Here is a 274645-nt window from a genome sequence, read left to right as displayed (position 1 = left end):
ACCTCACTCTATACATTTGGGGGAGCTGACAACACTGATTTGTTAGACACACACATGAGGTGGGTAGGGGAGCTCCGAACTCAGAAGACAGACAATGAAACACAATATAATATAAAACAAAATCTCATGCTTTTTGGACCGGTCTTGTGATTTTCTTGGAGTCTTGCACATGATTTCTGAGATTTTGGTGTTAGCAATACTGTTAACACTACAGGCCTGTGTGATGATGCGGTTCTGGCGGGACCCAACTGAGAGTGCCAATTCAGGACCAATTGCTCAAACAGGGCAGTCACAGCCCAAGGCTGGGGTTTTTCCACCTCTAAGGCCAACCAAACCAGCCAGACAAAAAGGACTTCGGTTTCACCCCACTGACTAACCACAGGTCACACAAGCAATTTCCTTAGACACTCCAGTCTCCCAATTCACCACCAGTGCCACCCGTCCTGGGGATGAATGGTTATGAAAACCAACACCCCAGTAAAAGAAAAAGGTTCTCTCGATCCCAAAGGACCAAGCCCCAGACCCAGGTCAATATATACATCAGATCTTACCCACAAATCACATTGTTGCCAATCCTTTAGAATCTAAAATCTAAAGGTTTATTCATAAAAGGAAAAAGATAGCGATGAGAGCTAGAGTTGGTTAAATGGAATCAATTACATACAGTAATAGCAAAGTTCTTAGTTCAGGCTTGTAGCAGTGATGGAGTAAACTGCAGGTTCAAATCAAGTCTCTGGAGAACATCCCCAGCTGGGATGGTTCATCATTCTTTGTGTAGAGCTTCAGTTTGTAGCAAAGTCCCTCCAGAGGTAAGAAGCAGGATTGAAGACAAGATGGAGATGAGGCATCAGCCTTATATAGGCACTTCCAGGTGTAAGAACACTTCTTTGTTCTTACTGTGGAAAATTACAGCAAAATGGAGTTTGCAGTCACATGGGCCAGTTTCTGCACATCCTGCTGAGTCACAAGGCGTATCTGCCTCCTCTCAATGGGTCAGTTGTGTAGCTGATGGTCCTTAATGGGCCATCAAGCAGGCTAAGCAGAGCTAACACCCACTTGTCTGGGATCTTTCCCAGTAACACGGCACAAGTTTGAAATATAGACAGTATAGAGCCAATACTTATAACTTCAACTACAAAATGATACAGACATACAGACAGCATAATCATAACCAGTAACTCATAACTTGGTCTTAGACACCTTATATGACCCCCTTTACATAGGATTTGGTGCCACTACAGGACCTTGGTTGCAACCCATGTTCTATATGGTCCCAGTTTATATCAAAAACGTCACAGCCTGATTTTCTACATGGGCTAGTTAAGTGTTCGCTTGGGGGCATCAGTGTGCAAACACTTAGCACTAGGCTTCCTGTTTGCACAGGCTTATTTTACACACACAGGTTTGTGCACTTAAGTGTTTTTAAGGAATTTAGACCCTAAGTCCACTGTTGACATTTTGGAGTGAAAGTTACACCCATAAGGCCAGATTTTACTTTCATTTACACCAGCATACATCTGGAGTCATTTCATTGGTGTCAATGGAGTTACTCCAGATGGACACTGGTGTAAATTGAGAGAAGAATCTGATCTTAAGTGTTCAAAACCCACAACCTCACTTAAATAGCTTGCACCACCCCCACCCCTCATCCCCCCACTTATCTTTACCCTCTGTTGGATGTGCAGGAGATTTTGCCCACCTACATGTAACTGACTGAGAATGGAATTGGCCTCACATAGTCACAGCAACATATTTTGCATACCCAGTTTGGACAAAGGAATTTAGTCCTTGCCACAGTCATGTGACATTTACAAAATATTTGTCTCAAACCCCACAAAATTGTCCTGATGTTTTTGTCTATTCACTTCCTACGATAGCTGGTTACCAAGACACCTGTGGACAAAACCACCTTGAGGAGCTTTCTCCTTAATAAACATCCTCCTTCTCCCTATGCGATTCACTCACAGATGTCACCAGGAGAACTATGCAACATTCCCTGCTTTTGCTTTGTGAATACTCCCCAGTGCAAACAGACATGTTAACCAAACTCAAAATTTCAAAATATTGTTCTGACACCATGTCTTCCTCCCCGGCAAGCAAAGAACAACAGGAAAGAGTCTGGGCTTGTTATTCTTTATTTCTGTTGCCTTAGTGTTGGGGTGCCAACTGAAACTGGGGCCTCATTGCGCTAGGCACCCTACACATAGACTGAGTCAGACTCTCCCACAAAGAGCTTACAGTCTAAATAAACAAGGTAAAGTGGAAGGAAAGGATACAGCATAGAAGCAGAAGATTGGGAATAAAGGCACACAGAGATTAAGTGACTTGCTCAGGGTCACTGGGGGAGGCTGTAGCACAGCCAGGAATTGACTCCACATCTCCTAAGCCCCCAGACCAGTGCCTTATCTACAAGACCATAGTTCTACTCTCTTTAGGCCATATGGGGGGGGGGGGGAAGGATGGGGAGAAAGAAAATCATGAGGTTGGGACACTGCGCCACAAACTAAACAATGTTGTATCAAGACCATTCTGTGGCTCTACTGCAACATAACATTGAATGGTTGCATCATAGTCCCATCATAATATATAGAGGAGAGTGTTTTTCCCCATTCACACTGAATTAGATATTTATTTGTGTTGGAAAACTGAGGGTTGCCTATAAGCTTCAACAGGACTGAGAGACATGAATGAGAGCAAGGGATTGGAGTGCAAGGATGTCTACAAAGCATCTACTTGTGTCAGACTAGCTTTGTTTGGGGGTGCTGGTCTAACCTCATAGCAAACATTCAGCTCCATAGAATCATTGAGAAGTAGGGCTGGGAGGGACCTTGAGAAGTCATTTGAGGCTGGACCAAGAATGAACCATTCCTGCCAGGTGTTTGTCCAACCTGTTCCGATAAACCTCCAAAGATGTGGGAACGCGTGAACCTTCATCTGGGAATATGTACATGGACCTGGTGGTCACTACTCTGCAAAGGGTTAAGACTTGAATGCTGAATTTTGCACGGCTCTGACTGCGAAATTTCTGAATGAGTCAAGCAGGAGGGGGAAGGAGGTGGTTATTGAGGCGAATACTCCTGCTGATACACAAATGTCATCTAGTGTACTTCTGCCTATTTTGTAGTTTCACCAGACACATGAACTTTTTCTGAGCTCCCCATGGATGTGGTCTCAGTGTTGCAAACCTTGATGAGAGACTGCATCAAAGAATGAATCAGGGAAGAGGCATGGGCTAAATTCTCAGGTTTTTTTCCCATGCGGATGCTCTCTACTGGATTGAAAGTTCATTGGTGCCTACAGAATTTGCTCTTTCCCCTTCCAAATTCAGGGAGTCTGTCGTCAGATGTCAAGTGAATTGGTTCAGCAGAGATCAAGAGAGAGAAGCACAGGCATTGAGATCAATGGGAGTGTCTGGGTGCTCAGCACTTTGGAAAATCAGATCATGTATTTTAGAGCTTAACTTTAGAGTTCCATTTTTAAAATGTCTTTGACTACATGTCTGCCTCAATCAATTTCAGTACCCATTTATGACCAATTGAAAATTCATGTATATCTTTGATTATGTCTGAACATGCATCTCGAGTGATGCTATCATGCCCCAGTTACCATTTCTGGTTTGGTTTGGTGGACCGGGTAACAGGTATGTTCACAGGTTCATAGATTTTAAGGCCAAAAAGGAATGTTATGATCATCCAGCCTGGCCTCTTGCATAACCGAGGCCATAGATACTCACACAGTAATTCATGCAGCAAGCCCAGTAATTTGTGGTTGAACTATGTTGTCATATCCTTTAAAGACATCTATTCATGATTTAAAGACATCCCTTGGCAATGGTTGATTGCTCTCACTTTTCAAAACGTGCATTTTATTTCTTGTTGGAATTTTTCTAGCGTCAGCATGCAGTCACTGCATCTCATTATGTCTTTGCCTGCTAGAATAAAGAGACATCTGCTCTCATATATTTTCTCGCTGTGTGCATAAGTATAGACCATGGTCAAGTCTCCTCTTAACCTTCTCTGGGATAACCTAAAAAGAGTGATTCTCTCATTGTAGGCCATATTTTCCAGACTTTCAATTATTCTTGTAGCTCTTCTGAATCCTCTCCATTTTAAAAAAAATCCTCCTTAATGTGTCTATAACAGTACTGGACTGGGAAGAATTAGGTGAATTCAGTTAAAAAACCACAAACCAACCCAAGAATTTTCTCAAGTTTAAAAATAAATTGACTGCAGTTCCTGTTCATTTGTGATTACAAATGGATGAGCAAATACTTGCTGATTATAAGCTTGCATCCTTGATTATTCGCAGATAGTGAAGTCATGGATGAGTTCTTCCACTGGAGATAAATATATTTATTTGGTGTGGGGACACTGTTTGATACAGCAGGATGACAGGATTACTGAAGCCTCTAGCCTGAGTCCTGATGGAAAGGCAACTAAATGATCTGTGTCAAGACAAAGGGCCTGTTCCAATACCCACTGAAATCAAAGAAAAGATTCCCACTAATTTCACTGGGCTTTGGGTTAGGCTCAAAAGCTAGATAGCGCCCTTTGCAGCTAGAACCATGAACATAGGGGTAATTGCTTTGTGCCTATGGCTGTGATAAAGACAGAAAATCATAGGCTAATAAATGATAATGCACTTGGCATGCTTCATATGGGATGATCACTGCTTTATGTGGGACAGTCATGAAAGGAGGACAGGAATCATGAAGTCCTGACAAGAGTGCAGTGATCTGGTTACTGTGACATTCCATATGAAAATATGCTTATGATATGACATAACTGAGATGTACTCTATGCAAGATGGCTCATGTGAGATATGGTTGGAAAGGTTATCATAGAATATCAGGGTTAGAAGTGACCTCAGGAGGTCATCTAGTCCAACTGCCTGCTCAAAGCCAGACTAATCCCCAGATAGATTTTTTCCCCCAGTTCCCTAAATGGCCCTCTCAAGGATTGAGCTCATAACCCTGTGTTTAGCCTCAGATTGGGCTGCCTTCAGGAAGTTTACATGTAGGGGCCACCTCCCCCCACCCAAAAGAAGCGCAAACATAGTGGAGCTGCTTTCCAAAACAAGACTGCAGGAAGACTTCTTGAGGTTCCATGGTGAAAGCTCTGAGGCCATGGCTACGCTTACAGCTGTACAGCTCTGGGAGTTACAGCTGTCTTCATACAGCTGTGTAGGGAGAGCGCTGCAGTGTGGCCACACTGACTGCTACCAGGGCTGCAGTGTGGCCACATTTGCAGCATTTGCAGTGCTGTTGGGAGTGGTGCATTGTGGGCAACTATCCCACAGAGCACCTCGTCCCATTTTGGCACCGTGGGTTGTGGGAAGGGGACGGAAGGGTGCGGGTCATTCTGCTTCCTGTCGCAACGCCCTGTGGTGCATCGCTTCACATCCCAGCAGTCACAGTTTTTCCGTCCACGTTTGGTGACATTGTGAGTCTCCCAACGGTTTCTGTGCAGCGCAATTTCTGTGGGAAATGGAGCCCGAGCTGCTGAGGACTTTTCTGATGACTGTTGCCAGCACATCACGTTTGGCAGTTGAGCTATTCCTTCAGCTCCAAAGTGACAGTGAGGAGTCCGACGATGATATCGAGTTGTCTGACGCGTGTGACACTAAATTGCTTGTAGCATTCACGGAAATGCTCAGCACCATGGAACGCCACTTTTGGGCTCAGGAAACAAGCAGTGAGTGGTGGGATCACATCGTCATGGAAGTCAGGGATGACAAGCAGTGGCTGCAGAACTTTCGGATGAGAAAAGCCGCTTTCATGGGACTGTGTGAGGAGCTTGCCCCACCCTGTGGCACCAGGACACGAGATTGAGAGCTGCCATGCTGGTGGAGAAGTGGGTGGCTATTGCAGTCTGGAAGCTGGCAACTCCAGACAGCTACTGATCAGTTGCAAACCAGTTTGGAGTGGGAAAGTCGACCGTTGGAATCATGTTGATGCAAGTTTGCAGGGCCATTAATCACATCCCGCTAAGAAGAACCGTGACTCTGGGGAACATGCAGGACATTCTGGATGGCTTTGCACAAATGAGTTTCCCTAACTGTGGAGGCACGATAGATGGGACGCATATGCCTATTCTGGCACCACCCCACCTGGCATCCGAGTATATTAATCGGAAGGGGTATTTCTCTATGGGTCTCCAGGCGCTTGTGGATCACCGTGAGCGTTTCATTGACATTAACACAGGATGGCCTGGAAAGGTGCATGATGCACGCATCTTTCAGAACAGTGGCCTGTTCGGGAAGATGCAGGCTGGGACTTTTTTCCCAGATGGAAGATCACAGTAGAGGACGTCGAAATGCCCATTGTGATCCTTGGAGACCCTGCTTACCCATTAATGCCTTGGCTCATGAAACCGTATACAGGGATGCTTGACAGGAGCAAGGAGCGGTTCAACTACAGGCTGAGCTGGTGCTGAATGACTGTGGAGTGTGCTTTTGGCCGTTTAAAAGGGCACTGGAGATCTCTGTATGGGAAGCTAGATTTAGGGGAAAGCAGCATCCCTGCGGTTATATCCGCGTGCTGTACCCTCCATAATATTTGTGAAGGGAAGGGTGAAACATTTGGTCAGGAATGGACCTCCGAGGTTCAACGCCTGGAGGCTGAATTTGCACAGCCAGAGAGCAGGGCTACTAGAGAGGCCCAGCACAGAGCTACAAGGATTAGGGATGCCTTGAGCGAGGAATTTGAAGCTGAAAACCAACAGTAATGTTTGGTGCCTTGCACGGGAGTGAAGTGCAGTGGTTACAATAGTAGGAATCTGTTTTTCCTAAAATGATTTGCAGTGCATGTCTCTTTCCTGGGCTATGGTATCTTTCACTTTCTGTAATAATAAAGACTGTTTTCAAAGACAAGAATTCATTTGTTGAAAAGAAAATACCTTCCTTGACAGATACATAACATTTTGGGAACCTAAAAGGGCAGGGGGGTGGGGTGGTGAACTGTACAGTCACAGGTTTGAATATGTCCTGTCTGGAGTGCTGTGCAATGACTGCTGCACTTCAGAATGAAAAAACTGCATGGTGATGGGGGTTGAGTGCAGAAGGTAAGGGTCATAGTTCTCAGGGCTGGTTGGTGAACATACAGGTGTTGGGGGCAGCTGGTGGTGGTAAGAACCTGGATGCTGGGGAAAGGGGTTTGGAGGCACAAGGGAAAGAGCTTTGGGACGGGGGGCGGGGCTGGCACGGTAGTGCTCTGCCTGCATGGCTACGAGTGACTGGATGCAGTCCGTTTGGCGTGCCAGGATGCTTATCAGCTGCTTTGTGCTTTTCTTCTTAGCTGCTGCGTTTCTCTGGCGGAGCTTGCTTTCCCTTTGTCTCCAGTCCTGCAGTTTTTTACTCTCTCTGGCAGAGTGATCCATAACTGCTTTAAGCATGTCTTCTTTGCTTTTTCACAGCTTCTTCCTGAGGTTTTGTAGCCTCTGCCCAGTGGATGATACAGGCAGTCCAGTAGTCAAGGACACTGTTCGAAAGACAAAAATGGCAACAGTTAAAACAGGACACAGGCTGCATTGTTTATAATCTCACTCAGACAGTTATTGCCACAAATTGAAGGAGTTTACAGTCTTCACTTTAGTATACTTTTCCCATACCAAACAGAGTGCACCTAACCCACAGGAGGCAGGAAATGGTGAGTAAGGGCGAATGATTGCTTCAGGGATGTGCAGGGTTTTCTGTGCGTTGGGGAAAGCAAAATGCTGCATGGGGCACCTACACTGAACACTCTCCCAACATTTTCCACAGGAGTTAATCCTGGAAGCTATCTCGCTGCTGCGGGTCGCCTGGGAAGAGCATGAGGGCCTTCTACAGCAATGCGGATTCCACCCTGGCCCCTATGCAGCTTGCCTGTGTGCAGCAATGGTCCCCTCACCCCTTGCGGCACAGTGGCGCGGACGTGTTAGCCTGACTGGGACAAGGACCACAGTGGCTCTCCCTATAAACTTAGGCAAGCGCATTGCCCACGTTCTGGAAGAAACTTTTGAAGAGATTACCAAGGCTGATTACCGCAATGTGATAGACCACATCAGTGGGCTATTCCACATCTAGGCATGCATGCATGCAGCCCTAACCCCCACTCCTGTCCTGAAACATTTGCATCCTGAAACTAAAAGCTGCTTACCGGGAACCCGCTCCTCTGCTTCTTCTTCACCAACAGGTTCCAGCTGCTGCGACTGGCTACCTTCCTTCTGGCTTGAGAAGAGCTCGTGGCTGCATGCCTCCTGGGACTCCAGGGTGTCTCCCCCCACCCCAGTACGCTCACTCTCGGTTTCCTTCCCCTCCCTCCTCCCCTTCTCCCTCCTCTAACCCACCCTCCCCCCCGGCTCTGAAGTGTCCATCGTGGTCGTCGGATTGGCAGTGGGGTCACCCCCAAGTATCGCGTCCAGCTCCTTGTACAAACAGCAGGTCGTGGGGGCAGCACCTGAGCGGCGGTTTCCCTCACGGGCTTTGCAATAGGCACTCTGCAGCTCCTTTACTTTAACCCTGCACTGCACCGCGTCACGGTCATGGCCCCTTTCCAGCATGACCCTTGAGATCTGCCCATAGGTATCATAATTCCTACGGCTGAAACGCAGCTGTGACTGCAAAGCTTCCTCACCTCAAACACTGATGAGGTCCATCAACTCACCATTGCTCCATGCTAGGGCTCGTTTGGCACGTGGAGGCATGGTCACCTGGAAAGATTCACTGATTGATTGCACTCCACACCTGGCTGAGCAAACAGGAAGGGGATTTTTAAAATTCCCGGGGCATTTAAAGGGTGGGTCACCTGAGGCCAGGGCTGTAGAGTGCGAACTGATGAGCAGAGTGGCTGAACAGGCATTATGGGGTACCTCCGAATACCTCGGAGGCCAATTACCGCACTTTTGGTGGCCACACTTGCGGAGCAGCGCTGCATCACCCGCGCTGCAATCCTTATACCCCAAGCAGAGCAGGAGTACAACCAGCGCTGCAGCCAGGGAGATGCAGCGCTGTACGTGCCTTGCAAGTGTGGACGGTGAGGAAGTTGCAGCTCTGCTGGTGGGTTTACAGCGCTGCAACTCTCCAGTGTAGCCAAGGCCTCAATCATCACATCATGCTGCTGTCTACAAGCCTGATCCTGCTCTGATTGAAGTGAGTGGCAAAAGTCCCATTGACTTAAGTAGTGCAGGATCAAGCTTTTGACACAGACAGAATTTTTTTCCTAGTGGGAGAGTTGACCCTGGGATCCTCTCCTTTGTAGCAAAATCTAACAGGAGGCCAGAAGAGTCATGGAACAGCCACTTGGGATTGAACAGGGTCTGGTGGTGATAAAAGGGCAGGGGCTGGGTTTCCTGGAAGAAAGCCTTGCAACATGCTCAGTGGAGGAACAGAGCATGAGGAACAGAGATATGAAAGGTCAAGCCTGAGGAGGGCAGACATTGGTTTAAGTTTATACTTTTGGTATGAGATTTATAGGGGGAGTTCAGGGAAGAGACATTTGAGTCCTGGCCCTGAAAGAAGGGCCAAGTCACAAGAAGAAGGGATTGTTACAGGGCTGGAGTGGTTGTTGTCATGGACTCACAGATCGTGCCCACTCGTGGCCCCATGTGGTCCATGGGGGCTGCCCCTTTCAGTAAGACTGCCCTTCTTGGGGGTCCACCTTCTCTCGGGGTCAGGCCCCTCCACCTCCTGGAGCTGCACCTCTTTGAGCCTTAGCACATCTGTCTCTCGCCATGGGTCCCCTCAGGGAGTCCACACGATCTGGATCCCCCAGGCCTCCTCACCCCCGAGGGGGTTGATGCAACCCTGTTCTCTAAACCGGAGTGACTCTCAGCCAGCCTAAAACAGGAGGGTTTATTGAGAGTTGAACACAGCACAGGAAACTCTCAGGGCCTCAGGCCTGGCCTCCCTCAGCACAGCATACCCCAGTCCCCCTGCAGCCAGGTGGGCTCTGCCTGCTCTCCCTCTCCAGCCTAGAGCCCCCTCTGCTTCTCAGCTGGGCCTCTGATATCCCAGGACCCAAGCCCTTCCTCTGTTCATTGTCTTCTCTCCAGGTAAACAGGGTCGTAAACAGGGTGGCCTGGGGTCTCCTCTCCTCTCAGCCCTCCTCTGGCCCCTCTGGCTGGAACTGGCTGGTCAGGTCACCTGGGTCCTCTCTTCACAGCCCATTGTCCTCCCACTGGCCAGAACCGGCTGTGTCTCCTGAGCCGGGTCTCCGGGTCACCAGTGTCTCCACCCTCCAGGCCATTGGCTGGGGTCCTGAGTTCCCTCTCTGGTCCTCTGTAACAACAAACTCCCTCTCCCCTCACCTCGTTAAACCAGTAACACCCGGGGACACTGAGTCCCACCCCCTGTGCATGCAAACCACTGGAAAACACAGAAAACCCCAAGAAAATCCCTCACTTCGTCACAGCTGTCAACAGGGGCTGTCATAGTTTCTTCTGTATTAGAAACATAAGACTATTTTGTGGCTCAAAGTTCATTCACAGATGAAGGAACCCTCCTGATCTTCAAGGTTTATACCCTCTAATACAAAGGCATGCTGAGATGTCTATTTTCAATGGCTCAGATAATCACCTCACCAACTCATCCCCACAAAGCGAGAGGCTGGGGCTATCATAGAACACAGAGGGTTCCCCAGAGACATTCACAAAAGTCATGTCTGCTAAATATGGCTAGTTAGAACGTGGTAATTTGTAATAAGCAGACAGCCACAACTGGAACTTTAAATCCTAATCCCTCTGAGGCCCAGGCAGGCTGGACCTCAGCTGTTCTTATGGCTTGGGGGTCTGGTTTGGGGATTCAAAACAGGAAAAAGCTGCTTCATCTCTGATTTGGAATTGGAAGCAGTCAAAAAGAACAGCACTAACAAAACGGTTCCTGAACCATGTACCAGATTCAGCCTTAAATCACACAAGTTTACACAAGTCATACTGAAAGAGCATTATGTCAAAGTGCACGGGGAAACTTTAATGTGCACCAGCAGGGTATATACAGATCAATTAACATGCAACACAGTGCTTTAGAAATCACACCCCATAGTGCGCATTACCCCCTGGGTGAACAAGCCTTAAATCCCACCTCAAACCCAGCTAGTACTGGATTTAAACACACATCCTTGACACAACTCGAGACATAAGGAATGGTGTGCTGCCCTGGTGTTCAGGTAATACAACAATGGGTTTCCTAAAAATGCCCTAATTAGGTTAGATGGCTCTTCCTTGTTGCATGCCTTCAGTGTTTTTGTACATCTGCAGCTGCCCGAGAAGCATATACATCAACAGGTTTCACTATGGACAGCAATGACTTTGAATAAACCATGTTAAACGGTTTTATAGTCAACAGTTATGAATTTATTGAGAAGTAGATACACTAGAAAAAATAGTTCCTTTGATTTACTGAAATATTTATCAGAGAATGATACAATCAGGAGCTTTTCTATGATGATTTTTGAATTGATGCTTTTTTTTTTTAACTACCTCTAGACACATACTATATTTTAGGGCTCTGTTAGGGTGGCTTTTAGAAAAGTAGCTGTTGGAAGAGGCCATGGCTGATGTATAGCAGCTTGTTACAGAAAGGAGGCATTTTGACACAGACCTCTATTGATCTGTGTGGACAGTGTTATCCATGGTACATGAATCTTCAGCAGTAGGTCCCCTGACCCTTTTTTACCCCTCACTACAACTGACTAATTACTGTCAGGATTTACTTGAAGGGCCAGATCCCTAGCTGGTGGAAACTGGCACAGATCTATTGACAGCAATGGAGTGGCACAGATTTATGCCTGCTGAGTATCTACCCCACAGCTTTTAGGAGATTTCCTAGCTGGCTCACCCAGCATGTCTCCCAGAGTGCTAGGGAAGTGCACACTTCAGAGAGAACTGAAATACCCCTTTAAAGGGTGCAGTGTGTGTTTTCTTCCCCCTCCCCCACACTGGCCCTGTTCTGCTATCTAGGTGGGAGTAGGATGGGTCCAAAACCCAACTCTTTGGGTTGTCTAGTATTGCTACTTGCATTAGGTGCACCCAGTCTTTACTCAGGGAGATCAAGGATTGGGAGTGAGCCTTCGCCTTCCTTGTGAAAGGGAGCGCTCCTTGAGCTGGTGTCCTCCCTTCTCATGCACTCACGCAGGGCTAGCCACAATCCAGCCTTGAAGTCATTATCTGGTCAGGTAACAATTACATGAGAGAGAATGTGGGACAGTATCTGGGTTTCCTTTCTCTCCTCGTCCTCTTTCCCCTGCTGATTTCTTTTCTGCCTCATGCTCACATCCCTGACTCTGTTCCCCTCACACAACCCCCATCTCCCTGTTACCTCCCCCTTCCCACCTGTACTCCCCATCTCCCTACCCAGGGCTCCTGCCCCACTTTCAGCAGGTAACTCCTTCTCCCTCCAACTGCCAATCCCAACTGCCAAGAAATCTTCCACCCTGCTCCTTGCTAACTGGAGGGAAGCAAAGATTGTTCCTCCAGGTCTACCCATTCAATTGTCCTGTCTGAAATAAGCTGCTTACCTCCAACCCACAGCCTCTAGAAATGGCCTGCATGCTGCCAAAGGCCAAGTCACCCATAGCATGGCTCAGGCTTGTTTCCTGAAAGCCCCAACAGGCTCCCTGCGTGTCCTAGAATTTGTTGTGTGCTTGTATCTCATTCAAAAGCAATAATCAAAAGAGAGAAAACATTATAGATTTTCCCCTTCTCGCTCTGGGAGAGGAACTTGTTGATTGCTGTTCTCTGGGGATTTAGGCAAACTAGGTTTTAAGTTTCCATGTTTGCACCCCTGAATTTCACTTTGAGTGTCAAGTTCAAACCTACAAACACAAAGTCAAATTCAGCTAAAATTGTTGAGTTTAGGCTGGTTTGGGACCAAAGCCATGAAAGGCCACTTCAGTGGTTCTTGGCTTTCATTCCAAAGCCTTCAATAAAGCCAGGATCTCTCTCTGCTGCCCCAGGTTGCAAACTGCTCTGCACCTTTCAGGCTAGTTGACTAGAATTTTAAATTTCATCATGAAAGTTTTTCACTTCTCTGAATACAGTGAGCATGCTTCAGCCCTTTACACCAGGGCTCAGCCTGACTCACTGCAATATATGCATGGAGACCTTGTCACTCTATCGAGTTGTTGCATCTGGACACACCTTTGTCTAAATCAAAGACTGTCTGGAGTTGGAGGATGGGAGAGAAAAGAGCCTCAGTTCCAGCGAAAGAGGGACGTTTTGAGAACACTGCTCATTTGGGAAGGTGATTAAGTGGGGCTGGCCCCAGAGGCAAAATTGACAGATATAGCTGACATTGTTCCCAACACGTACAGTTTTCATAAGAGAATTTGGTTTGCATGGTAGTGTGATACTAATAGACCCCAGTGGTCAGCACTGAACTTGGGACCTCTGGAATGAAATGCATGAACCTCTATTGCATGAGCTAAAAACCACATGCCTCTTAGCCAATGCTGTAGCAGACTCATTAATCTCTAGGTGGTCTAGCTGCCACTAGAGGGAGACAGAGCACCACACTCAGCAGGCATAGGTTATATTAGTACATAAAGTAAGATAAACACACCTGCAAGTTATGGTGGAGTTAGTGACTTGATCCTCTGTACAGAGAGGACTTTCCTCTTCCAGTAGACATAACAATACGACACTCAAATCTCTCCCAACTATAAAATGGCATCATTTTTATCTTGCAGGTCTTAGGGACTCAGTTTTCCATGAACGAGAATGTTTCTGTAGTTTGATCTAAAGCACCCAGCTCGCCTGGGTGAGAAGGAAGAGCCAATATCAGGCACTTGCCTGTCCCTACTTTTTCCCTTTATGATTTTGTTTGTTGTTGCTCAGTACCACTGAAACAACTGTTCTGTTTAAGGACTGGCCCTTCCTTCTGCATGGTGCCCAGCCCCATTGCTCTTCTAGAATGTTCTGAGGTTCTACAGCTGTCAGCAGTGATAGCTGCCATCTCCTAGGCATTGGCAATGCAGAGTGCCCTACTGGAATTGCATTATTATTTTTATAAAAAAGAGTCCCTCCAGCAAGCTGATCGATGACAACTACAAAAGCATGTGATTAGAATAAGGCTACTGGTTTGGGATGGGTCTGTTGGGTCACCACTCTCCTGAGATTCCTCTGGACGTTTACCATGCAAATGGACAACATTCCAACAAGACAGACAGCTAAGAGCAAAGGGCCAGAGCCCAGAAGAAGCAGTAGCCAAACTCAGAGTTTGTTTTGGAAACAAGAACTGGAGGAGCAAAGAACCTGAATCTTCTCAAAAAGCGAGCTGCCTGTTTGGAAGACTGCAAAGCAGGTGTCGCAGTATGTTTGTGCTCATCTCTCCTGGAGCAGAGAAAGGGAGATACATTCATTGAATCAAAAAGAGACTGAGATTAAGGCAGTTTCAATGGTGTTTTCCACAATCCCATGCTAACTCATTACTAATTTGTTCGAAAAGATTACAAAATACAGAAGGATACTATTAATTATGCAGTTGGAGATTGGAACCCCAGGGACTGCAATATAAAAGTTGTTCAAGGTCTGGTTGAAACTGAAACACCACCAGGACAACAAAGCTTCATTTTAACCACCTGTGGTGATATTTAAGTATTTCAATCAACAGGGTGTATAAAAATCACCCAAATATTTAGAGTCCCCTACAACTTCAGGCATCAGTGGATTGGTTAAATTACAATGTCCGCTATGAATTTCATGGCTTTAGTGCAGTAAAATCTGATCTTCAGGGAGATAGTTTCTAAAGTGGGTTAAACTTTCTCAAGTGTCAAGCCCCTGTCCTGAAGCTGCCTCCAGGCAGGCAGAGCCCTGTTGATTTTAGTGGAGCATCATCTGGGTGATAGGATCTGCTTGCGAAGATTCAGTTGTGGGATTGGAACCTAATGATGTGCTTGTAAACTTGATGTTAGGTAACTACATGACAAAATACCTATTTTGCACAAGGAAATGTGGATTTCAACAAGCAATGAGGGATGGGCAGAAGTTTAGAGGCCTTTTTCAGAAACCTTGGTCCTTAATGTTACTGGAATGTCACATCTGTCTTGCTTTCAACTGTATTAAATTAAAGTCTCGGGGCCTAATGTAAAGCCAACTGTGGTCTATGGAAGACTTTCTATTGCTACCAGTTGGCTTTGGATGGGGCCCTGCGTCGTACTACCCTCCATTAGAGCCATTAATGGTTCTTGAGTAACTGTGTATCAGACAGAAAATAGGTCTAGACAATTTAAGACATTTCTCAGTGCTATATGGAAAGTTTCACACCAAATGTAAAACTAGGGTAGCTTGGTTCTCTGCTGTATTTGTGTTAAGTAGCTGCAACCCTTCCTGCCCAAGGCAGTTTATGAACTACAGAGGAACACAATAAAGCATCTGCAATGGGCAGGTCAATTTGTTATGCGCATCAATATTATCATTAGTTAGCAGACATCTCAGCAGTGTTAATGGGCCACATGGAAAGAAAACCTGACTGACGGCTTGGCTACACTCACACTTTACAGCGCTGCAACTGGGGTGTGAAAATACACCCCCCTGAGCGCTGCAAGATACAGCGCTGTAAAGCGTCAGTGTAATCAGGGCAGCAGCGCTGGGAGCGCGGCTCCCAGCGCTGCACGCTACACCCGTAAGGGATGTGGTTTACATGCAGCGCTGGGAGAGCTCTCTCCCAGCGCTGCCGCTCTGACTACACTCACACTTCAAAGCACTGCCGCGGCAGCGCTTTGAAATTCCAAATGTAGCCATACCCTAAGTGATTGTGAAATCCCTCTCGCTGTTTCAGCCCATGGCTGAGTTGCAGACCCCTGAAAACAGAGGTGAGCAGTAAAAACACACATGGAGCCTGATCCAGCCCTGAGGCCCATGCAGTTGGATACTTTCGCCTGTGTAGAGTCCCAAGGAAGCTAATGCAGGAGTTCAGCTTAGGACTGGTGCCGTGGCCTTTACTAAAGCAGCATGTGCTCACAGAGAGACAAAGCCACAGCAGGGCTCTGAGTGAGGCAGACAGACTAATAATGCAGCACCTGCTGCTCACAGCTGTGCCTCCCAGTTCTCCAGGGAGGATGCAGCAGGCAGCGCAGCCAAGAGACTTCACCGTTCTGTGGGTGATCAAACAGGCTTTTGGGGTTTTTGTTTTTAACCACAATCTAATCCTGGGCTGTTGCTTCTCTGCACCAGCATCAGAAAGGGGGAAAGGGTGTAAGCTGATTGGGGTTTCTGGGATTGTAAATATTGGAACAGATGCAGAAGCTCTCTGATGCTGGCCTGATCATGTTTATGAATCAAGTGCCTGTGTGGGTGGGGGTTGAGGCTAAGGCTGGAGTGAATGGCTCAGGAAGAGGGAGGGGAGGGAAGAAATTGCTCTTCTGGTTATCCACCCCATTCTCTCAGCCTCCACCTCCAAAACAGAAAACCCCACTCAGCTTGGTCAATTTCCAGCCGGGTGGTATGAAATGGATCTTTTACCTCATTTTCTGAAGACTTCCAAACACATTTAAAATCCCTCTGGTTTAAAAAGGTGTCTTAAACTTCCCCCCACTCCACCCCCCCATAGCATTTCACAAGACAGGAAACTCCCCTCCAACTGTGCACACAGATATAGGCTGAAAATCTGACAATAAAAAACAAAAAAAACCAAAAACACACAGTCCTTCCCCTATCACTTGAACCTCCCTACTATGATTCAGTTTCATTTATGGAGGTAGGCATCCAACCAGAGAGCTCCAGATTTCTTTAGGGACCTGTGGAAAGAGAAGAGAGGCATTAGTGAAGCAGGATTCACAGGCCTACCTGAACAGAGATTCTGCAAGGAGCTGCCTGCTTCTGAATACAGCCATCATTCCTCAGGAGGTCAATAGTCCTTCCCAAACGTTGGGTCTATAAAGTGAGACGAGGTGCCTATCTCGCTCCATACACAACTTGACTTAAAACACAATGGGCACAATCCTCAGGTAGCGTCCATCAGATTAACTCCACAGACTTCATGGGCATTACACTGATTTACACCCATTGAGCAGCTGACCCAAAAGAAAACAAATTGTAACTCCACACATTGGAACTATCCCTGCCTAACCCTGCAGAACAAGCTGCATACACGCAAGAATTCCCTTCTTTCCTCTGCATCACCCCCATACAGAATTCCCTTCCACAGCAGCTCTCTGAAGACAATCAGACATGGATAAAGTAACAGATTTGAGCTATTATGGATCAAATATTCCTCTCAATGAGACGAGGTGGCTCGAGATGCCATGTATGGCCTGGAAGTGATGCTGTGTGAATGTGGGGGAATTCCACAGAGAGGACTGTTGGTTCTTACTCTCCCAAACAAGGGCCACACACACTTCCTCACTGTACACAGGAGGTTGCTGCTGCTGCATTTGGCTGGGCTGACACTATGGGCCAGATTGTGGTACTCTTACTGACACTGAATCGCAGTCCCTTACTCCACAGGTGGGTGCACTGACTTCAGCAGGGAGTGAAACTACCTGAATCTGTCTCTCTCTGAGCGTGCAGAGGTTTCCACAGAGTGTTATGTACCCTGCCCTCTGTAGTAGGGGGACTTCATACTGTGAAAGTAGAATGAATTATATTGTAAAAATAAGAATGGATTAAAAAATGTGTATGTACCTTTAAGCAGAAATAAGAAATGTTAAAATACAGGTGCCAGGAAAAGAAACATTAGGCATAAACAAGAGTGTTAATGGCAAAACATTAACAAAAGATCGGTAATAGTTAGTAAGGAAATAAGATATGCATGCCTAGCCCAGGTAAACTTATCAGATTCTGCTTCCTTTGTTATCTTGTTAAGTACTCGCCCTTTTATCTGTATAAAAAGGATAGTTTGTGTCTTGCATGGTGCTCACATTATCTGAGTGTTATTAGCAGAGCGCTGTGCTAATAAAACAGAGTGGTCTGACAAACTGTGAGTCCTGAGTCTAACTTTGACAATACAAAGTGTCAGAAAGTAGCTCAATATGTTCTACAGCAGGAACTCCTTCTAGTTACAATTCAGACAACACCCATGTTTCATGGTTTCAGAGAATTTGTATGTTATAGCCAGGTGGCCACTGACCTGAGAAACATCTGGCAGAATCCCCCTGTGCATCAGAGCAGTACTTGATGCATCTGAGGGCAAGGGGGGCGGGGAGGGGGGAAGAGCAAAGGTGGTTTACTGCCACTTTTCCATCCTTTTAAAGATTGCACTAACCTGTGACAGCTTAGATTGGTTCTTTAGAGGCTGTTACGGCAGCATGCTGTTTCCACATCCCCTCCCGCCCCCAACAGGCTCCCATTGGAGTAGGTGGTACAGAACCAGTGATGCTAACTCTTTGCCAGCTGAGGATTCTGAAGTGGTGGAGAAATCCTCAACTGCTTCTTTAGCACATAAATCGTGAGCATATGTGTGCTTTGAAGTGCCCTCTCTGCTGCTGGAGGGGCACAAACAGGACTCAGTGTGGCTCAAGATCTGGGCCTTTTGTCTTAATGTCCACCTATTTTCTCCATCCTGAGGATGTGCCACTTCTTTGGGAATATCAGCTGAGCAATAGGAAGGTGCTGTCTGCAATAGTCAGGTGAAAAATGGCTACTTTAGGCCTGTAGCTACTTGATTTAAAGGGCCAGCCACCTGAATAGCATGGTACGAAAGATGCTAAAAAGGGGTGAATATCTCTTGGGGGAATTCAGCGGTGACTTGTTAATCACCGAGCAAGACACTCCTGATTTCTCCTTGTTTGAGGGCCAGGGTAGAAGGAGTCCGTGGGTTAGAGAGCTGGAACCTGCTGTTTTTGAGATAGCTTTGTCCTTTTCTTCTCTCTGACATTACGTCAACTGGGGATCTGGCTCAGAAATGGCTGTTACTCCACTGAAGTCAATCATGTCATTTCCACAGTAAAAATCCAGATGCTTTTTAGTTTGGTGCAAAAACATTATCACTCCTACACCAAACAAACATTTTACAGCTCTGATGCCACTGCTCTAGGCACAGGTACCTATGAAACAGAGCTTTATATATTAAAATAGACAAGAGATTACTGGAAGGCTGGCATTAGCACTACAGGCTTCATACACCCATGAGTAGTAGTGAAGGCCTCTTACCCAACAATGTCTTTGAATGCCTTGCCGAGAGATTTCTCTTCATAGTGGACGCCATACTTGGTGCACAATGACTTCACCAGTGGGGCAATCTTCCAGTAATTGTGTCGTGGCATCAAGGGAAACAGGCTTGAATAAAGAAGTAGAGAGAGCCTGAGAAAAACCTAACAGACCCCTGGGAATAGACACTTCTTTCTGCTTCCTCTTAGGGCTATTTACTGCCTCCTTTTCTCCAAGCAAAACAGGCAGACAGAACAGTGCGAGAGGGAGAAATCCAAGCTTTGAAGTACTCCCTTTAAAGAAATGCTCTTGAAAATTGAATGTACTGATTCCCATTCCTGCTGTCATGCCCCAAAACAAAAAAGTACTTAGAAAGAATGAAAGATCAGGTTAGAAAACAGGGAGTGCTAGAAAAATAAGGAGTAAGGAAACCTCACTTGATCTACTGAGATTGCTGTCATAGAATATTAGGGTTGGACGCGATCTCAGGGGGTCATCTAGTCCAACCCCCTGCTCAAAGCAGGACCAATCCCCAACTAAATCATCCCAGCCAGGGCTTTGTCAAGCTGGACCTTAAAAACCTCTAAGTATGGAGATTCCACCATCTCCCTAAGGAACCCATTCCAGTGCTTCACCATCCTCCTAGTAAAATCGTGTTTCCTAACATTCAACATAGACCTCCCCTACTGCAACTTGAGTTGCATTCCCTTTGGAAAACAACTAATTGTCTATTGACAAGCTAAATTGTCTGGAAGTTCATAGACTAGACAAACAGATAAAGAATCTGTGGTCTCATTATCCTCTGCTGCTCTGTTGGGTTCTCTTTCATTCCCTAAGTCAACGTCCGGGTCCTTCAGTCTTACTCCATATGATCTCTCCTCTAATTTTTGTATTGTCATGGACAGCATTTTGCATAATTGATCTTATCTTTTGACATCTTTCCTGAACTAGGGTACCTAGAACTGCAAATAGTCCCATGCAGTTGCGCTAAAGCTACATAAATCAGATGCTGGGAAGAGGCAGAGGGAATTACTGAAGTAAGTAGAAACACTCCAAACCAAATGAACCCAAGAACCTGATTTAATGGCCATTTTAATGAATGAGTCCTGAATCAGACTCTAAATTAAGATTGTGAGGGTGAAAGGGGAATTTGCTGGTGGCAACAGGTGAAAGATATTTGTGTTTAGTGGTGAAATGAGAGGATGACTGCAGTTGTTTCTTTTAATTTCATGTATGATGTTCCTGAGGTCCCTTTTCCTTCACTGCTTACTGCTGCCCCATACTGCTTGCACCCCTTCCCCAAGCCCTGCCTTGGCTGGCCAGGGCGGTGACTTGGTTGTGTCCATAAGATTTCTTACCATCCCTTGGGCCCATACTCACTGGTGCTCGATTTGGAAGTTCAGGTGCCCGGTGAACCAGTCATTGAAAAAGGACTGCTCAATATTACAAGTAGCTGCCAGCTGCAAAGACAAGATGCCAAAGTGAATTTTAATGAAGCCTGGGCTTAGAACCAATTGGTGCAGGCTCTTCTTCTTGCATGCTGCAGAAGTCAGAGGAGGTACTTCAAACCAAACAGGCATGTGCATCTTACTGCACTACCAAGCTGGTGGATGAAATATTCTCTCATGCAGCTTCTCCTGCACGGGCTGTATTCCCTATACTCCTCTAGACCAATCCCATATGGCTGCTGCTGACCTACTGTATATTCCTCTGATGCACTCTAGGGCTTGAGACCAGGAAGACCACCTTGGTAACTGGCAAAGAGGTTAATGGTGCCAGACCAGTTAAACTACTAGGGTGTTCATAGTTTCAGCCTATCTTGGAAATGGCTCCTAGCTCCAAGGTGTGCAGCACATCACATTACAGGTTGTCCTGTGATCTTTCATGATAACAGGGCTGATATCAGGGTATTTCCACTCGTTTATATCCCTCTCTATTCTTCATAATAGTACCTCCCTATCTCCAATAGCAAGTTGCTCCTGAGACGTCCATCCCTTCTGAGTCAGAGGGAGATTGACAGAGAGGGCTGGGGGCACCAAAAGAAGAGTGACCAACTTCCCTACTCCTTAAGGAATAACCACATCCTCTTGCGTGGCTCCACTAGCCTAGGAAGGAGAGAAGACTGGAAGGCATCAAACCCAAGTCTCTGCCACAAGCGAGGCTTGATCAGGGATTCTCTCAAGTTTCAGAAAGATAACTGCATGTGTGAGGCAGCATAGGGGTTGCCATACTGCATCACCTTAATCTAGTTGGTATCCTGCCTTCAACACAGCCTATACCCAGTGCGTCAGATCCAGGCAAAACAAGAGGCCATTGTACACCCAGCCAGCTGTGTAATACTATGACTTTGTGTAAGGTGGGGGATGGAAGGGAGGGAACAGGAAGATTACCTTCCCAGTTGCACACTGGTCATCAGCTGAACCCTGAAGCATGAGATTTCAACAGGCTGGGACATTGCTTAGCTGGCATAGCTAGCATTGGGATTCGGGAGCATACAATTACATAGTCTTTCTTAAAATTCTCTTACATTCTTTTCCTTGCTAAGCTGGTGCAGTGAATTCTGCATGGTGACTGCATGAGCAACAGGTGTTTCCAAAGAACTCAGCTTAAAACCACATCAGTGTCAGATTTGCTCTTTCTCCAAATCCAACAAAACAGGTAAGCATGTGCTTCACTCCATACACATGAGTAGTGGACTACAGTGGGACTATTTACATGCTTAAAGTTAAGCAAATACTTAACTGTTTACTGGATCTGGACCCGAGAAAGATGGTGACTGCCAGACTTTGAAAGCTATCCCTTGAGGCCCTCAGTAGATAGTAGATACTATAACTTTATGTAGGAGAATCCACCTCCTACTCAACTCAGCTACACCCGCTTTCTACTGATGTTATTGGAACTATTTCTGATTTACACCAGTATAATGGAGAGGAAACGCAGGCCAAGTGAGAGCTGAATTAGTCTTAGAACACTGCAGGTAAGAGGCATGGTATCTCCTCCTCTGATTGTATATGTTTGGTGAGTCTGTGGAAGGCATTTTGAGACATTGCAGCTGCTACAACTGCTTTTCACATGATGTGTTCAGAATTCACTATTCCTGAACAGTACAAGTTAGACAGTGGGCCAGATTCTCAGCTGGTCTTGTATATCTCCACTGAAGTCAAAGAAATGAAACTGATTTACACCTGAGGATCTGGCCCATTAACTTCCATGGAGTTACTTCTGATTTACACACCTAGGTGCCAACACACTTATGAAGGAGGGTTATTGTGAAGCCCCTTGAACCTTGCACTTCTCCAGACCTGAATGAGGAACGCTTTAATTAGCCTCTCAAAATGTATCAATTTAGGGGTCAGATTCAGCACACAGATTTGGATTTCCACCTCCTCATAGTCAGCCTTACTCCCTATAGCTGAGTGTGTGTGTGTGTGTGTGTGTGTGTGAGCGTGGGTAGGTGGGAGGGAAGGGTCCTAGACAGATATACCAGGCTATTATGTTGTAAAACTGCTAAACTGGGCTCAAACTAAACATTGGGGCCAGGTAGTCAATGATAATCCAGCTGTTCTCTGAAGGGCAAGTGAATTTCTAACCTATTATGGGACATTAATATCCCAGGCATTACCTGAGCGCTGAGCCAATCTCTGTGCTTCTCACAGTCAATATCCATTGGAATATGGTTCATCTGTGTGACCCACACGAACCAGTGACTCTCCAGAAACCTTCAAAAGGAAGCATAACCATTCACAGTGCAGATCAGGATATAATCTGTGCAGTTTGCCATCCTGATACAGGGTAGTGCAGGTAAGGCCAACAGTGATAGCAAAGGGAGTGGGGAGAGGGGTGTACAGGCAGCAGCCATGTTGTACACAGAGGGGGCATAGGATACTAGGGGAGTATTTCCCAAGATGAGGGAGCAGGAAGCTTTCTGAATCTGGACGATGGAAGGAATCAGCTCTGCAGTAGGTTTTTCTTTCTCCATTGGGGGTCCATTTTAGGTCTAGGTGTTAACATGATTATTAGGATACCTTTCTGTATTAACCTTAGTGGCTATCTCTCTTGATCTCTCATTCTCACTGGGGGATTGCTCTTTCACACTACTTTGCCTTTACAAGCTTTGATTCATCCCTTACTTTGTGGAGTACTTGTAGCACCTTAGAGACTAACACATTTATTTGGACATAAGCTTTCATGGGCTAAAACCCACTTCATCAGAGGCATGCAGCGGAAAATATAGTAGGAAGATATATATATGCAGAGAACATGAAAAAATGGGTGTTGCCATACTAACCCTGAGGAGACTAATCAATTAAGGTGGGCTATTATCAGCAGGAAAAAACAAACTTTTGTAGTGATAATCAGGATGGCCCATTTCAAACAGTTGACAAGAAGGTGTGAGGAACAGTAGGGGAAAAATTAGCAAGGGGAAACAGTTTTTACTTTGTGTAATGACCCATCCACTCCCAGTCTTTATTCAAGCCTAATATAATGGTGTCCAATTTGCAAATTAATTCCAGTTCTGCATTAATTGGTTAGTCTCATTAGAGCTGGTATGGCAACACCCATTTTTTCATGTTCTCTGCGTATATATATTTTCCTACTGTATTTTCCACTGCATGCATCCGATGAAGTGGGGTTTAGCCCACGAAAGCTTATGCCCAAATAAATTTGTAGGTCTCTAAGTTGCCACAAGTACTCCTCATTCTTTTTGCTGATACAGACTAACACAGCTGCCACTCTGAAACCCTTAGTTTGTGATACACAGGGATGGACCACCAGTATGGATAAGATAAGAACTGACCAAGAAACACTCACTCAGAATGAACCTTTTTGATCTGTTCAGTTTCCTGGTGGACTCGTGTTCTCCTCACAACACCCTCCTCCCCAACCATTGTTAGGTTCTGGCTGACAGTTTTAGCAAAGGGATCAAGAATAGAATAGACCAGTGGTCACCAACCATAGAATCATAGAATCACAGAAGATTAGGGTTGGAAGAGACCTCAGGAGGTCATCTAGTCCAACTCCCTGCTCGAAGCAGGACCAACACCAACTAAATCATCCCAGCCAGGGCCTTAAAAACCTCTAAGGACAGAGATTCCACCACCTCCCTAGGTAACTCATTTCAGGGCTTCAGCACTCTCCTAGTGAAATCGTGTTTCCTAATATCCAACCTAGACCTCCCCCACTGCAACCTGAGACTATTGCTCCTTGTTCTGTTATCTGCCATCACTGAGAACAGCCGAGTTCCATCCTCCCTGGAACTCTCGTTCAGGGAGTTGAAGGCTGCTATCAAATCCCGCCTCACTCTTCTCTTCTGCAGACTAAACAAGTCCAGTTCTCTCAGCCTCTACTCGTAAGTCATGTGCCCCAGCCCCCTGATCATTTTCGTTGCTCTCCACTGGACTCTCTCCAATTTGTCCACATCCTTTCTGTAGTGGGGGGTCCAAAACTGGACATAATACTCCATATGTGGCCTCACCAGTGCCGAACAGAGAGGAATAATCACTTCCCTCGATCTGTTGGCAATGCTCCTACTAATGCTGCCCAATATGCCATTAGCCTTCTTGGCAACAAGGGCATGCTATTGACTTATATCCAGCTTCTCATCCACTGAAATCCCCAGGTCCTTTTCCACAGAACTGCTGCTTAGCCAGTCAGTCCCTAGCCTGTAGCGGTGTATGGGATTCTTCCATCTCAAGTTCTAAACCACTCGATTGCAATTGACTGGTTGATCCTGGAGCCTCTGCCAGTTGATCGTGATCTCCAGTTGCTAAAAGTCCAGCGGCACCGCGGGGCTAAGGCAGGCTCCCTGCCTGCCCTGGCCCTGCACCACTCCTAAAAGTGGCCAGCACACTCCTGGCCTGTGGCCCCTGGAGGTGTGGGTGAGCAAGGGTTTCCACAAGCTGCTCCTCCATGCAAGCACTGCCCCAGGAGCTCCCACTGGCCGGGAACAGGGAACTGATGCCAATGGGAGCTGCAAGGGTGGTGCGTGCAGGAAGGGGCAGTGTGTGGAGCCATGTGCCCCACCTGGGGCTGCCGGGGCATGCTGGCTGCTTCCGGGAGCCGTATGGGGCTGGGGCAGGCAAGGAGCCTGCCTTAGCCTGGCTGCACTGCTGCCCAGAGCCATCTGAGGTAAGTGCTGCCTGGTGGGAGCCCTCCCCTCGACTCCCTCCTGACCCAGCACCCCATAACCCCTCTTGCACCCTCAAACCTTCTCCTGCACCCCAACCCCCTGCTCCAGCCCTGAACCCCCTCCCAGAGCCAGCATCCCGTACCCTGTCCTGCACCCCAACACTCTGCCCCAGCTCAGTGCCCCCTCCTGCATCCAAAATCCCTCCCAGAGCACCCACCCCACACCCCCTCCTGCTCCCCAACCACCTGCCCCAACCGGGTGAAAGTGAATGAAGGTAGGGGAGAGCGAGCAACGGAGAGAGGTGGGATGGAGTGAGTGGGCTGGGGCTTCAGGAAAGGGGCAGGGTAGATCCTGGGTTGCACTTAAATTCAAAAAGTGATCTTGTGTGTAAAAAGGTTGCAGACCACTGGAATAGACCATGGAAACTGAACTCTCTTTTTATGCCTATTCTCTAGGCCAAGGTTGAGAGGGACTTTGGCAGGACTGTCCTTGTTCTGAACTTTGAACTTCTTCTTTGAAGAAACAGAGGACTTCAGTCTCCAGACTCGTCCAGCCTAGCCAGCACCTTTCACCAACAATAATTTTCACACAAAAATTAAAGAGAGTGGTGCACATGAAGAAGGATCTGAGAATTTTTCTAAGGTCTTGATGTTGGCCTAGAGGAATTTTTATACACCATATTTGTTTCAAATGGTGTTTTAATCCAGCAACTGAAGGATAATATGGGCCAAATAGCTTAATCAGAACAATCTGAACTTGCTGTCTTCCTGCTGACTAGAGGTGCCTGGGCTCACACCAAAAGTAAATGCTTTTATCTGAGCTTGCAACTGCAACTTAAGTAGAAGTGGTAACTCAGTATAAAAATTCTGGCTTCTCTGACCAATGAGAGAGCAGGTAGGGAGAGATTTCATAGCGGATTAGAATGCTGGTCTGCTCTATAAAACTCCTTGAGCTCCTTCCTGATTGTCTTAAATTTAAATAAGCAATTTTAAGGAAGCTTGGTGATGCTTCATTAACCACATTACTGGGAGAAAAGCTGGTACTGTTGCATTTGTGATCCAACTGAAACAAAGTAGTACTGGAAATCTAGCTACAGCGTCTGCCACTGTGAGATTTTCAACTGGATTTGACACAAAAGGGGCTGGCTAAACCCTTAAACATATGGATGCTTATCATGACTTAATGAAACCTTCTGAAGTTCACGCTTCTATAAAGGCCTGATCCAAAGCCCATTGATATCAATGGGAATTTTTCCTAACTAATGATCAGAGCCATTAAAATAACATGGGCGGTAAAATTCCGATTCTACAATTTAAAGATTTTTACACAGTTTTGCAAAAATTCTTTTAAAATGTTATTTTTCTGAGGACCCTAACAATGGAACTAAATTCAGGCCAGCCTTGGGGCATGAGCTAGCAGTCACAGTCACTGCTTCCAGGATGGAGATGTCAATACAATCCTGTAGTCTGGAACATCAGCCCAGTCAGTCATAGCACTGTCTCTGTACTAGGGTGTAAAACGAAGGCTCTGTGAGTGCCTGGGCCAGGGACCATCCAGAAAAGCATGCTACATGCAGGGGATCCAAGTGGGGGACAGCATTTGACTTCTCGCTCCCTGAGCGGGCAGGAGCAGGGCATAATGTGGAGGCAGCACATTCAGTCCCTAGAGAAGGGAGCTCCATGCCTCATTCCTGAGTTACTTTCTAGCTCACTTGGGAGTGGCTCTGGAAGGAACCACATCCAAAATTCCTCAGGTGACTTAGACCCAGTGTGGGAGCTCTACATGGGTGGGGATGAGTGAGGAAGGAAGGAGGGAATGCAGATTCCCATCTGCACCTGCTGTCACCACCACTAGGGATTTCCTGATGATGAGAGAGACTAAATACCAAAATCAAATCTTCTGGCAGAGATTGAGGCAAGAGAAGCTAGTCAAGGCAGTGTGATGTAGCACAGATTGGAGTAGATGAGGGGAGAGAATCTTGATTAATGCGGAGAACGGCATGGCATAGATGAGTTAGCTTGACATCGCTCTTCACGTGGGATGGGTGGGGCCCATGTCTGGAGGGAGGGAAGAACAGTGTCTCCTACCTGACAAAGGTGAGGAGAAACAGAGATCCCAGAACTCCATAGAAAGGGATGTACATAATGAAATAGCGCATGTAATAACTGAAGGCCCAGGCCAGGTCCTAGGGAAAGAAAGAAGAGATAATTCATTATAGACAACGTACCCTCCCCGCACCCCCACCAATACCCCTCCTTAAGCCAGCTCTCTTTACAGAGTGGACAGAAGCCTCTTCTCTCATTCCCCAGATAAGGTTCTCTCCACCATCCACGTGGGACACGGTTTGACACACAGAGCAGAGACAACTTTGCACTCACCGCCCAGAACCTGCGTCTGATCATGGTCATGATGATTTGTATTTGGAAGTACACGGGGATGAGGAAAGGTGGGAAAACTGAAAGGCAAACAAAAGACAGCAGATGAGGGAGACAGGTGTGTAACATGTGGTGAACAAACATGCTGGGGGCCTGAAAGAAGAGTTGAGGCAAGAGCTTGTGAAGAGGAAACCAGATCTCTGCTTCTATCTCTCAGCAAAGAGAGGAGGCATTTCCTCCATGTCCTGCTCACCTTGTGGTATGGAAGATTCTAGGCCAACAGTAAGCAAACCCAGGACTTCTGCTGACATGTTCATCTATTAGGGGCTGCCTCCTAGACTTAGTCACTTGTCTCACTTTATTTAGCCTCTATGGTGGTGGTAAGGATCCATGGATCTCAATGATGATGTCATGGAGGAACTGAGGTGCCTGTGTCTATTGCAATTAAGCTGTGAAAGGGATAGCGGGCCCTGGATAGGGAGGGATTAGTTAGGAAGTGAAGAATAGCTCTGCTGAGGAAAAAGGGAGCTGCAAGGTAAAGATGCATCCCCTCTATCTCTCCATATAAGGAAGTGAAGGGGGCAAGGGCATACTCACCTAGGAAGAAGTACTCATGCTGGTGGTGGTAAGGTAGGTATTTCAGCTTCTTCTTGCCATACTGGAGGGGGAGACAAATGACAGAAAACTGTCTTAGCTCATTACACCCACGGATATGAGAAAACTCTCCACGGGCGGACACTCTCAATGACACCTCTTTACATTTGGTTAACTCTCTTTAGTCAGAGCTGAAGATTTATGGCCTAATCCTACCCTACTGAAGGCAATGAGGGTTTTGCCATTGCTTTACATGGAGCAGGCGCAAGCCCTTAGAAAGCTGTCTCAGCATACAGTACTTCCTTCTCCAAGGCTATGTCTAGAGTAGGAAAATAGGTCATGTGTTGAGACGCGTTAACTGATTGTTGTCAGGGTTGATCTTGCCCTGCTAATACTTGTTTAATCATGACTTTCCTATCTACACTAACTGCAGGCTCCCATTTAAAATCATCAATCTTGAGTACCTTTTTGGCCACTATTACCAAAGTACCTGAGCACCTCTCAATCTTTCATGTACCATGAGGTAGGGAAATGCTGTTATCCTGCTGTTACAGAGGGGGAACTGAGGGCGAGAGACTGAGGCCCAGAGTTTTAAAGGTGTTGCTCCACTCGGGGCTTGTCTACACAATAGCCAGGATCGATGCTGTGGTGATCAATCCACCGGGGGTCAATTTAGCGGATCTAGTGAAGACCCGCTAAATTGACTGCTGATAGCTTGGATGTTGACTCCAGTACTCCACCAGATTGAGAAGAGGAAGGGGAGTCAACGGTAGAGTGTCTCCCATTGACACAGCCTAGTGTGGACCCCACGGTAAGCAGATCTAAGCTATGTCAATTTGAATTACGCTATTCACATAACTCAAATTGCATAGCTTAGATCGACTTTTCCCTTTAGGCCTCAATGTTTCAATGCCTAACTGACTTAGGAGCCTACATTTTGTTTTCAAAAGTGACATAGGCACTTAGGAGCCTGAGTCTCATTGAAAAGCAAGTTGTCTAAAAATGGATGGGTTCTGGCTTCAAGTTTTCATGAAAGAAATGGACAATTGTGGCCACATTGAAAAGGTACTGTGACATTTTTAGTCAAAAGCCACGTTTCATCAAATTAAATATTTTGAGGAAAAAATATCAACCAGCTCAAATAAACATGCATGAGTGTCATAACCGTCCTTCAGGCAACAGGAGGGCAGATCTAATGGGTAAGGCACTGGAGAGGGACTCAGAAGATCTGAGGCTAATTCTCAGCTCTACATAGCTTTCCTGGGTGATTTGATCCAGTCATTTAATTTCCTCATCTGATTCAGTTCCTCATCTGAAAAACAGAGATGATAATTCTTCCTTTCTCCTCCTCGTCCCCTTTGTCTGTCTTATCTATTTGGGTTGTATACACCTCAGGGTAGAGACAGGGCCTAGCACAGGGGTTCTCAAACTGGGGGTTGGGACCCCTCAGGGGGTCGTGAGGTTATTACATGAGGGCTCGCGAGCTGTCAGCCTCCACCCCAAACCATGCTTTGCCTCCAGCATTTATAATAGTGTTACATATATAAAAAAGTGTTTTTAATTTATAAGGGAGGGTCACACTCAGAGACTTGCTATGTGAAAGGGGTCACCAGTAAAAAAGTTTGAGAGCCACTGGCCTAGCACAACGGGGGGGCTGATTTCAGTCTCTGCCTCTAGGCCCTGGTATTATATCAATGAGAGGCCAGGGTGCAGTAATTGCAACTAAAGTACTTTATCGTACAACTATACAGCAAAAAAATCCAGCGGCAGAGAGGCCCAGAGCTCAGTTAACTGACTTGGAGTTGAGCAGTTTGTGCTTTGTGGCTAAATATAGCAGTGTAAATCTCTGGACTTCGGCTGAAGCCAAGACTCAGGTGTGATGGTGTGGCCCCTAAGGCATTATCGAAATATGCTTATGAATGTATATATGACATAACTGGAATACGTTTTATGCTACATATGCCATGTAACAAATCTCTGCAAAGGTTATGATCGACTGAATCTATTCCTCCTATTTGTGTGCATGTATCATTTTTCTATTCGAAGTTATGAATGTTGGCTGTATACTTGCTGGATTTTTAAGTAGCCATAGTAAAGATTCTGGTCAGCTTCTTGAGAAAGGAATGTGCAAATTAAGTTCCCAATCAAGAAACACTTAACGAACAATGGATCTTGGAATGCTCCAATCCACAGAAGAAGTCTACTTGACGACATTCAAGGTAGCACGTGAACCATGGCTGCTACATGTAAGTTCTGAATCATGCATGGACATGTGACTTGCCCATGTGACTCCAAAACTCCATCTTGTAGCCGGAATTCTACACAGAGTGAGGAGGGGGTCTCCACCCACAAGAGAAAGTCTATTTAAACCCCCTGAGAGACCCCGCCATTTGGACTTCAGCTGGCTCAAGGGATAGCCTCTCCACCCCCCAGGATACCTGAAAGAAACTGGAAGAAAGGACAGTAACTACAGGGGGTGTGAGTGATTGCTGGACCCAGACTAGAAGGAGACTAGTTTGTAAAAGGAAAGTTCTGGAACAGCTCTGAGGGTGAGGTTTTATCTGTATTCAGTTTTCTTACTGTATTAGGCATAGGCTTGCATGTTTTATTTTGTTTGGTAATTTATTTTGTTCTGTCTGCTATTACTTGGAACCATTTAAATCCTACTTTCTGTATTTAATAAAATCACTTTTTACTTATTAATTAACCCAGAGTATGTATTAATACCTGGAGGGGGGGGCAAACAGCTGTGCATCTCTCTCTATCAGTGTTACAGAGGGCGAACAATTTATAAGTTTACCCTGTATAAGTTTTAATAGCGTAAAATGGATTTATTTGGAGTTTGGACTCCATTGGGTGTTGGGAATCTGAGTGTTAAAGATAGGTACACTTCTTAAGCTGCTTTCAATTAAGCCTACAGCTGTTAGGGAACGTGGTTCAGACCTGGGTCTGTGTTTGTAGCAGGCTAGCGGGTCTGACTCAGACCAGGCAGGGCCCTGAAGTCTCAAGCTGCCAAGGTGGGAAAGCAGGGGCAGAAGCAGTCTTGGCAAATCAGTTGGCAGCCCCAAGGGGTTTTCTGTGATCCAACCTGTCACACCAGGTCTCAGAGCCTGGGCTCCAGCCTGAGTCCAAGGCTCTAGCTGAGCTTGAACATCTACCCTGCTATTCTTAGCCCTACAATGTGAGCCCTATGTGGCTGAGTAGTTAATGCAAGCTCTGAGACTCGCTGCTGCAAGAGTATTATTTTTTGTTGTTGCTGTATCAATGTTCTCTAAGATACAATTCAATCCATTAAAACTGCACCTCTGCAATGTTCAGTTTGAGATTTAAGTATACCGACAATCAGAAATTCATAATTAGTCTCCCCACAGCATCTGTAACTCAGCCAAACTGTGCAGAAGTAACAGCTTTCAATATTGTACGCAGTACTGGCTGATAAGGCTTTTAGTACAGATGTATAATGTATCACGCTACAGGTCTGCAGCAATCAGAGGATAAAGTTTCTTAGCAACATCAGTAGTTATGGTAGTCAAGATCAATTACAATAATAGTCATAAAAAGAGTGGGCATGCACAAATGAGTGAGGAATCAGATCAGTGGCTGTTTGGTAGTCTCCAGTATGTGAACTAAATCTAGGGTTTTTCTAGTTTCCAGAGGACAGGTGACCCTGTCACAAAATACTGTCACCAATTGTTAGTGATGGTAGGTGGCAGTGGCAGCAGAGAGGCCAAAGATTGACTAGGCTATATAGTCTGAAAAGCCCTCTCCCCTCTGAGCAATTCCTCCCATCTGGGTTAAGGCATAAGAATGGCCAAACTATTTCAGACCCATGGTCCATCTAGCCTAGTATCCTGTCTTCCGATAGTGGCCGATGACATACTCTTCAGAGGGAATGAACAGAACAGGGCAATCACTGATCCATCCCCTGTCATCCACTTCCAGCATCTGGCAGTCAGAGACTTAGGAATATCCACAGCATGGGATTGTGTTCCTGACCACTTTAGCTAATCGCCATTGATGGACTTATACTCTATGAACTTATCTAATTCTTCTTTGAACCCAGTTATAGTTCTGACCTTCACAACTTCCCCTGGCAATGAGTTCCACGGGTTGACTGTGCAAGGAAATACTTCCTCACACAAGGATGGGGCAGTGTTGGGAAACTTGGACTGCTGCTGACTTTTCTGTGGGTAGGGGAGAGTTTCCTGTGCTATCAATCCAACACTCATTGCCAGTTGTCTGGGGTTCTCAGCTCAGTGTCACCATCTGGGGTTCCCTTGCTTTAAACCTTTGATCTGCATGTTCATTCCTGTTTCCTTCTTTTGTTGTCAACTGATTACTTGGGACTTCTGGCCTCTCCTTCATCTGAGGGGGTGTTCCTTTAGTTCCTGGTGGTCTCCACTCACCACCCCAGACTTGGAAATAGTCCCTGTCACTGGTTGTCTAGGGTGGCCTGGACAGTGTTCCCACACTTGTGTTCTTCTCTTACTTGTTTATCTTACTATTTCTCCCCACTCCCTTGTTCATTTCCATCTTGATTGACCCCTCTTCTATTTTGTCTCCTTCCCTCTGATTGAAGGGCATCTTCCAGGGACCTGTTCCGTGTCTTCATCCGAGTTCAAACAGGCTAACACTTTTCACCGGTAATACATTCACGTGGCCTGTGGAGCACTGGTGATTTCAGGAATTACAGATTTATGAGAAGGGAATTAAGTGTGGTCCAAGATCTGCAAGGCTGCACTAGGGTAAGGTTTCAATATACAAGAGTGCAAGCACATCCAAGCACTGATATAGTGCTCGTACTTCATATATTCATCTTGGAAGACAGAACCAATTCCTTCATTGCTATAAGCACCCACATTCTGCTCAGCTATTTGTGCAGCGATGGGCCCATGATCCTCAAAACCTAACTATCAGGGGCCAGCTCTTCAAACAGTGTAAATCGGCAAACTCCACTGACATCAATGGAGTGGCACTGATTTACACCAACTGAAGATCTGACTCCTGATATCTAGCTACCATAGTGTAATGGTTGGTTAGTGGTTTGTTATGATCCACTCATTTCAGTGACATATGGTTAGACCTTTCTGCCTTCATAGAACACTCTCAGTACCTGTGCAGATAACTCATCTTTTAGGCAGCCTCTCTATCATGTATCTGGAATTAGCTTCTTTGTGGCCTAAAAGTGGGTTGTGGTGGCATGAGTGTGCACCAGTATTTTCTTTTATGTCTTCCTATATTCCATTTGTTACAAATGCCGTTGCCGTGGTGTTTCAGATCCATGCGTTGTCTTTCTAAGCTTTTTTTGCTGCATGTCTTTATGCTGATACATCATATACCACTATCTATCTTTATAATACCCTTTGTACAATACAGACAATAAATATTATGGCCCCAGAGAATTGGATTTAATTGCATTACCTTGATACAGTTACTGTGTGCAGTGTCACTGACTCATAGTTGCCTTGGGAACCATGGCTCTGAACCTGAACTGTTGTAAATCAATATAGCCCCATTGACTTCATCGATTTACATAGTCCAGTATCTGGCCCAAGGACACCACCCATGCTTGAATTGCCCCAGGAAGGAATTACATCTCAGGGAGCTGCAATTCCCTCCGTGTTCGCCACTTGCTTCAGGGGTATAATATACCAGCAGTAAATTACCATTCACCCTGCTATGCTGGCTCAGCTCTGCTGGGTGGTGGATTGGGAAATGCAGCCAAAGCTTCACTTATTCCCTGCCCCACCCCCACTTGCTCCAGTGGGGAAGTAAGTTAGCAAGCATGCAGCACCTTTTACCCCTTCATGACCAGATCCAAAGCCAGGACTGCCCATACAGGGGCACACATGGGGGATTCCTCTCCCCTATGCCCCTATAAGGGCATGAAGTACAACCAAGCCTTTGGTGTTTGACACATCAGCACTACAATTGCATTAATGTAGGTCTCTCCCCCCACCCCCGACCCATAGAGTTTCCTCGTGTTTTTCCCCAAGCAGAAGACACAAGAGGAAACCATTATTCTGATGTTACCATGCAATCTGCTCTAAACAGAATTTGCCAAGGCTCCAGTGAAGTGAGGACTCCCGTTTGTACACAAATATCGTAAGGCATTTATTTCAATATTAGATCAACTTTTTAAAGGAATTTGCTTTGACTACTCACAAGAGGTACCTGTCCTCACAGAAGAAATAAACCAATGACAAGTTGGAAATTACAGAAGGAAACCCTGTTTGGGTTAAGTCAGCAAAGGAATATTCTGCACCATTTTTTCCACACTTGGATATCTCAGAACAATGGGATGAAAAATTCCCTATTTCTGCATTCTCTTCATTCTCATTCTCTAGCTCTCAAGCCACCTAAAAATATGATCACCTTTGGGCTGAAAACAGACATGAGAAATTATATCAGCCACCGAACTTTCTGGCCGTCACATCTTCTCAAATTTTGACCCAAACTCCTATCAGAAAATATAGCTGCAGGGAACATTTCCTCAAAGATGAAGTCTTAACAGCCGAGGTCTGGTCCTCCAGACACTGATTAACCTCTGACCTCACAGAAAAAGTTCTCTAAAGCCCACCAGCAGACACTACTTCCTTGTCTTACCTCAACGGGCTGAGAATCTCCCAGGACAAAAATATGCAGCATGTTCACATCTGGGTCCTTCTGGAAGATGTTGGGCTTGGCATGATGTTGGAAGTGACGATGATTCCACCAGTTTGCTGAGGCACCCTGGGAAGAGGGAGGAAAGGCTTAGTAAATGGGGAGGCATGGTTCTGACTAATCCCCCCCACTGTGATATTCATTCACTTGTATAATCTAAATCGCCCATGACATATAGCTTATGTCAAAACTCTTAGCTACCTTTGAAATTGTTGTAAGAGTGAAGGGGCTAAATCCTCTGCTCTGATAGGCTGATTGGTACCAGCTGAGGATCTGGATCTGTCTGGATTAGTAAATCGTTTTTTAAAAATGCCACTCACTTTGAGAAAAAAGAAGTTAGCCTTGCTTACACGTAACTCTTAATATTTATATGCTGCAAAGTCAGGCAGACAGACATCCCACCAGCAGCGGAAACACAAGATAAACAGAATCCTTTACCCAGAGCTCTGTTGTCATCGGTGTCATCACCCATTTCACTGATGATGTCAAGAATGACACAAGCAGGCAAAGCCATGTTGGCTTATGCAACGGAAGAAAGAATGTGAAAAGAATCCCTCTTTGCCCAATGGAAAAAAGACAAAACTGGCTAGTAAATAAATATTATTTCAGTGTCTAAGAAGGTTTTAATGGAGAGTATTAAAAAAAAGAGGACTGAACAGTGTTCTGTAAGGGTCCTATATCCTCATTTTCCTCTGTCACTTGTGAAACACAGTGCCAAGCTATACCACTGCCAAGGATGCTCAGGCAGAAGGCCAGCAAAGCACTTGCCTTGTAACTGGTGATAAGCGTTGTGGGCAGCTGGCTGCTTCCAAGAATTCAGAGAGCCTCCATCTCACAAAGCGGCCTTTAGTTGAGTCATGTTAATGAGCATTCGGAGGTTACTTGCCCCTGCTTACACATGTTGGAAACCGGTTGCCCCAGGACTGGGCAATCTGAGAGCTCCGGTTGCTATGAATAACGGGGCATTGTTGGGAAGTTGGCAGTGAGGGACTAGCCAACCCCAACGTGGGAGCCCTCATTTTTAGATTGCTGCAATAAATTGCAATAAATTGCTTGCATAGACAAGGTTATAAATTGCTTTGTGGTTTCTGGTGTTCCCTGTTCAGGACCTGCAAGTGATCATCTATAAAGTGAAGAAGAAGGAACACAGAGAACTGTGAGATGGGCAAAGGTCCAAGAGTGCCCCTCCTCTCCTCCCCTTCAGAAGGAAAGGAGCTGTATCATGTAGGCTATGCTCATCTAATCCTAAAAGATTATCCCCTGTTCAGTGCTCTAGAGGAAGGGAAATCCTGCCTCTTCACCCCAGATCCCTTCTGATCTCTCTCTCTCTGAGATATCATCTCTCTGCTCTGATATTTTGCCTGCCTCCTGCCTTGTTTTTTTCTATACTGCCAAATATGCCCCGAAGAAGAAAATTCATCTAGATCCTAAACCTGGCAATTTGCTTAACCTTGTCTATGCAAACAAGACTCTCCATATTTAATCCCTTTGTATACACCAGGAAGAATGGGCTGCTTCTGCTAGGACTGCCTATTTCCTCTCCTTGCATTAAAGCCAGTTGGGTAGCAATTGAGCATTATTTGTGCTGCTTGCAAATTGGGAAATGTCTGGTCAGTACCACCAAAGCTGGGCCTCAAGAGGAGTAGAGGGACACCGTACACAAGGTGAGAACAGAACTGTGGCCAAGGAGGTTACTTGTTGCTGTGGTTTTCAATAGATGATGCCCCACCGTGGGTCTAGACACAGTGTTGTCTCACTGCTGCCTTTTAATACTTTTTATTGCTAGTGGGGTCATTCCATGCCTGTGGTTAAAATGACCAAGGCCAAACTAAATGTGCATCTAATAATGCCTACCATTCCATCCCTTCCTACAAGATTCCCCACTGTAGGTGGATCCTTTTGCCAGCTATATTGTATAGGAGTCTTGTGTTGGACCCTATCCGCGACTGAAGTTCTAAAATGTCCCGAATGGGTGAGAGATGGCAGGATGGTCATTTTAATCAATAAACACGTTACTCAGGCTTTATGTAGGGAAAGTGGGGGAAATGGGGAATAAAGGAGATTGTATAATGCTTCATTTTAACAATCTTATGGGCCAGATCCCCAGCTGGCAGAAATCAGCATAGTTCCATTGGTGTTACTGGAGCTATGATGATTTACACCAGCTGAGGATCTGGCTCCCCGATCTGAGCCTCCAAGAACTCCACCTGGAATCTGTCACTAATTCTTCCTCTCTGCTGCTGCTCCCTCTGAAAGGATGAGATCCGACTGGCAGGCTGAGGTTTATAGCTTTTACACCTAGAGTCTCTGAAATGGGATGGAGTGGATCTCCAGTCTCCTCCGCTGCAATCATTTCCTTTCTGCAGTGTGTGCTGGCATCCAGCAAATGACCTTTACCTTCAGGTGCCCGATGACAAACTTGTGGACGATATGGTTCCATTTAGACTTCTTAAAGACAGAGAGATGTCCAAAGTCATGCTGTAGCCACCCAGCCTGGGCCTGCAGAGGAAAAAGGACCAGGGGTGACAGGGCTGCTTGAAATCGAAGGTAAGTAAGAAAGGACACCTAGAGTGGAAGGCAAGTATTGTGTGTCTGTATGAAATTTGCACAGTCCTATGCAAGGAAAAAGCGTGGAAGGGGGAGAGTTTTGTATTAATTTCATTGGTATTGGATCTATGGAAGGGAGACCTGAGACAGGCAGTGGACTCAATGCATCTGGGTATGAGGCAGTGACTAGGCTCACTATGAGCAAGAACAAGGCAGTGAGGGGGCTGAGGGGTGCATGAGGTTCATGAATGTTCTTCCAAAGTGAGTGTTGTGATAGTCCTGGCATGAGGTGCTCTGAACGACTGGATGCACTTACACGTCATCTGTAATGGAAGCACCTGCCCCCCCCCGCCCCCCCGTTACTCTGTCTATTTCTCACCTGGGAGGTTGCAAGGATGCAGGAAATGATAAAGGTTGTGATCCAGCCGGTGCCATAGTATGAAACTAGTAACCAAGCCAAAGCTTCCATCATGATGATGTGAGCCAGGTAAAGGGAGAAAAATAAGGGATCTGCTTTGAACAAATTCATATCCTCTGCTGTCTTTCTCAGGGCCCGGAAATCATCCACCAGCTGGAGCTGCAAAATGGAAATGCAAGATTTAAGGTGCATCTTCTTTACGCGTGTGAATGTGTCCATTCAAGCTTGGGCTTCCACACCACTAACCCCTGCCTGTTTTGGAGCCATCAGCTTCCCCAGAATGGGAGAAGAATTAGTCTTTGTACTCATGCAGTCTTCAGAATTTCTACACTGCCCCCGACAGGCTCCTGATCCTAGTCCCTACCCTGATGGGTCTTACCCCACCTTCTGAATTACAATTAAAATCCAGATCCTCAGCTGGTGTAAGTCACCCGAGACCCACTGAAGTCAATATATCTATGGCAATTTACACCAGCTGGTTCAACACCTCTCCATTTATCCAGTCTCAGTGCTCCGTAATTCATTCCATTTACGTTGTAAAGGGACATCTCCCCTCTCTTTGGGGAAGAGAGAATTCAGTCTCTTCTCTTATGCATAACCCTGAAGCTCTGCTGATGAGAGAGTATAGTGCCAAGGTAGCTCCGTTCTCTTTGGGATGTGTTCAGTTAGCGTGCAGCCAAGCAAGTCAAGAGGTAATGCAGGTTAATGTATTCATGCACAATAGCAGTGACGCAGGCATGTCATCAACTCAGTAGGCTAAAGAACAATAAGGAAGAGAAAGGGTTTCACTTTAGGAGTCAGTTGTGCAGTGCACAGGATCTGAATAATGAATGAATGGAACATTTGGGACTTGCATAGGGCTGGACACATTGACGTGGGGTGTTACAGCTTCATAAGCACAGTGCTTAGAGCGAGCAGTTTGTTTCATCTCACCCACTGGTGTTATTGCCACTTACTCCACAAACATGGCCACTTTCACAGACTTCTCCATTGCTGAGAGCTAATCAGGATAATCCCATATGAAGTCCAGAGTAGTGGGCTACATGGTCAATGATATGGAGCAGAGGATGGAAGAGAGTTCAAATCTGCTTTAGATGACAAGCCATCTCGTTTTGATGGCCTCGTGGACTTTTGTCCATAGCACAAAACTGACATGCATTATGGAACGATGGACAGACCCAGGTCATGAAAATTTAAGCAACAGGGTTGTTGACTAGAGATGAACTCCAGCCACAAAGACTGGATCCAGATCTTGATCCATATTTATCCAAAGTTTGCAAGTGTTCAAATCGGCGAGTTTGAACTGGGCTCTTCTTTAGCTGTCACAGATCAGGCCTGAACGGCACAGGCAGAGCTGTCGAAAGCCTGCAGGAGGGGAATAGCAAGGGGTGCTGCAGGTCAGGAGAAGTTGACCTAAGTGTTGCCTGTCCCTGCACCAGTCAATACTGGGACATCCACATGGCCTCACAGAGCTGTCTGACTGTGAGTGTTTTTCCCTACAGTTTTCTGTACTTGCCAGAGTTTTCTATAGTGAAGAAGGCTTGTGAATTATATATAGTGGCTTTGCACAAAGGACTTGGAGGGCAGCTTTATAGATAAATTGCGGCATAATCAGACTGTAGACTCTTCTCCAGAAACAGAGCCTTCAGAGAGGAGTTTGCAGCTACTCACGTTTTTGCCTCGGTCCTGGCTAGGTTCCCCTGGGGCGAGCTCTCCAATCAGTAATGGCTTAAGAAACTTCTGCACAAAGCTTGGGTTGAGGTGAAAGGCCCAGAAAGCATCCTGGATTGGAAACACAGGCAGACAGATGGGATTCAATAAAAGCGATTGCTCACTGCATATTGGTCATTTCCTGTTTGTTCCCAGTAATGACTTCTCCTCAGAGTTTCCCCCACATTACCCCAGCAGTTTCCCCAATTCTGGTGTCAGTTCACTGTCAGTACCCACAGTACGCAACTCTTTCAGCGCAGTGTTCCTGGTTCTAGCAGATGCTGCTAGAAGTAGATGAATGAATATACAGTCTGTAGACAAAGGGCCAGAGTTTTAAAGGTATTTAGATGCCTAAAGATGCGGATAGGTACCTAGAGCAATTTTCATAAGCTCCTAGGTGCCTAATTCCCTTTGTTTTCAATGGAGTTAAGCACCTAGCCAAAAAGAGGTCCAATATATCTTTCACCCCAGTTAGAAGCTGTGAATTTGTCTGCCTTATGTATCAGAAAATCATCTTTCGATATGCAGATGATCAGTCTCATTCTTTCAGTATAATGTCTCTAGTAAGCCCTGAAGGATCTGAAAAGAAAGATATTAAATATAATCAGAGAATGTATGGATGATGTCCACTAAATTTAGAGGAATGATTAAAGATTTTTTGGATTTTCTTTCTAAGTTAGTATTATTATTTGCATTACCAACAAAACAAAAAATAATAAAGTAGGACCCTATTGCACAATATAAACACCAGAACAAAAGGACAATCCCTGCCCCAAGGAATTTTCAATCAAAGTGTGAGAAAGTGAAAACAGATGCATATAGACAAATGGAAGAGTACAAGTAAGCAAGGAGACAATATTGGTCACTGTGATAGGCAGTGCTCTCTGCACACCAACAGCCTTCTGTAATTCTAAAAGTGATATGAATTCCAGAGGAAAAAGAATATTGAAAGCCTGTGTATAGCTCTAAAATGTTCAGTGAAAATGCTTAAAAGGGGGGAATTGCAACTCCAGGCTTGAAAGCTTGAATGCCCAAGCTTGAGCTCCAGCCCAAGGTGCAACATCAAAGCACTGTCTACACAGCTATTTTTAATGCACTAGTTTGAGTCCCACTAACACAAGTGTGTTGAATCTGGCCTGGGAGACTCGCTCCTAGTGTAGACATACCCTAAAACATCCGTAGTACTGAAACAGCAGTATGTCAAAGTACAGTATGGAACTTTTAATGCACAGTATCAGGGGCCACCTAGCCAGTTAGTGCATGGCAAGCTAGTGTGCTACAGATTTACACTCTGGCTTCTAGACTAGACTAGACTAGATGTGATAAATCCACCCCTGCTGGATTGATCGCTGCCCGCCAATCCGGCGGGTAGTGTAGATATACCCTAAGTCTCTGTGTAGACAAGCCTTAAGCAGCCTGGTCTCAGAAATACTGTGCAAGGTAAAAGTTGACCTGAGAAAAACCTTGTGTTAACATTAATAATGCAAACGCTTCCTAGATGTAATAAAAAAGCGTTATCCATGTCAAATTCTGTTCAGATACTGGCTATAATATTTATCCAACTGGCAAATCTGATGGTCAGATTTCAGCTTTAAAATCTGACTGGAACCCCAGCAAATTCATAAAATTGACCCCCACTTATGCACCCAGAACATACCAGCTCCCACACAGTGGAGGGGAAAACGATAAATCCATTTGTCAGAGAGGTTTTCTTCAGCGTTTTCAAGGTGTTGGATAGTTCCCTCCTTACAATGTGCAAGGTTCTGGCTCTGCTACCTTGAGACGCTGGATGGGATGCAGAGGCCAAGTTGCTGAGTTAGCCAGAATTCTGCATGGGGCTCTCCCATCAGTGAACACTGCATGTGTGTAACAAATGTTCCTCTCTGTGCTTTTCCAGTTCCATTAGAGGCAAAACCTTGATTCTTCCTCCATCCAACCCTTTCCTGCTCAGTTTAGGTACCCAGCTCCCATAGGTGCTGGCAAGAAAAAGGGACTATACTCCTGATGGGATTCTGACCGGCACTTTAGTTTTACACACCCCTCCAACCACTGAATCTGGCCAAAATGTGGCCGAAAGTGGCAGTGGGGGGGGGGAGTTTCTCAAAAGCAAGAATCCCTCCCTCTAGCTGAGTCATTTCTGATACGGCAAAATTCTGGGATTCACTCCAGAATCTTCACAGAACTTCCACCCAGTGAATTTCAACAGGCCCACATGGTACTGAGATCTACTGTCACAAGAGACATCACCAGAAACCCGCTTATTTGTTTAAATTGCCAAATTCCTTGTCTATAGTATTTCCCTTTGCTTGACAGATCACAAGGGGACTCAGCCTTTGTTTTCTTTTGCCTGACATTGTCCACTACCTAGTGATCTAGCTCATTGCCAGCATGTGGATTTTCACTATTCACACAATGAGACTGGCTATGTGGTCACTGTGTCACCCAAGGAAATAAGGTTAAGATTTTCAAAGGAGACAAGGTATTGGCCAAGGTCTCTAAGCCTGGAATAGAATGCAGGAGTGTTAAGTCCATCTATTGAGAAGGGCCTAGCAAACAGAGTACAGAAAACTTGGGAGTCTGTAGGAGGGAGTTCAGGGGATTTTCATCCTTTCTTCTTTAAAGTAAGGGACTTGAAAGAAAAGACAATGATGGCTATGGAGGCGGCCCTAGAGGTGTCCTGAGGAGAAGTGGAGACAAAGACTGGATGCAGAACCTGCGAGTTGTATAATATCTTTGAATGGGTACCTGATGAAAGCTATTTACATATGACGTGCCACCTGATAGAGTTCATGGCAGAAAAGATCCAAGTGCTAGAGCTCCACCTTGAGATGATGGTGGAGTTCAAATGGGGATTTGAAGACATGAGAGAAAAGAAGGGAGGACTGTAAAGATACAAGAAGTGATAACACAGTTTGTTATGAAGGATTGCAAAAGAGGTTCTAGTGGGGTACTGTCAGGGGTTAGATACAGACCCCCAGGGTTGGATTTCGATATGAATAAAGAACATTTAAATATTATTAGAGAGTATCATTAAATACTACTGGAAATTGTGCCATTTTGGGAGACTTTAACTTCCCAGACATAGATTGGAGTAAAATGCTGCCAATAATGGTAAGGCCCAATTACTCCTGGATGTGGTAGCTGACAAGATTTCACCAAACGGTCACTGAGCCCACAAGAGTTGATGCTATTTTAGACTTGGTTTTGGTAAGTAGTGGGGACTTTATAGAAGAGCTGGTCATAGGAAAAAATCTTGGATCGAGTGATCACAAGTTGACTCGATTTAAATTCAATGGAAGGATAATCCAAACAGATTGGCTGTTATGTTTTTTTTACTTCAAAAGGGCAGTCTCTGAGAAATTAAGGGAACTAATTAGTGAAGTCAGATGGACCAAACAGCTCAGGGACTTGAATGTGGAGAGGGCTTGGAATTTCTTTAATTCAACAGTGCAAAAACTGTCTGGAATTTGCATCCCAAGCAAGGGGAAAAAACTTGTAGGGAAGTGCTCCAGATTTAGCTGGATGAACAATCACCTCATAAAGGAGATGAGTAAACAAAGAACCTACAAGGAATAGAAGAAGCGATTAATCAGCTAAAAAAGCTGCATCGTGGAGGTCAGAAAGTGTGAGGAGAAGGTAAGAATTGCCAAAAGTCAAGCTGAGTTGGACCTTGTCAAAGAAATTAAAACAAACACTAAAAGGTTCATTATAACTAAAAAGAGGATAAGAAAATAAGTGGGGCTGCTGTGCAGTGAGAATGGGATAGAAATTAAAGATTATCTAGCTATATCCCCAGTAAATTAATACTTTGCCTCAGTTCTCAATAAAAAAGACAAAATTGGGAGTCATTGTCAATGAAGAGAAGGATTGGAATATCATACGAGGGAAAATGGATGATCTTGAGGACTGGAGAAAGAGGAATGAGATGAAATTTAATAGCATAGAAGTGTAAGGTCATGCACTTAGGGACTGATAAGGAATTTCTGCTATAGACTGGGGCCTCATCAATTGGAAATGACAGAGGAGGGAGAAGACCTGGAAGTATCAGTTGATCACAAGATGGTTATAAGCCACCAATGTGATGTTGCTTTGAAAAAAGCAAATACCATCTTAAGATGTATCAGATAAAAAAATTTCTAGTAGAGACAGGAAAGCATTAATGCCATTGTACAAGGCACTGGTAAGAATGCTGTGTATAAATATGAACAGCTGTGTTCAAGAAATATGAATTCAAATTGGAACAAGTGCAGAGAAGAGCTAGAAATTAGGTTTCTTATCACCAGAGTGAGGTTTGGGACCAGACTTCCTAGAGGAGTAGTGGGGGCCAACAACCTAACTAGTTTTAATCTGGAGCTATTATGTTAATGAATGGAATTATATGATGGGGTTGCCTATGATAGTAGGGGACTGGGGTCTGTAATTTAGAGCTGGCCCCTTTCAGTTCTATGTTCCTATTGGTCTAAACACTAAGGGCCAGATTTTCAAGTGCTTCATTATCCACAACTGACCTGTATAGGAGTGTGATGGGTTAGATCACAGAAACCCCCTTGGGAACTGCCAGCTGATGTGCCAAGACTACTTCTGCCCCTGCTTTCCTGTCCTGACAGCTTGGGACTTCAGGGCCCTGCCTGCTTTAAACCAGATGCGCTAGCCTGCTGCAAACCCAGACTAAGGTCTCAACTACGACCCCTAACAGCTGTAGGCTTAACTGCAAGCAGCTTAAGAAGTGTTCCTGTCTTTAACATTCAGATGCGCAACTCCCCAATGGGATCCAAACCCCAAATAAATCTGTTTTACCCTGTATAAAACTTATACAGGGTAAACTCATAAATTGTTCACCCTCTATAACACTGAAAGAGAGAGATGCACAGCTGTTTGCCACCCCTCCCCCCCCAGGTATTAATACATACTCTGGGTTTATTAATAAGTAAAAAGAGATTTTATTAAATAAAGAAAGTAGGATTTAAGTGGTTCCAAGTAGTAACAGACAGAACAAAGTGAATTACCAAGTAAAATAAAATAAAACACACAAGTCTGAGCCTAACACAGTAAGAAAACTGAATACAGATAAAACCTCACCCTCAGAACTGTTCCAGTAGCCTTCCTTTAACAGACTAGTCTCCTTCTAGTATGGGTCCAGAGATCACTCACACCCCCTGTAGTGACTGTCCGTCGTTCCAGTTTCTCTCAGGTACCCTTGCGGGGTGGAGAGGCTCTCTCTTGAGCTAGCTGAAGACCAAATGGAAGGGTCTCCCAGGGGCTTAAACAGACTTTCTCTTGTGGGTGGACACCTCTCCCACCCCCTGTGTAGAATCCCAGCTCCAAGATGGAGTTTTGGAGTCACATGGGCAAGTCACATGTCCATGCATGACTCAGAATTTACAGGTAGTGGCCATGGTTCACATACCACCTTGAAGGTCTTCAAGTAGATTTCTTATGTGGATTGCAGCCTTCCAAGATCCATTGTCCGTTAAGTGCTTCTTGATTGGACACTTAACTTGCATATTCCTTTCTCAATAAGCTGACCTAATGTTTAACTAAGGCGATGGTTACACTGGTGCTTTACAGCTCTGCAACTTTCTCGCTCAGGGATGTGAAAAAAACACCCCGCTGAGCGCTGCAAGATACAGCGCTGTAAAGCTTCAGTGTAAACAGTGCAACAGCGCTGGGAGCGCGGCTCCCAGTGCTGCAAGCTAAACCCCATGAGGATGTGGAGTACATGCAGCACTGTGAGAGCTCTCTCCCAGCGCTGGCGCTGCGACTACACTCAAACTTCAAAGCGCTGCCGCGGCAGTGCTCCCGCGGCAGCACTTTGAAGTTTCGAGTATAGCCATATCCTAAGGCTACTTAGAAATCAAGCAAGTATACAGCCAATATTCCTAACTTCAAGTACAAAAATGATACATGTATACAAATAGGAGGAATGTATTCAGTAGGTGATAACCTTTACAAAAATATGTTGTTACATGACATATGTAGCATAAAACATATTCCAGTTATGTCATATATACATTCATAAGCATATTTCCATAAAACCTCATGGGGTGTAATGTCACAACGAGATGACCTCTTTTCAAAATCTGTCCTAAATTGTGGGTGCTGAACCCTTCTGAAAATACTGGGCTAAGAGCTTGATCCAAAGCTCGTTGAAGTCAGAGAGTCTTTCAGTTTACCCCAAAAGGCTTTGGATCAGGCCCTAAAACTGCTCTGTCCACCTCAATTTTGCTGGAGGAAGTGGAAAAGCAAGGAGGAAGAAGAGGGAATGTCAACCTGAGTCGTTTAAGTTGGGGCTAAAGAAACACAGAGAGGAGGCTATTAGCATCACTGTATGAGAAGCAAGGGCTGGAGCAGGGAGAAGGTGGGGAACCAGCAGGGGGAGGGAGATAAAGAAAAAGAAAGTCCATGGGAATAATGAAGTGATTAGGAAAGCTGTAAAATACCAGTCTCAGCAGGGGGGAAGAGGCAGAATATGTTGCCTAATAACACGAATAAAGTAAGTGAAAAAAAACCAAAAAACATCTGATTTACATAATGTCCATTTTTCAGCGAGTCAGGACTTTCCCATTAGTTCTGGGAGCAATTTGATCCCTTTCCACCTCAACCAGGGAGAGAGAAACCTTTCTCTTATTGGGTTAGTGTGTATCAAAGTGTCTAAACAATCCCTCTTTATAAGCAAGAGAGGATCAAAGTGAAAGCCTGTTACCATAAGGGATGATTTGCAGTCAGATTCAGTTTGTGCCTTTACAATGTTGAGAGATTGGCCCTGATTTCAGTCACTGGCTGCACCAGTACAAACCCCCAGTATGGGCAATGAAAGCCATGATTTGCACAGGCACATTTCAAGCAGGGGTGAGACCCATTGGTTCCCATCATCGTTGTTTGCCTTGTGGACACTAAGGGTTAGCGCCGATACAGCTACACCAATGGCTGAAACTGGGATAAATCCCCAGTGTCAACAAGGCCTTCAGCACAAGCTTCCATTGGGTACAGTTTGGAACTCTTTCTGTTTAGTCCTCTGACCTAGCCCAAGCAAACTTTGTCCTGAGTCATTAGTTCTATCTATGTACCCCATACAGACGCCCCATGGGTTACGCAAACATGACTTACACAAATCCACACTTATGGAAAAAGTTTCAAAGCTAGAAATGGGGGGGGAGGAGTTGGGGTTTTTTTGTGTAAGTGTTGGGTATACGTTTCTGAATTATCCAAAATTCGAGTTAAGCAAAGCATTCCGGAATGGAATGCTTGTGTAAGTCGGGGAGCATCTGTATACGTATATAGCCTCCATTGCTGTAGTATCTGAGCACCTCACAATCTCTTCTGTATTTATACTCACAACGTCCCTGTGAAGTAGGGAAATGCTATTATTTCTATTTTACATATGGGAGCTTGAGATACAGGGAGCCAAGTGACCTGCCCAAGGTCACACAGGAAGTCTGTGGCAGAACAGGGACTTAAAACCAGCTGTTCCAGCCCTGAGCTAGTGCCCTAACCACTGGTCCATCCTTCCCCTGATCTGACAACAAGCCTCCATGGGTATTCCCTCAAAATGTTAATGCAAGTCACTAGACTCTTTCCTCCTCACTCCTGTTGTGGGACTGACATCATCTCCAGAAGATGACCCAAAAGGGAAGTAAGGGAGGATGATGGTAACTAGAATTAATGTTTGGGGGTGAATATCCAAGGACTCTTGCTGCCAGGTCATGGAGAATCAGCCACTCAGAGCAAAGATTCTGAGAAAAAAGAAGGAGCACTTGAATCACAAAGGAAATTATAGAGAATATCTGATTAGCATTATTTAGTTCATGGAAAAAATGAATCTTCTAGGGCAGCGGTTCCCAAACTGGGGTTCGTGAACCCCTGGGGAGTTCACGAAATATTATAGGGGGTTCTTGGGAAAAAAATTCCCTAATTGTGGACAGAGCTGTCCATAGGGACTCCAGGCAGCACGGGGCCTTGGGGACTTCCAAGAGCTAAGCAGATCAAAGCAAGCATATCTATCACACTGAGGAGATTTAAAATTCAAGACTCCTTATACAAAATAGAAAGGGAGGTGGATATTTTTTGCTTTTTTAAAAAATTAAATAGGCTGCTAGTGTTGTTTTTAAATTATTATGAAGAAAAGTTCAAGCTCTGTTGTAACGTGCACTGTTTGCCTGGACTGTTCAAGACCTGAATGCTTGCGTAGGAGAAACTCTTTGAGTTGGCTTCTTAAATACCTTCATGCTCTTTCATATCTGATACTCCTTGATGAAACATAGGAGCCAGAGGCGCCAGTACTGGGGGTGATGAGGGTCAAGTGCTGCCCCCACATCGGCATGAACCACCCCGCGGATCCCTCCCCTTTTTTTCTGGCCGCGGCTGGCCCCCACCACTTTTCCGGTGTGCCCCCCAGACCCTAGGTGCAGCAGGCTTTGCCCCCACACTCATTTTTTCTACTGGCGCCTCTGATAGGAGCCATGTCTTATAACAGGCTTAATCAAAACTGATGCAAGCTACAAAAGTGAGATCTTGGAAGAATGTTTCCATTTTCATAATATAATAAACATACTGTAATGATAAATAATAATTAACAAATAGTGTGTAATAAACATGTCATAAAACACATTTTATATTTCCAATATCACTGCTTTTATAATTTATGCTGAGATAAGTGAGAAAATCCCTGGAAATATTCATTTTTAGGAGGGGGTTCATGAGACGACATTTTAGTGAAAGAGGTTGTTCAAGTTTGGGAACCACTGTTCTAGGGGCTGGCTCACTCTCATCATGATTACAGCCAGGGAGCTGTCTCTTTCTGATTCATGTGGTGTTACTGGACAGCGGCTCAAAGAAGTATCTTCTGCTTGCTACTCAGCTGTCCTCCCACCCCACTCCCAGGGTTACTCTACCAATATCCCCTCCACTTTCTCATAATGTATTCCCCAAATACACGACATGCATTTCACAATGCTTCCAGGGAGAGAGCCTGCCCTGGATCCTTCCTTCAATCCATTTATTTTGAGGGGCCTTAAAAGTCTCACTGTGATGGGTTGCATCACAGAAACCCTTGGCGGCTGCCACCTGATTTGCCAAGACTACTTCTGCCCCTGCCTTCTTGCCCTGGCAGCTTGGGACTTCAGTGCACTGCCTGTTTTGAGCCAGACTGGCTAGCCTGCTGCAAACCCAGACTCAGGTCTGAATCACGTCCCCTAACAGCCGCAGCTTAATTGAAAGCAGCTTAAGAAGTGTTCCTGTTTTAACACTCAGATGCTCAACTCCCAATGAGGTTCAAACCCCAAATAAATCTGTTTTATCCTGTATAAAGTTTATAAATTTATAAGTTTAATACTCATAAATTGTTCGCCCTCTATAACACAGATAGAGGGAGATGCACAGCTGTTTGCCCTCCCCGCCCCACAGGTATTAACATATACTCTGGGTTAATTAATAAGTAAAAAGTCATTTTATTAAATACAGAAAATAGAATTTAAGTGGTTCCAAGTAGTAACAGACAGAACAAAGTGAATTACCAAGTAAAATAAAATAAAACACACAAGTCTGAGCCTAATACAGTAAGAAAACTGAACACAGATAAAACCTCACCCTCAGAGCTGTTCCAGTAACCTTCCTTTTACAGGCTAGTCTCCTTCTAGTCTGGGTCCAGCAATCACTCATGCCCCCTGTAGTGACTGTCCTTTGTTCCAGTTTCTCTTAGGTGTCCTTGGGGGTGGAGAGGTTATCTGTTGAGCCATCTGAAGACCAAATGGAGGGGTCTCCCAGGGGCTTAAATAGACTTCCTTTTGTGGGTGGACACTCCTCCCACTGTCTGTGTAGAATTCCAGCTCCAAGATGGAGTTTTGGAGTCACATGGGCAAGTCACAAGTCCATGCATGACTCAGAACTTACATGTAGCAGCCATGGTTCACGTGCCACCTTGAAGGTCCTCAAGTAGACTTCTTATGCCGCGGCAGCGCTTTGAAGTTTCGAGTGTGGTCGCAGCGCCAGCGCTGGGAGAGAGCTCTCCCAGCGCTGCACGTACTCCACAACCTCTACGGGTGTAGCTTGCAGCGCTGGGAGCTGAAATCAAGCAAGTATACAGCCAATATTCCTAACTTCAAGTACAAAAATGATACATTCATACAAACAAGAGGAATGTATTCAGTAAATCATAACCTTTACAGATATATGTTACATGACATATGTAGCATAAAACATATTTCAGTTATGTCATGTATACATTTATAAGCATATTTCCATAAAGCCTTATGGGGTGCACCGTCACATTCACTTCTCTATGGGAAAAGACAGAAACCTGCACACACAGAAAATGCCAGGGTTGCCCTTGAGTTCCCTGTTGCTCTCACACCTTACTCCCATTCTCAAGGGAGATCCTGGGGGCAGTGCGGTCATAGATGGAATCCTCCATCTGAGCATGGCTGAGATTCATTAAGTCTGTCACAGACTTATGCAGAGAGGGGAATGTTTCAACATACTCCCACAGCAGCCTAGAGAACACTAGCTCCTGAATATTTAATACTGAGTTCATCTCTCATCACCAGAAAAAAGAGAGCAACAATGACAGACAAGTTCTTGTGTCATCAGATACATCTCTTGAATTGTATTTCCAATTTCTTCCAGGCCAGCAAGTCATGGGTTCAAGTCCCAAATAGGGATTTGGGATAACCCTCAGTGCTCTAGTGGGAGATGTGCTATGAAATTATTGGATATGTTACATTCAGATCTCTTCTGCCTGTCCCCCACTGGACATTGTCCAGATGAATTGAAGGTTCCTTGGTGTTGCTAACATGTCAGTGGGAGGGGTTGTCCTGGCTTCTCCCTGTAAAACAGTTTTTGACCTCCAGAGATGCGTGAGTTGTAGCTGAGCACCAAAATTGGTGCCCTATTTGCCATCCCAATCACAGCATTATAGTATCCAGGCTCTTGCTTTGTGAAGCCCTTGGGACAGTCAACAGTTTAAAAGGCACCATGGAAGACACTGCAAATCTAGTCCATCTTCTCAAGGTCTAAGGCAGTATGACAGCTGTCCATGAGATGAGGCATAAACAGAATGCCACAGGCACCAGCTGTGAGAACACAGTGGGGTGTGGCCTGTGTAGGACAAACTCTAAGCATGGGCAACCTGTGACAGATAACCAGGCTGGCACGGGCACTCTTGGTACAAAGATCTTTAGAGGAAGGCTCATGATGAATGAATGGATTGTCACGGGAACCATCAATATCAGCAGCTTTAGGGACAACCTGTGGTGAGTCAACACATGCGATCATATCCCATCGACGTGGGTGTTCAAAGGTGGCCAAGAAGAATGATATGCGCTGCCTCAGTGGGTGGTGTGTGTGACACGAACTGGAGCTGCTGGTGTCAATGCCCTTGAGAGTTGGTTCATGATAACTGAACAAACTGGTGTGGATCCATAGGTGTAACCCATGTTGGAGGTACAGGCACTATCAGTGTACGTTCCCAATGGGCAGCCTGGGATGGATGGTCAGGCGCTGATGGTGTGTTGCCATTGGGCAGTCTGGGATGGATATTCAGGCGCTGATGATGTGAGCATCCTTAAGGCTGGGGACCTTATAAGACTCAAGAATGTGAATTACATTGCAGAGTTGTGTTTTTGTCATTACCACCTTCCCCTGAGCACTCCCAGTTCCTAATTTCCTGAAGCCCTCAGTTAACTATGTCAGTTTAGTCTTGATATCCTTTTACAGCTGCATGAGAGGGGTCATTTTGTGGCTGATGATTGTAGATACACAGAAAAGTTGTGAGTCTGATGCAGATCGAGTCCCTTTCACTGACAGAGGTTGGCAGCGGGTGCTTGAATCTGAACCTACATTGAGATCATTCTGCCTCCTACTGGACAGGGCTGCACTGAAGACTGTGGAGTGGGATGTAGTTGGGGAAGCTACACAACACTGATAGAACCACAAACCTGTGGGACAATCCTTGCAAAGACAAGCTGAACCCGAGAGCAAGACCAAATACCCTTTGAGTGACAAACTGGAGACATCTGAGACAAAGGGTCTCTCATTTGTACTGCTGCTGCAACCCTTTTGGTTTCAATGGGTATGTGCTAATGCAGCTGAAAGGAGAATATGGTCCATTTGCAAAGCCCATTCATTCAGAGGCTTTGCTCCAAGGGCACAGAGGAAGCAAAGGAAATCATTGTACTTTAAGGAGAGTGACTGGAAATAACCTCACCGCCAGTGACCTGCAGCAAACGCACACCTGGGGAAAGCCAGCTGCAGTGCACGATGTCAGACCCACCTCTCCCGTCTGCTGAGGAGCCCCGTACACAAGTGGTTAGTTCATCCCGCTGCTTGTTCTCTCCGACCCCCTGACGTCTCTGGGGCACACACAGTGTGGAGAGCCACAAGGCAGCGAGCGGCGGGCTGATGGGAGCACAGACTCGGTGGCTGCGCTCCTGGGCCAGGTGGTTTGGGAACCGCCGCCAGCGAGCCATGGGCCAATCCTGCAGCTGCTCCCTCCGCTCTCTTGGGGCTGGAAGCCATGGAAACGGGAGGCAAAGCTCAGTGCAGCAGCAGCTGTGGCAAACGGATCCGGTTCTTTCCTTACACAGCGGCGGCAGAGCCCCCTGCCTCCTGGGGGAGAGAGCAAAGCGGCTCCCTGCTCTGCCCTCTCAACCCCCCCCCCCAGCCCCTTCGGAGCCTGCGCTGCCCCCCGCTTACCCCTGTCTTGGGGGCTGGCTAGCGGGGCTCCCCACGCGAGCGCCACCTGCCAGGTAAGGAGAGAACTGGGGATCGCTTGATCCCGGACTCAAAGGGCCGAGGCTGCACCAGACCAAAGGCAAACACTGGGGGGAGACGCCTCGCGATTCCCCACCAACCCGCTCCTCAGCCAGTGCGCCCGGCTGACTTCAGCAGCGCTACCCTGCAGCCAGCCCGGCGCTAGCGCCCCTTCCCCCCGAGCCGCGGGCAGGTGTCAGAGCCCCCGGGAGGCGGCTGTGCCTTACCGTAGCATCTTCGCCGGCGTAGTGGCTGATCACCCGGGAGCCGCCCGGGTGCCTGGCTGCCCACTTGGTGATGTTGTAAACCTTGCGCTCGATCACCAGCCACTTGTCGGTCCGCAGGTTGTGCCGCCGGATCTCCTCCCAGCTGTAGAGCCGGCTCTGCGCCTCGCGCTCCCCTACCTCCTCGCCTTTCTCCCCGCCTTTCCCCATGGGCGCCCCTGGCTCCGCGCTCCCCCTGCCCGAACCGCCCGCTGCCCCCCGGCCTGCCTGCGCCTCCTGGAGCGGCTGGAAGGAAAGAGCGTTTCCCCCGGGATGAATTCAGCTGATCCCCTGTTCTCCCCTCTTCCCGCCTCTCATGTTCGCTCTTGGCTTCTCTTTGTCTTCCCTTCCCTCTCCGCTGCCAGCCCCTTTACAGTCACCCCGCCCCGTTGCCTGCTTTGAAGTGCCCCCTAGGCTGCACTTCTCTGCACTGATAGGCTTCCTCCTCTCCGCTAATAACCCTGCTCTGTGGGAACCTCAGGTAACCCCCCCCCAGCAGCATCCCCCTCCATTCATCACTGGGGGGGGGGGGGGGGTTGGCAGGGCTCATCTTCCACAGTGATCAGCAGAGCTCCTGCACCAATCCCAGCTCGCCTCCCAGCAGAGCCGGAGCCTGCCATTGGCTGGGATTGATCTTGCAAAGAGGAAAGCGGGCTGAATTCCAGCATAAACCTGAAGAAGCCTTGCCATTGTATCCCACTGGGATGGGACCAGCTCCCTCAAGGGAGGCAGCAGGAAGGGGGTACCTCGCAAAGGGATGGGGGGGAGGTGTAATTTTTGTTTGCATTTGTATTTTGGCTTGGGTTTTAGAAAGCTGGTTCAGGGCTGTCATCTCATTGGTAATTAGTGCCGGTTTTGGGAAGGAGACATTTAGACTGTGACCGAAATTAGCATGATTTGGTCCCTTTGATCATACTGAATTATGGCCAAGATCGCTATCATGCACTGCGGTTTCTTCCACAGCCCAGGCGGTTCATCTCTTTTTAGGGCAGTTCTTTGCTTGGGGCAGTGCTTGGTGTCAATATCATTAGCGGGTAGGAGAATTCCCTGCTTCTTTAGCCCCCAGGGCACTTCATAATAAAACGATCCCCATTCTTAGTTGCCAAGGCTTTGCAGCTGAAAGGCAAAAAGAATGGCACAGCAGTGACACTACCTTCCTTCAGGTGTGGAGGGACATTTATTACAACTTTCCAGGGCAATCCAATCCTGACCCAGTGGCACCCCCTTCTTCTCCTGACCTGCATGGTTCTGCCAATACATCTCATGGTTCACCTGCTGCAGGCATATCATGGCACTCTGATAAATCCCCTCTTACCCCAGATTTGTCAATTCACCTTAAGCCTGATCTGCAACATTCAAGTTATTTTAAACCCAGGCCCTTCACACGGCTCCAAGTGCACCTGTTACATCTCAGATATTCCACTCCACTTCCCCATAGAGGTACCATACATCTCAACCCTGAACTGCAGCAGCATGACTCAAGGATCTCAAGGTACAAAGAGGAGGTCAAGGAGTGGCTTGTTTCCAGTCTACAAGAACCTACATGGGGAACAAATATTTTGTAATAGGCTCTTCATTTTAGCAGACATAGGTATAACAAAATTCAGTGACTCAAAGTTGAAGCTAGACATACTGAGATTGGAAATATGGTGTATATTTTCAACAGTGAGGGTAATTAACCATTGGAACAATTTACCAGGATTGTGGGGATTCTCTGTCATTGACAATTTTAAAATCAAGACTGTATTTTCTTAATGATATGCTGTAGTTCAAAAAAATTGCTTTGGGGAAAGTTCTATAGCATGTGTTACGTAGGCGGTTGGTCAGACTAGATGATCATAATTATCCCTTCTGTCCTTGGAATCTATGAATCCTCTCTTTTGTTTCTGCCCCCCAAACAACTATTTCAAAGTAACTCACTGACTGCCAATGCAGCCCCTTCATATACCATCCTTGGGTGTCTGCATTGCTCTGCCAGCATTGCTCAATCCTGTCCTGCAGCCCCTGTGATTATTCCAATCCTGGGTCCCATGCCTCCACAGCTCTGCCAATGAATATTAATCCTGTCCTGTAGCCCCTCTTGCTAGTCCACCTGTATGCCCTCTGCACAGCTCTGCCAATATGCCCAATCTTCCCCTTTCAGGATAAACTGGACACTCTGAGACAAGCTGATCAGTTTCCTGGCACAGGCAAAACTGGCAAGACCTGTACCTTGTGCTCTTTGGTTGTATTTCCCATGCTGCTTTGCCTAGTGTATGTTTGTGGTGGCATAACTGCCCTAAGTGCATGTGGAATAACTTGACTGATTGTGCCTCCCAGGGCCAGTGCTAGATTTTCTCACAGTTTAGGCAGCCCCTCTCACCCTGGAAAACTGTCCTGGATGGTGAAAGGCTGCAGCTGGGCCAGAGCCCCATTAGTCTGGACCCAGTTGCTGGTGGAGGGAGGGAAGTCCTTAAAAAAGCAGACCCTTCCCCCAAAAGTTGTTTAACTTGGTGGGTAGTGGCCAGGCCAAAGCCACATCAATGGGATGGCTTACAGTCCTGGACGGACTCCCAGCTGCCACCAAGGCTCTTCCCAAACTTGGCGGCTGGAAGAACAGTTAGGCCAAAGTTACATTGGCAAAACAGCTGCCTTCCACTTCTGCTGGGTTGGGTAGACACACTTAAATGATCACACCCATCCCTCTTTGAAAGCTGTCCTGGCAAGCGTGGTTACTATGCAGGAGCTGTGTGGCAGTGGTGGCTCCTAGCCCTGCTGCTGCTGTATTGCTGTGTAGGAGTGACAACACATGAAATTTGATGCCCTAGGTGATCTCAAACCCCTCACAGCCCTGATGCCATCCAAGAATGAGTATGGTTCCAATACTCTGCTATGCTCTTAGTGTGTAACAAGCCACTCAGACTTACTTGTGCCACTTTGGTCAGTTGCCTCTTTAATACTGGTCATTTTCAGTCTGCTTGTAGGTATATTTCAGAATTATATGTACCCGCATGCCATTCCCTACAACTGCTACCAGCCAATGCAATTCTTGCCTAAGCATCATGCTCTAGGATCTCTCTTCCTGGCACTAAAGAATGTGGATTTTGTATTTCTGCAAGTAGAGAATCAAGCTCTGTAATCTGATTGGTGATGCGAAGAATGGTTTCTCAATAATTGACTCAAGTGGTTTATAGTCTCATTCAAGTGTAGCATAACAATACTGATAAAAGTGCCTGCAGCCAAATACAGTTGGCTTTAGTTCCTTTTCACAGAATCATAGATTATTAGGGTTGGAAGGGACCTAAGGAGATCATCTAGTCCAACCCCCTGCTCAAAGCAGGATCAATCCCCAAATGGTGCCCTCAAGCATTGAATTCACAACCTTGGGTTTAAGCAGGCCAATGCTCAAACCACTGAGCTATCCCTCCCCCCTTTTCTATCTAGGCATAATAATCCTTGCTTTGCATGGATAATTTTGATGTGTCCAACAGCAGTCAACACTCCTGGAGGAAAACTGCAGCAGGTCCATTGTCAGATGCATCTTCTCTTTATGAACTGTTGGACTGAGATTCACTTACTAAGCAGATGGACCTAACAAATCTTTATTAAGGCAAAACACTCAGCAAGCAGTGATCAGTTACTTACAAGTGGGACATTCATCAGGACCATCTTACCACAATCACCTCCAGCACTGGACAATACAGCTTCAACTTCCCTTTGTCACACAAACTTATTTGTAACTTTTTGTTATCTTTTCTTATATGTATGTACATGTAGAATCATAGAATCATAGAATATCAGGGTTGGAAGGGACCTCAGGAGGTCATCTAGTCCACCCCCCTGCTCAAAGCAGGATCAATTCCCAACTAAATCATCCCAGCCAGGGTTTTGTCAAGCCTGACCTTAAAAACCTCTAAGGAAGGAGATTCCACCACCTCCCTAGGGAACCCATTCCAGTGCTTCACCACTCTCTGAGTGAAAAAGTTTTTCCTAATATCCAACCTAAACCTCCCCCACTGCAACTTGAGACCATTACTCCTTGTTCTGTCATCAGGTACCACTGAGAACAGTCTAGATCCATCCTCTTTGGAACCATCTTTCAGGTAGTTGAAAGCAGCTATCAAATCCCCCCTCATTCTTCTCTTCTGCAGACTAAACAATCCCAGTTCCCTCAGCCTCTCCTCATAAGTCATGTGCTCCAGCCCCCTAATCATTTTTGTTGCCCTCCACTGGACTCTTTCCAATTTTTCCACATCCTTCTTGTAGTGTGGGGCCCAAAACTGGACACAGTACTCCAGATGAGGCCTCACCAATGTCGAATAGAGGGGAATGATCACATCCTTCAATCTGCTGGTAATGCCCCTACTTATACAGCCCAAAATGCCTTTAGCCTTCTTGGCAACAAGGGCTCACTGTTGACTCATCCAGCTTCTCATCCACTGTAAGCCCTAGGTCCTTTTCTGCAGAACTGCTTCCTAGCCATTCGGTCCCTAGTCTGTAACAGTGAATGGGATTCTTCCGTCCTAAATGCAGGACTCTGCACTTGTCCTTGTTGAATCTCATCATGTTTCTTTTGGCCCAGTCCTCTAATTTGTCTAGGTCCCTCTGTATCCTATCCCTACCCTCCAGCATATCTACCTTTCCTCCAAGTTCAGTGTCATCTGCAAACTTGCTGAGAGTGCAGTCCACACCATCCTCCAGATCATTAATGAAGATATTGAGCAAAACTGGCTCCAGGACCAACCCTTGGGGCACTCCACTTGATACCGGCTGCCAACTAGACATGGAGCCATTGATCACTATCCGTTGAGCCCGACGATCTAGCCAGCTTTCTATCCACCTTATAGTCCAATCATCCAGCCCATACTTCTTTAACTTGCTGGCAAGAATACTGTGGGAGACTGTATCAAAAATTTTGCTGAAGTCAAGGAAATAACACACCTACTGCTTTCCCCTCATGCACATACTCAGTTATCTCCGCATAGAAGGCAATTAAGTTAGTCAGGCATGACTTGCCCTTGGTGAATCCATGCTGTCTGTTCATGATCACTTTCCTCTCCTCTAAGTGCTTCAGAATTGATTACTTGAGGACCTGCTCCATGATTTTTCCAGGGACTGAGGTGAGGCTGACTGGCCTGTAGTTCCCCGGATCCTCCTTCTTCCCTTTTTTAAAGATGGGCACTACAGTAGCCTTTTTCCTACTACAGTAGCCTTTTTCCACATTAACGCTCTCATTTCCACATTAACTCTCCTCCCGTCAGTGTAGGTTTAGTGTTGGTTCAAACTGATCTTTTCTTTTCTTTACAAACATGATTACTCTGCAGTTTCTTACACGTGTGGTTCTACTTATGCTTACACTGTTAAATGTGATCAGAACAGATGTTTAAAATTCACAGCAGGCTTCTATCAGGCCCAAATATGTCTTTGGCTCCCAACACGAGCCCACTCCTGCTCTCATTGGTGTTTATGGCAAAATTCCATGTAACTTCAATGGTAACAAGGTTGGGCACCACTTGGGTCAAAAAGACAAACAATGGACTCTGTTTTTTGTGGTAAGTAGTTTCTTGTTTAGGAAAGCAATGGCATGTGGCTTACCCTGAATTAATTCAATATCCCCCTGAAGCAGCCACTGCAATGCTGCATTGATTTTATACACATTGGGGTGATTTGTCTTGGTGTAACTCCACTGACTTTCTGGAGATGTTCCTGATTTACACCAGCCTGTTCTATTTAGCTCTGTGTCAAAGAAAATAGACTGCCCACAAGTATAATAGTATTCTTTGACAAAAACTAGATTAAGGTGGAGTTAAGTTTGAGCATATAGATCAGTAACATAAGGACAAAAAACACTACAGAGATGTTGTAATTATCCCCAAACCAAGCATTACAAATCCAGGGAATTCAGAGTTAAGGTTATACTTAAAAGGAAACCAAACACATTAAGGTAAGAAATACACTCTCTCTGGGGCACTTGGCATTGGCCACTGTCAGCAGACAGGATTCAGGGCTGGATGGACCTTGGTCTGATCTAGTATAACCCTTCTTATGCTCATTTACAACACCCAAACAACCTGTACTCTGCTCTATAGTGATGTCATTCAGCAAACATTAAGTCCTTCATTTATTTCATGTCAGTGTGTCTCCAGCTTTTGCATTCTGTGGGTGTGTGCATTCATGAGGGTGATGGGGAATCTCCAGGTGGAATAAAGGTAGCATAGTCAACTGCACACCACCCAATCCTGGACCAGCCAAGGAAGGGATGTGGATAGAGTGTATTTGTGCTGTGGTGATTCAGGAGTAGTGAAATCCTGCCTCCAGGATTGCACAATGCAGAAAGGTGATAGAAATTTATTTATGTTCCTCCCCACTGCTCCACTGCATCTGCGGATCTGACTTGCTGCTTCTAATGTAATTTACATGGTATCTGTGGGCTGATGTGAACTACACCTGTCTTATATTTTCCCAAGCAGTCTGTAATAACATCCTGAAAGGACCTACAGGCATGATGTCCATCATTTTGCTGAAGTATTATGGCCAGATCCTCAGCATCTGTAAACCAGTGTAGCTCCATTGGCACCATTCAGTGCACTGCCAGTTCATGCCAACTGTCCGCAGTGTTCGAGATGTGAGTGTACCATTGGTTTATATAAGGGCAATAATATATTTTCAGTCGTATTCTCTATTCCCCCCCCTTTTTTTTAACACTCGTGACAGCAGTTCCTTTTAATTTCCATCTAACAATCTGTACTTATGCCGATAGGTTGACTTTAGGTCTTTAACATTGACTAGTAACTGGGAAGATGGTAAATCGGACAGAACTCGTTTGACAAACCTCTTCATTTCCTTGTTATTTCCTGACTTCTTTATTCATTTCCTTTTCCTTATTTCCCAGCAGATGGACTAGACACCAAATTTGGGTGCTAGCAGGGGGACCTGACAGGCTCCTTATTTTCTGATTTCTTTTGGCAGCGTTGAACTTGCCAGGGCACAGTCAGATTCTGGATGCTTATGTAGATGTAACACTTAGTGCTCAGCTTTAGTTCAGTCTCTTAACTCTTTTGGGAAATAGATCTTTGGTCTGACATGTAGGATCCCTGCATTAGGAGATGGCTAATTAATGGGACCATAAACCTTGGATATCAAATGAAACCTGAAGTCCATAGAAGACCCTGAAAGGCCCTTGGGGAGCGAAGTGCAAGTTGAGGGAGATTAGGGAGGGATACCATTGTCGGAGAAAAACTCAGTTCTCACTTTTTGTTTGGGTGCAGCAAAATCAAATACTTTATTATTTCTCCAGCAATTGTAATAGAGGGAGGGAGTGCCTTAGGACACTGGGTCGCCCCAGTCTCGGACAGGTCTCTCAACAGGTAAACAATTACAGCAAGCATTTATACCTTTGTTACAGACAATAACAAGCAATAATACAGACAATAATGAGCAACAGCTGCATTTTGCTTATACATAGGCTATCCTGCTATCTTATTTTCCTCACTTCTGGGCGCCAGTCTACGCATTTAATTATCAGTGCAAGGTCGTGATAACTTCTCACACAGTTCTTCCCTACTCCCCTCACACTATCCTCTCTTCTACAAATCTCACGTCATTAGGGTTACAGCTGGCCTAACTCTTGCTAACAGACTGACATGCATTAAGATCCCCTACAAATCCTTGTCAATTCTTTCCCTTGTTCCACACTCCCCCCTTTTGTACTTCTAGTACAACAGATATTCTCAAATCTCTATTTGCATTAAGCCATGGATTTCTAATTCTACATCAGATGTTTCAACCTTAGGGATTTTCACTGGATGTAATGACAATACATGATTAGCATGGACATGAAATGTATTACTATTATTATGTCTTTTATAACAGCAATAACATAATCCTAAACTAACTAACAACAATGCAAGCAACAATATCCCCATAGCAATAATATGATGAGGTTGTTGTACAGTTTTGGTTACAAAGCATAATATATCATACTTAGTACACAAAGTAGACACTCCACAAGCTGTATGAAAGGCATTCTTTTCAGCTTGATATATATTCTGAAGCATGTGAATTTGCCCTTGCAATTCAGAGATTCTTTGAACCTCTGGTAACAATGAAAGCAAATTTTGAAATTGATCAGGTACTAAGCTGGTCCAATTAAAGGGTATCTGGAAACTAAGGGCTACTTGCAAAATTCTATCTGCAGGCCAATAAACAATATGTTTGTCTGCAGTGGTAATGAGATTAAAATGTATATCTTGCAATGTGGTAGTTTTAACATACACACAGCGATCATTAGCTTGAAAAAGTAGGTGTCCTGTCAGGATAGTTTCTTGTCCTCTACCTTCCCAGAAAACGTTATCATGAACAATGACAACTTCCGCTGGCTTCAGTTTATGGATGCACTGAAGCTGTAGGGGTTTTAACAGCCAAATGTCCATTGACTCCCTATTCCTACTCAAAATATCAGATGTTATTTTAGAGGCACTGACTGTAAATCAGTTAGGTATACCAGGTGGTCTAATTTCCCAGATGTCTTGGTGAATAATCCAGTCCCATATGCATCCTCCCCATGGACCCATCAGGGTTCGGTATGTGGGAACCCACACCCCCCAACCGGTCCAAATGCTTGGAAGGAGCAGTGTGAATGTCCACACTTTCACCCAGAAAGGTTCCAGTATGTCTCCATGACCACAGATCAGATGGTACTCCTTAGGTGTCTGAAAGGGCAGTGGGTGAAGTCTGGTGCTCAAGATCACTCTGAATGGCCATCAGCTGGTCATTCAGGAAATTCTGAATTTCTAAATATACTAGATCCCACTGCAATGCCTTCCCAGCCTCAGTGATATTCAATACCATCTCTGTTAGTAACTTCTGGGTCATAGAACTAAGGGTGGAAATAACATGTAACTCACCAACTCTAGACTGTACTTGGGTTAGCTGAGCTCCGGAAATAAGGCTAGTGGCTTTTTCTAGTTGGCCCGATTTCTTATCATGTTCTTGGCTTTTAATAATATTCCAAATGGCTGCTGCGCTATTGGCCCCATCCCATAGGGATCCGGTCAAGTCCCTCTTCTTCCAGAGGAAATAACCCAGGTCCTCTGTTATGCTAATCTAATGGCATCCCCTAGTGTTGTATTAATCACAGTCCATTGATATTCTAATACATATCTCTTTGGTGTAGAATCTGTTGGTTGTATACCTTTAACTAATCTCAGGTACTTTCAAGAGGCATTGACATTAATAGCATAGGAGGGGGTGTATTGCAATAAGGTACAGGTTACATTATTCGTCACTGGAATGGTTTCAATACAAGTAAAATTTCCAGTAGCAGAACAAACTCTTTGGGCATTCATTTGATTATTCACTAATTGGGTAACCAAATAACAATAAGGGCTTCTTTCATGTAACACAGTACAAATTCCAGGAATAGCCTTCGTATCTACTTCCCTATGGATCCCATCAATTTCAATTACAGATTCTGGGGTTTATTTGTAGTGATATCGTAGATTTCTATTTCCACTGATCCATTTATTCTTCACTCAGTTGTTCACTTATATGGGATATCCTGAAATTTAAACAGATTTTTTCTTTTTTTTTCCCAAACAATCTTTAAATAAATCACTAAAGTGTGAAGGCCTTGGCCATTGGTTTTATCAAATATATGACATTGTCTGTATTTGGATGTATTACAGGGGTAATAGTGTAATGGAGGAGATGGCAGAGGCAGTGGCAACAAAGTGCCTTTGGTACTTGTCATTTAAAATCCAATTAGAGAGAGCAATGCATGCTGAAGTATTTATCCAAAACACAGGGCACAGCTTGTTGAATAAACCCCAAAATCCAATCAGTACCACATTCCCAAGCAGGGTCCCACAAATGGCTTCCTGCCAGTGTATAATTCTTTGTTTCCTCACCAGGATCAGTTCTTAATGTCCCTTCTAGTCAGGAATTCCTGGACTTTGGCAATTTCAGTGGAATGAGTGTTCCTTCTTCTTTCCCGAAACAGTCGTGGTTCAGCATCCTACAGGGGAGAAGTTACCAGCACATCACCCTGTAATGGTTTTGATTCTTCTAAAAAAATCCAAAGGCACAGTAGGTCTGTCAGTGGACAAGGGAGAGGTTACTAGCACTTCACCTTGTCCTTTTTCCCTGCTGTCCAGAAGGCACAGAAGGAGAAATAGGCTAATCATCAGTAGGAGAATTCTCCCGAGGTGGAGAGGTCTTTTTGCAGTGAGAATCATGGGTCCAGGCAGTCAGTCTTTGGCACTTCTGTCATAGTATCTTTTCCCAATCTGAACCTTAGACTCCAAAAGTTGGGGTACCAGCATGAATTCCTCTAAGCTTAATTACCTGCTTAGATCTGATAAGCTGTCACCAATCAGGAATTCCAGTACCTAAACACTCTGGTCCCCCCAAAACCTTCCCTGGGGACCCCCAAGACCCAGACCCCCTGGATCTTAACACAAGGAAAGTAAACTCTTTCCCTCACCCGTGCCTCTCCTAGGATTTCCCTCCCTGGGTTACCCTGGAAGATCACTGTGTGATTCAAACTCCTTGAAACTTAAAACAGGGAGGAATGTCCCTTCCCCCACCTCCCCTTTCTCCCTCACCCAGAGGCAATACAGATTCAAGCTCCGTGAATCGAAAACAAAGGGATTCCCCCTTCTCCCCTCCCTTCCCCTTCCCTGTTAAGTACAGATTCAATTCACTTGAGCCTCAACAAGGAGAAAAAATCAAGCAAGTCTTAAACACAAAACTTTTAATAAAAAAAGAAAGAAAAAGGTAAAAGTTATCTCTGTAATTTAGATGGTAAAAGTTACAGGGTCTGTCAGCTTACAGAAACTGGAGAAAAAGCCTTCTCCAGCAGAAATACAATTTAAAATACTTCCAGCAAACTACACATTTGCAAATACAGAAAACAATCAAAAGACTATAACTGCCTTTCTTACTAAATACTCACTATTCTGAATATATAAAAGACTGTAGCAGGGAGATTGGCAAGAGACCTGGTTGCACGTCTAGTCCCTTCCAGGACCCAGAGAGAACAAAGCCAAATCCAAAAAACACAAACAAAGGCTTCCCTCCACTGAGATTTGAAAGTATTTTGTCTTCTGATTGGTCCCCTGGTCAGGTGTTTGGTTCCCTGTTTGTTAACCCTTTACAGGTAAAAGAGACATTAACCCTTAACTATCTGTTTATGACATGCCCCCTAAATCGCAGACAGTGGGGAACCTCACTGGCGGTGATTTCTTTCTAGAACTTTAGAATAAACAGATTAATACAACACATGCACCTTTACATATACTACTAAGTATGTAAACTACAAGACTTTCTACATTTGAAGGACCAATTTTAACCAGTGGATTCTGGGAAACTTTGACGAGAGAGTGCATCAGCTACTTTGTTAGAAGCTCCTGAAAATGTGTGTGGCATTGGATAGTTGTCTGGACGAGTTACCGAATTTAGCTTATGGTAGTCCACGCAAAAGCGTATTTCCCCATCTGGTTTGGGTACCAGAACCACTGGAGATGCCCATGCGCTGGTAGATGAGCATATTATACCCATCTGTAGCATGTTCTGGATCTCTCGTTCTATAGCAGCTTGGGCATGAGGAGACACTTGGTAGGGTGGGGTTCTAATTGTGTGAGCATTACCTGTGTCAATGGAGTGGTATGCCCGTTCAGTCCGTCCTGGGGTGGCTGAGAACAATGGGGCGAAGCTAGTGCACAGCTCCTTGATTTCTTGCTGCTGCAGACATTCCAGGGTGGTGGAGAGGTTCACCGCTTCCACTCCACTATCACTTTTTCCTTCGTAGTAGACACCTTCAGGTCACTCAGCATCATCTCCTTCCCGGGCTGTAAACTGACAAACCTGTAAGTCTCTGGAATAAAAGGGCTTGAGAGAATTAACATGGTACACTCTGGGCTTTAGGGAGGAATTGGGAAATGCTATGAGGTAGTTAACAGCTCCCAGGCGCTCTTGGACTGTGAATGGCCCTTCCCATGATGCTTCCATCTTATGGGCCTGTTGTGCCTTCAAGACCATAACCTGGTCTCCTACCTTGAAGGAACGGTCCCTGGTATGTTTATCATACCAGGCCTTTTGTTCTTTTTGAGCATCCTTTAGGTTTTCTTTAGCAAGGGCTAAAGAGTGTCGGAGGGTGTTTTGTAGGTTGCTTACAAAGTCCAGAATGTTAGTTCCTGGAAAGGCATAAACCCCTCCCATTGCTGCTTCACCAACTGTAATGGCCCCTTAACCTCATGGCCATACACAAGTTCAAATGGTGAAAACCCTAAACTGGGATGTGGTACAGCCCTGTAGGCAAAAAGCAACTGCTGCAACACTAGGTCCCAGTTATTGGAGTGTTCATTGACGAATTTACGTATCATGGCCCCCAAAGTTCCATTAAACTTTTCGACCAGGCCATTAGTTTGATGGTGGTAAGGGGTGGCAACAAAGTGATTCACCCCATGAGTTTCCCACAGTTCTTTCATGGTTCCTGCCAGGAAATTAGATCCTGAATCTGTAAGGATGTCGGAGAGCCAACCTACCCTGGCAAAAATGTCAGTTAGGGCCTGGCACACAGCTTTAGCCCTGGTGTTGCCTAGAGCTACTGCTTCCGGCCATCGGGTAGCAAAGTCCACGAAAGTCAGTATGTACTGCTTTCCTCTGGGTGTCTTTTTTGGGAAAGGACCCAGAATATCCACAGCTACTCGCTGAAATGGGACCTCAATTATGGGGATTGGCTGGAGAGGGGCCTTGACCTGGTCTTGGGTCTTCCTCACTCTTTGGCACACCTCACAAGACTGGACATACTTGGCAATGTCCTTGCCCATCCCCTCCCAGTGGAAGGACTTCCCCAACTGGTCTTTGGTTCTGTTCACCCCAGCATGGCCACTGGGATGATCATGGGCTAAGCTTAAGAGCTTTTCCCGGTACTTAGTTGGAACCACCAACTGTTTTTGCGGATGCCAGTCTTCCTGGTGTCCACCAGAAAGAGTCTCCTTGTATAAAAGTCCTTGTTTTACAACAAACTGGGATCGATTAGAAGAGCTGAGAGGCGGTGGGGTGCTCCGTGCCGCCGCCCAAGCTTTCTGAAGGCTGTCATCTGCTTCCTGTTCAGTCTGGAACTGTTCCCTTGAAGCTGGAGATACCAGTTCTTCCTTAGACTGTGGACTTGGGCTTGGTCCCTCTGGAAGCGATGTAGGTGATGGGGTTGTTTTCGTTGCTGGTGAACCGCTCTCCACTGGTCCACTAGGTGGTATTTCAGGCTCCGGCTGAGCCTCTTGGGTATGGTTGTCTGCTGCTTTTGCCAGTTCAGGCTCGCTGGCGCCCTCTGGCTTTGGGGTTGAAGATTGGTTTGCAATTGCTAGCGCTGGTGCTGGTTGCTTTTCCAGTTCCTGGTCTGGGACTGGAGTCACTGTGGCTGTTTCAGTCATTGGCAGGGGATCCGGGTCCACTACCTCTGTCTGGGTCTCTGGTAACACAGACGGGTCCTCGGTGGATGGCTCAGGAACAGGAATGGGTCTGCAAGCTTGCCTGGTTTGGCTGCGTGTAACCATTCCCACCCTCTTGGCATGCTTTACCTGGTTGGCCAAGTCTTTCCGCAGCAGCATGGGGATGAGATAATTGTCATAGACTGCAAAAGTCCACATTCCTGACCAGCCTTTGTACTGGACAGGTGGTTTAGCTGTAGGCAAGTCTACAGCTTGTGACATGAAGGGGTAAATTGTCACTTGGGCCTTTGGATTGATGAATTTGGGGTCGACGAAGGATTGGTGGGTAGCTGACACTTGTGCCCTCGTGTCTCTCCACGCGGTAACCTTCTTTCTGCCCACTCTCAAAATTTCCCTTCACTCCAAGGGTATTTGAGAGGCATCTAGGCCTGGGGATTGTTGGTGTGATGGTGGTGTAATGAACTGCATTCGGTTGGGGTTCTTGGGGCAGTTGGCCTTTATATGTCCCAGTTCATTACACTTAAAGCATCGTCCAGTTGACTGGTCACTGGGCTGAGGTGGGTTACTGGAGACTGGTGAGGTGGGAGAATAGGGTGTCTGTGGCTTTCCTTGGGTTGTAGGTGGGGTCTTGGGCTGCCCTCGGTTATAGGGTTTATTGTCGGTGTGCCCCCTGGGGTATTCGCTCCCCTTGACAGTAGCTTTTTTCTTGTCTGCCACTTCCATACATTTGGCTCCAATCTCCCCCGCCTCGGTTACCGTTTTGGGTTTCCCATCTAGGATGTACCTCTCTATTTCCTTAGGAACACCACCTAAGGACTGCTCCATTTGTATCAGGAGGTGCAGCTCATCCATATTGTTAACCTTTGTTCCTGATATCCAGGCCTCATAATTCTTTGCAATGTGGTAGGCGTGTCGGGGAAATGACACATCTGGTTTCCATTTTAGGGCTCTGAACCGCCGACGGGCATGCTCAGGTGTTATCCCCATTCTGTATCTGGCCTTGGTTTGAAAAAGTTTATAATCGTTCATGTTCTCCTTAGGCATTTCAGCTGCCACCTCTGCTAAAGGTCCACTGAGCAGTGGCCTCAGCTCTATCATGTACTGGTCTTCAGAGATGTTGTACCCAAGGCAGGCTCTTTCAAAATTTTCTAAGAAGGCCTCAGTGTCATCACCTGCCTTGTAGGTGGGAAATTTCTTGGGATGTGGAACAATAACTGGCGAAGGGTTGGTAGGATTGGTTGTGTCATTCTGTTTAGTTTTTGCTAATTCCATGCCCTGCTGGTGGGCCTCCCTTTGGAGCTCCATGTCTTTTTGTTTCTTCTCCATGTCTCTCCTGTGGGCAGCCACTTCCCTGGCCATTTCTGCCTGAATTAGTTCCATTCGTCTTTTATGTTCGTTGTGTTTGTTTATTGCTTTTAGTTTAGCTATTTTTAGTTTGCTTGTTGCTGCACTGGTGCTCATTGTTCCTGCTTTCTTGTGCTCGTGCTCCTCTTCTGTTTACTGCCTGAAATGCTGTGCCTCTGCTGCCTATTTGTTGCCTGCTTAGGGTTGCCTAGCAACAGTGCCTTTCTCGGTAAGTAAAAAGAAATAAAAACCCTTTCATTTGCAGATGTGCTTTGCTGGAGTCCCTGTTGACTCACAGTTGGAGTCCCTTTTGTTTAACAAAAGACCCTTGTTAAACTTAATGGCCTTGCCTTAGGCAATCTCTCTGCACAATCAGAAAGGAGAAAAGAAAAAAAATTTTTCTGGCTGTAGTTTTAAACCCTCTCCTCTGCCTACAAACAGCTAGCAGAGGGAAAGAAGAAAAATAATAATCCTACTGGCTTTTGTTTTTATCTCACTGGCTTTTGGATTCTTATCCCACCACTGCCTACCATGTCATAGTATCTTTTCCCAATCTGAACCTTAGACTTCAAAAGTTGGGGTACCAGCATGAATTCCTCTAAGCTTAATTACCTGCTTAGATCTGATAAGCTGCCACCAACCAGGAATTCCAGTGCCTGATACACTCTGGTCCCCCCAAAACCTTCCCTGCGGACCCCCAGGACCCAGACCCCCTGGATCTTAACACAAGGAAAGTAAACTCTTTCCCTCACCCGTGCCTCTCCTAGGATTTCCCTCCCTGGGTTACTCTGGAAGATTACCGTTATTCAAACGTCTTGAATCTTAGAACAGGGAGGAATGTCCCTTCCTCCACCTCCCCTTTCTCCCTCACCCAGAGGCAATACAGATTCAAGCTCCGTGAATCGAAAACAAAGGGATTCCCCCTTCTCCCCTCCCTTCCCCTTTCCTGTTAAGTACAGACTCAATTCCCTTGAGCCTCAACAAGGGGAAAAAATCAAACAGGTCTTAAACACAAAGCTTTTAATAAAAAAAGAAAGAAAAAGGTAAAAGTTATCTCTGTAATTTAGATGGTAAAAGTTACAGGGTCTGTCAGCTTATAGAAACTGGAGAAAAAGCCTTCTCCAGCAGAAATACAATTTAAAATACTTCCAGCAAACTACACATTTGCTAATTCGACTAAATTGTTCATAGCCAAATAATTGCAATCTAATAATTTCTTTGCCTGAATTTATTTACAAACATTTTAAAGACACCAAGAACTTTCCTCTTTAGCATTTTTACAAGGTTCAACTGCTGTTCCCTCCAGCAACTACAGAGTTAACTTCTCACTCTTCCTTAAATCACTTGCTTGTCTCCCAACAGCCACTTTTATCAACTCAAATCACCATACAGAAATACAGAAAACAATCAAAAGACTATAACCGCCTTTCTTACTAAATACTCATTATTCTGAATATATAAGAGACTGTAAGCAGGGAGATTGGCAAGAAACCTGGTTGCACGTCTAGTCCCTTCCAGGACCCAGAGAGAACAAAGCCAAACCCAAAAAACACAAACAAAGGCTTCCCTCCACCGAGATTTGAAAGTATTTTGTCTCCTGATTGGTCCCCTGATCAGGTGTTTGGTTCCCTGTTTGTTAACCCTTTACAGGTAAAAGAGACATTAACCCTTAACTATCTGTTTATGACAACTTCACAGCGGTGTTGGTAGTCAGCAGGACTTAATAAGGGCCTTTCCAGCATGGAGCCAAAGCAGTCTTTCATTGGTGGACCTTTACATAGATCCAGTCTCCTGGTTCCAAGGAGTGGCAGGGCTGCTAGGGTCTTTGGGTAGCGCTTCTTTACCTGTGAGAAAAGAAATCTAACACATTTCATTAATGCCTGGCAGTGTTTTGCAGATCTCATAGCTGCTTGGGCACATTCAAGTCCCCCCTTTTCTTGACTGTCAGCCAAATCTTAGCTGTGAACAGTGTCCTTGAATGGAGTCAGTGTCTTATCTTTAGCTTGAGCATACTAGCTATTTTTTTTCCAGTTAGCTCATTCTGTAATTTTTCCTTCTCCCCTTCTTGGCTTCTTTTAACCTACAAAGGAAACTTCCACTCTTCACTCATACGCCTTTTTCCCAACCATGAACACATGAACTTTGCCATCCATTATACTGTACATTAGTCTTATTATTCAATGTATGCCACATATACCCTTCCATTAAAATAACTTTTTACAGAGCTTTGGAGCAACAAGCCAGGACAAGCACACCCACTTCGAGGAGTTCACTCAGTACAACCTCTGGTGTCCAATAGCTTCCCACCATCCCCAGCCCTCTGGCTAGAAATCTGAGGTAACCAGAAGGATCCCATGTACAATATGGGGAGTGGGTTAACTTTTCATGTCCTTGCTTCCAAAGACTGTTTGTAGGCAAATTTTAACAACAATTTTTTTAATTAACAATCTGGCCAATTAAGTTTCTTTTTTTTACTTAAGCAAATGTGTTAGACTTTAGTATATCACATTGTCCTGATTTATCCAAACACTTCATATTCCAAAGTTGAATAAAACAAGTATTTGCATTTAACCCTTCTGTTTGATTTTAACTAGACTATCCTATGAAAATATAGAACACAACAATTTTGGCCATGAGACAAACACCACAAGACAGGACATAGAACACAAAACATAATTCCTATTGTGCCAGTAAATGCATGGTACGTTGAATGCTGTTCAGCTGGCATCAGTTTTCTCTGATTATCTGAAAGACAAAAAAAACAGAGATCTACCCCTTCTGGGCAGTCAATCATCACTTAAAATATACAAATACCCTTGTTGATTTCAGGCAAAACAGAGGAATTACCCCATATTTTCTTGTATTTGTTTCATAGGCAGCCCAGGTTTCAGTGGTTTCTACCTTATCAGTTAGATAATTTGCATTAATAGAGATGCTTTCTGGCTTGCTTCTGGATCCAAAGCTATTCACAGCTTAAATATTCTTACCTTAAAAGGGACATAATTAACTTTACCAGAATTATGATGGCTTTTTACTACTAACTCCTGCTTTCAAACACTGAAAGAAAAAGCGCTTCTTATAGTGCCCCTTAGAGCCTAGTAGGATTTCAATTACCTAGCACTGTATACATTCTCTAGCTAATTCGACTAAATTGTTCATAGCCAAATAATTGCAATCTAATAATTTCTTTGCCTGAATTTATTTACAAACATTTTAAAGACACCAAGAACTTTCCTCTTTAGCATTTTTACAAGGTTCAACTGCTGTTCCCTCCAGCAACTACAGAGTTAACTTCTCACTCTTCCTTAAATCACTTGCTTGTCTCCCAACAGCCACTTTTATCAACTCAAATCACCATTCCAAGTATTGTCCTGGGTATTTGAAATCCCCATGCTTATACTCACTTACTCCTTCCTTCCACTATGCCCTCAAAATTCTCCAACCTGTTTTCCAATCTCTCTGTCTGTTGCCTGACCACTTGGGCCCGATCCTGCTTTTCTCGCTGAACCACCCCTTCCATGGGCACCAACTTGTTCCACTACCAGTTTAGCTAGGAGGATGGGCTTCTCAACTAGCCCCCACCCTTCCTGGTCTCTTCTCTTAAACATTCTTGCTCACAAGACTAACCGAGTTCTCCCTCGTGAGGCTTGCCACTGGGCAAAAATGCATGGTCCATTGGCGTTTAACTATTCAATTTCCTCTTGTGGCAAGCACATTGCTGTTATGGCGTATGCTGAGCACAAATGGTTAAATTTTGACAAGTCCCTGAAGGACTGGTACTTGCTTAGCCAGGGCTTCCTTTTCTACCTGGAAGTCCTGTCTCAAGGCCTGCAACTTGCCCTGGGCATAGGTTTGAGTTGCTGCCTGGTTCATGATCTATGCTCTTAATTGCTCAATTCTAGTTATCAAGTACACATCTCTTCCCTTTTCTCCAACTTCTCTATTGCCCAGTCCTGCTACAACTGGGGTAGATCCACTTGCCACCTTTCCCAGTCAACCAGGATGGAGAGAGGAATGTTAAACCCCTCTCCAGTTCTCAGACTTACTGCGGCTGAGAGTGGGCATTCCTTTAATCATGCAATCCTCAACATATAACATCAACAATACCAAGCAAAGCAAACATAAACATAACAAGGGTAAAACAAATGGTGTAAATTCTGCAGGGCTCCCCCCTTCTCAATTGCTCACCAAACTGTGACAAATTTCTGTTACCAATCTATCCCTCATGTCAGGTGATCAGGCTGACACTGCAGGACATTGGGGAAGATAAAGAAAACACACCATATGACTAAATTTTAAAACTTCATTAATAAAATAATAAAACAGTGGAGAGTGTTGGGAACACTCCCACATCACTCAGGAAAAACATTAGTGCCCCAGGCCCTAAGCCATTGTCATACTCACACATGTCCAGACTGGCCACGTCTGTGTATAACGTTCAGAGAAGGGAGAGAGGTGGACGGGAGATTATCCTGTATATAGCTTGTCCAGAATTTCCAACATGCTCTTCGCTCTTGGGAGGACTGTTCTTTTACACCTTGGAATCTCCCGCGGCATCTCTTTCAGAGATTCCAGTCCAGGTCGACTGCCTGTGGCTTCTTCGGTGTCACCAAGCCACACCGGCTCCGGGGTCACAAAGGCACTCTGTTGGATCTCACTGGACGGTTAAGCTTTGCAAATGTAATTTCAGTTCTGTAACTTGTATTGCCTTTGGTTTGCTTCTGTCTATATTTTTTCACAGCCAGCTGGGGTCGAAAGCAGTTTTTCTTTGTACTTAGCATAGTCTGCGTTGATTCTTGACCTTGAACGCAGAGCAACTTTCTATTTATCTCTGGGCCAAGCTGAATTTCAAATTAACTCGTTCCTTTCCTCAATAGACAAATTGCTCACACTGTCAGAGGTTTTTTAGGTGATTAAAAGCTCTTCTTAGATGTATGATCTTATCTAGATTGAAGGTACCTTCTAGTGGGCATTGTTTAGATGGATTTTCACGCATGTAAAGATTCCAATTGTCTAAATACCTGCAGGTTGTTGGACCATAATGTACGTACATGAAATAAGATGGGGTACCCTTAGGGGGTGAGCTGGAATGCTTAGACTGTCCCCTACCCATTTTCCAATCACACACACACAGGGGGGATGCCCTGTCCGCGCTAGCGGCACATAAACTAAGGGTCTCTCCCTACAGGATACTCACACAGGAGAGGCTAATGAGGATGACCACGACCCTCCTACATCTCCCTTCAGCAAAGAGCGTCGGCTAGTTTCAGGGAGACAGCACCGCTTACTCTGATTGCATCCAGTGAAATGATCAGACTGTCAGTAGCCCACATGGATAGGAAAAGGGGAGGGAAGATGGGTACACACACTCCTAGACCCAGGTAGCTTCCTCACCGGATGATGCCAGGCCGAGTCAGCCCACTGTGGGTTGGATCTTCTAAAGATCCACTAGTTACCGGGCTTGCGTTAGAGTAGTCCTGGTCACGAGCTTTCGCTTCACAGGGTACTCTGGGCGTCTTCAGGTAACAGTCACTCACACTGGTGTACACACACACACACACACACACACACCAAGGCCTTTATTTCCAAATATCACGATGCATCTGTACCTTATGTCCGGACCCAATAGCATGCTGCGGTATAACAACCCCTCTTGAGGCAGTAAAAACCTCTCAGCACCAGTGCATACCTAATGCATTTCACTATGCATTACCTAATGCATTTATCTATGCATTACCTTGTTGGCTAACCCAGCAATTTCCCAGTACTGCTATAAACTAACCGTATTGGGGCCCTTCCCCAATACCACTTTGCATCTGATCTTGCTGCACAGTCAATAAGTTCAGATGACGTGAGCCCAACAGAGACAGAAGGCCCCACGGACAGTCCTCCAACGACACCCCAATAGAGATTTCAAAAGGTCTCATACCTCTCTTGTGGCGCCATGGGGTTCGAAGAGGAACGATCCGTAGCAGCTGCCTGTGTCTCAGTAGGCGTTGCCATCCCGGACGAGCCCCCAAATTGTCGGAGAAAAACTCAGTTCTCGCTTTTTGTTTGGGTACAGCAAAATCAAATACTTTATTATTTCTCCAGCAATTGCAATAGAGGAAGGGAGTGCCTTAGGACACTGGGTCGCCCCAGTCCCGGACAGGTCTCTCAACAGGTAAACAATTACAGCAAGCATTTATACCTTTGTTACAGACAATAACAAGCAATAATACAGACAATAATGAGCAACAGCTGCATTTTGTTTATACATAGGCTATCCTGCTATCTTATTTTCCTCACTTCTGGGCGCCAGTCTACGTATTTAATTATCAGTGCAAGGTCGTGATAACTTCTCACACAGTTCTTCCCTACTCGCCTCACACTATCCTCGCTTCTACAAATCTCACGTCATTAGGGTTACAGCTGGCCTAACAGACTGACATGCATTAAGATCCCCTACAAATCCTTGTCAATTCTTTCCCTTCTTCCACATCATATGTGTGCAGTTAGACAGGAAACAGCAAGGAACTAGACTGGTATTGAGTGAAACTGTAAGTATCTTCTGTATGCCTGGACTTTTAGAGGAAATGTAATTGAAAGGCAGTAGAATGTGGAATCCCAGATTTTTAAACAATCCTCCAATAACACACAAAAAAAGCTCATGTCTAGTTATTCATTCAAAATTAGAATAAAATTACTGCAAGATTTCATCATTAATGAAGTAAAAGCTTAAAGATTTCAGAACACAACTGCTATAAGGAGACACAAAGTCAACTTTGTCACAGAGAAATGCAGTTAAACTATTTCTCTTTTTTTAACCAGCATAGTCTCCCCAAACGGAAGGGCACTGTTCCTGGAGAAGGGTCCTGGAGAGAGTTTCTCTCATTGGCGCAGGCCATCTACCTCCCCGAAAGGCAGAAGCGAGGTCGCTGGAAGAATTCTTCCGTCCACGGCCCACACTGATGTAGCTGTGCTGACGTACGTTCCCTGTGCAGCCCAGGCCTGAGGGTTGGTGTGTGCTGAACAGTTAAGTCAAAACAGCACCATCTGTCAGGGGTGTGCAAAAGGGAAACCTGATCCTGGGCAATACGGCCATACTGAACTAACCCCCAGAGTAGCTAAGGGCATTCAAGGAGGTGGTGGGCCTACAGCGACGGAAAGACCTGGTTGTGCCAGCCTAGTCTCTGTAGCACAGACAGGGCTGTCCCCAAGAGAAAGAACAGACAGCAAAAGCCAAAGCGGCCCCAGGGTAGGGGGTGAGCCTGCATGCTGGACAAGGGGACCAGGTGGGACAGGCATTTTTGACAGGCCAGAGGAGGAAGAGCCCAAGGAGAAGGGACTGGGGCAAAAAGCTGCAAGCAGGGAAAGAGGCAGAGCAGCCAGGCAGCTTCCCTTTGGGCAAAAGAAGGCCCTGGGGCTGGGTCAAGCCCCCCAAAGGCAGACTAGAGAGCAGACCAGATACAAAAGCCCAGAGAAGGACAGGAAAGCCACGAAGCAGCCAGCAGACTGACAGCCAATTTACAGAGCAGAAGAAAGCAGAGAGTGTCATAAGCCAAAGTTTCTGAGCTTTGCTCTCCTCTGTTGGACCGATCACCAGAATCACGAACGCGCCAAGAGAACAGAGGCTAAGCCTTCCTAGAGCTCCCTGCAGAACAGGGCAGTCACAAAGACAGGAAAAATGGTCCAGTAAGAGCTAAGGACCCAGCTCCAGTGTGGGCAAAAGAATGGATATAAACTGACCATAAGGAAGTTTAGTCTTGAAATTAGATGAAGGTTTCTAACCATCAGAGGAGTGAAGTTCTGGAACAGCCTTCCAAAGGGAGTAGTGGGGGAAAAAGACATATCTGGCTTCAGGACTAAGCTTGATAAGTTTATGGAGGGGATGGTATGATGGGATAGCCTAATTTTGGCAATTAATTGGTCTTTAACTACTAGCAGTAAATATGCCCAATGGCCTGTGATGGGATGTTAGATGGGGTGGGATCTGAGTTACTACAGAGAATTCTTTCCTGGGTGTCTGGCTGGTGAGTCTTGCCCACATGCTCAGGGTTTAGCTGATCAACCATACTTGGGGTCGGGAAGGAATTTTCCTCCAGGGCAGATTGTCATAAGCCCTGGGAGGGGGTTGGCCTTCCTCTGCAGTGGGGCACGTGTCACTTGCTGGAAGATTCTCTGCACCTTGAGGTCTTTAAACCATGATTTGAGGACTTCAATAGCTCAGACATAGGTTACAGGTCTGTTACAGGAGTGGGTGGGTGAGATTCTGTGGCCTGTGTTGTGCAGGAGGTCAGACTAGATGATCATAATGGTCCCTTCTGACCTTAAAGTCTATGATTCTATGAAGATCTGGCCTTTTGTGGCAGCACTGAGAGGGCCTGGCTACAAAAGGATGCCAATAAATTCAATCAGGAACAAAGACTACATCAGTGGTGGGCGCATTTTAAGAATAGAGACATGCCGACTATGTACTGTACTGCTGTCAGAATGGATGGATCAAATCTGTTGTATCATCAGCATCAGTAGGGGGCATTAGAGTCTCAGTGCATATTCCTACATCATTGCAACTTTTGCAGACAGAGAGGCTTTTTTTGGATGACCTCCTTCTTTAGGGATAGTATAAGCCAGTCCAGCAGGATGCTGAGCATAACAGCATGAAGCTTCCTGTGTCTCTGACAGGGCCTAATCCTTGCTGTCAGTCTGCCAGTGATGTTGGGGGTCATATAACCACGAGATAGATGCACATAGCATGTCTGTGCCTAGTATATTGTTGGGGGCTGAAGTAGTAATGAATAAAATATTAGTTAATCAGTGTCTGTGGGCTGGTGCTAACTGCTACTGCTCCTACCATTCTGAGAAGCTGTTTGCTATAAGGCCCTGATCCAGGTTATAACGGGTGGTGTCCATTGGTTTTCTAAAGCAGCAGTATTTTGCAAGGCTAAAGAGAAAGGGCTGGCTATGCATGGCATAACCAGTGTGGATTTGTGTGACCTGTTGGTCAATAGTATGCATAGCTCTGTGAAAGTCAGATCCCTGTCCCTTTATAAAGTGAGTTCCATTTATTGCATTTTCCATTGTGACAACATTTTTGCTGGGCAAATTTCTATTCTTGTGTGTTTTTCTGCACAACACAAAACCCCTTTCTGTGTCCTTGGCTGCTGCTTTCCTGTGCCCACTTCCGTGTGCCTGTAGGGCAGTTCGGCCAGGACTCATCCCCCTCTGGGGCAGCAAGAAACCAGACCGCTTCGCTACTTCAGTCAGGTATGTTGACAATCTGCCGCATGCGGTGTGGCAAGGGCCTGGTCATTTCTCAAATCACTATCCCAGGTTCTGTCTGAATGGTATGATAAACCAGGGTCGTGTAACTCGGCTAGCCAGTGAAGGTTTGCAGGAATGCCTGCAGGAGGCACCGGGCTTGCTTGGCTGTTCATCTGTGAGGGTCTCTGTGAGCTGGGGCCCCTTGGTGTCTTGGGTTAGGGTGGCATGGGGGCCCAGTTCTGGCTCCGGTGGGTAAGGATTAATTAATAAAGTCCTCACGCTCCTGCCAGGGCTTCAGGAGGTTGATGTACCGCTGGGTTTTCTTACATCGGTCCTGTTGGTTGACCTCATAGGTGATGGGCCCAGTGATGAGCTGCCAAAATATTAATAACCGGTTCCCTCCTCCTCATCCCACGAAGGGGTCATGCCCTCTCCACCACCGGGGACTCCAGCCCCATCCAACCCCGCCACGTTCCTTGACACCCCACCCTCAGGACCCCTGCCCCATCCACTCCCCTTCCCTGTCCCCTAACTGCCCCCTACCACCCCATCCAACCCCTCCTCTTATTCCTGATGCCCCCCCAGGACCCCTACCCCCATTTAATCCCCCTGTTCCCTGCCCTCTGACCGCCCCGACCCCTATCCACTCCCCCTACAACCCACCGAACACCCCCTCCATGCTCCCTGCCCACTTACCACACTGCCTGGGGCCCAGATTGGGTCTGCTCCACCAGGACCATGACCGGCGCCGTGGGGCCCAACTCCCCAGGCCAGAGCCGCTCAACCGGCACCGGGACAGGCGCCACGGGGCCCGACTTCCCAAGCTGGGCTGAAGCCGCTCAGCCAGGACCAGCCCAAGCCAGGGGCGCTCGGCCAGGGGTAGGGGGAGCTGGACTGGGCCGTGCACGCTGTGCCTGCCTAGAGCCCTCCACGCGTCCACCCCTCCCGGCCTGGCTTACCTGCCTGCTCCTTGTTTCAGGCTTCCCGCGAACATTTGATTTGTGGGAAGCAGGGGAGGGGGAGGAGAAGGAGGGTGGAGCATTCAGGGGAGAGGGGGAGGTGAACTGGGGCCGGGGGCCGGGTGGACAGCTGCCCGAGCCTTTGTTAAATTTTAAAAACTTTTTTAGAACCGGTTGTCCTGGAACCACCGGTTCTAAAAAGGCTTCTAAATTTAACAACCGGTTCCTGCGAACCGGCTGGAGCTCACCACTGGATGGGCCCCACCTTCTGGACCACCTCATAGGGGCCCTGCCAGCGGGCCAGTAGCTTGGACTCGCTCGAGGGCAGGAAAAGCAGGCCCCAGGCCCCAGATTTAAAGTCGCGGCTCTGCGTGTCTCGGTTATAGGTTCATGCTTGAGCCTCCTGGGCAATCCTTAAGTTTTCCCGGGCTAGCACCCTGGTCTGAGTGAGGCATTCCTGGAGCTGGAGGACATACTTCAGGAGGTCTTGGGTTGGTGATGGAGCTTGTTCCCAGTTTTCGCGCATCAGGTTGAGCAACCCCCATGAGTGGCGGCCATACAACAACTCAAAAGGGGAAAACTTCGTAGAGGCCTGGGGCACCTCCCTTCCAGTACTGGGGTAGTTGCAGGCCTCTCGTCAGCACTGGAGCAGAGGACTTCCAGGAAGTCTGGCCAGTCCCTCCCCAGGATCACTGAGTAGGTGAGCCAAGGAGCCAGGCCAACCACCATTGATTGCATGACCCCATCCACGGTCAGTCGGGTTTGGGCACTGGGGTAGGGTCGTATGTCACCGTGAATGCATTGTAGACGGATTGTCCCCAGGCATGGGTCAGCCTGGAGGCCCAGGCTTTGGTGGATCTGCGTCTGGCCGAAGCCTGAGTCAATTAGGGCCAAGATTGAGCAATCCCCGACAACCACTGGCACCGTAATCTTGGCGGCCTGCGGGCGTCGGGTGTGGGCTTCTCCTGTGCAGACCTGGCCAAAGCTGCAATCCATCTAGGTTCAGTCTCGCTGTAAATGGCAATATTTCCCACAGGAAAAACAGGGCCCAATATCCGAGCACCCTGACTGGGACAGTGTTCCTGCCTGGCCCCGGGAGGGCTTGGTTGGTACCTTTGGCATCTGGTTGAGGTGCAAGGGCTTGTCAAACTGTGACCTTGGCAGGTCAGGATTGGGGCTCCGGGCCCCATGATGGATTTTGTGGTTCGCTCCGGATAGCCCCCCTTTTCTCTAGGTTAGGGAGCTCTGGTCCTGGTGGGGCAGCTCAAGTGATCAGTCCTACTGGTGCTTTGGCGGCGCGGAAATCCTCCATCAATGTGATGGCAGCAGTTAAGGTCGCAAGCCGATGGCGGACGACTCAGGCCGTCCCTCACGATGGGAGTATATGGACAAATTGCTCAAGAATAATTTGTTCAATGAGCTCATCCGGGGTTCATCTTTTGGGTTGTAGCCACCGCTTGCAGGCTTCCCTCAACTCTTGGGCTACCATTCGGGGACGGGCCCCCGTAGGGTAGACCAAGCTCTGGAACCACTGTCAGAAGGTCTCCAGGTTAACATCCAGGGCACCTGACTTTACTTGGGTGTAGTCCTGAGCTGCGTCCGCGGACAGGCCCCGATATACATTTGGGTGGTCCTGGTCAGATATGGGGCCAAAATAGTAACCCATTGGTCTTGGGCCCAGCCTGTGACTAGCACCACCCTCTCAAAGGTTACCAGAAAAGTTTCTGAGTCGTTGTTGGGGCCCATCTTTGTCAACTGGATGGGAGGGGCCAGGCTGGGAGGCCTAGTGGCACCCGCAGGCTGGGGCTCCACAGGACAGGGCAGCAAGGTCGCCAACTGCTTCAGGCATTGCTGCTGATGGTCCCTGTTCTGGTGTCCCAGCTCCAAAATCAGCTGTTGCTGTTGGGTCCTGAGCTGCTGGACCAGCTGGTGCTGCTGCTGGAGCTGGGCAGCAACCTGCTGGTGCTGCTGCTGGAACTGGGCAGCCTGCTGCTGCTGCCGTTGGCTTTTGGCTAAGAACTTTATAAGCTTGTCTGTATCCATGGTTGCTCAGGCCCGCTCCACCGCAAATCCCTTCTCACAAGGATTGGGGGATCAATGCCTGCATTCTCCACCGTGTGTAGGGCAGTTCGGCTGGGGCTCATCCCCCTCCGGGGTGGTGGGGAGCCAGACCGCCCCACTACTTCAGTCAGGTGTGTCGGGGAATTAGCTTGGCTGTGTGGCAGTCAGTGGCTCTGGCCCTCTGGCAGAGACAGAACAAACAGTTCAATATTAGCAGGCCCAGGCTCTGGGTCAGGGCGAGGCAACAAAAAAACAGTTCAATATTAGCAGGTCCAGGCCCTGGGTCAGGGCGGTGCAACAAACAGTCAGTAGTTCAGGCCCTCAGGCAGGGGCTGAGCAAACAGCTGAACAGCAAACCCCAGGTTCCTGGCTCCAAGCAGCCTGGGAGAGGGGGAGACTGACACCTGCAAGGTGGGTGGCAGGGGGGACACGGGCCCACTCACTCCACTGCGTCCCAGCCCAGGGCCCTAGCAGCGGCAGAAGACCCGCTGCTGTGTCAGTGGGGATCCTGACCACAACACACTGACATTGGCTCTGTCAGGGTAGCAGCCAGATTCAGGTCAGCTACCCCCGGGCTACTTCCTATCTCCCCCTCTAGAGGTACCTGGGTCCGGACGGAATCCCCCATGGGGTCACACACCATGGGCTCCTCAGGGTAGCTGGTGAGCGGTAGGCTTGGCAGCTCCTTGGAGTAACTGGCACAGGGTAGGCCTGGCAGTTCCTCGGGGTAATGGGCAAGCAGTAAGCTTGGCAGCGTCTCTGGGCTCGGGCTAGCATCAGGCATTGGCTGGTCTGGCCAGTCCTCGGGTCAGCCGCAGATCGCTGCCGTCTCCCCACCGGGAGCTACGCCACAGATGTCTGGTCTCTCCAGTGGCTGAACTTCAAGTGAGCGCTGGGGTCAGACTTTTATACTTCCTGTCCTGCGCCTTGACCTCTGAGGGGCAGTTGCAGGGTTTGCTGGCTCCTCCCACTTTGGTGTCCAAAGAGGCTCGTCCCCCTCCGGGGCAGTGGAAAGCCAAACCGCCTTGCTACAGTGCCCCCGTTTTCTTTTGCCTGCTTGATACATATGCATGTGATCAGTTTGCATGTCATCTACCACTATTTCCAGCTGTTGTAGAGCTAGTGTTTGGATCCTGGCTATATTGGCTTATTTCTCTAAGGAAAGCAGAGCTTCCTGATTGAGCAGATTGTCTCTAATCTATGGAGAGTTTTTATGAAAAGCTACAGGCTTCATTTTCCTTTAACACAAGTCTAACTCTGGTGTCACTCCATTGACTTTAATGGAGTTATTCCTGAATACTATGCAGTATGAGGACCTGATCCCATGGACTTCAGTGGGTTTATATTATTAGGCCATAATCAAGAGGTGAAGTAGGTCCTATATATCTACAACATGACAGGTCGAGGAGCATGGCTAAGCATCTGCAGAGGAAGCCTCTTTGGTGGAGCCACCTCAGCACAGGAAACCAGGCATAAACTATAAACAAGATATTCTGGCTTTGCCAGCTAAAACTTAACATATCAATTCTATGCAAATAGAGATTCAAATACAAGGAAAATATAGGTGCATTTGTATATCCTCCTTGTCATGAGTAAATTTATTCAGATGCATCTTAATAGCTTACCTGTTCCAAAAAAAAAATTTAAAAAATGCTCAGTTTGGATTTTTGAGTGTGTTGCAGTTGAGAAGCCTGGGGGTTGTTGGGCCTATAGAATATCCCAGGTTATCATAATAAATGACAATAAAAATGTTTGATAGGATATTAAACTTTGTACTTCATAGTTAAGACAATCTCTAAGTACTTGACAGCGGGAGGAAATCTATGTGGAGGGCAGTGTGACGTTGCACCCCATGAGGTTTTTATGCAAATATGCTTATGAATGTATATATGACATAACTGGAATATGTTTTATCGTACATATGTCAGGTAACATATCTCTGGAAAGGTTATCACCTACTGAATACATTCCTCCTATTTGTATGCATGTATCATTTTTGTACTTGAAGTTAGGAATATTGGCTATATACCTGCTTGATATCTAAGTAGCCTTAGTTAAGCATTTGGTCAGCTTCTTGAGAAAGGAACGTGCAAGTTAAGTGCCCAATCAAGAAGCACTTAATGGACAGTGGATCTTGGAAGGCTGCAAACCACATAAGAAGTCTACTTGAGAACGTTCAAGGTAGCATGAGAACCATGGCTGCTACCTGTAAGTTCTGAGTCATGCATGGACTTGTGACTTGCCCATGTGACTCCAAGACTCCATCTTGGAGCTGGAATTCTACACAGGCAGTGGGAGGGGTGTCCACCCACAAGAGAAAGTCTATTTAAACCTCTGAGAGACCCATCCATTTGGACTTCAGCTGGCTCAAGATATAGCTTCTCCACCTCCAAGGATACCTGAAAGAAACTGGAAGAAAGGACAGTAACTACAGGGGGCGAGAATGATTGCTGGATCTAGACTATAAGGAGACTAGTCTGTAAAAGGAAGGTTACTGGTACACCTCTGAAGGTGACGTTTTATTTGTATTCAGTTTTCTTACTGTATTAGGCATAGACTTACGTGTTCTATTTTATTTTGTTTGGTAATTCACTTTGTTCTGTCTGCTATTACTTGGAACCACTTAAATCCTACTTTTAGGGGACATGGTTCAGACCTGGGTCTGGGTTGACAGCAGGCTAGCGGATCTGGCTCAGACCAGGCAGGGCACTGAAGTCCCAAACTGCCAGGGGAGGAAAGCAAGGGCAGAAGTAGTCTTGGCACATCAATTGGCAGCCCCAAGGGGGTTTCTATGATCCAACCTGTCACAGTGGTGTAGTCAGCAGGATCTGTGCATAGCTGATTGCCTTGAGATACTGGTAATGATTTTAATGAGTTTTGGGTGTGGTGGCTGGAGAACAAATGAAGTAATTACTGGTCTGTTATTTTATGTTTGCTTATTTCAGGGAATGGAATAGAGGCAGGAAAATCAGCAACATGAGTGAGAGTGAGGCTCGGAAAAAGCTAGAATTGCACAGGTTGCAAATGGCTGAGAAAGAAAACAAACAGAAAAGATTGATGGAATTAAAACAATTAGAAATTAATGCAGAAGGGACTGCCTGCTAGAGAGCTATGGAGGCAGAAACAGCCAGGGAGAAGGCTGCCCACAGGAGAGCTATGGAGACCCAGACTGAAGCCCAGAAACATGAACTGGCTGTTATGGAGTTGAAGAGACAAAACCCTCCAGCTGCTGGTTCCACTTCCCCAAAAATCCACAAATGGGAGTGACAATGTCCACTGTATGATGAATCCAGTGATATTGCTGAATATTTCATCACCTTTGAGAGACTGTGCACCCTCCATGCAATCCCTGAAGATCAAAAGATGACCACATTGAGAGCAAAATTGAATGGCAGAGCTCTGGACATATTCAATAAGATGCCTATTGATGATGCTTCAAACTATGGTAAATTTAAGGAACTGGTTTTGAAATGGTGTCAGGTTACACCTGAAACCTACAGGGTTAAATTCAGGAGTCTTAAGAGGAGATCTGGATTGAGTAATGTGTCTTATGTAAATGAAATTAGGAATTTGGTAGATAAGTGGGTGAGGGAGAAATGCATTACAAGCTTGGAAGAAATGTTTGATTTGGTTACTCAGGAACAATTGCTGAATATGTGCAGTGATGATGTAAAACAGTATTTGTGGGACAAAAAGGTGAATGCAGTGGGTTAATTGGCAGGGTTTGCAGACTGTTATGAGCAAGCACAAGCTTCAGTTAAACATAAACCACTGTCAGAAGGGTACAGAGTTGAGGGAAAGCAGAATCACCATTTCACCCCTGGGAGAAAGGAGACTGGGTGTTCACCTCCCCATTCCCCTGTTACCCATCCCAAATATCCTGTACAAGCAGAAATGCCCAAGAGGTGCTATAATTATGAGTTCACTGGGCACCTGAGGAGTAAGTGTCCCTTGCTGAGTAGAAACAGGCATCAAGTAAAATGTGAAGCTGCTGCTTCTCAGGCCTGGCTGCTGCTTCTTTCCACACAGGATCTGTAAAGCTTGCTTCTACACAACCAAGCAGTGAGCGTATGCATGCTTTTAAACTTAATGCTAAATTACTCATTGGACTGAGAGATACGGGGGCTGAAATTTCTGTGATCGGGAGGGACCCAATCCAGGAGAAGGATTTGTTGTTAATCTTAAAGTGTAGGTGTCTTGGCATTTAGCCACCGATGCCAAGACACCTACACATTAACAGATATTGCTGACTGCATTCTGTTAGCAATACTACACCCCAACCTGTTTTCAGGCACCCCAAAACTTGCTGGAAAACTTATGAATGACATCATATGGTTTAAAGGTACTGAAAAGGAGTGTGACTAAAGACAAACAGGGATTTTACATGTACTGCCTCTGCCGTGGACAGTGTCCAAGTCTCTGGCAGTAAGTTCAGGAGGCAGGTGTGACGTTGCACCCTGTGAGATTTTATGGAAATATGCTTATGAATGTATATATAACATAACTGGAATATGTTTTATGCTACATATGCCATGTAACATATCTCTGTAAACGTTATCATCCACTGTATACATTCCTCCTATTTGTATGCATGTATCATTTTTTGTACTTGAAGTTATGAATATTGACTGTATACTTGCTTGATTTCTAAGTAGCCTTAGTTAAGCATTTGGTCAGCTTCTTGAGAAAGAAATGTGCAAGTTAATTGCCCAATCAAGAGCCACTTAATGGACAATGGATCTTGGAAGGCTGCAATCCACATAAGAAGTCTGCTTGAGGAGGTTCAAGGTAGCATGTGAACCATGGCTGCCACCTGTAAGTTCTGAATCATGCATGGACTTGTGACTTGCCCATGTGACTCCAAAACTCCATCTTGGAGCTGGAATTCTACACAGGCAGTGGGAGAGGTGTCCACCCACCAAAGGAAGTCTATTTAAGCCCCTGGGAGACCCCTCCATTTGGTCTTCAGCTGGCTCAACAGATAGCCTCTCCACCCCCAAGGATACCTGAAAGAAACTGGAACAAAAGACAGTAAGTACTGGGGGGTGTGAATGATTGCTGGACCCACACTAGAAGGAGACTAGTCTGTAAAAGCAAGCTTACTGCAACACCACTCAGGGTGAGATTTTATCTGTATTCAGTTTTCTTACTGTATTATGCTCAGACTTACATGTTTTCTTTTGCTTGGTAATTCACTTTGTTCTGTCTGTTACTACTTAGAACCACTTAAATCCTACTTTCTGTATTTAATAAAATCACTTTTTAATTATTAATTAATCCAGAGTATATATTAATACCTGTGGGGGGGAGGCGGAACAGCTGTGCATCTCTCTCTATCAATGTTATAGATGGCAAACAATTCATGAGTTTACTTGTGTAAGCTTTATACATGGTAAAATGGATTTATTTGGGGTTTGGAACCCATTGGGAGTTGGGCATCTGAGTGTTAAAGATAGGTACACTTCTTAAACTGCTTTCAATTAAGCCTACAGCTGTTAGGGGACATGGTTCAGACCTGGGTCTGGGTTTGCAGCAGGCTAGCGAGTTTGGCTCAAACCAGACAGTGCACTGACGTCTCAAGCTGCCAAGGCAGGAATGCAGGGGCAGAAGTAGTCTTGGCACATCAATTGGCAACCCCAAGGGGGTGTCTGTAATCCAACCTGTCACAGGCAGATTATCCCACATCTGCCTACTGTTGCAGTCTCACACCATTCTCTGCAGCATCTGGTTCTAGCCTTTGTTGAAGACAGGATATTAGACTGGATGAACCTTGGTTCTGATCTGGTATGGCAATCCTTGTGTTCCTGTAGCTTACAGAGCTGAATTCATGATCTCTTTTCCTACCTTTTTGGTTTGCATTATTTCAGTTTTTGTATTTTCTTTTCTCTGATGATGTTTTAGAGGACCTGTATGGACACTGTCAGATATCTTGTTTGAGTGGTCTTATGAGACTATTTAGAGCTGGATCACCCCCTCTACTTCTGTTACTGTTGAGAACCCAGATCCAGTGCCTCTCCCACAAGGTGCATGGAAGTGCAGGAGTTGTGCTCTGCACCACCTTCCCAAAATGCCACAGATGTCTCTCTGTTCTAAACTATGCAGATCAAGTTCTGTCTCTCTGGCCTGGTCCACACTACAGCGTTAAATCGATTTAAACAGCATTGTTTTAAACAGCATTGTCCACATTACAAGGCACTTAAAATCGATTTTAAGGGGTCTTAAAATCGATTTCTGTACTCCTTCTCAATGAGAGGAGTAACCCTAAAATCGATATTACTATATTGATTTAGGGTTAGTGTGGACAGAAATCGAAGTTATTGGTCCCATTCTTTTACTGAGCTACCCAGAGTGCACCGCTCCGGAAATCGATGGTAGCCTGGGACCATGGACGCACACCACCGAAGTAATGTGCCCTAGTGTGGACGCGTAAAATCAATTTTATAAAACCTGTTTTATAAAATCGATGTTATTAATTTCAATTTTACTCTGTAATGTGGACGTGGCCTCTCTCTCTCTCTGTAGGACAGGCTAAGCATGTGGGGATGGCCACTCCCACAACTTTGTTCCCTCCTTAGTGGGTGATCTGCTTAAATGGTTGGAGTGTTATTTTTTCCAGCTAGTGGACTTGGTCTAGGGGGGAATCACCTTCCTAGTAATGAAAGTCAATAGTTCAAACCTGCTGACAGCCTAAGCAGGATTGGTTACATATTTAAACTCAGCCTCAGGTCTCTTCTACATGAGCAGATCCTCTTGAAATAAACATGCTGATGAGAAAGCAGGTAGGTTTGGAAAGCCATTGACCTTTTCCTGCAGGTATATTTGTTGTAGCACCTGTCCACATACCTGTCCATTTGTCATGCTGGATGGTTTACAGTGGTAGCTGTTTAATTTAATCAGAAATAACTGAAAGGTGCCTAGTTGCCTGGTGGTAATTGCCAGAGGAACAGCGTTATCACCATTATACAACTCAGCCCTTTGGCATTGTCAGGAATTATTTTCATCCCTCTCCATCATCAAGTTTGGGACATGAGTTGGTTTGGTTCAACCAGAATAAAGCAGTCAGTGAAGAAGTGGAAATGAACTATTTATTCTGACAACAGTTTCAGCAGCCAAGTAGGTTAAAGGCTGTTCTCATTGTTGCTGAAGCTTGGGAGCTGGGCACAGAGTAGCTTTAATTACACAAAAGATCCTGTGTAATGAAGGGCAGGAGAAAGACATAGAGATGGGGGAGGAGAGAAGATATAAGCAGGAAGAAGGGAGAGAGGAAAAAAGAGGGAGAGAGGTGAAAGAGGCAGGATAGAGGAGGAGAAAGAGACAGCTGAAGTGGCTATGAGATGGATAGACAGAGCTGGTGTGTGTGTCTGTGGGTCTGTGTGCATGTATGTGTGACAGAGAGAGAGATCTCGATGGAAAAGTCCTATCAAATTTAATAAAAGACTATCACCTTCCTATAAGTTATTTTTGATCCCTTCTATGGAATTTTATATTCCTGCTTTAGCATTTGCTTAAAAAATTGTTTTAAAAAATATCAGAAAGGATTTCACTCTCTGTTAAGGTGTGCAGGGTAATTTTTGCAGAATCCTATTAAATGTCAGTAAAATCCTATTGATGTTATTCCTATGAAAATTGATAAAACTTTTTCAGATGTGTGAAAATAGGAGTGAAGAAGATTCAGAGATGATTCTATGGAGTTCAAGCTTACACCTTCTATAATTCCTTACTCAGCATGTCAGATTCTTAGACTCACTCACACTCGTCAGTAAGCAGGTGTCACTTATGTAACCTTAAACATCACCTGTGAATATGGCTCAGTGAGTCTAGAGAAGTCTAAACTGGTGTATCACATATGCCAAGAGGTCAGAAGAGTGTGGCAAAACACAACTGACAGGAGGAAGTACGCAGGTGCAAATTAAACTAGGGGATGGCAAGGAAGTACATCAAACATTGTCCTAATGTCCTGGAGTGCAATATTCCTGATGCTCCACCTGCTACCCTAGAGAATGTAAAGTGTGCTGTGACCAAGCAGCTTAGATTGGGGTCATCAGGTGTGTGTCATGAGCTATAACTGAACCAACTGGTGTTTCCTACAGTGCTGTGAAATAAACAGCACAGCTCCAGAAAAACTGGACTAGGGGAGCAACTGTGCACATAGCCTATGAGTGTATCCATGGTTACTGGCTTTGTTAAATCACATTCCTCACAGTCCGTTACACCAAGGTGAAATCCCACACAATACGTGAGTAGCTGGTATGAGCGAGTAAGGGCGTGAGACGTCCCTTCCCTCCAGCTGCTCAAACAGGCAGCAGCATGTTCTGGGTGATGCCCCGTTTGCTGAGGATGGGGCAGAAGGTTGGGGCCAGAAGATTCCATGGTAGTTGGACTTGGCAGTTGGAGGTGGGGAGCAGGCAGAGAGATGTGGGGGGAATAAGGAGCTGGGGAAGGCATGTGTGGGGGCCAGGGATGTGAATGTGGAGAAAGAATGAGAGAACTCACCAGTCCCAGGGAGAAAAACAGATTTTTGCCAGATTTTTAAAGGTGTTTAGGAGCCTATAGATGCAGAGAGGCACCTAGTGGGATTTTCAAAAGTGCTGAGGTGCCTATTGGCATCTTCAGGCACCCGAACACCTTTAAAAATATAGGCCTGAGAAACACACCTGAGAAAGAAGTGATGCTAGGTTATTGCTTCTCTCCCTGCAATTGGAGGGGAGGGGCTCTGAGGGGCTGATGACCCTGGGGCTAAGAGGGTCATCATTAAGTACCATGATATTCCCTTCATCTCGGAGCAACTCCTGAGGGAAGCAGAATCTTCTGTTGCTGAATAGGAGTGATGAATAGGACCATGAGCTCCATATGCATCTTATACTGTCTGGAAAGCTTACAGGTTCAAGTTGTTCATCCTTTCTCAGGCTAGGTATGATGGTGATTTTGATGTAGGTGTGTGTTGTAAACAAGTCCAGGGTTTGGAGAATCCAGGATCCAAAGGAAGAAACTCAAGAATTGACCTTCCATGCCCTTTGGCAGTCTGAGGATTTGATCTGAAACCTGGGAAGTGTCTTCCAGACTCCATCCTCACAATCTTTCAGCTCATCAGCTACACTAGTATTTTCATGTACCTTTAAGGCAAGGGTGTCGCTCAAATCTTGCCTGACTCAGGGCCACATTTGCAACTTGGCAGAGTCTAGAGGTGCACATTTAATTTGCAAAAAATAGAGGAGATTCTAGTTGTTATTATCTTTGTTTCACTGAGGTTAAAGGACTTCAGTCTCTTTTGAGACTGCAAACAATAAGCCCAGTTAATGACATCTGTGGTGGTTGTTTTTGTGAGGCGGATATGAATGTCCAGAGGAAGTTGGACTGAGATTCACAGTTTATTTCACACATGCAACACAGCTGTCAGGTGGTAAGGATTTTTGGTCACTATCAAGCTATCTGGATGGAAGCCTCTCTCCATTGGGAAAGGTTTGGCTGGAACAGAGTGCTCTGGGCTAGCTGCAAATCTCTCGAGGAGACACAATGCCAAGAAATATTTAAGTGACAAACTGAAAAGATAGTTAAAACATTTCTAAAAATTAGGGCTGTCAAGTGATTAAAAAAATTAATTGCGATAAATCGTGAGATTAAAAAAATTAATCATGATTAATTGAGCTGTTAAACAATAATAGAATACTATTTACATAAATATTTTTGGATATTTTCCACATTTTGAAATATATTGATTCCAATTACAACACAGAATAAAAAGTGTACAGCGCTCACTTTACTTTTTGTTATTAATATTTGCAGTGTAAAAATAAAATAGTATTTTTCAATTCACTTAATATAAGCACTGTAGTGTAATATCTTTATCATGAAAGTTGAACTTAGAAATGTACAATTATGTACAAAAATATAACTGCATTCAAAAATAAAACAATGTAAAACTTTAGAGTCTACAAGTCCACTCAGTCCTTCTTCTTGTTCAGACTAACAAGATTGTTTACATTTGCAGGAGATAATGCTGCCCACTTCTTGTTTACAATGTCATCTGAAAGTGAGAATAGGTGTTCGAATGGCACTGTTGTAGCCAGTGTTGCAAGATATTTACATGCCAGATACACTAAAGATTCATATGTTTCAGAGTAGCGGACGTGTTAGTCTGTATCCACAAAAAGAACAGGAGTACTTGTGGCACTTTAGAGACTAACAAATTTATTTGAGCATAAACTGTAGCCCACAAAAGCTTATGCTCAAATAAATTCGTTAATATCTAAGGTGCCACAAGTACTCCTGTTCTTTTTAATGATTCATATGTCCCTTCATGCTTCAACCACCATTCCAGAGGACATGCATCCATTCCGATGGGTTCTGCTCAGGGCTGGCTCCAGGCACCGGCCTGGCAAGCATGTGCTTGGGGCGGCACCTTGGGACGGGGCGGTGCTCGGGGTTTGTTTTTGTTTTTTTTTGGTTCGACAAGGTGGCGCTGGGGGGGAGCGGGGACTTGGGTGGTGCTGGGGGGGCGGGGACTTGGGGGATGCAACGCAACGCTCGGGGGGCAGGGAGTGAGGGGGTGGCGTGGTGCTGGGGGGTGGGCATTAGGGGGGCCGATGTGGCACGGCGCTGGGGGGGGGCGGGGACTGGGGGGGCGACGCAGCGCCCAAGGAGGGGTTGGGCAGCGCTTCCGGGGGCGGGGCGGCGCTCTTTTATTTTTGCTTGGGGCGGCAAAAATGTTAGAGCCGGCCCTGGTTCTGCTGAATAATGATCCAAAGCAGTGAAGACCAAAGCATGTTCATTTTCATTATCTGAATCAGATGCCACCAGTAGAAGGCTGATTTTCTTTTTTGGTGGTTCAAGTTCTGTAGTTTCCACATCAGAGTGTTGCTCTTTTTAGATTTCTGAATACATGCTCCACACTCTGTCCCGATCAGATTTTGAAAGGCATTTCAGATTCTTAAATCTTGTGTCGACTGCTGTAGTTCTCTTTAGAAATCTCACATCGGTACCTTCTTTGCGTTTTGTCTACAGTGAAATGTCCTTACAACGAACAACATGCTGGGTCATCATCTGAGACTGCTATAACACCAAATATATGGCAGAATGAGGGTAAAACACAGAGCAGGAGACATACAATTCTCCCACAAGGAGTTCAGTCACAAATCTAATTAACACATTATTTCTTTAATGAGCATCATCAGCATGGAAGCATGACCTCTGGAATGGTGGCCAAAGCAGGAAGGGGCATATGAATGTTTAGCAGATCTGGCATGTAAATACCTTGCAGTGCTGGCTACAAAAGTGCCATGTGAATGTCTGTTCTCACTTTCAAGTGACCTTGTAAATAAGAAGCAGGGCAGCATTAGCTCCCGTAAATGTAAACAAACTTGTTTCTCTTAGTGATTGGTTGAACAAGAAGTAGGACTGAGTGGACTTGTAGGCTCTGAAGTTGTACATTGTTTTCTTTTTGAGTGCAGTTATATAACAAAAAAAAATTTACATTTGTAAGTTGTGCTTTCACAATAAAGAGATTGCACTATGGTACTTGTATGAGGTGAATTGAAAAATACTATTTCTTTTGTTTATCATTTTTACATTATATTATTTTATTACAAATATTTGCAAAGTGAGCACTGTACACTTTGTATTCTGTGTTATCATTGGAATTGATATATTTTAAAATGTATAAAACCATCCAAAATATTTAATACATTTTAACTAGTATTCTATTGTTTAACAGTGTGATTTAAAGCTGTTGAGTTGGCACTGCTCTCCGCAGCCGTGGGATATTAGGCTGGAACTGACCAGCTATACAAGCCCAACAAACAGAAGACTGACAGTCTGATTGTGTTTCCACTGCTGGACTGAGTTTTACATTCCAGAGTGGGCACTGGATGAGCCATGTGGATTACAGCGTCAAAGTGCAGGCTGGCTTGAATGTCAACAGAGCACAGTTTAGTCCCCTATTTCTCTCACATGTACTTTATATTTCTTTGTGCAGTATCATTCACTTCTTTGACCCTTAGGTGAAGTGCTGGGAATGGGGTTAATTTTGTTTTGTTTTCATTTTATGGGTCCTTAATTGAATATCTAGAAGATGGGAACTAAAGGATGCATCAGAAAAATATTTCACTGTAGAACTGTTACTGAAAATGACAAAAAATGTTTGTCTTTATGTCTTACAAACTCAAAACAGATATTTTATCAAGCTGGGACACCATGTAACCCAGTTTAGTCTTGCTGTATAGGTGATACCAACCTTTATGTAACCCTTCTGCCCCTCTGAATTGGCTGCAACAAGGTCCGGGTTTAGTATCCAGGGGTTCTGTTTCAATAACACCATGCATAACCAGCTCGAGCCCCCACCCAGTAACCTGGGACACTTACATACCACACCTCCCTGGGTGCCTTTAGGAGGCAATACTTCCCCTCTCGCAAGCACGGAGTCTGAGTGTAGCACAATCTTTTTAATAAAGGAAGGAAACAATGTGGCATTCCATTGGAGAAACACCACAAACAGGATTATAGCACAAACCATAAACAAACAAAAAAAACCCACCCCCAGGTACGTTTGGCAATGTCCTTTTTCCCTTAGGGTCTTAAGTCCAATCACCCCAAAGTCCAACAACCCAAAAGTCTCTGGTCAGTGCCACCCCAGAATTCGAGAGTTTATCTGCAGAGTTTTACCCCCCCCCCACTAGCCTGGGTGGAAATGGGGCAGGGAGGAAGTCCACACAGGGTGTTTAGGGGCACCTTACGTGGGCCAGGGCCAACTGCTCCGCCTCTCCATGGAGTTCTGCTGCAGCCTTCACCACGACCAGCTTCACCACACCAGCTGTGCCGCTCCTCCAGCTGTTCCTGCAAACTGCTTCACTCCGCTCACTGTTCCATGGGCTGCTCCAACACACTGCAAACTGCTTTGCTCTGCCAGCCGCTTAACAATGGGTCTTCAGGCTCCCCCACTAGTTAACACAGCACTTTGTAATCTCAATTCAGCTCTTTCAGTGATTTCAGCTCTTAGTAGGGGAGCCTTGGTGCTGGTACCCCATTGGCCCAACATGAATTCAGCTTAGCAGTCTCTAGATGGACTCCTAATACAATCAAAAACTAGCTTTATTTTTAACATTGGAGAGAGGAGGATGTGCAATTGGTGTCCCAGGCCCTCAAAAGGGGCCCATACCAGTCCCAACCTTTCCCCCCTCGTGGGGTTTTGGAACCCATGTTCCAAGTTTAGCAAGTACCATCCAACTGAGGTTGAGTCATTTCTGTCACAAAACAGTCCCACAGCTCCCCATTCACACAATCGGGGTGACAAACTTTTTTTTTTTCCTGCCGCAATAACAAAGAAATTGGGGCTTCCAGAGCTGTTAAAATCACCATCCCAAGCTGCTGTGGAGTTATGCTAAGTGGGGGGGAGGGGCGTGGATGCCAATGCAAATTCTTAAAATTCTTTCCACACTTTTTACAATTTACCACCAGATGTCAGGGTAGCGCTCATCCTGACTCTGCTTACATCCTCCCCCCAGCCGAAAATTTGTCGTCCGACAAATCACATTTCCTACTATACCAACTTATTTGTTTCCTTCAAAGGGCCTTAGACAGCCTACTTTAGTTTTTACAAACCTGTGTGCTAAATGAATTGGCTTCTTACTATTTACTCCAGGTGCATTGTAAGTTAACCGTTTCACTGGTTTTATTACCCTGTCTTGCCTATTGAGAATTCCTGTTGCTGTGGTAGGGGGGACATCCTCCTAAATGATGGATGGGGAGATTTCCTGTGAGTTCTTTTCGGATACTGGCATAGGTCCCTGCATTTCCAGCTCCAGCAGTGGAGGGTCGAAGGTGCTCAGGACATCCTCCATCTGCATGTTGCCACCGTCCGACAACTTGTGCATGTCATTACACGGGGGTCCCCCCAGTGGCTCAGGAGTGTAAGGAATGGGCCTAAATACGCCTGCCATAGGGTTTAGGGTGGAAGAGGAGGTGCTTTGTTTTGATTTAGCTGATCGAGACTGAAATTTTGTCTTTATTCCAGGAGACACCAGGGTTGTGTCTTTCTTCTCAGACTCACTGTCACATGTGCTGAGTAGGGGCAAGTTAGCTGCAGAAGGCCGGCTGTCCACGTTGGAGGGCGGCTTTGGTACAGCACCTTTGTTTTGCCCAGTTGCCCTGTTGTGGCCCATCTTATAAGGGCTGCCTACCAATTTCCTCACAGGGAGCAAAAGGTTTTTATGCATGGTTTTGGTTTGCCCTGGACCCTCTTCAGGTTGGATCTTGTAGACCGGCAGGTCTCCTAGCTTTTTTATCACCAAGTAAGGTATTGCCTTCCATCTGTCAGCTATTTTGTGTTTGCCAGCAATATCCAAATTTTGCAGCAGGACTCTGTTCCCTGGCTGGAGCTTTCGCAGACGCACCCTAGCATCATATTGATGTTTGTTGCGGTCTGCATTCTTCCGAGCTGCAGACGTAGCTAATTGATAGGCATCCCGCAGCTTTTCTCATAGTCGGGATACATATTGCTGATGGGTTTTATAGCTATCGCCATTCTTTGATACACCAAAGCACAGATTTATGGGTAGTTTTGGTTCTCGCTCAAACATCAAGAGATATGGGGTGACTTCCGTGGCATCGTTCTTTGTGGCGTTGTAGGCGTGCACCAGAAATGCGACCTGTTGGCTCCAGATTGCCTTCTGCTCTGGCCGCAAAGTCCCTAACATATCTAATAGGGTTCGGTTGAACCTCTCTGGCTGAGGGTCATCTTGTGGATGATAAGGTGTTGTCCTTGACTTTTTAATACCTGCTATTCTCAGCACCTTCTTTAGAAGGTGGCTTTTAAAGTTTTGTCCCTGATTTGAGTGTATCCGGGCTGGGAATCCATAAACTGAGAAATATTTTTTCCACAGTACTTGAGTGACAGTGGTGGCCCTCTGATTACGTGTGGGATATGCCTGCGCATATCGCGTATAATGGTCGGTCACTACTAGAATGTTCCCAATATTCCTTTTGTTCACTTCTAAAGACAAGGAATCTATGCAAACAAGCTTCAGAGGTTTGTTGCTGGTGATGTTCTTTAGATATGCAGTCCTCGTGGGCAGAGGTTTTTTTTGAATACATTGCGCGCAGGTCTTGCATTTTCTGCGAACATCTTTAGCCATTCGGGGCCAATAGAATCTATTGTGAATAAGTTCCAGGGTCCTCTTCATTCCTAAATGTCCAAAGTCGTCATGCAGGGCCCTCATGGCCAGGGCTCTGTACTTTTTCAGCAGCACTAGTTTATTTTGTTGCTTTTGTAGAGGGTCTGTGATCATGCAGTGTAGCACTCCCTGAATCAGTTTTAGTTTGGTCCATTCTCTCAATAGTAGTTTGCCCTTTGGGGTAGGTGGGACAACCGCAGCTGGGCCTCGCCCCTTCCTTTTGGCAAGTAGTGTATCACGAATGTCAATATCTTGCAGCTGGGCTTCCTGCCAGTCAGCCTCATTGAGCATGGGCAAGGGAGACTGGTCCAAAGCAATCTAGTTTACTGAAGCAGAAGGCGCGCATTCAGGGGGTAGGCCCAGAGTTTCAGCAACACATCATGAAGGCTCTCATGGGCCTCCGGCTCTCGGCGACTTACACTGCAAATAGCTCTTACTCCATCCATGGGTATCACAGCAACTCCTGGTGCCTGTGGACGCCTGGACAATGCATCTGCATCTACATTGCTTCTCCCTGATCAGTATTGAATGCTGAAGTCATAGCTAGCCAAAGCGGCCACCCATTTTTGCCCTGTAGCATCCAGTTTAGCACTTGTTAACACATAAGTTAGTGGATTGTTGTCTGTCCACATCTGGAACTGAGCCCCATACAAGTAGTCTCGAAATTTCTCAGTGATGGCCCATTTTAAGGCCAAGAACTTCAGCTTGTGGGTGGGATAGCGGGTTTCACTATCAGACAGTCCTCGGCTGGCAAAGGCTACAGGTTTACGCTTGCCTTCCACCTTCTGGTACAGTACTGCTCCCAGACCCTCCAAACTGGCATCAGTATGCAGGATAAATGGCTTGCTTGGGTCTGCAAAGACTAGGACTGGGGCATGAGTTAGGCAAGTAATGATGTCTCGAAAAGCACTTTCACTTCTCTCATCCCACCGTAGCCCAAAGGGTTCGAAGGGACCATAGTGTCTCTGCATGGAAGGCCTTTTATCTTTGGTTTTAGATTTGTTCTTGCTGGACGGATATCCCCTGGTAAGATCATTGAGGGGTTTTACAATTGTAGCATAGTTTTTTTACAAATTTGCGGTAGTAGCCACTAAACCCAAAGAAAGTTTTGAGTTCTCTGTAGTTACTTGGACGTGGCCATGTAGTGAGTGCTTTTATTTTATCAGGATCAGTACTTACACCCTCTTGGGACATGATGTGACCCACATACTTTACCGAAATCCTGCTGAACGGGCATTTGTCAATTGAAAGCTTTAAACCATAATCCTTCAACCTATCAAGCACTTTAAGAAGTTTTTTTTTATGCTTCTTTAAAGTTTTTTCAAACACAATCAGGTCATTCAAGTAAACTAACACTTGCAGTAAATTCATGTCTCCCACAACTTTCTCCGTAAGTCGTTGAAATGTGGTAGGTGCTTCAGAAATCCCTTGGGGCATGCGTTCGAACTGATAAAACCCTAATGGGCAGATGAAGGCTTTCTTTTTCCAACTTTTTTTACCCAGGGTGATTTGGTAGTATTTACTCCGAAGATCCAACACAGAGAACCACTGGCTTTCCAGCAAACAGTCTAAGGCATCTTGGACTTGAGGCATTGTGTACTGGTCAACCACAGTACGGCGGTTTAGGGTGCGGTAGTCAATACACATTCAGATTTTCCCATTCTTTTTACGGACCACCACAATGGGTGAGGCGTATGAGCTGCAGGACTCTGTAATGGTGCCATTTGCAGCCAGCTCTTGAAGATGTTGTCGCACATCTTCCATCTCAGAGAGAGCAAGCCTTCTAAATCTCTCTCTGAAAGGTCGAGAGTTATGTAGTCTGATGTTGTGCTTTACTCCTTTTGCACATCCCACATTTCACTCATGCAATGACAACACCTTGGATTTTTCACAAAGTTTTCTTTTTAGGCGATCTTTTCACTCCTCGGACAATGGTGAATTTCCAAAATCAAACTTTGCTGGGTCTTTCCCTGACCTCCTTTATTAGCTGGGAGTAACTTGGGGGATGTTCCTGCCATTCTTTTATTTGGAGATGAAGTAGGATTGGGTTTTGATACTGAGTCCCTTTTACAACTTAAGCCAGTTTGGTCTGATCCATCTGCTCAGCAGTTACTGCTCCCCTCATAACAGCTCTCTGAAGCAGTCTCTCCAGCCTCTGTATATAGGCTGAAATTTTCTCACCCCTTTGCTGTCGGGAATTAAGGAATTTACAGTAACTATCCTCAGGGCCCTCTACGCTCCCAAAGGTATTATCAAGGGCCTCTAGGCAGTCCTTCACACTGACCCCAGGGTCAATGAGCTTCAGGGTGCGAATTACATCTAATGCATCTGAGGAAGTGGGTATTCACCCACGAAAGCTCATGCTCCAAAACGTCTGTTAATCTATAAGGTGCCACAGGATTCTTTGCTGCTTTTACAGATCCAGACTAACACGGCTACCCCTCTGATATCTAATGCTGGGCCGCTAAGGCTCTCTATTAGACATCGCCGCTTTTCTACATCGGGTACAGTCCACTCCTGCAGCATTTCAGTGGTATGCTCTAACCAGGGTTCAAACTCCTCTTCCCCAGCAAATAACCTTAACTTATGACAAGAGTTTGACGTAACCAACACAATCTTTTCCAATATATGCCCCAGTGCTTTTGCCCAATCATAGGCTGCGTCTGTCGCCCCTGAGCTAGAGGCTATAGGACTGGGGCCCAACAAACCCGACATATTAGCCATTATACAAACAGCAATTTCCTCAAAATATAAACACAATTATTTTCCTATACAGTGCAACACTCAACAGGTGCTTGCGCGGGGTACTGACCCAGGGATCCTGAACGAGTCCTCAAAAATGTAACCCTTCTGACCCTCTGAATTGGCAGCAACAAGGGCCGGGTTTAGTATCCAGGGGTTCCGTTTCAATAACACCATGCATAACTAGCTCGAGCCCCCACCCAGTGACCTGGGACACTTACAAACCACACCCCCCTGGGCGCCTTTAGGAGGCAGTACTTTCCCTCTCGCAAGCACGGAGTCTGAGTGTAGCAAAATCTTTTTAATAAAGGAAGGAAACAATGTGGCATTCCACTGGAGAAACACCACAAACAGGATTATAACACAAACCATAAACAAACAAAAAAAACCCATCCCCAGGTACGTTTGGCAATGTCCTTTTTCCCTTAGGGACTTAAGTCCAATCACCCCAAAGTCCAACAACCCAAAAGTCTCTGGTCAGTGCCACCCCAGAATTCGAGAGTTTATCTGCAGAGTTTTACACACACACACACCCCACTAGCCTGGGTGGAAATGGGGTGGGGGGGAAGTCCACACAGGGTGTTAAGGGACACCGTACATGGGCCAGGGCCAACTGCTCCACCTCTCCATGGAGTTCTGCTGCAGCCTTCACCATGACCAGCTTCACCACATCAGCTGTGCCGCTCCTCCAGCTGTTCCTGCAAACTGCTTCGCTCCGCTCACTGTTCCATGGGCTGCTCCAACACACTGCAAACTGCTCTGCCAGCAGCTTAACAATGGGTCTTCAGGCTCCCCCACTAGTTAACACAGCACTTTGTAATCTCAATTCAGCTCTTTCAGTGATTTCAGCTTTTAGCAGGGGAGCCCTGGTGCTGGTACCCCATTGGCCCAACATGAATTCAGCTTAGCAGTCTCTAGATGGACTCCTAATACAATCAAAAACTAGCTTTATTTTTAACATTGGAGAGAGGAGGATGTGCAATTGGTGTTCCAGGCCCTCAAAAGGGGCCCATACCATCAGGTACACACACCAATCCCCAACCTTTCTCCGCTCATGGGGTTTTGGAACCCGTGTTCCAAGTTTAGCAAGTACCATCTGTTGTCAGATGTGTTCTCAGATGCTACCGGTGTGGTGCTCTGCTCTCTCCTTGTTGGTATCTCTCGGCTGTGTGTGTGTGTTCCCTCTGTGTGCTGCCCCAGCTCTGCAGATAGCTGACACAGCAGACCCGAAGAGAACCCCCAATGACCACAGAGTCTAGGAAGGTACGAAGGCACGTCGGCCAGGTTTATTGCCATATTGGATACAATAATAGTTCCCTGTAGGTTTCTTAGCCTAACTCAGGGCTTACTATGAATATGTACTATGGTCAATGGACTCGGCTCAGTTAGTGGCGGGACTTTCCACTGCCCCCTCGGCCGGACAAAGACATCGCGCCAAGGATGCATTCTTATACACAGGTACAAACAAGTTACACATCACTCCTGACGTATTGAGGTGCAACCCCTTTACGCAGTAAGGTGCAACTCCTCTACGTAGTAAGGTGCCGCCTCTCACCTTGTACATGTTGGTTTGAACAAAACAACTCTATCCATCATATTACCCTTTTGCCTCTGTCATTGGGATGGGTCAGTCTGTTCCTTGTTATCTGTGTGGAATGTACAAGTATGTGAATGTTCTGATCTCTAGTGTTCAGTACCTTTTAGGTGCGTATCTTCTTGCAGCATCAGCCCTTTCCTTGCCAGCTTCTGTGAGCAGGGCCTGCCTCTGGCTCACAGCTTCACTTTGCTTTATGTTAGCAAAGTCTTGGCCATTATTTTAGTTCAGGCCTCAGGCCTTATACTGGGCCTTTATCAGGGCCTTCACTTACTACACAATTGATTTTCAGTGGGAGTTAGGCATCTAAATACCTCTGAGGAGAGGATCTGGGCCCATGTTCTGAGCACAGCTCAGGGCTGAAATTGTGAATGAAGAGGAAGTGTTGGTGTCACTAAGCATAACCCTAAGTAACTCAGGAAGGTGGAAGGCCACAAGGGTATGGAGCCTTCCTGGTTTTAGGCCTCAGCAGACAAGAGTCCTTCCATGTTTGAACTTTAATTGACCTAAAAAGCCAGGTGTAACAGTCATTATCAGTTGCAACAGTTCTAACTGGTCTAAACCAGAAATAATGAGGCCTGTGCACCTTTAGCAGCAGGACAAGATAACTTGCAGAAGGAAAACTTACTAACGAGCTGCCGCTGCCAAGATTACTTAATGCACCTGCGCTTACGTAATTGCTACAGGGGGAGGAAGGAGGAGGGCAGGGGAAGAAAGAAGAAAGAGAAAAAAAACTTATAAAAAGGGAAAAGCCACTTGTGTAGGTGTGCTGGATTGAGGCATGCTAAGTTTCTCACCACCACTTTGAGATCTCAAATAAACTTTGCTTGCTTCTCCACCCTGGTGTGTGTTCATTGGCGCCAAGCACTCAGGGCACGAACCACTGTTGCTTGCCTCAGGCACCCTCTGTGCCTGCAACAGAAGGGGAATTTGGAAATCAGTACTGCAGGTTTATACAGAAGACTAGTCTCTGCTGGTGCTGGAGAAGTTAACATCCCTCACAACTGCCACAGCTCCTCACCCCCCAGAAAAAAGGGGGGAAGAAGGAGGTGTGTTAACTATTTAAGTGCATCATTAATTTAGATAAGAGGCAGTGAAAAGTGGCAACAGCTCACGTGGTTTAGCTGCTTTGTGGTCCCACCAATAGAAAAAGGGAAGGCAGCAACAGAAAACAGAGAGAGGGTGTATGTGGGCGGGGGGGGGGAGGTGTTACCTGCCCAGCCACCTCAAATTTGAGTGGTGTTGCAACCTGGTGCATGGGGTCGCAACGCCACTCAAATTTGGCCCAGCCACCCCTCTGTCATTCTAGCAGGGAAGAACTCCACTTTTATGACAGCTCTGGTCAAGTGCCAAAGGGGGCATGGGCCCTCCTCCCTTGTTGCTCCCCTGTTGACAGCCTGGCTCCCCAGCTTTCCTTTCTCCTCTCATGCTTATCTTGGGTGACTTCAGTTTCCAGGCTGCTGCCTTGTCTGATGGTGTGGCCATTCACTTCTTCTCCCTTTCCCACATGGTTGACCAGTGATCTAGAGTCATCTGCCTGGTGCCTCTCTCCACCTCATCATGCCACACACTGCTCATCTCTGATCTCTGGTAGCTGATTTTCTATCTCTGTTCACCATTTTATCTCCTTTAACGTTGTTCACCATCCCCTGCTGTCCTCCTCCCCATACCCTGTGCTCACAATGGGTAGCGTGTTCACTCACTTGCTCTCCTTTCCCCACACCACCTGTTACCAAACCCAACTGGATCTTCCCTCACATCTTGGTAAACCCTGTAGAAGTCGCCATGTGTCTTTGTCCTGAAATGCAGCATGGGAAGCAACCGGCTGAATGAAGCCAGAAGGATTTAGTCAGGGAGCAGGGGAGTTGGGGAAACAACCATCCATTTCTTCTGCCCTTTGGTGGAGAAGGGACACTCCAGTTCCCATTCTCAGCGCCGCCCCAGGAGGGCAGTGGGGGAGGGAAGGACTTGTACCCTGACTCTTGTGAGCTGATTGTGCTGAAATCCGCTGGTTTTTAAGAGGGGGGCAGGAGGGAGGAGCGGGAAGGATGACAAAGGGGAATCCAGAGCTACTGGGGCTGGACAGCCTAAGAAGTCGAACCCGTGAGCTCGGGCGCAGAGCACAGACACACAAGCTGCTCCCTGCTGGGGCTCCCCCTTTCTCCGCCCCGCTGGCAGCCAGAGGGGAGAGTAACATTAAGACCCAGGGGCTCCCTTCACAGCAGAGATGCGGAAAGCATAGTGGTCCGTGTGTGGGATGATTGACAAGAAAATAAGCCAATAAAATGGCAAAGACCAGCCTTGCGGGGGCCGGAGTGACTCAATAACCAGTCACATTGCGGACCTCTGCAGGGTGTACTGCAATGTGCCGGGATTAAGCCAACCAGTTCTCGGCGGAGCGGCTATGGGGGCGGAGTTACGGAACAGATACCCAATGTGTTCTCTAATGGGCGGGGCTGGAGGAGGGTGCTAGCCAATGAGCTCAGAGGGGGCGTGTCCTAGGACAGGGCGCCGCTCTTGCTCTGATGGATAAAGGTGGTGCGGACCCGGTAGAGACCAACTGAGCGCGGCGGCAGCAGCGAGCGGTGATGGAGGAGCTGGAGCCGGGTGCGGGCTCCTCCCCGCAGCGCTTCACCTGGGAGGAGATCGGGCTCCGCACGGGCCGGGGGCACCCGCAGCAGGAGCGGTGGCTGGTGATCGACAGGAAGGTCTATGACATCAGCCAGTTCTACCGGCGGCACCCGGGGGGCGCCCGAGTCATCAGTCACTACGCGGGGCAGGACGCCACGGTGAGGGCCGGGGCTGGCGGGTTCCCTTCATTCCCCGTGCAGCGCTGAGTCCCGCGCTGGGGCAGGCGGCGAGCGGGTCATCGCGGGCGCTGATTTGGGGGTCACACTGTGGCTGTGCCCTGCCTTGTGGTGCTAGCACGCTGTGGGGAGGTTTTGCGTGTGGCAAGCATTGAAGAGGTGGAGAGATCAGCAGGGGCGGTGGGGATGGGAGGTAGCAGAGCCTAGGGGATGAGCTAATGAGAGAGGCGATACTAGGCACAAGCTAAATGTTATGGAAAGGGGAGAGAGCAAGAAGGGATTCAGATGCAGGGATTTTATTCCCTGTAGGTGGGGCTGTTGGAAAAATCAAAGGGCTGTATCTAGAGCTAGAGGCCATGAGAGGAATGGAGGGAGCAAATCAGGGGAGGAAGGAGCAGCATGGAGTATGTATGGGGCACAGATGGTGGAACATCTGAGTTAGCCCAGTTCCAAAGGGCCACCTGCTCTTTTAAGCCCTGTGCATGTGGTGATGATGATACTTCCACAGTTCTGTGAGCATCACTAGTCCCCATACAGTCCCCCGTAAAGACCAGGAGGTTGACAGTGTGGTCCAAGTTTTCCTATGTACCTAATTGAGAGTCTGGGGAAGGGGCTTTCTGGAGCAGCTGTATGGTGATGGGGATCCTGAAAGTCTGTAGTAAGGCAGGGAGGGAAAAAAGAAAGGGCAGGTTCAGTAGAACATGTGCCCCAATGGTTGCAAGGTGATGTGCTAATGGGGAGAGGGAGATAAGTAGTGGGATATGCTTATCTCCATTGAAGTGGTAGCTTGGCTTATTTGTTTAATTCTGATTGTGAATCAGAGATTTTAAAGCTGCAGTCTGAGGAAGAAAGGAGATCACAGTATGTTTAGCGCTGGACTTGTAAATTTACCATATATGTGTTAGCTAGAGGTTGATATGAAAGGTGAAGGAAAGGCCCCACCAGCATAGTCCTGGTAGCATGTTGCTGAACATCTAGATTCAGCAGGGAAGAGATAATTTGGGGAAATGAGGGTTTCTTGTTTACCCCTAACAAGGGTATATCCTCAGCTCCATCACTTAGGCTCCAATGTAGTAAAGCACTTAAGCATATGCTTATCTTTAAACATGAGGTCAGCAGGATTGCTCACACACTTAAAATTAAGCACATGCTTAACTGCTTTGGTGGACTGGGTCTCTAAAGTGCATCTGCTTTCCAGGATTTTAGTTCTGATTTATTCTTTATCTAGCAGTGTAGATGTACTTGGTATCTAGGTAACTGATGCTAGATAGAGACCAAAATCCCTGCTCTGCTGAGCTTTCACTTTTAAAGCACAAGCTGACATGCCCATTATGCTTCATGAGATCACTTGTCTGTTAACGCCACATATGGTTTCTGGGTTTTACTAGCCAGCACATGAATGCCTACTTCGTTAAACCATGGCACATATTTTTGTGTGTGTGCCCTGGCTATGTGCACCCCAACTGTCAGCTGTCCTAAGGCATCTCAATGTGGGGAGCTAACAGCAGAGGGTAGGACTTGGGCTGGGTGAAAGTGGTAAAAAGATTTTCACACGTAAGATTTTTCAACAGTTCACTTTGTGTGGTTTTTGCAGACCCACAAACTGTGAAGTTTTGTAAAGATTTCAGAAGACCGTTTTTTGCAGTGACATGTGAGAACTCAAAAAGCAATTTTAATTGCCTGCTCCATTCCTGATCCAGTAGACTACAACATGCCCAGCCCAAATAATGCAGTTTAACTCTCTGGGTCTGAGAAGTGGCAATGAGAACTTCTACCAGAGAGAACACCCCCCCCAAAATACTGAAATTAAAATCTGCACAGCCACATGTGGGTATTACATTTTACGTGTTTGGAAACTGAGGCATAGAAAGGTTAAGGCCAACATTTTTGACTGAGGGTGCTCACTGGTATCCATCTGTTTAAGTTGTTTTCTAATTCGGCATACAAAATTAGTGAACATTTTTGAAATCGATGAGTCTGAACCTGTAAACACTTCTGCACATTTTAATTTTATTTACCTGAGTAGTCCCACTGAGGTAAGTATTTGCGTGGTCAGGGCCTTGGGTCTTAACCTCTCTCAGCTGCGCTTTCCTCATCTATAATAAGGAGATAATGAAAAATACCTAGTACTTCATAACTACATACATAGTGTAAGAGCACATGACTTGTCAGTTCTTTTAGATAAGATCAGTATTTGCAGTGTTAAACCACATGCCTTATTTGGAACCAGAAGTACACAATAAGGCATCAGCAGAGACAAAAAACAAACAGCAAATACAGTACAGGACCGTGTTAAATGTAAACTACTAAAAAAGCAAAGGGAAAGCAGCATTTTTCTTCTACATAGTAAAATTTCTAAGCTGTATTAAGTTAATATTCAGTTGTAAACTTTTGGCAGAACAACCATAGCGTTTTATTGAGAGTTACGAACATTTCAGAGTTACAAACAACCTCCATTCTCAGGGTGTTCGTAACTCTCTGAGGGTATGTCTAAATCTACAATTTTGCAGCGCTGGTTGTTACAGCTTTATTAGTACAGCTGCATAGGGCCAGCGCTGCAGAGTGGCCACACTTACAGCAACCAGCGCTGCAAGTGGTGTTAGATGTGGCCACACTGCAGCGCTGTTGGGTGGCTTCAAGGGGGGTTCGGGGAACGCGAGAGCAAACCGCGGGGAAGCAGGTCTCCTTCCCTGGTTTGCTCCAGTGTTCCCCGAACCCCGAGCAAGCAGGTCTCCTTCCCCGCGGTTTGCTCTCGCGTTCCCCGAACCCCCCTGCAAACTGCGGGGAAGGAGACCTGCTTGCTCGGGGGTTCGGGGAACGCAAGAGCAAACTGCGGGGAAGGAGACCTGCTTGCTCGGGGGTTCGGGGAACGCAAGAGCAAACTGCGGGGAAGGAGACCTGCTTGCTCGGGGGTTCGGGGAACGCAAGAGCAAACCGCGGGGAAGGAGATCTGCTTGCACGGGGGTTCGGGGAACGCGAGAGCAAACCGGGGAAGGAGACCTGCTTCCCCGCGGTTTGCTCTCGCGTTCCCCGAACCCCCCTGCAAACTGCGGAGAAGGAGACCCGCTTGGGGGGGGATTCGGAGAACACCGGAGCAAACCATGGGGAAGGAGACCTGCTTGATTACCGGAGAGGCTTCCTCAGGTATGCTGGGATACCAGCACTTTTCTTGACCTCCGTGGAATAAGCAGGTAAGTGTCTACACTTGATTACCAGCGCTGGATCACCAGCGCTGGATCCTCTACACCCGAGACAAAACGGGAGTATGGCCAGCGCTGCAAACAGGGAGTTGCAGCGCTGGTGATGCCCTGCAGATGTGTACACCTCCTAAGTTGCAGCGCTGTAACCCCCTCACCAGCGCTGCAACTTTGTGATGTAGACAAGCCCTGAGATTATACTGTATTGTCTATACTAAGCAGAAGATACTATGGTGGGTATAAACAGCTGTTCACAGGAGGTAAAACTATCTAAGGCAACACTGGAAGATTTTCAAATGCAGTCTCCATAATGGGCCAGATTTTCAAGGGTAGGTGCGCAGTCTTGCACACATGCATTCATACATGGACAGTCAGGCCACATCTGCATACAAATATTTGACTTGTGCATACAAGGTACACGTCAATTATTTATCTGAGTAAATTAAACATGCAACTGTACCTTTGAAAATCTAGCCCCGTGTTTGCCAAGAGCTATATAATTGCAGAGTATTATTAAAGGGTACTATCAACTTAAAAATCACCCTGGTGTCTGGAAATGTTTTCCCTGCTACTTTTACAAGAAACAATAGCTAAGATTACTAGAACTGGAAAAATGTGACTACCCATGTAGGTGCTACCAAATACGCGCATCACATTTGCTCTTTCCCTGTGTAGTCAGTTTCTCTCTGAGTCTTTCACACGTGGGGAGAGAAAAGGTTTTTAAAAAATTAAGACGATGTGGTTGTAAATCACAAAGTTTGGCACATAGACTAGGGGCAGATATAGTACCTGAAACTACTTTAATTTATTGTGATTGATGACATTTCAATTTCATTATGTCTCTTTTAATCCCAGACACCAACTGGAGTAGGAATAGAACTTGGGACCCAATGCCTTCTAGGGCTGCACAATATGGGCATAGCCAGCAGCCTAAGGCAATGTGCGGATCTTCACAACCTCCACAAGATCATGACAATTCCATCCATTTTAAGCCCTGTTGCAGTGAAAGAGTGCCTGAGAAATGGGTCAGTCATAAGGGTCACAGGCACCTAGTGTTGGATTTATGTGCTATCCAGTATTAACAGACCCGTAGAGCAAATTGTGACAGATATTATAATATCCTGCAATAGCCTACACAAACCTTATTGAGCTGCATTAAACCTTATTTTCTTGAATTGTGTTTGATATCTTTGGAGTCCATTGTATTAAATGAGTGGTGTATATATCCTTGTGGGCCAGGTATTATATGTATTTTCACGGGAAGAGTAAATACAGCTTCTTCAGGAACTGGGAAAAGAGGGAAACGGTGATTAGTCAAAGGTGTACAGGTTATAACATCTTCAGAGAAGCACCCCTCCCTGATGCAGTTTGCATAAACTGGATTTTCCAGAGATCAACAGACGAAGAAAGGACTTTTGGTTAAATAGCCTGAGTTAAAACTGACTTAGACCTTCTTTCTGATCCAGCAAAAGGCCAGGCCCTCTTATCTAAGGGGGAGGAGGGGCAATCCTTAGGAGAGGGTTGGGAGGTCTTTGGTCCACTGAGGCCCCATAAAACTTGGATTCTTGTTCTGAGCAAAGGGTGTTATAAACCTGAAACCATCGGACAACCACTGGGAGGGATCTGAAGGACGCTCATTCTCCCAGAGCCCATGCTGGAATTGAGGTGACCTCTGGTAAGCATATTACCAAGCATGTAGGTTCTTTTATTGTTTTAAAATGTTCTCTCTGTAATTCTTTCCCCTTAAGAATTGAAGTGCTTGCTTAGAAAGAGCTGTGTGGTAACTCATAATTGTTGGCAATTACCCTGTTGCTAGTCTCTGAAAAGAAAGCAAAGCACAGACCCTGGCCTGTTAGGCAGTCTGCCTTGCTGGGGAATAACACAGTGTAGGCAGGCAGCTGTTCAGCCTGGAAATACCCTGTTCAGAAGGGAGAGAGAAGCAGGTTTCCATGCAAGAGAGGCAAGACTGGCGAGCCAGAAACCTAGAATGGGATGCCCTTGCTGAACTATATGGAGGGAATATGGGAACAGTTGCCCTGAACTGTGACACACACAACAAGTGTTACACTTTCTTATCTTCAGAAAGTAACTACAACTGGGTGAAACAGAACTGCTGACCTCTGAAGTAGCTGAGCTGGAGTGAATCCCAGCTTTTTTTGGATATTTCTGTACTGGAAATCCAAAATCGGACTCCTAGAAAAAACAAAAGCAAAGGGAAAGCACTTCCCCCTTAAATGCGTGGCTTGCTTCCTCAGTACCATGATTATCAGAAGGTGCATTAAAGCCCCATCACAATCCCCTACCCCCACCCTCCCTTGAGACTTTACTGCCAGGTTGTACAACCACTACTGTAATGACTGGTCTAAACTTGTGGTACCACCGTTTCCTGGTCTGCCCATGTACAACCCCCTTATTCTCCCTCTTCCAATAGGAGAACAGAGATGAAAATGCCCCTCTCCTTCTCCCTTGTTTACGTAAGCCTGAGCTGAGAGGATGCCCTCTCTCCTTCCTGATTAAATACAACAAAGCTGAGCTGGAATTGGCTGCATCAGCAACATTTGAAAACTGTTCCTGGCTAGGTGCCATTTAAAGGGCCAGCACTTTCCTAAAGAACAGAAAGCCATGTGGGCATGTGTTTTGCTGAGCAGTGAACTGGAAACAAAGAAAACCAGGAGTGGGGGCAGGTCTTCCCTCGAAAAGAGAAAGCAAAGTTAGTCCTGGGAAGACTGTAACTGCAATGCTAGGACAGACATGGGGAGAGGAAATGTAACAAGAGACAAAGTGGAGACTTTCAGTGGGAGTGAGGCACCAAACTAACATGTGAACCCCCTCCATTGGGTTTGGAATCTAAAGCAAGGTGGACTATGAATATAGTGATACAGGTATATATAAACCCTGACTTGCTTGGTTGTGGCCATGCTTTCCCAGAGAGGGCACAGGGAACATAAAGCTGCTAAGTGATTGCTGATTTTTCCCAAGTGACAAGAAGTCACTGATTTTCCTGGCAGGGCTCTCCGAAGCAGCAGTGCACAGGTGTTGTGGGGAGTCAGGAGCGTGTTACACACAGTGCTCAGTAATGTTGGGGGAGGCACCTGAGGGAACCAAAGGCAGCTAGAGGGGGAGCAGTAGTAAGCAGTGAAGCTGGGGGATGGGCCCGTGGGAGATTGTCAGTGGGGATGAGCCTAGAACAGCCTAGGGGTTTTGTTTGCAGTGAGTGGCAGAACCTGGGGTAAAGGTGGGGGAACCTCTTCAACCTGCCTCCTTCACCTGATTAGCCTTTTCAGTTCAGCCAGCCCAGCCCAGTCCTGTCCCTACCCTCCAGTTGCCCCAGTCCCCAGCCTCCCTACTAGCTCCTGTACACCCATTCTGCAGGTCACTGAGGCAGCCCTTTGCAGTGGATGAACCATGCTGGTTAGTCCAATGAGAGTGCAGAGCATCCAAACAAGCAATGTGCATTGGAGATGTCACAGCAGTTCCTGTGATCAGGGGGAGCGACTGCAGCATAAGCCTTGCTGTCTGCCCTTAGCCCAGCTGAAAGTGTGGGAAGTGGAGGGAATGGGAGTAAACTATTGCTTGGAATGCAAAGTAGAGGCAAAGGAGAGGGGGAAATAGGGTGTTAGAGAACCAGGTGGAGTACAGCAGAGGGCACATTGGTTCATATTTTGAAAGTGGACAGGTTGGAGCCAGAAGAGGGACCAGCTGGTGTTGCACAAAAGGAGAGAAATGAGAGGAAACAGGATTCAGAAGAGAATGGGGTCAAGGATGCATGTTATGGGTTGGACAGGAAAAGAGAGACTTTTGATTCAGAGGTAGGGAGGAAGAGGGCCAAGATACCATGGTGATGTGCATTAGAAATAGCTATATAGAAAGTGGCAGAGAGCTCCTACTGCAAGATATCTGTTTTGGCTTTGAAGAGATCGCCAAGGCATTGGGCAGGGAAAGAAGAAGGGTCTGGCAGCACCACCTGCCCCAATGTGTGATTTATTTCACCCCATTCTCTTGTCTGTGTTTCAGGATCCCTTCACAGCATTCCACCTTGACAAGGCTCTGGTGAGAAAGTACATGAAGTCACTGTTGATTGGGGAACTGGCACCAGATCAACCTAGCTTTGAGCCCAGCAAAAACGTGAGTGTCGTAAAAGTCAGATGTTAGGATGGGATTAGGGCAGCAGTGGGGATGTGCTGATATCCCTCATTTACTGGCAACCAGAACTCCCAGGAAATGGCAAATCACATTGCATCTTGGACTCATGCCTGTTTGAGGCATCCCCTTGGTGTCCACCAATACCGGCCTAGAAAAACAGGGCCTATTGGTCACGGGTTCCCTCCTGTGTTACCTCAACACTTATCAGGCAGGGAACAGAACATGTTAGCTACAGGCTCCCCTCAGTGATACAGGGACGCAGACCGGAGAGGGCAGCTCCTACTGACCCGGGGATCCCTTTGGTATCCTAGTGACCCTCACCTGAGTGGGAGTGAGAAGGGCAGATCCAGTCAGCCATAGGCTCTCCCTGATGTCACAGAGACTCTTCACCCACCCAAGGGTTATAGCATGTCAGCTGCTTACTTTCCCTGATGTCACAGCTACTGCCTCTGAGGGGACCCCTGCTTTCCACTGCCTGGAACTCCCAGAGCTTCTGAGGCTGCTGTCTGGACACCCATGGGAGAATGCTGAATGTTTGGTCTCCCTGCAGAAATTGCTGCTAGAGGACTTCCGCGAGCTGCGCACCACCGTCGAGAGAATAGGACTCCTCAACCCCAACCGCCTCTTCTTCTTCCTGCTTCTCCTGCACATTCTGCTGCTGGATGCTGCCGCGTGGCTCACCATCTGGTACTTTGGGTCATCCTTGCTGCCTTTCCTCTTCTCTGCACTGCTGCTAGGCACCGTCCAGGTAAACTGCTAAGGGATCATCCTGTACTTCCACAAACTCAGGACCAATGATGTATCCCCGGGTGCTTCTGTCAGTACTTGTGATGCTCTTTCACTTGGTGAGCCAAGGAAAGATACACTTGAAAATGCTTCAGAAATGTTGGGAGTGGGGAGCTGAAAGCGACTGCATTTTTGGTCTCTCCCAGCAGGATGCACTATGAAGAGCAGTGTAGGAGTTCTGGATGTGAGGAGCTCACAGCTTCTCCATTCCTTACCTGTCTTAACAGGAGGAGCTGGAATGGAAGGCGCAGTGGTTGTGGGAAGTTCCCAGATATTTTAGACTTAGCCTCTCTTAGGAGGAGGTGCTGTTGGAAATACAGCAGAAGCTCTGGATGTGGCAGGTTTGCAAGAATTCCAGTCTCCTCCTTCCCAAGGTCTGGTTGAGAGGAGGGAATGCAGCTCCTCAATGCATGCGTTTTGAGTGAGCAGAGTTAGAACTGGTATCCTATGTATCTCTTCCGCATAGTCTGCTAGAGCGCTTCATTCGTCCTGGACTTCTTGCTATAGTGGAAACAAGGCTGTATTTCTCTGCTCTGGTTCATATGAACTTTGAGACACACCAGGCAGTAGCCACTCCCTCCTTGTGTTCCCATGGGAACACATAGTGCACTGGAGCTGAGGACATAGCCACTCTGAAAGCCCCAGCTGTTCCTCCTCTGCCCAGGTGGTTCCTCTGGAATTACAAATGCTCAGAGGAGGCAGGCTTCTCCTCAAAGGCTACTTTGTTACAGCGCTCTGACCAGTTTGAAGAGAATAAATGCCCTGATTCTTAGTTCCATAGCCTTTTCTTCCTGGCCCCTTCTTCCCCACATAAACAATTCTCCAATGCTCTGTAATTTCACCCGGTCTGGGCTGGAGTCTAGTGGCAGTACAGTGAGGGAGCGATGTTTGTTTGGGATTGTGTGTGGAGAATGGAAATATCTCCTTGTGACCAGTACAGGGTGCTCTCACCTGCTTGAGATGAACAGTCAGGAGAGCAGAAGTGTTGTTCCTATGACTACATGTGGAGAAAGAACACTGTTGCAGAAGCTCACTGAACTCTGGCTGTTTTCTCGTGATTCCTTTTGTCTTCCAGGCCCAGGCTGGGTGGCTTCAGCATGATTTTGGGCACCTCTCGGTGTTCAGCAAATCCAAATGGAACCACTTGGTTCACAAGTTTGTGATTGGCCATCTGAAGGTAAGTGGTCGGTGCTGAGAGCAATCGCCAGAGTTTCAACAGGACTCATGAGCAAGGAAGCCCCACAGGTTCAAGAAGCCTCTCGTTCCCTAAACATGACAGGGAGCAGAATGTGGTGCAGCTCTTGGGAAGGGGTAATAAGTGGAGGAGATGACTTATCTTTGGCAGCACTGAAGTTTGAATCCTCTGGGTCTCATTTGTTCCCGCAGGGTGCGCCAGCCAGCTGGTGGAATCACCTGCACTTCCAGCACCATGCCAAACCCAACTGTTTCTGCAAGGACCCTGATGTTAACATGCACCCCTTATTTTTTGCTTTGGGAAAGACGCTGTCTGTGGAGGTGAGTCTGGGGTCAGGTTGGGTCACTGGAAGTATGCGGCATTAAAAGGATCCAAAATCAGGAAGCAGCATAAAGTTGGGGAGAACACTGACTATCATGCAGAGCTGCAGAACAGCTGGGCTGCCTCTGTATTTCAGGCATTCTGGGAAGGGGTTGGGAGGGATGGACCTCTTGCTTAAAATCCAATTTCCTGTGAGAGAGGAAGAGGAAGTGAGAGATCATGGAGTGGCAGTAGCCTCCCTGTAGCTGTGGTTGAAACCAGCTTCCTTTTTTTTTTAATTTTTTTTGTGTCCTGATATAACTTTGACTTGGAAAATTTCCAGCTCTACTCTGGAGGCAAAAGAGTTAATTAAACTGCTTTTGAATCAGTATAAAAATTACCCAGATTTGAAATATTGTCTTATATTTAACATTACTTTGCCTTCCCCAGCTCCAAACAACTTGTTACAACTTCTTTAAACTTTCCATACAGTTAAATTTCATTAAAAGTTGCTTTTTTTGCTATGTTTTTTAATGTGTTAAAGATTGCTTCAAGATTATGAGCCTCTATTCATTTTCTCAGCTGAAGAAAGGCTATGACAAGATACAGATATGGATACAAGTTGCTTGTTTTGTTAATTTTTAGATTAGCTTGGCTAATTTTAGTGCTCCAGGAAGTGAAACACCAGCTAGCATATAAATGTGATTCAAGATTCCTATGCATTTCAGCCAAAACACTAGCTAATTCAGTGCTGGACTCACGGGCCCACTGAAATCGTTGGGAATCTATCAGTCAATTTCAGTGAGATTTGGAATTGGTCCCAGCTGGAGTGCAAATGCATCCCTGGTGTAACACTTCCAGAAATGGTTTTGACATTTGGGTTTTTTAAAACATGAACCCAAATGAATATAGTGACTGGCTCAGACTTTCTGATTTTTTTTTTTTTTCCCCTGGAACTAAGGAATTGTTGTCCTACTCAGTGCAGGGAAGCAGTAAATTTGATATATCTGGACGTTAGTAATGCTTTTAACACAGTCCCACCATGATATTCTCATAAGAAAACTAGAGAAATATGGTCTTGATGAAGTTACTGTAAAATGGGTGCAGAATTGGTTAAGACTGTTTTCAAAAAGTAGGTAGCAGTGGCTCATTGTCAAACTGGTAGGGCATATCCAGTGGGGTGCTGCAGAGGTCTGTACTGGTACCATTCAGTATTTTCATTAATGGCTGAGATAATGGCGTGGAGAGTATGCTTATAAAATTTGCAGATGACACCAAGGTGTGAGAGATTGCAAGGTCCTTGGAGGTCAGGATTAGAATTCAAAATTATCTTTATAAATTGGAGAATTGGTCTGAAATCAGTAATATGAAATTCAGTAAGGACAAGTGCAAAGTACTATACTTAAGAAGGAAGAATTAAATGCACAAATACAAAATGAGAAATCAGTGGCTATGCAGTAGTACTGGAGAAAAGGATCTGGAGGTTATAATGGATCTCAAATTGACTATGAGTCAACCGTGTGATGATGTGGGGGGGAAGGCAAATATCATTTTGGGATGTATTACCAGGAGTGGGATGTATTACCAGGAGTGTCATATGTAAGACTTGTGAGGTAAGTCTTCCACTCTGCTTGGCACTGGTGAGGCCCCAGTTGGAGTATTGTGTCCTGATCTAGGCACCACACTTTGAGAAAGATGTAGACAAATTGGAGAGAGTCCAGAGGAGGGCAACAACAATTACATGATTAGAAAAATCTGACCTATGAAGATGGGTTTAAAAACCCCTGAGCACATGGAGTTTAAAGAAGAGAAGGCTGAGGGGGAACATAAGTCTTCAAATGTGTTAAGGGCTGTTATGAAAAGGACAGCGATTAATTGTTCTCCGTGTCCTCCAAGGGTAGGACAAGAAGTAATCAGCTTAATTTGCAGCAAGGGAGATTTAAGTTAGATATTAGGGAAAACTTTATAGTTAAGCATTGGAACAGATTACCCAAGAAGGTTGTGGAATCACCATCACTGGAGGTTTTTAAAAACAGGTTAGGCAAACATCTGTTGGGGATGGTCTAGGTACACTGGGTCTTGCATTAGCGTGAGGGGCTGGACTAGATGACCTGTCCAAGTTACTTCCAGCCTTATGTTACTAAGAATCTGTGATTCTGCTTATGTTAGGGGTGGGCAAACTACAGCCTGAGGGCCACATCCGGCCCTCCAGATGTTTTAATCCGGCCCTTGATTAATCCGGCCTGGGGAGAGGGGTCAGGGGTTTGCCCCACCCTGAACGGCTCCTAGAAGCAGTGGAATGTCCCTCCTCCGGCTCCTACGTGTAGGGGCAGCCAGGAAGCTCTGCATGCTGCCCCCACCCCAAGCGTGGCCCCCACAGCTCTTGTTGTCCGGGAACCACAGCCAGTGGGAGCTGTAGAAGCAGCGTCTGCGGAGGGAGCAGCACATGGACAGGGCTGGCTCTAGGTTTTTTGCCATCCCAAGCAAAATTTTTTGGCTGCCTCCGACCCCAGCCCTGGGCTTTCACCCCCACCAACCAGTGCGCTCCCCCCCCCTCCACAAGTGCTGATTCCACCTGCTCCCCCCCTCGCCTCCAACTGGTCCGGCGCTGGCAGGGCGAGGTAATCAGCGGGGCTCCTAGGCTGCGCCTCAGCCCAGGGTCTCTCCATCCAGGGCTCCCGCCTCCAGGACCTGAGAGGGCAGAGCTGTGGGACCACCCTGGCGGGGGCTGAGGAACCAGGGCAGGGTAGCCCCTGAGGGAGTGGAGCCCCAGAGAGCAGGATGCAGGCCCCACACGGCAGCACCCCGCCCTCTATGGCCCTGCTGCTGCTGCTTCTGGCTGCCCTGCCACAGTCCTTGGGAGGCTCGGGCCACTTCTCCCAGCCCTGGCTGCGGTGCTGGGGAGTGGCCGCCCTGCGGCACCTGCAGGCGGCTCTGTGTGCCCCGCAGGACTGCCCCAAACCCGCATATCCCCTGTTCAGAGCCTGCCCGGCCCAGCCACAAGGTGTGGGCACTGCTCCCTGGCGGTGCAAACTGCAGCGACCCCAGGCGCCCACCACGCTCTGCTGCTGCCAGGGCCAACTCTAGGCTGTTGCCACCCGAAGCAAAAAAAATAAGATGGCCGGAATGCCGCCCCTGAAAGTGTGCTGCCCCAAGAATGTGCTTGGTTTTCTGGTGCCCAGAGCCAGCCCTGCATGTGGAGCTGCCTGGCTGCACCTCCACGTAGGAGCTAAAGTGGGGACACGCTGCTGCTTCTGGGAGTTGCTTGAGGTAAGCACTGCCTGGAGCCTGCCCCCTACCCCCCTCCCATGCTTCAACCCTCTGCCCCAGCCCTAATCCCCCTCCCGCCCTCCAAACCCCTCAGTCCCAGCCCAAAGCACCCTCCTGCATCCCCAGCCCCTCAACCCCACTCCGGAGCCCACACCCCCAGCTGGAGCCTCATCCCCTCCTGGACCCCAACCCCCGATTTTGTGAGCATTCATGGCCCACCATTCAATTTCCATATGCAGATGTGACCATTGGTTTATAGGGAGCTAATGGAGTTGTTTGAGGATGGCAGTGATATGGTCTCACTTATCTGTACATAAGGCATTGAAAATCAAGAGTCTCCAAGATAGGAAAATCTATTCACCCTTGTTTCCATGGAGATGATCTACAGTCTAGGTAGTTATCTGTCTCTGCTTTGGAGGCTAATCTGATATGGGTGGGTGTTCTAAAACTGCCACATATTAGTAGCATCATGTTTTATTTTGGCTTCTGTATTTTTGCATAGCATTCAAATTATGCTTTGTACCATATGCATTTTTCCAGTGCTAGGAACTGTATTAAGCAGCTGTACTAGAAGGTAGCGTACTTAGATATTGCCAGCTTCTGCTACCAATAGCAAGTTACAGTGGAGAGTAAGGCCCCAGGCCAGCATGTGCTTAACTTTACACACATGAGTAGTCCCACTGGCTTCAACGAGACTACTCACATGAGTATTGTTGGAGGTGAAAATGAGTCTATCCCAGATCCAGGACCCTGCTGCTCTCTGGTTTATTCCAGAGCATTAATGAAGGCAAAATTCAGCTACAGTTCGGTCTGTTGGCTTATCTGTATTATCCAGATGATAAGCACTCTCTTGTGACCATGTGGTGGGACCTTTTGTGCATGTCAGAGTGAAGGGAGCTTTCTGGATTAGTATCATCCACATGGAGCCATTTTGCTGATTGTCATTCTTTCAGTGGAGGCAGGTAGAGCAGAGTAGGACCATCCGTCTTTCTCTACAAAGGTGATGGCTCTAATCAGGGCCTGCTACAGATCTGTCTTACTAACTGAGAGAGACAAGGTGGGTGAGGCAATATCTTTTATTGGACCAACTTCTGTTGATGAAAGGGAGAAGCTTTTGAGCTACACCAGAGCTTTTCAGGTCCCTCTGTAGTTCGAAAGCATGTCTCTTGCACCAACAGAAGCAGGTCCACTAAAAGATATTATCTCACCTATCTTGTCCCTCTAATATCCTGAAACCAACATGGCTGCAACAACACTGCAAACATTAATAACTTAGCATACACATCAGAACATTCCTGTTTTCTGAGCCCCAGTGGCTCTGAGTTGAAAGATATGGATTGGGTGATGGTCAGGATCCTGGAGAGGTTTGGGTGTGTGTTGTATTCCATCTTTGCTATCTTCTCCTCTTGGTTAACAGCCTGGTGAGTTAACCCTGAAAGCACAGGAAAACATGAGCATATGGACTGCTGTTGGGTGTATTATTCAGTAGCGAGTGCCACTATTTGTCTGTGACTCTTATCAGCTCTGTGGTCTCTTGAGAGCATCATCTCACGGAAGGACTATCTGGATATGTGGACTCTCTACTTAGACCCTACATCACCAGCACTCCCAGCTATCTCTGTGACACCATTGATTTCCTGAGAAAACTACAATGCATTGGTGATCTTCCAGAAAACACTATCCTAGCCACCATGGATGTGGAGGCTCTCTACACAAACATCCCACACACAGATGGAATACAAGCTGTCAGGAACAGTATCCCTGATGATGACACAGCACAACTGGTTGCTGAGCTCTGTGACTTTATCCTCACGCACAATTATTTCAGATTTGGTGACAATATATACCTCCAGACCAGTGATACCACTATGGGCACCTGCATGGCCCCACAATATGCCAACATTTTTATGGCTAACCTGGAACAACGCTTCCTCAGCTTTCGTCCACTCACGCCTCTTCTCTACCTATGCTACATTGATGACATCTCCATCATCTGGATCCATGGGAAGGAGACTCTGGAAGAATTCCACCACGATTTCAACAGCTTCCACCCCACCATCAACCTCAGCCTGGACCAATCTACACGGGTGGTCCACTTCCTAGACACCACAATACAAATAAGTGATGGTCATGTTAACACCACCCGATACTGAAAACCCACCGACCGCTATGCCTACCTTCATGCCTCCAGCTTCCATCCCAGACACACTACACAATCCATCGTCTACAGCCAAGCACTGAGGAACAACCGTATCTGTTTCAACTCCTCATACAGAGACCAACATCTACTAGATCTTCACCAAGCATTCTCAAAACTACAGTACCTGCATCAGAAAATAAAGAAACAAATCAACAGAGTCAGACGTGTACCCAGAAGCCTCCTGCTGCAAGACAAACCCAAGAAAGAAACCAATAGAACTCCACTGGCCATCACCTACAGTCCTCAGCTTAAACCTCTCCAATTCATCATCAGTAATCTACAATTCATCCTGGACAATGATCTCTCACTTTCACAGGCCTTGGGTGGCAGGCCAGTCCTTGCCCACAGACAACCCGCCAACCTTAAGCATATTCTCACCAGCAACCACAAACCGCACCAAAGCAACTCTAACTCAGGAACCAAACCATGCAAGAAACCTTGATGCCAACTCCGTCCACATATCTACACCAGCAACACCATCATAGGACCTAACCAGATCAGCTACAACATCACCTGTTCATTCACCTGCACGTCCACCAATGTTATATACACCATCATGTGCCAGCAATGTCCCTCTGCTATGTACATCAGCCAAACTGGACAGTCCCTGCATAGAAAGATAAATGGATACAAGTCAGATATTAGGAATGGCAATATATAAAAACCTTTAGGAGAACATTTCAACCTTCCTGGCCACACAATAACAGATTTTAAGGTAGCCATTCTACAGCAAAAAAAAAAAACCTTCAGGACCAGACGTCAAAGAGAAACTGCTGAGCTTCAGTTCATTTGCAAATATGACACCATCAGCTCAGGATTAAACAAAGACTGTGAATGGCTAGCCAACTACAAAAGCAGTTTCTCCTCCCTTGATGTTCACACCTCAACTGCTAGAAGAGGGCCTCATCCTTCCTGATTGAACTAACCTAGTTATCTCCACACTGATTCTGGCCTGCATATTTATACCTGCCTCTGGAAATTTCCATTACATGCATCTGACGAAGTGGGTATTCACCTACAAAAGCTTATGCTCCAATACATCTGTTAGTCTATAAGGTGTCACAGGACTCTTTGCTGCTTTTTACAAATACAGACTAACACAGCTACCCCTCTGATACTTGAGAGAACTTGTGATAAGACAAAACCCTGGTCGTGGTCATAGTAATAAATGGAATCACATTTGTGATGTGGTTCCAGCGCCCCCTACTGGGGAAGAGCTTGTTGTGCAGGTCAGAATTCACATTTCAAGGGCCTAGACTAGACAGTTGTGAATCAGAGACAGAGCGGGGAGGGGTCCCTTTAGAAGATTTAAAATAGAGTGAAGTAGTGCTGTGGGTGAACTGGTGGGTGCCTGATACCACCTCTCACTGGGAAGGTATTTATGCAGACATTTTTCCTGATGGAGTTGGTAGGGGATTTGTGAGCCTTTCTCCTAGGGAAGTTGATGGAAGTGCTTGTATAAGTGTCTCTGTAGCCCAGGTAACCTACTGTGATCCCTTTTCCTTTCACAGCTCGGGAAGAAGAAGAAGAAGTTCATGCCTTACAACCACCAGCACAAGTACTTCTTCATCAGTGAGTATCTCCACTCCTGTGCAGTACCAGCAATCATTAGTAGGAGCATTACCAACAGATTGAGGGAAGTGATTATTCCCCTCTATTCAGCACTGGTGAGGCCGCATCTGGAATATTGTGTCCAGTTTTGGGCCTCCCACTACAGAAAGGCTGTGGACAAATTGGAGAGAGTCCAGCGGAGGGCAACAGAAATGATCAGGGGGTTCAGGCACATGACTTCTGAGGGAACTGGGCTTATTTAGTCTGCAGAAGAGAAGAGGGAGGGGAGATTTGACAGCAGCTTTCAACCACCTGAAAGGGGGTTCTAAAGAGGATGGAGCTTGGCTGTTCTCAGTGGTGGCAGATGACAGAACAAGGAGCAATGGTCTCAAGTTGCAGTCATGGAGGTCTAGGTTGGATATTAGGAAAAACTATTTCACTAGGAAGGGGGTGAAGCACTGGAATAGGTTACCTAGGGAGATTTTTAAGGCCCAGCTTGACAAAGTCTTGGCTGTGATGATTTAATTGGGATTGGTCTTGCTTTGAGCAGGGGGTTGGACTAGATGACCTCCTGAGGTCTCTTCCAACCCTAATCTTCTATGATTCTGTGAATCACCAGAACCCTCAGAATTAATTCCTTTGGAATATGATTACCTGCTTCATGTCTCTGTATTCTCCTTTTCTCTCCTGTAGTTGGACCCCCAGCCCTGGTGCCTCTCTACTTCCAGTGGTACATATTCTACTTCGCAGTGCAGCGCAGACAGTGGGTGGTGAGTATGTCCAGCTTTGCCAGACCCTGCAATGCCTTCCCTAGTTTTCTGAATAAGGTTTGGTGTGGGGAGTTGGGACTGAAATGTCAGAGGGAGGAGTCCTGAATGTGGAGTGGCTGGTCACGATATCTCACTGTTACACAGTGGATGGGTGTATGACTGGTGCCGAATCCTTTGACAGAAGAGCAGAGTGGGTGTCTTCCTCCTAATGCATGTGCTTCTCAGTCTGTGAGGGACCAGCTTCTGCTCTGGTAACAAAGGGAGCTGGGCTCTGCTGCTGTGCAGGGATGGTCATCAGTCACCAAGGGTTTCGGGGGCTTTCCCATCATGTTGTGGGGTTGGTGCAGCTCTGTGGAGCCTGACCATCAAATGGCACACGTGGCTGGCTTTGGGCAGGAAGGGAGACAGTACTTAACCTTCTGTGGCTGCCGGTGGGTGCGGGCAGGAGGAGGGAAACCATTGAAAGCTGAGGGGAGCAGGGAGGAAAGCTGTAGAAATGAGAGAGGATGAGAATGGAATTCAGTGCCTCATCTGCCTGGGACAACTACATTTAAAAAAAAAAAAAAGAGTAGATTTTTCTCTTTGGGGGAAAGGCCCCTTGCTCCTAGTTTCCCCCAGTTTCAGTGGTGGGGGTCTCCAAGCTCAGTGGTGGGGTCTCCAGGCTCATGCTCTACAACCCAGCATGAGAGGCCACCCAGAGCAGCACCAGGCTCCTGTACCAAAGACCTAGCCGCATCTGCCACTTCTCCTTGCCCCCAGAAGCTCTCTTGTTATCCCACTTTACACTGTTGGGGCTTCCCAGTGGCCTAGAACCCAGTGCTCCAGCAGCCCAGAGTGACTGGGCAAAGGAGAATATGGAGGGGGGATTCAGGAGCATGGTGGGGGTGTGTGCTGTGACAAGGAGGGATAGTGGGGGTTGGGAGGCAAATGCAGAAAAGGAAGAGCTCTCACCTGAGATTTAGGCGCAAGGAAGTCTTGACTGCTGAGAAAAGTAATGAGAGGATTATTGCAGGAAAGAGAGTAAGTACCAGAGAAAAGCCCACAGGAAAGTGAAGAGGAACAAGGAATGGTGGGAAGGAAATGAGGCAGAATGAAGCTGTCAATAGCTGCTGCTGCTTTTCCACTTCCCAAGTCTCCTCTTTCTGCCCATTCTGGCTTCAGAGGTGAACAAGATATGGCCCTTCAGTGTGCGCCTTTTTTTGGCCCAGGTCAGGCTGATTACGTGCCAGGGAGTGAAGGGGAGCTAAAGCATATGGGCAGTAAGCGGGGAAGGGGGTGTCTTCAGGGCTGCATTTCAGATGGCACATGCTAGGGATGGAAGGGAGATAAAGACTGGGAATTATAGTGATGGTTTCTGGGGGTGCCAGTGCAGGGCAGTGGGCAGGAGCTGTAATCTACAGCCTCGATGCAGGTTTCTCTCTGTCTCCTCTCTGGCAGGACCTGGTCTGGATGCTGACCTTCTACGTCCGATTCTTCCTCACCTACTTGCCATTACTGGGGGCGAAAGGGCTCCTGGGGCTCTTTCTTCTGGTCAGGTATCACTCACCTTGCTACCCCCTGTGGCTGCTTCAGCTCACAGCTGTTTCTTATCAATCCCTCTGCTCTGCCTTTCCCTAGCCTCTAGCCACCCTGCCCATCTCTCCTTTTCCTATCTGCCCCTGAATCTTCTGCCCATCCTGACTTTCTGTGACCTGACAGGGGACATTTTCCCTGTTGTGTCATCACCTGTGTGGGCCTTTTGCTGTCCAGTTGGTTGGAGTCCATGGGAGAGGTTTCATCAAGCAGTAACTGCTTTGGCCCAGGATGAGTGCTTGTTCCTGGGCTGTCACAGACTTAGGTGGGCATGTGGTGAGTGACTGCTTTGTGTGTTTGTCTGCACAGGCTCATAGAGAGTAACTGGTTTGTCTGGGTGACGCAAATGAACCACATCCCCATGCACATCGATTATGATAAGAACGTGGACTGGTTCACTACTCAGGTATGACCTTCTGCTTCCCTGGGAGCTGTGGGCCTGTGGGTGTAAATTCCAGAGCAGATGGCACTTTGCCATAGGTGCTTGGGGTCAACAGTGCACCTGCAGAGTGTTACAGGGTTCAGTAGGGAAAGGCCTTGTGAGCACTGAAATTTGTGGTAATGGAGTGGGAGTCTGCACTCATGGGGGTGACATGGTGATTGCAGGGTGATCTGGGGCTTTGCCTGGAGCTCTCCCGGTGCAAGATGTTCCTATGTCCTCTATTCTTGTGTCTTGACTCTGTGCCCGTTTCTGTAACGGTGAGGAGGTCTCCACAGAGGAGAGTCAGGGCAGATTTGGCCTAATCGTGCTAGTGAGATCAGCTCTGTATTGGTTAGGACTATGATCCCATATCCCAGAATGCCATTCTCACCCAGGCCTGGTCTCACTGTCCTCAGGAGTGAGAGCTGTCATCCCCATCCTTAAATGAATCTGTTCAGTCTAGAGGAGAGTGAGGATGAGAAGGTGGCACCAGGTTATCCTGCTGTTCAGGCAAATGAGAGATGCGCATTCATGAAACAACACTCACTGCTCCTCTTCCTCCCCCAGCTCCAGGCAACATGTAATGTTCACCAGTCTCTGTTCAATGACTGGTTTAGCGGGCACCTGAACTTCCAGATCGAACACCAGTGAGTATGGGCGCAGGGATGAGGGAAGGAATCTTAAGGAACACCAGTCACTATGGGCACCAGAGGAGGGCAAGGGACTGTGTGCGACATCAGTGAAAACAGGCACAAAGGAAAGGGCACGAAATCTATGGAGGAGGAGTGGGAACTGTATTGGGCATCAGATGGAAAGGCAGGAACTCTCTGGGGCACCAATGACTATACCCATTGAGGGAGATGGAATGGGACCTGGATGGGATGTCAGTGAGTACAGGCACTGAATATAGTGAGAAGAAGCCACTATAGGGCACTAATTGATTCCAGACTCAAGATGAGAATAAGGCATCTGTAAGGTTGACTCCTTGAGGGGAGGCAGGAAGCCTGTGAAGTACTAAGTGAGAGACCAGCTCTCTTGAAGGTTTAAACTAGTGTAAATGGTGGATTCTCTGTAATTTGAAGTCTTTAAATTATGATTTGAGGACTTCAGTAACTCAGCCAGAGGTTGTGTGTCTATTACAGGAGTGGGATGGGGTGGGGTGGGGTGAGGTTCTGTGGCCTGCAATGTACAGGAGGTCAGAATAGATGATCATGATGGTTCCTTCTGGCCTGTGAGATCTCACTGAATTAGCCCTCTTCTCTCTCCACAGCCTTTTCCCCACAATGCCTCGACACAACTACTGGAAGGTGGCCCCCCTGGTGAAGTCTCTGTGTGCCAAGCATGGCGTCGAGTACCAGTCCAAGCCCTTGTTCACTGCCTTTGCAGACATTGTGCAGTAGGTATCTGTCAATGTAAAAATGTTGTGCAGTAGCCTTTGACAAGATGGGGACACTGGACCTTGTGACAAGACAGGTCCACTAGGGATGTGGGGTGGGCGGGCCACCGCTGAAACAGAAGAGATGCAATAGAAATAGGATTGGATGGTTCATGGGACTGAGAATGGGATATGGACTTCTTTTATATCTTGCCATTGGTTTCAATCAGTTGCAGATAGCTAGTGTGAACATTCTAATGGAGAACACTCTGCCAGCAGCCTCTTCTCCCACCTCTCTCCCAGATGCCTCCCTTACTGTCGCTCTAGGATTATGTCAGGTTGGGAGTCTCCTAGACAGGTCTGTCACAAGCCTCATTCATTCCATCTGTCTTTTTATAGCCCTTATTTGTGGACTTGAAACCTTACTTGACCTTACATGTCTTCTCCTTTGCTTGCCTCCGTCCTTTTGTCTCCTGTTGGGTTGTTTAACCCTCAGATCATATACAGTAGTCCCTTGTGACTCCATAGGTACTTGTCCTATGCCTTTCCCAGGATCTGTAGCGTGAATCACTGTGTCTTTGAGGATCTCCATGATGTGTTCCAGACAAGGGATTTGAATATAACACTAGATTTTATTGCCTCCCACCTCAAATTTGCTTTATTGATCTTCACTGTCACTGTGCTGCCACATTTCATCATTTGTTTCTAAACTAATCAGACTCTCTCTCTCTATCCCTGCAGCTCTCTGAAGGATTCGGGGGAGCTCTGGCTCAATGCCTATCTACATAAATAAGCAGCATCACTCCAATTAGAGGTATTCTCCACCCTTGCTGCCTCCCAGGGTGATCACCATGAAGACAAAGAGAGCCGGCTGAGCCAGGGGTGTGGAGCTGGGCAAGCTTAATTCCAGTAATGAGTGTGGGGTTTTTTAAGATGTTTGGTTTTTTTAATCCTTCTCATGCTTCTCTTGCTCCTCCTTTTTGGGACTGAATAATAGAGAGGATCAGAATGGAGGAGACCACCCGCTAGGAAGGAGGAGGCGCCTGTAGGTCTGGGAACTAACGCCTTTCTTTCTAGTGACATTTCACTTGCTGTGTCTGTAGGAGAGAAATCTTTTATCTAAGTCCACGTCCAGACTAACCCGCGGCATCGGCGGGTTAAAATCGATTGCTCGGGGATCGATATATCACGTCTAGTCTGGACGCGATGTATCGATCCCCGAGCGCGCTTACATCGATTCCGGAACTCCATCAACCCGAACGGAGTTCCGGAATCGACACGGAGAGCCGCGGACATTGATGCCGCGCCGTCTGGACGGGTGAGTACCTCGATTTTAGAAATTCGACTTCAGCTACGTTATTCACGTAGCTGAAGTTGCGTATCTAAAATCAATTTTAATACCCTAGTCTGGACATGGCCTAACACAGATATTTCTGAAACACCTGGCAGCTTGTTTTCTAACCCTTGTTCTGCTCCTTCCCCATATGAAAGAATCAAGGAAGCTGGGGCAGTGTGAGAGCACTGAAGATAGAAGTTGGGTGGTGGGAAGAGGGAACAATAAGGAGAAATGTAAGTGTGGGAAAGAGAAGAAACTGTGTAGGGGCTATGTTGTTAAACATCATTGTGCATTTAAACCATGTGCCCAAACTTTGAGGCAGTGGGGTAGAGAAGAAAGGCCAAAGCACCAGGCAGGGACTTAGACTACTTTGCAGGATGAATGTGAGGAGAGAGAGACCAAACCACAGTGCAGGCACAGGTGAGATGCTAGAGCTGTTTCCTAGAGGTGGGGTGTTTGGCTTGCTGTGCCCAATGAGAATGCTGCTACATATATGCCTTGAGTGCTTTATTTTTTTTTGTAGAGGTAGGATGGTGAGCCCCTGGATCTCTGGGTTAATTATCATATTGCAACTTCCAGTGGAGATGGCATGAGTAGCTTCCACAGTGCCATACCCTAAAAGTGAAAGAGTTGATGGACCAGTTACTGATACTCAAAAAAAAAAAAATAAATAAAATAAAAAAAAAATAGACATTAATGCAAGGGGAACCTCTAGTCCTCCCAGATTAACTGCTACAGTGCCCCCAGCAATTTCGATTAGGAAAAAGACTGGCCCCCTGGGAGTGTACACTCATTATACTGCACCCTTTGGCTACTGAGGACTTTGTAAATAGGGAGAGAACTCAGGATTTTTTGTATCTAAAGCACAGGATGCTCCCATGTGAGCTACAGGCAAATCTTCCACTGTTGAGGCATTAGGGTTCAGGACACCACTTAAACATGTCTAACATTCCAGCCAGCAGAGGGCAGTGGGGGACGCACATTGTGCACACACAAACACAGGCCAGTAAGTTGTGCCTCTGGTTGTCTATGGGTATGTGTGTCTACATAGCAATAAAAAGCCCACAGCGCTGAGTCAGCTGACTTGGGCGTGGGGAGGCTTGGGCTGTGGGGCTAAAAATAGCAGTATGGCTGTTTGGGCTCAGGCGAGAGCCCAGACTGCAAGACCCGCCCTGCAAGCCCCATGCCATGGGTCTTTGATTGCAGTGTGGACATACCCTATTAGGTAATGTACCTCCAAGACATGCTCTGAAAGGGTATGCACTTAACTGTAACACTGCCAGAGTATTAATTAGCCTTACGGCATTGCCCGATGCTACCTACAAGGCCAAACAGCCCAACTGCCAAAGTAGATGTAGCACCTCGCTTGACCTTTCTAAAGGCTGCAGTTTGATCATTCGCACCCTCCCTACCCCCAGGGGCGCCTCTAGCCGTTTCGCTGCCCCAAGCACAGCAGCATGCCGCGGGGGGGGCAGGCACTCTGCTGGTTACCGGTCCCGCAGCTCCAGTGGACCTCCCGCAGGCGTGTCTGTGGAGGATCCGCTGGTCCCACAGCTTCAGTGGACCTCCCACAGGCATGCCTGCGGATGCTCCACCGGAGCCGTGGGACCAGCACACCCTCCGCAGGCACGTCTGCGGGAGGTCCACCGGAGCCACCTGCTGCCCTCCTGGTGAGTGGCAGAGCGCCCCCCCACAGCATGCCACCCCAAGCACATGCTTGGCGTGCTGGGTCTTGGAGCCGCCCCTGCCTATCCGCATCACTTCTTTGTGTTTGGACCTCCTCTTCAGGTTCTGGGTCCAATTTCTTTCCATCTCTCTCTGGGATTCTTAAATGGATAAGTGTGATGCAAGGACTCTCCCCATCTTCCCTGCCCTCCCCTCACTCATCCTGCAGCCAGCCAGCATCATGACAGCTTTTCCCAACTAAGGTAACAGGTGATTCAGGCCATGACTACACCACAGACTTATATGGGCACAAGTGTGTCAGGGGCAAGAAGAAGGGTGATCTCTGACCAGCACAACAGTGCCAGCAAAAGCCCCTATTACAGACACAGCTATACCAGCAAAACTGTGCTTTTCCTTAGATAGCTGGCTTTGCCTGAGGGAAGAGAGTGAGGCTGGAATAAGATATGCCATTACAAAGCACAGTTTTGTTGGTATAGCTGTAGCCACACATGGCAAGTTTTGGCAGTAGAGTATTTCACTGTGTGTCATTATGCCAGCAAAGTGCTCCTAGTGTAGACTTGGTCATAGTACTAAAGGAGACTGGGAAAGAAATGTAACTTCCGCTCTGAGGCCACCATCCAAAAGATTGGAGGGCTTGTGAAGTGGGCAGTGTCACCTCACCTTTGACAATGGCTGGGATGGGAATTTATTTTTGTTTATTGGAAATAATTAAATTGCCATTAAATCATAGGTCCGGAGTGTTGAATAAAGAGTGTAAATTAAATGAAGTCGTCTGGGCTCCAGTGGTTGTTTTCTCCTGTTCTGTCCCTTTTCTTTCCCATCATTTTCTTTCATGTGGGGGATTAGTAAGGAAACCCGCTGTCTTCCCCAATCCCTTCTATCATAAGGGTAAATCTCATCTGTGCAGGAAACATGGCTTTGTGGGGGCTGGTCTGCAACTATGGAGTAAGCTGCTGCAGTAGCTAAGGACCATCACAAAACTTGCTACCTTCTGCTCCAAGGTCAAGGTGCATTTCTTCAACCTGGCCTTCACTAGCATAAACACAGAGCAGCAGGTTCATTTTACGCAAACCAACAAAACTCTACCAGAACAAAATTCAACACACCAATCTCCCCCATGGGGTGAGAATGAGAGGGAAAACAGATCACACCTAACAGAATTTAGTCACATCGCTGAATGCATGCCTGGTAGGTGCTGAGATAATCTGGAGGTGAGGGCAGGGTAAGAACCTATAAAGACTAGAATAAAACCCATCAAGTCAAAGGAATCTTTAGGGGGAACAACTATTTGTCCATGCTGCAGCAGCAGTGGCTGTGGCTGCTCTACCCTGATCATCTACTCCCTGGCCAAGTTCTCAGGATCTGGAAGAATCCTTGCACATCTATGAAGGGAGTTCCCTCATCTGTTGAGCTATTTACCCAGTGGAGGCTCTCTTCCCACCGTAAATCATTTTCTGTCAGCATGGGCTGTAAATCATGTTCGGCCCCCATTAACCGGTCTTGCTGAGCCAGGCTCTTAAGCTTCCTCGAGCACACACAGGCAGGGCCACACCCAGCTGCAGAAAGACGCAGACACTGAGGGTACGTCCAGACTACCCACCCTATCGGCGGGTAGTGATCGATTTATCAGGGATCGATATATCACATCTCATCTAGACACGATATATCGATCCCCAAACGCGCTCCCCATCGACTCTGGAACTCCACTGGAGCGAGTGGCGGTAGCGGAGTCAACAGGGGAGTCACGGACATTGATCCCATGCCGTGAGGACCCGAGGTAAATAGATCTAAGATACTTTGACTTCAGCTACACTATTCGCATAGCTGAAGTTGCATATGTTAGCTTGACACCACCTCTTCCCCCTCCCCCGCCCCCCCCTCCAGTGTAGACCAGCCTAGAGATCAGTTCTGGGAAGACTCAGTTTAAGCAACTTGCCCCAGCACTCAGGTGCCCACCTCCCTTGAAGTGCAGACCCAAAGGTATGCTGTCTTGCACTGTATAGAAGAATCTGCACAGCACAAGCTCATAAAAATTCAGCCTTTTCCTCAGTGTGAAGAAAGATATGCACAGCTTCTTGCTCACCCTAAATGTTGAATTAGGCAGGATGCAGAGTTTCTGTAGCTCAGAGTTCCAGTTATTTCTTCTTACAGACTGGACCCCTGTCTCAGTCTGGACTGTTCCCTCCCTTTCCCTTCAGGTTTGTTCCTTTGTCCCTTCAGGTACTTCCAGCAGTCTTCCGTCTTGGGTAGGCAATGGAGGAGATTCCTGTTTGCCTCGTCTTGGGTAGGCAATGGAGGAGATTCCTGTTTGCCTTTCTCCCCACCCTTAAATAAGATTTACATAAAGCGAAAATCCTTTGTTTGATTCCCATCCCCCTACAGGGGAAAAGTACCAGCAGTGCCAAGGTGCTATTTTGTATCAGGTGATAGGACCATCTGACCTCGTAGTGTCAGAGCTACTTCCCAGGATGCCTTCCAGGAAGAAGGGAGATTAGTATCTTCACAGTCTTGTTGTTTTCTCCTAATGGCTCATCAGGTGGGTGTCTGGTGGGTGTCTTCCCAATACACACCCAGTTGTAATTGTTCCATAGTCCATATTCCTAACTTTAGATACAGAAATGATACATGCATACAAATTGGATAATCACTTTCAGTAAATCATAATCTTTCCGATAAGTTACCTGAGCCATCTTGCATAAAATACATCTCAGTTATGCCATATTCATATCATAAGCATATTTCCATAAAGAATATGCAGTGTAATGTCACACACCAGTGAACATCTTCCAGGCTTGGGGCTGTCCAGAACTTTTCTCAGAACTCTGCGTTTTCTCCCTCTGTCACACTGCAAAAGAAGTATCCACAGTGCAGTGACCCCATCTCCCAGCTCACCTGGAAATACAGTGTGCACTGAAATAGCAAACAGAGGTGAAACAACTGAGCAGAAGCCTTAAAGTGCAAAACCAAAAGGGAGACTGAGTCAAGGCCGGAAATGTTGCATGTGACGACTCTGCTCCAAGTCACCCAGCTGTAGGATGATCTTAGAGCAGAAATAAATTGTAATAATCTTACCTTTCTAAAGCAGCTTTCATCATTCTAGGCTGTTCAGATACCACAAAAGTAGGTAATGTAGAGACTTGCAGTGTCACTGTTCAGACAGAGCCTTAGTTTCAAAAGATCTCATCTAAAACTTAAAATTTGAACAATATTTTTGCTCTCTGTGAAAATCCACTAGCTCTTTCATGTTCTTTAAAGATGCCCGGGGATGTGTGTTATCCTGGAGTGCCACACATTCCAGAAGAGTCCTGGAGATTTCCGGTATCACAGACATCCCAGAATTATTGCAGTGTTATTGTAGCTGTGTTGGTCCCAGGATATAAGACACAAGATGGGTGACGTAATATCTTTTACTGGGCCAACTTAGACAGACTTTCAAGACCCACTGAGCTCTTTTTCAGGTCAGCCCAGCCTCAAGAATATCTCTGTGTAGTTCAAAAGCATCTCTCTTTCACCAACAGAAGTTGGTCCAATATAAGATATTACCTCACCTTGTCTATCCCAGAATAATGCATTCTGGAACTTTTCTAGTAACTTCAGAAGAGCCACTGAACTTTCAGAGTCTGAAATTTCCACTCACACTGAACTGCCTCAAGGTTTCTTTTATACATACTGGAGATGGTTCAACAGGTAGGTTAAAATGTATTCAATTGATTGCCCTGAAAGTGTAGTTTAAATAAGCATTTTCCTTTCAACTATGTAGGTCACCTTTAACATAATTAATGTAGGATTAAATGAATAACATGAAATGACCACACAGTGGTAACAGAAAGGAGAGGAATTTGGAAGGCTGACAAGCCTTACAGGATATTTAAGAAACACTGATGAATGTTTAAAGGGTCAGAACTTTGTTCACAAAAGCAGCAATCCACATTTCAAAGCATGTTTTTGCTAATATGAGAGAAGATTTCCTAAAACGTGCTGACCATTATTAAGCAGGAGAGATCAGACCATGTATAAATATATTAAAAGAGCCCTTTACTGGAAGAGTGAATAACTTAGGGGTCTTTCACATTTACATCACGGTGTCCAATTCAGTTGTCAACAGCGAATGAAAGTTGTTACAAAGGAAGTATTTTGTACCCAATGTGTATTTGATGTGCATACAAATCCATTCATTCTAAAGGTATCTAAGTCCTGGTCTATACTGCAAACGTATGTCAGTATAACAACATCACTCGGGGGTGGAAAATCCATACCCTGAGTGATGCAGTTATACCAACCTACCTCCTGGTGTAGACAACACTATGTTTACAAGAGGGCTTCTCCCATTGATATAGTGACCACCTCTCTGGGAGGAGGGGTACCTATGCTATGGGAGAAGCTCTCCTGTGGGCATAGATAGTGTCTTCACTAAGCGCTACAGCTGCTGCAGCAATTTAAGTGTAGGTAATCCCCAAGATTGCTTGAATAGTGACAAAAGATTAAGTAATATTCCCCTGTCACATCAACTGAGGGCACTCATTGGATTGGTCAATCAAGCAGCCAGTAAGAACATCACTCAGAATATATGTACAGACGCTCTGAGGCCATGGTAATAACAATGGTGTAGTCCAGAGTATGGCCTGTATTTTGAGTTTGCATGGAACAAAGTGAGTGACTTGTATCTGGTTGGGTTACATCCTCCTTTAACTTTCATCCTTGTGCATTTTTATAAAATTCAAAATTAAAAATATTTTTTTAGTTTCTCAGTCTGTGACCCTCACATAGCCAAAGTGGAACAATTGGCAAACTTGAAATATCTTGTGGTAATCCAAAATCTGGAGATTCTATCTCAGCCTTGAGAGAGCACATTAAAATCAGGCACCCTGCTGCTTATATAATTATCTTCAAAAGACTCAATAAAAACCACTGTGTAAGCTGGATTTGAACCTCAGACAGCACCCTAGTACAGTGTTAAGCTCAGGCATGGTCATATATGGTAGCTCTGAAGGGCTGTTTTAAACCATATTACCCCCCCCGAGGAAATGATGATGGTTGATAACTATCAACCCATTTGAGATTGGGAAGATTTTGGTATTTGTCTGCATCAAATGCCCTTCAGTAGATTTATTTGCCCTAAGTATGATCCCTGGTGCATATTATTCATGTGAGCAAGTTTGCCTTCAGTTAATGCTGATGCAAACAGCTATCAGTTTGTTGCCCAGAGCAACACAATGGAGCTTTCAGTGGCAGTAATGTGTAAACTGGACATTTTGAACATACCCTGGGTCTTTGCATTAATGATAGTGGACATAGCCCCGCAGCCTGCCTCATCACTGTCAATTGAAAGCTGGTTGTCCATTTTAAGACTTCTTCCTCCCTCATCTAGCCACTCAGTTTGTGACTGGACCTTGCTAAGATCTAGCTCTTTTAGGATAGGGTAGTCAAGAAATGTGGTCCAAAAAGAGAAAAAACTTGTGGGAAGTTTTAAAATTTTGAAGGCATTTCCATCCTGTACTTTTTCAAAATTAACCGATTTCTTTCTTTTTGACAATTTCCATGGAGTTATTTTATAAAAAAAAAAAAGGTTTTTTTGTTTCAAAACTGGTGCTACTTTTACACAAATATTCATTTTTTAAAAGAAAGACCCATCACATGAGTCATCAAAATCGGGGTTTCAGAAAACAAACACAGACCCCTGTAAGTCAGTGTTGACAAAAAAACAGCTGTTCCTACAGGGATGTGGGAAATGCCACGTCTTCCTTCAAGCGGGTGGTCATTTACTGACTTGCTTCCACTGTCAGGCCCCACCCACTGACTGGGGCTGCTGGCTAGAGCCCAGTAAGTGGGACTGTGCTGAAACAATCAGAGGAGAGAGATTTTGCTTGCAAACACTATTGCTCTGAATTGTTTCATGTTCATCCCCGCACCTCACCAGAATGTTTGGGGGACTGTTGATCTATATCTGAAAAAGCTCCCCCCTTCATGTGTCCTCCCGGAATCGCTCGGCTGCATTGCAGCTGTGATGCACAAAGATGTTTTAGCAGATGGTCACATGGGTTTTTCCTTTATTTTTTTTTTTATACTGTGAGCCCTGAGAAGGAGGGACATTGCAGAGGGAAAGAAGGGGCAATGGAATGAGGACAGAAAGCCTAGAGGAGGGAGGGAAGACTGGAGAGGATCGTGGAACATAGAGTGCACAACGGGGGTGAGAGATACTGCAAAGGTGGGTGTGAAGCAAATGGTTTTTTACTCATTTTCTCCTTTCAGAAGGTTAATGCAGATGCCTCCTCCCCCTTTCCCAGTCTTTAAATTAACACTGAATTTCACTCAAAGTGCTATAGCAGTGCAGCAGCTGCTATGGTGTGACAGGAGAAAGGCCAATGCCTAGTGCCAAGGGTCGGCAACTTTTCAGCAGTGGTGTGCCTAGTCTTCATTTATTCATCCTAATTTAAGGTTTTGCCTGCCAGTAATACATTTTAACGTTTTTAGAAGGTCTCTTTCTCTAAGTCTATAATATATAACTAAACTACTGTTGTATGTAAAGTAAATAAGGATTTTTAAATGTTTGAGAAGCTTCATTTAAAATTAAATTAAAATGCAGAGCCTCCCTGACTGGTGGCCAGGACCCAGACAGTGTGAATGCCACTAAAAAATCACCTCGGGTGCCGCCTTCGGCACCTGTGCCATAGGTTGCCTACCCCTGGCCTAGGGGCATTCAAAAAACACTCGCAGTTTCACTGATTTTCCTGTCTGCTTGTGGTATGTTGTGGACAATAGCCCAAGAAGCCGAGATGAATCTGAAGCAATTCAGGGAAATGGCATCTGCAATTAAAAATAGTCTTTTCGCTGGTTTCTTTCCTTGCACCCCTCTCCCTAAATCATGGTCAGTAGCTCCCGAGCTCCCTCACACTGGCGCACCTGATGTGTGGGATTCATTGGCTCAGCCACAGGCTTCTGGGCCATTTTCAATAGATAAACATCAGGAACATGATGGAACCGAGCGGGTGGTTAGGACAGGGTGGTTTCGCTTTCTTCTTTCAGCCTGTGGTCTGAGGACACTCGTATGACAGTCCTCTCCCGAGGAAATATGAACTCCAACGCCCTCCATAAGAATGGTCTATGCATCCTGCTTCAATGCAGGGACCCCTGGGGAGCAGAAGGACTTGGACGGTCCAAAGGTACCCAGGGGCTGGCGTGCCGGCCGGAGCGCGGCCCCGCTCCCCTGGCCGGAGCGCTACAAGTCCGCGGATGCGCTCCCCCTGTTGGCGCGCTGCAAGCCCCGGGGCCCCGCTCCCCCGGCCAGAGCACAAGAAGTCCGGCGGATCCGCTTCTCCGGCCGGAGCGTGACAAGTCCGCGGATCCGCTCCCCCGGTCGGAGCACTACAAGTCCGCGGATCCGCTCCCTGGGCTGGCGCGCTGCAAGCCTCGCGGGCCAGCACCCTCAGCCGGAGCGGGACATATCTGCGGATCCGCTCCCCCGGCCGGAGCGCGACAAGTCAGCGGATCCGCTCTCCCGGCCGGAGCGCGACAGATCCACGGATCCGCTCCCCCGGCTGGTCCCCTGCAAACTCCGAGGCCCCGCTCCCCCGGCCCCAGCGCGACAAGTCCGTGGCCCTGCTCCCCCGGCCGGAGCGCGGATCCGCTCCCCCGGTTGGCGCGCTGCAAACCCCGCGGCCCCCTCCCCCGGCAGGAGCGCTGCAAACCCCGCGGCCCCGCTCCCCCTGCCGGAGCGCGACAAATCACGCGGCCCCGCTACCCTGGCCGAAGCGCCGCAAGTCCCGCGGCCCCGCTCCTCCGGCTGGAGCGCTACAAGTCGGCGGATCCGCTCCCCCTGCTGGAGCGCTGAAAGCCCCGCGACCCCGCTACCCTGGCCTGAGCGCGACAGGTCCGCGGATCTGCTCCCCCGGCCGGAGCTCTGAAAGCCCCGCAGCCTCGCTACCCCGGCCGGAGCGCAACAGGTCCGCGGCCCAGCTCCCCCGATCGGAGCGCGACAGGTCCGCGGACCCGCTACCCTGGCTCATCCCCTGCAAGCCCCGCGGCCCCGCTCCCCTATCTGGAGCGCGAAAACTCCGGGGATCCGCTCCCCGGACTGGCGCGCTGCAAGCCCCGGGCCCCGCACCTCTAGCAGGAGCGCGACAAGTCCGCGGATCCGCTCCCCCGATTGGCGCGCTGCAAGCGGCCCGCGGGCCGTAGTTTGCGCACCCCTGGATTAAGAAGCAGTTAATGAATAACACTGAATCTCCGTAAGGTCTTTTAGACATGGGACTATCATGTGAACCAATATGACCATCTCGCTCTTTAAGCTAGATTTTAATAGCTCACTCATTACCATGGTGTCAAGGTTTATCCTTCCATTATACAAGTCCCACAGTTTGTAAATGTTCATTAACGAACAGGCTCAAGCAGTCAAGGAATTGTTGCCAAGATGTTTGAAGTTTGCCTCTGTGGCCTGTAGGGGCCGCTGTTCACTTGCATTTCCTCTGCTGCCCACTCTGTTCTAAATGCCGATGACCTCCCTTCTCTCACCAGTCACAGAATGCTTAAGACACAAATAGAACAAATGTTCGATGTGTTTGTGGCCATGTTTTCATGTGCACAGAATGGCGCCTCTTATCGTGAACTATATTCATATCACTTAATTATATAAATAATGTCTTGGGGCACAGAGGTGGTAGGGACACAAATATAAAACCAGCTATTTCGGCAGCTAGGGCAAGGGTGATTATGCATCACATAAATTTAACAGCAGAATGTAACTAAAATGACTATGTTTCCTAATTTTGGTTCTCTCCTCTCTTTCCTCTAACTTCATTTATCTTCTCTCTTTTCAGTCCTCTCTCTCTCCTGCAATTCTTTTTCACTGATATACATTTTGATCTCTAATTTATCTTTTTTTCTTCTGCTTCGAGCCTCCCCATGTGCTTCCCCTACTACCACTACCCATGTTATAGCCACTTGGCTGGTATCCCATTTCTTTTTCCCTGTTATTAGGTGGCATCCACCGATCTGCACTCTCTACGGAACACCTCTTCTGCCCTTCCATCCCCAGCTTCCATTACATCCTACTACTTGGCTCTTACTGTATGTGATCCTCCAATATCCTGCTTGCTGTCCACGTCCTCTCATGTCCTGTTTCTCTTCTTCCTACTTCTCACACAAAGTCATCCTGGCAGCGATGGGTGTGCTTTTTTTTTGGCAGCACTAGAAATGCAGGAATAGGGTGGGGTGCTGGAGTCTACTGCGGTGGTATGAGGAGGAGTAAGGGGTTTGCTGCAGTTTCTTGTAGAGGAGGGTGAACCAAACTGAGGAGAGCTGGAATGTGCCAAAGATAAGGCAGGGGAAACAAGAGCCAGTTAGGGATGGGGTCTGTTAGAGGCTAGTTATGGCCAAACAGGGATGGTTGCAGTTTGAGCGGTTGGGGCAGTAGGCTCAGAAGGGCTAGAGGAAATGTAGAAGGGGGAAGAGAAGCAGGATTGAGGATGCTAGAAAGTACTAAGAGCAGGGTGCATAAAGTGAAGGGATGTCATCTCAAAGGTAACAGAAAGAAAGTAGAGGCTCCTTCTTAGAAGGAAGACAAGGAAGCTCCTCCCCCACTCCGATTTTTACATGTGCATTTCCTGTTTGTTTGAGGTTGAATTTTCATTCTGAGACAGGCATACAAGTAGGAGTCAGTAATATTTCAAACACGGAGGTCAAAAATCAGGGTCTGGAAACAAAAAACGCTTAAATAAATCTCATGATTTTATGTATAGGTGTGTGCATGTGCTTGTGAGAGAGAAGTGTTTTTCCATTCTATGAACTGACAATATAGTCATGTTGGGAAACTGCAAAGGAGTCTTACTAAATCCACTCTTCGAGAACAGTACATTTTTCAGAAATATCTGACGTGTGTGCAGGTATAACCCTGTATACCTGGTCCTGCCTCAGCAAAGGGGTCTTGACTACATAATATCTCAAGGTCCTTTGCAGCCCAACATTGCTATGGTTCTGTAACTAACAACAAAGCAATGCATGCTTACTGAAATATACGAACACATTCATAGACCTTGGTGGCCTAAATATGGAACCATAAATGTAATAAATGATGCCAAGAATAAGCAAAGAGAAAAATTAGTTAACTCACAGGAACATGCAGCTCTGGCAAGTTATAGCCTGCTATCCCCACTGAACTCTTGCAAGCCCATCAGAGAAATTAACGAATGGTATTGCTACAGTAAAGAAAGCAGGGAGCACAAAACAAACTTTTAAGAAGCTGCACACACAGAACACAGATGAAAGCAGATTTCTGGCATTCACACAGTGCAAGAAGTAATCCGCTTGCAAAATCTTGTGAGTGTAAGAGGAGTTTCTGCTGTGACAGGGTAATTTTGAAAAAAATAGTAAGAGTGTCTTATAATGTATAAATTTGCAAAAAACAACAAGAACTATAAAGTCCTCTTTTACTAGAGAGAAACTGAATTAGATAAGAGAACAAGATGGAAAAACATGTTCCTTCAGTAGCCTATATAATAAATACAATTACTATTGTACAGAAAGAAAGGGGAAACTAATTGTGATTTCAAATGAAGCCTAGACGCAACACAGGCAATTTGATAAGAAATGACAATGTAATTCCCAGCAAAGAGGAAACAGTCACTTACACTGATTGGGACTTCAGTAGTGAAAAGGGATCATTCTAGATGGTAGATAGCCTGGTCAATCTGCGCTGCCTTCACTTATTATATTGAATTGAGTGTTTCTCATTATCTAGCTGATTCAAGACATAGTGGTAATACAGAGAGTGCTCTGCTCTTACTAGCTCTGGCATTGGAGACAGTCCAAAATATCCATAAATTAGTATTGAATAATTCCTCTCAGTTAAGGAGTCTCATGCGGGATACTGTAAGTTTATTTTGTTACTGTTTATTTTGCCCAGGGAAGTGGTAGATTCTCCATCTCTTGATGTCTTCAGCTCAAGACTGGATGCCTTTCTGTAAAATATGCTTTAGCCAAGCACAAATTCTTGGGCTCAGTACAGGGGTATCTGAGTGAATTTTAATGGCCTGTTATACATAGAGGGACTGACTAGATAATCTAATGGTCCCTTCTGACATTAAGCTCTATGAATAATGTGAAATTGCTGAGGGAAACAATGACATAGTTTTGGCTGCAATTCCATCAGTATCCTAATAATACTGAGCTCTTTTTCTTTTTTTGATCAAATTTGGAAAGGACAGTCACTTAGTTTGCCCAATGTCTTGCCAAGATTGGTGTCTTGATGGCTATCTAAGTAAGGCAGAGGTGCTGTAACAATGTGTATAGTGGGGATGCTGAAAGCCATTGAACCAAACTCTAAACTCTGATATGACGGAAACCTCTTCAAGCCAGTGGGTGCGGTAGCAACCCTAGTTTCAGCACTTATGGCTAGGGGAGTATGACCTGTAATAGAGGGGTGAATCACTATAGCAAAATTGGTAGCAAACACAAAATTATGTAGGTTAGTCAACATTTGATAAGACTGTAGGGAATTACAGAAGGATCTAACCAAAGTTAGATCTTCCTTCCAGCAAGTTAGAAAAGTATGGATTGGATGAATGGGCTATACGGTAGATAGAAAGCTGGCTAGATCATTGGTCTCAACAGGTAGTGACCAAAGTCTCAGTGTCCAGCTGGCAGCCGGTATCAAGCGGGGTGCCACAGGTGTTTGTCCTAGGGCCAGTTTTGTTCAACATATTCATTAATGATCTGGATGATGGGATGGATTGCACCCTCAGCAAGTTCATGGATGACACTAAAGCTCAGGGGGAGAGGTAGATATGGTGGAGAGTAGGGATAGGGTCCAGAGTGACGAAAAGAAATTGGAGGATTGGGCCAAAAGAAATCTGATGAGTTCCAACAAGGAAAATACAGAGTCCTGCACTTAAGACGGAAGAATTCCATGCACTGCTATAGTCTGGGGACCGACTGGCTAAGCAGCAGTTCTGCAGAAAAGGACCTGGAGATTACAGTGGATGAGAAGCTGAATATGAGTCAGCAGTGTGCCCTTATTGCCAAGAAGGCTAACAGCATATTGGGCTGCATTAGTAGGAGCATTGCCAGCAGATCAAGGGAAATAATTATTCCCCTCTATTCGGTACTGGTGAGGCTACATCTGGAGTATTACGTCCAAATTGGGCCCCCCACTACAGAAAGGATGTGGACAAATTGGAGAGAGTTCAGCAGAGGGCAATGAAAATGATTAGGGAGCTGGGGCACATGACTTCTGAGGAGAGGCTTAGGGAACTTGGCTTATTTAGTCTGTGGAAAAGAAGACTGAGAGGGGATTGATAGGAGCCTTCAACTACCTGAAGGGGAGTTCTAAAGAGGATGGAGCTAGGCTGTTCTCATTGGTGGCAGATGACAGAACAAGAATCAATGGTTTTAAGTTGCAGTTGGGGAGGTCTAGTTTGGATATTAGGAAAAACCATTGCACTAGGAGGGTGGTAAAGCACTGGAATGGGTTCCCTAGGGAGGTGGTGAAATCTCCATTCTTAGAGGTTTTTAAGACCCAGCTTGACAAAGCCCTGGCTGGGATGATTTACCTGGGGTTGGTCCTGCTTTGAGCAGGGGTTTGGACTAGTTGACCTCTTGAGGTCTCTTCCAACTCTAATCTTCTATAATTCTATGAAAGTAAATGGGGATCTTTCCCATCTCCCAACCGTCATAAGTTAGGTGTTGACTTTTGCTCTGATGCTTGATGGTTCATGGTCCTAATGTATTTGGTTATTATACTGCCTAATGTTAACCATATATATGTCTACTCTTCTTTTAAAGTCTACTAAGCTCTTAACTTCAATGGTGTGTAGTGGCTATGAGTTCCACACATTTATTATGTTGTGTGTGGAGACAGAAAGGTTTCCTTTTATCAACTTTAAATTCCTCACCTTTCAATTTAATTAAACGTTACCTTGGTCTCTTCTCATAAGAGAAAAGATAAATTACTCTCTGCATACCATTGTGATGCTTTGTACCTTGGGGGAACACCCTACATCCCCATGTTCATCCTTGTAAAATGATTGTGTGGTATACAATGAAAAGCTTATCATGTCAGATGTCTTTGAAAGGCTCATGATGCACTGAGCATTGTTGTTATAGTAATGTTATAGGTTATCATTTCATGTATATAATTATGAGGCTGAAAACATGTCCTCATTGCTTAAAACAAGCCCAGGCAAAACTCTCCAGAAGTAGAGGGGCAATTCACACCTCATCAGGGCATATATGGGACAAACCCAGCCCAGCCTTACAGCAACAAAAGACACTGGCCTAGACAGCAACAAAGGATCTGTTGGACTCTCGACCAAGTCACTTCCCTTCCCTTGGTCAGTTTGGGACTACAATGAGGTAATGCTCACCTGACCCTGAAGGTGTGTGTGTGGGGGTGCAAAGCCAAGAGGGAAAAAAGAACATGATAAAAGGGAGAGACATTTGGCATGCTCTGTCTCTTCCACCTCCATCTACAAACACCACCATCAAGCAATTGAAGTGCTGATCAAAGGGGAAAGCCTGGCTGAAGGACACCCAGCCAGCCTTGTGGTGAAAAACATCTAAGTTTGTACGGGCAATGAAAGTGTAAAGATTAGCTTAGAATGTGTTTTGCTGTTATTTCATTTGACCAAATCTGACTTGTTGTGCTTTGACTTATAATCACTTAAAATCTACCTTTTGTAGTTCATAAATGTGTGTGTTTATTCTACCTGAAGTAGTGTATTTTGTTTGAAATGTGTCAGAGGAACTCCCCTTGGGATAACAAGCCTGGTACATATCAATTTCTTTGTTAAATTGATGAACTCATATAAGCTTGCAGCACCTAGCGCGCATAACTGGACACTGCAACATGGAGGTTCCTAGGATTGTGTCTGGGACCGTAGATATTGGCTAGTGTCATTCGGTTGCACAATCCAAGCAACAGCTGGCCAAAACTGCTCACTCATGTAGCTGGGAGCACCTTACGTGCTAGAGGCTGTGAGTGAACAGCCCGGGAGTGGGGGTTCTCACAGCAGAGCAGGGTAAGACTGGCTCCCAGAGTCAAGGATTGGAGTGACCTAGCAGATCACCAGTCCAGATAACACCAGGGGAACATCACAACCATTTATTATTTTGTATAACTATTATGTCCTCTTATATTAGTCTCATGTCTGTACTAAACAGTTGCAATATTTTCAATCTCTCTTCAAATGGAAGTCTCCCTATGCCTCTACTCACTTTCATGGTCCATATCTGGATCCCTTACATTTCTGCTATATGTTTTTGACATAAATTAAGCAAGGATTAAGTTAAGTAAGGATTGACCTGTGATTCATATAATGAACTATAATATTTTCTTTATGAATTGTGCCAAAGTTTTCAATGAGTACTCCACAGTGACATTCTGGTCTTTTCCTTAGTGTTTACAGTTAATTAAAAACTAGCAAAATGTATAAATAGTTTTAAAAATAAAGTGATATTGAAAGAGTGGAAAATCTGTAACCTGTCTCTGAGATGCACTGTCTGATTTGCCTCAAATCTGGGAGAGAGAAAAGTCTATGTCAAAGAATTGAAATAGAAAATGTCATGCAGATTGGATTTGATTTGAGGAAGTGTCTAAATCAGGATTATAATGGAGAGCTCATTACAGCCTTAATATGGAAAGAATATTCTCTCTGTATAAAAGGTAAATAAAAATTGAATTTAATTAAATTAAAAATAACCCCCTATGTGGTTAGGTTGTTGATATCTGTGAGCAAACTGTTATGAACTGGACATAGGCTGCCAAGATCTATCTGGTTCTCAGCCTGAGAACATACAGTTTCCTAGAAACCATATTCTATATATCCTGTCTGCAATTAATGGATTTTAGGATAATCAACATATTAAACGTTCTACAATCAAATAATTGCTACAGCTGGTCAAAAATAAAAAAGAAAAGTGTGTGAATATGTAAACCATTTTCATTCCATTCATTTTTGAAGCAGGCCAATTTTTAAAAATTATTTTGCAAAATGTTTTTCAAAATGTTTGTTTATTTTAGAAATAGGCAACTTTCAAAAATGAAATGTTATGATATTTTAAATAGAGAGGTTTTTTTTAATGTTTTTTTAAAATAGGGCACTATATCGCTAACCTATCTAAATCAGGAATGCAAAAAACAAAGCAAGACAAATGAACACCAGAAAAAAAAGCAAAACCGGGGCCACCATTAGCCCCTCACCCCCAATCACACCAATCCTCCTGGACCATTCATTAGCCCCAGTCCACTTTGGCTATCTCGTCTACTTGGGCCATGATGATGACCTGACAAAAAAAGATGGATGACAACCAGTTATAAAGATCAATGATGACTGAATATGGAGAACACCAATGACAACGATGACCAAATATAAAGATGACCTAACATGAAGTCCAGGGGTAAAATTTTCAAAAGTATCTGGGGCTACATCTTCGCGGCACATCTGTTTTGGCAGTGTGTTGTGTAGGTGTAGTGTACCTACATGCCACAGTGAAAAGCATGTCATGCCTACACTGTGGCGTGTAAGTACACAACAATGAATGGCTCTGGCAGCAGTGAGGTAGTGGGAAAGGCATCACCGCACCCTTCAGTCATGTCTTTATTCAGTTAAGCCAAGCCTCATCATCTACACATTTCACTAGGAGGGTGGTGAAGCGGTGGAATGGGTTACCTAGGGAGGTGGCGGAATCTCCATCCTTAGAGGTTTTAAGACCTGGCTTGACAGTGCCTTTGCTGGAATGATTTAGTTGGTGTTTGTCTTGCTTTGAGCAGGGGGTTGGACTAGATGACCTCCTGAGGTCTCTTCCCACCATAATCTTCTATGATTCTACACTGCTATTTGTACCCGTGCTAGGAGGGTTACACAGGTATGTGGAATACATGCCACTGAAAGAAGCAGTGCAGATTCACCTTAAATAACTTAGGAGCCTGCATTCCAGATTTTGAAAGATATTTAGGTGCCTAAAGATGGAGATAGGCACCCCGTAAGATTTCCAAAAGTACCTAGTGTGATGTTCCCCTCTGGTGTTATCCGGACCGGTGATTTGCTAGGTCACTCCAATCCTTGACTCTGGGAACCAGTCTTACCCTGCTCTGCTGTGAAAACCTTCACTCCTATGCCGTTCACGCACAGCCTCTGGCATGTAAGCTGCTCCTTGATTGTGAAACCGAATGACACTAGCCAATATCTCTGATCCCAGACACAACGCTAGGAACCTCCATCTTGCAGTGTCCAGTTATGCCCACTGGACGCTGCAAGCTTATATCAGTTTGTCAGTTTAACAAAGAAATTGATGTGTACCAGGCTTGTTATCCCAAGGGGTGTCTCTGACATGCTTCAGACTAAACTCACTGATTCAGGTAGAATAAACAAACAGATTTATTAACTATAAAGATAGATTTTAAGTGATTATAAGTCAAAGATAACAAGTCAAATATGGTCAAATGAAATAAAAGCCAAATGCATTCTAAGCTGATCTTTACACTTTTAATGCCCTTACAAACTTAGATGATTCTCACCACAGGCTGGTTGCTCTTCGGCCAGGCTCTCCCCTTTGATCAGCACTTCAGTCACTTGCTGTGGTGTCTGTAAATATAGATGGAAGAGAGAGGAAGAGCATGGCAAACATCTCTCCCTTTTATCATGTTCTTTCTTCCTTCTTGGCTTTGCCCCCTCACTTCGGAGTTGGGTGAGCATTACCTCATCATAGTCCCAAACCGACCAAAGGAAGGGAAGTGACTTCCTTGAGAGTCCAACAGATCCTTTTGTTGCTGTCTAGGCCAGCATCCTTTGTTGCTGTGAGGTTGGGCTGGGTTTGTCCCATATATGCCCTGATGAGGCGTGAACTGCCCCTCTGCTCCTGGAGAGTTTTGCCTGGGCTTGTTTTAAGCAATGAGGACATGTTTTCAGCCTCATAACTATATACATGAAATGATAATCTATAACATTACTATAACAACAATGCTCAGTGCATCATGAGCCTTCCGAAGACACCTGATATGACAAACTTTTGCACTGGATACCACACAATCATTTTACAAGGATGAACATGGGGATGCTGGGTGTTCCCCCGAGGTACAAAGTGTCACACCTATGTGGCACCAAGACACTTTACCCAAGAGGCCCAACTGACGAATCAGAACGTGGCTTTAGACAAAGTACCCACAGCCAGACTCCAGAGTGGATTCAACTTGTTTTTTTGCTATGTGATGGTACCATGATGGTACCAAGAAAACATGCAGTACCATGTATGACAATTCACACATCACCCTGGAAGCTTACATTCAACTGGTTGTCTACTGTGACCCCAAAGTCCTTTTCAGAGTCAGATTTCCAGGATAGAGTCCTCTGTCTTACAACCATGATCTACATTTTTTGGTCCTAGATGTATTTAGCTGTGTTAAAATGTATATTGTTCAAGTGAACCCACTTTACTAAGTGACCCAGGTCAGTCTGTATAACTGATCCCATTCCCATTATTATTACCATTCCACCAATGTTTCTGTCACCTACAAATCTTACCAGCAATGATTTTATATTTTCTTCCAAGATCATTGATAAGATGGAGATATTTTTTGACATCATACTGATGGGTGCCCAAGAGGGCACAAGACCAAATCCTTGTGTAGAGATGGTCCCATAGGAAGGTTGACTCTTACTTCTGATTCCCTCACCTAGCTGCAAACATCCCCCTCAATGCTCTGGGACTGCAACACATTCAGTGTGTCTCTATACTCGAGGCCTTAATGCTCCTCAAGCATCTGGCATCCACATTTTCCTTTTCACTGCTGCTCATACCAAGTTATTGGTCCAATTACACTATGTAAGTATAATTCATTTTCCTTTTTGAGAGCCATAATATCACAGAAATGTTGTGGTGCTGCAAGAACAGTCAAGAACCAGGGTTCAGGTTGCCACCTTTCCCAGAGTTCCGTGCATCATCATTTTCTCAGGGTGAACCTGATCATGCAAGCAGTGCTTAATGGATACTGCTGGGGCATTAAACCATTTTAGCAGCCCCTTACAGATCAGCATATCATGAATTTGCTCCATGACAAGCTGGCAGCCCAGCTGCAGTGTCATCATATCATGTCAAGATGTGCTAACAACTTAAACATCATGATGTGATGCTACAGTTTGCCCAAATAGAAACTCTTAAATGTGTCAGCCAAATACAAGGGCTGACCAGCAAAGTGAGGAAGGAGATTATAGAAATATTCACAGAAACCTGAAGTGTCAGTTCTGGGACATGCACCGAGGACTGGGAAGGATTGCTGAACATGGTTTGCTCAATGCATGAGCTTATACTGTAAACTGAGTTACTCAAATGGAACTGTAATCAGTGTGGGTGTGCAAGAATGGAATAGAAATGTTCAGGAGGTTCTCTAATCCACTCTGACAGATTAATAGGCCTCTTCTTTGGTCTGCCCACACAAGCGACAAAAGAAAATAACGTTCAGAGAGATACATTACAAGTAAGAAAGCAATGTACTGTGGATGACTATGGAAAGTGGCGGTTTTCAAAAGGTGGGGTGCACCCCTTGGGAGGGAGGTACAAATAAGTTATAAGGGGGTCTGTGAGCAGCACAGAGCAGAAGTTCTTCCAAATCAGATGCATCTTGCAGGCTGCTGCAGACCCTACCTGATGGTGCCATTAGGGGACCATTGCCATACACAATGGGAAATTTGTCCTGAGCTCAGGGAGGGGGCTTCATTCCAGTCCGGGTCAGGTCAGCAGCCCTGAGGTACCTGCACATGTGCACTGCCAAGGTGCCAGATTTGGCAGGACCGGGAGGGGTCACCATACCCTCATGCTGTGGGAAAGAAGCAATGCAGAGCAGGTGGAGCCTCCTAGGCAGCTGCAAAAAATCTTGCTGGGCTCGGCAGCAAATAGGCTGGGCTTCTGGTAACCTGCTCCTGACAGGGGTGTGTGTTGGGGGGGAAGGTGGTGAGAGTGAATTGGAGGCATCCTTGTCTCCCCACCTTCCTCAGGCTCCAACCACCTCTGCACCCTTCCAGGCACCTGCATCTCCCTGTCTCCTGCTCTCCTCAGCATTGCCAGTTTCGCTGGCTGGTCTATCCCTCTCCTATCTCCCGTGGTGGCAGAGGCACAAGGGACATGAATCTCCAAGGGGGGCACAGCAAATAAAGCATGCAAACCTCTGATGTAAAGGATATAAGGTAACTGTGTTTCTGCTTCTTTTCCCTCCCCTATCTGTAAACGGAAGAATCTACTCCTGGCTTACAGGGCCTAGGTTCTTATCTGAGACTCAGGGTCTGTCACCTGTGGAGCAGTAATACCAGTCCCACCTCCCACCAGTGTGGCGCAGTAAAATAGAAAAGCGAGAGGGAAAGATATTCTTTGCAAACAAACACAGGTTTATTAGGGAACAAAGTGTGGGATAACAGGGGAAAAGCTTAAACGTGCAGATATGGTTGCTTCCCCGATTGAGCCAGAAGCTCAGGACTCCAAACAACCCCTCACTTGGTAACAGCCTAACGTAAAACATAACCCTCCCAAATACTCTATTACAGTCTTATGTCTTATAGACTGGTTAATGATGGTGAGTGCCTTGCTTGCAGCTTGAGATCGTTGAACCCAGGACTTTCAATTGTCCCAGGCCAGGCTCAGTCCAAGGAAGGAGTTCCTGGATCGATGGTTCTGGAACCTGGACCCACAGATGGAGGATGGATCAGGAATCAGGATACCACAGGTAAGGTGCAGGTAAGATGATGTTGTTGCCCTCTGGATCTGATGAATCTTGGTCTGTTGCCCATGCAAACAATATGGCACTTGGCTGTCTCCTGAATGGACAGCAAGACAGTCTGTTTTGCGCAGTCTATTTATAACCTTAGTGGCACAAAGATTCTGTGGTAGAGCCAGTTAGAAGTGGTCACCCCACAGTCAGTTACTTTTCATGTGAAACTGTCCATGAAGATGGGGTACCAATATGGAGTCACTGCTGTCCTTCTTGGCAAATGCCAATTTGAAAGTTCAGACTCCATCTTGGATTTGAATCCCCATAACCTTACATCAACTGCAAACATAGCAAAACATTCAATAAATCATATGAAACCTTACAGAACATTACGGTAAGCATAACCAAACATGAATTAAGGTAAAATTCCACAACACGTCCCTAGAGGGTGAGTCTATGGGAACCAACAGTAAATGAGGCTGGCACCACAGAGAAATACTTGGTTTCTATGAAGGGTAGGTGTAGCTCAATATATATATGAAATAAATATCAACACCTTTCCATTAGTAGTACTTAAATTAATTTGAGATTTTTTTTCTTAGGAAAATATATGGCAAAGGATTAAAATTTACTCTCATGTGAAATTTCCTGAGGCTTAAATTGGGTTGAGTTGCAATTAATTTTGGATTATGCAGTTGGATTTTAGTGGAAATCACACTTTTCCAGTTTTCCCAATTTTCATCAAAATCATTAATAAATTGGTTCAATTTCAATATAATGGCAGTTTGAGATCTTCTGGGCATGTGTGTAATGTTAAGATTAACACACATTAAGATTAACACACGTTAAGATTAACCACATTTCAGGTGGTTTTCACATTCATTCTTTAGCATCGTTCCTAAATAACCCAAAACTCAGCAATATCCCAGCACAACACCCTGCCTATTGTATGTTAATGCTTAATGGGAAAACACCAGACACCTATACTTATGAACCCATATGCAGTAGTTGTGTAATCAGAGGATACTACAGCTGTATATAAAAAATGTAGGGCTTTAAGACAGAGTGTGGCTTCTTATACCAGTTGTTTCAGTTACAGCAAAGTGTGGAGGAGTAATGACACCCAGAGGGAGCATATGAATAAATGTACTTTGAACCTAATGATTCTGGGCTCTTATTATAGCTTTTCCCCTTCTAGATCCTGACCACTTCCCTCCACCTGGACAATTGTGTGTTTCTCCTGTTTCCAAGCAAATTCTGGAGGCAGTTCAGACTTGTTCTAGGCGCCAGTGCTTGGATATATTCCTTCTGCCCACATGCCTGATTCTCTTTTTGCATATGCAAACAAAGCAACAGTTCTGTACTCTCAGTTTATGTATTTCCATCCTTGCTTTCCAAGCTAATTTTAAGGTAGCAGTGAGCAAAAATCATGTTTACCTCTTTCATTGTACAATTTTTAGTAGGATTGTGCTTTGTAGAGGTTTTTCTCTTTATTTTCCTCTCCTCAGCCCAGAGGAATGGACTATACAGAGTATACCAGTGGCCAGAAGATGCTCCATCTGTGAGGAGGCCATCTCAGAATCCACAGAAGGGAATTTTTGCTATTAGTTACTCCAAACCATGGCCCCTCAGGCTACCAGGGCTCAGAATCTGGATGTCATATAGGGGCTCTGCATCCCCCTACACCAGCCAAAACTCCTCTGAAAATACCTCTATAAAGCCTCTCTAACACCAGGGCTCAACAAGTCAGAGTGTCATATTCATCCAGACATTCTCTGGATTAAGTCCAAAGTTGTTCTTTAACCCCAGGAGGGCCAATTCATTTCTATGAGGAAAAGCTAGAGGGTCCTATCTTGTGCTTAAATTGCCTTCCATCTGACTCCCCTTCTTCCCAAAAGAAGGAACTGAGCCTGTACAAGGATATACCCCACCCCTTCAGTTACATATGCAGATGAGGAACAAAGGCCCTGGGATTAAGAAATGGAACCAAACCCTTGTTATGGAGGAGAGTCTTTCTCCTAAACAACCAAAGAAAATTAAGAAAGTTAGAAAGGCCTGGAACCACACGAGAACCTAAAAAAGCATCCTACCAACTCTTCTTTCTTCATCAGATCCAGCTCTTCCCCTGAGGAAGAACACTCTCCTTAAACCACAAAGATTCCTACATCCACCCCACAGTAACTTGGGCATTAGGCTTTTGCTTCAGTTTCCCCACCTTACAGTGGACAAATGTCCTCTTAGCACATTGTGGCAAGCGCAACTCACTCCTGTCTCTACTCAAGTCCACAAACAGCTCAAAGACCTTTATACTGGTAAAACATCTGGTGCAGTTTATTTACAGTGTAGGTTCCCACACCACCCTTGTACAGCATGCATCCTTAGGGAGCCCTCAGCACCTGTGACAAGCAGGAAAATACAATCAATCAATCTCTCACTGACTCTTCCCCCGACTGCCTTCGTCCTGTCTGTTTTTGTATCCTCTCCCTGACGGCTGAACTAGCCTTCCAGCTGTCCTCCACGCACCAATTAGGCACAGGTCTTCTCAACAAGGTCTGTTCTGCAGTGCTAGAATTGCTGGGCAGGGGGCACCTTGCTGCTGCAGCATCTCTCATCACCATGCTGCCTTCAGCTCCGAGGCCAATGAGGTGTTTTGAGGCTCCACTACCACACCCAATTCTTAGTGATAACAGCTGTAGCAATTTCATTGGGCAGCTCTTGCCTCCTGGTCAGTCTGCATGTGACGGTAACACCCGGGGTGAGACATACCCTCCCTTCGCCCATTCAAACAGGTGGGGCAGAATGTTGGGTCCGGTAGGTTCCATGGCAGTTGGGATTGGCAGTTGGAGGGGTAGGAACTTACGTGAAGTAAGTGCAGTGAGAGCAGCAGAAGCCGGGCGGGGGGGGGGGGCAGTAAGGGGTGAGAGGCAGGGGGAGAACTGGGAGAAAGAAACAGACTGAGGAACCCCCGTGGGGAAAACGTGGCTCCCAGCTGCATCTTGAGGGTGGGAAGGGACGGTGCACGAACGGCTGCCTGGCCCAGCTTGTGTTCACTGAACTTCCCCCCTACCCATGCGGGCAGCTTGGCATTGATGAGGCGAGCAGCAGGGTGTGCTGGTCCTGTCAGGACAGGCCTCAGGTCCAGCCCTGCCTGTTCCAGTGTCAGCCCAGAACCAAGGTGCATCCTGGGGAATGTTGTTCCTACAGGGACCAAGGGGGCTGAAGCAAGGAATCTTGGGAAAGGGGCAGTGATATAAATACCTTCCTTGGCCTCCTTCAGAAAGGGAGACTGACCAGCACTACCTCCTCAGCCAGCTCCCTGAATAACCAATCTGTCACTGGGGGAAACTGAGGCAGTAACTGCATTACCTCAGCTACAGGGTAAGAGTCCCTCACCAGAGCCCAGTCCCCTGTGTCTGGGTGCTCTCTGGGCCAGTGGGGCCAAGGCTGCTCTGGCTGAATTCAATGAGAGCCCTGTGTGACTTGTCTACGAGCCACTATTAGTGCCTCTGACCACTGGGTTTTACTGACCCTGCTGAAAATCTGGCAAGGGGTGGATGTTCTTGGTCAGTGTCTCAAACCCCTGTTCTGACATGTCTCAGACGCAGGTGTGGAGCTGGTCACAGTCTTTGTTCCAGGGTGGGTTGATCTAAATCAAGCAATTTAAACCACCACGTAGAAATCCTTGATTCAAATCACTGATTTTAATTAGCTTTTTCGCTTGTTCTTTCATTATTTTTTAAAGAATGGTGCATTCTCATTGGTTGATCTAACCATTAAAACATTGAATTACAACTAAGTAGAGCCTTTACATTAGATTGAGTATATCTTTTTGCTACCTGGGAGGGTATGCTATAACTGTGTACATTTATTTAAGCTATTATATTATTTATATTTTCAGATTAACTGTATATTTTAGTATGTTAGACAATGATGACTAATATAATGCTTATTTAAAAGATAATTAACTTTTTGCTCATGATTTGTTAAGCTGCAGTAGATTGGTAACTGGACACAAAGCAACAGATAAGACTTAATTTTATTAAACAAAACAACCTTAAATGTTTTGGTATATAAATGTCTCATCAAAAATGTTTACAACTAAATGATTTATTAAACAGGGATTACATATTAGGTACAGCGAAGGGCAACAAAAATGACTAAGGATGTGGAACAGCTTCATTATGAAAAGAAAAGAGGTGACTAAGGGGGGAAATGCTGGAGGTCTATAAAAACATGAATGAAGTGGAGAAAGTCAATAAAGAAGTGTTATTTACCCCTTCACATAACACAAAAACTAGGAGTCACCTGATGAAATTAATAGCAGGCTTAAAACAAATTTAAGGAAGTACTTCTTCACACAATGTACTGTCAACCTGTGGAACTTATTGCCAGGGGATGTTGTGAAGTCCAAGAGTATAAATGGGTGGGTTAAAAAAAGAACTGGATAAATCCATCAGTGACTACTAGCCAAGATGATCAGGGATGCAACTCCATGCTCTGGGTGTCCCTAAACTTCTGACTGCCAGAAACTGGGCTGGATGACAGGGGATGGATCTCTTGATAATTACATTGTTGTCTGAAGCATCTGGCACTGGCCACTGTTGGAAGACAGAATACTAGGCTAGATGGACCATTGGTCTGACCGAGTATGACCATTCTTATATGTAACCATAGTAAATGAATTAAACTGATTATTTCAGGCCAACCTGGGAAAATCTTAAAAAATGCCCAAGTGAAAGTGAGTGGAGCATAAGTTCCTACTCACCTAAGTCTTTGAAACAGTCTCCTCAGTTACTTACACTGTCCTTCAAACTTTTAACATTTAGATCTCATCCCGTCCCTCCTTGTTTTTATTTATAGACTGGAAAAGAGACAAGTTTTCCTGCTTTTGATGACTTTGCCAGTTTCTTGCACTAAGTAGTACAGTCTTTGGTTCCCACGCAGGAACAAGCCCTTAATACAGTACATGCTATTTTTATAAAGCTTGACCTCAAAAGTTAATCCCCTCCCCCATCTCAAATTCTTTCTTTATGTAGTAAAACAGGCTTTAACTCAAAGTTTTTGATAGAGGCTTATGGATTCAGCATATTTATTTTTTTACCAAAGTGTTTTAAGAGATTATAATTTAGGCATTAACATATTTTGTATTAAATTCAGATTTCATTTTAAACAAGTTATTTTTTAGATAGAAAAACATAACTTAAATAACAGTATCAGAATTAAATATTTTTTTTTATTTTTCTCTTTTTAAATAAAATCAATGTTATCCACCCTGCTCCTCTGACCATATTTCCAGGTCACAGGGGAAGAAGCCAGGAAACCTAATTTTCACCTTCAGCTTTGATTTCTCTGGATGTCTTAGGTGTTTCCTGTTTCACTAGGCAGTTGCAGAGAGTGAGGTTGGACAATGAAAGTGCATTTTCCCCTCTAGAATTCCTTTGCCAGTTAACAAAACTGAGTTATTTGTAATTATCTAAGAACATAAGAACAGCCGTACTGGGTCAGACCAAAGGTCCATCTAGCCCAGTATCTGTCTACCGACAGTGGCCAATGCCAGGTGCCTCAGAGGGAATGAACCTAACAGGCAATGATCAAGTGATTGCTCTCCTGCCATCCATCTCCATCCTCTGACAAATGGAGGCTAGGGAAACCATTCCTTACCCATCCTGGCTAATAGCCATTTATGGACTTAACCACCCTGAATTTATCCAGTTCCCTTTTAAATGCTGTTATAGTCCTAGCCTTCACAACCTCCTCAGGTAAGGAGTTCCACAAGTTGACTGTGCGCTGCGTGAAGAAGAACTTCCTTTATTTGTTTTAATCCTGCTGCCTATTAATTTCATTTGATGACCTGTAGTTCTTGTATTATGGGAATAAGTAAATAACTTTTCCTTGTCCACTTTCTCCACACCACTCATGATTTTATATACCTCTGTCATATTCCCCCTTAGTCTCCTCTTTTCCAAGCTGAAGAGTCCTAGCCTCTTTAATCTTTCCTCATATGGGACTCTCTCCAAACCCTTTATCATTTTAGTTGCCCTTTTCTGAACCTTTTCTAGTGCCAGTATATCTTTTTTGAGGTGAGGAGACCACATCTGTACACAGTATTTGAGATGTGGGCGTACCATGGATTTATATAAGGGCAATAATATATTCTCAGCCTTATTCTCTATACCCTATTTAATGATTCCTAACATCCTGTTTGCTTTTTTAACAGCCTCTGCACACTGCATGGACATCTTCAGAGAACTATCCACGATGATTCCAAGATTTTTTTCCTGACTTGTTGTAGATAAATTAGTCCCCATCATATTGTATGTATAGTTGGGGTTATTTTTTCCAATGTGCATTACTTTATATTTATCCACATAAATTTCATTTGCCATTTTGTTGCCCAATCACTTAATTTTGTAAGATCTTTTTGAAGTTCTTCACAGTCTGCTTTGGTCTTAACTATCTTGAGCAGTTTAGTATCATCTGCAAACTTGCCACCTCACTGTTTACCCCTTTCTCCAGATCATTTATGAATAAATTGAATAGGATTGGTCCTAGGACTGACCCTTGGGGAACACCACTAGTTACCCCTCTCCATTCTGAGAATTTACCATTAATTCCTACCCTTTGTTTCCTGTCTTTTAACCAGTTCTCAGTCCATGAAAGGACCTTCCCTTTTATCCCATGACAGCTTAGTTTACATAACAGCCTTTGGTGAGGGACCTTGTCAAAGGCTTTCTGGAAATCTAAGTTCACTATGTCCACTGGATCCCCCTTGTCCACACGTTTGTTGAGCCCTTCATAGAACTCTAATAGATTAGTAAGACATAATTTCCCTTTTCAGAAACCATGTTGACTATTGCTCAACAGTTTATGTTTTTCTATGTGTCTGACAATTTTATTCTTAACTATTGTTTCAACTAATTTGCCCGGTACAGATGTTAGACTTACTGGTCTGTAATTGCCGGGATCACCTCTAGAGCCCTTTTTAAATATTGATGTTACATTAGCTAACTTCCAGTCATTGGGTACCGAAGCCAATTTAAATGACAAGTTACAAACCTTAGTTAATAGTTCTGCAATTTCACATTTGAGTTCTTTCAGAACTCGTGGGTGAATGCCATCTGGTCCCGGTGACTTGTTAGTGTTGAGTTTATCAATTAATTCCAAAACCTCCTCTAGTGACACTTCAATCTTTGACAGTTCCTCAGATTTGTCACCTACAAAAGCCAGCTCAGGTTTGGGAATCTCCCTAACATCCTCAGCCCTGAAGACTGAAACAAAGAATCCATTTAGTTTCTCCGCAATGACTTTATTGTCTTTAAGTGCTCCTTTTGTATCTCAATCATCAAGGGGCCCCACTGGTTGTTTAGCAGGCTTCCTGCTTCTGATGTATTTAAAAAACATTTTGTTATTACCTTGGAGTTTTTGGCTAGCTGTTCTTCAAACTCCTCTTTGGCTTTTCTTGTTACACTCTTTCACTTAATTTGGCAGTGTTTATGCTCCTTTCTATTTGCCTCACTAGGATTTGACTTCCACTTTTTAAAGGAAGTCTTTTTATCTCTCACTGATTCTTTTACATGGTTGTTAAGCCACGATGGCTCTTTTTTAGTTCTTTCACTGTGTTTCTTAATTTGGGGTATACATTGAAGTTGGGCCTCTATTATGGTGTCTTTAAAAAGCACCCATGCAGCTTACAGGGATTTCACTTTAGTCACTGTACCTTTTAACTTCTGTTTAACTAACCCCCTCATTTTTGCATAGTTCCTCCTTTTGAAATTAAATGCCACAGTGTTGGGCTGTTGAGATGTTCTTCCCACCAGAGGGATGTTGAATGCTATTGTATTATGGTCACTATTTCCAAGCGGTTCTGCTTTAGTTACCTCTTGGACCAGCTCCTGTGCTCCACTCAGGATAGTTGCCTCTCTCCTTGTGGTTTCCGGAACCAGCTGCTCCATGAAGCAGTCGTTTAAAGTATCGAGAAATTTTATCTCTGCATTTTGTCCTGAAGTGAAATGTTCCCTGTCAATATGGGGATAATTGAAATCCCCCACTATTATTGGGTTCTTAATTTTGACAGCCTCTCTAATTTCCCTTAGCATTTCATCATCACTATTACTGTCCTGGTCAGGTGGTCGATAATAGATCCCTAATGTTATATTTTTATTAGAGCATGAAATTTCTATCCATACAGATTCTATGGAACATATGGATTCGCTTAAGATTTTTACTTCATTTGAATCTACATTTTCTTTCACATATAGTGCCACTCCCGCCCCCCTGCACGACCTGTTCTGTCCTTCCGATATATTTTGTACCCCAGAATGATTGTGTCCCATTGATTGCTCTCAGTCCACCAGGTTTCTGTAATGCCTATTATATCAATATCCTCCTTTATCACAAGGCAATCTAGTTCACTCATCTTATTATTTAGACTTCTAGCATTTGTGTACTTTAAAACTTTTAAAACTTTAAAAAAACTTGTCTCTGTTTATTTGTCTGCCCTTTTCTGATGTGTCAGATTCTTTTTTATGTGACTGTTTATCATCTGATCTGGCCCTTACATTATCCTCTTCCATCCTCTGCTCCTGACTATAACCTGGCGATTCTCTATCATTAGACTCTCCCCTAAGAGAAGTCTGTGTCCGATTCACATGCTCTTCTGCAGCAGTCGGCTTTCCCCCATGTAGGCCATGCCTACACAATGGGGGATTCATGATAGATAATCTGCTGAACAGGAGCTCCCAGTATGATGCAGTGGCTAAGAGAGCTAATGCAATCTTGGGGTGCATAAACAGGGAGATCTTGAGTAGGAGCAGAGATGTTATTTTACTTATGTAATTTGGCACTGGTGCAACTGCTGCTAGAATGCTTTGTCCAGTTCTGATGTCCACAATTCAAGAAGTTTTTTGATAAAGGCTTCAGAGAAGAGCCACGAGAATGATTAAAGGATTAGAAAACATGCCTTCGCTGTAGACTCACAGCTCAATCTATTTAGTTTAACTAAGAGAAGGTTGAATGCTTCCTGTTGCCCTGGTCACAGCAGCTGCCAGCAAAGGAGAACAGACCTCTTCAGCTCTGCCACTGTTCCCTTGAACATTTCCCTGTCACTGTGCCAGGCTACTGTGACCTCACAAGGCATCACACTATAGTCTCCTACTTGGTAGATCTAATACTCTGAAATTTGCTGGAAAGTATTTGTTACAGTGATTGCTCTCTGTTTGCTGTGTTGAGAATTGCAATATCTTGTGGCGGGGCAGGGAGGTGTCTTCAAAGTCTAATTCCAATATCCCAGACAGCATAGGGATTGCTTTTACATTAGAGAAAGAGCTGAACTGGGCACTGGACAAGAGCAGTGTGGGACAGTGAGACAGGATGGGTGGCCAGATAGGAGAGGAGAAGGACCATAGAGATAGAGTGGAGAGAAAGCAGAAACAAAGACAGACACAGTAGTAGATCACTGAACAAAACCTTAATTCTGCCCCAAGAAGGAGACCAGCCTTCCACTAACCTCTTCATCAAACTTCTCTCTCCAAACACAGAACACTGCCCCTCAACCTTCCCTTCTGCATGACTTCCCTTCCAAAACCTACATGTGGATATTTGGTATAATATTCTGGATGTTTGGACAGAGCAGTTTGGTGAAAGAGATGCTAGAAGATTGGTAGAGGGTCAGAATTAACGTTATGGGTGTGTGGTCTGTGGTGTAAGGTGTGTGGCCAAAGGAGTCTTCACTATCAGCCAGTTTCTTACAGAAGTCTGGCTTGGTGCATGACTTCACAAGAACTGAGGGAAAAGGTTCTGGAAGATTCTAGGACAGCTGGAAGCAGTTAGCATATCAGTGAGGTGGAAGATTATGCCTCTGACTGAAGTGAAGGTGGGGATCCTCATTAGAAGAGTTTGAGCATAATGACTGCTTCTTTATAACTCAGTAGCGCTGTGGCTGCCACCCACTGGAAAGCCCACCAAACACTTCCAACTGTTTCTGAAAGCCATCATGAGGATGGACATGTGGAAATTACTGTTATTATTGTTTTTATTTTTATCTCAATTTAAATAATAACTAAAAAGATGCCTAACACCACTAACAATACAATTACATCTCAGCAGCATTAATATCTCACCATCAACAATACAACTAAATCTCAACCAGAAGTCACCCAGAATTTTACTGAAAATCAGGAAGACCAGACTTAGATTATACTTATACCTCCAGTGTAGCTTTGACAGCACTGCTTTTATTTCATTCTGCTGTTTCTCTTGGTCAAAGCTCCATTCTCTTTACCTCAGAACCCAGACGTAATATAGCAGGATCCTAGTCTCTTCCTCCACCCCAGCTGCAGGTCCTCTACCTGACAGCCTGGATGCTCTGTGGCTAACCATCCATTAGATACACTTAACTGGTTAAGTAGAAGGGATTCTCCATCTAGTCCCAGCAGAAACGGGTTTCCAGTCTCCAATGCATCATATTCTGGACTATCTGTTATTCCTAAAACCACAAGGACTGGCCATTAGTTCAATCAAAGTTTATCTAGCAGCTATTTTAGTTTTCCACCCTCTGAATGATAATTTTCCTGTCTTTTTACAACTCTATCTCTATAAGGTTTTTAAAGGGTCTGGAAAGATTATAGCATCAGGTAAGGAACCTGTTCCCCCTTGGGACTTGAACTTATTGTTGTCAAAATGAATGGGTCCTCCCTTTGAACATTTAGCAACTATTCCTTGCTACATCTCTCAAGGAAGGTAGCCATTTTGGTGGCAATCACCTCAGCCAGGAGAGTAGGTGAATTATATGCTTTAATGTCCTGCTGCAAAATCCTACCTCAGTGCCTCATCGTGGTGCAGCGGTGACCGTGGCCGTCAGACAACTATGGTAACGGGGCATATGCCCTGGTAGGTTTAACCATGCTACAAAGGTGTCAGACTATCCAATCCAAGGAGGGGGATTGCTCTATCAGAGGACAGAGCATTTTTCCTTCTCCTTAGAGGTTGAAGGCTAGCTGAGCTTGAGGAGGCACGTATGCCTGCCCACCTAGCCAGCGGGATGACTCAAAGTTAATGGCTAAAACAACACGAGTAAATGGGTCTTAATTCCCTGCGTGTCATCAAACCATTCTTCAGTGGTGGAGTGGAAATTGAGTGACGAGAGGTTACTAAAAATGTCAGGTGCTAGACCAACATGGAAACGGACAACACTCGCTGTGTGCACTTACAATGGTAGGTTGCTGGCAAGAGAGGAAATGTTAAACCATCTGGTGTAGGAGAAGAAAAGGATAAGATGCGATATCCTCGGTATCTGTGAAACCCGACGAAAGGAGTTGGAAGTCAACTAGAAGGATGGAAGCACTGTGAGGCTCAAAAAGGGAGATGACGCTAGAACCTTTGGAGGAGTTGGATTTATCATCAGTAAGGATTGGGTTTCGAAAGTCATATCATGCCAGTTAATATCATCACGTATTGGTGTGCTGCATCTTCACATGGAGTCAAAAGCTATCCTCAAGGTCATCCAGGCCTACACTCCCACAAGAGCAAGTGAGGACAAAGAAGTGAAAGAATTCTACCATGAGCTCGAAAGAACCCTCGCGCAAAACTCCACTTACACTGTCATGCTGGGAGATTTCAGTGCCAAGGTCAGGGGAAGGGAAAGCTGGCAAAAAGTTCATAGGGAGATACGGCAGCGGTGAAAGAAATGAAAGAGGAGAAAAGCTGGTAACGATGGCAGAAACGAAAGAACTTTATGTGGCAAACACCTGATACAAAAAGAAGATTGCAAAAAGGTGGACGTGGATTGTGCTAAGTGCGAAGGGTAAAAATGAAATTGACTATATTTTAGTCAATAAAAGGCTCATTGTTCAAGACATCTCTGTGGTGCAGCCCTTCAACACTAGCAGTGACCATCGCTTGCTAAGAGCGAAGTTGATTTTCGATGAAGTAGTGGAAAAGAAAGCTTTACAGATGGCAAACAGGAAACAGCGCCCAAAGACATTCAATAAAGCAAAGCTGAAGAAAGCAATTTCTGGGTTTGACTGGAGCCAGACAGAAAAGTGTGACAAGGACTATAGTATCTTTGCTGACAATCTGAGACGTCGCATAAAAGCAGCTGAAATTGAGAAGATGAAGAAGGCAAAGGGAAGAATCTCAAACGAAACGAAAAGCTTGTTAGAGAAGCGGAGAAATATGAAAAGGAGCTTGGATAACAACCTCGAGTACTCCATTCTATTCAAGCTTATACGGCAAAAACTGAAGGATGACTTTGAGAACTTCTGAAAGGAAAAGCCCCTTAAAACAGCTGAATCATGCAAGAGCCTCAGGACATGCAAGCAGGAATTGGCACAGTATAGATTGAGCGTAACAGCATTGAAGAACAAGGACGGAGAGACAGTAATTGACAGAGTAGGGATGGAGGAAGTCTGCAAGGACTTCTGTACAGAACTATTCAAATCAAGAATCAGCGTCCCTCTCTCAATGCTCCAAGAGTTAGAAGAACACGTCCCCCCAATAATCGTCAGCAAAGTCCGAAGTGCACTACACCAGATGAAGAAGGGAAAAGTTCCAGGCAAAGATGGAATAATGTCAGAAATGATTTCCGCAGGAGGCGACAAACTTTGGAAGGACCTCTCTTTAAGATTCAGTTGATACCTCGAAGAAGGAAAAATACCATCAAGCTGGAAGGATTCAAATACCATCTTGCTGTACAAGAAGGAGGATCGAGAAGCTCTTAAGAACTATCGCCCTATATGCCTGCTCTCTCATATCTATAACCTCTTTACAAATGTGATAACAAACCGATTCTTACAGAGTTTGGATGAACAACAGCTGAGAGAGCAGGCAGGGTTTAGAAGAAATTTCAGCACGATCAACCATATATTTATCCTTAGCCAGCTCCTAGAAAGAGCGAGGGAATACAAACTCCTGCTGTGCATTGCTTTCATCAACTATGAAAAGGCCTTCAGTAGTGTCAAGTTCAATGCAATATTAAAAGCGCTCGCAGAGCAGGGCATTAACACACAGTACATCAGTTTGTTGAAGGAAGTGAATACTGGATGTATAACAGACATTACTCTCCTCAAAACTACTCTCCGCATCCCAGTCGAGACAGCTGTAAAGCATGGAGATACGATTTCACCAAAACTATTTACCGCCTGCATTGAAATGGTTATGAACAAGTTCAGTTGGACGAGTGGTGTTAATATAGATGGTGAACGATTATCTCATGATAATCGTACTAATTGCTGAAAGCACCAACCAACTGCAGAGCATGCTACGAAGACTTGACAAGAAAAGCAGTCAGGTCATTCTGAAAATGAACTGTTGTGAAATAAAATACATGCGACGAAAACCCCGAATAATGGTAACAAGAGAAGAAATTGAAGAAGTGGAACAGTACATATATTTGGGCCAAGAAGTTAATATGTGCCAAGACATGAACGGAGAACTCTCACAAAGGATTCGGGCAGGATGGTGTGTGTTTAATTACATCAAGGATATCCTCAAAGGAAAAATCAACAAGACCACACGTACATATATCTTCAATTCAACAGTGCTGCCAGCCATGCTGTATGGCAGTGAAAATATAGGCACTGACAAAGAGAGAAGAACAGCAGTTGTCGGTAGCTGAAAGCGCAATGGAATGAGTTATGTTGGGAATTTCCCTTCTGGATTGTATCCCAAATGAAATGATTAGAGAACGCAGTGGTGTGAAAGATATTGTTATGGAAAGCAGATATAATAAGATACGATGGGCAGGCCACATAGCACGGTTCACGACAATAGGTGTACCGCCATCATTACTGAGTGGTACCCGCGAAAACAGAAAAGACCACCTGGTCGGCCTCCAAGAAGATGGGAAGATGACATTGTAAAATGTTTTGGGCAAACATGGAGAAGAAAGGCAAGAATGCGAGAAGAATGGCGGATGTGTTGTGATCAGCACAGTCTTAACGACAGCTGAAGACCAATCAATCCAGGTGATCCAGGTGAATGTCTCATTCTCCGTACACAGCCTTCTGTAAGACAAGATTTACCTATGTCCCCATCCAAAGTTTCTGACAAAGGTGGTGTCTCACTTCCATGTCAATCGATCAATAGATCTACCTTCTTCCTTCCTGAAGCTTCATGGTCATAATGATGAGAAGAAATTTCACACTTTGGATGTTAGAGCATTAGAATTCTACTTGGACAGGATCAAACATCTTACATCGTCCTTACAATTGTTTATGGCTGTGGCAGACAGGATGAAGGGACTCCCAGTTTCTTCTCAGAGGATTTCATTTTGGATATGTTCCTCTATATGCTTGTGTTATGACTTGGCCAATGTAGTTCTGCCAAGCAGAGTAATAGCACATTCAACAAGATTTAAGGCGGCCTCTCTGGCCTTTCTAGCTCAAGTGCCTATCCTAGACATTTGTAAAGTGGCAATGTGGGCTCCAGTGCATACCTTTGTCTCACATTATGCCAGATTTCAGCATTCTAGAGATGATGCCAGGTTTGGATGTGTGGTCTTCCAAGCATCATTCAGGTAGATTCTGAGCCCACCTCCAAATCAAACTGCTTATGAGTCCTTTGACGTGGAATGGACCTGTGAAATCAGTCAAATAAATGATTAACTTGTTCCTTAATTGTTGTTCTTCGAGATGTTTTGCATGTTGTCCATTCCATAACCCACACTCATTCCTCTCTGTATGGGAATCTGTCTGGTAAGTAGGAACTGAGGAAAGTTGGGGTTTATACCATTGTGCAGCAGCAGAGGACACACGTGCCAAGCCTACAGATACTGCTGAGAGAAAAATCTCCAATAACTGCACTTGATGCACTCACACCTAAAGTGGAATGGACATGTGCACACACATCATGAAGAATAACAGTTATGGAACAGATTACACTGCTCTACAGCCAAAATGCTTCTGAAATAAATGTAGTCCAACTTTACTAATTCTGGGTCACTGAGAACGAAAATGATGCTTAAAATTGTTGATTGGCTCTAGTTTTCAAGATATGCTATTGGGTCAGTATATACGACCCTTGACTTGGGAATGGCGGAGGATAAGTGAGTTATAAAGGGAAGGGATCTCAATTTACACCAGAAATGACTAAAATACATCTTTGACTGGATCTAAGAATAAATCTATGACTGGGTTTGGACAGTACTTGCTTTTTTAGGCAAAACAATGAATGATGTAATCTGAAGCTGGTATTGCATCATACATGATATGAATTGCATCATGTTATTCCTAGAAGTCATGGATGATGCAATCATAAGGAAGCTTACATCACTCTGCTGAACAAATTGCCCTATATCAGCTCTAGAAATCATACAATGTCGTACTCTCTTGTTTGTCAGTGTTTGATTTTGCAAAGGGACACATTTCTGTTTAGCCAAAGTGAGCAGAGATGCCTCGTACTTGTGTGAACAGTACAGATAACTTCTGCTATATTTGCGGTGAAGTGACTTTTGCATCACAAAAGCGCAGTATAACCACTATGGTTAAGAAATCTTATCACCTTTATTTTGGCTGCAAAATTGGAGATCAGGACAAGAGGTGGGCCCCACACATATGCTGAAACACTTGTGCAACAAATCTTCGCCAGTGGTTGAACAGGAAAAGGAAATCTATGCCTTTTGCAGTGCCAGTGATTTGGAGAGAGCCAACAGATCATACCAGCAATTGTTACTTCTGCATGGTACCTCCAGTTGGGAAAGGTGTGTCAAAGACGAAAAAGTAGACTGTGCATTATCCAAACATTCCATCAGCTATACGCCCAGTACCTCACGGAGAAGGACTGCCGGTTCCTGATGCACCAGAATCATTCTCACTTGAGTCAGATGAGGAAGAGGAAGAGGATGAAACTTCTGGTCCTGAACCATCAATGTCACAGGACCCACATTTTCTCCCATCCTCCTCCTCTGAACCACACCTCATAACACAAGGTGAACTGAATGACCTTGTCAGGGATTTGGAACTACCCAAGAGTAAGGCAGAGCTGTTGGGCTCCAGACTACAGCAGTGGAATCTCCTGGCAGGCTATCAGGGCAAATGGAGCCCATCACTGCTTGCAGACTATTGCTGGACAGTGAAAAGAGATGCTCCATTTAATGAATACAAGAGACAAGCCAAGAAGCGCCGAGTAGACACTGAATAGGACCAAACTATGTACATAATAGTTTTTTGCCTTTTGTTTCATAATAAATTTTATTTATATAACCCTTTTGCTGATTTTTAAAGTGTTACATAAACAGGACAGGTGAAATATTATCATGTAAAGCAACCATAAACACATGAAAAGACCTAGGTTTACAATTTATGATTAAAACTCTACTATCTACACAATATACATAGACATAAAATGTAAAAACTTAAATATCTTAGAAACAGTAGCCAATCAGTTGTTTTAATTGTCATATTTGAATTCAGCACATCAAAATACATAATAAATAGCACATTTTATCTCTGAAGCAGACGACTTCTCAAAAATTGTAGACCAGTGTTAGTAACCATTTCTTTCATTTCTCACTAGTGCAAAAAGCCAGCAATTCTCAATTGCGACAGGACATCCAAATGTGTGAGTGTCACGCCAGGTGCCTGATGTTGGCCAGCTGTGTCTGAACACTTTCCACTTTGATAAAGGAAAAAGCAATAAACAAAACTCTGTCCCTCCTCTGCCTGAAGGCGAAGCCTGAAAGGTAATAGATTTTTTCCCCTTTCCCTCCCACTATGTGAGAGTACACTAACAACAGTGATTGTGGAAAAGCTAAGTCACAGAAATGGGTGTTTCAACATGCCCACATAGAAACAGATACCAACACCAGGCAGACCTGCCTAAGCAGTTATTTATTCTCTAGATTGGCTTTTTCCAGTCCGAGGAGCTGCTAGTGCATATCTCCCTATCTCTGACATTCTTTGCCTAGCTATTCTGCTTTCTTGAGTGAAGTGGGATGCATGTGTAAGTTACAGAACTTAATACACATATTCATGGCTACCTGGCATTCATCCTGTGTCTTCTGATTCCAGATCCATTCTCTAACCACAAGAGACCTGGGTTCTAGCCCTGACTCTGTGTGCTAGTCTTGTCTTGTCTGGGTCTATGATGGAAACATTGTGACATCTGTTCAAGATACTAACATAGATGTGTATGTTTTTCTGCACTGGAATGGGAACAAATTATAGCTCCTAGAGACAGCTCATGTTGTCTGATCTCAGCAGTCATAGGTAGAGGCTGGGACTTTAAAATGGGTCTATTTCTTACCGGAGGAGAAATAAGCCATGCATCTATTGAATCTCTGTCCATTGTTGCTCTGAAACAAAATTAAAGATACACTGCATTGCTCCTTGTGACAAAGGATGCAGGATAACATCACCTTCTAAACAGCAAACCCAGGACTGACTCCTTTGGAGATGACTTATGATGGTCTTGTGGTCTGCAATTTATCTTATCCATCAACAAATATTTCTATTGGTCAAGTGGAGGGACATTGGAGAAATTTAGTCAGCCAGATGCCACTCCCCTAGGCCATTGCTTCCTAAAAAAATGTCTGGGACCAAACATTCCATGCTTGTTGATCTAGAACACTGCTAATATTTTACCTATCAACACTTGGAATAGTCAGCCCATGACTAAAAACAGAAAGAACTGTGGAGGCCATCTGAGGGTCTGCAGCCTGTAGCTCTAAAACGTTTATGTGGAGCTTTTATGTTTCATTGACCATAAACCTTCCACTGACCATGAATTGTGGAATCCTTAATGATTGCTATTGAGGTAGAGGAAGGGTTGAAGAAAAACGTCTTTCAATAAACTGTCCTTTATATCTCACTAATTGAGACATTTAAATTTTGGAGTAACGTCCAGAGGTGCCTCAATGTTGTAGAATCATAGAATCATAGAAGATTAGGGTTGGAAGAGACCTCAGGAGGTCATCTAGTCCAACCCCTTGCTCAAGGCAGGACCAAAACCAACTAGATCATCCCTGCCAGGGCTTTTTCAAGCCAGGCCTTAAAAACCTCTAAGGATGGAGATTCCACCACCTACCTAGGTAACCCATTCCAGTGCTTCATCTCCATCCTAGTGAAATAGTGTTTCCTAATGTCCAACCTAGACCTCCCCCACTGCAACTTGAGACCATTACTTCTTGTTCCGGCATCTGCCACCACTGAAAACAGCCAAGCTCCAGCCTTCAGGTAGCTGAAAGCTGCTATCAAATCCTCCCTCACTCTTCTCTTCTGCAGACTAAACAAGCACATTTCCCTCAGCCTCTCCTCATAAGTCATGTGCCCCAGCCCCCTGAACATTTTTATTGGTCTCCGCTGGACTCTTTCCAATTTGTCTTCATCCTTTCTGTAGTGGGGGGCCCAAAACTGGATGCAATATTCAGATGTGGCCTCACCAATGCCAAATAGAGGGGAATAATCACTTCCCTTGATCTGCTGGCAATACTCCTACTAATGCAGCCCAATATGCCATTAGCCTTCTCGGCAACAAGGGCATGCTACTGACTCATATCCAGCTTCTCATCCACTATAAACCCCAGGTTCTTTTCTGCAGAACTGCTGCTTAGCCAGTTGGTTCCCAACCTGTAGCAGGGAATGGGATTCTTCCGTCCTAAGTGCAGGACTCTGCGCTTGTCCTTGTTGAACCTCATCAGATTTCTTTTGACCCAGTCCTCCAATTTGTCTAGGTGACTCTGGACCCTATCCCTATCCTCCTGCTTTTCTACCTCTCCTCCTAGCTTAATGTCATCTGCAAACTTGCTGAGGGTGCAATCCATCCCATAATCCAGATCATTAATAAAGATGTTGAACAAAACTGGCCCCAGGACCTACCGCTGGGGTACTCCGCTTGATACCGGCTGTCAACTAAACATTGAGCTGTTGATCACTACTCATTGAGCCCGATGATCTAGCCAGCTTTCTATCCACCTTATAGTCCATTCATCCAATTCATGCTTCTTTAACTTGCTTGTAAGAATACTGTGGGAGATGGTAACAAAAGCTTTGCTAAAGTCAAGATATATCACGTCCACTGCTTTCCCCATCTATATTTGGAGCTTAAATCATTGGCAGCTAATACTGTAATGGTCTCCTCTGGAGTCTAGCATAATTTATCACATACGTGAGACCCATTGGCCTCAAAGAACTCTTTCTCAGGAGCAGTATGGTTTGGTAAATGTCCGCAAAGCTTTCCTATGGAAGAAAAACTGTGTTTAAACTTAAATTGGTATTGCCTATATTAACAGTGTTCTCTGGGTGGGACTCCAGATCTAAGGGCTTGTCTATGTGAGGAAATAGACTGGAACAGATATTGTGGAATTATGCTTTGGAAGTGGATTAAACTAAACCACAAAAAGGCACACTCATTGCAGAATAAGAGTGTCCGCATAAGGAGTTAAAGCAGAATAGCTACTGCATGTTACATTCACATCCTAGCTTTTCAGAATCACTTTTCTGTGTAGACAAGAGTTAAGTCTTGATCACAGAAGTACTTGTCCAACAAAAGAAAAATGTAACCATATCCACTGATGTATAGTTGTTGTTGCAGCTTTGTGCTGTTTGGGTTCTGAACCCTGAGCTATGTCCATAGAAGACCAATACAAGTTTCTCAAAAATGAGTTACTAAATTTGCTCCTCATGTGTCTTTGAGTCGCGCCTGTTCGCTTCACTGACACAAACTTTTTTTTTACTCTCATTGGGTGAAATTTTGGCTCCACTAACATCAGTTGCCAAATTCCCATTGACTTCAGTCAGATGAGGATTTCACCTATTGTTAATAGTGCCAAGATGGCTATAGGGAACCAGCTGGAGATTACTCTTATCCTTGAACATCGTTAAAAACTGTTACTTAATTTCAGTTGGAAAATCCTGATCCTCAGTGATGTTGCAAGACACAAAGGATTTAGGTAGGTTAAAATCCTGGGTGGAGTTTCAGTGCTGTCAGCAGCTAGCTAAATCACCTCTTGATATGTAAAGTCAACATATTTGGTCTGGAATCTTGTATTACACCCCAATATTATAATTCTATCCTTATGACTCTGGATTTGTATCTATGCATAGTCCTATACACTCAGAAATCCAACTGCATTAGAATCCATGGAATCCTTTATATCTAGTTCTATTCCCCCACCTCAACCACCTAACCTACCTTTCCTATATAGTGTTTATTCTGGCATTCTTGTATCCCACTGACTGTCATTCCATCATGTTTTACACATTTGTATTCTGTCTTGGCTCTTTTTCATTGCCAATCATTATAGTTTAAAATGCTCTAGAGGGGATTATTCAGGGAATTACAAACTAGTAAGAATTACCTCTGAACAAAACAATAATAAAAAATAGAAATGAAAAACACCTAGAAAATCAAACTATAAAAGGTTCTGACCAGCATGGTTTTTGCTAAGGAAACTTGTACCTCACTGATCTATTAGAATTTTTCAAATATGTAAACTACTGGATAAAGGATAACTAGATGACATAATTTAAAGCTCCAAAAGGTCACCATAATAGGCTACTAAAGACACTAGTCGTGGGATAAGAGGCAAAATACTGCCATGGATCAAAGAGTGGCTAAGAGATAGAAACCAAAAAGTAGTAATAAATGGTAACGTTTCATCATGATAAAAGGTTACTACAAGGATATGTGCTAGAATTGGCGTTGTTTAAAACATTATTGCTCCTGTTTCTGACACTAGTGTTTCCCCACTGCCATGCAATAGCAGATGTCTAGGGCCTTATGCTGGAGTCTCACTAAAGGAGAAATCAGTGCCAGGGAGAGTAGATATAGTCTGTGGGACTATTGTCAGGACTGGTGTGCATATATATGTAAATAAGGTAAGTTGCAACCTCTTCTTCCAGGAATCTCAGTCCAACACTAATGCCTGGTTTTCAGATAGCAACTCTGCCTCAAGAATTGATTTTAATGAGAGCACAAGTCAGATAGCAAATTCTTCTACATATTGCATAGTTCCCTCTCTGCTCTGCAATGTTGCATAATCAAAAACTAACCAAGCATGTCTTCCCAAAAATCAAAACTTGCTCACAAGCTAAGAAAAAACACTTGGAAACTGTTTAAAGTGGCACCTGGTGATGCCTCCCATAACAATATTTAGTAGTGATCTGGAAAAGCAGGAGAGCTGTGAGGTGGCATAATTTTCAGGTGACACAAAAAATGTATTAGTCAAGACTGGAGAAGAGTATGAGGAACCACAGCGCAATGTAACGAAGTTTAAATGGATAACACAATCACAGATAAAATTCAGTGTCAGTTATAGTAGTGTAATGCACATTGGAACCACAGAGCAATGTAACAAAGTTTAAATGGATAACACAATCACAGATAAAATTCAGTGTCAATTATAGTACTGTAATGCACATTGGAAGGAACAATATGAGCTATTTACACAACTTGCTGGGTGTCACACTGTCTAGAGTGGCTTACAACCATGAGTGCCAACCTCAGGGCAGACTGCCAAGAAGCAGAGCAGAGACCCCAAATTGGTTGTGTTTTATATCACCAACCCAGTAACAAGTGTGAACTCTAAAAGCTGTAAAGATCTTACTATGGAGTCACAGGAAGACTGGAGTGCCTATGGGGCCAATCTTGCAACCCAGGCAAGCTGGACTTAGCAATAGATGATTTACTTTACACCAAAATTGCAATAGTACTCAGGTTTCTCCCAGTTCCAAGGGACTAGTCACTTCCCCCAGGTCAATTTGAACCTTAGATCTCACACCAAAGACACTGCTTGTAGCCAATCCCATAGTAAACTATCTAAAGATTTATTAATTAAGAAAAGAAATGAGTTTATTACAAGGTTAAAATAGGCAAACATACATTAATGAGTTACAGTCTATGGTTTTAAAAAGTGCCAGAATTATAGTACTTTATCAGCTCTGAATGTCTTTTATGGCTAATTAGGTTGACCCTTGAGATCTCTGCTTCAGTTTTGTAACTCCGGCCCCATGACAGTCCAAAGAGCAAAGGAGATTAAAAAAGTTTTTGTCAGCTATTTTTCTTTCCTTCTTTATTTCCTGAGGGTAACAGACCACAGCTGCTGCTGGCATCCTGTATGCTGCTAGCCTTTGTACTGCAATGATGCCTGCTGAAGTAATTTTTGAGTAGCATGGGAAAGTGTCCTTCTGTGGCGGAAGAAATAAGGCAGCCCTACCCAGAAACTTTAGCAGAGGATTGCAGAGTATCTCCATACAAATTTCATGTAGATCTCTATGGAGGATTCACAGGCAATCTCATGCACATAAACAAACTGCTCTGCTTGGCTGCCCCACCTAGCTCTAGAAGGGAATGAAAAGCAGATAGGAACTCTACCTCTCTTGGTTATTCCCCTACCTCTTCTAGCATAAGTAAAAATGAGTAGATGTGTCCTGCTACTTTGGGAGTGCCATCACTGTAATTTCAAAGTAAACTGTATACTTACCAGAGGTTCCTGCCCCTGCATCAGGTCCTCCCATGCTTGACTGGTGGGACTATAGTGGAATCAAAAACAGATCTTGGGTTGCTTTGGAGCTAGGTCCCTAAGTCGCCTGTCCTCCACACTCCTCCTCCTAGCTGTTCATGGCAGGCTCCTCAGAAGTATCCACGGTGGTATTGGAAAGGTGGTGGTGTCTCTGCCAAGGATGGCGTGTAGCTCTATGGAAAAGTGGCAGGTTTGCAGCTCAGCACCGGATCTATTGTTGGCCTTCCTGGCCTTCTGGTATGCCTGCCACAACTGCTTGGCTTTCAAGCAGCACTGCTGCTAGTCCCTGTTGTAGCCTTTCTTCTGCATCCCCCAAGCAGTTGCTCATAGATGTCTGTTTCTTCAGCTGCATCAAAGCTATGCCTGGACAGCCTCTTCTCCCCACAGGAACAGGAGATCCAATATCTACTGTCTATTCCAGGCAGGAGCCTGTAGCTGGCACAGTCAGCTGGGCATTACACTCAACAATGGAGAGCTGCTTAGGTGTTCGCCAAGCTGGGCAACCAGGAAAAGAAATTTTAAAAATTCATGGGGCTCTAAATGTGCAGCGGCTCCCTGAGCACTGGAGTTCACAATGGTGACCAGAGCAGTCATTGTGGGACATTGTTGGACAGCTGCTGGAGGTAGGATTGCCAATTTTGGTTGGACATATTCCTGGAGGTTTCATCACATGACATAATCCTTTATTAAAGTTTAATCTTTAATTCCTGGAGAGTTCAGGACAAATCCTAGAGGGTTAGCAACCCAAGCTGGAGGCCATTAATGATCAAAGTGAGTAACAGTGTCTATACCCTCACTGCGTCAACCTAACTACGTCAATCATAACTCTATGGTGCTTGGGAAGATAGTGTTATTAAGTCAGAGTAGCAAGACACTTACAACGGCAGGAACCAAATTTAAGTGAAGACATATCTACAGTTATGTCAGCATAAGTTGCCTTGTGTCAACCTGACTGTGTAGTGTAGACCAGGATGAACTCTGCAGAATTCTCTGCCTCCAAGCAGCACTGGGAAGATTCCCAGTGTCCTTTTGTAGCAGAGCTTTCACAGGATTTTAAAAATATTTTTAATTACATTTCTCTGTTTCATGATTGGCTTGTAGGCTCTCCCTTCTCAAAACCACTAAACAAAAAATAAAAAAAAACTTATTTTTTTTTATTGGGAAGGTTTGAAGGACAGCCCCTAACTTCCCCTCCCCAGTCAGGAATACAAGATAGACAGCAGGATGCAGAAACCCAGCTCCCAGACGGCATGTGAATGGAAGAGTCAACTAGCTTTCAGGGAAACCTGGCTGTTACCAGCACATGGGCAAAGTCCACACCAAGAAAGTTGCACAGCCTGCAGGGAAACATGGCTTTTGCCTGCATGAGAGTGAGGTCCATGCCTAGAGTTGAACAGCCTGCAGGAACACTCAGGGCTGCCCAGAGGATTCAGGGGGCCTAGGGTCTTCGGCGGCGAGGGGCCCCCGCTTTGGTGGTAATTCAGCGGTGGGGGTCCTTCCGCTCCAGGACCCACTGTTGAAGTGCCCCAAAGACCCGCGGCAGGGGCCCCCCGCCGCCAAAGTGCCACCGAAGACCTGGCACTTCGGCGGTGGGTCCCGTTTCAGCAGTAATTCGGCGGTGAGGGTCCTTCCGCGAAGACCCAGAATGGAAGAAGCTTTGGGGGCCCGGGCCCCGCGAGAGTTTTCCAGGGCCCCCAGAGCGAGTGAAGGACCCCGCTCCAGGGTCCCCAAAAAACTCTGATGGGAGCCCCTGCAGAGCCCAGGGACGGGGGCAAATTGCCCCCCCCCCCAGGCGGCCCTGGGAACACCTGGCTCTTGCTAGCATGAGGGCGAGGTACACACTGAGACAGCTCAGGAGGCCAAATGGAAACTTCTTTCACTGTGAGCAGGCCAGAATCAGTGTTATTACTCCTGCAGGAATTCTGTGCCAAAAAAAATAAACATTCTGTGCACAATATTTTAAAATTCTGCATATTTTATTTGCCAATAAATAAATATGGAGGCTCCAGCATGGTAGTGGGGAGCACAGCCACTGGCTGAACAGAGGTCTGAAATCACCCTGCAGCCCCCCACCCCCTGGAACACAGACTCAGCAGTGAGGCTGCACCCAACCCTGACACAGCATAAGGGCTGGGTCTGTCCCAGAAAGAACCCTGGGGCTCTGCCACTCCATGCCAGATGTACCAAGATAGCAAGCAAGAGGATCAGCATCTCACATGCATGCCCAGCCCTGGCCCCTAATCCAGGTGTGGAGCAGGCAGGCTCAGCCCTGTAGGAGCCAAGTATAGAGGGGTTTAGTGTGCAGTGAGAGGATTCTGTGTGGGGCAATCTGGGTGTAGGTGGCTCGTGGGGGGATACAGGTGCAGGGGAGGATCTGGATGCACAGGACCTTGTTTGTGGAATCCAGGTGCAGGGGGAATGGGATTCTGCAGGGGATTCCAGGTGAAGTTGGTTGGGGCTCAGCAGTGGGTCCGGGTGCTGAGGGAGTGGGGCATGGTAGGGTGGAGGTCCAGGTTTGAGGTGGTCTTATCGGGGTTCTGCAGCTGTAGGAGGGTGGGGATCAGTGGGGGGATCTGGGTGCAGGAGGTCTCCGGATGCACAAGGTTGGGCAGATGGGGGAACAGCTTCCTGCACACTGGGGGAGGTTTCTTAGAATGGGCTGGCCCTGGCCCAGACTGCTTCTTGCAGGGGAAGAGGATGTCCCACCCTTCTCAACTCAGCTCAGGGTAGGAGCCACTAGCCAGGGTATCCCCAGTCTCTCCCTCAACCCCCTCCTGTGCTGACTTACCTCTCCACCTGCTGCTCCAGGCACCCAAAATGACATGCCTGTGTTGCTGTGGAGGGAACGTGACCACTCTTGTGGCTTCCCTTTGCTTCCCCATCATTTTTCTGTGGGGAAGCAAAGAAATCTGCAGGGCACATGAATTCGGTGCACATGCACTGGTGCAGAATTCTCCCAGCTCCTACAATTTCTTTGATACACAAGTCATTTGTCTTCAGTGACTCTGGCTCACTGCTCATTCTGTGTGGTTGGTCCTTACTCAGCCTGAACACAACATCAGGGAGCATGGATCTACCTCCCCTCCCTTTTCAGGCGGTCATGGAGTAGATGCTGTTTTCCTCACTGAGACATATAGGATATGTATCTGTAGACTGTCCTATAAATCTTTCTAGCAACATGTTTTCCCTCTTACAGGGCCCCACCCCACTCTTCTCCAGGGTATGACCCAGGGATGAGTGAAGGAGCTTGTGCAGCTCCTTTAGCAGCAGCTTGTGAGCAAAGTCTTAATCTCTTATGAAAGTGTCTCCCCTTTACATCCTCTAAAGAGCAGAAATCTCTAAAACTGGGAGTTTCAGCGTTATTCCTCAGACTTGCAGCTAAGCTTCCCAGAATTAAGCGAGTAAGCATAAATGCAGTTCTAACTTCATGGATTCTTATGTTTTTAGAAAACGAAACAACCACCCACCCCAGCAAAACCACAAATAAAAACAACTTTGCAAAGTTTAAAGAGCTCTGAAACTTTTCCTGACCTGGTTTATCAGGTTGTGATAATGGTAAAATGGGAATTTCTATTAAGACATATTTGTACCTAGGGACAAAAAGCTCTTCATTAATCTGCCTAAAATTAAGTCTGCTGCTGCAATCTCCTTAGTAAAGGTATAATCAAATTAGCTGAGGGTGTATTCCTGGCAAACCCACAGCCAGGAGATCACCACTCAGACTAAACATAGATCCACAGCTTCAGTCCTGAAAGTATTAGCTGCAATCGCTTATTGTGTATATCTGTGTCCAACTGGGAGGCTATTGTGATCATGTACAAACACATACGTTACAAAATCTACTTTAAATTAGATTTCCTTAGAAGCTTTTTCAGGACTGACGCATCACCTGACTGATTTGCTGTACATACAAAACTCCCAAACACATGTCCCAAGGGCAGTTTTGATTCAACTTGAAGAAATTGGAATTGCAACAATAACCTGAATTCTGATGTTTTCTAACTTCTGAAAGCTTGACTTTGCAACCTTATCTTTCTTTTCATGGATTTTTTTAATGAAACTGGAAAAAAAAAAAAAAGAAGAATTCCATTCTGTGGAACCATGTTGACCCCCACTTGGGTCACTGTCAGGGCTGAGACATGTAGATCCACAGCACAGTTCTCTACCAGAGCTAACAGAGTAACTGGTAGTACTAAGCTATTATCTTCCACTTGGATCATGTACTACAGGAGGGATGAGATGCACTTTGTCAGTGGGTTTCACAACTATTTGCTGATAGCAGAAGAGCTCTTGAGTAGAGCTGGTTGGAAAAATTATGACAAAACATTTTTTTTCATCAGAATTTTACTGATTTGTCTAAATGTTTTGTGGAGACAGTTTGATTTTCACAACGTTCTGAAGGAACCCAGGCAGGCTTCTGACAGAACTCAGCCTTTCAGGCAGGTTTCCATTGTCTGGAGGGAAACACTCCCCTCTGTTTGGGATTCACAGTGAGGAACCCACTCCTGGAGTTAGGCACCTAACTCTCACTCACAAAAAAATGAGACAGTGTTACCCCTCTTTTCCTTGTAACATTTAGACCACTGGTTAGAGCACTCACCTGAGAGGAGGGAAACTCAGGTTCAAATCCCCATTTACCTGATGTAGAACAGGGATTTGAACTCAAATGTGACCCAAGGACCTCCTGATGCCAGCTGGCAGAGGGTACAGGAGTGTATAAGAGGGATCCCCTGGGTCTGGTGTTTACATTCTAGTTCACCAAAGAATGTCATGTATGGTTTCTACTGAAAGCCTGTGTCACAGTAGTCTAACATTAAGCAGAGTTGTTCTAAGGTGTAGCTAGTAAGCTGTGGTGTATTGTTCCTTTGGAAATAGAGGATTTAGTAATTCTGTGAGTGCCCAGTGGATAAGGGGTTGGACACTTCAAAAGGACTCTTTGGATTGGAGAGTATCTGTTGCTAACCTGGATGAAGGATAGTGGAGCCCACATGGACTAAGAGGGGAGTACTGTGGCAGGGACTATTGCGATGCTGACCTCTGGTAGGCATAGACAAGGCTCCCTCACACTAAGGGCAGGTGGTAGTGAGATGTCTCACAATATCCCCAAGAAGGGTCACAATGGCGCAGATGGTGGTATCTACACCAGTTTGCTGTTCAGCTAAAGATCACACTTCAGGCACTTATATACCAGATAATATAGTTACTGAGAGAGTCACAAGTGAGAAGGTTGGAAACAAGTAAAGAAAAAGGTTATGGTCTGTTATTTTCTGTTCGGTTATTTTGGATGAAAGAACTAATACAGAGCAGTGCATAATGAGTAAGCAAGAATCTTACTCCAAACTAAACAGGCAGCAGCTGGAGCAGTAGCATGCAGCTTGGGAAATAGATGCTGAAGCGAAAATCATTGACAAATTGAGATTTTTTGCTCATGGAGCAAGATGTTACTCTTTTTTTTTTTTTTTTTTAGCTCTATTCTGAACTAGCCTTGGAGCTGCAGCAGCAGTGTACCAACATTCAGTGTCTCACACCTGTTGAGAAGTGGGTCGCCATTGGCATTTGGAAGCTGGCCACCCTCAAATGTTACTGATCGGTAGCCAACCAATTTAGTATAGGGAGATTGACTGTTGGGATTGTCATAGAGGTATGTGCTGCTTTGCAGAAGATATTGTTCTGCTGGGTTGTAATGCTTGGTACATTACTTATGGCTCTGCATGCCTGGGGTCCCTGAAATGTATTAGGATTATGGGTCCCATCAATTTGTCCCATCATTTGCCCCCTGCACCAGAGCTCAAAGTTTATAAACAGAGGGATATTTCTACATGGTGCTCCAGAGACTATCATGGCAGGTTCACAAACATAAATGCAGGGAGTTCTGGAAAAGTCCATGATGCTAGGATCTTTTGGAACTCGTGCATACCTGTTTACTTTAATGAATCATGAAGACTTTGTCCTGTTTTATTAATTTGATGGACTAAATGGGCCCAGAGAGTCAAAAGTGTTAATATGACACTGTCACTGTCCAACATAAAACCGTGTTAAGCAATGTTAACCTTAAGATCTGCTATTGTGTGGCCAGCATATTCAGCATAGTCAGCTATTGTGAGAAGCATGTTCTCACCAATAACTGCACACCGCACCATAGTAACTCTAGTTCAGGAACCAATCCATGCAACAAACCTCAATGCCAACTCTACCCACATATCTACACCAGCGACAGCATCACAGGACCTAACCAGATCAGCCACACCATCACCGGTTCATTCACCTGCACGTCCACCAATGTAATATACGCCATCATATGCCAGCAATGCCCCTCTGCTATGTACATCGGCCAAACTGGACAGTCTCTACGGAAAAGGATAAATGGACACAAATCAGATATTAGGAATGGCAATATACAAAAACCTGTAGGAGAACACTTCAACCTCCCTGGCCACACAATAGCAGATCTTAAGGTGGCCATACTGCAGCAAAAAAACTTCAAAGGACCAAACTACAAAGAGAAACTGCTGAGCTTCAGTTCATCTGCAAATTTGACACCATCAGCTCAGGATTAAACAAAGACTGTGAATGGCTTGCCAGCTACAAAACCAGTTTCTCCTCCCTTGGTTTTCACACCTCAACTGCTAGAACAGGGCCTCATCCTCCCTGATTGAACTAACCTCATTATCTCTAGCTTGCTTCTTGCTTGCATATATATACCTGCCCCTGGAAATTTCCACTACATGCATCCGACGAAGTGGGTATTCACCCACAAAAGCTCGTGCTCCAAAACGTCTGTTAGTCTATAAGGATTCTTTGCTGCTTTTACAGATCCACACTAACACAGCTACCCCTCTGATAATTTGATTTACGACCAATAATTAATATGTTAATCTTTCTACACATGCATTATACCTAATACCTATACACACACACACACATTCATATCCATCACATGTTCTGCAGCTGCTGCATAGTTACCAGTCCTGCAGATAGCTTGAGTTCGTGGTTTGATTTTGCAGCTTGGGTTCGTAGCTTGGGCGGCTAACTGGCCAGGAAAGCCGGGCACAAGGACGAGCTGGGTCTCTGTTGGGCATGCACCGATGCCCGTCCATGTTGGCAGCAGAACGTTACCCTCCAAAGTCTTCCATCTCACTCATCCTTTTTCTAAGCTTTTGTTTGAATTCAAGTCTATAAGTTTTGCTGTGTCACGCTGCCTCTGGGTTTGGTGATTGATCACCCGTCAATTGCAGGCGTGACTTTCAGCCTCAGACCTGGCTTTGATCTTCCTTCTATTGTACCTTTTCTTTTTAGGGTGGACTCTTCTTATTTTGTTAGGGCTCTTGTCTGCATCTTCAGCCGTTGGTGTTCGAACTTTATTTCATCAGGACAGGCCGGGGCTGGAGGTTGATTCCATCATCCATACGTACCTCATTCACACATCTAAACTAACTAATAAGAGTACAGCAGGATTTGCAAAATGAAGGTTAGAGGAAGCTTTCACAAAATGGAGTGAGCGTTTTAAAATGGGGTTTGAATTCAATATGGAAAACAGTGAACAGAAGTTACAATATAGACAAGTGTAGTGGATGGCAAACCGTAAACAGAAGTTATATTGATAAAGTGAACAATAAAAACGATTTCATTCATCAGTTCTATACACAGAGCATGCACACCTGATTGGAATGGACGTGAACACTACATCTCAAAGAACAACAGTTATGAGAAAGTGAGTAACCGTTTTTTCTTACAGTTAAGCTTACAAGTAGGGTAAATGTGTAGGCTCAATTATTACAACAGCCCCCAGGACCTCTCATTATTAATGGTGTGAACATTGCTCCTGTTATCCTGGGGACCTGTCTTGTCTTCTGTTCCCTGGACAATGAATCCATTTACAGACCACTTGGACAAAAGATAGGAACTGTTTAACTATCACCTCTGTAGTCGCAGAATGACAATTGTCGGAGAAAAACTTAGTTCTCACTTTTTGGCTGGGTGCAGCAGAGTCAGATACTTTATTTTCTCTTTACAATTGTATAGAGGGAGGGAGTGCCCTAGGACACAGGGTTGCCCCAGTCCTAGGCAGGTCTCTTCACAGGTAAACAATTACAGCAAGCATTTATACTTTTTGTTACATACAATAATAAGCGACAGCTGCATTTTGTTTATGCATAGGCCATCTTGATATCTTATTTTTCTCACTTCTATTTAGATGCCAATTTACATTCCTTATTATCGACACAAGGTCACAACAACTTCTCATACAGTTCTTTCCCACTCGCCTCACACAATCCTCGCTTCTACAAATCTCACGTTAGTAGGGTTACAGCTAGCCTAACTCTTGCTAACAGAGACTGTCATGCATTGAAACCCCCTACAAATCCCTGTCAGTTCTTTCTCTACTTCCACACAGTGCAGTGTTCATTTGGCTGTCTGAAAGCAAGAAGGTGATGTTTTAGGGCTGGGTTAGAAGCTGAAGAACAAAACTTTCCTGGGATTATAGCTGCATGTTGTACTTTGCAGAATATTCATGAGTAAGGGAGAAAGGGAGAAACAATGGGTGGAAGCCTGAAGTGCAGAGACTTACTCAGGGGTCATCCACTATAAAGTATAACCCCCCCCCCGCCCCCGCCCAATATTCTCAGGTATGCCTGTGATGGGTAACCTGCCATTCTGGGGAGTGCCATCTGATGTACTGGGGTACCACTGAGCCCACCTATTCCACCAGCCTATGCTCCCTTACACTGTCTTGCTGAGCCAGGCCACCAAGCTTCCTCCAGCACATACACAGATAGGGACACACCCAGCTGCAGAAAGAGACAGACACTGAAATCAGCTCTAGATGGGAAGACTAAGAAAGGGAATTGCCCAAGACTCAAGTGCACACCCCCTCTGGGGTGCAAACCCAAAACTGTATTGTCTTGCACTGAACAGAGAACTGTACAGTGCAAGCTTATTGAAATTCGCCTCCTCCCTCAGCATGGAGGAAGATATGCACAGCTTTTTGCCTCCCAGTTATGAATTTCACAAGCTGGTTTTAGAGAAAACAAAAACAAGCTTATTAACTACACAAGATAGATTTTAAGGGATTATAAGTGATTCCAAACAAATCAAAGCAGATTACTGAACAAATAAAACAAACATGCAAACTAAGGCCTGGTCTACACTACGCGTTTATACCGATTTTAGCAGAGTTAAACTGATTTAATGCTGCACCCATCCATACAACGGGGCCCTATATATCGAAATAAAGCGCTCTTTAAACTGGTTTCTGTACTCCTCCCTGACAAGAGGAATAGCGCTGAAATCGGTATTACCATATCGGATTTGGGTTAGTGTGGCCACAAATTGACGATATTGGCCTCCGGGCGGTATCCCACAGTGCACCACTGTGACCGCTCTGGACAGCAATCTGAACTCAGATGCACTGGCCAGGTAGACAGGAAAAGCCCTGCGAACTTTTGAATTTCATTTCCTGTTTGCCCAGCATGGAGAGCTCACCAGCACAGGTGACCACGCAGAGCTCATCAGCACAAGTAACAATGCAGTCTCCTGAGAATTGAAAAAGAGCTCCAGCAGGGACCGCACGGGAGGTACTGGATCTGATTGCTATATGGGGAGAGGATTCTGTGCTAACAGAACTCCGTTCCAAAAGACGAAATGAAAAAACATTTGAAAAAATTTCCAAGGCTATGTTGGAGAAGGGCCACACCAGGGACTCAATGCAGTGCAGAGTGAAAGTTAAGGAGCTCACACAAGCCTACCAGAAAACCAAAGAAGCAAACGGAAGGTCCAGGGCAGGGCCGAAAACATGCCGCTTCTACGCTGAGCTGCATGCAATTCTAGGGCGGTCCGCCACCACTACCCCACCCCGTCCGTGAATTCCAAGGTGGGGTTGGTAATCTCAGCCGTGCCTGAGGATTCTGAGGACGGGGAAGATGAGGAGGAGGAAGAGGAGGACGAGCTTGCAGAGAGCACACAGCACTCCATTCTCCCCAACAGCCAGGAGCTTTTTCTCACCCAGACGGAATTACCCTCCCAGTCCTCCCAAGCCACTAGCCCAGACAATGAAGCCATGGAAGCAACCTCTAGTGAGTGTACCTTTGTAAATATAAAACATGATTTAAAAGCAAGCATTTTTTAATGATTGATTTGCCCTGAGGACTTGGGATGCATTCGCGGGCAGTACAGTTATTGGAAAAGTTTGTTAACATGTCGGGGGATGGAGCGGAAATCCTCCAGGGACATCTCCATGAAGCTCTCCTGGAGGTACTCCAAAAGCCTTTGCAGAAGGTTTCTGGGCAAGGCAGCCTTATTCCGTCCACCATGGTAGGGCACTTGACCATGCCATGCATGTAGCAAGTAATCTGGTATCATTGCATGACAAAGCCTAGCTGGGTATGGTCCCAGTGATTGCTGGCATTCAAGCAACATCCGTTCTTTATCTCGCTGTGTTGTCCTCAGGATAGTGATATCGTTCATGGTAACCTGGTTGAAATTCAGGAATTTAATTAAGGGGACAGAGATGGCCATTCCTACTGGGCTGTTTGCCTGTTGCTTAAAAGAAATCCTTCCCTGCAGGTAGCCCAGTGGGGGGATGGAAGGGGGGGAATGGCACTGAGCTTTTTCGCGTTTGGCTAGCAGGGATCTTCCCTGCTACCAGCCATGCGGTGGTCGGGGGGAAGGGGGGTGATTAGCAGTGATCTTCCATGATACCAGCCACATGGTGTGGGGAGGGGTAAAGCGATCATCCCAGAGAATTGGATGAGGGGGTGGTTTCTGCTCCTGCATGTTAACAGGAAAGAAGCAGCACTGAATGGGCTTTGCTTGGTATTTGGGAAAGGAGGGCACTGTGTATATGAAGGCTGCAGAAGACGAAAGACAATGGCTTACCATTGCTGCATGCAAGCTGAATTCTGCTGCCCGGACCTGCGTCTGTGAGATCTCTAACACCAGAGCCGCAGGCACTCAATATTAAGATGCAAAATCCGACCTTGTAGTGAAATCACATGTGCTATGTAAGGTGAATAGTGTTGTTCACTGTGAAAGAGTATAACCATTGTTCTGTAAAATGTATCTTTTTAAATACTTCTCTCCCTTTTTTACCTCCCTCATGCAGCTGCAAATTTTTCAAGCCTCCCCACTCCAACCCGAAGGCTATCTCAGATAAGGCGGAGGAAAAAAAAGACGAGACTAAATGTTCTCAGAAATCATGGAAGTAACCTGCAATGAAAGAGCTAATCTGAATGAGTGGAAGGACATGGTATCGAATTACAGGAAAGATGCCAGTGAACGTGAGGACAGGAGGGACGCTCAAGAAGAGAGGTGGCGCCAGGAAGATCAGAGGTGTAGGCAGGAAGATATGCGGTGGCGGGATGCAACTCTGGGGCTGCTGTGTGATCAAACTGACATCCTCCGACGTCTGGTGGAGCTTCAGGAACAGCAGCAGGGTCACAGAGTGCCACTGCAGCCCCTGTGTAACCACCCTCACCACTCACCATGTTCCATATCTTCCTCACCCAGACGTGTAAGAACGCGTGGGGGAAGACTTTGTGCACCTGCCCACTCCACCCCCATGGACAGCCCAACCAAAAGGCTGTCATTACTTTGAAATATTTTTAGTGGCCTTTTTCTTCCCTCCTATCCTCCTCCCAAACCACATCCGGGATACCTTGTCAGTTCTCTCCCTCTTTTTATAATGACTTTTAAATAAAGAATACATGATTTTTAAATGATAGTGACTTTATTTCCTTAAGCAAGCTGTAATCGAAGGGGGAGGGTGGGTTGCTTACAGGGAATGAGTCAATCAAGGGGGGGGATTCATCAAGGGGAAACAAACACAACAGTCACACCGTACCCTGACCCGTGATGAAACTCGTTTTCAAAGCTTCTCTGATGCACACTGCTTCGTGGTGTGCTCTTCTAATCGCCCTGGTGTCTGGCTGCACTTAATCAGCGGCCAGGTGATTTGCCTCAGCCTTCCACCCACCATAAAGGTCTCCCCCTTACTCTCACAGAGATTGTGGAGCACACAGCAAGCAGCAATAACAAAGGGGACATTGGTTTGGCTGAGGTCTGAGCAAGTCAGTAATGTGCGCCAGCGCGCCTTTAAATGGCCAAATGCACATTCTACCACCATTCTGCACTTACTCAGCCTGTAGTTGAACAGCTCCTGACTACTGTCCAGGCTGCCTGTGTATGGCTTCATGAGCCATGGCATCAAGGGGTAGTCTGGGTCAACCAGGATAACTACAGGCATTTCAACATCCCCAACTGTTATTTCCTGGTCTGGAAAGTAATTCCCTTGCTGCAGCCGTTTAAACAGAGTAGTGTTCCTGAAGATGTGAGCGTCCCACGTGGCCATCCCACGTGGATGTTGGTGAAATGTCCCTTGTGATCCACCAGTGCTTGCAGCACCATTGAAAAGTACCTCTTGCAGTTTACGTACTGGGTGCCCTGTTGCTCTGGTGCCAAGATAGGGATATAGGTTCCATCTATCGCCCCCCCCACAGTTAGGGAATCCCATTGCAGCAAAGCCATCCACTATGTCCTGCACTTTTCCCAGAGTCACAGCCTTTTGTAGCAGCAGCTTAATGATTGCTTTGGCTACTTGCATCACAGCGGCCCCCACAGTAGATTTTCCCACTCCAAATTGATTCCCGACTGACCAGTAACTGTCTGGCATTGCAAGCTTCCAGAGGGCTATTGCCACTCACTTCTCAACTGTGAGGGTTGCTCTCATCTTGGTATTATGGCATTTCAGGGCAGGGGAAAGCAAGTCACAAAGTTCCATGAAAGTGCCCTTACACATGTGAAAGTTTCGCAACCACTGTGAATCGTCCCAAACCTGCAAAACTATGCGGTCCCACCAGTCTGTGCTTGTTTCCCAAAATCGGCGTTCAATGGCTAGAACCTGCTCCATTACCAGTAGGATCTCCAAAGCGCAGGGGCCCGCGGTTTGAGAGAATTCTGTGCCCATGACCTCATCACTCTCGTCACCGTTCTGCCGTAGCCGCCTCCTCCTCGCCTGGCTTTGCAGGTCCTGGTTCAGCATAGACTGCACGAGAATGCGCGAGGTGTTTACAATGTCCACGATTGCGGTCTTGATCTGAGCAGGGTCCATGCTTGCTGTGCTATGGGGTTTGCACAGTTCACCCAGGAAAAAAGGTGCAAAATGGTTGTCTGCTGCTTTCACGGAGGGAAGGGTGAGGCTGTACCCAGAACCACCCGCAACAATGTTTTTTGCCCCATCATGCACTGAGATCTCAACCCAGAATTCCAAGGGGCGGGGGAGACTGCAGGAACTATGGGATAGCTACAGGATAGCTACCCACAGTGCAACGCTCCGGAAATCAACGCTAGCCTTGGTACATGGACGCACACCGCCGAATTAATGTGCTTAGTGTGGCCGCGTGCACTCGACTTTATACAATCTGTTTTACAAAACCAGTTTATGTAAAATCGTAATAATCCCGTAGTGTAGACGTACCCTAAGCTTAATACACTAAAGAAACTGGTTACAAGTAGTAATTTCTCACCTTAAATGTTGTTTTAAACATTTCTTTCACAGGCCAGACACTTTTTCCAGCCTGGGATCAGCTCTTCTCCCCCCTTTTGTCTTTGTTTCTTAGATGTTTCCAGCAGTCACCCTGGGTGGGGATTCAGAGAAAAATGAACCCTGTTTAAATCACTCCCTGGCCTTAAATAGGTTTTACATACGGCAAGAACCCTTTGTTTCCCCTGCCCTCAGTGGAAAAATACTGGTATTCTATCATGGAATCCAGTACCAGATGCCATGATCACATGATTCTGCAGTGTCAAAGCAGCCATAAGTTAATGGTTGTTTGTGGCATCCCAGGAAACTTCTCAGGAAGGTGGGAGAATAGTATCTTCAAAGACCTATTGTTCTCCCTAATGGCCCATCCAGACTGATTGCATTCTGTCTGGTGGGCATTCCCCAGGTGTAGACCCACTTGTAATTGATATAGTCAATATTTCTAACTTCAGATACAGAAATGATACATGCATACAAATATGAAAATCGTATTCAGTAAATTATAAACCTTCCAATGTTACCTCACAAGACCCATCTTGTGTATCAAAATACATCTTAGATATGCTATAATTATATTATAACAATATTCCTGTGAAGGATATGGGGTGTAGTGTTACAATGCCTTTTGTTCTTGAGTCTGAAGCCTTAAAATGTGCAACTGTATATCCAGCTGTTATTGAGGGTTGTGCAGTGGATTGGATCATAAGCATTGCAGTTGTTTTATGGGATGTAGAGGGGGAAAATTGTGCCACTCCTTATTTTATCTTGGCTATGCTTTTACACTTGAGTAAAAGGCTATGGAAAATTATGGTTTTCTTGTGTACCTTGCATTGTAGCTTATTTATTAATTTGTAGTAGTTTATTGCATAAATGATTCCATTAAACAGCAACCAAAATATAAAATGTTGTGAGACTCATGATAAAATATCTAGAATTGACAATACTGCTCAAATACACTGAAAAAGAGAAAACAACACAGGTCATTACCTAGTGGCAGCAGGGGGAGAGAAGGAAGGTAGGTCTCAGGATTAGGTTATGTAACCCACACCCACTCAGTGAGGCTTGCTCTCCCTTCATGGTGGTGGATCTGGCATGTGTGGAAGCTTGACAAGCCATCTATTCAGTGGCCTCCTCTGCCCAGGTCAACTGGGTCAAGAACTCTGGTCTGATGGTCTGGGATGGGTGACACGCAGACTCCCTCCCACCCATGCTTTGTACCATTCTGTATGGTGTGGATCCATTGCTCTATCTGGGTGTATATCTTTCTGCCACCAATCCCTCCCCATTGGAGACTTGGACCAGTGTAGAAGCCAGGGTGTCTGACCTGTTGCAGAGGTGGATGGGGCTGCTCCTCTGCCTTCCTTTCAAGGGAGGGCACTGGTACTCAACAAGCTGGTTCAGTCCATGCTCTGGCAACAGTTCAACAACTTGAGCCCACCCTTAGGACTCCTGAACAGCCTCCGATGAAGGTCCTGGAGTTTTTTTGGCCAGGGCTGCACTGGGTCTCTGCAGGTATTTTGAGCTTCCCCCTGAGGGAGGGAAAACAAGACCTGGTCTTCAGCCACAGCCAGGTCCATTCATTCCACCTCCATATCCTTCAGAGTTTCCTTTATAGTGCAGGTAGTCTGGCATGGAGCATACTGGTGCACACCTTCCTCCACCAACTTTCAGGGCTCCAATATGACTGGCAGCTCTTTTATCTCCACCCGAGAGGTCTCCCAAGACTTCTTTGAGCTGCTGGTCTTTTACCAGGACTGCCTGAAGACCTGGAACTAGTTTCAACAACCAGGTCCATGGCAGCCACTGAGAGGGACAACTTCCTGGAAGAACCTCTGCTGCACAACCCCATTTATATATGTAGGTGGTAGAATCCCTCTTGGTGTGCTGGAGGTTAGTCCTGGCTGATGGCACAAGAATCTGAGACCTCCTGGACTACAGTCAGAGGGACTGGGTGGACTCTGTGGCACTCAGCCAGTGCATGTGTTTGTCCACACTGAGGGCTCCCTAGCATGTTCCAGGAGATGAGGACAGCCTTGCCTCCTCTTTCTTTTCCTTTCCTTGAACAGGAACTGCAGGAAAGTGCTTTCTGCCCACCCCTCACCCCAAGTCCTGAGGAATTTGTGTTTAGGCCCCTGCAGTGTGATCTTGCCTGACCATCCCTGATGCACTATCTGTGTTAGCAGCATAATATCCAGCCAGTCTGCCTCCAAACCACACCCAGAGAACATCTGTACATGCTTGTGCTTCATACCATTCACTTGCTCACCCTTGTTTCCCACCCTGACGCCAACTTGCTACCTGAGGAAGGTGAAAAGGCGCATTGGGGCACCCTGTACTCCACTCTGGTTCCATGGCTTGCTGGTGATATTAGCAGGTGGCTTCTCCATAAAGTTGTGAGCACTGGTGTGTACCTGGTGTAGTTCATGAACTCTCCTGACACCTTCCCCTTTTTCAGAAGACGACCTTGGCACACATCTATATAGGGTGTGTCAGGTTGCATCCCTACTCTGACTCCTCCAGAACCTCCTCATCTACTTCCTCCGGGTGCTGACCAAAATGGCCATTCATCACACCAGGAGGAGGAAGTTCTGTTTATTTCTTAGGCAATCTGCTTTGATCTGTACACTCACTACTTATAATCACTTAAAATCTATCTTTCTGTAGTTAATAAATTTGTTTTATATTTTTTTACCTATCCAGTTGTCCAGTGAAAGCTTCATAAGCCAGGAGAGCAGAGGGTAAGCTGCATCTCCTAGAATGACTGAAAAAGATCCTTCCTGTCACCATGGACTTTTCCAGGTAGCCCCACATAAATATTGGTGAACCTTTCCTGACGATCAACAAGGCCTTGCAGTATCATGGAGAAATACCCATTTCTGTTGATGAACTCCAAGGCCTGGTGTTGGGGGTGGGGGGCAAAGAGTAGGCACATGAATCTCATCAATGAACCCTCTGCAATAAGGGAACCTTAACCATGCAGTCATTAATAGCTGCCTGCACATTGCCTAGTCTTATGACATGGGAGGACAGCATCTTCTTGATACTAGCATACACCTTCATTACAACAGCCCTGACAGTTGATTCTACTGCCACCAAACTGGTTAGCAACTGACTGGTAGCAATCAGGAGTGGCAAGTTTCCAAATGGCAATAGCAATGCATTTCTCCATACTGAGGGCTGTCATGTGTGGAGGTCTGCTGCTGCAGCTTAAGGGTAAGATCTGCACAGAGTTCTAAGAAAGTGGCTTTTAAGATCCTGAAGTTCTGCCTTCCACTGCTGGTCATCGGAGGTCTAGATTACTACCCTGTCCCACCAGTCATTATTAGCTGACTGAGCCAAATGCAGTGCTCCACCATGAGACACTGTTCCAGGAAAAGATGTAAGTAAGAGAAGTGTCTGTTGTTGCATCCTTAGGGGGTCTTATCACCCTGGTTCTACGGTCACTGCGTGTCTTTAGATAGTCTACCAGTAGTCTGTTTATATTCATGAGTATGTGAGGATTACAGCGATCATCTGCATTTCTTCCATGCTGCCTGACAGTGCTTTAAAAATGGCACTCAATCATAGAAACAGGAAGGATGATTAGGTGAGGTAGGCAGGCTATCCATCTCTAGTATTCCCTTTGGTGTGTGCCTCCTTGCAGTCAGAGTAAAACAAATAAAAAAAGTCAATATGCTTCTGCAGCCCGCAAAAAAACAGAGTCCTACAGCTTCAGGAAGCCAAGGATGGAAGTATCAGCTCTTCTCCTTTCTGAGAAGGCCTGGACAGTCAAGGCTCTCCAGCCATTTCCCCAGTCAGCAATCTCTTTTTCCAGGAGCCAGGGAGCTCACAGTTACAGTCCTGCTTCTTCAGAGTGCCCCTCCCCCCACACACATCCTGAGCAGGCTCCCTTTTAGGTATCCACCCATCTCAGGCATACAAGTGCATTGGATTGAGGCAGATTGTGCCCAGAGATGCTCTAATGCCTTTCTGACTGGGGTGAAGTGGGGATCTGCCGTACCACATAGTGAAACAAGGAGTCACGGAAATTATTTTGTTTGACTACAAACTCCATAATTCCATTACTTTCCAGTAAAAATATCAGAATGCAGAGCTCAAAACATCTCAGAAGGCATGCAGCAGAGCTGCAGAACAATATACCATGGGAAACCTGACCAGAATGCTGAGCACTCATTGTGCTGTGCTGCATGGCCACATAGATATAACGCAACATTAACTTGGTCACAAGATAACAATGTGGTGTGCATGAGCTGATTGAGCAATGGTTGTTGCAGATCACTTAATACAGAAAAACAAAATGTGTGCCAAGTTAAAAGTGTAGACACACCCAGAGTCTGAACACTCTGTTCTGGCAACCCCATGCAAATCAAGAATATGCTTAGAAAACCTATAGGCTGCTGATGCTAGTATTTGTTTGTATTTGTACGTGGGCAAGTTTTCCATTGTAGACAGTTACATATGCAGTCATTTTGTATAAACAAATGTGGATTGCTCAGCTTGTGTTCTCTTCTGGTTCCCAATCAGGGTATTTGCGATCTATTTTATTTACCTCTTGGGATGGGTTGTGTTTATGGCTCTGAGACTGTATATCACACTGACCTGTGTGTGTGAGAGTAACAGAAACACCAAGTATCAGAGGGGTAGCCATGTTAGTCTGGATCTGTAAAAGCAGCAAAGAATTCTGTGGCACCTTACAGACTAACAGACGTTTTGGAGCATGAGCTTTCTTGGATAAATACCCACTTCGTCTGAAACACGTTATTTTGATATAGTGGGTGATCACTGGCACACTATACTGTCAGTTTCTCAATGACTGGTCGGTGGACCAGTGCCAGTCTGTGCAGCCTCCTTGCCAGTGCCTGAGAGTTTCCTGACACAGAATATTAATATTTAAAATGTAAAGGTTTTTTGTATTGCATTTTAGATGACTGTATTCATTCAATTATTTCTGAACATTAAAAAATAAACTGATTGAGCTGACATTGGTTGCCATGGTGCTGATATGAAAAGCACATTAGTTCACATTTGTTGAAAGGAAGTAATTAACAGAAAGCAGCAAGCAAAATTTAAGTTCTAGTAAAGCGTTTACTTAGCTAAATCAGATAATGTCATTGTCAAAGCAGTTACCTCTGAATCTATTTTTCAGAACTAACAAAAGTTCAGAAAAACAGAATAGAGATGTGAGTGTCTCTGAACATGATAAGGAAGAAGGATTAGAAAAGAAAAGGAAACATTCAGCCTTCAATCAAAAATATGATTAGTCTTAATTAAGTGTGGGTTTGTTGCAAGTAGGGCTGTTGTTTAATCGCTATTAACTTACACAATTAACTCAAAAAAACTAAATGTATTTAATCACAATTTTAATTGCACTGTTAAACAATAGAATACCAATTGAAATGTATTAAATATTTTGGATGTTTTTCTACATTTTCATATATATCATATTCTGTGTTGTAATTGAAATCAAAGTGTATATTATTTTTATTATAAATATTTGCACTGTAAAAATGATAAATAGTATTTTCAATTCACTTCGTACAAGTGCAATCTTTGTCATAAAAGTGCAATTTACAAATGTAGATTTTTTTGATTACATACCTGCACTCAAAAACAAATCAATATAAAACTTCAGAGCCTGGAAGAGTCCATTCAGTCCTACTTCTTGTTCAGCCAATCGCTAAGACAAAAAAAAGTGTTTATATTTACAGAAGATAATGCTGCCCTCTTCTTATTTACAATGTCATCAGAGAATGAGAACAGGTATTTGCATGGCATTTTTGTAGCTGGCATTGGGACCCGAACCCTCACCCTAACCCTTCCAGAGCACTGCAAATTTATAAGAATCCTTCTCACTGTGCCTGTATCATCCTGAACTGCAGAATGCTTATTCTACAGCTTCAGAAGACTTAAAAATTATCTCCAGTTATCAATGGATCAGACACAACTGAATAATGTAGCTGTTCTTAATGTGCATCAAGACCATACCAGGGAACTAGATGTAAATAAGATTGCTGACTGTTTCATCCAGAAAGCTACGGTGAGACATAATGTCTTTAACTAGGACATTAGCGAAGACAGCTTGTAGGTGACTGCAATGATTTTAATATACTATAATTCATGATAATGTAATTATTTAGTTCATAACAATTTGATCATTAAAATAGTAAAGATACCAATGATACCCACATTCAATAACTAGAATATAAAAGAAGTGTATAAATATGCTGAAAATAGCCTTCCTCCCAACTGGCAGAGTGCCTCTTTCTCCCTTCACCCAGACACACATACCTCTTTGACAGCACCCACCAGCAAAAACAAAAGGCAGCGCCTATGCCTATGAATGCTCATTTCATGAAGATCTACTCTGCTGTAAAGAATTGCCACAAAACACAACAGGTGCAGAAATCTTCTAGGTCCTAAATGAGTATGTGACAGGACACGGACTTTGGTGGGACCGCTGTGTTGGAATTTGCACTGACAGAGTGGCTGCAGTGACAGGCAGACATTCTGGTGTAGAGGCAAGAGTGAGGGAAATTGCACTAACTGCTCAAGCAACACTGCTTTATTCATCGAGAGGTCTTGGCAGCCAAGAAATTGTCTCCAGAGCTTAATGATGTCCTCAGTACAGTTGTTAAAATTGTGAATTTTGTTAAATCAAATGGACTCAATTGTCACATATTTGCTACAATGTGTTGAGAAATGGGGTCAGAACTTATTCTTATATGCTGAAGTGCAGTGATTATCCCATGGCAAAGTATTAAACCGAGTATGTGAACTGTGACGTGAACTTGAAGCCTTTCTGTCTCAAAAGAAGTATCCTCTGGCACCATACTTTCAGGATTTACAATGGCTCGCCAAACTTGCATATTTGGCAGATATATTTTGTCACTTCAATCAGTTCAATCTCTCTATGTTGAGTGTCTTTGTATTGGATGACAAGATCATGGCCTTTAAAAAAAACTCTCCAAGTCTGGAAAGAGAGAGTCAGGAGTGATTGTTATGACATGTTCCCATCTTTTGCATTTTCAGATATTGATGACAGTAAAGATGTGGATCTGCCTCGCCTATGCGAAATAATTGCATTCCATCTAAAATCAACTCTTCAAAGGTTCAAGGACTATTTATCATCAGACTCTGATCCACAAAAAGGAAAACAATGGGTTCATGATCCATACTCCTCTCTAGAAACTGAGACCTCTTTGTCACTATCACTGGAGGACAAGTTGCTGGAAATGTCAAGTCATGAGGGTCTGAAGTTACACTTTTATTAAGTGACTCTATCTGTTTTCTGGATCAAAATCAGGAGTGAATACCCACAACTCAATGAACAAGATGTCAAAATTTTGCTCATGTTCCATTCCACATATCTCTGCAAAACTGGATTTTCAGTGATGACTGCAACAAAAACAAAATACAGCAACCGGCTGAGCAGTGGAAAGATGCTCCAAGTGTCCTTGTCAAATATTCATCCCCGGATTGAAAGATTTGTGTCTTCAAGACAGGTATAAACATCTTGTTATCAGTATGGTGAGTGAATCCATCTGATTGTTTATTATTATTTTTTAAAACTAAATCAATTGAATTATCTCTAATGTACAAAATGAGGTATACAGTTATAGACAAAATTATTGGTAACCTGATTTTTAAACATTGTTTCAAATGAAGGGTAACATTTTTCATATCACATAACTAGTTGAACTGTTGGTAAGCAAGTAAGAAGTATCTTACATGCAGATAGTACGAAAAGGCAACTCCTGGCAATACTGAAAAAACAGCAATAAACACCAGTGAAACACTGTTTGCTTTTTGTTTTTTTCCTCCTGCTCTCTCAAACAGTCCATGACAGTTTAGGAAGGCAGCAAACCCTGGGTTCAGAAAGGTTAAGAAACACTACTCTATGTGATGGATTCTCCCACCACTCTGTGATTGTTCCTTTGTCTGACTGCTCACAGCCACCAACTCTATAGATGTCGATGTCCTATAACAGTGGTTTCCAACCTTTTTCATTTGCGGACCCCTAAAAAATTTCAGAGGGAGGTGTGGACAACTTTGAAAATTCTGTCTATGGTCCATGAACTCCTACCATAGAAGTCTTAGACTGAAAACTGACTGAACAGAATTAAACTATAAATGTTGCATATGCTTTGTACGGCATTTGATGCAGTGTGAGAGAGGGTGCTAAACTGTGGGCTTCTATGGTAACAACATTTCTGGTGTTTGACCTGAAGGTGGGAGTATTCACATACTTTTGATTGGTCAGAAAAATGGAATGCCTTTTCTGGGATCTGAAACTCTATTTTCATAGTCCCCTTTCACTGGCTGCTTCAACATAGTTTGTGAACCCCCAGGGGCCATGTACCACAGGTTGAAAGCCACTGTCCTATAACATAGCATTTGTCATACATTATGTTTGCAGAGCTCCTTTCTCATTGCTGACATTCAATCAATAATACCTTCCTTAGTGTCCTCCTTGTTACATTCTCCACCCATTCTTGTATTTGCCCTTTCTTCCATGCTGCTCCTTAAGTTTAGAGCACCCTTCCTCTTCTTGTGTGCCAGCCATGTGCTCTATTCTCACTCAGATGCTCCTTTAAAACATGTATTTTTCTGTCACTTTTCAGTATTAACTCGCCAATTGCCATTTCAAAATGTCTATTAAATATTTAAAAACATCCACCCTGCCTGCATCTTGGGACTAGGACCTACATACCACATTACTGTATATTAGATTATACATCTATACCAGGGTGGGCAAACTTTTTGGCCTGAGGGCCACATTGAGTTTCCAAAATTGTGTGGTGGGCCAGTAAGTGGAGGCTGTGCCTCCCCAAACAGCCAGGCATGGCCCATCCCCTCCCCCATCTGACCTCTCCTGCTTCTCACCTCCTGACCGCTCCCCCGGGACTCCTGCCCCATCCAACTCCCCCTGTTCCCTGTCCCTTGACAGCCCCCAGAATCACCACCACCCCATCCAGCCCCCTCTCCTTCCTGACTGCCCCCTGGGGACTCCTGCCCCATTCAACACTGTTCCCAACCCTCCGACCGTCCTGACCCCTATCCACACCTCCACCCCCTGACCACCACCCCAAACTCCCCTGTCCTCTATCCAACCTTCCCTGCTCCCTTACCACACTGCCTGGAGAGCTGGCGGCGCTGGGTGGCTGGAGCACCAGGACAGGCAGAGCACCAGGACAGGCAGCTGCGCCACGTGGCGGGAGCCAGCCATGCCACTGTGCAGCTCATAGCACCGGGTCAGGCCACGGCTGTGCAGCTGCGCTGCCCCAGGAGCTTGCAGCCCTGCCACCCAGAGTATTGCGCTGGTGGCACAGTGAGCTGAGGCTGCAGGGGATGGGGAACAGCAGCGGAGGGGCCAGGGGCTAGCCTCCTGGGGCAGGAGCTTAGAGGCTGGGCAGGAGGGTCCTGCAGGCTGGATGTGGCCCGTGGGCTGTAGTTTGCCCACCTCTGGTTTATACGATATTGTACACCATGCTCCATGCACTCTGCTGGTCACTGTTCACTTCAGGTACAATTCAAGGTGTTAATAACAATCTTTAAAACTCATCATGGTCTGGGTAAAGTGTAGTTCTACTCTGAAAAAGGGTCTGTAAAGATGGCATCATGGGGTTTCATATTTATTGTCTTTCTGTGACTTTTGTATCAAATGTAACATGAGTTACACTACATTTTTAATTGCCAGCCCTGAAAACTCAGTCTAGGATGTGACAGCCCTGTTCGGGCTCTTTCTAGTTTGTGCATCATCACTAGAAGTAAAAGTTCTGCAGGTTAGTCAAATCATTAGTTGATCTCTGCGGCCTGTGTATCATTAGAGAATGCTCTCAGTGACTGATGCGTAAACCCCATTATCTTCAGTGGTTTACATTAACATATCTGAATAGAAATAGAAATAAGGCCAGGGAGATAACACTGTATCTTTTACTCGACAAACTGCTATGAAGCAGACAAGCTTTGGAGCTTACACAGACTCTGAGGAAGATCTCTGTTTCACTGGAACTCTTGCCTCTTTCCCCAGCAGAAGTTGGCCTAGCAAATGATTACCTCGCCCACCTTGTCTCTCCTTCATTATGTATTGTCCTAGCTAGTAAAGCTCAGAGGGGAATTTACCGGGTGCCACAACTGGTGGCAGCAGGATAGTCTCACTTGACAGCCTGAGCCTGTCCCTCTACAAGCAGCTTCAGGCTAGGGATTCCAGCTATTCTCCCCTGCTCCCACAGGCTCCGGGAAAAGACGAATGGGAGTGATTTTAGCAACGTGGCCCCCTTTAAGAAATAAAGTAGTAAATTGTCCGGCTGGGATTTGATTGACTGCTGGGATAGCCAGTGAGTTGGCTTAGGACCGAAGAGAGCGGGGCAGTCAATGGGCTCTCGAAGGATGGGCTGTAGTTTAGGGAAGTGAAGTTGTGGGTGGCCCTTCGTGAGCCAATGGCTTCCCCAGGGCACGTCCCGGCGGACAGATTAGGGGAAGGGCGCGCCAGAGGCGGGTCGATTCGCTCGCAATACGCAGTTTGGTTATGATAGAGCAGAGCGGGTGCGGCTCAGTAGCTGGCTGGCTTAGCGGGTCTCAGCGCTGAGACAGCGGGTGGGGGAATGGCTCCGCTGCGGGGCCCTAAGGCGGGGATGGAGAAGCTGGAGCCAGGTGCGGGCTTCTCCCCGCGGCGCTTCACCTGGGAGGAGATCGGGCTCCGCACGGGCCGGGGGCACCCGCAGCAGGAGCGGTGGCTGGTGATCGACAGGAAGGTCTATGACATCAGCCAGTTCTACCGGCGGCACCCGGGGGGCGCCCGAGTCATCAGCAGCTACGCGGGGCAGGACGCCACGGTGAGGGGCAGCGGCGTCGGGATTATCAGCGGGGCGGGACAAGGGCAGAACTGGGACCCAGGCGGGCAGGGGATGGGATCGTTGGGTTATCAATCATTGTGTGGGACAGGATGCCACAGCTGGTGGCAGCAGAGGGGAGAGCCCAAGTAATTGGCCTCTGTACGGTCAGGACAGCTGTTGGAGCGCTATAGACAGTGATTGATTTATCAAGGTTACAGGAGGGGCAAGGACTCAGCGGCAGGCTGAGGAGAAAGGTATTTGTCATACGAGAGAGATTTGTGCCTGCAGTCGCACTAAACTTCACAGCGTTTATTTAATCCTTTATATCACTGATAGGTTGGTGACTTCAAGTGACTTCTAGCCGACTGAACTTCCCTATTCAATCTGCATTGGAGTGTGACAGATGTGTCACTTGAGATGGTTTCTGCTGATAGTTGAGTGGCAGAGGAAACTACCTCTCCTAATACTCATGGATAGAAACAAATGTTCTTTTCACTCAGATCTCTCCCTCCTCAGTGTCAGGGATTCTTGTGGGAGAAATAATAACTGGCTGGTAAAACATTCTGCTGTTTTGGGGAACTAGGTGTCACAGGTTGCTTAGAGATGAGTTTCCTGTTTCTGTGGGTGGAAAAGAATCTGTTAACTCTTGGCACATTATGTAGATGTGAAAAGATATCACTGAGCAGACAAACAAAGCCAAAGCCCAATATATTCCATAGGCAGTGCTTCCTGCTCTCAGTCCCTGCTGCCCAGCTGTAGATGTCCCTTTATAAGCCTCTTTAAATCAGTGTCAGACATTCAATTATCTGACATCTTATCATCAGTGCAGACCACAAAAATATCCTTGTAACCCCCTGTTTCAGGGGCCTCCAGTCTTATGTCACCCTCTCTGACTTGGGCAGCTGGCTAGTACCCAACCTGAAACAATCCGAGCAAGATGGTTTTTACTAGCAAAAGGTATTTTTCGAAATTGTTTCTGATTCATCGACCCAGGGGCGACTCCAGGCACGAGCACACCAAGCGCATGCTTGGGGCGGCAAGCCACGGGGGGCACTCTGCCGGTCACCGCGTGGGCAACAGGCAGGCTGCCTTCGGCAGCATGCCTGTGGAGGGTCCGCTGGTCCCGCAGCTTCGGCGGACCTCCTGCAGGTTGCCACCGAATTCGTGGGACCGGGGACCTCCTGCAGGCAAACCGCTGAAGGCAGCCTGCCTGCTGTGCTTGGGGCAGCAAAATGCCTAGAGCCGCCCCTGCATCCACCTGTGACTGAAAATGCAGCTGCATCTTACAACCTACAGTCCCACTGAAATCTTTGGGCTACATTATGGCTGGGTTGCATTTAAATTCTTTGTATTTCTGCTCAGCTTTCTTCATATAAAGGTTTATTTCTTGTTCACCTTTGGAGTGGCTATCTTTTGTTGTTGTTGTTGTTGTTGCTTTCTCCTTGTGGCTCTTTAATACAGAGAACTCCTCTCTTACCCTTTTCTTAAATGGTTCATCATTCATTTTTGTTGCTAAGTGGTACAGTACCAGATCATAGAATATCAGGGTTGGAAGGGACCTCAAGAGGTCATCTAGTCCAACTCCCTGCTCAGAGGGGGACCAATGCCCAGACAGATTTTTACCCCAGTTCCCTAAATGGCCCCCTTAAGGATTGGGCTCACAATGCTGGGTTTAGCAGGCCAGTGCTCAACCCACTGAGCTATCCCTCCTGCAGATGCTGGGGGACTTGTGAAAGAAAAAATGATGTTTAGAAAGGTGCTAAAGATGTCTGCAGTTTCATTGGTTCTTCTGCCTCTTAATTGTGTTTTGGGAGACAAAACTAACAGGTAAAAATGGTGTTCTTCCTGCTTCCCTTTCCAACCTTCCTAAAATAATAATAATAATTAATTTAAAAAATCACTGCTGTTGCACATTGATCTCCTTCATATAAATCACATCTGGTGTTTGGGATATTTTAGCCAATCCAGAGGGCTAGGATATCATTTTTGGTAGATAAATTTCAGAATCTAAACCTCCTCCAATTTTGAAGCATTTTAGAACACTGTTTGTACTTGCCTACCCTGAAAGCTGATCCATACACCCTTAATCTTATCAGCTGTGCACTGCTCCCAGCTGGTTTCACACTGAATAGCTGACAGGTGGGAATCATACATAGGTGCTGGAACTGAGGTGCTGGCGGGGGTGTGGCAGCACCTCCTGGCTTGAAGTGGTTTCCATTTTATATATATAATATAGCTTACAGTTTGGTTAAATGGCTCTCAGCACCCCCACTCTTAAAAATTGCTTCACCATCCCTGGAATTACATTGAGGGTAGCATGAGAAATATAAGAAGGAAGAGGGGCACTATTGATTTAAAGAAATATTCCTTAGAAAAAGTGATAAAATACAAGTCAGGACATACTGGTAAATATCAGACTTACTTCAGAACTGGATGTCACCTCTTCACCACCAATCCTGTATTTATTTGTTTGATTTTTGCCTGTGGGAATAGAAGCAGGAAATAAAAGGAACTGGGGCTCACTGAAGAAGGGTGAGGGGATAGAAGGGATCATGTGTGTTTCCTTCCCTTGTCATTTTCATACAAGATCTGGAAGCTCTCCCCATGGAGGGATGTGTGCAGGGAACTCCCTGCTTACTCTGAGATAGAGGAAGTGGAATGAAGAAGAAAGAGGTAACCAGCAGTCAGCTAATCAGCTTGTGAGGAAGTTGGGTGGCTTTGTGATATGCTGACTGCCTTCTTCTCAGAGGGTGGGCTTTCTCCAAGGGATGTAGTGGAGATTGGCATTCAGAGGAGGCTGTTTTTTTCTCATTGTGATCAGACTGTGTGCTCAACTGTGTGGTGTGTGTGTGTGTGTGTGTGTTTTTTTTTTGTTTGTTTTTGTTTTGTGTTTTTTACAAAAGGAGACTGATCTGAATGTACTTGCTTAATAGCACAATTACTTTCTCTACAGTAACACTAGTATTGCTGGCCAGAGGTAATAAGGAAATCTAAAATAAAATTATTTCACAAAAAAAGTACATGGTCCCTTTAAGACTGTGGCGCATGATTCTTCTTTGTCAGTACTATCGTTTCCAAAATGTGCGTTAGAGACTTTGCCTCCATTAGAGGTTACTGCCACTCTACAGCCGCCAGGTGAATGAAAGGAGGTATCCCAATGGCTAGGGCAGTAGAATGGACTTGGGAACACTAGTTCAAGTTCCTGCTGTCTCAGACTCCCTGTGAGACATGGAGCAAGTTACTTAGGGCTTGGCTACACTGGAGAGTTGCAGCGCCGGTGGTGGCTTTACAGCGCTGCAACTCACTCACTGTCCACACTTGCAAGGCGCATACAGTGCTGTATCTCCCTGGCTACAGCGCTGGTTGTACTCCACCTCGACTTGGAGAATAATGACTATAGCGCTGCTGATGCAGCGCTGCTCCGCCAGTGTGGCCATCAAAAGCGCTGTTACTGGCCTCCAGAGGTATTCGGCAGTATCCCAGAATGCCTGTTCAGCCACTCTGCTCATCAGTTCGAACTCTGCTGTCCTGGCCTCAGGTGACCAAGCGTCAGACCTGCCCTTTAAATGCCCCAGGAATTTTAAAAATCACTTTCCTGTTTGCTCAGCCAGGTGTAGAGTGCAATCAGTGAATCTTTCCAGGTGACGATGGCTCCACGTGGCAAACGAGCCACAGCATGGAGCAATGGCAAGTTGCTGAACCTCATCAGTGTTTGGGGGGAGGAAGCTGTGCAGTCCCAGCTGCGCTCCAGCTGTAGAAATTACGATACCTATGGGCAGATATCAAGGGCCATGCTGGAAAGGGGCCATGACCGGGACACGCTGTAGTGCAGGGTTAAAGTGAAGGAGCTGCGGAGTGCCTACTGCAAAGCCCGTGAGGGAAACTGCTGCTCCAGTGCTGCCCCGATGACCTGCCATTTTTACAAAGAGCTGGACGTGATACTTGGGGGTGACCCCACCTCCACTCCAAGGACCACAATGGACACTTCAAAGCAGGGGCAGGAGGAGGAGGAGGAAAGTGAGAGTGAGGGACTGGGGTGGAGGAGACACCCTGGAGTCCCAGGAGGCATGCGGCCAGGAGCTTTTCTCAAGCCAAGAGGAAGGTAGCCAGTCACAGCAGCCGGTACTTGGTGGAGGACAAGCAGAGGAGCGGGTTACCGGTAAGCGGCTTTAATTTTCAGGATTGAAATTTTTTGCGAAAGGAGGGAGGGTTAGGGCTGCATGCATTCATGCCTAGATGCGGAACAACGCATTGATGTGGTATATCATGTCACGGCAATCGGCCTCTGTAATCTCTTCAAAAGTTTCAGCCAGAGCGTGGGCAATTCACTTGTGCAGGTTTCTTGGGAGAGCCACTGTGGTCCTTGTCCCAGTCAGGCTAACACGTCCGCGCCACTGTGCTGCGAGGGGTGGGGGGACCATTACAAGACACAGGCAAGCTGCATAGGGGCCAGGGTGGAATCCACATTGCAGTAGAATACCCTCCCATGCTTCCCAGGTGACCCGCAACAGCGAGATATCTTCCAGGATAAACTCCTGTGGAAAATGTTGGGATAGTGTTCAGTGTAGGTGCCCCCTGCAGCTGTTTGCTTTCCTCAACGCACAGAAACCCTGAGGACAGTAGAGCCCTGAAGCAATCAGTCCCCCTTACTCACCATTCCGGGGCTCTCGTGGGTTATGTGCGCTCTCTTTGGGATGGGAAAATTATGCTATTGTGAAGACTGTTACCCTCCTTAACTGTGGGGGAATAATTGTCTGATATAAACAATGCTGCCTCTGTTAAGTGTTGCATTTTTGCCTTTACAGATGCAATCTTGACATCTCGGCTGCCTGTGTTATCATCAGCTGAGAGACTTCAAAACCTCCGGAAGAAGCCACAAAAAAGCAAAGAAGACATGCTGCAAGCAGTTATGCAGCACTCTGTCACAGAGAATCAAAAAGTGCAGGACTGGAGGGAAAGGGAAAGCAAGATCCGCCAGAGAAATGCAGCGGACAGGAAGAAAAGCACAAAGCAGCTGATAAGCATCCTGGAGCACCAAGCAGACTCTATCCAGGCACTTGTAGCCATGCAGGCGCAGCACTACCGTGCCCGCCTCCACTGCCACCCTTGTCCCAAAGCTCTTTCCCTTGTGTCCCCATGTCAGCTCAAAATCCCTTTCCCCAGCATCCAGGTTCTTACCACCACCACCAGCTGCCTCCAACACTTGTACGTTCACCAGGCTGCCCTGAGAACTACGACCATTACCCTCTGCACTCAACTCCCCTCACCATGCAGTGTAGCCATCCTGAAGTGCAGCAGTCTTTGCACAGCACTCCAGACAGGACATATTCAAACCTGTGACTGTACAGTTCCCCACCCCACCCCGCTGCCCTTTTAGGTTCCCAAAAACTTGTGTTTGTCAATAAAGTTATTTTCCTTTCAATAAATGAATTCTTGGCTTTGAAAAGAGTCTTTATTATTGCAGAAAGTCAAAGATACCTTAGACCGGGAAAGAAACAGGCACTGCAAATCAGCTTAGCAAACACAGATTCCTATTAACATTGTAACCACTTCACTTCACTCCCCTGCAAGGCACCAAACATTACTGTTGGTTTTCAGCCTCAAATTCCTCCCTCAAGGCATCCCTAATCCTTGCAGCCCTGTGCTGGGCCTCTCTAGTAGTGCTGCTTTCTGGCTGTGCAAATTCAGCATCCAGGCATTGAACCTCAGAAGTCCATGCCTGACTGAATCTTTCACCCTTCCCTTCACAAATATTATGGAGGGTACAGCATGCAGATATAACCACAGGGCTGCTGCTTTCCCCCAAGTCCAGCTTCCCATACAGAGATCACAAGCACCCCTTTAAACGGCCAACATCACAGTCCACAGTCATTCGGCACCAGCTCAGCCTGTAGTTGAACCGTTCCTTGCTGCTGTCAAGGCTCCCTGTGTACGGTTTCATGAGCCACGGCATTAACGAGTAAGCGGGGTCTCCAAGAATCACAATGGGCATTTCGACGTCCCCTACTGTGATCTTCTGGTCTGGGAAAAAAGTCCCGGCCTGCATCTTCCTGAACAGGCCACTGTTGGGGAAGTGTGATATCTCAGTGGTTTGAGCATTAGCCTGTTAAACCCAGGATTGTGAGTTCAAGCCTTGAGGGTGCCATTTGGGGATTGGTCCTGCTTTGAGCAGGGGGTTGGACTAGATGATTTCTTGAGATCCCTTCCAACCCTAATAATCTATGATTCTATGCGTGCATCATGTACCTTTCCGGGCCAGCCTGTGTTAATATCAATGAAACGCCCATGGTGATCCACAAGTGGCTGGAGAACCATGGAGAAATACCCCTTCCGATTAACGTACTCAGATGCTAGGTGGGGTGGTGCCAGAATAGGAATATGTGTCCCATCTATCACCCCTCCACAGTTAGGGAAACCCATTTGGGCAAAGCCATCTCAATGTCCTGCATGTTTCCCAGAGTCACAGTTGTTCTTAGCAGGATGTGATTAATGGCCCTGCAAACTTGCATCAACATGCTTCGAACAGTCGGCTTTCCCACTCCAAACTGGTTCCCGACTGATCGGTAGCTGTCTGGAGTTGCCAGCTTCCAAATTGCAATAGCCACCCGCTTCTCCACCGGCAGGGCAGCTCTCAATCTCGTGTCCTTACGCCGCAGGGTGTGGGCAAGCTCAGCACACAGTCCCATGAAAGTGGCTTTTCTCATCCGAAAGTTCTACAGCCACTGCTCGTCATCCCAGACTTCGATGACGATGTGCTCCCACCACTCAGTGCTTGTTTCCCGAGCCCAAAGGTGGCGTTCCACGGTGCTGAGCATGTCCGTGCATGCCACAAGCAATTTCGTGTCTTACGCATTACGTGACTCGCTATCATCATCAGACTCCTCACTGTTACTTGGATCTTAAGGGATAGCTCAACTGCCAAACGTGATGTGCTCATGAGACTCGTCAGCGTACTCCTCAGCAGTTTGGGCTCCATTTCCCACAGAAATCGAGCTGCACAGAAACCGTTGAAAGAGGCAAGATGGTGCCAAACGTGGATGGAAAAACAGGGATTGCTGGGATGTGAAGCGATGCATCACGGGGTGTTGGGACAGGAATCAGAATGACCCGCCCCCTTCGCCCCCTTCCCACAACCCACAGCGCCAGAATGGGAAGAAGTGCTCTGTGGGATAGCTGCCCATAATGCACCACTCCCAACACCGCTGCAAATGCTGCAAATGTGGCCACACTGCAGTGCTGGTAGCTGTGAGTGTGCCCACACTGCAGCGCTTTCCCTACACAGCTGTACGAAGACAGCTGTAACTCCCAGCACTGCACACCTGCAAGTGTAGCCAAACCCTTAATCTCTCTGTACTGAAGTTTCTCATCTGTTAAATGGGGATAATAGCACTTCCTTAACTTATTGAGGTGTTGTACAGATCCATAGAACAAAAGATTGAGGCACTGTGATACTATGGTAATGGCTATAGAAGCACCTTGAAAGATACAATGTCTAGTCTAAACTATAATGTCATCATTCCTGCTTTGTCTGTGTATCCAGGCCCTCCAACAGGTACACACAAATGGAGAAACTAGTAGCCTTAGGTGTATCCAACCTACTCAGTTACATAAGGTGTCTTACTACCTCGTGCCATGATACTAAACAGCTGTCAGCTCCAGTAAAAGAACTGCTGATGTTCTGCAGGTTTTTTCTGCTCTATGTCCCCATCTTCACTTCTCTCTTCCTTCCCTGATCAGCCCATTACCAAAAGCTAGCCATCACCTGCTTTCACCTTCCATTCCTGCTTTATTGTTGTGTTCCTTGTAACCAGATGAGGTGTGGGTGGCATTAAAGTGTATCCTACTATAGCTCTTTGTAACGTGTCTATCACCATAGTATTTATACACCAAAGCAATTATTAAGAAATACAGTTTGCCTATATATTGTGCTTTGTAAACATAGAGTTAGATTGTTACCTGCACTGCGCACTTCTAAAAGAAAGTAAGAAATTCTCATACATCCATGAGTAAACTACCTGGACATGTGGTTCATTTATAAAGGAGTAAGTGTGGCTACTCACCTGCTTACTACCACCCTAAGCAAGTGAATGGGCCAGAGTAGCTGAGCCAGCAGGAGGAGGAAGTAGTTTACTGTTGGTATAGGTCTCATGAGCATGGAGGAAAGAATTGTGGCTCAGAGTCACAATTCTACAGCTGAGGTGGTGCAGCTTTGTCAGGGCTATGCCTAAAGTAAAAATCTAGCCCCGAGATTATGATGAAAATATAATAATTATACTTTAGGTTAACACATTACCTTTCATCTGGAGATCTTGCAGCATTTTACAAGTGCGGGTAAGGATTATTATCCATATTTTTAGGCAAAGAAACTGAGTACAGACAACTTAAGTGACGTGCAAAGACACATAGCAAGTCTGTGACAAACACAAGAACTAGTCTGGGTTCTCCTGACTCCCAGGCCTGTATTGTACTGACTAAACATGTTGGCTACCTCAGTTAAGACAAGTTGCAGGCCTACAATAGTGTTGCCTACCCTAGTGATTTTTATCATGAGTCTTGTGATATTTGGCACTAATGGCTGTGAAGGAAATAAGTAGAAATGGGATAAGAGGGAAGATCCTCTCGTGGATCAGTAACTGGTCGAAAGATAAGAAACAAAGGACAGGAATAAATGGTCAGTTTTCACAATGGAGAGAGGTGGACAGAACCAAAGGATCTGTACTGAGACCTGTGCTGTTTAACATATTCATTAATGATCAGGAAAAGGGGGTGAATGGTGAAGTTGTATTATTTGCAAACTTTACAAGATAGATAAATCCAAAGCTGATTGCAAGAGGGCTCTTACAAAAGAGTTGCAGAGGGCTCTTATAAAACTAGCTGATTGAATTTCATTTACCGTTTTGTTGCCCAATGCTCAAAGTAATACACGTTGGAAAAAATAATCCCCAATATAAATATACAAACGATCCCCCCCAACCCTGTCCAAACACCAGCATGAGTGGTCACTTGCACATTCAACTTCTTGGCCCTGGACTGGCGTTAACCTTGAGTAATGGCTTGATCAGGGATGAATGGGCCAAGTTGGCGCTGTCATCTGCTATACAGGGGCTTGGAAGGAATGTGATGGCAGGTCCAGGCCAGTGCAGACACAAGACCCCTTCTCCAGGTCTCTGTTACCTTCAGCTCCGCTGCTTGGTGTGTGCAGGCAACAGAGCTACGTGTGATCAGGGATCTTTCTGTTGCTCTTTTCTAATCTCTATGGCTGACTGGGTCGGGGGCCCTGCACAGTCCCTTCTACGGATAGATATGAGGCACTGCAGGGGTGTCTGGTCTCCAGGCTGTGGTCACAGCTGCTTGTAGGTGACCCACAAAGTGCTGCCCCTGCTGTCAGTTCTGCAGTGCAATGGTGGAGGCTCCAGTCCTCTGAGGGGGAGGTATGGCCACTTGACTGCCACTGTAAGTATGCATCAGCATCAGCTCTGCCTCAAGACCAGCACCATGCATGGGTACAGTAGGAGAAAAGTGGGCTGTTAACAGAACAGCACAGAGGGACATGGGGCAGTCCTTTGAACTCAGGCTCTGTCCCACAAACATCGGGACAGGTACCAACACTGGGCACTGGTCAGTCTGTATAGCACAGGTAAACTGGGGGATCCCCCCTCCCTCCAGTTGCTCAAACAGGCACCAGAATTTTCTGGGTGATGCTCCATTAGCAGGGGATGGGGCAGAATATTGGGGCCAGCAGATTCTATAGCACTTGGGATGGGCAGTTGAAGGAGCTAGGAGCTACCTGGAGAGATGGGAACAAGCAGAGGAATGGTGGGAGTGAGCTGCTGGGGAGTAGGGTCATGAACATGAGAGGGAGAGAATGAGAGACACCACCTGTCCCAGGTGGAAAGGGGCAAGTAGGATATTATGGGGTGTGATCCAGACCAGTGAGGGGCTGTGTCACCACTTACCTTGCAACCTGAGGTGCCTCCAAACCTAAGCTCCTCACAGTCAGCCTGCAGGTCACACCCTGAGTCTCTGTGTATAGTCATAGCCCTGGTGCAGCAGCTCTGACCCCAGCAGCCTGCCAGAAAACACCAACTACACTCTGGCTCCCACCAGCTTTGGTTACTACTTGCAAGGTGACCCTAACAGACTTCCAGTCCCAGATTTCCACCCTGCAAAAAATGTGTTCTCCACAGTCCAGCCCTCTCCTGGACAGTCTATTTCCCCTCTAAGGGGATCAACATACAACAGTCTGCTACCATAAATGGAGGTTACCCAAACAATTCACAACACTGTATTAGTTTTAATTAAAGAATAAAATAAGTTTCTTTAACTACAAAGAGAGATTTTAAGTGAGTACAAGTAACAAGGCATTAAAGTCAGAAATGGTTACAAAAATAAAGATAAAACGCTTTCTAAACTTAAACTAGAGTTGGTTCAAGGTAAAATCTCTTACCACATGTTTTTCAGTACATTGGTGACCAAACTTTCAAGCCAGGATCTGTTCCCAGAGTCCAACAGCTGTTTCTTTTGTTGTCTTAAGTAAAAAGAGAGAGATGGACAAGGAGAGAGAACTTGGGGTGTCTTTTGCCCCTCACATCTATAGTTCAGTTACCCTTTGAAATGTATTTTCTTGGGGGTTACCCCTAGTTAAAGTTCATTCAAACAGTAAAGAAGGTAACCAGGTATCTGGTGCTGAAAGAAGTTTCATGCTGTTTGTTCTCACGTCTGTTTGCTGAAATGCAGATTTTCCTTGGCTCTATCAACATTATTTGGAGGGGAATTCATAACTTTACATATAACATTGCTATATACATTCTATCATGATATTATGTACCAGTAAGTTATTAGTTTTCAAATGATACCTTACAAGGCATATTTTGTACAAAGATTATTACAGTAGGGTGTGCATTCCATCACAGTGAGAAAGAGAAACTGATGGAGAAGGGAGAAGTGACTTGGGGGAGAAGTGACTGAATTATTCCTTCTCCCTGCACTGAGAAGGGAGGGTGTTTTGAATGACTGCCTCACCAGTGAGGGTGGAGGATATTTGAGTGGCTGCTTGATGTGGACAAGTCCTAGGGTCTGTGACTCTTTGACTTGTGGCCCAGGGGTTTGAATGCCCCCTGACCAGTTTGTGTTTAACATCCATTCCCTACCTGACTAGGTGGCCAGTATAGCAGTTCCTCTCCTTCTCCCTTCTGTTAATTTTTATGAACTGTGGGTCTAGAGCACAGAGTGACCTATATAATAAGATTTATATACCCAGTTATAAGAGGTCTTGGGTTGGAGGGAATTAGTGTACAGAAAGGGAGGAGAGGAGCCCCTGTCTCAGCCCTTACACCCCGGTCAACACTTTTTACTGTGCAGTTTCATTAGCTGTACCTTCATGCATGATGTTGTCTTCCTTAGCTGTGCCTCGTGTGAGTCTAGCAGGAAGACTCATACAAACTAGATTGGGCACATGCAGCAAATGTTTTTCGAAGCCCCATGACTCAGTCAAATCAAAACCAATTTTCTCTGGACCACTCAAACGGGGTCAGGATGGGGTTGTATTTGAGTGTGCTGCCATGGCCATGCTGCTATATTTAGTGCACTATCTTGAGCGGAGCTCACATGTATCTGTCTAAGCTGAGAATTACACCACCCTGCTGCAGTGCAGATGTAGTCTCAAAAGCCCTTCAATATGGGTTGTTTCCCTGCTAATTTCAGCTTTCAATCCTCTGCCATTTTGGCTGTAAAGTGATTCAAGAAAAGGTCACAAGGAGGGGAAGTACTTTTTTCCCAATCTTTCCTTTACTCAGAAATCTTAGTTTGTTGTTGAGAAATAAGTGGCTGGATTTGCAGAATCTGTATGTGAGGAAAGGCAAGAAGAGTCAAAGATGATGCCAATGATGTGAACTTGGAAGACAGGAAACATATTAATGGTTTTGAAAGGCAAAATAAATTCTGTGTTCGGACCAAATTAGTCCTGGTGAAATGCCACCAAGTCAGTGATCTTGGATCAAAAATCCATTTATCCCATTGACTTTCTAGTGGCTATGAGATTTCCAAGGGGAGAATATAGGCAATAGGTGGAGAAGTGGAACTGGACTGACGGTAATAGTTTGGGGTTGAGAGGTAAATTTGGGAAACAGTGTGGAGGTGATACCAAACTCAGGAGAGTCATTGAATATAGTTATCTAAAGGAGAGACTGTAAAGGGAAAATAAGAGAGACCTGGAGGACTCTGACAGAGAAAGGAGTATGTGAAGGGCCAAGATGGAGAAGTAAAAAATGTAAGAGGATACCAAGAAAGTGGAGAACAATGGAAGCCCTGTTTCATAGATTTGTAATATCTAAAGGCAGAAGGGACCACTGTGATCAACTAGTCTGATCTCCTGTATATTACAGGCAATAAGGTTTCTTGAATTAATTCCTATTTGAACTAGACCATATCTTTTTTGAAAAACATCCAATCTTGATGTAAACATTTCCATTGATGGAAAATCCACCAAAGCCAGAGTTATTCCAGTGGTAAACTACCCTCACTGTTAAAAACATGTGCCTTACTTCTAGTCCAAGTTTATCTAGCTTCATCCTCCGCCATTGGAACCTTTTATATCTTGTTCTAATGTTTCTGAAATGGCAGAGGCCAAGGATAATGATGATGGAGAAGAGACCCATTAGAAATGGCTAAAGGAAAGAGTAGTTAGGGATATAGGTGACAGAGATTTACTCTGAAGTGAGTGAAGCTCATACTGTAGAGGGTCAAAGAGAGAACTGGAGGAAGGGAAATGGAGGGCTCACATGAGATTAGAGGTGAAGGAGAGAAGGGATATGGGTATTAAAGAGACAGGTGGTCTCAAAAGGATATTTTGGGATTGGCGATAGAGGGGAGAAAACCAGAGGAGAGATTTAGGATAAGAAAATGACTGGGAGTGGACAAGGCTGAGGACACACATTATGGAACTGGAGGCTGGAGAGGAACAGAATAAAAGAAATTGGATTCCAAGACAGAAATTCAGGAGGGAAGGAGAATGAAGAAATGGAGAGGTCCTGCCAGATGGTGTTGACTTTGGCTTGGATTATGATGGCAAAGTGAGGTTACATATTTCTGGTTCTGAGCATACCGTCTCTCTTAAAGCACTCAGCTTGTTAATGTGCAACCACAAGTCCTGACTCCAGCATCACTAGTATAGATTTATAGTTGATAAATGTGCCTAATACACTGTGGTGCTAATGGCATCTTTGATTCAAAACACCACCTGCAGGTTCCAACTATCACAGCATCTTCTGGAGGTTGTGCTACTTGGTGGCTTCCACTCAAGTGATGCTAGGAATTGGGGTTTCTTGAGGATCAGCGGGTGCCTCTTTGTCAGTGGCTACCTGAAGCTGGGCAGAATTTCAATGTCTGTGAGTATTGACTTAAAGATCAGGGCCAGAAAGGCACAGCCTAGCTAGATATTGTTCCTGACCTTCAGTTTGTTTGTTTGATTCATTCATTAATATCTGTCTATCTAATCTATCTATATTTGTGAGATTCAGGACAGGAGAAAGAAAATTACATTTTCTTCTCCAAAGAGAAACTATCATTAAAATACAAATAACAAAGGAGCAGGTTCATTTTTAAAAAAAAATTATATTCTGCTATCCTACTTTTTTGTTCCTCTGTATTTTGTAATGGATCCCAAAGATTGAAGGGGAGGGATAGCTCAGTGGTTTGAGCATTGGCCTGCTAACCCCAGGGTTGTAAACTCAATCCTTGAGGGGGCCATTTAGGGATCTAGGGCAAAATCAGCACTTGGTCCTGCTAGTGAAGGCAGGGGGCTGGACTCAATGACCTTTCAGGATCCATTGTAGGAGATAGGTATATATAAAATGTCACTAAGGTCAAAGAGCATGGGAGCTCATGACTGGGTTTGTTCAAATGATTTGTGTCTGGATCTTGAGGGCATGTGGAACCTGTTAGCTCTAACAACATTTTGCCAACTGAAATGTTGTAAAACTGGCAATTAACAAGTTGTTTGCAGTGTTGTAGTGGTGTTGGTCCCAGGATATGAAAGAGACAAGGTGGGTGAGGTAATACTTTTTATTGGGCCAGCTTCTGTTGGTAGAAGAGACAAACATTTGAAGTGCACAGAGATTTTCTAAGAAGTTGGTCTAATAAAAGATATTACCTCACTCATTTTCTCTCTGTCTCAGTTAATGAGTCATCTAAAGCTTTATTATTAAGATAGTTGATGCATACCAAGGGCTTAATCCTTCACCATTCAAATGAGTGGGAGTTTTTCCATTGACTTAAATCGGAGCAGGATCAAGTCCCATTAGAGCTTGTCAAATAGTGTTAGTACTGATAACATTAACAATTAATTTATATTGTAGTAGTGCCAGTCCCAGTTATAGACCGGGACCTCATTGTACTATGTACTGTACGTACAGACAGTTCCCGCCTTAAGGCGCTTACAATGTCCGTTGAATAAATTAACAGAAATGTTTTACAAATATTTTCAACTAGATTATGCAATAGGTATATATTTGCCCAACTCTAGATACTAAAGCTCTAGATACTAAAAGATACTTTTAAAATGAGACAAAATGATCATTTCTCTCAAAATATTTTATTATATTATATTAGGGTTGAAAGAGACCTCAGGAGGTCTTTCAAGGTCTTTCAAATTTTCAAGGATTATTTTTTCTGTAATAGGAGCATCTCTTTCAGATGACCAAGATATGAAGCAAGATGTTTTGAATCCATTTAATATTGTACAAACTACCAAGAATGACTCTTTCTTACCAATTTTTATACCCCTTTATTGCTACATCTCCAGTACTCTCAAGAGTACATGTATGAGCACAGATTTATCATATGGATTTTTTTCTTGCTGCTATTTTTAAATACAGCACATAGTCCTGACTGAAATGTTTTTGAACAAAAAGATCTTCACGGAAAATATTACCTGGTTTTGAAAATGAAATTTGTCCCAAAAAAGTCACTTTTTTGAAACTTTTCATTTTTTTGCAGAATGTTTTATGATTTTTTTCAGGATTTTTTTTTATTATTAAAAGGGTAACCAAAAAACATGATGGAAATGGTTATCAAAACTTTTATTTCATACAAATCATTATTGTAAATAATAGAATTTTTATTTGCAAAATTTCAGAAACACTGATACCATTTTAAAAATGTTTTGGATAAATGTTTAGATTTAAATTCACAAATAATTGAAAGAAGGAAGGAAAAGGGGTCTGTTTTGAACCCAGTGAAAGGGGAACAATGTTGATATTTTTTGTGATTTTTTTTTCATGTTTGAAACAGATCTAACATGATTTAATATGTTGAAATAAATTGAGTTTTATATGAAAGTATACATTTGTAATTAAATGTTGCAGGCATACTCTATTTAGCATATTATAAAAGTTAAACTTTTTTTAATGAGTATTTTAATGCATTGATTTCAGATGCAGAATAGAACAGGAAACATACAGTATTGTACTGAACTTTAATCCAGAGTTGCTTCCTGCTGAGATGGGACCTAATTTTCTTCAGCTAGCTTAATATCGTCTTAATAAGATGTTAGTTTAATATCTTCTGGGATTTTTCTCACTCCATTCACTTATATGTTTTTTCAGGATCCCTTTCAAGCATTTCACATTGATAAGGGGCTGGTGAGAAAGTACATGAGCTCATTGCAGATCGGGGAGCTGGCCCTGGATCAACCAAGCTTTGAGCCCACCAAAAATGTGAGTTTGTACAAAAGGCCAGAAACACAACTGGATCTGGAATTGGGAGGATTCTCTAGGAAAATGCAAATCCACATTTCCATTCATGTACCGTCTGTCAGAACCTCCAGTATACTTCACATTGCATACTGAAACCAGAGTTTTTTGGTGGAGAAAGGCTGAAGAAACATTGGCTGAGAGCTTCCCCTGGTGTCATAGTGACCCACACTGGGAATGGCAGGTCCAGTCTCTCACAGACTTCTGCCCAATGCACAGTTCCCACAGTGAATCCCACATAGCAGCGACAATAGAGGAATATGTCAGCCACAGGATCTTCCCTGTGGTACAAAGACTGTCAATGGGGTTGACAGAGCCTGTCAGCAGTTCCCTAGAGTTGCAATGTCTCCTTTCAGAGGGAATAGAACCTGTTGGTAAAATGTTTCCTTCACTGCCATGGTGGTTCCTCTGCAGAGCAGGAGCAGAATAACCCTGCCAGCTCCTTAGGCTGTTGTTTTGCCAGCCCAGAGTGAAGAGTGGTATAACGTTGGGTCTCCCCACAGAAATTGCTGGTGGAGGACTTCCGGGAGCTGCACACCACTGTTGAAGGGATGGGACTTCTCAACCCCAACCACCTCTTCTTCTTCCTGCTTCTCCTGCACATTCTGATGCTGGATGTTGCTGGATGGTTTGTTCTTTGGTATTTTGGGACATCTTTAGTGCCTTTCCTCATCTCTACAGTGCTGCTGACCATTTCTCAGGTAAATTCCTCACCCCACAGAATGTAGTTTGGGACCAGCTTACCCTTCCTCACACTCGGGGCCAGTTACATATTCCTATTACATGGCCATCCCTCTTATCTTTGGTGTGACTGGCAGGATGCTCTTTCTTCACCTCAGGTTGTATCAATACCAAAGATAAAAGGTTCAGGTAGAGGTAGTCAGAGGACTGTTGGAATACTGATTTGCGGGGAGTTCAGTTACTGGAGTTCTTGTTTTGCCCAGCCAGAGGAACCTTAGAAAATGTTATAGGAATGATGGATGTGGGGAGCTCACAATTTCTCAAGTCCTCAGCCTCATCCAGCTGGTGGAAGTACAGTAGGCAATGATGCAGAAACACAGTTTCTAAGGGGCTCACAGCAGTTCTAGTCACAGCTTCTCCCAGAAGTCTGTGTAAAGAAGTTAGCCTAAGGTAGAGATGCTGCATCTAGTAAACTCAACCCCATGGAATGTTTGTTTTATTCTGACTGAGTGAATGAAGTCAGGACTGTCAGTACATCTCCTTCCCATAATCTGCTAGACAACCTCACTCCACACGGTCGTCGTCTTATTTAAAAAAAGAAGAAAAAAAAAAAGGTTGCTTCTGATCTTTGATCTTTTGAGTCTGAACTTAAAGACACATTCTGTGTATGAACCAAGCTTTTTCTTGTGTCCCAAATGGGAGCATGAGGTGCCCCAGAGCAGAGGACACAGAAGCACTGAAAGACACAGTTGCCTGGTTGGTCCTTTGGCATTACTAATGCTCAGAGGAGATGGCAGCAAACCAGAGGAGGTTTCTTCTCAAAGGAAGGGTACTCGTCTACAGAGTTCAAACTACTCCTATAGATTTAGCTCCAGTCTTAGTTCACAACCCTCGCTTCACCCACTACTCTCTTCCCACCAAAGTAGCTGGTAGCATGAAAAAAATCCTTTACTGATACCAGGAACACATGTTTTTACCAATCTGGAGTCGAATGCTCTTATAGTGAAAATGGAGCAATTGCCCTGGAGTTCACTGAATGGAGTCTCAACAGATTGCAGGCAGGGGACACTGCACACGAAGGGGTACCTTAGGACAGAGTATATTGACAATACAAAGGTTTCCTTCATACCAGTAGAGGGCATTTTCATCAGGTTGGCTTGCACTGACTGTACAGGGAGAGGACATCCCTCTAGAGAATGGACATCTCCCAGGTACTAGGAAGAGAAGTCTCATTGAGTTGGGGAGCACAGACCTCCCAATTTTCATGGAATCAGTAGAACTGAGCATACCACCGCCCTGGCCCTGATGCAGCTGTGTACTAAAACCTGGCCCTGTTTGTTGAATGATCTCTATTCTTTTTCAGTCCCAGGCTGGTTTCCTGCAGCATGATTTGGGGCACCTTTCAGTTTTCAGCAGTACCAAATGGAACCACTTGGTTCACGAGTTTGTGATGAGCCATCTGAAGGTAAGTGCCTGATACTGGGGATGTTCACCCAGCTTTGGCAGAACTGATCAAGCATGGTGGGGTCCCCTTTCAGTTCAGAAAGCATTACACTGACATTCTGCACTCTACATATAATTAGAAGAATGTGGTGCAGCATTGGAAAGATGATCAATATGTGACAGATGAGGTGATTTTAATATTTAGTAGTGTTGTGGTCTGATTCCTGTGGTCTCCTTGTTTACTGCAGGGGCTTTCAGCACAGTGGTGGACTCTCCACCATTCCCAGCACCATGCCAAGCCCAACTGCTTCCATAAGGACCCTGATATTGCAATGCATCCTTCCTTGTTTGCTTTGGGAAAGATACTCTCTGTGGAGGTGAGTGTGGGGATGGGCTAGGAATTATTTAGACCACTGAAAAGATATGATGCTAAAAGAAATGAGGAAACTGTATGTTTGGGAAAAAGCTAATCCCTGGATCGTGCAAGGGGCAAGGATGGGATACAGATCTGCTGCCTGAAATCTCTTTGGGTTCTATCAGAAACAGAAAAAGGAAGAGTGAAACAGAGAATAGAAGATGAAAGGAAAACAGTGAGAGCAAAAGGCAACAAGCAAATGAGGGAGAGCTTTTGTTGTGGCCTACATTTGCCTATATCATATAGCCCATCCTGATATGTGGTACACCTGATTCTCACCCCGGTCCCCTTAAGACACCAGATTAATTTTCCTTTCCCACTTCCTTGCTGTGACATGCCCAGGGTACAATCTAGACTGATGAACAGCTATGTCACCTCAGCCCTCTCTCCTAGGGTACCCTTCAGACTGTTTTCCTGCAGTAGTTACCACTCCCGATGTGCTCTGACACAGCCTTCGGAATGTAAGTCAATCCCAGCTATATAGTGTGAGTGCTGCAGCAGGCACTCTTGAACCACACTGCAGTGTGACACTAGCACACTCCCAATCCCAGGCTTTTCCCAGAAATGTACATCTTGTACTGCCCAGCTTTCTCCTGGACAACACAAGTTCATAGAAGGTCTGTCATTTTATTACTAGAAAATGATGTGCACAAAGCCTGTTATCACAAATGGAATTTCCCAAACACATCAATCCAAACACGCTGGTGTAGATAAAACAATAAAACAAGTTTATTAAATACAAAGAGATTTTAAGTGAACACAAGTAACAAGGCATAAAGGTCAGAATTGGTTACAAGTAAAATAAAGGTAAAATGCAACTGATGCCTAACTTAACAAATGAGTAAATTCAAAGCAAAGTCTCTCTCACCACATGCTTCAGCAGTTCTATTGGCTGAACTTCTTTCAGTTAGGATCCCTCCCATTGTCCAATGCTGCTTCCTTTGTTCTTCAGATGATGTGAATGCCGTGGGCAGAGCAAGGGGAAAGATCATTTGGGGCATCCCGCTTTTCTTTTTATAGTCCTCTCCTTCCTTTGAGAAGCTTCTCCAGCTGGGAACAGGGCATCAGGCACTCTCCCTGGACAGGAACTTTGTTGTTTCTTTGCTAAGATGCAGACCCTTGCCCATGTTCCCTTCCTGCCAATGAACAGCCACCTAGTAAGCAAAGACCCACCAACTACTTTGAGAAACTCAAATAACTGAGTGCTAAAAATGCCCTCTTCTGTCTATATGACTGGTCAGAATGTGTACCCAGACGTATCATACACTGGTTTGTCCATAGTGATCCATACATTTATGAACTTCACGCTTGATTATTGCAATTCATCGTATCTATGAATAAACCACAGACCCCGCAAAAAGCTCCACTTGGTTCAGGATGCAGAAGCTGCCTACTCATCAGCCAAGGCCTCTGAGAGCACATTGCCCCTGTGCTCCTCTCTCTGTGTTGGCTCTCCAGGTAATATAGAATGATTTGTGGAGTTTTGGTCCCAATATTCAAAGCTCTCCAGGGATTAGCCCTGTTTCTTTCTGTGAGACTAACTACTCACTACTGCTATGTTCCTGTGGTACAATGGAACTGTCAGCTTCAAGGATGAGATTATTGACCATTGGAGACAGAACTCTCAGCCCTGGAACATGTGAGGATGACAAATCTCACTATCTTCAGGACAAAGTGCAGCACTCAGTTATATGACTTAGCCTTCCCACAATAAAAAGAAGTCCATAAAAATATGGGCTTAGTATAAAAATCAAGACAGATAGTATTCAAGCAGTGACACCTCCTGGTGCTTCACCACTGTGACAAAAGCAGCTCTGTGGATCACCTGGTTGTGTTCCATGCGCCACAATCTAACACCCACTGTATTAGAGCTTTGCACAATGCTACTTATTGCTACCTTTCCCTCTTATAAACCTATCTAACAATTCCAGCCTAACTTCATTAACTGCTGGAGCGATATTATTATCACTTCACTGTGACAGAACTATGTTTTATATATTTCCTATATCACTGACATTTTTAGAGACAAAGGGACATCTACATGCTTCCCAGCATGGGCTAACAGACATGCGTTAACTCTGCTTGAACTAGTGCATGAAAAATAGCAGTGTAGTCAGTGTAGCCCAGGCAGCAGCTGCCTGAGTACAAACCCACCTGAGCCCCCTGGGTACTTGGGTAGCTTGCCTGAGCCACCACCCAAGCTGCGCACAGCAACATTGCTATTTTTAGCTTGCTGCTTGAGCACAGCTAGTGTATGTCTGTCTGCCCACATTGAGAAGCTCGCACCCAGCCGCAATGTAGAGGTACCCATATTAACCCAAAAGAAGATCAAGAGTGTATTCTTAGCAGCAGGAGGAAAGATCTGCCAATACCCACTATTGCCTTTAATCATGATGAGCCATTTGAGATTTGCACATGGAGGGTCCCCTTCACATTTGATTCTCACTTACTTCACATGGAAGAGTGGGGAAATCAGCCACCTCTGCAGCTACGTGTCCCTCCACATGGGTCCTGAGATCAGTAGGTGAGGTCAGGTACAGCATTGTGCTAGCAATTTTGCAGGGAAAGTGGTGGGCAGATACTGCATTAACTTATTCATGGAGCCCCCTCTGTGCAGAAATGGTGGTCTTTCTTCTAGAAAAATTGGGTGGAGTTGGGGCAGGTGCCCCACAGCTAATGTGGAGGCACAGGGCCTTAGCACAAATGGTGATGGCTGCCAGCAGATCTCCAATATCCACAATTTCTGAACCTCCAGTTTCTTCTGGAGGGTGGTGAACCCTGCATCACAAGGGAAGAAATTGGAGAAGGCTCCTCAACTGGAATCTTGTGGAGTATTCCTCCCAATTGGAGGCCCTCCTTCAGGTTTTTCCGTAGGAAAACATTTGGTCTTGTATCTGGAAGGTCTTCTACTAGAATATACTCTTTAGACAGAAGACAATTTTGGGTGTAAAGTTTCTGGACTGGTGTTTCACTGACATTAAGTATGCAAGAGTGGGGGAAAAAATTACAAGATGCTACATGTATGTATTTGAGATTGTATGGAAAATGTTTATTATATTGCATAGTTTGTGAAATAGTATATTATAATGTAATGAGGCCTCTTCTGATCTCCCTTATGCTGTTGTAATTCAGTGGATTTAGATGTCTGAGCAGGTGTATCTCGAGAAGGAGGAGGCAATGAAATTTATTTGAGTGAGCGTTTCTCTAGCTCAGCTGACCGGCCATGATCCCCTCTTTTTTAACAGCTCGGCATGAAGAAGAAGAAGTTTATGCCTTACAATCATCAGCACAAGTATTTCTTCGTCAGTGAGTATACCTACTTTGCTCAACAGGTCCTTGTCTAACACTCACCACCGACTCCTTTATTAAATAATCCCAGGGGCTGAGAGGACTTCTCTCCCATGACAGTCTTTTAGGAGATTACAGTGTTTGGGGTACACAATCTATGGCTGAAATTGTCACCTCATTTACTAAAGCAGCTGACACAAAGCAATGGCAAAAAGGTGAAAGGAAAGAGAGGAGAGATGAGAAGGAGATAAGATGAGAGGGACAGATGAAAGGAAACTGAGGAGTAGTTATGGAGGAGAGGAGATGAGGGGGATGGAGGGAGAATCCATCTATTCCCTACCATCACTATGCTATCTGAGCACCTTATTGATGCAAATTTTATAAATCAGAAGAGCCTTTGTCTCTGTCCAGAGGTGAAGAGATGCTGCAAAGGTGATTGATAATTCCATTATTACAGACAAGTGTAGCCCTAATGCAAGGTGGCGATTATGGAGAGTGAGGTGGTCTGTCAGGGAGATAGGAACAATACAATGGAGGGCTTTAAAGATCAGGATCAAAACCTTGAACTTCATTCAGTATCTGACAGGCAGATGGCATACAGTGTAATCCCAGAGTCATGCACTGTCCATGGTCTGTGTTGATATGTGTGTGTGTGTTGCTGCATTTTGAGCCAGTGGGAATACTTTACAAGATATTGCTCTCATTCTGATATATTGCATTACAGGAGTCAAGCCTGGAGGTCATGAAAATGTGGATCATCATGATCAAGTCCAAATCTGACAGAAAGGAGTGCACTCTCCAGGCTACCAGTGGATAGAAGAGAGCAATTTCACTGCTGTAGCTATTTGGGTATTCAGAAGCATTGACGAGTTCAGAAAGATGGTGTGTAGCATCAGGTTCACCTATTGACTCTCAGGTGCAGGGAGATGGTATAATTTTCATTTAGTTGGAAGCAGGTGCAGAGTTGAGAGCCGTCTATGTATTGCTGGCCTCTGAATCTATAAAATGAAGGGAGAAAGGAAGGGGAGTAAAGAGGAGAGTAAGGAAGGAAGATGAGGAGCGAAATCTCTTGGGAAGCATAGTTCAGTGATGAGCACTAGAAAGCCCCGGAGCTGCACAGAGATCTCCTTTCATTCTGGTTTCCAGGGTGTTCGTTAACTAGGTGAGACTGTTAATTTCTCTGCTCTTCTTGTTTTCTTCTCCAGCTATGCCCCTGCTTGTGGTTCCAGTGTTCCAGTTGTACTCCTTGTACTTCATATTCCAGCGCAAACTATGGAGGGTAAGTGCACTCAGTATTTCCCACAAACTTTTGCAAACGGGCAGCTGCTCTTCTAACTGAGGAGGTTTTAGGACCGGGCCCTTGTTTGCCTAGAATGGTGAAGGAGAATTACAGCATATGGATCCAAGGCATCTTCTGGGGCTGGATTCATGTTGCTGTGAGGTGATGAAAGGGAACTAGAATGCAGGAGCAGCCAGCGGGGCTTAGAGGCTTGATTTCTTGAGCTGGATTCCTGCTTCTCTACTGTAGTTGAGGGAAGTTTCAGTGCAGGAACAGTGAGTGGGCCTTTCTGGGTGAGGTTTTTTTCGGCTGGGCACTCTCTGGTTTGAGGTAATGGGGGAAATCCACAATACACAGACCATTAGTGCAGGTTACAAGGAAATTTCCCAAGTTGTGTCCTCACTGATGTGGAGAATTGAGGGGAGCTGCAAGGGATAGACACAGAGGAACCCTTACCTGGGGGGATTTGGGACTTCTATTCCTCCCATTGCGGGATGGTGGAGCAGTACTGTTCTGCTGTAAACTGCTGTCCTGATGAAGGTTTCTCTCTTTCTGTCTCACAGGAACTTGCCTGGACTCTGACCTACTTCATCCGATTCTTTCTTTTCTTCGAGCCCTTACTGGGAGTAACGGGTGTCCTGGGATTCCTCCTGCTGCTCAAGTAATCCTCACTTTAGGCATGACTCCCTCTGCCTACTGGTATTCACACCTGACTGACTGACCCCTCTTCTCGGCCCTCATTGCTCATTCCTTCCCATCTGTGATTGCTTCTAGCCACTCTGCTTTTCTCCTTCCCATCATTGATTTCTCTAATAAAAGTACAAATTATGTTTTCCATACATTGCCCTCACTTTTGTGGGGGCCTTTTACTGACGACTCACTGGGTGGAACATAAGAGAGAAGTTATACTTGGTAGCCACTCATTGTGGTGGGTCTGAGGGGGCCTTTTACTAGCCAGAAAGCGCTTTACCACACAGACATTGGTTTGGGATTGCAGGCTTGTTACTGGCCATTGCCAGTTTGCATGGGCATTTTACTGAGCAGTCAGTGCTTTGGGTGTGGTGGCCAGTTACTTATCTGTTGCCAGTTTGGACTGGAGGTCTTATCTGGCAACTTTTGGCTTGGGTGCAAGTTACTGGGCAGTTCTTGGGCTGACTTCATGTGTGGGTCTCCATCTACTGTGACTATATGTGGCAATGACTGCTTTGTCTGTATCTGCACAGCGTCCTAGAGAGTATCTTGTTTACCTGGATATCACAATTGAACCACATCCCTATGCACATTGATTATGATAACAATATGGACTGGTTCTCTACACAGGTAAGAGACTCTCTTTTACCAGGGTCTGTGAGTATGAATCCCAGGGCAGGGACACTGGGAGCATACATGAAATTTTGCAGTGGGATAAAGGTCAACCAGGAGCCCCTGCATGATGAGATATTGGGAGACTTGTGATCATCTGTGTGGGGTGGTTGGGAATGAAGCCTGGACTGATTGGGGGTTACATGGAGACTGCATTGATGTAAAAACCAGAATGAGAATGGCAGGTAAAAGCTGCCTGATCCAGGGCACTCATATACAGTTATCCTTGCATAAGAGGCTCTGATATTCTTCTCCTTTCTGCTTCCTTGACCCTGTGGCCATTTTTCCCCAACAGAAGATATGAGATAAGGAGTGGGAGAACAAGCCTATGCCAGTCCAACTGACAAGGCCATGTCACTCCAACCGAGTGAGGGCCTGATTAATGTAGTAACTACTCCATATCCTAGCATGCCATTCTCACCCAGGCCTGGTCTCCCTGTTCTAATGAACAAGGAACTGTAGTCCCCAAACCACCCCCAGGCAACCTTGCTCAAGTTAGAAGAAAGTGGAGGTCAAGGGTTGGTACCAATTAATCCACTTCCGTAGATCCACACTCCATTTCTCTCTATTTTTCTCTCCTAGCTCCAGGCGACATGCAACGTGGATCAGTCCCTGTTCAATGACTGGTTAACTGGGCACCTGAACTTCCAAATTGAGCATCAGTGAGTATAGGCACCTCAGGAGGAAAGGAAATTCCCAGAGGGCACTGGTGGCAATAGGTCTCAGCAGGAGGGGGAAGGAACTCCCAGGGGCACCACTGGGTAATGCATCCAGCAGAAAGGGCAGGAATTCTCAATGGAGCACCAGTGAGTACTGGCCCCTGAGGGAGGGATGGGATTTCTACAGAGCTCTGAAGAGTTTAGATCCCACTAAAACTGCCTCATTATTTCTCCACAGTCTTTTTCCTAGGATGCCACGACACAACTACTGGAAAGTGACTCCCCTGGTGAAGTCACTATGTGCCAAACATGGCATCGAGTACCAGAGCAAGCCTCTGCTCACTGGCTTTGGAGATATTTTGCGGTAAGTATGAACAGAAAGGATTAGTGCAATAGTTGCTGGCAAAATGGGGTCAGGTGTTGAGACAGAGGGATGCAGGATATATGTGAGTTGGGACTGGATGACGCAAGATTGTGAATGACTCACAGTAAAGATGGTCCAGTGTTTAGGGCACTAGCCTAAGTCTTGGGAGAACCAGATTCAATTTTTATCTTGCCAGATTTCCTCAGTGACCTTGGGCAAGTCACTTTGCCTTTCTGTGCCTCAGTTCCTCATTTGTAATATAGGATAATAGGACTGCCCTACCTCTCAGGAGTATATTAAGAACAAATACATTAAAGGTTGTGTCAATCACACCATCAGCAGATGAGTTTGCAGCGATCCTAGTGTGTGGAGGACGCCATTTTAGTCTGCACAGTGTGACCATGCATGCACCATACATACAGGGTCATGCAATGCAGAAAATGCAATTTTGTAGAGTGAAATGACATTCCCCATGTGGCATGACCTTATATGTACCATGCGTGCAAGGTCATGCTGTTTAGAGGACACCATATTGCTTTTCAAAATAGCATCCTCCATGTTGTCTGGGGTCCTGGAAGGAAATAAACAGGGCTGGTGCTACCATGAAGGCGAATGAGGTGGTTGCCTAGGGCGCCAAGATTTGGGGGTGCCAAAAAGCAGTGCCCCCAATTTTTTTTTAACCGGTTCCTCCCCGAGCACACAGTCGCTGCTCCGCTTTTCCCGCCTTCCAGGCAACGCAAGCCTAGGAGGAGAATTAGAGTGGGGGCAGCGTGCTCGGGGAGGATGCGGAGCAGAGGTGAGCTGGGGTCGGGAGGTACCGCATGGCTCCCTGGGGGGTAGGGGGAGCTGCCACAGGTGCAGGGGGGCCTCAGGGCAGGGCAGAGAGCTGCTGCGGGGGGGGAGCTGCCGCAGGGCTGAGGGGAAGGGGGCACAAGGTGGAAGTTTCATCTAGGGCGCGAAACTTCCTTGCACCGGCCCTGGAAATAAATAATAATAAATAATTAAAATGGAGTCATGGGGCGGCAAAGAGTTTGGGAACCACTGCCTTAGAATGGAATACTGAGTCTTTCAGTTCTAGATCCTAGCTTCCAATCTAGGCCTAGGTCTGTATGATAAACTAGGCAGCTGTGCAAATAGCAGCAAATGACATTATGCAAGTCCCTTTGTGTGTGCATGTTGCATAAATCTACAGAATGTCCATTGTTTTACCCTCCTCCAGCTCTTTCCACCTATCTTTGCATCCTTCTTCTCTGTCTGTCTGTTTCTTCTGTGTTTCTCCATAAGGGGAGTTTATTGGGTTTCCTCTGCCTGGTACCATGCTGCTGCCCGTAAAAGAACATTAAGAGACAGAGAGGAAGATCACTAAATAGTGAGAACAAACACCTCTTGTTACAAGCATTCTGTATAAAAGGAGTGTGTGTGTGTGTGTGTGTGTATTGCATGTGAATAATTATATGAGGGAGTTGGTAGTGATCTCTCTTCTTACATTGCCCAGCCTGTTCCAGTGGTTCTCAAGCTTATTTTATCATGCTCCCCTTCTTTGTCTGTAGTCATTTATGCTCTGCCTTCCCTCCCCCACAGCTCCCACTGCACAAGTACGTATACTGCTGACCAGCTCTGAAGGCAGAGCAGAGAGAGTGGCAACTGCTGGCTGGGTGCCCAGCTCTGAAGGCAGCGCTGCTGCCAGCAGCAGCACAGAAGTAAGAGTGTCATGGTATGGCCAGCCAGCCAGCAGCTGCCACTCTCCTTAAGCTTCTCACCCTCCCCACCAGAATACTTCTGTGCCTCCCAGGGGTGTGCCCCCCCAGTTTGAGAATCTCTGTTATAAAGGATTCTTTCAACTTTTTCATTAAGAAGCTTTCACACCTCCATTTTTTTTTTGCATCAGACTTTTAATGTTCAGCAGAAGGAATCATCTTGAGCTACAGAAATGCCATTTCTTTGTCTCATAAATTCCATTCAGATATAAAGTTCCCTTTTCTCACTGGTCTTCCTCATGAAATGTTGGCAGCCTGCCAAAATCACTGAACATTCCAAGATTAGGTTCTCACCTGCTGTGCATTGGGAACAGCTGAGCTTTTGAAGTGGTGGTAGTGGTGTGCGGTGAAGATAGCCTGGCTTCCCCTGTGTTGTCCCTTGGACCAGTGTAAGGCCCCAGTGGCCTATTTACACTTACTGAGGTCCCACATGGGCCAGAAGCTCCCCCAACTCCCCCTATGGGCAGGAAGGGAGAGACTGGGCTCTCGCCAAACATTATCCTGTACCCAGCACAGGGTGCCAGTGGCCAGTCCTTCCTGTGGGGGAATACATGTGTCAGGAGCTACTTCTTCTTTGGGGAAGTGGGGAAGAGAGACAGGTTTGTCTCCCTACTCCCTCTTCTGGGAAAACTACATTCTCCTGCTGCCAGTTAATGCTGTTAGTCTGGTAACTTGAGTAATAATATGCTGTGTTGCCCTGTGAAGGTTTAGGGCTCAAATCCTGTTGATCATTCATGATGGGTTTTGGGGGAGGGATGTAGATGATCAGAGCTGCACATAATGGAATTTGGTTTTTACTTTCTTTTAAAGAAAAATCTAGGAAATCAGTCACACACACACACACACACACACACACACACACACACACACACACACACACACACACACACACACACACGAAAAGGTCATTTAGTTTGCAAAGTCAAGAACTTGAAAGTTAGGAAATACCAAATTTGCAGTTGAATGTACAACCATAGTTCTGTAATCTTTTCCATATGCATTATGATAAAGTCTTTAATTGTATGATCACGTACGGTCGTCCCACGTCCCATCTCCCCCATCCCCCCTGACCCTTGCCTCATTCAATGCCTAAGATGGAGAAACAAAGGAACAGAATTAAGGGTCCTGCCATATAGTTTTGGTTTCATAATTAGTACACAAGGACTTGACCTTAGGCAAACCATTTAGATGTGCAATAATGTGCTACTATTGAATAAGTTTGTACTCGATTTATCACTGGTCTTTTAAATTTACTTGGATTTGTTTTGTATATGGGTTATCTATTAGAATTCACCTAATCCCTCAGAGAAGGAGTGTGATTTCTCTGGATCTTGATATCAGCCCCTATCGCTGTTGGGCTGTACTTTGGTCTGTGTGGGTATTCAAAACAGCTCAGCAGAGTTCTGTCTCCCTGTGGAAAAAGCTGAGGTTCAGGCCTCTTTTTGCCTCTATTGATTTTAACTTTATTTTACATGTTTGGGTTTGTTTCTAGGCAGTAATGAAATTTTATTTCTTCTTCCTGCCCCATCTCTCTCACTGGAGAGTGTCAGAGCTCTGATGCTTTATTTCCTCTGGTCACTTTGGTATATGTGCTTCCCTAACTGTACCTCTTGGTCAGCACAGTGGCAAAATGGCCTAGAAAACTCTGTAGAGACCTCAAAAGGAGCTTCATATTGTGAGGCAGCATTCTCAGGTAGTCCAGAGGCTGAATGCTGTCACGCATGCTCCGAGCCCATCATCTCTTGTCCTTCCAGAGTTGAACAGGGGAGATGGGGCTTCACACTAGATTCTTGCTTTCTGTCTCACCCCTGTATTTTTTTTCTCTTGATTTTATATTCAGTTTCCTTTGCTGACTAATTGGGCTCCAACTCTCTCCCTTCTGCAGCTCTCTGAAGGATTCGGGGGAACTCTGGCTTGATGCCTATCTGCATGGATAAGCAGCAGCAGCTCCTATGGAGGAGTTACCTGGTATTTACTGCCATGAAGATGTAGTACACAGCAGTGGAGGGCAAGCAGGTTCAGAGAGATGAGTGGGCCTAGTTGCTGCAGTGGGAGAGTTGATGGGCTTAGTTTCAGTGTGAGTGTGGGGTTTTATGATATACTTTTTCTCCTATTCTACCTCTGTAAGGTTTGGTATGGGTATATGGGGACCACTAGGGATTAACCTTACTATGAGGAAGGAGGCTTTAGCAATAGGAACAGCAGCCCTTCTCTCTGCTGACATTTCCCTTGCTGTGTACGTGGCAGTGAATCCTATCCAACTTCTTCCTAGTGTGAAAGAGTCAAAGTGAAAATGGGGACAGTGTAAATTCTGGGGAGAGGAAGAATGTGGAGAAATAAGGAGAAAAGCCAGTGCTGAGAAGAAAAGGAAGAGCCTTTAAAGGCTACAATATACACTTAAAATCTATAAACTAAGTATGTAAGCCACAAAGTGAATGCTGCACGAGGGGGACTGGATCTCAGCTATGGACCTACAAAATGCATATTTTCACATTACCATCCATCTACTCTAACTCCAGTATATAACAATTGACTTCATAGGAGCACTGGACTCAGTGGAGGCAAAAGCATAACTGTCAATGCTTCAATTCACAGCAATGACCTCCCTCATATCAGTGGTCTCAGACAGCCCATGGGTGTCTACATGCACCTGCCTTCAACTCTTGGGATGTACGGCAGCCTCCGCTTTCATTGTAACACACACCAGACTACACATGTGCTTCCTGCAAGTACTACTGAGCCTACATCCCACGAAAGCACGTTCTAAACAAAAGACTCACACCGACCCCAGAGGCCACCCCGATAGTGGACAAACCCAGTAAAACTTTGCTCAGGCATCCCATTTCAATAAGATCCTCCATCCATACAAATCACAACAGATGCTTCACTGATCTGATGAGGAGCTCCCCTGAACCAACATACAATCCAAGGCAAATTTTCCCCCACAGAAACACACTTACACATCAATCTGCTCGAATCTCACACGGTCCGCAACATATGCCTACATTTTCTCCCTATTATATGTGGCAAAACGATAAGCGTCCTGACGGATAACATTGCATGTATGTTCTATATAAACTGCCAGGGTGGAGCACATCCTTTTCCTTATGCACAGAAGCCTTAAAACTATGGAACTAGTGCATAAAACAAAACATCACTATTACCGCAGCATACCTCCCAGGTCGACTGAACATAATGGCGGACACATTAACAGACTGTTTCCCCAAGAACACAAATGGGAAATGAACGAAATATTACAACACATATTTCATGTGTGGGATCCCTGCACAGAGATCTGTTCATGACAGTAAATACAAAGTGCTCAAAGTTTTGCTCACAAGCAGGACTGGGAGCATGATTCCTAGGAGATGCCTTTCTCATCAAATGGAATGCTCCCCTCCTATATGCATTCCCACTGATACCTCTGATCTCCAGGGTAATACACAAAATATGAACCAACAGGGCCAAAATAATCCTCCATAGTATCGACATGGCCCAGACAGACTTGGTTCCCTTGCCTGTCACACATGGTGATCTGCACACCATTCACACTCCCTCGCCTATAGAATCTTCTCTTTCAGGATGACAGTCAAGTCTTCCATCTAGACCTGGAGAGACTTCACCTGAAGGCATGGCTCCAATGCGATGAACTAACCTGCTCACAACAAGTAAAACAAGTGTTAATAAACAGCAGGAAGACACATATTACTTATTTCCAAAAATGGAAAAGTTCTTCTTATGGTGCCAGACCAAACAAATATCTGCAAGACGGGCACCGCTTCCACTAATCCTGGAATACTTATTATCCCTAAAGAACTCAAGACTTGCTATGAGCTCACTTAACGTTCATCTTGCTGCCATCACGGCCTTCCATCAAGAGGTAGACGGGACCTCAATATTTGCTCATTACTAAACTATTTTTAACGGGCATACAGAACATGTACCCAGACATGTGAGAACACACACCAGCCAGGGACTTAAACCTTGTGCTCTAAAGGCTAACCAGAGCCCCATTTGAACCTTTGGCCACATGCTCAATACTTCATTTATTTATGAAAGTGACATTTCTGGTTGCCATTACATCAGCGTGGACAGTCAGCAAGATAAGGGTTCTCATGGCTCACTCCCCATACACAATATTCTTCAAGTATTAGAACACACCCTAAATTTAGGCCAAAAATTTCATATTTGTTCTACCCCAACCAACCGATCCATGTACCTGCATTTCATCCAAAACCACATACTAACACAGAAGAGGTGACCCTTCACATATTGGATGTGTGCTGTGCCTTAGCTTTTCACCTGGACAGAATGAAACCCTTTTAAAAATCACCCCAACTCTTTGTGTCAACAACAGAATGGTCTAAGGGCTCTACCATATCCACGCAAAGATTATCCAAATGGATATCCATCTGTATCCACATGTGCTATTCACTACACAACTCTGAAGCCCCGCCGGCCATCAGAACCCAGTCAACAAGAGCTTTATCTGCCTCCATAGCATTCCTACACAACAGTTCCATTCTAGACATATGCAGGGCAGCTATCTGCACCTCCAAACACACATTCACAAACAACTATGCATTAATCTCAGGTCAAGCTCAGACACAAGATGAGGCCTCATGGTACTAGCCTCAGCAATGAACCACAATCCAAAGTCCCTTCCATCCTTATGAGGGCACTGCTCTACATTCACCTGAAGTGGAGCACCCATAGGGACAGCACTTAAAGAAGAAGAAAAGGTTCCTGACCTTGTGCAGTAACTGAGGTTCTTTGAGATGTATGTCCTTGTGGGTGTGCCATTACCCACCCTCCTTCCCTCTACTTCGGAGTTCGCTTTGAGGACTGTATGGTAGAGACGGAACTGAGGGGGTCAAGATGTGTGAGCACTAGATGAAGTGCCAGTGGCACCATGAGATGGCTATTGTGCACACACATCCCAACCAGGCACTGCTACCAAAAATCTCCAATCAGGGGCATTGGGACACATCAACACCTGAAGTGGAGCACCCACAGGGACACACATCTCAAAGAACCTCAGTTACTGCACAGAGTGAGTAACCTTTTCTTCAGGCAGAAAATAAGAATTCTACTTCCCCCCCCCCCCCCCCAACACCCACACACTTTTAATATTTTATTGTGATATACAAGGAAATATACCACCACCACCACCCGCAGCAAAGACATAGGATGGATCTAAATTGACTTGTTTGTGGAGGACAAGCATACAATATATAGCATAAAGTTTTAATTCTTACTGTATGTAACTTTTAGTAGCAATAAATAACTGTTCTTTGCTCTGTGTAAGTTTGATACCGCTTTGAATCTATAATAATTGCAGGGTAATTATATACTGAAAACAAGTGAACTAGTTAAGGATGCCATGAAGTGAGGAAAATATGCTTGCAGCTTTTTATTTCAGAATTTATAATGGGGAAAAAATAGCAAAATATTATAAGCCATCATCTACTCCTACTTTAAAGAGCTACCATAGTCTGTTAAACTACAACATAAAACAAGCATTAATATTTCTGGCCTCCAGGCTTTTATATTGCACCCCTATTAACTCTAGCAGAAACTGAAACCTACCCGAAGAGCAGATCTTCTACATCTCATGCACCTTGTATGCCACTGATACATGCAAGCCACCAGAGTCGGTGCTAGCCCATTGGGAGCCCTACGCAGGAATAATGGGGGATGAATGGTCCCTACCCACCCCCCTGAGAATTCTAACTGCATTATCTCCACAAACTGGGGCCCTCTTGAGCTGTGTGGGGGCCTTAAGCAATTACTTAGTCTGTCTTATGCCTAGTAGTGCCACTCCAAGCCAGCCTCTTCATTTGCATAGACCAGGGGTGGGCAGACTTTTTGGCCTGAGGGCCACATGGGTTTCCAAAATTGTATGGAGGGCCGGTTAGCGGAGGCTGTGCCTCCCCAAACAGCCAGGCATTTTCTTTGCTCTGTGTAAGTTTGATACCGCTAGCCTCCTGGGGCAGGAGCTTAGGGGCCGGGCAGGAGGGTCTTATGGGCTGTAGTTTGCCCCCCTCTGGCATAGACCAAACTCTATGTCCCCCCGTCACATGGAATAGCCTGCAATTTCAGCTCACAGCCACTAGAGGCCACTGTGGTGACTGCAGTCCTGCAGCATCTGTCTCACTGCTCTCTCTGCTGGATCTGTGCAGGGGTAGAGCAGTGGGGAGAATCAAGCAAGCAACAGCAAGTGAAGGGAGGTCCACAGGACCCAGCCACCCCAGACCCTTTCCAGCTTCCTCAAAATTCCCTCCCCAGTCACCCAGTGTTCCCCTACACACACACACACACACACACACACACCCCTACACCACCCTCAAATTCTCCCCCCACATGTCTAAGTACACCCTCAGTTTTTCCAAGCCTCCTCCTCCACCAAGCTGCCCCTTGTCAACCTCACAAACCCAACTTCTCGTAGCTGACCCCCAGCTTCCCCCACCACTTCTGTCTACCCAGCCTCCTAGTTTATGTCTAGACAACCCCACAAAATTAGCTTCCCCAGATGTTTTTGAGTACCCATACACCTACCACAGCTGCCAAGTTTTGTGCAGCCCTGTTTGGGCTGCATAATTGTACAATCAGTCTTTTAACAATCTTCCCTTCCCAGAGACAGAAAATAATAACATTTAAAGAGACAGTGTCTTTAAAACATTTCTTTCCCACAGGGCCAGGCTTGTTTATTTCAGATTTACTTCCATATACATGAAGTATCTGCCGGCCAACAATATGAAAAACCATTCTGGTTCATTCATTCAGATTCCCCCACTCTCTCTCACTGACTCACATTCACACACACACTCACTACAGGCAGTGACTTGCATTTCCTTTCATGGCGTTACTAGTCCCAACCGGATAGTTCTTGGATCACACCAGTTGCAAGCATTTAAACTACGAATAAATAATACCAAACTAGCTAGCCATGCCTTCCACGCTGAAATTTTAACAGCTTCCAGTGACTTTAAAGTACATAACAAGGGTTGTTTCGCACAGTTCTGCATCAGTGATCATTATTAAAACACCCCTCCATGGAAAACAATGATGGACCAATAGAAGTTTTTATTCTTGTTCTTAATTCAGCTCAAGCCACCATTCAAGCCTTTACCACTCACCTAAATGGCTAAATTCCAGATTAAGGTATGCATGGTACTTTAAACTTAATTCTTTCACTCCCGATACAACCTCAAACTCGAGGCAATGAAATAAATGCCAGACAAACAGAAACTGTTACCTAGCCACCAATAATGAAAACCTGCATGGTGGGGGCAGTACAAGTGGGTGGAGTTGTTGGCAAAGCTCAACGTCACTGAACAGCAAAAGATTACAGTTGTGTAACCAGCCTGATGGTGAATAAATTTAGCAATGAAATAAACCTGTACTTCAGCCATAAAATCATTGTGCAACAAGAACTACAAAAAATAGCCTCCAAAGCCTCAGGGCTGAAAGCAGGGTGAAACAGAGAATTTATACAGATGTGGAAGTGTAGTCTGAATTTGTCCCTCAGTGAAATAAGGGCTCCACTGTACTGCCCTGTTCAGTGATCCCTAGAACTGAAATTGCTGATAACAAGGTACTAACCGTTGGATCTGCTTTGGGACAGCATTTTCAGTGAAAGAACCTACTCAGCCAGCACAAACAGTGCGATTCCTCCAATAATTGCTGAAATCCATGAGAACTATATTAAGTGGTGGGACCTCAAGACTTTGCAGAGGTTGCAGTAGAGAGGCTGGTGGCAGCAAAAAAAGTGATGGCACAAGCAGCCAATGGCAGTGAAGTGAACGACAGCACAGTGGTCAGCGGCGGAGTGAACGATTGCATGACAATGGACAGTGACGCAGAAATAGTGGCCTGGCAGCAGCATCTGAGGCATTGCTTGATGCCTTGCTCCCTTCCCCCCTCCTTCACCTCCTCAATGGGAGGTAAACACACATGAATGCACTTCTGAATTCTGGGTCTTCGCTGGCCACGGACAGCAAGTGTGAATGGGGTGCAGTGTAGGAGCAGGGAGTGGCATGTTAAAGGAACATTTGTCAGATTTTCACACCACAAGGAGAGAAACTGAGGCAAAGGACACTGCCCAACATACTCTGGGGTAGGTGTTTTACACGTGGTCACATGCTTTTGAATCATGGCTGTGTTTTTTTCCCGAATTAAAGTCAGGTTATTTTTCTCTTTTTTATTCAAAGTTTTCTTTGCTATATGGGGACTCAGTGCTTGCAAGAGGAAGTATTCCTTCTTAGAGGTGCCCAGAGGTGGTGGTCAGTTTTCCCAGATAACAGAGTGGAGGCTTGAGCTGGGTTCTGTATTGTATTGCTAAGAGGAAACCCTAGATACTGAACCCAGCCCTTCTTGCTGCCAACTGCACCTAGCAGAAGGGCTACATAGAGAAAGGATAGATAACTAGGGACAGGAAAGGGATTAAACATGAGGGTGTTGGGTTTTTTTAACCTATTTGCTCCATTTTTAGTTTGAAACCTTTTCTGTTTGATCCCTTCCCCTACTTATTTTGAGCCTACCCCTTTTATTTTCCATTTTGACCAACTGTAACTTCCTGCCATGTCCCTGCCTTAATTTTCCCACCCCCTCTTTAGTTTCTTCTCTTCCTGGCCCACAAGACACTGCATCACTAACTACATATCGCAAAAAAGGTGATTAACTAGATAATGAGTTCCATGTAAATGTCAGTAATAAGGCAATTGCAGGGGCAGCAAGTTTGAGAAAATGGCCTCTCCTCCTGTTGGTAAGTCATTGCTCTGACCTCCTGCAGCTACTCTCCTGGCAAAGGAAGGAAGGGAAGATTAGGGTCCTAGGTTCAACCACCTAAGAATACTTAGGGAGTCCAATTTGAGAATTCATGAGATGTAAAGCCAAATGGAAGAATTCAATCAACAAAAATTTAGAGGTGGCAGGCAATGAGTCTCCCTCAGCCCCCAGTGCTCATACCTACGCCTAACTTTCCCTTACTCTTAACTTTGTGCCTTCCTTAACTCTATCTGCCCCTTAGGGTTAGAACAGCTGTCTAGTCAATCTCTATCCAGCCCCAACCCTCTGTGACTGTTTCTGAATAGTCCATGCTATTTCTTGCATCAGTATTAATTAGATCAGAATCAGTCTGGATAAATCAGAAACAGCACAAAATAGAAAAAATATTCACCAGTGCTTGGTCTCTGAGGCAATTACAGATATAGAAGCCAGGGGAGGAAGGATGGATCTTCCCTCTACCACAATCCAGGAAGTCAGGTCAAGTCAGGGGCTATTACTTACCACACTTTGTTTTAGGTCATGGAGACCCCTTTTAGATTCATTTTGTGCAAGTTGGATGTTGGCTGGACTATTGAAAACTAGGTGAGCTCACTTTGCAAGACACCCCTGGCTGAGGCGAGCTGGGACAGTCCTCTTGTTCTTGTATTATTGAAAAGGATAAACAGGAGCACCCCCTTTACTGTCCATATGCTATACGTTATTTTGCATATCTCTATTATGTTTCCTCTTACTGAACTCCTTTCTCAGCTAAATGGATCCAATCTTTTCATGTCCCCTCATATGGAAATCTCTCCACTCTTCCAAATATTCTCATCCCCTGTTTCTGAACTCCTATTTCTGTTATATCTTTCTTGAGATAGGGTGCCAGAATGGAACACAGTATTCCAGGAAGGGTGAGCCATTGATTTATATAACAACATTATATAAACAACAAGATTAAAGCAAAATAAAAGGACTATTCATCTCAATGGAAACCTAAGCTTTGCAAGTGGCAGAGAACGGCTCCCGCACTAGAGCTATAACAAAAACAATGGTTTCTATAATTACAAGTTTCCTAAAAGATATAAAGCATTTAATATCAAAAGTTCTGATCCAGGGCAGCAGAACAGGGGGGCCAGGAGACCATGCCCCCCATTTTTACTGGTCATAAGGGTGAGTGACGAGGGGGAAGTGGCAGAAAGGAGCAAATGGGGGGTGGGATCTTGAGCGGAAGAGGTGACACAGGAGTGGGGCTTCAGGGGAAGAAGCGGTGTGGGGTGGAGGTTCAGAGGGGGATGGGCAGCATGAGGGTGGGTACTTGGGGAGAAGGGGTGGTGCAGGAACAGGACCTTGTGGGGGGTAGGTTTGCCAATCCTCCAGGATTGCCTTGGAGTCTCTAGGAATTAAAGATTCATCCTTAATTAAAAATTGTCATGTGATGAAACCTTCAGGAATACATCCAAAGTTGGGAATCCTATGGCTGGGCAGCACAATGGGAGTATGGCCATGATTTGGGCATCTGTGGTCCTGCTCCCCCACTTTCAGGGCGCTTCTGCCACTCCTGGTTCTGATCAGGATAAGGAAAGACAAGGCCAGGGATATCCTAGTAGTCCTGATGTGGCCAAGACAGACAGACATTCTCTAACCTCATCCAGCTGGCTGTTTGCTCTCTGATCACCTTCCAGACCATCCCTCATCTTTTCTCTCGAGAAGCCAGGCAAATCCTTCCCTCCCAGTCTCTGTGTTCTGGCTACATGGCTGATCTCTTGAGATCAGAAGGACCGTTTGATGAAATTGGTTTTCAGTAACCACTCATCATAGAATCCAATGTCTGGGCGGTGAAGGAAGAGCTGGAATGCCCAGAGACTACATTTTTTGACTTCTTATTAACCAATGTAGTGAGACAGAAACTTACTTTTGTTACTGGCTTTGTATAATCTAACGAGAGAATAACCACCAGTTTGGTGTGAGTTTGCCCTGTTTCTCAGCAGTTTATCTTGAATCTGGCATCTTCAGCTGTGACTCACTGAGGCATAGTGATAGGAGGGCTTTGACCTTTTAACTTGAGAGGACTAAATCTTTTAGAAAGTCTTTCAAATTGTTTCTCTGTTGTAGACAGATCTAAAGGGTCTGCTGTCTCCAAGCAGAGACACTAGGCAGATATAGGGCTGCATTAATTGTCACTATCAATCTTGGGGTCTCCAACATCCTTCAGGTGTACAAGTGCACTCAATGAGATCTTTTTACTTGAATAGCCTTTCTGAAAAATGTTCCTGTTACTGAAATGTAAAGGTCCGGGACTTGAACCTCTATACATACCATTTTCTGAACATTATGCAGTAACCCAGATCTCAGCTTCCCATGCTATGTTTGGCTCTGCTGCGTTATCTTCAGTTTTGGACTTGACTCCAAAGCTCCCTCCTCCTTAGTGTGAACTGCTCAATAGTCATCCAGAATGGAGCATCCATAGTGGTACTACTCGAAGAAGGAGAGGTTACTCCCCCTGTGCAGTATCTGCAGTTCTTCAAAATGTGTGTCCTTATGGGTGCTCCACTACCCTCCCTCTCTCCTTCCCCTCTGCTCTGGAGTTCTCGGCTATAGAACTTCATGGCAGAGAAGGAACTGAAGGTGGATTTACTACAGCGATGGAAGAACTCCTTCTGTTGCTGTATAAAGTCATGTCTACACTACCATTTATGCCAGCAAAGCTTATGTCACTCAGGGGTGTGAAGAAAAACACCCCTCCTGGGTGATATAAGTTTCATCGGTGTGCACGCACTATGTCGGTGGGAGATCCTCTCTCGCCAACATAGGTACTGCCACTCGTTGAGGTGGTTTTATTATGTCGATGAGAGAACTCTCTCTTGTCAGCATAGGGCAGCTACACAAGCAATCTTACAGCAGCACAGCTGCATCAGTACAGCTGTGCCACTGTAAACGCACTAGTGCAGACCCAGCATAAATGTCTCTGCTACAGCATTTCTAGAGTACTTATACCCACTGTCTACACTACAAAGTTTCACTGGCATAGTTATGTCAGCTGAGGCAGGGGGTGGGGGGAGAATCACACTCTTTGCCAAAGTAGCTATTCTGGCATTACCCCCAGTGTCGGTGCAACTCAGCAAAGCTAATATCTTCCAGGGGGGTGGTTTAGCTATGCCTGCAGAAAAACTCCTGCTTGTTTAAGCCATGTTTCTACCAGGGGGCTCAGCAATGCATGTGTGGTGTAGACAAGCCCTGATAATAGTATTTCACAATGCTCTAATAACACTTTCCTTCTGTAACCCTTCCTTGCATTAGGACCGGGGGGTAATCTGGGATATTGATTTCTTCTCTTTGTTATGGAGAGCACTGTTTGCCATTCTAACAGTGAGTGAGACAATAGGCAACTGTAGACATTAGGGAAGGACCAATGGAATTTTAAAACAAAGGGAATACAAATAAACCATCTCCCCTGTGGCTAGAGGTGGGAGCCATTTAAAAATAATAATTAAAGACCTCTTCCTGTTAAAGTGCCAAGTTTGAAAATGGACTAGGGACGTGGGACCTGCTCCCCCAAGGATAACTAATTGATGGTGAGACTAGTGGCCTTGAGGGAACAGAGCACATGTAAGGGAAGGGGCATGATGTGGGCAGCACCTGGGGTATTCAGCATCCAAAGGGCTCCCGAGAGGATGCGAGCCAATAGACTGCCAGAAGTGTGTATGGGAGGGGAATCGAAGAAGTCAGGTTGTTCTCATGTGGGGATGCTGGTCAAAGTAATTTTGAATTGTAATCCTATCCTCCATAGTGCTAGCAACCCTTCCCAGCTTGGTGTCCTCTGCACATTTTATAAGCAGACTCCACCCCATGATCCAGGTCTCCAAAGAAAATACTGAATCATACCCAGACCCAGGACAGACCCCTGGGGAGGGCACACTACAGCTATGCCCCAACTTTTACAGCAAACCATTGGTGATTACTCTGGAATACAGTCTTTCAACCAGTAGGACACCCATCTTTTGGTAACTCCCTCTAGGCTGCATTTCCCTAGTTTGCTTATGGGAATGTCATATGGGACTGTGTCAAAAACCTTACTAGAATCAAGCTGCAACATGTCGACACCTTCCCCCCATCCCCTAGGCCAGAACTCTGTCAAAGAAAGGACATTAGGCTGGTTTGGCATGATTTGTTTTGACAAATCCATGTTAGTTATTATTTATAACCCTATTGTCCTCTAGGTGCTTACAGATTTATTGCTTCATAATTTGTTCATCTCTGTTTTTACAGATAGTGCAGGACAGCCAAAACTTAAGGTTGTAGAATTCATTGCTGTTTTGTTTTTCATCCCAGTGGAAGGCTTTATTGACAAAACATGGGTAGTCAGGCTTTTTCTTAATCTAATTTGTTCTGGCATGGCATTTGACAGCTGAGATCATGCTGCCAAGAATGTTCTTTTCCCAGAACCTGAGTCAGAATCTGTGTTTATCCAGTTGCATCATCCCTTTTGGAGTTAACTACCAAATTACCAAGGGAGAGAGGTAAATGGCAAAGGAAGTTCTAATAGGGGTAGAACAGGGGAAAGTTTGGCAGGACCAGTGGGTTTTCAGGGCCCTGGGAGAGCTGAACTGAGAGGAATGCAGTAGCCAATTGGCTCTTGGGTGGGCAAGACTGGATGGGGTCACTTTCAATATGGCTAGTGCAGAGAGGGCAGCTAGCTCAGTACCAGCTCAGGAGTGTGACGGCAGCAGAAAGAAGAGTGAAGCTGCTCAGTGCTGAGGCAGCTGGGGATAGCTTCAGAGTCAAGGCCTCCTAAAGTGCCTTTGAGGGATACAGTGGAGGAGGCAGGCTCCTGCATCTCTTCACCAGGGAGGCGATAGGGCTCCGCACGGGCTGGGGGCACCCGCAGCAGGAGCAGTGGCTGGTGATTGACAGGAAGGTCTATGACATCAACCAGTTCAATTGGTGGCACCCAGGCAGCGCATGGCTTATCAGTCTCTATGCAGGGCAAGATGCCTCGGTAAGAGCCAGGAGGGGGAGTAGGGGACATGTAGCAGAAGGTATCAGTGTGCAGGGCAAGATGCCATGGTAAGAACTGAGAAGAAGGGAAGGATCATGTTGCTTGTCAACTACTATGTGGGACAGGATACCATTGTGAGGCCCAGGAGATTTGTCAAGGTGTGACCTGACCAACCAATCAAGGGCTGGAAAACTGGCTTAAAATGCCAGCTGGGATTTCTTGTGTCATGAATGAATCCAAGGGAAATACTACAGAGATGTTATGGTCAACTCTATGCCTTCCCCACCCCTTCCCCAGATCTTAGGAGGCTATTTGCAAGTGAATCAAGTGGAATAGGACAGAGCTGGACTGACTGGACTTGGATGACCCCTAATGATGTGTCACATGCCTAGGTACAATCTAGACTAGTGAAGGGTTGTGTCATTGCCTGCCCTGCAACCTTGGGTGCCTCACAATGCTTTGCTGTTGTAGCTCCCTACCTGGGCGGCTCACAGATAGCCTGCCATTGTGCAGGTCACACTGAAGTGTCTGTGTATAGCAGCAGTCCTGGTCCAGCAGCCTATCAGCAAGCACCAACCCCACTCTGGCTCCCACTAGCCTTGGTTACTACTTGCAGGGTGACAATAACACACTCCCAGTCCTGGATTTTCCCAAAACTGTGTTCTTTACTGTCCAGTCCTCTCCTGGGTAGTTTGGAGAACAGAGGTCCCTTGCCCCTGTAAGTGGGTCAATATTCAACTTTAACCGGAGTTACCAAACATTTTGGTTTAAAGACAACACTGGAAAACAAGTTTATTAACAATAGAAGATAGGATTTTAAGTGAGTACAAGTATAAAGTATTAAAGTCAGCAATGATTACGAGACAAATACAGATAAAACACTTTCTAATAGCTAAAACTTTACTTTGAACCAAATCTAGCTTGTTAAGTCCTTACCATGTGTTTCCAGCAACATGACTGACCAAATTCTCAGGTCGGGATTCTCCCCTCTCCCCAAAGTCAAAGGGCTGGTTCCCTTGTTGTGAAAGAGAGAGATGGAAAGAAAGATGACTTGGGGTGTTTTTGCCCATCATTTTTATAGTCGAGTCACCCTTTGAAGTGGATTCTTCTGATGATTATCCTTCAAAGCAAAGTTTATTCAAACAGTGAAGAAGGCACTGGTGGTGAAGGTGGCTCCATGCTCTTTCTTCTCACCTCTTCTGCTTGCTGAAATGCAGATTTCCCTGGTCTCCTGCCTTTGCTGTCATGAGGACTCTGTGTACTACGTATGTAAACTGAAGTACACACACACACACACGTTTCTTTGTTTAGGACAGACCTGTTTAACAACTTTTTCCCAGAGGCAGGGCTGTGTGATTTTGAACATATACTAATAACATCATAAGGGAGATTTCATAACTTTACATATAATATTGCTACATATATTTCACTATATTATTGACCAGCAGTTTTCAAATAATACCTCACAAGGCATATTTTGTACAAAGATTATTACAGAGTGGGTAGTTTGTGAATACACGATTGCTTCTGGTCACACTGTAGAATGCCTCATTGAGGCTACTGCAGCCAGCCATAATGTAGAGCAGCCTAAAGGAGGTCTAAATTATGTCTGGGACTGGCCTGGCCCTTAACAGTGCAGACGTGCAGGGGAATACAAGGACTTACAGCTCCCTTGTCCTCCACCCCAGCCCAAGCTGCCCTGAGAAGAGCTAAGAACATAAGAACAGCCATACTGGGTCAGACCAATGGTCCATAAAGCCCAGTATCCTGTCTTCCAACAGTGGCCAATGCCGTGTGCTTCAAAGGGAATGAACAGAACAGGGCAATTACTGAGTGGTCCATTCCCTGTCATCCCCTCCCAGCTTCTGGCAATCCAAGGCTATGAACGCTCAGGGCATGGGACTGTGTCCCTGACCAGCATGACTAATAGCCATTGAGGAACCTAAGCTCCGTGAATTTATCTAATTCTTTTTTTAACCAGTTATACTTTTGGCCTTCACAACAATCTCTGTCAACTAGCTGCACAGGTCGATTGTGTGTTGTGTCAAGAAATACTTCCTTCTTTTCATTTAAACCTGCTGCCTATTAATTTCATTGGGTGAACCTGGTTCTTGTGTTATGTGAAGGAGTAAATAACACGTCCTTATTCACTTTCTCCACACCAGTTGTGATTTTATAGACTTCTATCATATCCCCGCTTAGTCATCTCTTTTCCAAGCTGAACAGTCCCAGTCTTTTTAATCTCTCCTCATATGGAAGATGTTCCAAACCCTTCATCATTTATGCTGCCCTTCTCTGTACTTTTTCCAACTCTAATATATCTTTTTTGAGATGGGATGACCAGAACTGCACCCAGTATTCCAGGTGCAGGTGTACCATGGATTTATATAGAGGCGATATGATATTTTCTGTCTTATTATCTATCCCTTTCCTAAGGTTCCTAACATTCCGTTAGCCTTTTTGGCTGCCGCTGCACATAGCATAAATGTTTTCAGCTGTGGCACAGCTGTGGTCACAGTTTTTAGGGATTAAGAATAGAGGTGGGTGGGAAACTATTTTTCAACCTTCTGATATGAACCGGGCCACACCTGGCTGTTTGGGGAGGCACAGCCTCCGCTAACTGGCCCTCCATACAATTTTGGAAACCTGATGTGGCCCTCAGGCCAAAAAGTTTGCCCACCCCTGAGCTAGGCAGATAGGTTGATACTGGGGGAGGGGTTCACTTGTGAGGTGCGGAGCTTCCTCATAATTGCACACCTCTCTCACACTTCCAAAAGGGGCTCCATTGTGGCCAGATGTTGGGCAGCAGAGCACACAAACATACACGCCTTTTAGACTTCCTCAGGAAAGAATTTGAAAGGACCCATTCCCTTAAGCCTCCTGTGAGCATGTTATTCAGTATGTGTCACTCAATAGGTTGTTTCTGAGAAAACACTAATTTGCAGAGGTGTGAACTGTGGTAAACAGAAATGCTAAAACTTTTGTACTGCAATCTATTTCAAAATATTTCTAAATTGGTCATTGGTACTCTTGTATAGCTGAACTCAGGGGCAGTTCAGTGACATACATTTTATGGGAGTTGAAGCTATAGTTTTTTTCCATGGCTCTGTGCAAAGAAGGTATAACAATTTAAAATTGTTAAAAGAAGCTTTTTCCCCCCCTTTTAAATGGGAGGAAGGCTGCATCTCGGGAACCACTTGCACAAATGACATCAAATTTGCACCACAAAAAATATATGATGTTCAAGACCATCTTGACATGCACATGGAATTTAGAGCACTTTGAAACTTAAAAGCAGATCCTCCTTGACTAAATGACCCTACTATACATAATAATCTGTGTGAAATACCAGTTTTCAAAACAGTCTCCCCATACATGTGGATTTTAGATTAGTAGCCAATTTTTTAAAGTAAACACAAAGCTCTATACAACCTTAACTGTAGAAGTCACTACTGCTCTACCATAATACTGCCTGCCCTCAGCAAGATTTCCAAAAGGAAGGTGGAGTACCTGCAGTGCAGGGAGAGCTCTTTCCCAGTGCTGGCGCCGCGACCACACTCGCACTTCCAAGTGCTGCCGCGGGAGCGCTCCCGCGGCAGCGCTTTGGAGTTTCGAGTGTAGCCAAGCCCTTTGTTTCTTCCTGAATTTCCTTCAAGTTCTGAGCTAGAGGCTGCTGGCTGGTTCACCCTCTAGTACATTGGAACATCCTTCATGCCCTTTCTCACTGCATCATTGCTGCTAACAGCAGCTCAGGTAAACTGCCCAAACCACTGTTGTGAGGGACACATATTATATAGTCCTACTGTAGTCACTTCCTCAGCTGCTGACTCTGCTATGGCCCTTTGCCCTGTTTCATAAGGTGAGCTTCTCCAATGGAGTGTCTGCAGTGTCCAGCAATGATGGTTTATTGGATGGTTCAGGCAAAGTTGTTCAGAACAACTAAAAATACTGTAGTACTGCTGGGAACAGAGAGCTCACAGCTTTTTTAATCTGCAGGAGGAACTGTCTTGTAAAAGCTATGGATGTGGGAAACTCATACCTCTTAAGTTGCCACCCTGACTCAGAAAAAGGTTCTGAAGAGAAACAGTGGCTGTAGGGAGCTCAGACCAACTCCAGTCCCTATCTGTCTCAGAACGCACATACAAGAGAAGTACTGCATGAAGTGAACTCAGCCGTCTGTAATGTGCTTTTTGGGTGAGTGTAGCTAGAACTAGCAGCCCACATTTCTCCTATCTATAGTTTACTGGGTCCTCTCCTCTTCCCAGTCTTCTTCCCACACTGGACATGGCATTGCCTGTGTGTAATCTTTTGTGTCTGAACCTAGAGACACTTTACGGGTGGAACTGATTAGGTTCAAGTGTGTTACCTGAACTCCACCTAATCACAAGCTTTCCCCATCTGTACACATAGAGAACATACTTTTTCTCAACTGAGTTGAGCTGGTTGAGGTCATCCCTCGAATAACTCACTCAAGATTAAATGTGTTACTTTGCATCTACACTCAGAAAAAGGCTGCAGTTAAATTGAGGTTAGCTGACCAATGACAACCTCTTTTCACATGTAGAGAAGCCGTGTGTGTCAGCCAAGTCAGGTAGTGCTCTGTACCTTCACCAGATTGAGGTTAGGGTGCACTGAAAAGAGGAGTCCCCAGGAATTCATGTGTAGAGACAAATGTGTTACTGGTCCCTTTCACTGTGCTCTCCCCAATATGGGCTTGGGATGCACTGATAATAAGGTTGGGGTGTTCTTTAGGACTGAGTGTATAGTGGATACAAAAGATGTCACCCATAATAGCAAAGGGCACATTCATCAAGTTAGGTTGTTTAAATGATAGTTCTAGGGACATCTTTTACCCTGCACTGTGAGTGTGGAGGGTAGAAATTGATTCCTGGTGTAATCAGGAGGTATTGCCATCCTGTTGGAGCTGGGGTTAATTGACAGAGGCTGGTTTTATAGAGTTTAAAGCGAGAAGTGACCACCAGATCATCTAGAACTGATTGTGCAAAGACGACATAGCCCTGCCCTGGCCCTGTTACAGAAGTTCAAGGAACCCTGGCCCTATTTTATCAGTGATGCATTTTCTCTTCCAGTTCCAGGGCTGGTGGTTCCAGCATGATTTGGGGCACCTTTCAGTCTTCACCAAGTCCAAATGGAACCACTTGTGTCATGAGTTTGTGGTGTTCAATCTAAAAGTAAGTGCCTAAGGGTACCCTTTGGAACTTCAGCAGGGTAGGTTAAAAGAGTGAGCCCCTTCTGTTCAGAAAGTCTCTCATGGATAGTCTGCCCCATAAATGTAGCAGAGAGGAGAACATGACACAATTCTCAAGGAAAGGGTGAACAAATAATGATGAGGGCTCATGCAGGCTCCCACATGCCCCAGCCATGTGAGCTCATGGAAGAAAAACTGCTAGAAGGACCACTCAAAAACTCATCCAACAGGAGTAGAAGCAAGGCACCACAGCAGAGACCTTCAGATGCTCTTCCTTTATGTTTATTGGCTGTTCACTCCAGTTCCTGCCTTCAGAATCTCTTCACTTCAGTCTCACTCAGATGGCCCTCCCTGTTCCCCTTCTTCACTCCTTTTTTCTTTCCCTTTTTTTCTTTTATCCCCTTTCTTTCTAAGTCCCTTTTCACTTCCTTTGTGCACCTAATTCTCCCCAACAAAACCTCACTCAGAACTCATTTTTATTTATTTATTTTGTGGAACTAATACGTTTGCAGCCATTATATTATTCACTCTGCTTGTATATTAGATTTCTTACTCCCCCATCCCTACCCCTTTGTCTTGTCTATTTAAAATGTAAGCCTTTCAGTGTAGGGACTGTTTGTCCAGTGCTTAGCACAACAGGGCCCTGATCTCAGTTGGGGTTTCTAGGCACTACCAGAGTTCAAATGATAAAATAATAATAAATGATGCCATTTATATTTAGCAGCAGTGTGTTTTGATTCCTGCAGGGATTGTCATCCATGTGGCGGAATTGCCAACATAACCAGCATCACACCAAAACCAACTGCTTCCCGAAGGACGCTGATATTCTACTACATCCCTCCCCTTTTGCCTTGGGAAAGACACTCTCTGTGGAGGTGAGTGTGAGGGAATGGTTTTGAACAAACTTGGTTTCTGAAAGGATATAGTGCTAAAAGACCTAGCAGTCAGGAAGCTGTAGTGTATTGGAAGTAACTTGTCCAGTGTGTGTGTGATTTTGGAGCTTCTGAGTCACTGCAGGATTGCAGCCATTCTGGAAAAGGGCTGGTGCTGAGACATACTTGCTGCTTGGAACACTAGTGGTTCCCTGGAGAAACAAAGAGTTTCACCTTGTTTGTTCAGTGTGGGTGTATTAATCATTCAGCACGGGGAGTTTAGTTTGCAGGGGAAAGTGTCCAGTAGCTTAGTCAGGACTATGATTATTTTATATAACTTTATGTGATTCAGAAATTCAAAACTGTTCCATAAGAAATCAGTGTTCCCAAGAGCCTGGTTTGAGACAGTAATAGAAATATACCTAACATCCTAGAAATCCTTCTTCATCACTGGTGCATTAAAGGCCAGATTTTGGAAAGTGCTCAGTTTCTACTTAGGTACCAAAATAAGAGGCATCTCAATCAAACCAGCAGGAACCCAAGCCAACCTGATGAAACCCATAGCAGTACTCTCAGGTGTCACTCTATACCACTAACCTTCTGAACAACAAACCAAAAACCACACCCAAACCTGAATGATAGTTAGGGACTGGGAGAAAAAAAATCAGTAGGCAAACCGTAAGGAAGAACAGATTTTAAAAGAAATTAAGTAGCTAGGCTGGTGCAAGTATCAGAGGGGTAGCCGTGTTAGTCTGGATCTGTAAAAGCAGCAAAGAATCCTATGACACCTTATAGACTAACAGACGTTTTGGAGCATGAGCTTTCATGAGTGAATACCCACTTCATCAGATGCATGCATTCGTGATTTACTGGCATGCATCTGACGAAGTGGGTATTCACTCACGAAAGCTCATGCTCCAAAACGTCTGTTAGTCTATAAGGTGCCACAGGATTCTTTGCTGCTTTAGGCTGGTACAGATCCCCAAACAGAAATTTCACAGACGCGAACCACATTACTATTGTGAAATATGCAAATAACAGGCAGACTCTCACCAAATTCAGAATCAGGAATCACAAACTGAATAGTAAAGTGGGAGGAGCAAAGTAACGTGGAAACCCATGGAAACTGGACTGTCTAGCTAAGGTGACAGACTAAAACAAAGGTATTTTTACTCCAAAGAAAGTAAGACAGTTGCTTCCTCAAACTATCAGAGATGCTAAAATATATTTAAAGAAAAAGATTGGTGAGGAAAAAACTGTTCCTCACCCCTGGAGAAAGGAAAGCAGGAGCAGAGACAGCATCACATCATGAAGCAACCTGCCAGTAAATCACGAATGGGGAAACAACAAATGAGCACAGGGACCCCAAACTCACTATCACGCCTTAACCTGGTGAGAAGTTTTAGACCATATCTTTCTCTGAGAGAAATCAGAGCCTTCTAAATCCCTCTTACACGTTGGTAGCATCAGTTTCATTTGTCATGGCAATACAGTTTTTTATTTGATTGAGGAGTGGGAGAGTTAGGAGCTGTCTAAAAAGGTGCATCTCAAGGAGGAAATAGAAGTGGGGAAGTGCCTCTGTGGGTGTTTCTCAGGGAAGGATAGGAGATCTCTATAGCCCAGCTGACCTGTTGTGGTCTTCTCACCTTCACGGCTTGGGATGATGAAGAAGAAATTGATACCATCAGCACAAATACTTCATCAGTGAGTATTTCCTCTTTCCTGCACAATCATCAGGCCCTCACCTAGTGTGGTAGGGACACCTTCATTTGTTGTGTAGGCCTCACGTTCCAAGCCATGTGTCTGGAGGCAGGGTAGAGAACTCCAGTTGCCTCCCACTACCCCCAAGTCTCTTGGTTCCCTTCCACAACCTTTGGAGAGGCAGGAATTAACCTCAGATAAATGCTGGTTTCTGATATAATTACCAGTGCATTTATCTGGGCAGGGACAAAACCTGAACTAATAAAAGGGACCATTCAAGGTCCTTGCATGTAATTACAGGTACCACCTAGCATAGTACAATATACCAGGTCTCTAACGCTTAAAGATACAGAGCAATACTATCTAACCCAAGCTGCTTAGGCATAGTGTGAGCTTGGAGTCCTGAATCCCAGTTTCTGCTGCATCACCAGGCATCCACCCTTGTGATGCTATGTTGGTCATGGTTCCACTGCAGGGTCTGGCTCACTCTTCTAGCCCAGCTGAAATTGGGGTGTGGCCTCCCCCTGAGCAAATTTCCTAGCTCTGGGTTCAAGCTGCATTTGAGCCTGCTGCCTTCAGCAGCAATAAATGCTCACTGCCCAAGTCTATGGCTCTCTCCCAGCCCTGTTTCCATGCCAGGCAGTTAGACCAGAGCCAACCAGGTGGTTGACAATGAATCCCTTGTCCCTCTTTGGGAAGGGCTGAGTTCCCTCTCTGGAATGGCATTCCCTTCCCCCAGTGAGAGGCAGGATGGCAGCAAGAAGTCAGTGGTGAGGTTTCCTCACAGCCTTTCAACCAAACAAGCCAGTTCCCGTAAGGGTGGCCTTCAACACAGCTGGCATGTGCATGTGGAATGAGCGAGTTCACACCTAGCAATTGCCACAGCCTCCCAGTTTAATTCCTCCAAGAAAGCAGACAGAGAGGACTTTTCCTCCTAGCCTGGTGGGATATTTAAATACATGAGGAAGAAGATTGTACTGCTGCATAGGATGTACCACATCTACAGGAGCTTCAGATGGGATGTGTGATTTTGCACTCCATATGCTTTATGAAAATATGCTTATGAATTTGAATATGATGTAACTGGAATATGCTTTATGCAAAAGGTTTCTTGTAAGGTGTCATTACAAAGCTTATAATCTACTGAGTGTGTTCATCGTAATTGTTTGCATGTATTATTTCTATGTCTGAAGTTAGGATAATAAGATATAAACTTGTATCACTGATGTAAACATATTAAGTGGAAGCCATTAAGGGTGCTTCAGAATCAATGAACTGTAAATGGCTCAGTTTACTTGAAAACCTTTCTGTATACGTGTGGGCCAGGCCAGGAAGAATGGAGGGTGGGGTCTGACAGGACATGTGATCATGTCACCTGATACTAGAATCCATCTTAATCCCTGTACTTTTCCATTCAGGGAGGGGTGGGGGCCAAGCACAGACAAAGGACTCCCCACCTTGTGCAAAAGCTATGTATAGGGGGTGGAGCAGGACAAAAGGGCTTCCAGTCATGTGAAAACCCCTAGTTACCTCCTGAGATGGCTGCTCGAATTAACAAGGACTGTACCGGGGAAAGGATTGGGCCCAGACTAGGAAGGAGTCTAGTCTGTGAAATAAGCTTAATGGAACATCTCTGAGAGTGAGATATTACCTAATCAGTTTCTTAATGTATTAGGCTTCGACTTGCATGTTTTTGCTTTATTTTGCTTAGTAACTTATTTTGTTCTGTCTGTTATTACTTGAAACCACTTAAATCCTACTTTTTATACTTAATAAAATCACTTTTGTTTATTAATGAACCCAGAGTAAGTGATTAATACCTGGGGGAGCAAACAGCTGTGAATATCCCTCTATCAGTGTTATAGGGGACAGACAATGAATGAATTTACCCTGTATAAGCGTTATACAGAGTAAAACGAATTTATTTGGGGTTTGGATCCCATTGGGAGCTGGGTGTCTGGGTGCTGGAGTCAGGTAACCTGCAGAGCTGTTTTCACTTAAAGCCTGCAGCTTTGGGGGCATGGCCCAGAACCTGGATCTGTGTTGAAGCAGGTTAGCATGTCTGGCTCAACAAGGCAGGGTTCTGGGAGTCCCAAGCTGGCAGGAAAAACAGGCTCAGAGGTAATTTCAGCACATCAAGTGATAGTCACAAGGGAGTCTCTGTTACTGAACCCATCACAGGATGTATCTGAAGAAATATGAGCTCGTGCTAAAAGGGCAGAGTCAATATGCTACAAGTACAACAGATGGTGGGGCGAAAGCTGACTGAGAAAAAATGGTGATGGCGTGCCCATGAGATTTGCCAAAATGAGACACCTCTCAAAGTAAATTATGCAGACATTCAAAATATGATCATGTGTGCTGTTGGCTCAACTAGTTTCCTTGAGTTTGGCTCCTTCTCATTGGGGCTTCAATATACCCACAGGCCCTGCAGGGCTCCTTGGTCTTGGCTTCTTCTTGAACAAGGGGGAAAAAGGTGAGATTCCCAAATGCTACCCCACTTGTGGCACCAAAATATAACATCACTCACAGTAAATTATGTCGCTCTGTGACCCTGCCTCTCTTTTCTGACATGAGGAATGTAATAGTTACTGGCCATCTGAGCTGACCCTCAATGAGATGAATGAGGCAGATTGTATATTTCAAAATTATTGCTCCAAGCTCTCTGCTGACTCCGCTCTATGCCAGTTAACCTCCAAAAAGTGAACTGAGTGTTTCTTCACAGCCACAGCAGTTAGATACATGCCTGAGAGAGAAAGATAGCTAGCTAGCTTCAATTCCGGAGAACAAGACAATAGTTTTAGAGAAGTGCCAGTATAGGATATGGGTGCCTATCAGCTGTTTCCAACCTCAGAGTGAAAGGACAGCAAGGGTGAGATGATGATGATGATGATGAGAGAAAAGGGGAAGATGAAGTAGGGAGGAAGCTCCCCTATGAGCATGGCTTGGTGTCAAGTAACAGATAGCATCCCCCATTCATTGCAGTATCGAATCATATAAACGTAGGGCTGGAAGGAACCTCAAGAAGTCATCAAATCCAGCCCCCCTGCACTGAAGCAGGGCCAAGTTAAACCTAGACCATCCTGAACATATCTGAACACCTACTGAGTTTGTATGAATTGAGCCTCACAACACCCCTTCAAGACAGAGAAGTATTATTTATTTCCATTTTACAGATGGGGAATTGAAGCATAGAGAAACTAAATGACTTGCCCAAGAAGTTTGTGGCAGAACCAGAAAGTAAACCCAGATCTCCTGGGTTCCAGTCTAGTACCTTAACCTCAAGACCTTCCTACAGTTACACTGATTCATCCTTTGTTTTTGGTTTTGTGAGTGACTTTGTGATTGGATAATGCCATTAATACTTTGTGTTCTCCTGGGTCATTCTTCAGTCATAATCATGCTTCTGCTTCCATTCTTCACATTGTATTCACTGTATTTTGCAATTCAATGCAAACTGTGGGTGGTAAGTGTATCCAGCCCTTCACAAAAGCCTTTGCTAATGAGCAGTTGCAGTCCCCTGTCCTTGCTCCTTCCCCTCCCCCAACTAGCGCCTCCTGCATGCTGCTGAACAGCTCATCGCGGTGGCCAGGAGATGTTGGAAAGGAGGGAGAGGCGGTGATCATTCCAGCAGGTGGGAAGCTCTGTGGGGGCAGAGGAAGGAACTGATCAGCAGGGCTGTCAGTGGGTGATGAGCTTAAACCAGCAACTCCCAGTAAAAGGCCCTTGTGCCTGCCAAACCCAGTAGCCATATAGTTAAATGTCTCCTGTATAGTCCAGTTAGTGAATGGTCAGTAGAAGGTCCACACAACACAAGTGAGGACAACAAAGGGAAAACACTATATCAGGTAGTTGATCTTAGTAATTTAGAGCTGGAAGGAGCCTCAAGAGGTCATGAGATCCAGGCCCCTGCACTGAGGCAGGACCAAGTAAACCTAGCCCATCCCTGACAGGTGTTTGTCCAACCTGTTCTTAAAAACCACTGGTGATGGGAATTCCACAACCTTCCTTGGAAGCCTATTGCAGAAATTAACTATGCTGATAGAAAGTTTTCCCTAATAGCTAACCTAAATCTCCCTTACTGCAGATAAGAACATAAGAACAGCCATACTGGGTCAGACCAAAGGTCCATTTATTATCCCAGTATCCTGTCTTCTGACAGTGGCAAGTGGCATAGTAAAGATGCATGATGAGAAAGAGGAAAGCAGGCTGGAGAAACATAAATGGAGGACAGGGATGTAGGAGGGAAGGGAATGAATGACTCAACAGATAAGAAATGCCCTATTTCCTTTGGGTCATAGTCAAAGCTCCATGTATTCTCTGGCATGTTAGACCTAGGGCCTTGTCTACACTACAGAGTTTTGGTGGGAAAAGCTGCCTTTTGCTGACAAAACCGGAGGAGTACACACTGCAAAGCTACTTTGGGGGGCAAAAGTCTGCTCTTTTACTGACAAAATAAAACCACCTTGCTGAGAGGCATAAAGACTTCTGCAGCAAAGTTCAAGCAACAAAGCATCAGTATAGACACTGCTGTTTGTTTCATCGACAGAACTGGCTTCTGCCAGCATCCCGCAATGCCTGCCCTGACTGCTCTGCTCACTGTTTTGATCTCTGCTGTCCAGCAGGCATGCACCCCTCCCCTTTCAAAGCTCCAGGAAGTATCTGACAGCTGAGTGTGTTGCTCCCTTTGGCGAACAAAGAGCAAATCATTGGAATGCTCCTGTTCTGCCCTGCACTAGACACACAGCAGCAGACAGCCTGCTGCTGTGGGTGGGGTGGGGCGGGGGGAGACTGCTGTGGTGCTTTGACATTGCTCAGCATGGAGAGCTCACAGAGCTGCTCAGGGTGCTACTCCTGGCAGCTGAGGAGGCTGTGGGAAAACTCAGAGGGAATCACAGAACCATAGGCAGGCAGAGCGTGCTGCTTTGGGAGACACTGCTGTGCCAAGCAGAACCAGAGGCAGAGGTGGGGAGAGGAGTCCCCCTCCACTTGCCTCAGGATAGGTTGGTCAGCTTGCTGTCTTCCCCCCCTCAACATACACCCCACTCCATTCTCCCCCCCCCCAGATGCTTCAGTAGAAAAAGGGGCTGACAATCTACTAGGATGCCCATGGAATGATGGGATTGAGAAACCTGCAGCATGTGACTCTGTGGCTTCCCCATGAGGCATTGCAAACCCTTCTCAAAGCACCCTGCAGCCAGTTGCATAGTGGGATATCTACCACAGAGCACTGCTCTCTGTGTCGATGCAAGAACTGCTACTCTGGATGCACTTTGCCAACACAAGGATCATAGTGTGGACATGCAACAGCAATTTTAATTAAAGCGGCATAATGTTTGCCGACAAAACTTTGTAGTGTCGACAAGGCCTTAAATTCAGTACCAAGGCTCCATGCTGAGACATTGATGGGGATAAGTATCACGTTCCCACTTTGTTCTACAAGAAATCATAGAAGATTAGGGTTGGAAGAGACCTCAGGAGGTCATCTAGTCCAACCCCCTTCTCAAATCAAAACCAACACCAACTAAATCATCCCAGCCAGGGCTTTGTCAAGCAGGGCCTCTAAAACCTCTAAGGATGGATATTCCACCACCTCCCTAGGTAACCCATTCCAGTGCTTCACCACTATCCTAGTGAAATAGATTTTCCTAATATCCAACCTAGACTTCCCCCACTGAAACTTGAGATCATTCCTCCTCATTCTGTTATCTACCACCACTGACTACAGTTGAGCTCCATCCTCTTTGGAACCCCCCTGTGATGGGTTGGATCACAGAACCCCCCCTTGGGAACTGCCACCTGATGTGCCAAGACCACTTCTGCCCCTGCTTTCCCTGCCCTGTTTGCTTAGGACTTCAGTGCCCTGCCTGGTTTGAGCCAGACTCTCAAGCCTGCTGCAAACACAGACCCAGGTCTGAACCATGTCCCCTAACAGCTGTAGGCTTACCTGAAAGCAGCTAACAGAAGTGTCCTTTTCTTTAACACTCAGATGCCCAACTCCCAGTGGGGTCTAAACCCAAATAAAGCTGTTTTACCTAGTATAAAGCTTATACAGGGTAAACTTATAATTTTTTTTTAATGGAGATATACTGATCTCATAGAACTGGAAAGGATCTTGAAAGTTCATCAAGTCTAGTCCCCTGCCTTTGCAGCAGGACCAAGTACAGATTTTTTTCCCCAGTTCCCTAAATGGCCCCCTCAAAGGTTGAACTCACAACACTGAGTTTAGCAGGCTAATGCTCAAACCACTGAACCAGGGGTTGGCAACCTTTCAGCAGTGGTATGCCAAGTCTTCGTGTATACACTCTAAGTTAAGGCTTCGGGTGCCAGTAATACATTTGAACGTTTTTTAGAAGGTCTTTCTATAAGTCTATACTGTATAACCAAACTACAGTTATATATAAAGTAAACAAGGTTTTCAAAACGTTTCAGAAGCTTTATTTAAAATTCAATTAAAATGCAGATCTTATTAGTTTAGTGTGATCCTTGCCCTTGCTTTTCCTTGCTGAGTTTTCCAATGTCTGGTGGCACCTATTTAGATACTTTAAGCTGCACACAGGCTTCTGAGTTATAAGCTGATAACCAGCTGGCAGGAGGTCAGCGGCTGGAACCCCAGATCGGCAGCTGAGGTGAGTGGAGCTGGCGGTGGTAGGGCTGAGCAGGGCCAGAAGCCTGGACCCTGTCTGGCAGGGAGGCTGCACTGGAACTCCAACTGGAAGCAAGGTGAGTGGGGCTGCGGAGGGGACCCTGCCTGGCAAGCGGCCAGCAGCCAGAACCCCGAAGCAGCCGTGGGCTGACCTCCACCGCTCTGGGGTTTACACCACCTGCTCCTTGCCAGCTGGGGTCTCAGCCCACTGCTAGCATGGGGTTCTTTCCACCAGGCCAGCAGCAGGTCCTGAGTGGGGCTGTGGCAGAAGGGACCCTGGCTGGCAAGTGGGAATCCCAGAGCAGCAGCGGGCTGAGCAGCCCAGCTCGCCCCACATGCCATGAAAAATTGGCTCCTGTGCCACCTTCGGCACGTATGCCATAGGTTGCTGACCCCTGCACTGAGTTATCCTTTTCCCTCTTTGTTTGCCCTCTATAACACTGATAGAGAGATATGCACAGCTGTTTGCCCACCCAGGTATTAACACATACTCTGAGTTAATAAGTAAAATGTGATTTTATTAAATACAGAAAGCAGGATTTAAGTGGTTCCAAGTAGCAACAGACAGAACAAAGTGAATTACCAAGCAAAATAAAATAACACACGCAAATCCATGTCTAATCAAATTGAATACAGATAATCTCACTCTTAGAGATGCTTCAGTAAGTTTTTTCCTCAGACTGGACACCTTCCAGACCTGGGCACAATTCTTTCCCCTGGTACAGCTCTTGTTCCAGCTCAGGTAGTATCTAGGGGATTCTTCATGATGCCCCCCCTTTGTTCTGTTCCATCCATTTATATATCTTTTGCATAAGGCAGGAATCCTTTGTCCCTCTGGGTTCCTCCCCTCCTGCCCCTTCTCAATGGAAAAGCACTAGGTTATAGATGGATTCCAGTTCAGGTGACATGATCACATGTCACTGCAAGACTTCATTACTCACTTGCCAGCACACACATATACAGGAAGTCTTACAGATAAAACAGAGCCATCTGCAGTCAATTGTCCTGGTTAATGGGAGTCATCAAGATTCCAAACCACCATTAATGGCCCACACTTTGCATAATTATAATAGGCCCTCAGAGTTATAGTTCATATTTTTAGGTTCAGATACAAGAGTGGTACATTTATACATATAGGATAATCACACTCAGTAAATCATAAGCTTTGTTATGATACCTCACAAGAGACCTTTTGCATGAAGCATATTCAGTTACATTATATTCACTCATTAGCATATTTTTATAAAATCATATAGACTGCAACGTCACACCCCCTTCAGGTAGCTGAAGGCTGCTATCAAATCCCCCCTCACTCTTCTCTTCTGCAGACTAAACAAGCCCAGTTGCCTCAGCCTCTCCTCATAAGTCATGTGCCCCAGCCCCCTTGATTATTTTCATTGCCCTCTGCTGGACTCTCTCCAATATGTCCACATCCTTTGTGTAGTGGGGGCCCCAAAACCGGATGCAGTTCTCCAGATGTGGCCACACCAGTGCCAAATAGAAGGGAATAATCACTTCCCTCGATCTGCTAGCAATGCTCCTACTAATGCAGCCCAATATGCCGTTAGCGTTCTTGGCAACAAGGGCATGCTCCTGACTCATATCCAGCTTCTCATTCACTGTAATCCCCAGGTCCTTTTCTGCAGAACTGCTGCTTAGCCAGTCAGTCCCCAGCCTGTAGCGTTCATGGGATTCTTCCTTCCTAAGTGCAGAACTCTGCACTTGTCCTTGTTGAACCTCATCAGATTTCTTTTGGCCCAGTCCTCCAATTTGCCCAGGTCACTCTGGACACTATCCCTACCCCCCAGCACATCTACCTCTCCCCCCAGCTTAGTGTCATCTGCAAATTTGCTGAGGGTGCAATCCATCCCATCATCCTGATCATCAATAAAGCTGTTAAGAACATAAGAATGACAATACTAGGTCAGACCAAAGGTCCATCCAGCCCAGTATCCCGTCTACTGACAGTGACCAATGCCAGGTATCCCAGAGGGAGTAACCCTAACAGGTGATGATCAAGTGATCTCTCTTCAGCCATCCATCCTGTTGTTGAACAAAACCAGCCCTAGGACCAAGCCCTGGGGCACTCCACTTGATACTGGCTGCCAACTAGACATCGAGCCATTGATCCCTAGACATTGAGCTCAACAATCTAGCCAGTTTTCTATCCACCTTATAGTCCATTCATCCAATCCATACTTTTTTAACTTGCTGGCAAGAATACTGTGGGAGACCGTATCAAAAGCTTTGCTGAAGTCAAGATATATTATGTCCACTGCTTTCCCCATATCCACAGAGCCAATTATCTCATCATAGAAGGCAATCAGGTTGGTCAGGCATGACGTGCCCTTGGTTAATCCATGTTGACTGTTCCTGATCACCTTCCTCTCCTCCAAGTTTCAAAATGGTTTCCTTGAGGACCTGCTCCATGATTTTTCCAGGGACTTAGGTGAGGCTGACTGGTCTGTTGTTCCCCAGGTTCTCCTTCTTCCCTTTTTTAAAGGTGGGCACTATATTTGCCTTTTTCCAATTGTCCGTGACTTTCCCTGATCCCCACGAGTTTTCAAAGATAATGGCCAATGGCTCTGCAATCACATCAGCCAATTCCCTCGGCATTCTGAGAGAGTCTTCTTTGCTGCTTGTTTCAGGAAATATCCAGGGGAAGGGACAGATCAGTTCTCAGAGAGACTCTCTTTGGTGCAGTTAGATTAGCTAGTAAATATAGACTTCTTCTGCACTGACTGCTTCTTTTCAAGACTCCTTGAAAACAGAACTCTTGATTCAAGAAAGCACATAAGAATATGCTAAAATCCCATTGACTTCAAAGGTGCTTAAGTACCTTGCTGAATTAAGATCAAAGTAGCTATGAGATGGTAGGCAGGAGTTTTTCTTTCTCTTTTCCAGGGTGGAAGATCCTAAGGCTACATCTACACTGCCAAGTTTTTTTGCCAAAAGTTATACCATTTTTATTAAAGAGCTTTAATTAAAATGATTGTTGCGTGTGCTAACCAGCTCCTTGTGTCACTAGAGCGCATCCACACTAGCAACAACTCAGAAAGCAGTGCACTGTGGTAGCTATCCCACCATACAAATGGCAGCAGGGTGTTTTGGGAAGGGTTTGCAGTGCCTCATGGGGCAAGGACAGTGTCACATGATGCAGGTTTCTCAATCCCATGGTTCCATGGGCATCCTACTAGATTGTCATCTGCTTTTCAACTGATATGGGATGGGGGGAAGAGTGTACGACAGGGAACGTGTGTGTAAGGGAGAGAGGGGCAGAGACAGACAGTGTGTGTTCAGGGAGAGCAGCATGCTGTCTCCTAAGTTCAGACAGCTGCCAAAAGCAACCAGTCCTGAGGCAGGGGAGGGGGAAACCCAGACATCAACCCCTGATAGCTCTTTGTTTTCCGGAGCAGAGCAGCACAGCATTGGCTGTCAGAATGGAGCTTTGAAAGGGGAGGAGTGCATGCCTGCAGGACTGCTGAGTTCAAAACAATGAGCAGAGTGGTCACTGCAGGCATGTGGGAACCCCTGGATGCCAGTTACAAAGATAAAAGCAAGCAAGGTATTTACACTGGCACTTTGGCGATAAAACCTTTGCACAAAAAGCCTTATCACTCTCCTTGAGGTGGTTTTGTTAAAACCTTTGCATAAAAAGTCTTTTCACTTTCCTCAAGGTGGTTTTATTATAGCGATGCAACTGAGGAGTTTCATGGCAAAAAGTGACTTTGCAGTGTGTACTCCTCTGCTGTTTCATTGCCAAAAGCTGCCTTTTGGCAAAAAAAACTTGCAAGTGTAAACCAGGCCTTAGGGTAGTCAGGACCAGACTTATTTGCACTCTGTGAAGTCAAATAAAATATGATCTTTACTTTACATTATGTAAACTCCAAATGAATTTGTGTGTGTTAATTTCACTTTTCAAATGACCTCCACCACTACTCAGAATAAATAAGCAGAGGTCCTTAGTACACCAATGCAAGTTGCTGACAATGGCCTCATTAACTTTGCCTACATTTCAGAGTGGTAGCCATGTTAGTCTGTATCAGAAAAAACAATGAGGAGTACTTGTGGCACCTTAGAGACAAATAAATTTATTTGGGCATAAGCTTTTGTAGGCTAAAACCCAGTTCATCAGATGCACGGAGTGGAAAATACAGTAGGAAGAAATATATAACAGTACATGAAAAGGACAAAAAATCACTTTTGTAGTGGTAATCATGGTGGCTCATTTCAAACAGTTGATAAGAAGGTGTGAGTAGGGGGAAATTAGCATGTGGAAATTAGGTTTTAGTTTTTGTAGTGACTCATCCACTCCCAGTCTTTATTCAGGCCTAATTTGATGGTGTCCAGTTTGCAAATTAATTCCAGTTCTGCAATTTCTCATTGGAGTCTGTTTTTGAAGTTTTTTTTGTTGAAGAATTGCCACTTCTAAGTCTGTTATTGAGTGTCCAGGGAGGTTGAAGTGTTTTCTGACTGGTTTTTGAATGTTATAATTCTTGATGTCTGATCTGTGGCCATTTATTCTTTTGCATAGAGACTATCCGGTTTGGGCAATGTACATGGCAGAGGGGCATTGCTGGCACGTGATAGCATATATAACATTGGTAGATGTGCAGGTGAATGAGCCCCTGATGGTGTCGCTGATGTGGTTAGTCCTGTGATGGCGTCCCTTGAATAGATATGTGGACAGAGTTGGCACTAGGGTTTGTAGCAGGGTTTGGTTCCTGGGTTGGTGTTTTTGTTGTGTGATGTGTAGTTGCTGTTGAGTATTTGCTTCAGGTTGGGAGGCTGTCTGTAAGCAAGGACTGTACAACCTTTCCTGAAGGACGATCCCTCATTCTCACAGACCTTGGGAGCAGACCTTGGGAGACAGGCCAATCCTTGCTTACAGACTGAGGGTGAAGCTTTATGTAGTGGGAACCAAAAAATGGGTCAACAAATAAATATTTGGAGAAAGCTATAGTCATGGAAGGGGTCAATAAGGGTGAATCTGGAGGCAGTGGGGTTATACAGTGTCATGGAGAGCAAGGCTGGATGTAGTCACCATTTCCTTGGAGGTCATGGAGAACAAGACTGGAGGCAGTGGGATTTTGCAGGGGTCACTAGAACCACACTCTACTGAACTAGCTGGCCCACCAGAAGTGCTGCTCTCTTGGTCATTTTGGAGAGGAGCAACAGGCCGCTGAGGGTACTATATGGCCTCTGGAACAACATGGGCAGGTCAGGGCTCTCTAGGAGCTGGGGAACAGCTCTCACTTGGGCCACCTCCTTCTTTTGGCCCTTTGCCCATAGCAGTCATGGACAAGAGCAAGAACTAGAGACCAAAGCCTGTCTACAGGTCAGGTAGATAGTAACCAGCATAGAGACTCAAACCTACAATATTGATGTTAGTAGCATCACAGTCTGAGTTAGCCAGCCCTAGAGAAAGACACCTCCTACAGCCATTTCAGATACAAGCAACAGGCTGCAATGAGATGACATCAGATTAGGGCCTTTTTTTTTTTTTCAGGTGGATTAGCTCAAATGATAGAGTGCTTGCTTTGTATCAGAGCGGTGATGGGATTGATGCTTGCATTTTCTAGCCTGCTCTGCTGTGGTAGGGGGAGCCACCCCTTTTTTATTGCTTTGCTCAAGACTCTGGCGCCATGTCTGTCTCACTGGCACCAGTCACGTCAGCTGAAGGTGAGAAATTAGCTCAAGCAGTAGAGTAAGGATGGTCTAACAGTGGAGGGATTCGACCATGATTCTGGAGACCCCAGTTTCAATTTCTTGCTCAGTCGACATCTTCCTGTGTGACCATGGAAAAGGAACTTAGGGCCTGTCTGCACTGCACTGTAAGCCCAGGCTCAGACTCAGGCCCAAACTCCCCTTCCCTCTACACACAGGTTCCACAATCAATCACTGAAGTGAACTGCGAGACACAACTAGCACGGCCTAACTTCTAACTAATTTATTCTGCATTTGACAAAAATACATGAATGCCCTATTGTTTTAAGAAGCAGGAAAAAGTGTTAAATTGTAGAAATGAAGAAATAATCCTTAAAAGTGCAGGTGCATTTTTTCCCTGAGGACTGCGCTGATCATTGTTATAGCTCCTTAACAAAGGCATCAGGTCTTAGCTGCAGAGTTCAGGAGTGTTCACAGTAATAAACTAGTAAAAGAGGAAGACACGTACCAGAGCTTTCTTCATAAGATACAAGAGCCCGCTCCCTTTCCCACTATAGTCATGTACTACATTATTCATGACATTGTAACCATTTCCCATTGAATGATTTATTCAGCATGTTTTATGCTACTGAACCGGCTCCCTCGCTGGCTTTATAAAAGGGAACAGTGTTCAAAAGAGGATGGAAACCCCCAAGCTTCAGCACATTAGCCAACCACTAATTGATATGGTTGGGATGAAACTTCCCTTACGAGCAAGTTATTCAGTAATTGTCCTACTATGGGGTTTCTTCTACCTTCTACCTGACTGGCCACTAAGAGGCAGGATGATGGACTAGCGGGACCACTGCTCTGATCAAGTATGGTAATTTCTATGTCAGTAAATATCTGACAATATTTGTTGGGGAAGCTTGATTAAATAGGGCATCACTCAAGGTTCTGGATAAGTAGATGTGGGCTTTCTGCTATTCTAAGCACAGCAGGGTCTAGGTATTTTCTCTTCCTTCTTGAACTCCTTGAAAAGTGTACTACTTACCTTCTCTTTCTGTTCTACAAGCGTTGCTCAGACTCAGTGTTATACTTGGGGTACTTCTTTTTCCTCATTAGAAATTACTTATAAATTCACAGGTGCTCCCTCCCACCTCACACTTTCATACTAAGGACCCTATCCTGCAAACACTTACGTTTAATTCTAAGTGTGTGGGTTGTCCCACATATTTCAAAAAATGTTAAACATGTCTGCAATCAACTCTAAAACCCACATAGTTCTCAGAATCCAGAGGATACTTCATCACAATGATAATAACTTAAAGATCCAATTTTTGCTCTACATTGCATTTAAGTATACTTCACAGACTCCATACACTAAGGAGGAGTGAACCAGAGGAGAAAAATAGATGGTTTGAACTGAAGTTCAATTTTGAATCAAATTTGAGCTGTTGTTTGAAATTTGGAGTACAGCCCCCACTTCTTTCCCCAACAAGCACTTTCCTTTAATAAAAACCAAAACAAACAAAAAAACCTATCTTGGGATTTTTCAAACTAGCCTGTCTCGACTGCGCAGGCAATCTGCAAATCTTGTGGTGACCATGAGGGCTTCTCCAGGGTCAAAAATGTGAGTAATGCCTCCTGGGGCACATCTGGGCCTGGGAAGCCAAAGTCTTGAATGGATCAGCCTGAAAAAACTTGGAAGACTCAGAAAACTAGAACTGAGACCACTTCCATGTGAAAACGCCACAGGGCGATTAGGCCTTGACAAAGTGTTAGGACAAGAGAGTTGAACATGTTTTGGAGGTTAGAGTGAAGGAGGTTGGATCAGCTGTGTCGAAAGATGGATGGGGAAAGTGTGAATGATTCACTTTCACTTCTCTTTGTAAAGGGACAGAGGAAGAGGTGAGACAGATGGAGGTTTTCCAGGCTGTGATAGTCCAACACTTTGGATGGACATAGCTATTAGTATCTGCAGGGCACTAGTTTCCTTCTGGCAAACTCCAGTTATTAACTAGTATTGCAAAATCTGTATTAGTTTTGTAGAAGAGAGGAGCCTGTGAGCATCACAGGAATGATTTTATCTTAAAGCTCAAACTTTTGTGCATAAACATGAAGTTTTTTAGCCTCCTAATAACACTGAGGGTTTTTTTTCAATGTATGGTAAAGATGAGAGGAGGTAATTTCATCGTATCTCAAAACACTGTGAAACTGGTAGCCAGTTTGTTAATATCACAGGAACATGTTATTTAAAAGTGATGGAAATATTGTAATGGCAGAGTATGGAAAGAGGCCACTTTCCTTATATTGATCTGTCACCACCAAGACTAAAATCAGCCTGTGTTCAAATCAGCCCTCATGCAGTATTCTTGCCAGCAAGTTAAAAAAGTATGGATTGGATGAATGGACTATAAGGTGGATAGAAAGCTGGCTAGATTGTCGGGCTCAACGAGTAGTGACCAACGACTCTATGTCTAGTTGGCAGCCAGTATCAAGAGTTGTGCCCCAGGGGTCATCCTGGGGCGAGTTTTCTTCATCAATTATCTTTATCAATGATCTGGATGATGGGATTAATTGCACCCTCAGCAAGTTCGCAGATGACACTAAGATAGGGGGAGAAGTACATATGCTTGAGAGTAGGGATAGGATCCAGAGTGACCTAGACAAACTGGAGGATTGGGCCAAAAGAAATCTGATGAGGTTCAATAAGGACAAGTGCAGAGTCCTGCACTTAGGAAGGAAGAATCTCATACACCGCTACAGGCTGGGGACAACTGGCTAAGCAGCAGTTCTGCAGAAAAGGACCTCGGGATTACAGTGAACGAGAAGCTGGATATGAGTCAGCAGCGTGCCCTCATTGCTGAGAAGGCCAACGGCATATTGGGCTGTATTAATAGGAGCTTTGCCAGAAGATTGAGGGAAGTGATTATTCCCCTCCATTTGGCACTGGTGTGGCCACATCTGGAGTATTGCATCCAGTTTTGGTCCCCCCGCTACAGAAAGGATGTGGACAAATTGGAGAAAGTCCAGCAGAGGGCAACAAAAATGATTAGGGGGCTGCAGCATATGACTTATGAGGAGAGGCTGAGGGAACTGGGGTTATTTAGTCTGCAAAGAGAAGAGTGGGGGGATTTAATAGCAGCCTTCAACTACCTGAATGGGGGTTCCAAAGAGGACGAAGCTCAGCTGTTCTCAGTGGTGGCAGATGACAGAACAAGGAACAATGGTCTTAAGTTGCAGTGGGGGAGGTCTAGGTTGGATATTAGGAAAATCTTTTTCATTGGGAGGGTGGTGAAGATCTGGAATGGGTTACCTAGGGAGGTGGTGGAATCTCCATCTGTCAAGGTTTCTTTCCCCACTCTGAACTTTAAGGTACAAATGTGGGGACCTGCATGGACACTTCTAAGCCTAATTACTAGCTTAGATCTGGTATACACTGCCACCACCCAGAATTCCAGTGTCTGGGGCACTCTCTGTCCCCCCAAAACTTCGTCCCCTCCCTGGGTTGCCTTGAGGGACTTTACCAGTTCTCTGGTGAACACAGATCCAAACCCCTTGGATCTTAAAACAAGGAGAAATTAACCATCCCCCTCCTTTCCCCCCACCAGTCCCTGGTGAGTCCAGATCCAATCCCCTTGGATCTTAAAACAAGGAGAAATTAGCTATCCCCCCTCCTTTCCCCCCACCAATCCCTGGTGAGTCCAGATCCAATCCCCTTGGATCTTAAAACAAGGAAAAATCAATCAGGTTCTTAAAAAGAAAGCTTTTAATTAAAGAAAGAAAAGGTACCAAATTATCTCTGTAAAATCAGGATGGAAAATGCTTTACAGGGTACTCAGATTTATATAGCCCAGAGAAAACACCTCTAGCCTTAGGTTCAAAGTTACATCAAACAGAGGTAAAATCCTTCCAGCAAAAAGAAACATTTACAAGTTGAGAAAAGAAACATAAGACTAACACGCCTTGCCTGGCTAATTATTTACAAGTTTGAAACACGAGAGACTGATTCAGAAACATTTGGAGAGCCTGGATTGATGTCCCGTCCCTCTCAGTCCCGAGAGCGAACAACGAACAAAACAAAAAGCACAAACAAAAGACTTCCCTCCACCAAGATTTGAAAGTATCTTGTCCCCCTATTGCTCCTCTGGTCAGGTGTCAGCCAGGTTTACTGAGCTTCTTAACCCTTTACAGGTAAAAGAGACATTAACCCTTAACTATCTGTTTATGACACCATCCTTAGAGGTTTTTAAGGTCAGGCTTGACAAAGCCCTGGCTGGGATGATTTAGTTGGGGATGGTCTTGCTTTGAGCAGGGGGTTGGACTAGATCACCTCCCAATGTCTCTTCCAATCCTAATATTCTATGATTCTATGATAACATCACAGGTCTCTCCTGGAAATAGACCCTGCCAGCAATATGAAGCCTAGATGCAGTAAAAGGGAAAAAAGTATGTTCGGCCCTGATGGAAATGTCTTGTATCTGCGGCAGAAAAGACCTGGAGTAGTCTAAGCACTAAGAACCCTAAAATGAGCCAATCCTGAGGAAGAGAACTGGTTGAGATTTAATCTTATTTCTTTGTTTGATAAAGTTCAGTCCCAGGAAATGGGTGAGTTTTGTCCCTACAAAGTAAGGCAAAGTATAGATTTTAGATCAGTAGAACCTGAAAGTGTCAATGACCTGTTACAAGTGTCTTCTCTTTATATTAGATATTACAATGGAATTCCTTCTTCTAGTATAAAAACAAGGAGTCTGGTGGCACCTTAAAGACTAACAGATTTATTTGGGCATAAGCTTTTGTGGGTGAAAAACCTTACTTCTCTAGTATATTATGACCTATGTCTTGATTCCCATCCCACTAACACTAGTCTTACCCAGTTTAATTCCACTTACTCATTATTCTCACAAGTGTGCAAAGGGAATTGTGCCCCTAATTTTGAAAAGGCGCATAATGCACTATAAATGGAAAATATCATAAGATGTTATAAACTCTTTACTAGATGTCCAGCATCATGGTACCTAGGCATGATAGGTGGGGAGTTGAGAGAGGCGGGATCTGAAACCGTAAGGTGAATCAACACTAAACAGAAGGTTCCTTACACTCCATTAACAATCTGTGAGATTGTTTTTCTTCACAGCAACTGTAGATGGCGGCCAAGACAATCCTTGATAGTATCTATCGTGAAGTTTTTCCCAGACTGTTGCTGTCAATTCAAAAGGGAACATTCTGAGTACATTTATTTCACGTAGATGAAAGCAAACTGAGCACTGAACTGTCCACAGACTATGGGAATTAAACACCAGTGTGGTGCACTGACAACCTGGGTTACTTTTGGGTGACTGGAAATATTTCCACTGGAAAAAGTGTTTGCAGAAAACGAACACAATAGGAAAATGCTAGTTACTGAATGCGAAGCATTATCAAGGTCTGTAGCCCCACCATGAGATTCATGCTGTTCTGGATATGATAGAAAAACACTCAAGGATGGATCCAATGCCAAACAACATGCAAGAGGTTTCTTTTACTACCCTCAGTTAGGAATCTAGAATGCTGAAACCTCGCATTTAGCAGTCTCTGACTTCTCTGGGTCACAATTGCCCAAGGCTCAATTTTGAAATTTTGGTCTCTCTGCAGGCCCCAGACACCATGGTCTAAATTTAGATGCCAGCCTTTTGTGAGGTGAAAATGGGTATACTTCAATGCTGTGAAAGCAGAATTACTATGGGAGTATATACTGACCCAACCAGGGAAAGCTCCCTGCACAGACTGTTCTAGCCATGGGCAGAAGTAATCTATGCAAGGGATGGAAACTCCATCACGTGAGTTTCAATGTGCTGACCATATCCTCCCAGATTAGAGTACACTTTTCTAGGCTCTTTCACAGAAGACCAGAGGAATGCATTTCGGAGGACTGTGTCACTCCACACGTCATACATACTGAAACATAAGAGCAGTGACTTGGATTTGACTACTTGACATCTGAAAGGTTGAAAAAAGAGATTGGGTTTGCACTGAGGTTTCAGCAAGTTCTTCCTTAGAACTAGTTCCTCTCTCCTGATTCAAAGCCTGTGGCAGAGCTGGGGGCTGAGCAGTGAGCACCGCCAGCACATTGGAAAGTTGGCACCTGTAGCTCCAACCCCAGAGTCGGTGCCTATACAAGGAGCTGGATATTAACTTCTGAAGAGGTTGGCCACCCCTATCTTAGAGGATATAAGATGGCAATAAAGGATATGAGAGGCAATAGAGGATATAGGATTCGAATAACCCACAAGCTTAAAGCTCAACTATTAGTTATATTGATATGAATTACACCTAGGTAATAAGCAAACCGTCAGAAAATTGTATGCACGATGTATTTTTCCAATAAATTGATTTGGTTTTTTATAGACAATTATGCTGAATTATCTAATATTGGTACTAAAATTAGTATCAGAAAATTTTTATTGAAACTAGTAAAAAAAATCTATATCTATACAACAACAAATTGTGTGCCTTTAGATATATACTTTTTTTTTCACCATAAATAAGGAAAATTATCCTTCTTTTCATGTGAATAAATGAAAAAAATTGATTAATTTTATTAAGGAAATACAAAGTTTATCCACATTATATATAAAATATATTTACAAATGTTTAGTCTGATTTAATTTTCACCACAAAACAATGAATTGTTGGGATTTTTCTTTTGCCATACTATAAAAATGCAATGTATTATGCATATGATATCTGATTTACAAGTCTATATAAGAATTTTTACATCGCATACTGCCTATAATAAAATATTATCTTGCATGCTCCAAACCCACCAAGCAGGGCCACCCAGAGGATTCAGGGGGTCTGGGGCAAAGCAATTTCAGGGGCCCCTTCCATAAAAAAAATTGCAATACTATACAATACTATATTCTCATGGTGGCCCCTCTGGGTCCCAGGGCAAATTGCCCCACTTACTCCCCCCACATGGGCGGCCTGGGGAAAAATAAACCTTCCGCAGCTCAGCACAAACCCAGTTTTGAGCAAACTTCTTTGCAAGTTATCACTGGTCCTCAGAATCAGGTAGTGCTAAAAGGTACTAAAACTCATTAAAAGGGTTGGACAAATATTTTCCATTAAAACTTTTTTTGGATCGAAAACTAGGGGTTTTTAAAAAGCAGAAAAAAATCATGGCCAATGTCTGCTTTCCTTCAAAATTTGTTGAGGTTTTTTTAATTGAAAAGCTGAAATTAGTCTGCCAAAATCTGAACATGGTTTGGGGTTTCAGCAGGTCCAGCGCTACCATTTAGGCGACCTAGGCAATGGCCTAGGGCGCCAGAATTTTTGGGGGGCGCTATTTTGCCGGGGGGGTAGCGCGCGGGTCCGGTGGACCTACCGCAGTCATGCCGGTGGACGGTCCGCTGCTGGAAAGGTTCCGGTGGAGCTGCCGCAGTCATTTCGGCGGACAGTGTGCTGGTCTAAAGGCTCCGGCGGACCTACCGCAGTCATGCCTGCGGCAGCTCCACCGGAGGCTTTCCAGCAGCTGACCGACCGCCGGCATGACTGCGGTAGGTCCACCAGACCCACGGGGGGCAGCGAAATGGCCATCCACCTAGGGCGTCAGAAACCCTGGCGCCGCTCCTGGGTTTCAGAAGCATGTGGCCAAATATTTGCTGCTTGCTGTGTTTGATTGTTTAAAGAAACAATAAAAAAAATTCTACTTAAAAAATATCCAAAACTTTTGAACCACCTCAGCTTGTGACCAAATGCCTGAGCCCAGGTTTCTGATACTCTGCTGGCTTCCTTGCTTCATATCTGTCTCCATAACTTTGGATTCATTTAGCTTAGAACATAAGAACAGCCTTACTGGGTCAAACCAAAGGTCCATCCAGCCCAGTATCCTATCTACCCACAATGGCCAATGCCAAGTGCCCCAGCGGGAGTGAACCTAACAGGTAATGATCAAGCGATTGCTCTCCTGCCATCCATCTCCACCCTCTGACAAATAGAGGCTAGGGACATCATTCCTTACCCATCCTGGCTAATAGCCATTAATGGACTTAACCTCCATGCATTTATCTGTTTCCTAGAGACTGGCTCCATGAGACCCCTCACAAACTGGAGACGGTTACTGTGGGTTTGTCTTTAGTATAGCTTATGTACATATTCCAGGAACTGAGCATTTGAGCTTGTTCCAGAATCTGGGATGAGCCTATGTTGTGAAAACTGAAATGCTCAAAATAGCGCATGCATGTGAATGGACACAGGGTGTTAAAATTAAATTAACCCAGGGGTTCTCAAACTGGGAGTCAGGACCCCTCAGGGGGTCACGAGGTTATTACTAGGGGTTGCGAGCTGTAAGCCTCCACCTCAAACCCCGCTTTGCCTCCAGCATTTAGAATAGTGTTAAATATATAAAAAGGTATTTTTAATTTATAAGGGGGGGGGTTTGTACTCAGAGGTTTGGTATGTGAAAGGGGTCACCAGTACAAAAGTTTGAGAACCACTGAATTAACCCCTCTGAAGCCTCAGGGAATGCAGTGGGGGAGGGGTCTCCCTTGGTAGGGTTGGGAAGGAGGTAGGTGATGTAGGATATTGCTCTTTTCATGTGATCCCTCCCCTAGTGGCTAATTTTAAATGAAGCTACCCTCCCCTGATATGAATCTCCCTATGGCACTGAAATTAAATATAGACGATAATTTGGCATTTGAGAAGTGAAAAGGATGGTAGCCCTAATGGAAAAGCTAACAGCTTGGGTCTTCTGCAAGCCTCAAACTGCTGAATGAGCCTGGCCCTGACCCCTATCCAACCCCCACCCACTTCGTGTCCCCGACTGCCTGCCCTCCCTCAGAATCCCTGACCTATCCTGCTCCTTGTCCCCTCAACATTTACCAGAAATCCACCCTGCTCCCTGTCCCCTGACTGCCCCAACCCCTATCCTCCCCCCCACTGAGTCCTGACAGACCCCCAGAATGCCCACAATCCAACTCTCCCATTCTCTGTCCCCTGACTGCCCCCCCCAACATCTGACCCCCTCCCTGTCCCCTGAATGTCCTTGGGACTCCTTGCCCCTTATCCAACCCCCCCAGCCCCTTACCCCAGCTACCCCTTAACCCGGACCCTCAGCACATCCAGAAGGGTCGCTGGACAGCTGCAGCATGGCTCCGGCGGGTCCTAAGCTACTCCCCACTCAGAGTCGCATGGTAAGGGGGCGGGGCTGCGAGCTCCAGTGGGGCCTGACCTCCATCCACTCGGCCTGGAGCTGGCAGCCCCGCCCCCTTACCACACAGTTCTGAGCAGGAGGAACTCAGGCCCCGCCCGAGCCATGCTGCAGCTGTCCAGGGACGCTCCTGGATGCGTTGAGGCTCCAGGAGAGGGGCGGAGGTGGGGTTGGGTCAGTGGCAGGGCCAGGGCCAGGGCCGGGGCAGGAGCCTCAGCCATTCTCATGGGGGCCCCTACAGAGCCCAGGGCCTGGGGCAAATTGCCCCACTTGCCCCCCGCCCTCTGGGCGGCCCTGCTGCCAAGCAGAAAATCCCAGTCTTTTTTCTAGGCAGACATCTCTCTTCATGCTCGCTTCTCTATCCTCTGTCTCCCTGAAGACCACTAATTAATTTTGTGTAAACATCTTGGACACAGAGAGTGACAACAAGCTATATGCATGAAAGAGAAGGAAAGAATTTACCAGAAAAAAGACTGGTAATCTCTAGATAGGCATTGAGAAAGTGAGAAAAACTAGCCTATATTCAAGCAAATATAAATGAAATTTATAGGCTTTAATAGCTTATAAATCATAAATGCACATAATTTGAAATAACTTGCTCACCAAGTATTCAGAGTATTTTGATATATATGTATATCTTCCTTCACTTCACTCAAAACCCTCTATTTATCCTTTCATCAGCACTCTGACATTTACTGTGAAGGTTCCCGAAACTGACAGAGGGAAGCCAACACAAATTTATCCTCCTCAAGATCCACTTGACTCAAGCCTATAAGACGATCACCTGCAAACTCAATCATGTGAAGCATGGGTAGCTCATGAAGCAGAAAGTAGCATGCGCACTAAAATATACAATTGTACATATGTACAGATCCAAAGGAGAAAGAACACATTAACATACGAGTAGGAGCTTGGCAGGATTGCTTCACGACACTGCCCTCTCTGATCTCACAATTTTCCCGATTTTATCAGCAGTGAGAACATTAATTTTTTTATTTATTTAAATAAGTTATGAAAAGACAGTCAGAATTTTAGCAGGAGCAGGTGGCCAAAAAACGCTGCCTTGGGATACTGATAGCAGAATTAGTTGTAGAAATAGTAATTTTACAAGTGCAATTATTGTTTTTTTCTCAGCCCTGGCCTCCCGCCTGTCAATAATGAACAATTAGTGAAGGATAAGGGTATGGGTGTTTGTGTAGCCAGATATGCATATTTCTGTCATATTTGAATGAAAATGTCTCTATATAGAAAGAATTTTCTTTTTCTCATATCTCCTTTATTTATCAACCGATTTTGATAAAATTTGAAATGGAGTCAGTTCTTTTCTCTTTTAGAGGCCTCTCCTATTGTGAGGCCCTAGGCTGTAGTTCAGTTATGTTATTCCTTAATCCAGCACTGGTCCTGCCCCAAGCACCACTCAGCCCAGTCCAAGGATCATCCTTAATACTTGATTCAAATCAGGCCAAATCCCAAGAGCCGCTGAGCACTATATTTTGCTCTCAATAGGTCCTTTGTCATGCTCTCATTATGCACAAATCCTCCTTCATAATACAAAAACCAGAGGACATTCAATGACACTGAAAAACAGCACATTTAAACTGATCAAAGGGGAAGTATTTGTTTCAAACACAGAAATCACCTGTGGAACTCATTACTAGCAAATATTGCATCCAGAAACATGTAAGGGATTAAAAAAAAAAAAAGAATGTTCTCCTTCAAATGACTGAGCACTTATACATTCCACTGTAGGTGTATGTGCACCCAAAGCACTCAAGTCAGATTCTTTCAGCTACATCTGCAGCAGCATATGCACCCCTCCTGTCTTCATGCACCAAGCCGAGGATAAAAAGGTGCATGGTTGCTGCCTCTTTCTCAGTTCCTTCTGACCACTGTGGGGAAGAGCTGGAGCTCACTGTCGCTCTTTGAGTTTTGGTTAACCAGCCTTCAGGAATTCTCATATTGTCTGTAGTTGTTGCTTAATTTAGTGTAGTTAGTAATGTAGTGGTTTATCTGGTGTTTGTGGCACTCTATACCTCAGGGGAATGCCCTGTATCCCCCATATTAATCACTTGCATATCATTATGATATTGCATTGTGACGGGGTGAACTCACCCCACACTGGACTGGGAAGGGTTAACTCCTCACTGTGGGTACAGGAAGCCACACACCCACGTCCCTACCAGGCATGCTCCAGGTGTAGCAGCAGTATAAGAGGGAACCCAGAGACCCCAAATACGCACTACTCAACTATTGAGAAAGAAGCCTTGGCCATTAAGTGAGCCATAGAAGCTCTGCAGTATTTTTTGTTAGGAAATACATTCTGACTGATCACTGACCATGCGCCCTTGTGATGGTTGAAGAGCATGAAGGATACAAACCCATGAATCATGCACTGGTATCTTGCCCTGCAATTACATGACTTTCAGGTACCACATCACCCTGGGAAACTACATGCCAATGCCAATTTTTTTTTTTTTTTAGGATAACAGGGGAGGGGAGAAAGAAAGAGCCCCCAGCAGATACCCTCTTGAGGGAGAGGGTGTATGATGGAGTAAACTCACCCTGCACTGGAGGGGAAGGGTTAACTCCTCACTGTGGGTAGAGGAAGCCACGCCCTCAAGTCTCTACAGGGCATGCTCCAGGTGTAGCAGTAGTATAAGAGCGAGCAACCCAGCTCAGTCTGGGCTGAGTGCCAGAGAGGAAGGATGCTCCTTCCTGGCTCATGCCCAGGAACCACTGAAGCCCCGGACTGCAGAAGCCAGAGGCGCTGAGACCCACACGGATGCCCAGCTACCTGTGGACACCCCAGGGAGGTCCAGGCTACAGGAAGTTGCAGAGGCTGAAGAACCCAGAGATGGCAAAGATGCACAGATCACAGACGGTAGTGACAAAATAGCAAGTAGCGCAGGAGGGACAAGTCATTGTCCTGAGGCTGGTCAGCATGTTGATGGATTGGATACCCACTGACCCAGTAGCAGACTCACTCGCCACTGCAAGGGCCCTGGGTTGGGCCCTGGTGGAGCAGGGAGGGCCTGGGTCCCCGTACCTGTGCCCCCCTCCTTCTGGGAGGCGTCCCACACTTCCCCTCACCCCAAGCAGCTGCTTGACTCTACAGCCCCACTCAGAGGGCAATTTTATTGAATCCCGGCACTAGCCTGTGCAACACTGCCCAGAGAATGACTTTATTGACTCCTGCTGCTAGGCCCTACAGCCCTACCCAGAGGGCCACCCTATTGACTCTGGCCGCTGGGCCATACAGCTGTGCCCACAGGAGTATCTCCATCGACTTGGCCGCTAGACCTGGATACCAAGGAACCCAGTGGATCATTAATGACTTTGGCTGCTACACCTTACCACCCTGTAGACCCAGGGCATCTCTATTGACTCTGGCCATCAGGCCTTATTGCCTTGTAAACCCCAGGGTACCCCTATGGTCTCTGGATGCTAGGCCTTACTGCCTCACAGAGAAGGGCTGCCCCCCAGATGTGGGTCACATGACCCGATTGCCCTGTGGAGCAAGGCAATTATATAGACTCCAGCCAGTAGGCCTTAAAACCCTGCAGATCAGGGCATCTCTATGGATTCCTGCCCTTAGGCCTCATGGCCTGGAGACCAAGAGCGGTGGATGGGGTCTCTTCCACCCCATCACATGCATATAAAACATGCCTTGTAAGGTATCATGAGAAAGGTTATGATCCTTTGAAACCCACTGTTCCAACTAAATATGTATATCATTAATGCATATGAAGTTATGAGAATTGTGTTGTACGGTTGTCACCAAAATATGTTGTGGGTTTGGGAAGATCCAGATACTAGCTCCCCCAAAGACAATAGCAAGGGAGGTAACCAATGCCCGGGCAGGTGCCAAACAGACATCACCAGCCATTGTCCATCAGAGGAGTTACAATTCAATGACTTGCTCACAGGAGACACACTGGGATATTGCTTCACCTTGTGGCTCAGCAATGCCCACCAGATATTCCTGGTGGACTTATGTTCTCCAAGCACAGGGACTAAGGGTATAACACACAACACAGATATGGTGGTTAAGGACAGTCAGGAGGAGGCACCAGTTTATTTTCTGTTTGCTTATTTTGGGAAAGGGAAGGAGGGACAGAAAAGCAGGAAAATAAGTGAAAGCAATGAAGCCACTATGAAGCTGGAGCTGTTTAGACTGCAGGTTGCAGAATAAGAAAGGGAGCCCCAGAGAATATTGGAGCTAAAGGATATCAAGATAAAAGAGAGAGAGAATCTGAGAACCAGAACAAACACATCTAAGCTGGGGCGGCTCCAGGCCCCAGCATGCCAAGCACGTGCTTGGGGTGGCATGCCATGGGAGGCACTCTGCCGGTCGCCGGGAGGGCAGCAGGCGGCTCTGGTGGACCTCCCACAGGTGTGCCTGCAGAGGGTCTGCTGGTCCCGCGGCTCCGCCTTGCTTGGGGCAGTGAAATGGCTAGAGCCGCCCCTGCATCTAAAGGCCCCAGAACTAAAAGCTAGAGAATCTGAGGAGAAAGAAAGAGATAGAAAACACCAACTGGACTTAGAGAAGCAGAACCACCAACTGGACTTAGAGAAGCAGAACCAGAACACATTGATCCCAATGATTCCCACCACTCCAAAAATCCTCAATTGAGACCATTTATGTCCTGCAGACAATGAAGCAGATGATGTTTCTGAATATTTAACTACTTCTGAAAGGCTGTGTGAAGTACATGAAATCCCTTACACCAAGAGAGTTTCTACCTTGATTGTGAAATTAACTGATAAAGCTCTAAATGTATTGAATGAAATGCCCATTGAGGAGGCTTTAGGCAATTATAAATTCAAGAACACTGTTTTGCAAAGGTTTTAGATTAGCCCTGAAACATATAGAGTTAAATTTAGGAATCTTAAGAGGGATATTGTCAAATATCAAGGATATTGACATGAGTAATGAGGGGATATTGGCATGAAAGGGGGATATTGGCATGAATAATGGGGAATATGTGAACAAAATGAAAAAATTGATGGGAAAATGGGTGAGGGGCAAAGGTGTTACAAGCAGTGAGGGAGTGTTTGATCTTGTTGCTCAAGAGCATTTCCTAGGCATATAAGGCAGATGTAAAGCGGTGTCTATAGGACAAAAATGTTAAGTCTGTGGCCGAGATGGCATCTCTAGCTGATACCTTTGAACAGACACAGGCATCTATTGAAAGCAAATCACCAAAAGAGGGGTTTAAACCTGGTGGGAAGGGCAGGTCCCGTTTTATCCCTAGCAAAAAGGAGAGGGGTTAGGAATCTGGACATTCCCCTCCCCAAAAACATCCCATTACTGATAATTCCTATCCCAAACCTCCTATCAAGACAGAGGAGCCCAGAAAGAGCTACCTCTGTAATTCCACTGAGTAGCTGAAGAATAGATGCTCAAGCTGAGGGAAAATAAGCTCCCACTAGCTCATATTAGTGCAGCTGTCCTCAGCACAGAGGCCCTGGTGGGAAACCAGACAGGAACACCCACATCTTACCTAGCAAGTTTTGTGGGGACCCAATACAATATTCCTTCTTGCTATGGGTCACCACACTAACAGTCCTAGCCTTGTGGAAGAAGTCGTTCTCCAGTAGCATGTCCATTACTCCCACAGTCAGATCATTTACCAGACCTTCCTGTGCCATGTGGATTTTAGCTAGTGATACGGGGAATGTGGTTTCACCCACCCCCACAATCTCTACCCTTTGGCCAGGTAATATACTGGTATATATCATGCCAGTATATTGGGTTCCTGGAGGAAGGGGTTGAGGCCTCAGAAACTGCTGAGGGGAATGGAGAAAGTCTCTCTGCTTCTCCTGCAACAGAAGGCAGCAGCCTACTTTCAGGTGGAGGAGGGGCTGGGACAAACTCCTCCATGCCTGAGGAAGACAGCACATCCTCAGGGCAAAGAGCGGAGGAAATGTCTGACTGAGGATGCTGTCCTAGTTGTTAGCTGTCTGTCTTTTGCTCAACTGCAAAACCCTGGATCCACCCTAGAAAGCATAAAGAAATATCTTCTAGAGGGAACCCCAGCCGAGGGGGATAAGAAGTTTTTTGAGGAGCATGGGAAATTGTATAGAGAGGCTCCTGTGGGGAAGAACAAAAGCACTGGGCAGCCCTTTAAGCAGTTGGTTGTACCCAGCCACACTGTGGGGAACTAATGCAGCTAGCACATGATAGTCCTTTTGCTCCCCCCTAGGGGTGCAGAGAACATGACAGGCTAAAGAGAATTTTCTACTGGCCAGGAATACAGACTGGTGTAAAACATTATTGCAGGTCTTGTGTATTGTGATACCTGTATGACCTCAGAAAGTTCCTCTGTGTCCCTTGCCCATGATACAGGAAGCATTCCTAAGGGTAGCCACGGACATAGTGGTCCCTATGCAGCATCCCACCCAGAGAGAGAACAGGTATATCTTAGTAGTAGTGGATTTTGCCACCAGGTATCCTGAGGCAGTTGCTCTGACTTATATTGAAGCTGAGACTGTGGCAAGGACCCTTCTCTCTATATTCAGCAGAGTGGGTTTCCCTAAAGAGATTTTATCTGATCGAGCGGCAAATTTCATGTCACAACTTTTCAACGAGCTGTGGAAGTTGTGTGGGGTGAAACAGCTTACAACTGCCCCATATCACCCACAGGCCAATGACTTAGTGGAAAGGTTCAATGGGACCTTAAAATCCATGCTAGGGATGTACACTAAGAAAAGGGTCCAAATTTGGGATGAGTTATTGCCATTTCTGTTGTATGCATACAGGGAGGTACCCCAAGATTTCACAGGGTTTTCCCCATTTGATCTTTTGTATGGAAGAAAAGTAAGGGGGCCCTATCATAGGTTTCACCCCCACTCTGAACTTTAGGGTGCAGATGTGGGGACCTGTATGAGAACCCCTAAGCTTAATTACCAGCTTAGATCTGGTTGCTGCCACCACCCAAATCATTTAAAACAGCTGTTTATGAATCATTTGGGAAACTCTGTCTTCCCCCCCGCCCAAAAAAAAATCTCTCCCTCCCAAGTACTGTAACCCTTCCCTGGGTGACCTTGAGAGACTTCACCAATTTCCTGGTGAACACTGATCCAAACCCCTTGGATCTTAAAACAAGGGAAAAAAATCAATCAGGTTCTTAAAAAGAAGACTTTTAATTAAGGAAAAGGGGTAAAAGAAATACCTCTGCAAGATTAGCATACAAGCTACTCTCACAGACAACAGATTCAAAACACAGAGGATGTTCCTCTGGGCAAAAACCTTAGTTACACAAAAGAAAACCCAATTTGATTATCCCTCTAATGCAAAAAGACAAAGTCATAAAAGGAAATAAACAAACTAATTCATTCCTTCTCTGAGGCTTGGTCTACACGACGCGTTTAAACTGAATTTAGCAGAGTTAAACTCATTTAACCCTGCAACCATCCACACAACGAGGCCCTTTATATCGATATAAAGGGCTCTTTAAACCAGTTTCTGTACTCCTCCCCGACGAAAGGAGTAGCGCTGAAATCGCTATTGCCATGTCGGATTAGGGTTAGTGTGGCTGCAAATCGACGGTATTGGCCGCTGGGTGGTATCCCACAGTGCACCATTATGCCTGCTCTGGAAAACAATCTGAACTCGGATGCACTGGCCAGGTAGACAGAAAAAGCCCCGCGAACTTTTGAATTTCATTTCCTGTTTGCCCAGCATGGATCTCTGATCAGCACGCGTGGTGATGCAGTCCCAAATCCAAAAAGAGCTCCAGCATGGACCATACGGGAGATACTGGATCTGATCGCTGCGTGGGGAGACAAATCTGTTCTATCAGAGCTCCATTACAGAAGACGAAATGACAAAGCATTTGAAAAAATCTCCAGGCTATGATAGACAGATTCCACAGCAGGGACTCAGCACAGTGCTGCGTGACAAGCGTAATGGAAAGCCAAAGAATCAAATGGACGCTCATGGAGGGAGGGAGGGGGGACTGAGGACTCCAGCTATCCCACAGTCCCCGCAGTCTCCGAAAAGCATTTGCATTCTTGGCTGAGCTCCCAATGCCTGAATGATCAAAAACATTGTCCGGGGTGGTTCAGGGTATAGCTCGTCAATTTATCCCCACTCCCCCACCGTGAAAGAAAAGGGAAAAAAAATCGTTTCTTGCCATTTTTCAATGTCACCTTATGTCTACTGCATGCTGTTGGTAGACGCGGTGCTGCGGCGCTGAACAGCAGCATCCCCTCCCTTTTCTTTCCTGATGGCAGATGGTACAAAATGGTGGAAAACCATCATCATCCCGTGAGTGCTCCTGTTTGGCCTTGGTAAGGTCGGCTGGGGCGCCTGGGTAAAAATGGGAATGACTCCCTGTCATTCCTGGCAAATGGTAAAAAATGCTGGGTAACTGTCCTCATCATAGCAGCTGGAGCCTGAGCTCCATCAGCCCCCACCCCTTTCGTGTCTAAAGAAAAGATTCTGTACTCCCTGGACTATCACAGCAACAGGAGGCTGCGCTCCTCTCCCCCCGACTCTTTAATGTCCTGCCTGGACTATCATAGCAGCTGGAGGCTGCCTCCCCCTCATTTTATCTCGCTAAAAAGTCAGTGTTTCTTATTCCTGCATTCTTTATTACTTCATCACACAAATGGGGGGACACTGCCATGGTAGCCCAGGAGGGGTGTGGGGGGATGGAAGCAACAGGTGGGGTTGTTACAGGGGCACCGTTTAGAATAGCATGCAACTCATCATTTCTGTGGGATCTCTGGGGCTCTGACCCGAAGAGGCTGTGCTCTCTGGCTCTCTAGTAGATCTGCCCCATATTCTAGGCAGGAGTGACTCTATTTTTAGACAAAACATAAAGAAGGGAATGACCCGGGGAGTCATTCCCATTTTTTTCCATGCGCCCCCGGCCGACCTCAGCGAGGCCAGCCAGGAGCACCCATGACAGCAGCAGATAGTACAAAATGATTGATAACCAACTTCGACAATTTCCAATTGCTAACAGTACAAAATGATTGATAACCTTCATCTCATTGCCAATTTACAATGGCAGACTGTGCAATAGGGATGGTAACCATCTCTGCTGCTTTGCAAAGGCAAATGAATGCTGCTGTGTAGCACTGCAGTACCGCCTTTGTCAGCAGCAACCAGTACACATACGGTGACAGTGACAAAAGGCAAAACAGGCTCCATGGTTGCCATGCTATGGTGTCTGCCAAGGCAATCCAAGGAAAAAGTGCGCAAAATGATTGTCTGCCACTGCTTTTACGGAGGAAGGATTGAGTGACAACATTTGCCCAGAATTACCCGCGACTCTGTTTTTGCACCCTCATGCATTGCGATCTCAACCCAGAATACCAATGGGCAGGGGAGACTGCAAGAACTATGGGATAGCTACTGGATAGCTACCCACAGTGCAACGCTCCAGAAATCGACACTAGCCTCGGTACATGGACGCACACCACTGAATTAATGTGCTTAGTGTGGCCATGTGCACTCGACTTTATACAATCTGTTTTACAAAACCTGTTTATGTAAAATCGGAATAATCCCGTAGTGTAGACATACCCTAATACTCACTATCCTGGGTGATTCCTTGATCTTTTCACTCCGGCACGGAACTTAAAGAACAGAACAAAGGAAAAACTTCCCTCCTTCCTTTTGAAATATCTTGTCCATCCATTGGTTCCTCTGATCAGGTGTAAGCTAGGCTAGGTGAACTTCTTAACCCTTTACTGTCTGTTTAAGACACGCCCCCCAAATCATAGACAGTGCTGGACCACACTGGCTGTGATTTGCTTCCTAGAACTTTAGAATAAACAGATTAATAAACACACGCACCTTTACATATACTACTGATTATGCAAAAACTAACAAGATTTTTCACATTTCAAGGACATTCTGGGAGACTTTCACGGGAGAGTGCATCAGCCACTTTGTTAGAAGCTCCTGAAATGTGTTATATTTCAGAATCAAAATCTTGGAGAGCTAAACTGCACCAAAGAAGTTTTTTGTTATTTCCCTTGTGGTATGAAGCCACTTCAGCTCAGTATGGTCGATTTGTAGCTGGAAACACCCTCCCCAAATGTAAGGGCTTAGCTTTTCCAGCGCGTACACAATGGCATAGCATTCTCTTTCGCTGATTGACCACTGGCTTTCCCTCTCAGACAGTTTCTTGCTGAGAAACACGACAGGATGGAATTCTTGATCTGGTCCTTCCTACATTAAAACTGCTCTCACTCCATTCTTGGACGCATCTATGGTTACTAAGAATGGTTTGTCTAAGTCTGGGGCCCTTAGCACAGGGTCAGACATGAGTGTGACCTTAAGCTGGTTAAAGGCCTTCAGATGCTCATCAGTCCACTGAACTGCATTCGGCTGTGTCTTTTTGGTGAGGTCTGTCAGTGGGGCAGCGATTTGGCTGTAGTGTGGTACAAATTGCCTATAATATTTGGCCAAGCCTAAGAAGGATTGGACCTGTTTCTTTGATTTTGCGATAGGCAACTTTTGTATAGCATCCACCTGGGCCTGTAGGGGGTTTATAGTTCCTTGACCCACCTGGTGTCCAAGGTAAGTCCTTCTGTTTAGGCCTATTTGACACTTTTTAACCTCAACACTTAATCCTGCCTGCCTGATGCGCTCGAAGACTTTTTCCAGGTGCCCCAAATGTTCTACCCATGAATCAGAAAAAATGGCCACATCATCGAGGTAGGCCACTGCAGATTCTCCCAGTCCCAATAGGAGACCATCTACAAGTCTTTGGAAGGTGGCAGGTGCATTTCGCAGCCTAAATGGAAGCACATTAAATTCATACACCCCAGCATGGGTGACAGAGGCTGACCTTTCCTTGGCAGGTTCATCTAGTGGTACTTGCCAGTACCCCTGGGTTAAGTCTAAGGTAGAGATGAATTGGGCATGTCCCAACTTCTCCAATAGTTCATCTGTGCGTGGCATTGGATAGTTGTCGGGATGAGTTACAGCATTTAGCTTACGGTAGTCCACCCAAAAGCATATTTCCACATCTGGTTTGGGAACTAGAACTACTGGAGATGCCCATGCACTGGTAGAGGGTTGGATTATACCCATCTGTAGCATATCCTGGATCTCCCGTCCTATAGCAGTTTTGGCGTGAGGAGACACCCAGCAGGGTGGGGTTCTAATTGGATGAGCATTACCTGCGTCAATGGAGTGGTATGCCTGTTCGGTCTGTGTTGGGGTGGCTGAGAACATTGGAGCGAAGCTAGTGCACAGCTCCTTGATCTGCTGTCACTGCAGACATCCAAGGGTCATGGAGAGGTTGACCTCTTTGACGCCACCATCACTTTTTCCTTCATGTTAGACACCTTCAGGCCACTCCACATCATCTGTTCCCTGGGCTGTAAACTGGAAAACCTTTAATTCTCTGGAATACAAGGGCTTAAGAGAATTAATATGGTATACCTTAGGCTTTATTTTGGAGGTGGGGGATGCTATGAGATAGTTAACAGCTCCTAGGTGCTCCTGGACTGTGAATGGCCCTTCCCACAATGCTTCCATTTTATGGGCCTGGAGCGCCTTAATACCATGACTTGGTCTCCTACTTTGAAGGACAGTTCTCTGGAATGTTTATCATACCAGGCCTTTTCCTCTTCCTGAGCATCCTTTAGATTTTCTTTAGCAAGGGCTAGAGAGTGTTGGAGGGTGCTTTGTAGGTTGCTTACAAAGTCTAGAATGTTAGTTCCTGGAGAAGGTGTAAACCCCTTGTCATAAACAGATAGCTAAGGGTTAATGTCTCTTTCACCTGAAGCACCTGACCAGAGGACCAATCAGGAAACCGGATTTTTTCAACTCTGGGTGGAGGGAATTTAGTGTCTGAGTCTTTTGTCTGTCTGCCTGCTTTCTCTGAGCTTTGGAGAAGTAGTTTCTACTTTCTAGTCTTCTGTTTCTAAGTGTAAGGACAAAGAGATCAGATAGTAAGTTATATGGTTTCTTTTCTTTGGTATTTGCATGAATATAAGTGCTGGAGTGCTTTGATTTGTATTCTTTTTGAATAAGGCTGTTTATTCAATATTTCTTTTAAGCAATTGACCCTGTATTGTATCATCTTAATACAGAGAGACCATTTGTATGTATTTTTCTTTCTTTTTATATAAAGCTTTCTTTTAAGACCTGTTGGAGTTTTTTCTTTACTTCAGGGAAATTGAGTCTGTACTCACCAGGGAATTGGTGGGAGGAAAAAATCAGGGGAGATCTGTGTGTTGGATTTGCTAGCCTGATTTTGCATTCCCTCTGGGGGAATAGGAAAGTGCTTTTGGTTTCCAGGATTGGGAACGGAGAGGGGGAGTCACTCTGTGTAGTTTCACAGAGCTTGTGTCTGTGTATCTCTCCAGGAGCACCTGGAGGGGGGAAGGGAAAAAGGATTATTTCCCTTTGTTGTGAGACTCAAGGGATTTGGGTCTTGGGGTCCCCAGGGAAGGTTTTTCAGAGGGACCAGAGTGCCCCAA

At 45.5% G+C, this 274645-nt stretch overlaps 2 protein-coding genes and 1 long non-coding RNA gene across 18 annotated transcripts; 2 read left to right on the top strand and 1 right to left on the bottom strand.

Moving 5' to 3' along the window:
- Positions 1-15722: 15722 nt before the first annotated feature.
- LOC127051053 (acyl-CoA 6-desaturase-like) lies at positions 15723-52976 on the bottom strand. 2 transcript variants are annotated; one of them, XM_050952912.1, is made up of 12 exons: positions 52467-52975; positions 39457-39567; positions 37747-37944; positions 37218-37319; positions 34764-34889; positions 28161-28221; positions 27567-27643; positions 27276-27373; positions 22681-22777; positions 20439-20518; positions 19062-19187; positions 15723-16708 (listed from the first exon to the last, which is right to left on the bottom strand). In XM_050952912.1, the coding sequence occupies exons 1-12, from the start codon at positions 52671-52673 to the stop codon at positions 16657-16659; spliced, it is 1335 nt and encodes a 444-aa protein (XP_050808869.1). In that variant the 5' UTR covers positions 52674-52975; the 3' UTR covers positions 15723-16656. The 2 variants fall into 2 exon arrangements, with proteins under 2 accessions (XP_050808869.1, XP_050808871.1); XM_050952914.1 differs by lacking the exon at positions 37747-37944 and having other exon boundaries at positions 52467-52976.
- A 48608-nt stretch (positions 52977-101584) lies between these two features.
- LOC127051048 (acyl-CoA (8-3)-desaturase-like) lies at positions 101585-263118 on the top strand. Of its 15 annotated transcripts, none has more exons than XM_050952904.1 (15): positions 174585-175499; positions 184026-184124; positions 188355-188827; positions 207763-207873; positions 208413-208610; positions 209954-210055; positions 210282-210410; positions 213694-213754; positions 214942-215015; positions 215579-215676; positions 216239-216335; positions 216960-217039; positions 217275-217400; positions 238016-238117; positions 238881-242506. In XM_050952904.1, the coding sequence occupies exons 3-14, from the start codon at positions 188675-188677 to the stop codon at positions 238113-238115; spliced, it is 1329 nt and encodes a 442-aa protein (XP_050808861.1). In that variant the 5' UTR covers positions 174585-175499; positions 184026-184124; positions 188355-188674; the 3' UTR covers positions 238116-238117; positions 238881-242506. The 15 variants fall into 15 exon arrangements, 10 of the variants coding, with proteins under 10 accessions (XP_050808860.1, XP_050808859.1, XP_050808861.1 ...); XM_050952906.1 differs by having other exon boundaries at positions 188355-188852; XR_007774380.1 differs by lacking the exons at positions 174585-175499; positions 184026-184124; positions 188355-188827 and adding exons at positions 189205-192160; positions 262874-263118 and having other exon boundaries at positions 238881-239009.
- LOC127051116 (uncharacterized) lies at positions 192210-197590 on the top strand. The gene is made up of 2 exons (XR_007774397.1): positions 192210-196319; positions 196966-197590. It is a non-coding gene; the product is annotated as an uncharacterized LOC127051116 (long non-coding RNA).
- Positions 263119-274645: the final 11527 nt, after the last annotated feature.

This window comes from Gopherus flavomarginatus, chromosome 5 (assembly GCF_025201925.1).
Source record: "Gopherus flavomarginatus isolate rGopFla2 chromosome 5, rGopFla2.mat.asm, whole genome shotgun sequence".
NCBI classification, from domain to species: Eukaryota; Metazoa; Chordata; order Testudines; family Testudinidae; genus Gopherus; species Gopherus flavomarginatus.
The sequence above is the reverse complement of the archived record's forward strand: the minus strand, read 5'-3'. Positions and strand labels throughout refer to the sequence as shown.

Coding starts and splice junctions, on each gene's coding strand:
- LOC127051048 (XM_050952895.1), top strand. CDS start 191,930: ATGGCTCCGCTGCGGGGCCCTAAGGCGGGGATGGAGAAGCTGGAGCCA. Junction 208,611..209,953: donor TGCTGCTGACCATTTCTCAG/GTAAATTCCTCA, acceptor ATTCTTTTTCAG/TCCCAGGCTGGTTTCCTGCA. Junction 216,336..216,959: donor TGGACTGGTTCTCTACACAG/GTAAGAGACTCT, acceptor TTTCTCTCCTAG/CTCCAGGCGACATGCAACGT.
- LOC127051053 (XM_050952912.1), bottom strand. CDS start 52,673: ATGGGGAAAGGCGGGGAGAAAGGCGAGGAGGTAGGGGAGCGCGAGGCG. Junction 37,945..39,456: donor GCCAGGACCGAGGCAAAAAC/GTGAGTAGCTGC, acceptor TCCATTTTGCAG/CTCCAGCTGGTGGATGATTT. Junction 19,188..20,438: donor AACTTCCAAATCGAGCACCA/GTGAGTATGGGC, acceptor TCTTTATTCAAG/CCTGTTTCCCTTGATGCCAC.